Consider the following 216,814-nt stretch of genomic DNA (forward strand, 5'->3'; position numbering starts at 1 on the left):
AGAATAATTACATTCATTCTCAGTAGTACATGTACACATGGTAGAACTGTGTAGCCACCCCCTTACTAGAGACACTCATTGTTAAGTAGTTTCTTCCAGAAATAATTTATACATCAGTGTGTGTAGGTATTCAGTTACTATAGACCATTCTGTATCAGGCATTTAGATCTAATTTGAGTGACTTTGTGACCTGGATGTACTCCTGAATTTTTAAAACTAGTTGACTCCTTTTGGACATTCAGATTGTTTCCAGCCTTGCTATTATAAATGGTGCTGCATTAAATATCCTTGTAACTGTCTCCACTTAAACATTTGCATGTGTATTTGTATGATACATTTCTGGATTTCCTGTGGGAGGGGACATAACTTTTCAACTGATAAATATTGCCCATTTCCTTCCAAAGGGGTTGTTCCACTTTTATAGCGTGTCTCTCCCCGCCCCCCACCATCAGCAGTGTATGAGATTAATCAGCTCCATCACCACACTTGACTCAGTGCTAAATGAAATGTTGACACCAAAAGTGTACCCTGCCTTAATTCTCAGTAGTGAAGACTTAGGAAATTAACAGAATAGTGATGTGTCCTAGTAGTTTTTATCTTATTAAAATATATGTATGCCCATAATTAGAATAAACAGGGTTTTTTTGTATTGCTATTCCATTAGATGGTTGGAGAGTTGTGGATCTATGTCCAAGAGGTTTTCAGTTTGATATGTTCTTTTTCCAGCAGTAAAGTGGCCGAATGTCTGCTGCATCAAGGTCCAAAACTGAAGGAAGGAATTCTTAAAATTCTGTCACAGATTTTTAAAGATAATGGGACTCGGGGTTTTGCTGTCCGCTCCAATACTAAACACTAATGCACAGGTGCCTGGACTTGAAGAGTCAAACACATGGGTAATGTTTTTACAAAATAGTCTGGCTAGTAGGGGCGATTTCTGTCAAGTTACGCTGTTACAGGTGTGTGTTTAGTGAAAGCGTTCTCTAGTTGGCTCTGTGGTTGGACTTAATGCCATGAGCATGTTCAAGAATGTGGCAATCTTGGTATGGAGAGAAAAGAACTTGCCACCCAAAGAAGCCATTAATGGCACTTGGGGAAGGATTGTGGTGATTGGTACAGGTCTTTAGATCCCTATAAAAAATTGGAAGACTGGCAACCAGGGAAGACTGCAGAAAGGTGACAGCCCTGTAAGGACAGTGTCACTCCCACTTCTGTCTGAGGTCTGAAAAGGTGGAGTTGTTTCAGCTGTTTAGTTCTCTGAGGATCAATTGGTTTCAGTAGAAACTCGAGATACCATTACGATTTGAATGCAATTTGTATTTCACTAAGAATGTTATAATTCTTAGTGTTTTGCTTTGAAAAAAAAGTCTTAAAAAAAAATGTCTTAAACCCAAAGGTATTTTGAAATGTTGGAAGCACCAATAAATGTGTCTGTTCCTGCGCTTGGGTTCTGGAACTGGTGGCCAGAAAAACAAATATCCAAAGTTACGTTTTGCTTCTTCAAGGAAGATGAGAATGAACTTTTAAGTTGGATTATTGTAAGGGGAATTTGATGGAATAAATTTAAACCTCTAACTTGGCTTCTGCCTTGAGAGTTTAGTAAAGATCACAAATCAGCTGCTATGCTATTGATCCTAGGACAGGAGAGTGAGCATGCTGAGATGGCTTTTTTTTTTTAAAGATTTTATTTATTTATTTATTTGACAGAGAGACAGCGAGAGAGGGAACACAAGCAGGGGGAGTGGGAGAGGGAGAAGCAGGCTTCCCGCAGAGCAGGGAGCCCGATGCGGGGCTCGATCCCAGGATCCTGGGATCATGACCTGAGCCGAAGGCAGACACTTAATGACTGAGCCACCCAGGCGCCCCTGAGATGGCATTTTAAAGATGAATCTTGCTTTGTTTTGAAAATTGTAACAAGTAATAGGAGTCACTGGTGAAATTCTAGGATGGGTCGTTAAAGGAACTGTGAGCTTTTAGAGGAAGTTATTGTGGATCCAGTCGGCTAAGCAAAATCAAGCCCTATCTTGATTTATATATCATTTGAGTTACTAATCCTGTAGTTGATAGAACAGCTAATAGCTAACATTCAGCATTGGCCATGTATCAGGCACTGTGAGAATTTTTTTAATTTTAAAGATTTTTATTAGCACGAACACGGAGGGGGGAGGGGCAGAGGGAGAGGGACAAGCAGACACCCCACTGAGCGTGGAGCCAGAAGTGGGCCTTGATCCCAGGACCCTGAGACCATGACCTGAGCCATAGGCGCTTAACTGAGCCACCTAGGTGCCCCAGCACTGTGCTCGTTATTAAGCAGTGTCTAATCTAGCACATAAATACTCAATAGTTCTATGAGTTGTCACCTGCATTTTGCAAATAGGGAAACAGGGAGAAAGTGAACTTGGCCAAAGCCACATAGCTAGTTGTATTCAAACAGGATTCATAGTTGGGTTTGTACAACTACAGAGCCCATGTTCTTAACCATTACGCTGTTCTACCTTTTTGTTTATCAAAATTCTTAATGTTTGAAATATTTTCTCTAAAGTGACCATTTAAAAATATATTTTAACGTTTCTGAGATCATCTGTCTTGCAATTGATACACTCCTTTTCAAAAGCTATAATATGCATGTTAAGAAACGAGCCCTGTGCTGTCTCAGTTATACTACTTTGGGGAAGACCCTGGGTTTGGCACTCTTACAGGATCAACTCACTGTGCCAGGTTGTATGTAGAGGTCTGCTATGTGTAAGGGAGGGCTGAAAATTGTTTTTCTTAAAAAGTGCCTTGCTTTTTGGACATTTGCTGCTTTCGTAATTGAAGTACGAGTGTGTACTTGCACACCCGGGAAGTGGGAATCCTGTCCAGAGGCTACTTCTAAAGCTACGATTGACCATTCTTCCAGTTGTGCTGAAACTCCTGGCACTCATGCTTCCATCCTATATTGTTTGTTTCTAGGTCTTCCCCCAGGCCCTTTCTTTTCCATTTAAAATTCTGGTGTTTATAGGTTTGGGATGATAACAGGCCACAGTAACTGCTGAGTCCCCTCAGAATTTGCTTTTGATGGAATTCTAGGAACAACTTTTAAGAACATTTTTCCCCCACTAAGCCTTGTTCCTCATTAAGATGTAAGCCAGAACACTTGAGAGATGCTCATTTTGCCTAGGTAGATGATAATTGTTAATTGGCATTTAGATTTATAGAATAATCTGTTGTGACGATGTGGAAAAACATTCTCATATACTGTTGGCATTCTTTTTAAGTTTTATATTCAAGTATAAAGAAAATACTTCAGAAGCATACAGCTTAATAAACTCCCACAAAGGGAATACACTGTTTAACCATCACTCACATCAAGAAATAGAACAAGACCAGCATCCTAGAAGACTCTCTCATGCCCCCTTCTCAGTCTGTAATTACCCGCTTACTCCTGCAACCGAAACCAGTATCTTGATCATTGCTAGCAGTTAGTTTTGCCTGTTTTTGAACTTATATGAAAGGGATCATACAGCATTTTTTCCCCTCAATATTATGTGCGATCACTCCATGTTGTCTGTGTTCATGGCTATGTAAGTACTCAGTTGTATTAGTATACCACTGTGTAGTCTGTGGATGGACATTGGATGATTTTCCATTTTGGGATGTTACCAATAATGATATTATAAGGACGTTCTTGTACATATCTTTTGGCATATACATATAGGCATCAGTGTTGCATATATACCTGAGAATGGAATTACTGGGTTGTGGGGAATACATATGTTCAGCTTTTGTAGATAATTGCAAAACAGTTTTCTAAAGTAGTTGTGCTGTTTTACAGTCCTTCCAGCAATGTATGAGAATCTTAGTTGCTCCACATCCTCACTGGCATTTGGTATGACCACTGGTTTTAGTTGTCTTCTTATGGGTATGTTGTGGAATCGCATTCTGGATTTAATTGGCACTTTCCTGATGACTAAAGAGACTGAACACTAAAATATGTCTACTGGACATTTGTATATCCTCTTTTGTTAAATACCCACTTTTGCCTGTTTTTCTGTTGAGTTGTCATTTTCTTATTGATATGTAGAAAATCTTTATATATTAGGAATAGAGTACGTTTTTGGAGTTGTTACTGCAATTCTATATTCTGCGCTCTGCTTTTTCATTATCTTGGTGTCTTTTGACAAACATGTTAATTTTAATGTAGTCTAATTTATCCATATTTTCCTTTAAGGTAAGTGTTTTATATATTTTATTTAAGAAATATTTCCATACCCCAAGATCATTAATCTTGTTATTTTTCTGGAAGCATTGTTTGACCTAGCATATCTAGATCTAGAATCATCTAGAATTTATTTTGTATGTGGTAGTAGGGAGATGTTAAAAATAATACTTTCCTGTATGGATATTCAAAAGAGCCAGCACCACATATTGTTTCATTGGTCTGTTTGTCTCGGTGCCACTGCAACTCTGTATGTTCAGTATCTGGTAATGTGAGTCCTCCAGCTTTTTGTTCTTCAAGATTGCACTGGTTGGTCTTGGCTCTTTGCATTTCCATATATTTTTTAGAATTGGCTTATCCATTTCAGTAGTAGAACGGCAACAACAAAACCTGCTGCAGTTTTGATAAGGATTTTATTCCATAAATAAATTTGGGAAGAATTAATATCTTTACACAATTACGTCTTTTTGATCTATGAACATCGTATATTTCTCCATTTCTCTAGAGCATTAATTTTTTTTCAGTAATGTTTTGTAGTTTTCTTTGTAGAGGTCTGATACCTTTTGTTGGTCTTATTCCTGTGTTTTTTATTTTTTGATGTTATTTTAAATACTATTTAAATTTTTTCATTTTCATATTGTTGCTACTTAATTTTGACTGTTGTATATTATCTTGTATTCCATGACCTTGTTAATTTATTAATTCCAACAGTTTGATGTAGATTCTGTGACTTTTTTTTTTTTAAGATTTTATTTTTAAGTTATCTCTACACCCCACATGGGACTCGAACTTAAAACCGTGAGATCAAGAGTCGCATGCTCCGCCGACTGAGCCAGCCAGGTGCCCTGAGACAGGTTTTTTAGAGGAGTATCTGACAAAATAAAGTTTAAACACATGCATCCTTTGCTTGTGTGTATGTATGCTCACAAATATATGCAGAATATGTCCATTTTAGCATTATAATAGCAAATTAGAAATAACCTAAATGCCCATCAATCATGGTACATCCTTGCTATGTACACTATGTTGTTTTAAAAAAATGAGATAAACCATTTCTGCTAATATAAAAAGATGTCTGCATATGTTAACTGAGAAAAGTAAGATATATAAGATACATAATCTTGCATGTAAAACAGGAAAAATGTATGTGTACTTGCCTATCTTTAGAAAATTTCTGAAAGATGTAACTTTTTAAAATAAACCCTCCAGCTTTCTATTAAGGTATAATTGACATATAAAGTGCATGTACTATACAGTTTGATAAGTTTTGGCATGTGTATATACCTGTAAAACTACCATAATGAAGATAGTCAATATAGCCTTCACCCTCACAAGTGTCTGTACTTTGTTATTTGCTCTCCTCCATTCCTGATCAAGCACTAATCTGCTTTCTGTTACATTAGTTTGCATTTTTTACAGTTTGATATAAATGGAATCCTATAGTGTGTACTCTGTTGTTTTTAGAGGGAGTGTCTGGCTTCTTTCACTCAGCATAATTGTTTTGAGATTCATCCATGTTGCATGTATCACTTCATTCCTTTTATTGCTAAGAAGTATTCCATTGTTATATACCACAATTTGTTTATTCACCTATTGATGGACAATTTGGTTGTTTTCAGTTTTTGTTTGTTACAAATAAAGCTGCTGTGAATGTTTGTGTACAAGTCTTTATGTGGGCATATATTTCCCTTTTTTTGTGGATAAGTAGAAGTGGAATGGTTGGATAGTATGATAGGTGTATATTTAGCTTTTTAAAAGAAACTGTCAAACTCTTCTTCAAAGTGATCGTGCCATTTTATATTTCTACAGTGTCTGAAAGCTTTTCTTTTTCCACATTCTCTCCAGCACATTGTATTGCCAGTCTTTCATTTTTCCATTCTTATAGGTGTATAGTGGCATCTCACTGTGTGTGTGTGTGTGTGTGTGTGTGTGTGTGTTTTAGTAGGCTCCACGCCTATCACAGAGCCCAACTCAGGCTTGAACTCACAACCCTGAGATCAAGACCTGAGCTGAGATTAACCAGTTGAGCCACCATGGCACGCCCCTCATTGTGTTTTTTAATATTTTCCTAATGACTAATGAAGTTGAGCATCTTTTTATGTGCTTACTTGCCATCTGTATATCTTTGATGAAGTATCTCTTAAGAATAGAGTCTTTTGATCCATGAACAAGGTATATCTGATAGTTTAGGCATTCTTTAATTTCACCAATATTTTGTACTATTCGGTATACAGGTCTTTTCACTTTTGCCAGATTTCTAAATATTTCATGATTTTTGCTATTTTTGTAAGTTTCTGCTTATTTTTAGTTTCTTAATATTTTATTCATTTGAAGAGAGCGAGAGAGCACAAGCAAGGGGAGCAGTAGAGGAAGAGGGAGAAGCAGTCTCCCCCCCCTTAGTAGGGAGCCTGATGTGGGGCTCGATCCCAGGACCCCGGGATCATTACCTGAGCTAAAGGCAGATGCTTAACTGCCTGAGCCACCCAGGCGCCCCAGTTCCTGCTTTTTAAAATTCAATTTTTAATTGTTCATTGCTAGTGTATAGAATAAAATTTGATATTTGTGTATTGATATTATACCCTGTAACCTTGCTAAACTCACTCAAGAAGGGTTTTGGGTTTTTTTTGGTAGATCTCATCAGATTTTCTTCATACACAATCATTGTGAATATAAAGTTTTCACTTATTTTTTGCTCCAATCTGGAGACTTTTTATTTTGCCTGATTGCTCTGGCTGGAACCTCCACTACAATGCTGACTGGAAGTGGTATAGACATCCTTGTATTTTTCCTGGAAAGATTTGATGATTCACCATTAAGTATGATGTGAGTTCTAAGTTGTTCATAGATGCCCTTTACTAGGTTGAGTTTACTTAGTTTGCTGAGAGTTTTTATCAGGAATGGAAGTTGGATTTGTCAGATGCCTTTTCTGTATCTATTGAGGTGATCATATGGGTTTTCTAGTTTGTTAATATAAGTAATTGATTGCTTTTTGAATATTAAACCAACCATTCCTGGGATAAAACTCCAGTTGTTACGTATTATCCTTTATGTTACCCTTTAAAAATATTTTTAGATTTACTAGAATTTTGTTTATTGTTTGTATTAATATGTTCATGAGCCCCCATCCATACCTGAAAGTTCTGGGGTGATGAAATGTTAATAGCACCAAAAGTTTCTTCTGTGGCGCTCTGGACAATGTAGAACAGCTGGCTTTCACAACGGGTCTGCATGAAGGAATGGAAGAACACTTGAAATGGTAAATATGAAGGTAATATAAAAGTCTTAGGAGATTTTCAAAGAAATTAAGAAATGTGTTTAAGACAAAAAAGAAACTATAATGTGGGGTTTATAACATATGTAGGTAATCATACATATGGTTACTATAGCATAAAAAGGCAGCCAGAGGGTGGCAAATGGATCCATTTTGAATGCAAGTTTCTCACATTTTACTTGAAGTGATAAAACCATGAAGACCTTGAGAGATTAAGGATATATGGTAATACCTGGCAAGCACTACATAAAAATAATGCGAAGAGGTATAGCAAAAAATATGTAAACTAAAATGTAATTGTAAGAAAGTATTCGTTAATCCAAAAGAAGGCAGGAGGAGAGAACAATAGCATTTGTGCTGCCAAATCTTCTCTTAAGGAGATATTGAAAACTCAGTAAGACCTAATTTTGACAGCTGGGAACATTTGTTCTTTGTTTTTTGATGGCTGGAAACTTCTCAACAGTGTTGACATTTGGAAATGAATCCTCTGAGCAAATTACAGAATAGTTCTGCAGATTATGCTGTGTTGTGCTTTTTGAAATAAAGTCAACATTAAAAAGCCCAAAAATTTCCTCATCTAAAAATCTCTGTTGACTGAACTGACATTTCAGCTGCCACCCATTGCTGGTGATACAGAATTTATAGTTTTGATTTCAGCCAAGTAATTGCCTGATAAAAATTAAGTCTTTAGCCTAACAATCTAGAGTCTCATCATTTACAATAAGCTTGGACACAATCCAAAACTCAGCATATGAAGAAACAAAAACGTGACCTATACTCGAGACAACCAATGGAGATTATCCCTGAGATGACCTAGATATGTAATTAGCAGTTTTATTGTTCTCCCACCATAGCAGACAAGGATTTTAAAGCTGTTTATTATTATAACTGTTCAAGAAGGAAAGGAAAATGTGTCTGTGACCAATGAGAAGAAATTCCTGCAGAGATACTGAAACTATGATAAACGGGCGCCTGGGTGGCTCAGTTGGTTAAGCATCTGCCTTCAGCTCAGGTCATGATCCCAGGGTCCTGGGATCGAGCCCTGCTTATCAGGGAGTCTGCAGTCTGCTTCTCCCTGTCCCTCTGCCCCCCACCCCACCCCTCGTGCTCACTTGCACTCTCAAAATCTTAACCAAGTAGACATTTTGGAACTGACATTATCTGAAATTATTTGCTGGATGGGCTTAAATGATGGAAAGATCACTGAACTTGAAGTTAGCTCAATAGAAATTATCCAATCTGAAGGAGAGAGAAAAATAATTTAAAAAAAATCAGGGGGGTGCCTGGGTGGCTCAGTTGGTTAAGCGACTGCCTTCGGCTCAGGTCATGATCCTGGAGTCCCGGGATCGAGTCCCGCATCGTGCTCCCTGCTCAGCGGCGAGTCTGCTTCTCCCTCTGATCCTCTTCCCTCTCGTGCTCTCATTCTCTCTCTCTCAAATAAATAAATAAAATCTTTAAAAAAAAAAATCAGGGGTGCCTGGGTGGCTCAGGTCATGATCCCAGGGTCCTGGAATCAAGCCTGACATTGAGCTCCCTGCTCAGCCAGGAAGTCTGCTTCTCCCTCTGCCCCTACCCCCACCACTCGTGAGTGTGTGTGTGTATGTATAAATAAAATCTTAGAAAGCACAACAGCTTTAGGGCACTGGTGAGATAATATGAAAAGGCCTAACATACATGTAAATGTAGTTCCCGAAGGAAAGGAGAGAGCAAAAGGGGATGGAAAAAAATGTGAAATGACTAAAATTTACTCACATTTTGTAGAAGACAGTTTTACAAGAAGCCCAGTGAAAATGAAAGAAAATGAACACTTAGGCACATTATAATGAAACTGCTGAAAATTTAAAGCTATTGAAAATAGCATACATATTGACAAATTATATACAAGGGAACAATGATTCAAATCATTGACTTTTCATGAGAAATAACTGAGGCCAGAAGACAATGGAACAGCAAAATTAAAGTGTTCAAAGAAAAACAGCCAGTCCAGAATTCTATAGTGAAAACATCCTTAAGAATGAAGGTGAAATAAAGACATTTTCAGATAAAAGAACGAAGAATTAGTTGTGAGCAGATTGCACAATAGAGAATGTTGAAGAAAGTTCTTCAGGCTGAGAAGAAACTATACCAGATAGAAATGTAGATGTTTAGGAAGGAGTGAAGAGTATTTAAGACAGTAACATGGAAGTAAATATTCTTTTTGATACGTTTTATTATTTTTTATTTAAGTAGGCTCTATGCCCAGCATGGAGCCCAATGCAGAGCCCAACACGTGGCTTGAACTCATAACCCTAAGAACTAGACCTGAGCTGAAATCAAGAGTTGGATGCTTAACTGACAGAGCCACTCAGGCGTCCCTCTTTTTGATATCTTTAAAAGAGCTTATTGGGGGGGCGCCTGGGTGGCTCAGTCATTAAGCATCTGCCTTCGGCTCAGGTCATGGTCCCAGGGTCCTGGGATCAAGCCCTGCATCAGGCTCCCTGTTCAGCGGGAAGCCTGCTTCTCCCTCTCCCACTCCCCCTGCTTGTGTCCCCTCTCTCGCTGTGTCTCTCTCTGTCAAATAAATAACATCTTAAAAAATATATAAAAAGCTTATCGGGGCGCCTGGGTGGCTCAGTCAGTTAAGCGGCTGCCTTCAGCTCAGGTCATGATCCCAGGGTCCTGGGATTGAACCCCGCATCAGGCTCTCTGTTCAGTGGGAAGCCTGCTTCTCCCTCTCCCTCTGCCTGCTGCTTCCCCTGCTTGTGCTCTCTCACTCTCTGTCAAATAAATAAATAAAATCTTAAAAAAAATCACTTTAGATTTATAACATCATATCATGGGGTTAATAGCTACATACGGCAACTATAATAAGTACAAATTCTGAAACACTGGAGGGGTTCAACAGAAGATGTGGGCAGGCGGAAGAAAGGGTCAATAAGCTTGAAAAGGTAGGAAAACTGGATATCCACATGCAAAAGAATGAAGGTAGACATTTACCGTACATATAGAAAAATTTATGAGCTAAAACTATAGAACTCTTAGAAGAGGGGCGCCTGGGTGGCTCAGTCGGTTAAGCGTCTGCCCTAAGCTCAGGTCATGATCCCAGTGTCCTGCGATGGAGCCCTGCATTGGGCTCCCTGCTCAGTGGGAGCCTGCTTCCCCCTCTCCCTCTGCCCATCCCCCCTGCCCGTGCTCTCTTGTGCTCTCCCAAATCTTAAAAAAAACCCAAAACCGTTAGAAGAAAATGGGTAAACCTTCATGACGTTGGATTTGGCCATGATATCTTAGGACAGCAAAACCACAAGCAACAAAAGAAAATAAATTGGTCTTTTTTTTTTTTTAAGATTTTATTTATTTGACAGAGAGAACCAGCAGGGGGAGCAGCAGGGGGAGAGGGAGAAGCAGGCTCCCCGCTGAGCAGGGAGCCCGATGTGGGGCTCAATGCCAGGGCCCCGGGATCACAACCTGAGCCAAAGACAGACGCTTAACCGACTGAACCACCCAGGTGCCCCTAAATTGGTCTTAAAATGAAGAACTTACGGTGCATCAAAGGACACTATCAAGAGTGAAAAGACAACCCATGGAATGGGAGAAATTATTTATAAATCATATATCTCATAAGGGATTAATATCCAGAACATAATGAAGAACTCCTACAATTCAACAATGAAAAGAACTTATTTCAGGGGCGCCTGGGTGGCTCAGTTGGTTAAGCGACTGCCTTCGGCTCAGGTCATGATCTTGGAGTCCCGGGATCGAGTCCCACATCGGGCTCCCTGCTCAGCAGGGAGTCTGCTTCTCCCTCTGACCCTCTTCCCTCTCGTGCTATCTCTCATTCTCTCTCTCTCTAATAAATAAATTTAAAAAATTAAAAAAAAGAAAAGAACTTATTTCAAAAATGGGCAAAGACTCAAGTGGGCATTTCTGCAAAGGACAGATGGCTAATAAGCACATGAAAAGATGCTCAAACTCACTAGGTATTAGGTAAATGAAGATGAAAGCCACAGTAAGATACCGCTCCACACCCATTAGGGTAGCTGTTAGAAAGACAAACAGAAAACAGTAAGTTTTGGCGAGGAGGTGGAGAAAATGGAGCCTTTGTGCACTGCTGGTAGGAACGTGTAATGTGGCAGCCACTGTGGGAAACAGTTTCGTGGTTCCTCAAAAAGTTAAAGGTAGATTCGCCATTATGTCCCAACAATTCTACTCCTAGGTATAGACCCCAAAGAACCAAAAGCAAGAACTTAGATACCTGTAGAATATTCCTAGCAGCATTATTCACAAGAGCCAAAAGATGGAAACAACCAAAGTATTCACCAACAGATGAATGGATGGGGCGCCTGGCTCACTCCGTAGAGCATATGACTCGATTTCTGGGTCATGAGTTCAAGCCCCACTTGGGGCATAGAGCTTACTTAAAAAAGAAAAGAGGGCGCCTGGGTGGCTCAGTCGTTAAGCGTCTGCCTTCGGCTCAGGTCATGATCCCGGGTCTTGGGATTGAACCCCACATCGGGCTCCCTGCTCTGTGGGAAGCCTGCTTCTCCCTCTCCCGCTCCCCCTGCTTGTGTTCCCTCTCTCGCTGTGTCTCTCTCTGTCAAATAAATAAATAAAATCTTAAAAAAAAAAAAAGAAAAACCATGCAGATGAATGGATAAACAAAATGTGGTATGTTCATATTTTTCAGTCACAAAAGGAACAAAGTTTTGATACTTACTACGACATGGAGGAGGCTTGAAAATATTACGCTGAATGAGATAAACCAGTCATAACAAAACAAATATTTGATTCCGATTATATGTAAGTTCCTTAGAATAGGCACTTCATAAAGACAGTAAAATAGAGGATACCAGGGGCTGAGTGTGGGGGAAATGGGGAGTTCTATTGTTTAATAAGCACAGAGTGTCTGTCTGGGATGATAAAAAACTAGAAATAGTTAAGATGGTTGCACCAGATTATGAATGTACTTAATGCAAGTGAATTGTCAACTTAAAAATGGTTAAAGTGATTTTATTTTTTCCTAAAGAAAGGCAGACTGCCCCATGCAGTGCCTCATTTTGTTGTGTCTAGAGTCTTGGAAGCTGACTACCCTACGTTTTCCTACAAATGGACCTTGAAAGCTGGTTTCGAGGTTCTAGCGGGTGAGGGCAGCTACTCATACCCTTGACTGAAAAACGGTCCTCCTCCATCAGGAAAGGTTGTCCTCTTTGGGTACACAGCTTCAGAGGGACATACATGGAGTGGTGGAGAAGGAAGGAGACACCTGCCTAGGCAGCCAGATCACCGGAGTCAACCTTGGCGATCAGCAGGGTGACAGATGTCACAGCCAGATTGCCCTCACATCCTAAAATGAAAAATTTTATATTTTACCACAATGAAATAAATAATTGAAAAGGATTGTCCGCCACACAATTTTATTTTATTTTAATTTTTTAAAGATTTTATTTATTTGAGAGAGAGAGAGGGATAGAGCACAAGCAGGGGGAGCAGCAGAGAGAGAAGGAGAAGCAGGCTCCCCGCTGAGCAGGGAGCCCGATGCGGGGCTCGATCCCAGGACCCTGGGATCATGACCTGAGCCGAAGGCAGACGCTTAACCAACTGAGCCACCCAGGTGCCCCCTCCACACTCAATTTTAATTTTGTTTTGTTCCCTTCACTTTCTATCATACATTTCCAAGATATCTCAGCATGTTTATAATTAAGAATGGAAATGACTACATGACTTTCTAGCCTTCAGATGGGCCATAATGGAAGTTAAGTCCATTCCTTGTTTCTGTAGTGTTTTGGTTGTTTACCAGTCTTTGCTTTTCGAATGGTTACTGCCCTAGGATACTATGGCGATGCTTTTTGGCTTTTGTCCCCTTTTCTTCCCTTGGCTGGCACCTCTTCCTCCTTTCCCACTGGCTCAGGGACTTTTGAGAGACATGCTTGAAACCTGTGTGCCTTGCCCATAGCCACGGTTTTATTATGTGACCTCACCCTCTGGCCCTTTGACCCCAAGGAGGTGAGTTATAATCTGAACTGAGCCATTTCTCTCCTGAGAAGCTAAATAAGAGAAAATATTCCAAGGTAGCAGTGGCTGAAAAGCCACCCCAATTTGGGGCTGAGGCCACCATTTTGGATCATTTATCTACTAATGAATCAGAAAGCCTGTGTTGACAGAGGCAAGATGGAGGAAGGTGCAGAGCAGTAAAGAAAACCCAGGAAGCTCTGAGAGATCTTGGTTTCCCAGTTTTCTGATTCTCATAATGTAGTAATTCCATTGGCTCACAGCTAGCCCCTGGGAAGCCACACAAATGCTCCCCAGTTCAACATGTTCTCCAGATAAGAGATCGTGCCTACCTGTGGCCAAGGGACACACAGAAGGGAACTGGGGCCCATGACAGATAGGAACCCACTGGGCAAAGGTGAGCATAGCCTTTGGTCCAGATGACAAGGACCCTGAGAGTCAGCCCTGGAAAATCTTTCCTGGCTGAGCAGGACCCTGCTAGTTCTGGGAGCTTGGGGGATGAAAAGGGTAAACCTACAAGAAACCTAGTGGGACCTGGGCATCTTCCACTAGACGTGGCAACACCATTTGCTTCTTATAGCAGCATAGGGTAGAGATTAAGAGTATGGATTCTGGAGCCACAAGGCTTGGGTCCAAATCCCAGCTCTACCCTTTAATTATTCCTTAAGCATGCTCCTCTGTTCCTCAGTTTTCCCATCTATAAAATGGGGACTGAAACAGTATTATAATTATGAGGAATAAATGAGTATAATACTTAAAGCAGTCTACATGTCTGAGAGCTCTATATGGGTGTTACTACTGCTAATAGTTCTGGCATCTTCTCTCTGGTTCCTATTATTTTCTTAGAGTCCTTAAGGACTCCCTTCCTGCTGAAATAGCACAAGAACGAATTGCGTTTCCTCAAATGATCTTTCTCTTTTTACCCTCCCTTAGCGCTCTGGGCTTGTGTGGGGTTTGCTGCCTTCACTGGTGGTGGAATATCTAAGAGGAGAGACTGTAGGTTTGTCCTCTACCAGGTGGCCCTGTTACAACTGAAATAAGCTCCCATCTCACACCGAGTGAAAACCAGTCTTTATAAAGTGCTACTTGACCTGGTCCCCTGGTCTGTGCCTTCATTTAGGGCTCTTCCCTTGCCCCACCCTGCTCGTTAGTCTCAGTCATGCCACACCTGTCCCCATCACTAGGGATACTGGCCATTCCCCGACCTAAACATTCCATTCCAGGTATCTCCATAACTCCCTCCCTCCTCCCCTCTGGGTCTTAGATCAAAAGTCACTTTCTTTGGAGGTCCACCTCACCTCCCTATTTAAGCCCAACCCCCCCCCCCACACCTAATTCCTTTGTCTTTTTTTTTTAAGTAATCTCTACCCCTAGTGTGGAGCTCAAACCCACGAGCCCTGGCTGTCTTTGCTGATGAATCTGCCCCCAGGTGCCTAGACCAGTGCCTGGTGGTAGAGTTAATATTCCACAGCTGTCTGTTGAATGAGTGCATGGCAGCATGGCATGCTGATCCTGGCATAGAAAGTCTTGGGGGGCATTAGTTGGATCCTGGTTGTGTTGCTTACCAGGTGTGTGATTCAGCACGAATATTTAACCTCTCTGAGCCTTTGTTTTCCCATCTGTAACTCGAAACCTACCCCCAGTGAGTTCTGGGTGGAGCGTTAAGGGAGACAACGTGCTGAGTGCGCCTCGGTTGCCATTCTCGTTCTTTCCGGTCCTTTCATCCAAATCTATTTGAAGGAGTCTCTCAAGCCAACGCGATTGCAGTGAACGTTTTCATTTACTTTGAATTATAGGTCATTATAAATATTAACAAATAAGACTTAAAAAGGACATCCTCGAGTAGGTCAGACGAAAGTACAAAAATCGAGTGTGGGGCTGCAGGTTAAGGACGTGTTGTGCAGCCGCCACATGGTAGCAAAACGGTGGTAAGCAGTGCGCGAGCGTCTGCGTCGACAGCCAGAGTCCATGCATCGGAGGTTCTCTCGCTGTGAGAGCGAACAAATGGCCGGACATGCACGGGCCGGGAGGCGCAGTTCCCGCTCTCGCCGCTAGGGGCCAGTCGGTCACCGCTCCGGGGGTGGAAGGCAGGCCCGTCTGGGATTGGCTAGTGGGGGCTGGGGGCGGGGGGCTGGGGGCGGGGGGCTGGGGGCGGGGGGCGGGGAGAGGCGGGCGTGGAGGGAGCAGCGCGCCGTCGGGCGACCTCCTGGTTACAGACACCAGACTTGGGAATGGCTTCTGGCCGTGGTGGGGGAGGGGCGTCAACGTTCCCGTCTTCGTGTGGGGCTGACAGACCAGAGGAAGGATGCCAGTCTGAGGTCGAAGGCAGAGCGGATGACTGCAGCGTCCCAAAGAGCTGTCACAGAAATCCCGTCTGTGAGGGGTCAGGAGCAGTGCCCGGCCCTGGCGAAGAAGAGTTCCTCACTCCCGGGGGGGGGGGGGGGGGGGGGGGGTCTCCTCCCTAGGCGCCCCACCCCCCACTTGGGCTGGTTGTCCTGAAGACCCATCTTCCAACCTGTCCCTGTGGTCAGCTGGGACCAAGTCTACCCTTGCACAACCTGGGGCAGTAGAGAGCCCTACATGGGCTCCTTACACTCGCTGGGCCTCAGTTTCCCCGGTGTCTGACAAGGACGTTGTATTGGGTCAGACTCACGGGCCCTTCTAGCCTTGCCATTTAGCATTTCGGTATCTTCACAGAGAAGCTCTGGAGCTCCTTTCCTAACGAGGCCCTCGGAGAGGCAAAGCTGGAAGATACCCAGGACTCGCCCAGCTAGGAGGCCCCGCAAAAACAGGCCAGCTCTTTCCTCAGTCCCCCAGAGGTTCCCCCCATTCCAGCCTCGGGGAGAAAAGAGGAGCCCCTGCCTCAGCCCCCATGAGGAGGAAGGCCTGGCCCACGGACTGAGGCTAGGGAGGGGGGGCTGAGTTCCGGGCCTGGACCCTGGGGGCCTCTGGGGACGTTCTAAGTGGATCAGTGCTTTCAAGGCCATCCAGCGGATGAGGCCACAGGACAGCGCTGGGGGCCCACCCCTCCATCACGCGCCAGAGCCCTTCCCGAGTCTTCTGAGCGTGTCTGCCGAGCCCTCCGCAGCCCGGGAGGGAGAGGACTGGGGAGTACTATCTCCCAGACAACCAGAGGACGTGGCAGTCACAGGACCTGGGCTGAGTCCTGGTTTGCCCTTTCCCCGCTGTGTGACACTGACAGACTACTCAGCCTCTCTGAATCTGTTTCTCCGTCTGTCAGCTGAAGATGACAAACCCACCTCACAGAATTGTGAACATCCATTAAGACAGTGCGTGTAAAACCCTTAACATACACAAAGCCGCCTCAAAGACAGGAAAACCAAGGCTCTGTGACCAGCCAAGTTGCCAGGTACAGTGTGGGGGCCCGGGGCCTGTTGTCCTCGCAGACTGGGCAACGGCTGACGGGCACTTGGTGGAACTCGAGTCATCACCCCAGGGCTCAGATGGTGATGTGCTTCGTGTCTGCGGCAGGCAGGGCTGAGCCCCGGGCAGGCAGCTAACAGGACGGACCTCCTTCCGGAGCTCTGCGCCGGGGCCGAGGCGGGGGCCAGGAAGCCTGGCCTACCCCAGCTGTGGGAGCGCAGGGAGGCCTCACTCAGGCCGGTCACTTTCCCTCTCTGGGCCTCTGTTTTCCGTTAGTGCAGTGCTGGGGCAAACACACAGATTCCCTGGCTCCGCATTTGTTCCTACAGCAGTCTCGAAGGCCCCTTGGTAGGCAGGAAAAGCTTGGGACTTCACACGTGGGCCCCCAAATTGCGATGCCCTCAGTCTGACTCAGGGTGCCAGGCCCATCAGGCAGGGTGTCTCTCTCAGCCCGTGGAGGTAGGAGCCAGCCTCACAGGCCTCTCAGAAAGGAGGCCCTGGACTGCCGCCCAGCACTCCTGAGGGGGACGTCCGTGGCCACAGGAAGGCCAGGATGTGTGGGCGTTCACCGGGACCTCTCACTCCCCAGGCCTGGACTCAGAAGCGGGGGGTGGGTGAAAGGAAGAAGGGGGTGAAGATGGGGGACTTTTTGCTTCATGAAAAAAAAAAGGTGGGGGGGGGACCCTTTTCTTGATTACAGCTGACCTCATGCTTCAGCTGGTAAGAATTGAGAGGCGGGACCCAGCCTCCAGGTTCCTTGCGAGGAGGAAGATTAAAGTTGGGAGAACTGGGTCTGAGGAGGGAACTAGACCCTGCCCCAAGATCAGTCTCACCACAGTGCTGCCATCACTTCCCCCAGAGCCATGAGCTGGGGCTGGCCTGGCAGGCGGGGGTGGGGTGGGAGCTGGGGTGGGTGACGTCACCTCTAGGCCCCACTCCTGTCCTAACACAACCCTGTCTCCAGAGTGAGACCGCAGGTCTTGCACAGAGACCCTAGCCCAATCACCATACCCCCCTCTCTAGGCTTTTATAGATCATTCCCACTGCACACGTTGCCCTCCCCCTTTGTCTGCCCAGAAACTCCATTCACCCTTCAAGGCCTTGAAGCATCACCTCCTCCGGGAAGCCCTCCCTGCCTCCCAGGAGAGTCAGAGTCCATGGCACTCACAGGTATGTCAGCCTGGCCTTGGCATTCCTCCCTCCCTGTTGTGATGGTTTGTTTTTAGCTCCTTGATTAGACAAGGAACTCTCAGAGGGCAGGCCCTGGGTCTCATTCATCTCCAAGGGCTTGTGGAATCACTGAGTGAAGTGCTTGCCAACTGCCCATGTTCAGTGAGAGCCTGTAGGAACTACCACGCTCCTGGCTCTCGGGTCAGCTTTTTTCCACCCGCCCAGTAATGCCAGAGATGAACGGATGTAGTAAGAACCTCCTTTTTGGGAATACTTTCCCAAATCTCCTCCCCCCCCCCACGCCCCTCTCCCTAACGTCCCTCTCGGGAGTTCTCACTGGCCCTGCCAAGGCACCCCTGCACTCCTGTTCTCTCAGCCTGGGGTCCCCGTGACTTACTGCTGACCTCCACTAGGGCCCTCAGCCCCCGGACGGCCCCATTCCCTTCCCTGGGGTGGGCGCGGAGGCCAAGGTCCTCTCCCCGCTCCCGCCTTCTTGGGCCCCCAGAGCAGGCCCAGCTCTCTGGCCCTGCCGTCCCCGGAGCGGCGGGGCCCTCCACAGCCTCCGAGCAGGGGCCGCCGGGGCGCCGTGTCCGAGCGGGCATCCTGGATCTCCCCTAAGATGAGGGCCGAGGCCCTTGGTGGCAGCTGAGGAGGCCCAGGGCCAGGCCGGTGCTGGGCCAGGAGACAGGCAGGGGTGGGTGCGGCAGCAGGCGGGGGCCGGTCAGTCGCTGAGCACGGCCCCTGGGAGCTCGTTGGTGAGCGTGTGCCAGCGCTCGATCCGCTTGTCCTTGTTTTTCAGGCAGTCAAACCAGTGCTTCAGGCGCTCGCCCTTAGCGTTGATGCCCAGAACCACACCGCCTGCGGGAAGGGAGCCAGGGGGGGTGGCCGGGGACACGGTGACTCCCAGGGGCCTGGGGGCAGGTGCCCCTACCCCAAGGCCACCGCCTCCCGATTCCGTGCTCCACGGCTGTTCTCCCCACCCCGCCCGCCGGGCTCTGAAGCTGGGCAGTGGTCTGCCAACCACGCCGCACTCTTAGCCGGCCCTCCTGCCCCCGCCCGATCAGGGCCCTGGGGTGCCGTCCTTCCCCTCTCCAGGACCGGAGCGAGGCGGGGGGCCAAGTGCAACGTCATGCGTTGGGGGCCGAGGGATGGGCGCAGCTCTACTCTGCACAGCAAATGAAGCCGACCAGGAGTTTGGGGCCACCGCGCTCAGCAGTCCAAAGCACCGACCACCATCACCTCGCACCCCTGCTCCACCAAGACCGCTGTGTGGCCTTCCCAGGCCTCCTTCCCTCTCTGGGCCCGTCTACTCCTCTGTCACATGGAGCCAGACTGGATAAGGTCTGAGGCCCCTTGTGTCTGAGGGCAGATAGTCTGGGGAACAGCTGGGGCCATAGAGGCCAGGAAGGAGGGGCTGTGGCCTGGACTCAGGGCCATGTGGCCAAACGGCATTCTCATTGTGTGCTCTTACCAATGAAGTCGTTGGATTTTCCAATGTCATAATCCCAAACAGTGACTTCCAGAGTCTTCTTCGCCAGGTCCCCATGCTTAATCTCGTAACAGAATTCCTGGTGGCCAGAAGAAGAGAGTCAGGGCCAAGGCCACAGGGCCTGGAACTTGGCCAGTGGCCAGGAAGGCTCTGAGGTGTGGTGAGGGGTGTGGTGAGGGGGGGGGAGGGAGGGAGGGAGGGAGGGAGGGAGGGAGGGAGGAATGGGAGGATGGTCAGTGCTCGGTGGTAGACGAGGGCAGATTCTCACCCATTCCACCCACTTCTGCCTGGAGCCTGGCTGGGTCCTCAGGGCCCCCTGCCCTCCAACCTACCTGCTCCTCTGTCCCTGAAGCTGCTCTCTCCAGGTCCCCAAGAGCTTCCTTACTGCCAGATCAATACACATGTGCTGGCCTTGGTGTGCTTGACCTCTCTTGGGTCTGCTCTGCTCACCACTCCCTTCTTTGTGAAACTCTCTCTTCCATAGGCGCCTGGGATGATCTGACATCTGCTATCCCCTTCACCCTCTGGAAGCACCTCCTTAGTCTCTGCCGGCTCCTCAGTCACTCAGGCTCTTCCCTAGGCCCCTCTGCTCCTCTCCAGATGTATCTGCCCCCTGGGCTGAGGACCTGGGTATCCACCTGGACCAGACCTTCTCAAGGCCCCAGGGCATCTCACATTCTCACATCCCACCCAGAGCTTCCCCCACCTCACTTGCACCTCCCCTCTTGCTGTTGGGCTCCCCCATTCCACCTCCACATCCTACGTGGCCATGTCCCATCAATTTGACCCTGGAAAGAGCCTTCCAGGCTTCCCTGCCCCTCCATCCATTCCACCTTGGCCTGGTTCAGCCTGGCCTGTCTCTCCCCTGCCCCCGCTGTGGCCGAGGGCTCTCCTGGTGGCCCCTCCCACCCCTCAGTTCCCACAGTAGCCCTTGGAAAACTCAGTCCCCCCAGGCCCCCTGCCCTGGGGGAGAGCAAGCAGCTTCGCCAGCCCCTTGTACCTCATTGAACTCAGGGTTCAGGGTCTTCTTCTTTACTGCTGTCTTATGTTTAGATTTCTTGTCCACATCTGGCTTCAGGTATCTGGAATTATAACCAACCGATGGGCAGAGGGTGGGGAGAAGCTGTGGGTACAGTTGGAGCCAGCAGGCCTTGGAAGAGCTTTTTGCTCCCTGGGCTTCCCATTCCTACTAATTACAGGATACCCAGCACTATTCTGTGGCAAAGGTTAGTAGTGGTCAGCTGCAGGCGGAGAAGCAAGTGGTTCCTTTGTCACCTAGACTTTTGTCTGCACCCATTTCTGAAGTTAACCATAGAGTCTCCTTCTCCCCTAGAGGTTTTTCCTTGTTTCTGGAAATCTAATTTTCATAAAGCTTTCATTTCCCACCAGAAAAACATTTTTAGCAGAGTTGGTTCCTTGTTAGAGATTTCCCTTTTTTTAAAATAGCAGATTTATTGGGTGCCTGGGTGGCTCAGTCGGTTAAGCGACTGCCTTCGGCTCAGGTCATGATCCTGGAGTCCCGGGATCGAGTCCCGCATCGGGCTCCCTGCTCAGCAGGGAGTCTGCCTCTCCCTCTGACCTTCTTCCCTCTCATGCTCTCTCTCTACCATTCTCTCTCTCTCTCAATAAATAAATAAAAATCTTAAAAAAAAATAGATTTATTGACATACAATTCATATACTTATGAAAATCCTCTTTCTAAAATATGTGAATTATCAGATGTAATTATATAAATACTGTCTGTAGTGTGCAATGTATTCGCATATTCCCGGAGCTCTACGACCATCGTCTCTACCTCGCTGGAACTTTGAGGGAGAGGGAAGCCTGGCTTGTGAGCCAGCTCCTCTATAGGTCTTAGCTCCTTAGACTTTGATGCAGAAGAGCTTTCATCAGGCTCAGAGAGGTAGAGGGACTTGCCCAAGGTCACACAGCTGCTCAACACAGGGCTGGTACTCAGAAGCCGGGACAGGAGCTCCTTTGCAGATCTTCTTACCCTGTCCCTGAATAGACACTTGAGTGATAACTGTCCTGCCTCTGCCGAGGGTGCTTTGGGGGTGGGGACAAGCCCTGTCTCACCACGGGCTTCCCGGCACCCTGCTGGGGGCTCAGTACACTGGGTAGGTCAGCAAACATCCGCTGAATGGCTGAATTCCTAGAAGTGAAATTACCCACCCAAAGGCACACATGTATCAAGCTTCTTGCTCCATTATGCCAAACTGTCCTCTGAAAAGACCAACTAGATGATGCACAGTACCCTCAACAAAGCTGAGTATCATTGCCTTAAAATCCTTGCTGGTTTGCAGTAATCTCTTGAACATCAGCCTTAGTAACATATTTATGGATGTGTCTCCTCAGGCAAGGGAAACAAAAGCAAAAAATAAACTATTGAGACTACACCAAAATAAAAAGCTTTTGCACAGCAAAGGAAACCATCAGCAAAATGAAAAGACAACTTACTGAATGAGAGAAGGTATTTGCAAATGATTTATCTGACAAGGGGTTAATACCCAAAATATATAAAAAACTTATACAACTCAACACCAAAAAACCCCAAATAATCTGATTTAAAAATGGGCAGGGAACCTGAAAAGACATTTTTCTAAAGAAGACATACAGATGGCCAACAGATACATGAAACCAATAACCATCAGGGAAATGCAAATCAAAACCATGATGAGGTACCACCTCACACCTGTCAGAATGGCTAGTGTCAAAAAGACGAGATGTCAGTGTCGGGGAAGGTGCAGAGAAGAGGTGGCGCGCCTGGGTGGCTCAGGCAGTTAAGCGTCTGCCTTCGGCTCAGGTCAGGTCCTGGGATCAAGCCCCGCATCAGGGTCCCCGCTCAGCGGGAAGCCTGCTTCTCCCTCGCCCTCTGCCTGCTGCTTTCCCTGCTTGTGCTCTCTCTCTTTCTCTCTGTCAAATGAATAAATAAAATCTTAAAAAAAAAAAGATCTGGAGAAGAGGGAACCCTCATTCACTGTTGGTGGGAATGTAAATTGGTGCAGCCACCGTGGAAAACAGTATGGAGGTTCCTCAAGAGATTAAAAAATAGAAATACTGAATTCCATTACTGGGTATTTTACACAAAGACAATGAAAACACTAATTCAAAAAGATATATATACCCCTGTGTTTACTGAAGCATTATATGTAATAGCCAAATTATGGAAGCAACCCAAATGTCCACTGATAGATGAATGGATAAAGATGTGGTGTATGTATATGTGTGTGTGTGTGTCCGTGTGTACATACAGAGTATATATAGGTGTGTGTATATATGTATGTACACACACACACACAAAATGGAATATTAACCATAAGACAGAATGAGATCTTGCTATCTGTGGCAACATGGATGGACCTGGAGGGTGTTATGCTAAGTGAAAAAGTCAGAGAGACACATACCATATGATTTCACTTATATATGAAATCTGAAAAGCAAAGCAAATGAACAAAAAAACCAGAATCATCCTCATAAACAGAGAACTGGTGGTTGCCAGAGGGGAGGGAGAGGAAGGGGAGGGGGCAGGTGAAATAGGTTTAGGGAATTAAGAGGTACAGACTTCTAGTTATCAAAAAAAAAAAAAAAAAATCCTTGCTGGTTTGAAAGGCAGAAAGTGGTATCTCATTGTTGATTTGTATTACATAAATAACACTAGTTCATTATAAAAACACTACAAAATATGTATTGAAGAAAGTCGGATGTGGGAGAGAGAAATGAGGACATAGATCCACACAAAAACCTGTTCTTTAGCAGCTTTATGCAGTCATCAATAGCTGGCAAGTCACAAAAACCAATAGGAAACACTTAACAAAATGGCAATAAGCACACACCTGTCAATAATTACTTTAAATCTAAATGGTCTAAGTGCTCCAATCAAAAGACAGAGGGTGGGGCGCCTGGGTGGCTCAGTTGGTTGAGCGCCTGCCTTCGGCTCAGGTCATGATCCTGGAGTCCCAGGATCGAGTCCCGCATCGGGCTCCCTGCTCAGCAGGGAGTCTGCTTCTCCTCTGACCCTCCCCCCTCTCATGTGCTCTCTCTTTCTCTCTCTCTCTTTAAAAAAAAAAAAAAACAAAAGACAGAGGGTGACAGAATGGATAAAAAAGACTAGACCCATCTATATGCTGTCTACAAGATACTCGGTTCGGACTTAAAGACACAGACTGAAAATGAAGGGATGGAAAAAGATATGCCATGCAAATGGAAGCAGGGGTGGGAGTGAATGGCAGTGGGGGGAGGCAGGGGGATGCCGAGGTAGCAATACTTACTTACATCAGACGAAATAGATTTTAAAACAAAGACTAACAAGAGACAAAGAAGGACATTATAAAATGATGAGGGGATCAGTCCAACAAGAAAATATGATAGTTATAAATATCTATGCTCCCAACATTGTAGCATCTAAATACCTAAAGCAAATATGAACAGACATAAAGAACAAAATTGACAGTAATACAATAATAGTAGGTGACTAACATCCCAATTACATCAATGGATAGATCATCCAGACAGAAAATCAATAAGGAAACAGTGTCTTTGAATGGCACATTAGACCAGATGGACTCAAATTAACAGACAAAACAAACAAACAAACAAACAAAAACACAAAAAAACCAGACATGTACAGAGCTTTCTATCCAAAAACAAGGCAACACACATTCTTTTCAGGTGCATATGGAACAGTCTCCAGGACTGATCACCTGTTAGGCCACAAAACATTTAAGGGGTGCCTGGGTGGTTCAGTTGGTTAAGCATCTGACTCTTGATTTTGGCTCAGGTCATGATCTCAGGGTTGTGAGATCGAGTCCCATGTCAGCTTCCATGCTCAGCATGGAAATCTCTCTCTCTCTGTTTCTCTGTCTCTCTCTCCTCTCCCCCCGTCCCTCCCCGTTCTCTTTCTCAAATTAAAAATTTTAAAAACTCTACATTTAAGAAGATTGAGGGGTGTCTGGGTGGCTCAGTCGTTGGGCATCTGCCTTCAGCTCAGGTCATGATCCCAGGGTCCTGGGATCGAGCCCCGCATCAGGCTCCCTGCTCCGCGGGAAGCCTGCTTCTCCCTCTCCCACTCCCTCTGCTTGTGTTCCCTCTCCGCTGTGTCTCTCTCTGTCAAATAAATAAATAAAATCTTAAAAAATGGTCCAAAATCTCTGGGATGCAGCAAAAGTAGTTCTTTTTTTTTTTTTAATGATTTTATTTATTTATTCATGAGCGACAGAGGTGGGGAGAGAGAGAGAGAGAGAGAAGCAGAGGGAGAAGCAGGCTCCCAAGGAGCAGGGAGCCAGATGCGGGACTCGATCCCAGGACCCTGGGATCATGACCTGAGCCGAAGGCAGACACTTAACCATCTGAGCCACCCAGGCACCCAAAAGTAGTTCTAAGAGGGAAATTTACAGTGATACAGTCCTAACTCAAGAAACAAGAAAAATCTCAATCTTACACCTAAAGGAACTAGAAAAAAAACAACAAACAAGTCCAAAGTTAAAAGAAGGAAATAATAAAGATCAGAGTAGAAATAGATGAAATAAAGTCTTATAAATAGGAAAATACCCCCCTCAAAAAAGGAAAATACCAGTGAAACCAAGAGCTGGTTCTTTAAAAAAAATAAAATTGATAAGCTTTTAGCCAGACTCATCAAGATAAAAGAGAGGACCAAAATAAATAAAATCAGAAATGAAAGAGAACAACTGACAACAATATAAATGATTATAGGAGATTAGTATGAAAAATTACATGCCAACGAATTAGACAACCTTGAAGAAATCAATAAATTTCTAGAAACATACAATCTTCCAAAACTAATGAAAAAGAAATAGAAAATCTGAACAGACTGATTACGAGCAATGAAACTGAATCAGCAATCAATCAAAAAAAACTCCCGACAAACAAAAGTCCAGGACCAGATGGATTTGCAGGTGAAATCTACCAAACTTTTAAAGATGAGTTAATACCTGTTCTCTTTAAACTATTCCAAAAAATGGAAGAGGAAGGAAAGCTTCCCAATACATTCTTTATGAGCACAGTATTAGCCTGATACCAAAACCAAAGACACTACAAGAAAAAAAAAAAAGGAAAGAAAGAACTACAGGCCAGTATCTCTAATGAACATAGATGCAAAAATCCTCAAGGAAATATTAGCAAACCACATTCAACAATACATTAAAAAGATCATTCACCATGATCAAGTGGGATTTATTCCATACATGCAAGGATGGTTCAATATCCACAAATCAATATGATACACCACATTATATGATTATCTCAAGAGATGCAGAAAAAGCATTTGACAAAATTCAACATCCATTCATGATAAAAACTCTCAACAAAGTCAGTTTAGAGGGAACATATCTCAGCATAATCGAGGCCACATATGACAAACCCACACCTAACATCATACTTGGCAAAAACCTGAGAGCTTTTCTTCTTAGATCAGGAACAAAACAAGGGCACTTGTCACTTTTATTCACCATAGTACTGGAAGTCCTAGCCACAGCAATCAGATAAGAAATGTAAAGGCACCCATATTGGTAAGGAAGAAGTAAAACTGTCACTATTAGCAGATGGCATGATACTATACATAGAAAACTCTAAAGAGTCCACCAAAGATCTGCTAGAATAAATTAATTCAGTGAAGTTGCAGGATACATAATGAATATACAGAAATCGGTTGCATTTCTATGCACTAATAATGAGTTAGCAGAAAGAAATTAAGAAAACAATTCCAGGGGCACCTGGTTGGCTCAGTCAGTTAAACGTCTGACTCTTGGTTTCAGGTCAGGTCATGATCTCAGGGTCATAAGATTGAGCCCCACATTGGGCTCTGCTCTGGGTGTGGAGCCTGCTTGGGATTCTCTCTCTCCCTCTGCCTCCTCCCTCCCCTGCTCACGTGCTCTCTCTAAAACAAACAAACAAACAAACAAATAATATGGTACTGGTGAAAAAACAGGCACATACATCAATGGAACAGAATAGAGAGCCCATAAATAAACCCATGCTTATATGGTCAATTAATATACAACAAAGGAGGCAAGAATATACAATGGGGAAAAGACAGTCTCTTCAATAAATGGTGCTGAGAAAACTGGACCACTTTTTTTTTACACCATATACAAAAATAAACTCAAAATGGATTAAAGACTTACGTATAAGACCTGAAACCATAAAACTCCTAGAAGAAAATATAAGCAGCAATCTCTCTGACATCAGCCTTAGCAACATTTTTCTAGATATGTCTCCTCAGGCAAGGCAAACAAAAGCAAAAATAAGCTATTGGGACTACAACAAAATAAAAAGTTTTTGCACAGCAAAGGAAACCAACAACAAAACGAAAAGAAACTTACTGAATGAGAAGATATTTGCAAATGATATATCTGTTATTGGGGTGAACACCCAAAACATGTAAAGAACTTATGCAACTCAACACCAAAAATATCTGACAAAGAAGACAACGGTTGTCTAAGAGACACATGGGAAGATGCTCAACATCACTCAGCAACAGGGAAATGCAAATCAAAACCACAATGAGATAGCACCTCACACCTGTCAGAATGACTAGAATAGAAAGACAAGGAGAAACAAGTACTGACAAGGATGTGGATGGAGAAAAAGGAACCTTCATGTACTGTTGGGGATGTAAACTGGTATAGCCACTATGGAAAACTATCTAGAGGTTCCTCCAAAAATACCAAGGGGAGGGGCGCCTGGGTGGCTCAGTCGGTTAAGCATCCGACTATTGATTTTGGCTCAGGTCATGATCACAGCGGCTTGAGGTCGAGCCCCACATCAGGCTCCGCGTTGGGCATGGAGTCTGTTTACGATTCTCTCTTTCCTTTTCCCTCTGCCCCTCCCCTGCCCCGCTCACGCACCTGCTCGCTCTCTCCCTGTAAGAAGAAAACAAATACTAAGGGGAGTGGGAAATACAGGCTTGCAGGTATAAAATGAGTAAGTCATGGGGATAAGATGTGCAGCATAAGGAATATAGTCGGTGGCACTGTCACAGGGTTGTATGGGGACAGACCGCAGCTACATTTGGGGCAAGAACGGCATCATGTACGCACTTGTTGTATACCTGAAACTGACGTAACATTATCTGCCCACCATCCTTCAATTATAAATAAATGGTAGGGTGGAAAAAAGAAATAGTATATGATCCAGTAATTCCACTACTGGGTATTTATCCAAAGAAAATGAAAATGCTAATTCAAAAAGATAGCTGCGCCTCTGTGTTTACTGCAGCATTATTTACAATAGCCAGGATATGGCTAGATGAATGGATTAAGATGTGAGACACACACAGGAGTATTACTCAGCCATAAAAAAAAGAAAAGATCTTGCCATTTGCAACAATGTGGATGGAGCTACAGAATATGATGGTAAGTGAAATAGGTCAGACAGAGAACGACAACTACCATGTGATTTCACGCATATGTGGAATCTAAAGAATGAAACAGGGGCGCCTGGGTGGCTCAGGTGGTTGAGTGTCTGACTCCTGATTTCAGCTCAGGTCATGATCTCGGGGGCATGAGACTGAGTCCCACGTCAGGCTCCTTGCTCAGCGTGGACTCTGTTGGAGATCCTCCCTCTCCCCCTCCCCCTTCTTGTACTGAATAAATAAATAAATAAATAAAATAGTAAAAAAAAAAATAAAACAAATAAACAAACAAAGCAGAAACAGACCCACAAACACAGAGAACAAACCGGTGATTGCCAGAGGGGAGGGAGGTGATCACGGGGGTGGGCAAGATGGGTGAAGGGGAGTGGGAGCCGGGGCTACCAGTTCTGGAAGGACTAAGGCAGGGGGATGAAAGGCACAGCACAGGGGATAGTCAACAGTGCTGGGGCAACAGTGTTATATGGTGACAGGTTAGCGACACCTGGGGAGAGCATAGTGTATACAACAATCCAGTCACTATGTTGTACACCGGAAACTAACGTAACATGGTGGGTCAACTGTACTCAAAAAAAAAAAAAAAAAAAAAGAAACTCAAGTGCACTTCAACATAAAGTGAACTCAACAACAACCTGTGGCTTCTCTATGGATGACTACTTGGCAATAATGAATCTCCAATGCATTATGCTATATGAAAGAAGCTAATTCCAAAGGCAACATACGGAAAGTTTGCCTTTAGAAGAAAGTCTGGAAAAGGCAAAACTATTGGGACAGAAAACGTATCAGTGGTTGCCCGGGGCTAGAGGAACTTTCTGGGTGATAGAAGGATTCTGTATCTTGACTGTGGTGGTGGTCACAAGATTGTATACATCCCCTGAACTTCAAAAGGGGGGAAACTTACAGTGTGTAAATTCTATCTCAATAAACCTGACTTTTAATCCAGCATAGGACCCTGGAACTCCTGTCAACCTGGCTGGTGGACACTGAGCCAGATTTTAAAATCTCACCATCATTTTGGCTTTGGATTGTCTTTCCTTCCCTGTGGGAACTCTAGCATCACAAGTTACAAGTGCAGGCACTTTATCGCCCTCCCCAGTCCCTCCCTCCCCAGAGACACTGCTACTGTGACATTCTCTGCAGGGTTTGAGATACACAAATGTACAGAAACAGTATCACACTGCGTGCACTGTTCCGAAGTTTGCTTTTGGGATCAGCATGTTTGGATAGCTATCCATGTTAATTTACCTAGTCCTAATGTATTCATTCTAACTGCATTGTACTATATTATACATATGCCACATTTTATGAATCTATTCCTCTGCTGACAAATGCTTGGCTGTTTCTGGTGTATGCCCATGATGAGGAATGCCGCGGTGCACAGCCCTTCACCAGTACACGGGTTTCTAGGATACAAAACTGGAGGGGAAATAATGCAGCCAAGAGGGTGTGCACACTGGCCTCATTGACTGGATATTACCGACTTTCCCTCCAATGGTTATAAAGAGTCTCCTGCTGATTTTCGGAATGGTTATGGCATTTCCTCTCACAGTGGTCTCTAATCCACCGGAAATCACAGTTTTGTTAATGGTTGAGGTGGTGACCCAATCCACTTTTTTTTTTTTTTTTTTTTTTAATGTGGAAAACCAGCAGTCCCTGCACCATGTGCGGGGAACATCCTTCCCCCAATGATTCTGGTCAGCTTCCCATTGTACCTGGCACTGCTCCTGGGTCTGGTGGCATTGGATTTTTAAAAAAATAACAGCTCTACTAAAATATGATTCACATGTTGTAAAATGCACCCTTTTAAACTATACAATTGAATGGTTTTTAATCCATTCACAGAGTTGTGAAACCGTCACAATCAATTTTAGGACATTTCATCTCCTCAGAAAGAAATCCGGTTACACCCCCATCCCCCCCACTGCCTCCCCCAGCCCCTGGCCACTACTCATCTAATCTGCTTTCTGCCTCTGGATTTGCCTATTTCGGACTTTCATATAAATGAAATTATATAAGGTGTGGTCTTTTGTGTTTGGTTTCTTTCAGTTAGCATAATCTTGTAATAATCTTTTCAAGCTTCATAGATGTTAAAGCATGAATTATTACTTCACTCCTTTTTTTTTTTGGAAGAGAGACAGAGTGAGTACACTGAGGGGAAGGGGCAGGCAGGAAGAGAATCTGAAGCCGGCTCCACATCCGGTGCGGACCCTGACGCGGGGCTCAACCCCATAACCCCAGATATGACCCAAGCTGAAATCAAGAGTCGGACATTTAACCGAGTGAGCCACTCAGGCGCCCCTTCACTCCTTTCTATAGCTGAATAATAATCCATTGTATGGATATGGCCCAGTTTGTTTCTCCATTCATCAGTTGATGGACATTTAGGCGGTTTCCTTTTGTCCACTGTGAATAATGCTGCTATGGACATTCACGTACAAGTGTCTGTGTGGACGTGTTTCCACTTCTCTCGGGTGTGCCCCTGGGAGTAGAACTGCTAGATCATCTGGTGACCCTGTGTTTAACCTTTGAGGAACTGCCAGACCATTTTCCAAAGTGGCTGCACCATTTTTGTAATAGGATTTTATTTCTTTACTTAAATAAAATCTCTAAAAATAGTCTCTACAGGGGCACCTGGGTGGCTCAGTCGTTAAGCGTCTGCCTTCGGCTCAGGACATGATCCCAGGGTCCTGGGATCGAGCCCCGCATCGGGCTCCCCACTCTGCGGGAAGCCTGCTTCTCCCTCTCCCACTCCCCCTGCTTGTGTTCCCTCTCTCGCTGTGTCTCTCTCTGTCAAATAAATAAATAAAATTATAAAAAAAAAGAAAGTCTCTACACCCAACATGAGGCTCGAACCCACAACCCCGAGATCAAGAGTCACTTGCTCCGCTGACTGAGCCAGCCAGGTGCCCCTGTAATAGGATTTTAAAACCGAGAGAAATAGAATAGTGGCCAGTGGGAATGGTAGCCCTGGAGTTGTGCGTGCGGTAGCCCTGGCTTCCCATGGCCTTTGGCACCTGGGGCTCCCCACCGTCCCCTTAGGCCAGGCTTATCCCTGCTTCTGTGTCTTAGCTCCTTTATTCCTCGACCTAAGCAGGAACACCTCCTTTTGGCTGGGCCAAATTCCTCTCCACGTCCCATCCTCCAAGAGTCTCACCGTGAGCGCAGACTAATGGCCATCTTTTATTTGCGGAAGGCCCAGAGCCCTGATGGTGCTCAGTGAGCCACCTGCTTCCTTCCATCTGAAGGGCCACCAGCTCCTGCCTTCCCCTCAGAGCGAGGACCACAGCCTAGCCTGGGGCCCATGTTGCTTCACACGGCCCCCCGACTTAGGGTTTCTCTTCAGTATCACCGTGAGCCCCGCTGGGAGGCTGGGTGGCCCCTTAGCAGCACCCGTGGCACCAGCACAGGGCTAGGCGCAGGTGGGCAGCACTACGTCCTAGTGGAGCTTCTTCCCTGGATCTCTGGTCTGGCCCAGGCCCACCCCCTCCTCCAACCTGCTAACGGCCCCTCCTGAGGTCACAGTCAAGGGAAGGTCTGAATGCGGAGTCAGGAGAGAACTCCTCTCTCTGCATGACCTGGGAAGCCACTCGAGTTCCACAGGCCTCAGTTTCCTCATCCGTGAAATGGGGCTGGCCAGACTTAACCCACAGTGTTGCTAAAGGAGTCCGGCAGAGGCTACGCCCCTGTAGGCGCAGTTGCCCACTGTGCTTCTGGAGCTCTGTTGGTGCTTTGCTCCACTGAACTCCTTCCTTCGAGGGGAAGGGGGAGGAGATGGCTGGCCTGGGCCACATACTCACGTCTTCACGTAGGGGTCCGAGTAGCCGTTGGCATCCATGGCCGCCAGGTGGGCGCAGCGCACAATGCCGACGAGCAGGCCCTGCTTCTGTGAGCTGTACTTGAGGGAGATCAGGATCCGACCCCGCTCCTCCAGGGACTTGTCTTCAGTCTTGTCCACCTGTTGGGCAGGCAGCCACTTGGCTATTCTCACCTGCTCCCACACCCTCCCTCAGCCATGGGCTACTGAGGCGGTCTGCTGGCCCAGGGGATGGGGAGGGGTCACCTTGGCCTCAGCCTCCTGCAGGTGCTTCCTGAAGCCCCTTGGGGAGCACCCAGAAGACAGAGCTTTGACATATTCCCAACTCCAAGGGGAGCAGGGAGGCAAATAGCGGCTGTCCAGGCCTCAGGGATCAGACCTCAGCTAGAGGTGTCCCCCTCCACCTCCCTGCCCCAACTAGCCTGAGATTTTCCATTCCTTACCCTCCTGAGGCCACTTTCCACCGTCTGGCTCCTGCTCTTCTGGAACTCCTTCTCCTACCCTCTGTCCACCTGGACACCCCCAGATAGAGCTCCCAGGTCCCCTCCTTAGGCTTCTCTGCCAGGCTTCTCTCACTGAAGTCCCAGCCATGTCCCTTTGCCCATGATGGTCCTCTGCTTGTCACTAAAGTGATTCTCCATGTGGCTCCTCAGAGGCAGGGGCCATGCCTAACACCTCTCTGGAGGTGGGGCTCCTGTGAGGCCAAGTGAGGGCCACCTTCCCCAATTCCCACACCCACAGCAGACATGATTAATTGATTGCTGCATTTACTCTGAGCTCAAAGGAAGCCTCAGCATCTTTTAGTGCTGGCAGACATCATTAACAGACCAGACTAGGCATGCGAGATTGAACGCTCTGCCACTCTGGCCTAGGGCTTTGGGTAGATGGCCTCACTAAAACAGTGATCTTGTGCTAGTTTGCATGAGGTATGAAAATTAAACAATATAAATGAGCAGGAGTGTTTTCAGCCGTCTTTCTGGGGCTGGGACATTATACATTGGGTTGTTTCATAAGAAGCCCATTGAACTGGGCATTGTTCAGTATTTACTGAGAATGACTAATGTTCACACACCACGTGAATCTAAAATGTACCATCAAAATGTGTCTTTACCGCCAGAGTACTCATCCTGAACTGCACTCCTGTGGCCACCGTATGTCTCTGAATCTAGAGCGATGAGCACTAGCAAATTCAAGCAAGGCATGCCCATACTCCCACGCAGCCACGTGCATGAACACGCGCGCACATATGCACCCCACACCCTTGAAAACATGGCAGACAAACGCTCACACACACACACCCCTGCGCGCTCACGTCCCCACACAGCTGTTTGTTACGCCAGGGTTCAAAACTCCAACACAACTTAGTAGGAGTTGATGGTGCCTTTTACAAGTGACATAGATCATTTGGGAAAAATGCGTTTTGGTTCGTGATTAATAAAACAGAAAAGGCTATACCCATCATACAAATGTCTATGAGTAGGAAAGAATGGGACAAGGGAATAAAATGTGATCAAATTAGGCAAAAAGGCAGAGCTGGGATCTTGGCCTCAGGCTGACTTTGTCCCAGGGCTTGACTTGGGCCAGCCTGCACAGGGCATTTGTCCCAGAGCCTAGGCCCCACCAGGGAGGGACGGGTTGGCCGCTAGGCTCTGTCCTCTTGAACTTTCCCCTTGCCCAGGCCTGTAGGGAGGAAAATGTCCTAAAAAGGGAGCCCTGAGGGCGCCTGGATGGCTCAGATGGTTAAGCGTCTGCCTTCGGCTCAGGTCATGATCCCAGGGTCCTGGAATCGAGTCCCGCATCGGGCTCCCTGCTCAGCACGGAGTCTGCTTCTCCCTCTGCCTCTGCTCCTCCCCACTGCTCCTGCTCTTTCTCTCACTTGCTCTGTATCTCTGTCTCAAATGAATACAAAAAAAAAGGAGCCCTGAACACTGGGCTGCTGGAAGGTCTTGGGACCCTGGGGCCTCTTGGTCAATGCCTCCCGGCCCTTCTGAACAGGGTGAAGGCCAGGCCAAGAGATGGGTAAGGGGAGAGTGGAGGGAGGAGGGGGAGAGGAGAGACACAGATGGACAGAGCTTGGGGTGGGCTCAGCTGCTGCAGACAACAGGAGGCAAGACTGGTTTTGACATTATTTTCAAAAAATTGCAATTTCTAGGAAAGAAGTATTTTCTGTCTCCTGTAGGTAGCTCACAGGCACCTCATGCCTATCACGTTCCAGTTGAGCTCCGGAGCATCCCCAGCTGCTCCTCCCACAGCCTCCACATCACAGTGAGTGACCCGTCTTTCCAGGTGCTCCCCCCATCCACGTCTGGGAATGCTTGATCTGCCAGCACTTCTCTTCCTCTGCTGGGGCCCCGGCCCAGGCTGGGTCAGCCTCATCCCCTCACAGCCCTCCCCACCCTCAGCCTCCTCTCCCTCCCAACCTCCACTCATCGAGCCTGCTAAACAGTCAGATGCCCTCGCCCCTGCCTGGCATCCCTCAGTGGCCCGCCTCACTCCCAGCTCCCCACCCCCCAGCCTCTGATCTCGCCTCCTAGGACCCAGTCCCATCCTGCTCCCTGCCCCACGCAGCGGGTATCGCTTGTGCCTCCAACGGCTTCGCACCTGCTGTTCCCTCTGCCAGGAATATCCCCCGAACCTCCAGCGCGACCCTGATCCCCGTCTGACATAGGCTCTGTTCGGGTCATTCACTTGGTCTGGAGTCTGTCTGCTGCCCCAGCTCCGTGCGGCAGGGATTTTGGCCCGTTCCGCCAGCACCTGAAGCCGTGCCAGGCACTGAGTGGGTGCTCCTGGCAGGGAGGGCCCTGCACAGCCCGTGGAGCCCCGTCACCCACTCACCGGCAACTGCTTCTCCAGGCAGATGCTGAACGTCTTGGTGTGGTTGGCTTTCAGCTTCTTCAGGGGCACGCGCGTCTCCCCGATGAACTCGTTGTGGCGGAATTTGTCCTCATCGCACACGGAGATCCTGGAGGATGGGCGGCACGGCCTGCTCTTCAGACACATGGGGGTGCTCCCGCTTTGCTTCCCAAGTCAGCAGGGATTTGCGGGGGAGGGGGGTTGCAGGTGAGGTGGGGGAGGGGTGGGGGGGCAAGGAGTCTGGGGCCCTCACCCACCGCAGGGTCTTTCGAATCATGTCTTCATCCGTGATCCCGTAGTAAGTGAGGGTCTCATTCCACGTGGGGTTCAGAGTGTTTCGGAGAGTTTTCGTTCTGAGTTTATTCGCCTGGTGAGAGCAGAAAAGATGCTATGAGCATCAGGGAGCTCAAGGGGCAGAATAATGGCCCCAAAAATGGCCTTGCCCGGTCCCCAGAAACTGAATATGCCGAGGGGAATCAGTTGTTAATTGGCTGACTTTATCTTTTTTTAAAAGATTTTATTTATTTATTTGACAGAGAGCAGGGGGAGGGGCGGAGGGAGAGGGAGAAGCAGACTCCCCACTGAGCAGGGAGCCCAATGCGGGGCTCGATCCCAGGACCCTGGGATCATGATACGAGCCCACGAAAGGCAGACACTTCACTGACAGACCCAGCCAGGTGCCCTTGGCTGACTTTAAAATATGGAGATTATCCAGGTGATCTGGGCAGGCCTCATGCCATATGATTACAGGGCCCTTGGAAAGACAGAGGCAGGAGAGGAGCGCCAGAGGGACACGGAAGGAGGGAAGAATTTCCATGGGGGTGTTGGCGAGGAAGATGGAGGGAGGAGCCGAGAGCCAAGGAGTGTGGGTGGCCTCTAGGCGCTGGAAAAGGATGAGAATCGCATCTCCCCAAGAGCCCCCAGAACGGACTGCGGCCCCGCCGCACTGCACTTGACCCGTGTGGAAGCCGTGCCACCTCACCCGCGGCCCTGGAAGGCGGGAAACGTGTGGTGCAGGCCACTAAGAGTTGGAGGTAATTGGCCACTGCAGCTCTCGGAACCTGAAACCTGGGGGGGGCTCCCCGCCACCGGGCCCCAAGTATGTGCTGAGGGGGGTGCAGAGGTTCCACAGGAGGGGCTGGGGCTGCCGGGGAGCTCTCCCACACACCTCCTTGCCTTTGCGCAGGCCGTGCCCGCTCCCTGGAACGCCGCCTCTCCTAAGGAAATGCCTGTGGGATGGCGAGTCCAAGCTGCCACGCTGCTTCCCCTCCTTCCCCTGTGCTTCTCTAGCTCTCGGTCCTCGGGCTCCTCCCGGTCTTGCCCGTTCAGACTCAGCACCATGACTGCATCTCCTGGATGACCGCCACCGCGGCCCGGCTCTGAGGTGAGGCAGGCCTGCGTCCCGAGCGCCGCTCCATCACCTGCCTCAGCCCCGTGCAGCCCAGCAGCTTACTTACCCTCTGTGAGTGGCAGGCTCCCCACTGTATAAAAGGGCATCATCATACCTCAGGAGCCTGCTTTTCAGAGACCACTGCCCTATGGGGGAAATCCTGTCCGTGTGGGAAGATCCCTATCACTCAGCCTTGCAGTATTGCCGATTCTAGGTCCTGTTGAGTCTAGGGACTCACAGCCGTTGAGCTCCTGAGCTGGGGACACTGCCCTGGTCACACTGCCCTCACAGCCCTGGGAGTCCCAGCTGCAACAGGGGGACATCGAGGCCTGGAGCCGTGAGCAGCTTCCCTGGGCATACACAGGTGGTGGGCCACTGCCCTGCCTTCCCAGAGGCGGAGTCATCGCCTCTTTCGGGTGGCCCTCCTGGACTGGCGGGGAGCCTCGGCCCTTACACACCGGCCCAGAGGGCTTGGGCCTCAGACTCAGCTCGGGCCCCAGCAGCCCCGGACTCCTCAGCCTGGGCGCAGGACTGCTCAGGTGGCCTGGAAGAGTCAGTGGCCAGGGAGGCCCTCTGCCCAGGACAGCGTTCCCGTTACAGGCTCCTGGTTTCTTAGAAAGAGGCCGGGTCAAGAACACCAGCCACTGGGCCCTGCTGCTCACGCTCCTGTGTCTTGGGGCCCATGTGGCCCTGCCCCCCTCTGGTCTCCTCTTGGAAGCAAAGCTGCTAGGCTCTAGTTGGTCCCCATCCCCTCCCCAGCACCAGGGCCCACATAACCTGCCCCTTGAAAAGTCTGTGGGTCCCAGACCCAACTCTGAAAAGATGATCTAACCCTCCCTCCCATGAAATTAAGAATAAAACACCACTGAACTGTAAGACACATTTAAGAAAGTCTAAACACTTCTGGTCTTCCAGTGCTGAAGGTCACCTTGATGCTTTTGTTTAATAGCAAATTTTTTTCTAAAAAAATTTCTCTTTTGGGCGCCTGGGTGGCTCAGTCGGTTAAGCAACTGCCTTCGGCTCAGGTCATGATCCTGGAGTCCCGGGATCGAGTTCCCGCATCGGGCTCCCTGCTCAGCGGGGAGTCTGCTTCTCCCTCTGACCCTCTTCCCTCTCGTGCTGTCTCCCATTCTCTCTCTCTCAAATAAATAAATAAAATCTTTAAAAAAAAATAAAAAAATAAAAAAATAAAAAAAATAAAAAAATTTCTCTTTTCCTAGGCGTACCAGTGCTTGGTCGGCCTGCTGGGTCACCTAGTACAGGAACAAGGGGTCTGTGGTCCAACAACTGGGCAGAATCTATCCACTCATTCCCCCTTGTGGAGTGCCGCAGGGCAGCCCATCAACATGTTAAAGTCTCTGATAAGTCCTAGAGTAAAGGAACCGGTTTACCCAGACTTCCCAATGTTATCTGGCCACAGAGCCCTTATTCCCCAACCCCCACATAGTAACCTCCAACTGAGTCCGCTTCTTATAAAATGCTGGCCTAGAAAGTCTCTGGAGGGTTTCCCCAATTCATCAGTCAAGTCATACCGACTTGAGGTTCCCGGGAAGTCTGGGGGCTGTGGGGCTGACTGGGTGCTCTGGGTGGAGGTGAATCGCTGAGGTCCCATCAACTTGCTTGGTCTGTGAGGGGGTAGGGGACGTATGCCCCTCCCTCGGTGTCCCAAGCTCAGCCAGGGTCCCCGGTCACAGCAGGCAGAGCTGGTTGGCGGGCCTGGGGTCGACCCCCTCACCTTACTGGCTCCTGGCAGCAGATGCAGCTTGACGTAGGGGTCTGCCAGCCCGTTGTGGTCCATCGGCTTCAGGCCCTGAGTGGAGGCGAATGGCAGAAGGTGTGAAATGGGAGCTGGGGACACGGAGCAGCCAGGCACCTCGCTGGGCAGGCATCCCTTGTCCCCAGGCCTTCTGACCGGGTCCATTCATTTGCAGAGGCCCCCCCCAAGCCCACACTCTCGGAACAGGGAGGATGGCTCAGTGCTGGTGTGCTCTGCCCTCCCCCCCAAATGTCCTGGCCCGGGACAGGTGTCACGGCGTGACTTTGTCAGGCCAGCCTTTCTCTTTCTAGTCTCCCTTTCATGGAGGCCAGGTGACCCCTCCTCTGAATGAGCTCCTCACCATCCTGCTTTGCTGAGGCCCTTCCTTCTTCTGGATTCCCCTTCCCCACCCCCCCAAACACGGGGACTTCCCTCACTGATCCTATGTCCCCGTGACCCTCTGTCCTCTCACCGACAGGGTTCCCTCTTTACCACGAGAACATGTTCTGTGTCCTGGAGACCAGGCCCAGTTTCTCTCCGGATTTGCCTCAGCTCCCTGCCAGCCCTGAATCCGAGGAGCCCAGACAAGCTGGCTGGCTAGGGAGGGTCCCTCCACAAGATGGCATCCCTCACTAACCTGGAACGATCATCAAGTGCGCACAGCTGGGGAAGCGAGGCAACCGTAAGCAGACGGGGGCTGAGCCGACCTCGGGACTGCTCTTATCTCTGAAAATCATACTCCTTTTCTCCTGCGGTGCCACACAGGCGTGCGGGCAGCAGCTGAGGCGCATGGCATCCCAGATGGACTGCCAAGCTGGCCGCTTGTGCCCAGCCCCACCTCCAAGGAGAACGGAGGCTCCCACCCCACTACCTTGGCTTGGTTCGGAGAGCGGGGGCCTCGGGGGGCTGAGACAGGAGGTCGGGTCCTCCACTCTCCCCGCTGCTCTGCTCCTGGGGGGGAGCACGCAGGCTTCAGAGCCAGGCTGGCTGGGGCCCAGATCTCGGCTCCTGCACTATCAGCTGGGAAAGGGGAGGAGTTACTCTGCCCCCAGAGCCTCAGCTTGATCGTCTGGAAAAGCGGTTGCTGGTTCCCACTTCCCAGGGGCGGACCAGGAGTGGGGGCGGCAACGGTGGTGGCACGCGGCCTGGCCGTAGGCCATTTGTGCCCCTTCCCCACGTGGCAGGCCCCTTGGAAGATGCCAGAGAGGTGGTGGAGGGCAAGTGTAAGGGTACCTGAGCTGTGCGGGAGCTGCTGGGGCTCCGTGGCAACCGTGTGCCCCCAACGGCGAGGACGCGCCCTAATCCCCCCCGCCACCCCCCCCACCCCCGCCCTGGACGCAAGTCCCTCATCTCGGCCTCACCAGCTGTCCCTGACGTGCGCAGGACTGGCCGGCCAGGCAGCGCTTTGCGGGTCCCTCTGTGCCTAAGTCCCCAGGTGTCTGTGTTTGTGTGGGTGGGGCTGGGTGCCTGCCACCAGGCAGTCCTCCAGGACGGCAGCTGGGACTGAGCACTCACTTAATGCTCACAGCCACCACATAGGTGGGGTGATTAACTGTTTTATAGAAGAGCACACTAAGCTGCTCTGCTTCCCCAGAGGGTAGGGGCCAAGTTAGGGTCCAGCCCCACAGCATCTGGCCTCCTCCCAGAGCCCCTCAAGGGGCTCCGCCTGTCAGCCCTGCTTCAGCCTCCTTAACCCCCCTTTTGTTCCCCACCCAAACCCTGAACAAGAGCCCCAGTTCCTCCCAGGCCTGCACCACCCCACCCCCTCCCCTGCAAAACCAGGTCTAAGCAGACAATGACCTGAGAATGGAGTCCTTCTATGGCTTGGGGTCCTCTCACCCCCAACCTCCAATGCTTTGAATGACACACCCCAAAGGACAACACACGTGTGTGTGCACACACAGGCGCCCATGGAGACCCACGTGGGCACACGTGCATCCCCCCCCAACCCACTACAACCCCACAGTCCTTCTAGAGCCCGGGTAGGGAAGGCAGGGCACACAGCACAGGAGGCGCCCGGTGTCTGGGATGGGGAGGAGAATGGACGGCCTTGGCCAGAGTGGCCTGGGAGCAGGTGCCCATTCCCAGTTCCCAAGCCTGGACAACCTCTACAAAGCTGGGTGGAGGGAGAGGGAAAGGGATCTGCCTGGGCGCTGCAGCCTGCCCTCCACCTTGGCACAGCCGGGGAGTCACCGTTCTCAGCTCCTTCCCTAGGGGCAGGTCTGGAGCCCCGGCATCACAGCCCGGGCAGCTGAGAGGGCAGGGCCTGGACGGCACATGCGGGCCTCTCCGGTGCCCGATCAGGGCCCTGGGCCCGAAGTGGACACTGCTCCCCAGCGCCATGGCGGTCTGGGTGTGCTGGCCCAGGCTGGGTGGGGATAGCTGAGGAAGACCCAGGCAGCCGGCCCCTCGGAGTGGGCCATGTGAGCCATGGGTGGGGGTGCTGAGGGGCACAGAAGCGCACAGGTAGGACTGAGGGTGGGGTCTGGGCCCAGGCGACTCCACTGGAAGCTGCTTGCTCTGAGCCTGGCCCAGGCCCCTCCACGGCTCTACTGGGAGTCCTACTAGGCTACACTGCCACCCTTACCTTGCGAGAGAACATCAACTTTGGCACCTTCTTCCCAGAGGGACGGATGCAGTGGGCGAAGGGGACAGCATGAAGAAGAGAGCTGATGCCTGCCAGCCCAAGGGGGGGGATGCTCACGGCTTCAGCCCAGAGACCAGAGAGCAAGGCTGGGGCCCTGAGCCCAAAGGAGATGAACCTCCTGCCTAGAGCCCACCTACTCCTCGAGGAGTCTGGGGTGTTGGAACTTCAGGAGGCCAGAGGCAACCAATCCAACCCCCCCTTGGCCACCAGGACACACCTGTCATCTTTCCCCTTCCCTTCCTCCCCACCACAGACCCTCCCCAGCTCTGCCCCCCTGCCCCCCTCCCCCATGCCTTCCTTCTCTCATTCTCTTCTTGCTTTTTTGTTCCACTCCTTCCCTGAATGTCTGTCTGGGCAGGGCTTTTTAGGGCAGCGGAGATGATTTAGGCAAGAATTCCCTCCCTGCCCTGCACCCACGGCACAGATGCCACAGAGACTGGAAGGAAACAGTGGGGAGGACAGGCCTTCGGACCTCAGCCCCTCACCTCCACCCAAGGGCCCTGGACCCTGGGGACCATGGGGGCCGGCGGGGGCCTACCTTGGCCTTGCTGATGGTGCAGTGGAGGGCGTTGTTCTCCTGGTCGTAGAGCAGGCTGAAGTCCAGCGTGCCCAGGGCAGCTGCGGACAGAGGGCTCAGGTCATGCATCAGCTGCACAGGGGAGGCGCGTCACCCACCCCTGTGTGGTGGGACGAGGTGCCACAGCGCCACAGCGTCTGCCATCAGTGGAGCACCTACTGCATGCAATCCGTCCGCCCGGCCTCCCAGTCCCACCAACCCTGGGAAGTGAGCGATATCCCCCTCAGGTCCAGCTGAGGGAGGAGCGGAGGCTCGGTGAGGTCAGCCCCCATGCGGTGCTGTGGTGCCTGGCCTGTGGCTCGTTGTGCCCCCTGTACAGGACATTCAGCTAAAGGTTCCTGTCCTCCTTGTGCAACTGCCAGCTTGGCTCCATGCCTCAGTTTCCCTGACCTGTTAAATGTCACAAGGGTTGTGTGAGAAGGCAGAACAGACAGGGCCGTGAGAAGCTCTGGGCCCTGGCCGGGCTGACTGGCTGATCCACCCCCAGCAACGCTTAGGGCTTTGGCTCCCCAGTCTCTCTGGTCCCTTGGGGGGCCCGGGGACTGGCTGCGAGGAGCCCGCTGGGTCCTCACCCTGCTACCTGCCAGTCTCTGAAAGGGCGGGCGATTCCCTAGGGCAGGGCAGAGCGTGCAGCCGTAACTGGCTGCAGCTGTAGCCCTCGGCGACAATCACACGCGGCAGCCGCGGCCGGCCATGTTCACGTGGCTCCTGGCGTGAAGGTGGGGGTTGCGGGGCGGTGGGGGAGGGCCTCAGGGGGTAAGTCTCCGGACAGCAAGATGCACATTGACAGGATGTCTTTAGAAACCCAGATCCTGCACACAGACTGCTGGGCTGCTCGGCTGCCATCCATCCATTCATTCATTCATTCAATCATTCATTCATTCTTCTTTACCAAGCCTTATTACAATAAGCCGGACTCTAGGGATGAAAATACCAATAAGGCGGGGTTCCTGCCCCAAGGAAAGCATAGCTTAATGGGAGAAACAGATGAAAAGAATCAGCCCTAGCAGAGCCTGGTAAGCCAGGAGCGATAGGAGTTCAAGGGGTTCTCCTTGCCCTGCTGTGAATGGGGGCCACCAGGGAAGGCTCCCCAGAGGAGGTGATGCTTCACCTGAGCCATGAAAGACTGAGTAGGAGTTGGCCAGCGCACAGTGGCGCTGGGGGGCGGGGAGGACATTCGGACCTCAGACCAGCAGGAGGTGGGGGGCTAGGCGACTGGGGGTGGCAGGGGGGAGGGCGGGGCTCTGTTCTTCTGGCCAGTGGCACCGAACATGGTTCTAGATTCATGCCGAGCCCGGCCACGCTCATCTCTTTACATCTGGTCCATGGTTGCTTTTGCATGACAAGGCCAGAGCTGAGTAGATGCCCCCCCTTGGCCACCAGGACAGACCTGTCATCTTTCCCCTTCCCTTCCTCCCCACCACAGACCCTCCCCAGCTCTGCCCCCCTGCAGATCCCTGGGCTCCTGTGGGGGCCCCCCAGCATATGGCAGCCTTTGGCTTTGCGGAGAGATGGGCAAATTAAGGCCCATGTGTGTGGAGCTGCCCTTTATTCTGAGGTGCGGGCACTGAGTTGCATTTGTCTTGCTGTCTAGCTCCTGAGACAGGGTAAGTAAGGCACCCGGCCCGGTCTCTGTGCTTGCCTGGGAGGGGCACATGTGGGGCACCGAGACCCGCCCTCTGCCACCTGACCCCGGGGTCAAGTCCTGGCTGCACGCTTCCTTGCTGTGTGACTTTAGACAGCATTTCTAGCCTCTTTGTGTTCAGTTTCCTCATCTGCATCTTTGCTGTGTGACTTTGGTCACACAACAGTATCCACCGCACGGCACTGTGCTTCAACAGCCCCTGGGGTACAGAACAGCTCAGTACGTAATGACAGAAGGAGCAGATCCATTTAGGTGAATTTTCTAGATAACTGTACTTGCTCCTCTGAGACGCCTTCTGGAATGAACTCATTCCAAACTGGATCACTCCCCTCCCAGCCTTCGTGAAGAGAATATACAAACAGTCACTTACATTCTTCTGCATGACCTGAGTCATCGCTATGACCACGACTACCGTTCTGGGCGTCACGGTCGCGGCCCAGGCCCAGTGATCCCCAGCAGCCACTTCTTGAGGTTTTCCTAGGTTTTCTCCATTTTTCTGCCTCCTCCTTTGCCATCAACTTGAAACTCCTCTTAGAATACTTGCCTCTGATAGCACAAACAGCCCTTGCTAGAATTGTGTCCAAACTTTGAGTCAATAGGCCCTGAGTGGGGCCTGGGGTGCTTTTCCTTTTTTTTTTTTAAGATTTTATTTATTTATTCATAAGAGACAGAGAGAGAGAGAGAGAGAGAGAGACAGGCAGAGGGAGAAGCGGGCTCCCAAGGAGGAGGGAGCCCGATGCGGGACTCGATCCCAGGACCCCAGGATCATGACCTGAGCCGAAGGCAGACACTTAACCATCTGAGCCACCCAGGCGCCCTAGGGTGCTTTTCCTAAGTAGAGTCTGTGTGCTTTGGTGCTAACTGTATCTGGCCCTTTGCTGCCTGTATCCGGGCTCCCAACTACGCAGGTGGACAGGTCGGGGGCCCGGAACTGAGGTATGTATCACCATGCCTGTCACAACGAACACAGCCATGGGCCCAAGATTCTCCAGGTACATGCTTTTATAATAGTCTCCAAAGATGTTGGCTTGACGTGACAGTCGATCAGTCTGCTGTTCTGGTCAGGCCTACCCATGGCTTGTTCTCTCAAGACGTCAGCCTCCAGAGAGGAGGGACCATGCCTCAGCCACGCCAGTGACACCAACAAAGAGCAGATGTTCAGTCTGCACGGCCGGTCCATTCAAGCCAGTTTGCTCTCTGGCTGTTCACAGGAGCGGGGATTTGGTGATGCCCACGCATTAAAATGCACACTCCACAATCTCTGCCCATTTCCCGCTCCCAGAGAAGGGCAGCCAGCCAGACGGAAGGGCCACCTGCTCCCCACTGGGAAACTCTGGTCCTGGACCGGAGCCCCTTTCGCTGGCTCTGCAGACATCCCTGTTCAAGGAGGGCTGACACGGCTCAGTGAAACCGACACCCGTCATCCATTCCCAGGAAGGAAGAGCGCACCCAGCGCCCCCTCCACGCGATGGATGATTTTTTTTTTTTGAACTCCAATGGAGGTTTTGTAAGAAATAATAGTTTATTAATAGAAGCGTGGTCACCATTTTTAGAGATCTGCTGGTGGTGGATCTTACAGTCCAAAGTCTTCATTTCCCATTGAGAAATGAGGCTCAGAGAGGGGAGGTGACCTGGTCAGGGTGGCCCAGCAGAAGCGGACACAGAATCCAGGCCTCTTCACTTCCATCCTGACAGTTCCTGTCTCAAAGCCTAGTGGCTTCCAACATTTTTTTTTTTTTTTTGTCTGCTACTTTGTGGAGCTGAAATCTTAGGGGGATACCATGGAGAAACAGAGAGAGAAAAGCAGAGTGGCTCTCAGGGACGGGGAGGCTGGGCTGCCATCCTAGAGGGGCCTCTGAGTTGGAAACACAGCTGTGGGCTTGTGGTGCAGGTGAGGAGGGCCCTAAGGTCAAGTGAAGGGGCTCGTCTGCCTGAGCCACAGGGTCCTGCCCTCCGCCCACGGAAATCACATGTCCTGGATGAAGTTTACATCCTTGGAAAAATAATGAGGGTTGGTCACTAATGGCCCTTGGAGAGTTGTCACCCGCCTGTCGATAATTATAGAGCTTTAATGGGGCTAATTCAGAGAAAATCAGGCTCAAGCCCCGGTCGGTTCCTCTAAGGCCAAACATCCCTTTGCTCTGCTGATGGAGACTGACAACATCATTCTGACCTTGGTTTGCACCTGGACCTTCCGCACCCGTATACCCTTGGGAATAGGAAATCGGCCCTGGCTGTTCTCTTTTTTCTTTCTTTCTTTCTTTTCTTTCTTTCTTTCTTTCTCTCTCTCTCTTTCTTTCTCTTTCTTCCTTCCTTCCTACCTGCCTTCCTTCCTCTCTCTCTTTCTTTTCTTTCTCTTTCTTTCTCTCTCTCTCTCTTTCTTTCTTTTTTTCGAAGAAAAATGTCAGCCTCTCAAAGAGTTTTTAAAAGCTGTGACAAGAACCACAGAAAAACGGTCAAGCCTGAGTTGAAAGCATTTCATAGTTGGGGAAACTGAGGCACTCAGCCAAGCATTGCAGGGGGTACAAAGAAGAATGAGTCATCTGTCCCTGCTTCCCAGGAGCTCAGAGGCAGAGAATAAGAACTTTAGGAACTTCAGAAGTCTATTCATTCTCCTTCTTTAAATTATTCAAAGGTTCACACTGCCTCCTGGACTCAGTTTAACCTCCTTGGTGTAGCATTCAAGGCCTTCTGTGATATGACCATCACATGGATCTTTTCCCCTTACTTCAGCCACTTGACTATGGCACCTCTGCTGGGCTGTTTCTTCCACCTCTACCTGTGTACATGGCAGTCCCCCTGCCAGGAGCACCTCTCTTTCCTCCTTCTACTCAGCCAGCTTGCTTCCTCCTTTCTCCCAGGCTCGGAGCAGAGCCTTCTCTGTGGGTAAACTCTGCAAACCAGCGCTTCCCGTTTGGGTTCCTGCCTCCCTGTTGTCACTGCTGGGTTATTTGCGCCTCTCGGTTTCCATGAACTCCCTCATGTCAGAGACTGAGTCTCAGGCATTCTTGAGTCTCGCACAGTGCCTGACGAACAGCTGGTCTTGTAATGTTGAGTACCTAAAACTGTGGTCTGGGTGGAACATGACTGGGCTCCAAGCGGGGGCTCACAGCCAGCCGGGACTGGGAACCGCTCCCAGCTGAAGGCCTTGGGGACAGCACTTCCTCCACTCCATCCCTGCTCTGGGCCTCCATGGGCACCACTCCTGACCCGGTCCAGCGCGAATCATGCAGGGCAGTGTCAGCACGGGCATGTGATGCCAGGCTGGCCGATGGGCCAGAAGGATAGGTCTCCTGGGGACTCTGGGAGAGCTTGCCTTGCTTTTCAACTGAGATACGGGCAAGGAAACGTGTCCTTGTCAAATCGAGGATCTTACTGTTACATGTGACACCTGGACCTGAAGCAGCCACCCAGGACCAGGAAGGAGGTGAGCCTAAGGGGAGCAGAGCACAGCCAGGGGGAAAGGGGGACAGAGCCATCACCTCTGAGGATGCCGATGAGCCACTGCATACACCTACTTGGGTGTCACGGGATCTCAACTGTCCCCATAGTTTAAGACACTTTGCATTTTCTGTTACTTGCAACCCAAACATTCTAGTCCTTATAGCTTTGAAGAAGGGCCTGGGTTTCCACAGGTGGAGGCTGGGTGGGAGAGCAAGGGCAGGGGAGGGGCACCCGCGGGCGGTGGGGCCCGGGACCTGGCTGGGGGGCAGCGGGCAGCAGAGTCCAGCTTGGCCAGGCCACACCGTGGACCAGTGGGAGGGAGGACACTTCTAAACCCTACGCTCACTGCCTTTGCGCCCCATCATTGCCCCCTATTAGATCAGTTTGGAACATGTGAATTTTGTGCTTGGGTCTTGAGGTGACTTAATAAAGGATGAGCTGTAAAGAGAAGGGGGAAAAAGGCTGAATAAATAAATAGCACTTCATTCTCAACCCTGGACAACAGAACAACTGCCCTAATTTCTCTTTGTTAGACTAGAGATAATCCAATAATTAGGGCAGCAAATAGCATAACCCTGGCTAAAGCCGTAATGAACCATCTGGCTTGAATCACTTAGGCTAATTCTCAGGATCTGGTTGTCAGAGTCGAGAAGGGGCCTGGGTCTGGGGTATGGGCTGGAGAGGGGTTCCGCGCCAGAACCCGGCTCCCACCACAGGAAGGAGCCGAGATTTCTTTGTTCCCTTGCCTGGGAAGTGTGCTCAGCCACTGACGGGAGCCAAGGCTGGGGCGGGCTGCTCCTTGAAGGGGACGAGGGGGCCCAAGCTGGCCCTGGCTCAGCCACACGCCCTCCTCCTTAGCTCTTTTCAGCGGACTGCGTGGTGATGTGGGTGTGGCCAGCCCACCATTCAGGCTGGCAAAGGCTGTGCCCAGGATGGCCTTGCCCGGCAGGCCTCCAGTGAGTCTGTCCCCTGCTAGGACACATGAGGCCCCTGGATCCTGAGACCCAGTCCTGTTTCCTTTTCCCACTCTGCTGCTGGGTCAGTGCTCGCTGAAGGAAGGACTGGAGTCGATGGGCTGGAGATGAGGCAGTGGGCCCGAGTTTGGGACTTTCCCTACCCTTTCTTCTGGAGGTGGCTTTGGGTTCAGGGCCTCCAAAGGGGTGACTTGGGTCCCAGTTAGGGCCTGCCCAGATGCACAGCAGGGGAAGGGGTGTGATTTGCCCAGGGTGCCAGGAGCTGGGGGGTAGGGAAGATCCAGGGCACAGCCCCGAGGGCAGAAACTGTCGACCTAATTTCCCCAAGCTGGTAGGAAAGTGGAGGGAGAGGACTGCTCCCCAGCCCCAGGCCGCGCTGTCCGGCCTCCGTACACCCGGCTGCAGCCAGAGTGCCGAGGTCCAGGCCCCCACAAAGTGCACAGGGGACAGTTTCCCCTCCTCAGAGGGCGGAGGACAGGCCTCCTCCAGCTCTCTCCTGCCGGGCCTCCCTAGGTAGGCCGATGAGAGGTTGGCCACCTCCCCCAGTGGCACTGGTAGTCTCCACCTTCAGCTTCCAGAGACACATTTTATGCTTGGGGAAACTCCAGCCGCCCCCCACCCCCACCCCCACCCCCGGCCCCGGCCCTAGGCCCACGTGAACATCCAAACCAGGCGCGGCCACCCTCGCTGCGCTGCACGCGGGGCGACCCGGCCGAGCGGCCCTTGGCTAAGCCGGCGAGACCCCTACCCGGAAAAGGTCCACCTCCGGGGCAGGGCTGGTGTGGCAGGTCTGACAGTGACGCGGCTGGGGCTACGGCGGGGCTGGGGCCCTAGCGAGCAGCGCTACCTCCCACCCCCACCCCCATCTCGCTCCAACCCCTTCCGAACCAGGCGGCGACCTCCTCCGCCTCGGTTTCCCCTCCAGTCCCGGGTCCTGCGCGGCAAGCACCTTCAGAGACCGGAAAGGCGAGGAACGCCCGCCGGCCGGGCCTCGGCCCCGGGGACCCCGGCGCTTGCCCACTCCCTGGGGCTCGGGGCTCAGCCCGGGGGCGGGTGGGGGGGGTTCCTGGCGGTGTTAAGCGGGAGTAACAGGTGGGCGAAGGTCGGCGGCCCGGGAGAGCGCCGCGGCGGGGTCCACGGACGCGGGGGGAGGAACCGCTAAGGTTTTTCCAAAGGACAAGCGGCCCCGCGGTGCTCTGGTGCTCGGCCCGGGCGCCAGCAGAGCCGCTGCGCTCTGCGGGCCGCCGAGCCCACTCGGGAGGCCGGCCCGGCCCCAGCCCCCGGCCCCTCCGCCTCCCGCCCCAGCCCGGCCCCTCGGCTGCTAGGCCGGCCCGCAGCGGGCTCCCGGGCGGGGAGGACCGCGCGGCCGGCAGCAACTGGTGTCTCTCCCGGGCGCAGCTCCGCCCTTCCCGGGAACAAAAGCCGCCGCCCGCACCGGAGCTCCCCGCGGGCGGGCCGAGAGGGGGCGCGGCGCGGGCTCGGAGAACCGAGCCCCGCAAATGGGACGCCCTCAGGGGGCGCCCCCAAACTTCCCACCGCAACAGCGCAGGTCTGCAGGGCGCGCGGAGGGCGCACGGAGCAGGCGAGGGGCCGCCACGGGCGGGGGGTGGATGCCGGCGAAAGGGGAGACCGCAGGGCACCGGGGGACCGGCGAGGTCGGGGGAGCGTGCCAGAGGCCGGGCCGGGGGAGGGGCGGGAAGTCGGCGAGTTGGAAACTTACTGCAGTCGTCCGACTCGTAGCCGTCGGCGTCCGGCTCGTCCTCGGGCGGCTTGGCGGGCGGCCGCGCCGGGCTGGGGCCGGGGCCGGGACCCGGGCTGGCGCCGTAGGCTCCGAAGAGCTGGTCGACATCCTCGTCGTCGGCGCGGGCGCCGTCGGAGGGGCTGCGGCGGCCGGCGCTGGCGGCGGCGGGGCGCGCGGGGGCGTCCGGGGGCGCAGCAGCGCGGGGCCCGGCGGCCGCGGGCAGGCCCCGCGGGAAGCGGGGGAAGTAGTCGGAGATTTGCTTGATGGGCCGGATGGGGCCGGGGCACACGTCGATGGCCATATGCTCCTGGATGCTGATGGTCGCCTTCTCCCCGCGCCGCCGGAGGGTCATGCAGGCAGCGCGGCCCCGCCCGGGCGCGGCCCGGCCCCGGCCCGGGGTGGGGGTGGGGGTGGGGGTGGGGGTGGGGGGCGGGGAGGGGGTCGGTTCAGCAGGCCCGGCGGGGCGCGGCGAGGGCTGCGGGCATCGCCGGCGGCGCCCCCCGGACGGCCCTGATGCGGCTGCTGCCTGCTCGGCGGCGGCCGGCTAGTGAGTGCCGGGGAGGGGAGGGGGGGGCCGGCAGGCGGGGGGCGGGCCCAGCCCGCGTCACTCGGCGGCAACCAAGCGGCGTGAGTGTGCGGGCTGCGCGGGCGGGCGCGGAGCGGAGCGAGCCGAGCGAGCGGCGCCGCACTCACTCGCGCTGGCACCGGCGCGCGCACAGCCGCGGGCACCGCGCGCCTTCCCCTCGTGCACACGGGCAGGACCGCGGGGAAGCGGAGCAGGAAGCCGGTGCCCGCCCTTGTTGGGTTCTGCTCACTCTCACAGGACGCACGCGGGGGTGCCAGATCTCTCCAAGCACGTAGGAGCGTGTGCAGACGCTCGGCAGAAGCGTCCCCGGGCCCACACTTGCAGGACACACACAGACACGTACCCCTCCAGAGCTGGCAGAGGCTGCTGTGGTACAGTACGCCCCCGGTACACACCCGCCTGGCGGGACGCACAAACACACCCCTGGAAGTGATCGGACGCCGAGCGCAGCCCTCCTCCCACCCCACGTGCCCGGGACACGCGGCCACACTCCTAGGAGTGTGGGGACAGGTTGCTGCCACACCGCTAGGACATGTACATCCTCAGTGGTCCAAGGTCATTGTGGGCACAGTGTGTTCACACTTCCTTTCAGGTCACACACAGACACATGCTCTCTGTCAACCTGAGCCAGTCCCTCACACGATTAGGGAGTAGCTCCGGGACCCCGTCCCCCCTCTCTCCATGGGGACAGGGTGGGTGAGAACCTTGAGTGATCAGGAGAGCAGAGAGCAGCCGGGGCCTGGGCAGAAGACACCTTCCCAGGGCGTGATGGGGGAGGCAGAGGTGAGGAGGCCGGCAACGCCTGCCCACGTGCTCAGGCCTCCCAGGTGGTCAGATAACTAAACAAATCTGGACCGCCCAGACCCAGTGCTTTCCGGGAACGCAGCTCTGCTGGGAATGGCAGCTGCTTGTGCAGGTGTGTCTCCGGAAAGCCCTGGGCCAGGACAGAATCCTGTTTGCTCCCTGGAGTCTAGTGACATACCAGAAATGCTTATCTTCTTGGCTGGGTCCCTTGCATGAGCCTGAATGAGGGGCCCCAAGCCTGCATCCCTCCCTCCAACCATAACCCCTTGAAAAGGGTGGGGAGCAGAGAGAAAAGAGAAGAGACCCTTTCTTATCACTTCAGCTGCTTCATTCTGACAGATCCTTTGAGCTCCTTGAACCTCAGTTTTCTCCTCTGTGAAATGGGGCTAATTCCAACCTAACAGCGTTATGGTGAGGCCCCTGCTAGCACAGAACACGACAGATCAGAGGTGCTCAAGAGCGTTGGCTTTCTCTTCTCCCTTCCCTTGGGAGACAAGTCTCACTGGTGAGAAATGATGGAGAACCATATGCTGTTTTGTGGTCCGTCCTGCCCTGGGTGGTGGCGGTCGCTCCGCTGTATCAAGAACGTTCACAGCGCTCATCGCATTGATTCCTTACATTATTCCTTACAGGATACACTGTTCTCATGTTCAGGTGAGGAAATTAAAGCTCAGGCACACTGACTTCCCCACAGTGACTGCCGGCTTGTAGCAGAGCTGGGATGAGAAACCCAGGTGTCCTGATGCCCCCCTCCTCTGCCTCTTCCTCCCCACCCCTACAGAGCTTGAGGGGTCAGAGCAGAGCTGGGAACGCAGGTAAAATGTTGTCTCCCAGAGCTCTTCCTGAGCTTTTGGGATGGAGACAGCCCAAATTAAGGAGGAAGAGGAGGGGAAGAGGGAGGGGGCCAATAGCCTCAGGGGTTACGGTGGGAATGAACCCACCTGGGGGCTCCCTAAGGACAATCTGGGATCCTGGTGGGAGAAAAATTCAGCCTTCCAGGAGTCAAAGGCCAAGGGAAGGACAAGAGAGCCTGGAAGCCTTAACACAGTGGGTTTCTCATTCCTGGGAATGCTTAAGGGGATTAGTCCTTAAATAGGCACAGAGTGACTTCTGTGCCAGAGGTGCTGCTTCACAAAGTGATTATGTAATGATACGGGTATTAAAATACAGACACTGAACCATCATTTCATAATTCCTTCACTTGAGGAGAAAGAGTGCTGTTGTCTTTTTACAGTTGGGGAAACTGAGGCTTCAGGAAGTCAAGTGACTGGGATTGAGAGTCCATATCCTGACCCCTAACCCTGTGCCCTTTTGACATCAAAGGTATACTTCTGGGGGCGCCTGGGTGGCTCAGTCGGTTAATCAGCTGCCTGCGGCTCAGGTCATGATCCCGGGGTCCCGAGATCGAGCCCCGCATCCGGCTCCCTGCTCAGTGGGGAGTCTGCTTCTTTCTCTCCCTCTGTCCTTCCCCCTGCTTGTGCTCACCCTCTCTCTCTCTCTCTCTCTCTCTCTCTAATAAATAAATAAAATCTTAAAAAAAAGGTATACCTCTGTGCTCAGTGGGGGTGGGAATAGAAGGGTGCTGACCTCTCCCTCTGGCCTCTTGACCTGTGGGTTTGGCGCTTTGGAGGATCAACTCACAGCTTTTGGCTCTGCAGGTGCTGGCTCTCAGAGGGTCTGGAAGAAGTGAAGCGGGCCCAGCCTCCAAAGCACTGAGTCAGGGAACCCTGGGATGTCCCTTGGAGAAAGAGGTGGCATATGTGGGGCCAGCCTCCCGCAGGTGGCAAAATGGAGAGCCACTCTGAGGTCTGAGTTCATCCAGCTCTGAGCCCCACTGAGATGGGGTAGAGTCCCCTGGAGGGGTAGAATTGGTGTTATCTGGTCAGGTGTCCATTTTCTAGAAAGAGTATGGGCTGAGAGTCAGGCAAATTTGGATTCAAAACCAGTGTCTCCCAGCTCCTAGGTGTGTCTGACTTTGGGCAAGTTGCTTCACTGATGAGGATGGATATAAAGTGCCTGGCATGCAACAGGCACTCAGTCAGTTATAATTCTCTTGCCCCTACCTTTTTGGAGCAAACCATCTCCATATGCCCTGTGCCTGCCTCAGTTTCTCTACCAGTGAAGTGCAGTGGGCCACCCTCTTCTTGTCTGTTGCAAAGACTGGGTGAGGATGCTGGGAGAAGTGAATGCACTTGCCAAGGCTGGGGTGCTGGCTGGCATGAATGAGGATCTTTAAGCCGCTGGACATGTCCAGACCCCATCAGTCACACGGCCTTCCATGTTGGCAGCTGGATCGGCCCTTAACAAAGTTAAGTGGGACAGTCTGCCCTTGGTCACAGCCCTCAGGAACCCTGGGCCCATGCTTCCCCCTACCACCACCACCACCTGCTTCTCCTAACAGGCTTCTAGCAACCCCGTCCAATGAGGTAGAAGTGGGTTCCTCGAAGGATGGCCCAGGGGTCTGTACCAGTAGGACACTTGTTAATAACACAGATTCCAGGTCCCTACCTCACACCCACTGACTCAGATATGTGTGAAGACTCAGGATGCCTCTTAACAAGCACCCCTGAATTATTTTTATGCACAATTATTTTTATGAGGATCGCTCAGTTAGAAGGTGCTGAGGTTTAATACACTGATTCTCAACCCGTTTTGCTGCCTCCACACTGTTCAATGTGAAACGCCCAGGTGGGGGTGGGTGTTGGAATTTCTAGAGTGCTTTGGCAAAGTCCCACACACACCACTTTGGACATTGTGACTTCTTTCCTGGCTGAGAAAGAGCAGTTAAAGCCTTTCCTTCCAGGAGGTGACAGGCATCTTAGAGGAAATGATCCTGCACTTGGCTAAATGTCCTTGGTTGGCATCTCTGTCTGGCTGGGGTCCACGGGCCTGGGGAGGAAGGGCCCTCCCTGGCCCTGGCCTGACATGTACCCCCAATTTCCACTCTTCCTGGATTGCTGGAGGAGCTCTTGGCATGTTGTGCTGAACGAACCTTCTCTATATTCATAGGAAACTTTTCCCAAAGGAGGGGCTGATGGAGGAATTCTCAGCACCGTGGCTGGTTGACAGAGATGCCTTCCAGGGGCTCTTGAGAATCCATACTTTCCCAAGTATTTATTGAGCCCCTCCCCTGTGACAGGCCCTGTGTTACGTTCTGCAGGGGGCATGGTGATGAAGTCCCGTTTTTCTTTAGATTCTAGGGTAGAGGGCAGACAGATGCCTCCTCCTTGCCCCGCACGGCGGCCTCAGTGCAGGAGTGGTGGAGTGCCAAGTAAGCGAGGCCCTGTGTCTGCAGGGTAGCCCTGTGGCTGCCTGGGGCACACTGGATGCGGTCATTTATCATGCACATTCTCATAAACACCTTACACACATTTACTAGCATTAGGCCTACTAGTGGGGAAAAGGTAACACTTACCAGATGATGTTTTGCAGATGTCAGATGTTCCTGGAGCTGCCAGGAAGGGCTAAGTGGCTTAGAGATGCTCGTCACCTCCCACTTCCGGGACACCTGCCTGGTGCTGTGTGGACCATTGATGTGTAAGCCTCTCACCTGTCCCCCTCCATTACCATGTGAGGAAACAGACTTGCGGAGATGGGGGACTGGCCCAAGGTCACACGAGGCAGAGCTGGGACTCACACCCAGCAGTTGGGTGGAAGGGTCACGGCTCGGTTTCCCTCCCTACAGGGTGGGGTCTGCGCTGCCAGACGGGAAGGAGACCCAGGTGAGAGGCTCACATGCCAGGAGGGGCTGAGCCTCGGATCAGGCTGCCTCTGGCGGGAGACTGGATGCCAGCAAAGAATAAGGCTGAATCCTTAGGGGCAGCTCCAGAAATGACCTGCTGGAGGACAGGGGTGTAGCCTGAGGCTTGGGAGATGAGGCAGGGCCCCCACCACCCTGGAGCTGCCAGGGCCCAGGGTCTTGTCTGAATGTCTGTAGGACCGGGGTGGCCATGTCAGCATTAGGGGAGGTTAGAATGGGCAGGAGCTCTAACTGGTAATTTTGAAACCCAGGTCAACAGCCGCAAATGGGCCCTCAAACAGCTTTATATTAATGATGTAGTTCAGGGCGCCTGGGTGGCTCAGTCGTTAAGCATCTGCCTTTGGCTCAGGTCATGATCCCAGGGTCCTGGGATGGAGCCCCGCATTGGGCTCCCTCCTTCTGGGGAAGCCTGCTTCTCCCTCTCCCACTCCCCCTGCTTGTGTGTCTTCTCTTGCTGTGTCTCTCTTTGTCAAATAAATAAATAAAATCTTAAAAAAAAAGAAGTTCATTTAAAATAAATGATGCAATTCAGAAAGCATTCACAGTGCAAATGGTGGATTCCAATTTTAATTCATTCTACTTTTTAAAGTTCAGGTAACTCGTTCTGCTTTTTAAAATTTATGAAATAGGGCGCCCGGGTGACTCAGTCATTAAGCGTCTGCCTTCGGCTCGGGTCATGATCCCAGGGTCCTGGGATCGAGCCCCTCATCGGGCTCCCTGCTCCGCGGGAAGCCTGCTTCTCTCTCTCCCACTCCCCCTGCTTGTGTTCCTGCTCTCACTGTGTCTCTCTCTGTCAAATAAATAAAATCTTAAGAAAAATAAAATTTATGAAATATTTCAGTCATACAAAAAAGGCCCAGAGGATAATCTAAAGACTGCTTAAACCCACCAGCCAGCTTAGAAATAAAACATTACAGTCTCCCCAAAAAGCTAAACATCCAATTACCATAATTAAGAGAAAATACAGATGGATTTGAAATGCCCCGATATTCCTCCTCCGTTCCATCGCTCTCCCCAGAGGACGTCACTAGCTCGAATTTGATAATCATCACAACACATGTCCATTTTAACGTTTACTAAAAACATATGCATCTGTAAACAATGCGTGGTATTGTTTTGCATGTTTTAAAATTTTCATATAAGTGATATATGGTACATATCCTTATTCAACTGATTTTTTTCACTTACTATGGTTTGTGAGGTTTATTCCTTAGGACGCATGTAGCTACAGCTTATATGTTTTCATCACAGTGTAATATTCCCCTGTGTGAACATAGCACAACTTTTTTTTTTTAAAGATTTTTTTATTTATTGGGGCGCCTGGGTGGCTCAGTTGGTTAAGCGACTGCCTTCGGCTCAGGTCATGATCCTGGAGTCCCGGGATCGAGTCCCACATCAGGCTCCCTGCTCAGCAGGGAGTCTGCTTCTCCCTCTGACCCTCTTCCCTCTCGTGCTCTCTATCTCTCATTCTCTCTCTCTCTAATAAGTAAATTAAAAAAATTTTTTTTTAAAGATTATTTATTTATTTATTTGACAGAGAGAGACACAGCGAGAGCAGGAACACAAGCAGGGGAAGTGGGAGAGGGAGAAGCAGGCTTCCTGCGGAGCAGGGAGCCCGATGCGGGGCTCGATCCCAGGACCCTGAGATCATGACCCGAGCCGAAGGCAGTCACCTAACCGACTGAGCCACCCGGGTGCCCCCATAGCACAACTTCTTTCTCCTTTTTCCTACTGTTGGACATTCAGGCTGAATCCCATGCTTTGCTATTGCTATAAACCTGCTCTCATGGATATTCTTGTCTCCTGGCCCACATGTGACAGTACCTTTACAGTTCCCCGGAGAAGGAATTGCTGGGCAGAAGGACATAGGTAACTTTAGCTTGACGGGGTAGCACCCCAGTGCTCCAAAGCGGTTATGACCATTTCCATTCTCTCCAGCCTTGTGTGAGAGTTCTTCTTTCTCCACATCTGCATCACATGTGGTGTTTCCAGACTTCACTTTTTGTTAGTCTGATTGCTGAGAAAGGACATCTTGTTGTACTGAATTCGTTCCCCTTGCTTCCTCACTGCTCTTAAACCTTTGCTGCGAAGGGTGGGCATGTGCTGCCAATAGATAAATTGTAGAAGATTGAAAATTGAAGAGTTTCTATCAGTAAGGGGGTAGGTCAAATACAGAAGGAGTCACCTGTGTGGTGGAATAATGTGCAGCCATCTGGAAGCACAAGGCAGCTTGTGCGCCCTGATATGGAAGATCTATTGATATTCTGAGGCACTAAAAACCTTTTCGCCTCAGAAGTATGGTAAAATAAAAAAAGAGGCATAAAGAGTATATGAATAAGAGGATACATACATACATGTATATTTTCATATGTGCGTAAGATACCTCTGGGCTTGAACCCACCACCCTGAGATCAAGATCTGAGCTGAGATCAAGAATCGGACACTTGGGGCGCCTGGGTGGCTCAGATGGTTAAGCGTCTGCCTTCGGCTCAGGTCATGATCCCGGGGTCCTGGGATCGAGTCCCGCATCGGGCTCCCTGCTCCTTGGGAGCCTGCTTCTCCCTCTACTTCTCTCTCTCTCTCTCCCCTTCTCTCTCTCCCTCTGTCTCTCATGAATAAATAAATAAAATCTTAAAAAAAAAAAAAAAAGTTTCATTTCAAAAAAAAAAAAAAAAGAATCGGACACTTGGGGCGCCTGGGTGGCTCAGTTGGTTAAGCGACTGCCTTCGGCTCAGGTCATGATCCTGGAGTCCCAGGATCGAGTCCCGCATCGGGCTCCCTGCTCGGCGGGGAGTCTGCTTCTCCCTCTGACCCTCCCCCCTCTCATTCCCTCTCTATCTCATTCTCTCTCTCAAATAAATAAATAAAAATCTTAAAAAAAAAAAAAAAGAATCAGACACTTACCGTCTGAGCCACCCAGCTGCCCCAAGAGCAGATCTTAAAAGTTCTCGTCATGAGAAAAAAAAAATGGTAACTATGTGTGGTGATGGATGTTAACTAGACTTACTATGTTGATCAGCTCACAATATATGCAAATATTGAATCATGATGTTGTACACCTATACAAATATATGTCAATTGTACCTCAATTAAAAAATTATAATTATTTAAAACTGTCTGTATTTCCAGTCCTGAAGGCAAATCCTAATCCCGGCTCCATGGCTGGGATGGGGGAGCCAGGAGCCAGTCCCTGGACCCACTGAGACAGGACTCTTCATGGGAGGGCGCTCTGACTTCCCGGCTCCTCCCCTGGGCAGAGGGGGCAGCTCCTGAGGACTCACCTTGGCTGAGCACTGCCTAACTCTCCAGCAGGACTCCCGTCCCCAACGACCTGGGGGCCCGAGTGCCAATGCATCTCTGAGCTTCCCTAGCTGCATGCTTCCTCCCACTGCTGGCTTCCCTCTCATCCCCGTCCCTATGTCTCAGAGATTCTTGCTGCTCTGTGAACAAGACTTCTGATGATGTGGGCCTCCCCCACCATTTCACCACCTTCCTCCATCCCTTGGCAGTGGAGCCCCCCCAAATCCCTCTGAGGCTCCTACCACCATGCTGCATCCCAGCCTCTGTCGACACATACACGATCCTCCCCATGTCCTACCCATGGACCCAGTCCTGGACCCCTCAACTGCCAGCCACCTTCCCGGTAGCATCATTTTGGCCCCCATCCCCCATGGCCTCACCCTGGGCCCTGCCATGCCCTGTGGCCATGCTAGTTCCTAAACCACATCTGCAGCCCGGACAGGGTGCGGGAATCAGACACCAGATGTGGGGGTGCCTAGCTCCCAGGGCAGAGTAGCTTCCTTCATGGTCCCCTGCAGCTACTGACCACTCTGTCGCCCGAGAGGCCGTGCATCTCCACCTGGCCCAGCCTTCTGGGGGTCGCAGGGTCTGAAGGGTCTGAAGGACAGCCAATTGAAAACGATTGGCCCCCTATGAAAGCCCAGAGCAGAGCCAAGCAGGCCCCTAAACTGGCAGTCCCGAAGCTCTGTCACTTAAGAGCCAGCCTCTCAACTGTGACCTGCATTATTTACTTTATATTTTTCTTTAAAAATCCACTTGCTTTAAAACTGCTTTAAATCTTTGGCTTAGCTTTGTCCTCACAATAGAATCTGTGACAGAAATCGGTGGGCTGGTTATATTTCTCTACTGCACATTGACAGAAACATATAATTATTACAATAAAATGGTTTTCATTAAGTCCACGAGGTTGAGTCCATTGCCCAATGTCTCACAACTAGAGAGAGCCAGAACCAACATTTGAGCCCAGGCAGTTTGGTTCCAGAATCCGTGCCCTTGACCATCACCAGCCCCGATGTGTTCAGCCCTGTCACCCCGGCTGTGAAAGTGACAGTATTCCCCCTACTCCCGTCGACAATCCAAGTTGGCCACACATATTTAAGCTGAAGGTAACTGAGCACAGCTCTTTGCAAGTGTGTGAGGGGATGTTGAGGCTGGATGAGGTTTGCTTAACGTCCTCCATGGTATTTGCCAGCTCTGGGTCCAACCTCCCCGTTCATGGGACACCTGCCCTGGGGCCCACACTCCTGTAGGGCAGACTTGAGGGCTCACCCCCAGCCCTCCTAAGAGAGCCCAGCGTCTGGGTGGGGAAGTGGGGTTAGCAGTGGCAGCTCTGCACCCCCTGCCCTAGCTTCTGGGTCTCTGAAACCCAAGGCTGAGAAAGAGCCCAGCAAAGGCAGTGGAGGAGGGGGGAAGGGTTCTTGCAGGGGCCACAGTCAGTCTGCTCTAAAGGTGGGTGGAAGAGTGTGGCTGTTCACAGAACTGTTTGTGGTTGAGCTGGCTGGAGCTTCGGGGGTGCAGGGGGTCCACGGGGTGGGGGGGTGGAGGCCTGTTGCCCCGCTGAGTGTTACACTGCCCCTGGATGCTGCCGACCCACCGGTTCTGCCAGCTTTCTGGGCGAGTGTGCAGAACACTTGGTGGCATCTGTATTTAGAGTCAGAGTCGGGGACAGTGAAGGGTTCTTCCAGCTCCTTTGGAGCCTGTCCCACTGCACAGGCTGGGGCCCAATCACACCCACTGGTGGGGCCGCCGCGCCTCTGCCTGCTGCCTTCACTCCTCCCTGACCCGCCAGCTCGTTCCTGTGCTGCCCTCCATGCCCTACTCAGGTGTTCTTCCCACAGTACCCCCCCTTGTGGCCATGTCTGTGACACATGATGGGGCTTGTCACAGAGCTTGTGATTTTAGTTGAAGGGTCTGTCTCCCCAGGGTGTCAAATTTCTTGAGGACCTGGACGAGACTGCTCGATCTTTGTGGCCCTCGAGGTGTGGGGTCTTACTTGAGGTGACTTTGAGCCCCCTGGGAAGTTCTCAGGACTCACCCCAAGGGAGCCCAGGCTGTAGGCCCAGAGTGGGGCTTGGGAATCACAAGCCTGGCCCATCTTTACTAACATGGAAAGCGAGGTCCTGAGAGGTGACTCAACCTGTCCAAGGTCATCCAGTAACTTTGTGTCGGGGACAGGGCTTGAGGCTCTGTACCTCCCCTGTCTGCACGCCCCTGAACATAAGCATGGGCTTGCCTCAGAGCATTTGTACTGGCCAGCTCTTTTTCTTTCTTTCTTTTTCTTTCTTTCTTCCTTCCTTCCTTCCTTCCTTCCTTTCTCTTTCTTTCTTCTTTCTTTCTTTTTCTTTCTTTCTTTCGTTCTTTTTCTTTCTCTCTCTCTCTCTTTCTTTCTCTTTCCCTTCTTTCTTTTTTTAAGATTTTATTTATTTATTTGAGAGAGAGAGAGAGCACGCGCACACCACGAGCAAGGGGAGGGGCAGAAAGACAAGCAGACTCCACGCTGAGTGAGAGCCCCACACGGGACTCCATCCCACGACCCAGAGATCATGACCGGAGCCGAAGTCAGTCTCTTAACCGACTGAGCCACCCAGGGGTACCTACCTAGCCAGCTCCTTTTCCAAAATAATTCTTGCACCAAATCACTCCCTGTGTGGCTCATTCTCACCTTTTAGATCTTGACTCAAGACCATCTCCTAGAGAGGCCTGACAACCCTCCCAAAGAGGCAGTGTTCAGGTCATGTTTATTATTTTTTTTTAAAGATTCTATTTATTTATTTGAGAGAGAGAATGAGAGATAGAGAGCACGAGAGGAAAGAGGGTCAGAGGGAGAAGCAGACTCCCCGCTGAGCAGGGAGCCCGATGCGGGACTCGATTCCAAGACTCCAGGATCATGACCTGAGCCGAAGGCAGTCGCTTAACCAACTGAGCCACCCAGGCGCCCAGGTCATGTTTATTATTTATTGTCAGGGAGCTCCCTGGGGGCAGGGATCTAGCACTGAGCCTGGCCACGGCTGGTGGAGCTCAATTCACAGTGGTCAAAGGGGAGGGATCTGAGCACCTAGGCAGCCCCCGGCCAACCAGGCCTAGCTCTGGCTGTGGGCGAGACCTCGGGGTTACAGGCAGGGCTGCTGGGTGGAAGGAGGCAGGGAAGGCCCGCAGAGGCCCTGCCAGGCTGCCCAGCCCCTCCCCCACCCCCACTCACGCGCTCCCACTCTGGGCGGGTGGCCTTGGAGACAGAGGCATTTAGAGGGAGGAGAGAGGGAAAGCACAGGTCATCCATCAGCCAGGAGACGTGGAGAGCCTGGTAAATCAGGGAGGCTGTCTGAGGCCCCTTTGCCAAATGTCTGCCAGCGCTCAGGGCGTCTGGGAGCCAGGGGCAGGGTTGGGGGCGGGGGGGAAGCAGGCTGAGGGGCCGCTGCAGCCCAGCTGCCCCCATGGGGACTGAAGACAGAGGGATGACCAAGGCAACCCCAGGGCCACCCTGGTTGAGGAGGGATGACCAAGGCAATGCTCCAGGCTCTAACCCCCTCCCCACGTGCTTCAGTCTGTGGTCCCAGAGGAGGCTCCTTACCCTCTGCAACCCTCACTCCAGCCCGCAAGGCAGGCCATTATCTTGTTTTAACTATCTTGAATTTCAGTACAGGAGAGTATAGAGTATAGAGATTAACATAACGAACCCAAAAGCATTCTCAACAAAAAGAACATTTTTCATCTTTTTTTGGAGAGAGTTTTTAACTTAAAAAAAAAGTGAATTATAACCTTGAAAATTGCCGAAAGCGCGATGCATAATCACATTTCAGCCCAGAAGTCTCGAAATAAGGAAGTGACCTCCGGACACCGAGCCTCCAGTGTGGGTCCTTCACTCGCCCGCTTCCCCTGCCACTTTGTTCTCTGGTTTCTATGACACCATGGCCTGGATTCCCCGGTCTTTTGAAAATACCAATACCGTAAAATATCACAGATAAAACTTTCCTTTCCTGGGTCCCATGCCCACCTTGGGGGGGGGGGCGCGACAAGCATAATTACGAAGTTGACGTGGACACCCTCCCCTGGGCTGCCTTTGATATTTTTACTATGCATATTTGTATTAGAGAAGTATTGTTTTACACAGTTAAAACTTTTCACAAGTATTGCATGTATTATTCTGCAACTCGGCTCTGAATGCTTTATTAAAAAAAACAGCTTTATTGAGGTATAATTTATATGCTATAAAACTTACCCATTTTGAGCGTACGACTTAATGATTTTTAGTGAATTTACAAGGTGGCGCAACCATCAGCACAATCTAATATTAGAACAGGTCCATCCCTCCTGAAAAGTCTAAATGCTTCCTTGGTTTTTCTTTTTCTCTAAATGCTTCTTCATACACATTTTAATAGCTGCCGTTATAAAGCTCCCACTGTGTGCCAAGCACCGGTCTGAGAGCATTCCGTACATCACTCACTTAGCCCTCACGGCCCCGGCAAGAGACACACAGGGCACAGAGAGGGTGGACACTGTCCAAGCTCACCCTGCCAGAAACCTACAGAACAGGCTGTGAACCCAGCCTCCTGAGCCCAGAGCCTGCAACGCCCCAGGCCCACTGCTGGCTGCTCTGAATGCGCTCACTCGCCCGCGGTACAGCCTGGCAGGCAAACACTCTGATCCCACAGGTGCGACACTGAGGCTTGGGATGGGGACTGGCAGAGCTGGGATTCAGACCCGGGTCCGTGTGACTCCCGGGTCCCCTGGCCCTCTTCTAGTCCCCTCTGCAGCTTGTCTTTTTTTACTACTGGAAAGGGAGAAAGGGAGAAAAAGGAAGGGGAGAAGGGGTGGAAAGGGAGAGAGAGAGGTCAGAACCAACTTTTAAATTCCTTTGTGTTCACGCATATACCACAGACACACGTATACACCTGCATCTGTGCGTGCACACCCGCACTTGTACGGGTGACCACCTGTGCATACATGTGTGTGCACACATCTGCACCCGCCCGCGCCGGTGCACACATCCATGCTCACGCGCACACGTCAGCGTTCAGAAGAGAATGTCAGAGTGTGTGTGTGTTGGGGGGGTGGGCAGCGGGGGTCTCAGCCCCCTCTTCTGCCCCGTGTCTGCCGAGGGCCTTTGTTAAATGAAGTTTCAGCACCTGGGAAACGGAGCTGGGTATGATCTCTGGAGACTTCACTGAGCAGCTGGAGCCATAGGGCCAGCCCACAGCCTTGCATTGCCAGGGGTCCAACCCACCGTGTCTCTGCTCCCGGGCCTGGATGCTTCCTGTTCCCAAAGATCACTCCTGTCCCTGGATTCATTTGAACATACATAGACCCGCATGGAACTGTGGGAGCCCCACTGAAAAGGCACCAGCAAACACTGAGTGAGCAAGCACTGGGTGCCAGATACGTGGCCTCATCCTGGGCCCACGAAGTGTGCATGGGCCCTGCTGCCCTGGTCCCTCAGCATGGGAAACTGAGGCACGCGGGTCTTCTGCAGGATCCTACAACTAACAAAAGGTGAGCTCTGGATGCAAAGCCGGGCTGTGTCTCCGCTCCAGCGGGTCCGGGAATACCCAGCCCCCTCCCATGCAACAGCACGGGGGCTGCCCCGGACCCGGACCCAGGAGTTCTGGCATCCAGCTCCCAAGTCTTGATCCTGCCTGGGGCTTTGTAAAAGCTGGTCAGCTGACAGGTTCGTGATGAAGGTTTTCCCCAGCCATGGCAAAAGAGGAAAAGCGGAGGACCGCATAGTAAGTCTGTTTTTTTACAAAGTTAAATCCACTTAATTTGAAAAAGATGGCCTTTTTCTTGATTCTTTTTCCTTTCTTTTCTGAAAGGAGAGTGATCTTATATGGCGGTTACGATTTTATATTCTTACGTGGCAAGATAAAAATCTGGGCAACTGCACGCCAACCCCCAAATCCGGGGGAGATTTTTCTGGCTTGTGGCCCCCCTAAAGTTTGGGCCTCTTTGGGGTGACCCCCACTTGGCATACCTCAGCCCACATCTGGGACTTCTTTTGTTCTGTCCTCCCTGGTTTCATATCTGTATTTGCCAAAACAACCTAGTTGAGGAAAGGCTATCCAGGATGTTTGGAATTTTTATGTTACCAGCTCAGACTCTGGATTGAGTTAACAACAAAATGGACGGAAACTCTTTTTCTCCTTCAGCAGTCAGACTTCAAGGCAACCTCAACTCCGGGAACTCAGCCAGTTCTGGGGAAGTGAAGAAATCAAAGGCCTCTGAACAGTAAAAAAAAAAAAAAAAAAAAAAAAAAAAAGTCTTTAGAACAGAGCTCAGTTTGGAGCCCAAGCTTTGGCCTCACGGCAAATTAAGAACAATGGTTTGGTAAAACTTGTTTATCTCCCTTGCGCCAGCCCCAGGGGCAGTGGGCAGCAGGTTCCAAAGGCGGCTGGGAGGACTGTGGGGGGCCTGCCAGCTAACAGGAGCATTCAGGGGGAAGGCCGCACCCCAACAGCCCAGGGTTATTTAGTGTGGGGGCAGGGATGTCTCCTTTCCACAGCACCCTGAGTCGTCAAGCAAAATTGACAAGACACTTATATGTTGATCTGGAGAAAAAGATTCTCCTAATACATCTCAGGAAGGTTTCATAAAACTGGCTAAAAAGCAATCATAAAACCAAACCAAGACCCAAACCCACAAGGGAAAGGATGAACTTCAGTTATCTGGAAGCTTCAGGGAGAGTGGAGAGCACCACAGGGTGAGTGCCTTGGCTGGCGGGAGGCGGGGGGGTCGCTGTGGGCAACCCCCTTGCCCCCCCCATCGAAATTAGCAGTATTGGGCACGGACACGAGCTTCCCTCTGGGAGCTGGCCCTTGGGGCGGGCCTGGTACCCCAGGATCATAGATCCAATTGCACTTCCTGTCCTCCCCTGATGGAGCTTGCCCCCAGAGCCCGGTAGCTATTCTGCACCCCCTCTGGTCCTGGGGAGTGGGCATACCCCGAAAGAGTGGGTAAGTCAGGGCATTTACTGCCTTTACCACGAACGAGGCAAGGACTGAAGCATGTGGGCATGTGCCAGACACTATTTCATGTAATCCTCGCGATTGTTATCTCCAGGAGACTGAGTCTCAGAGAGGTTAAGTTATCTGCCTATGATCACACAGCCAGCTTGTGCCAGAGCTGAGAAGAGAACACAGCCTCGCCCAGTCAAGGGCTCTCGGCCCTTGACTCCCCAGCCTCATCAGCCAGCTGGTGGCAGGTTCGGCTGCTTGGAGCTTCCAAAGGAGGACACGCCTGCTCGGGCCCAGCCTGGGATTGACCTCACATTCTCTCTCACCCCCGGGGCTGTACTGACAGCAGAAAGGAGAATGCTTTCATTTCTCTTTCCCCAGACACCAGCTCTGACACCTCCAATTTCTACTGTGATCACAGTGTTTTCTGAGTCAAGCAGGGTATAAGGAAAATCGCTCTTTCCCTGGAATAATTTATCATCTTGTTATTTCCATTAGCTGACTGTTTGAGCCTATTCCGTGCTGAGCTGCTTGAATTCCCAGTTTGGAAATCCCCGGGCTGGGCGGGAAACGGTGCTTGCCACTCTCGGAGCGGATGAAGGAGGTGCTGCCGTCAGGTGTGGGGACAGGGTGTGGGATACAGCGGGGATGGGGCTGAGGATACAAACCAGGGCAGGAAGCAGGGAGGGCTTCTTTCTTCTGCAGAGGTGTGTGCTGGTGGAGTTCCCCAGGGCCCTGCTGGCTGGGAGTGGCGGAGGCCTTCTGGGAGCCACAGCTAGGGGGCCCAAGGGAGGCAAAGCCACTGGCAGGAATGGGGATGGTTCCAGAAAATGAGACCGTGGCCCTGGACCAGGGCGCGGAGTCAGGCTGCTTGAGGATGCTGATTGCGGTTTTCCACAAGGTGAGTATCCTCAGGAGACCATGGACGTGAGCACACCACTTGAGAGCAGGGGCCTCCGGTGCACACCCTCGCTCCGCCCCCTGCTGGCTGTGTTAACTTGTGTCCGTTGCTTACCCTCTCCAATCTCAGTTTTTTCATCGGCAAAGTGGGAGGAATAATGTCGTCCTCCCAGTGTCGTGAGGACTAACGGAGGGGAAGTGTGTGAAGAGTGTAGTCTAGCCGCCAGCCGTGGCACGTGTGACCCAGATGTCAGCTGTTTATGGAGATGGGCTCTTCCCAATTGGCCTGGGAACTTTGCTGGTTTGGGCACTTGCATCCTGCATCCTGGGAAGCCCCTTAGTTGTGGGGAGACTGGGATGGGCGGTCACGTTGGCTGTGGTCTCCACACTCCTCAGGTCCAGGACAGGAGCCCTCAGAGTCTGATCCAGTGCCCTGGGGAGGGCCAGAGCCTTTGCCCAGGTTCTTGCATAATCCTGAGCATCAGCTCACTGGGGCTCTGAGATCTTGCTTTGGCTGAGTTAACTCTCTGTTGGGGGGTGGACTTAAGTTTCCATATTCAAGCTTTTGAACCACAGAGATTCAGATGTGAAATTCAGGCCCTGCTTCACCCAAATCCATCTGCATAAGCATCTGGGCGTGCAGGTGACCCTGGGGACGGTCAGCGTGGGGTGAGGAGTGGCTTCTATTGCTGCAGTGCCAAGGGCATCCAATGGGACATGGCACGCTAGTGCTTTGGCCGCCCCTGGGGGGCACGTGGCCACGTGGGGGTGGGTGGGGGCTGCGGTCAGGGATATCCCCATCTCTCTGGTTTCACTCTCTCACCTCTCTCCCTTCTCTGAAGACCTGTTCACTTCTGATATCTTTTGTGTGGCCTTGGTCTCCTGGTGAAGTGTGTTCTCGTGATCATCTGTGATCAGCCTTTAAAAGTATTTTCCTAAACAAAGACAGTTCCTCCCCAGGAGGACTTGCGGGGCCAACCACCCAGATATTAGCAGCTGTGCTTCATAGGGACTGGTGCTGAGTCATCCGTTTAGACTTGGAAAGCCCTAAGCATCGGGAAAGGCCACGTTTGGGCTCTGTTCCATCCCTCTCTGCCTCCCTCCCTCCATCCCCCATGTCTGCCCACTCATCCACCTGCCCGGCTACCCATCTAGCAATCCGGCAATATCTCTTGACAGCTAACCAGGGATGAATAAGACACGGCCTCTGCCTTGAAGGAGCGGGTGGGGTGGATGGACTCTAGGGGACCCAGCCCTGCCCCACCCCATCTGGTAGCAGAGTCCCGGCTCTGCCCGGGGGGCAGAATGACAACTCTTTTTTTTTTTTTTTTTAAGATTTTATTTATTTATTTGACAGAGAGATAGAGAGCACAAGTAGGCAGAGTGGCAGGCAGAGGGAGAGGGAGAAGCAGGCTCTCTGCTGAGCAGGGAGCCAGACATGGGGCTCGATCCCAGGACCCTGGGATCATGACCTGAGCCGAAGGCAGCCGCTTAACCGACTGAGCCACCCAGGCGCCCCCAGAATGACAACTCTTAGCCTTCGGTTCCTTCCCTCCTGAACCGTGAATGAGCCTGGACAGAGAGGCGGAGAGATGGCAGTCAGAAGGGGGGGAGGGAGTGAGGGAGAGGCTTCACTTGTCAGCAGTTCAGCAGGTACAGTCAGACTTAAAATGTCCCCAAAGAGTGTCTGCTGAGAGGCAGGGGGTAAGCACGCTGAATTATTTCTCCAGTAATTGGCACTGAGGAAGCTGCCGACATCCTGGGGTCTGCTGGGAGCTCGCCTGTCTGGCTGAAGACTAGTCCGGGTCTCCTGGGGCTCCTTCAGCTCCCACCCACCTCTCCTCTCCCCTCCCACCTGCCTGCCCTCTCCCCTCCCCAGCTCCACGGTGCTGATGGGGTGACCCCGCTCTCCTCAGCCTTCTGCACAGGCAGCCCGGGGCGGGGGGCTGGGTGTGTGCAGATCGGAGCCCCGGCTGTCTGCGGTCTGGGCAAGGCCAGTGTGGGGTTTTCCTTTGGTCTCATTCCTCTCCTGTGTGGAAGAGCCTGTGCTGGCTCTTTGGATGAGCAATTTGAACCAACTGGTCACGCAGTTTGTAAACAGTCGAATCTTTCTGTGTCTGTGTGCACCGGTGTGTGCATGCGTGGGTGTGTGTGGGGTCTACCTCCCCTGCAAGGGTTTCTGGCTGGGAGCTGGGGCACCTTCTCCCACAGCTGGGCCCTCCGCCTGGTAGCCTCATGCTGGAAGCTTCTTCTCCCTCCCGAGAGGCAGGGTGCTTGGGTGGGCAGCCTGCGGTGGGGGATGATCGAGACAGGTCAGTTTCTAGCCATCTCTGCCTCCTTCCTACTGTGACTGAAGCAGAGACAACAGGTCAAAGGGGAGCCCCTATGTTGGCAGCCCCCTGGGACTTCCTGTGCCCCCCCACCTAAGGGAGCTCTGGGGGACACACTCAGAAAACTCTCTATTGAGTTCCATTCCCTGTCTCACAGATGGCGAGTGACAAAGGCAGAGGCCCGGCCGCAGGGCCAGGATGAGAGGCTGTGTCCCACGTTCCCTGTCAGGGGCTGTGGCCTCCAGCCCAGGTGGAGAGTTTAAGGACTCTCTTCATCAGGCCTTGACGGAGGATCTGGCCATACTTACAGAGTGTGCACCCAGGAAGAACATTCGGGCCAGCCAGGACCAGCCACATAATTCGCAAGGCCCAGTGCAGAATGAGAATATGGGCCCTTGTTCAAAATTATTAAGAATTTCAAGGGGGTCAAGATAAAAAGCTTCTGCACAGCAAAAGAAACAGTCCACAAAACCAAAAGACAACCGACAGAATGGGAGAAAATATTTGCAAATGACGTATCAGATAAAGGGCTAGTATCCAAAATCTATAAAGAACTTATCAAACTCAACACTCAAAGAACAAATAATCCAATCAAGAAATGGGCAGAAGACATGAACAGACATTTCTCCAAAGAAGACATCCAAATGGCCAACAGGCACATGAAAAAGTGCTCAACATCGCTTGGCATCAGGGAAATCCAAATCAAAACCTCAATGAGATACCACCTCACACCCGTCAGAATGGCTAAAATTAACAAGTCAGGGAACGACAGATGTTGGCGGGGATGTGGAGAAAGGGGAACCCTCCTACACTGTTGGTGGGAATGCAAGCTGGTGCAACCCCTCTGGAAAACAGTATGGAGGTTCCTCAAACAGTTGAAATTAGAGCTACCGTTCGATCCAGCAATTGCACTACTGGGTATTTACCACAAAGATACAAATGTAGGGACCCGAAGGGGTACATGTACCCCAATGTTTATAGCAGCAATGTCCACCATAGCCAAACTGTGGAAAGAGCCAAGATGCCCATCGACAGATGAATGGATAAAGAAGAGGTGGTATATATACACAATGGAATATTATGCAGCCATCAAAAGGAATGAGATCTTGCCATTTGCAACGACGTGGATGGAACTGGAGGGTGTTATGCTGAGTGAAATAAGTCAATCAGAGAAAGACATGTATCACATGACCTCACTGATATGAGGAATTCTTAATCTCAGGAAAGAAACTGAGGGTTACTGGAGTGGTTGGGGGTGGGAGGGATGGGGTGGCTGGGTGATGGACATTGGGGAGGGTATGTGCTACGGTGAGCGCTGTGAATTGTGCAAGACTGTTGAATCACAGATCTGTACTTCTGAAACAAATAATGCAACATATTTTAAGAAAAAAGAAAAAGAAGAAGATAACAGGAGAGGAAGAAAAGGGGAGTATGTCAGAGGGGGAGACGAACCATGAGAGATGATGGACTCTGAAAAACAAACTGAGGGTTCTAGAGGGGAGGGGGGTAGGGGGATGGGTTAGCCTGGTGATGGGTATTGAGGAGGGCACGTTCTGCATGGAGCACTGGGTGTTATGAACAAACAATGAATCATGGAACACTGCACCAAAAACTAATGATGTAATATATGGTGATTAACATAACAATAAAAAATTAAAAAAAAAAAAAAAAAAAGAATTTCAAGGGGGTGCCTGGGTGGCTCAGTCGGTTAAGTGTCTGCCTTCGGCTCAGGTCATGATCCCAGAGTCCTGGGATCGAGCCCCGCATCGGGCTCCTTGCCCAGCGGGGAGCCTGCTTCTCCCTCTGCCTGCCGCTCCCCTGGCTTGTGCTCGCTCTGTCAAATAAATAAATAAATAATCTTAAAAAAAATTTCAAGACAGTGACAGCAGAGCATTAAAGTGAGCTTGGGGCCCTGTGTGAGCTCACGGGTCACGTGTGCACCCATGAGGCCAGCGCCAAGCTGTTCGAGAGGAGCTGGGGCCCCTGGGTGACCACGTGTTCCCTGTGCCAGGAGCCACAGCGGCAAAGAGATGCCGGAGCCGAGCCTAGTGCTTTAGAAGGAAAGGCAGGCCCCCACGCACTGCTGGTGGGAATGGAAAATGGTCTAGCTGTTGTGCAGAACAGACGGGTGATTCCTTGAAGACCTCCCCGTGGGACCACCATGTGCACCAGCAATCCCGAGTCTGGGTGTGTGCCCCGAAGAATTAAGGCAGGGTTGTGAACAGATACTTGGACACCAGTGTTCCTAGCAGCATTATTCACAATAGCCCCAAGCTGGAAATCACGTCCATCAACAGATAATTGGATGAACCATGTGATGTGTCTATACGATGGGGTGATTGTATAACTGGGATTTATTCTTTGGCCATAAAATGGAAGGAAATTCTGACCCAGGCTACACCGTGGACGGACCTTGAAAACATCACACCAAGTAAAGTAAGCCAGAAGTGAAAGAACAAGTACGGTATGATTCCATGTGTATGAGGTACCTAGAATGGTGGTGTTCGTAAAGACAGAGGGGAGAACGCTGGCCACCCGCGGCTGGGGGAGGGAGAATGGGGAGTTTGCTTCATGTGTGTGGAGTTCAATCTGGAAGGATGGAAAAGTTCTGGAGGTGAATGGTGGTGGTGGCTGCACGATTATGTAAAGGTAGTTAACGTCACTGAACTGCACACGTAAAAATCGCTAAAATGGTAAACTTATGTGTATTTTGCCACGATAAGAAAAAGAAAGAGAGGAAAGAAAGGCAGGAGGCGGGGCGCCTGGGTGGCTCAGTCAGTTAGGCCTCTGCCTTTGGCTCAGATCATGATCTTGGGGTCCTGGGATCGAGTCCTGCATCGGGCTCCCTGTTCAGTGAGGAGCCTGCTTCTCCCTCTCCCTCTGCTCCTCCCCCCTGCTTGTCTTCACCTGTGTACGTTCTCTCGCTCTCTCTCTCTCAAATAAATAAATAAAATCTTAAAAAAATAAAGGAAGAAAGAAAAGCAGGTAGCATGGGAAGACAAGACATTTGTAGGGCTGGTGAGATGTGCTGGGGGCTGAGGAATGGTAGCTCCCCTCCTGGAGTTCAGGGGCCAAGTTCAGGTGTAGCTCCCATAGCCCTTGGAGGAGCTGCAGGGCAGTCCAGAGACAGGTCCTCTTGCCAAAGTCCCTGAGAAGCTACTCGATTGATGGAAGCTCTTGGAGGCCCTCTAAGCCAAATCCACCCCTGCAACTGCCTCTACACTGTGGCCTGAAAAGCCTTCACCGAACCCACCCTGGGTGTCCGATGAGGGAAGATTCATGAGAGCACCTGGCGTTCTCAGCCACATGGGACCATGGGCACAAGACAGTGTCCAACGTGGGGGCCAAAATCTCTGGGCTGTGCCTGAGCCTTATTCTCATTTATTACATTAGCAGTGGGAAAATGTCCCAGTGGGACAAGGGGCTGACTTTACCCCATTTATCTAGAAGTTGGGATCTGTGCGGCTGACAGCCCAGCTGCCCTTTACCTGTGCTTGGCTCCCCCTGGCCCTCGGAATCCTGATTCAACAGCAAACTGCCACCCTGCACTGAACATGGTCTTTGGCATCCAACTGCCCTGCATTCCAATCTGGGCTCTTTTGACCCTTCTGGGTCTCAGTTTCCTCTTCTTTAAAATGGGAACAGTAGAAAGATCTGCCTCATAGGTGGGTGAGGATCCCTAAAGTTGATAGCAGGTGATTGGTTCACCAGATAGTGCCCATGATGGTGTTTTTTTTTTTTTCCTAAAGATTTTATTTATTTGCGAGAGAGAGCGCGAGCGCGCATGTGCGCACGAGTTGGGGGTGGGGAGAGGGAGAAGCAGACTCCCTGCTGAGCAGGGAGCCTGATGCGGGACTCGATCCCAGGACTCCAGGATTATGACCTGAGCTGAAGTCAGATGCTTAACTGAGTCACCCAGGCGCCCTGCCCTCATGTTCTTACGTCATCTGAACATCTTCTGAGGCAAGCACCACGTCTGAATCCTACAGGAGTCATAACTAATAGCAGTGGTAGGAGTTTTACACGTGCTTTCAGGTTTCGAACTTCCACAATAGTCCTGTGAAGGAAGTACTCTCTCATTTTATAGTTGAGGAAACTGAGGCACAGAGATGTACCCATAATTTCAGGTACTAAGTGGTGGAGCTCGGATTTGACATGAGGTGTCCAAAGTTTATGAGCTCTCCACCTGCTATCTCTTTTAGGGACTACTTGGGTTATCCAGTATTGGGGACATTGGGGACAAATCAGGTCACGTCTGTATTTCCTGATTTTTGCAGATGACACAACATTCTTCACCCCCTGCCATGAAAGGCTCAGCTCCAAAAGTTAATTTGTAAGTTTGCCTGCTTGAGACTTGGAAAGCATTTTTGTAAGAAAAAGATTTCTCAGTTCCCAGACCAGCCCACAAATAGCCCTTGACTCCTGGCAGCTTCCGGACCCCCTGGGGGCACATCCATAGTCCACCTCCTGCCTAAAGCTGAGGGCTTCCAGAATTAACTCATGAGGAAACCGCTTCAGAACCTCATCGACCCTGTGACATGTCTCTGGGAAAGGCATTTGGCGTTTACCCTGAGGACTGCAGGATCGGGTCCCTCCCCGGGACGGGGTCTGGTGGGCACTGAGTCTGGGGGCCTGTGCTGCACTGGGTCTGAGAGGTTTAAGGGGGATTCCCTCTACAGCCGGGAAGCAGGGGCAACAGCCCTTACAGGCCGGGATCTGGGTTGTATTTTCTCCGCCCCGCAGGTCCTCCTCACTCCCTCTCCCTCACCTGTTACGGCTCAGGATTCTCACTCCTACCCTGTGGGTTCATCCTGAGTTTGATATGTTTTTTTCCTTTAAAAAGAGCTCAGTGTTAGAAATGTGATGGAGTATATCGTTGAAATAAGGGCAACCGTCCTCCAAAGTTTTTAACGTAGGGCAGCAACCCCTGCGCCTCCTCACGTCTTTCTCTTGGCAACCCTCTGAACCCCTAACCGCTCTGCTGGTATTCACTTTCCTACTGAAATTTCATACTGATTCGATTTCTTGATTTTTCGGTATTACATATTATATATATCACAATATAAAATATCATACCATATATATTCTCCCCAACACACATATGCTTCTCATCCCTTTGTATACCCTTATATACCTTCTCTGTGCTCATGTTCCGGTCTGGGCCGGCTGGCCTTGGCCTCTAGCCCAGCCACACAGCCACTGCCATCGTCCTGGGGACTCTCTCTGCCCCTCTCCTGTGTTGGATCTCCAGTTTCCAGTTCCTGCTATCCTCTTTCCTGTTTTTTTCCCTTGTCTGGTTGGAGCACACCCTTTAGTAGCTGCCTGAGAATGAACGTATAGGAGGTCAATTTTTTTAAAAAACTCACATGTCTGAAAATATCTTCATTCGACCATCACTGAGATTTGGCTGGATAGAAATCAAGACCAGAAACCGTTTCCTATCAGAATTCAGAAGGAAAGAAAAAAAAAAAAAAGAATTCAGAAGAATATTACTTCAAAATCTGCTTTGAGAGGGGCGCCTGGGTGGCTCAGTCGGTTAAGCATCTGCCTTCGGCTCAGGTCATGATCCCAGGGTCCTGGGATTGAACCCCACATTGGGCTCCCTGCTCAACGGGGAGCCTGCTTCTCCCTCTGCCTGATGCTCCCCCTGCTTGTGCTCTCTCTCTCTCTGACAAATAAATAAAATCTTTTAAAAAAAATCTTTGAGAATCTCAATGCCATTTAACATCCCTGATCCTTGGTATGTGACTTGTTGCTTTTTTTTCTTTTTTCCCTTTAGGATTTTTAATCCTGGGATCCTGAAACTTTATGATAAGAAGGCTTGCTATAGTTCCTTAAATGGTTTTATTTTGAAGGACTTCAGACCTATAAAAATAATGCGAACATAATATATAATGAAATATTACGATATAAATGTTGCAAAACCATCTATCCATCAGTGACATTGGAACATCACCAACACGACGAAACCCCTCCTTAACCGGCCCTCTCTTCTCGAGATGTGCCTTGAGATCTGTTGTTTGCCCTTCCTGTGCATTTCTTCTTTCGCTGCATAAAATGTTAATATATGTCATTTCTCCCCGTTTTAAAAATCTAGATATAGACCGTGTCATAAAGCATGTATTTTTCTGCCGTTTCTTTGCTTGTGGCCGTTCATGAGAGTCATCTACGCGGGAAGTACCCACTCATTTCCACCAGCACATTCCACTGTTTGACTACACTGTATCAGCGCTTATGTATCTCTTCTTCTGTTGATGCTACGTAGGGTGTTTCCAATTTTTGGCTAATAAAAAGGTACTGCTCTCAACACCGTATACCTCTCCTGGAGCCCACTCTGAGGAGCTTCTGTATGAAAATGCTTCCTGCTTCTGCCAGCACATGGGAGTCATGTGTGGAGGTTTGCAGAATCCTAATGTCAAGGCTGAGCCCCAAATTGATGAAGCCAGAATCTCAGGGTGTCTGAGGGGAGGATGTCGGGTGTGACGTGCTTGTCAAACTCCCCAGGTAATTCCGATGCCTGGCCAGTGGTGACTACCGCTGGCCCACACCGGTGCTACCCCGAGTGTGGTCCTCCAGCCAGTAGCTGGTTACACGTACGCTCGCAGCCCCTGGCCCAGGCCCCACGAGCGAGAGCCTGTTTCAGCAAGACCTCAGGTGATGGAGATAATTTCTTCAACAATTTTCTCCCCTTTATTTTATTTCTTGGTTTGAAATGCCTATCAGTTGGGAGTTGGACCTTCTGCATGGGTCTTACCTTTCGGTCGTCTAACTTTCTTGACTTTTTCCTCATACGCTTACATCTCTTTTTGTGTTTTACTTCCTGGGAGATTCTTCTCTCATCTTCCATTCCTTCTAAGGCATTTTTATTTAGTTTTCAAATTTATTTTTTAAAGATTTTATTTATTTATTTGACAGAGATAGAAAGAAAGCACAAGCAGGGGGAGGGGCAGAGGGAGAAGCAGGCTTCCCTGCAGAGCAGGGAGCCTGACGTGGGGCTCGACCCCAGGACCCTGGGATCATGACCTGAGCTGAAGGCAGACGCCCAATGGACTGAGCCACCCAGGCGCCCCTCTAATGCATTTTTAAATTCTGCTATTATATTTTTAATTTTCAAGAGACTTGACACTTCCTTTTTAATTTGATTTTAACACTTCTTTTTTTAAAAATAACACCCTTGATTTCAGTTCAGGTCATGATCTCAGGGTCATGAGATTGAGCCCCCTGCATTGGCTTCTGTGTTCAGCACGGAGTCTGCTTGAGGATCCTCCCTCCCTCTCCCTGCACTGGCCCTCCTGCTCCATCTCTCTCTCTCTCTCAAATATATAAATAAATCTTTATTTAAAAAAAAAAAGATTTTCCCTCTCCCCTCTGCCCCTCCCCCCACTTGCTTGCTTTCTCTTTCTCTCTCTCTAACTAACTAACATTCTTTTCCTGTTTCATGGGTGAATATCTTCGGAGGGTTGTTCCCTGACCCCTTTTCTCCTGTGTCTTGGAATCTCTATTTTTGGTTTGTTGGTTTTGGTTAACTGTTGGCGCCTTTGGCTGTTCCAGCTGAGTACCACACAGCCAGGCTACTAGAAATTGTCCACGCGGGTAGGGTTTGTGGACAGGGGGCCTCACGGCGGGGGGGGCGGGGGGGCTGGGCAGAGAAGCGGGAATTGCCAACCTTAGGATCTCTCAGTCTTTTCTCTTCAGTCAGCTCCCCAGTGACAGGCTGAATAACATCTTGCCTCGGGGGCAGGTGGACGGAGAATAAGCCAGCTGTTAGCCGGGGACGGGGCAGAGGGTCTCTCCATTAACCGCTGCCTCACTCCAGCCTTTGGTTGGGCTTGGGGGCCTCAGTACCAAATCCTTCTAGTTCACCCTTGGCCAGCAGTAAACCTGGGTCTACCAGGGTCTACCAGGGTCAGGAAAGGGCCGTGTGGGCTGTGAGGAGGGACCTGGGGATCTAACTTCTTCCCGCCAATACTATTTTCATACCCATCCTAACCTCCATCTTAGGGGCACCTGGCCCCTCCAAGTTCTGAGAATTTGGTGGATTCTGCAAAGCAAATGGGCTTGTTCATGGCTGCCTTTCTCCTTTGGAGACATTTTGGGGAGCTGGGGAAGCTGACATTGAACGAGGTGTATTCTTCCATCTCCCAAAGTTTCCAGACCTCTCTCCTCTCCACTGCCATCCCTCTCCTCTATGGCTTTGTAACCTATGCCATTTCATTCCTTTAGGTCACCCTGGTGGGGCTTGGGGGGGGGGGGCAGAGGAAATACAAACGTCTCCAGTCCACTGTATTGAACCCCAAGTCCCTGTCCATTTTACAAGCATTTTCACACCTGTGCATAGAAGTTCGTACAATTCATTTTGATTATTTGCATGTATACTTAAATTTTTTTCTAAGCATAAATGGCCTTGTTTTTCCATTTAACATGAGGCTTGTGAGTTCTATCACACAGAGATCGAGCTCATTCCTTTCACCATGGCTTAGGGAGTGTTCCCGTGATCAACAGACTACATTCTTTTCCATCCATTTCTCTAATCGATGCATCTCAGAAACACAAGTGACTGTGGTCTTTGGATCAACACACTGGCTCAATGCAAATTCTAATCTTTATTGTTATAATTCTGAAGCATAACTTGTCACAGGGAAACAGTCAGTCTTTTTACCATCTGCCACTGGCAAGGGCAAAAAACCTAATGGTGGGGGCCTGAGAGCCCAGAGAGAAGGCCCTTCAAGGACCAGGTGCGAGGGGCAGGATGGGCAGATGTGGACACCAATACACACACACACACACACACACACACACTCTCTCTCTTTCTCTCTCTCTATCTCTGTCTTCAGGGACGGGTTTTCCAGAAGCATCTGCTCACACTCTGAATTATTTTTCATGCCAAACCGAACCTACTGAAGAGAAGTGAATTAAAGGCTTAGGGGAGCCTTGCACCCCAGCTGGGGACGCAGCTGAACGCTGCTCTTCAATGAGTGAATTCACGGTATCCACCAGAGCCCTTCCCAGCTCCACAAGCTGGGGAGAGGCTGAGCTGAACCTGGGGAGGCCGTCACAGGGGTTCCAAGAAACCCAAGCAAGGGCCAGGTTTTGCCAACAGCTCCTGAGCCAGTCTCAAACAAGGGGAGGATGCTGCTCCTGCTTCCAGAGCCCTCGGCAGAGGGAACGATGGGTGAGCCACTCATCCCACACATTCTAGGACCCACTGCTCATCTCTAGGGGCCAAGCTCAGCTTTGAAGGGCAATGTTCAGGGTTGGGTTCTTCTTCCATTAATCCAAATATGGAGAAAGCCCAGCCCAGTGCCCTCCAAAACTGCAGTGCATATGGGAGGGCCCCATAAGGTGGTCTGCAGGCCTTTGTGGCCCAACCCAAGACAAGAGCAAACTTAAAATGAACATGGAGGTAGACTGAGGGAGGGTGCGGGGGGAAGGACAATAAATAAAGGTCATGGCTGAGTGGAATGGCTGTGGTGGGGGGGTGGGGGCAGGGCTCCCAGGAGAGAAGGGGCAGAAAGGCACTGAGTGGGGGAAGGAGACTCAGCCCCCCAAACACTGGTTTGTTGAGTCAGAGGTCATGTCCAATAGGGCTGGCCAGCTGAGGGCTCCAGACTGCTTGCTCACCAGACTCTCCCAGTTTTCTTTCTCTCTCGAACTCTTCCACTGGAAAGTCTGCTCCATGTCCCAAACATGTCTCTGCCAGGGCAGGCAGACGGGGCCTTCGGAGGCCATGTCAGCAGCGGGGAATTGCCCAGGTGTGCCTTTTGCCTTTAGGGGATAGGAAAAAAAAGACCACTCTGGGGTGAGCAGAGGCAGGGTCCCTCCCCAGCGAGAGCCTGAACTTTGGGAATGGTGTGGGAATAGAAAACTTCCCTCGGCTTGTTTCAGAAGCCCCGGGACCCCTTCCATGCACTGGGCCACATGGCCTGTCCCGTTACCGGATATTTGCTGAAGACCTACTTAGGGTAGGCACTCCCCAAGAATGCTGCACTTCACACTCCCCCCAACCCACAAGGAACACAGTGTGGTCCCCACTTTAGCAATAATGGAACTGGGTGCAGAGAGATCAAATATTAGGTTGAGTCATATTGATGCCAATATCTGACTATTTCTGATCTATAAAAGCAATTTTATATGGTTGAATCCGATGGTTTGCCCAAGTTCACATGTCTGTGGGTGGCAGGGCTGGGATTAAAATGTGGTTGATTCCAAACTGTCCTCTGCGGGGGATTTCAGGAGGCCAGAAGGAGGGGAGAGGATCCACTCCACAGACAGGGCCTCCCTCTCCCAGAGACCCGCCCACCCATGGCCTCTCAAATGCTCTGCCCTGCAGCTTCTTGGCACCATCGAGGCGGGAGAAAGGGGAAGAGGGAAGACAGGGAGTGGGTGAGAGCTCCCACAAGGCTTCCCCGTGGGGGGGGGCTGCCAGCACATACAGCCTACCGGTGGGGGGTGCGGGTCAGCTGCTGTGCTGATCCACGCATGCGCCGCATGCCCCCGGGCCCTGGCCCAGAGTTGCCAAGTCCAGCTGGGGCTTCTTTCTTGAAGGAGACTGGGGGCCGGACTGAGGTCCTTCACCCTGCCTGCCCCCATTGCATGATGCTCCAAAGTTGGCCAGGTAGGGACAGTGGGCACAGCAGGGTGGAGCTTGAGTTCTTGCCCTTGGTTTCCACACCCATCAAAAGGGGATAAGAAGCCTCCCATCTACTGCTCCAATAGAACGCAAGTGGCCCTTAGAAGTTCGAGGGCGGGCAAGGCTCCATGCAGCCAGCTCCAGTGGTCCTGAATTCTCCTGCTGATTTAGGTCTGGGCTGTTCTGGGTGAGCTGATGCGGCTTCTTCAGCCACATGGTAGGTGGTGGTAGGTAGGCGACCTTTCTGAAGGCCACGGATTGTCTCCTACCTGCTCGGGCTGAGCACACGATTGGGCTCGGTGAGGACTGGGTGGCCTGGCGCACAGTAGGTACTCTTGAAACAGGAGTTACTAAGGCTACTGGAGATGGGGAAATGCTCTGAAAGATGACACGTTTCACAAAGCAGAGGTTGGTAAGAACCATCATTATGATTACCAGGAATGGATGGGGTGGTTGTCATGAGTATCTGGGGTCCCCCTCTCTACTCATTGCAGACAGGGGTGGGGTCTGGCTCACGTCAGATCCCCCAGCGCCTGGCAGAGCACTCAATAAACAGAATTGTAAACATCACCTAGCACTCTCCAGTTTGGGCGGATGGAGTGAGGGAGGAGGACCATGGGGAAGCAGAAGAGGGAGAGGTAGGTGGGTTAGAAGGGCAGCTTGGTACTCACCGGGGCTCTTTGGGTCTGGCCAGGGTGGGGTGCCTGGCTGTGGGTCTGCAGAGCCGGTCCCGGTCTCACTGGCCAGGCTGTTCTGGCTCCCCAAGAGGTGGCCGGGCTGGCGGGTGGGGCCCATCTTGGGGGACTCCCTGCCACCTGCAAGAGACCATGTGTGGGCTCTTTGGACCTTGAACTGAGACAGAGACGATCTCAGCCTGATAAGGAGCTGATCTAAAATCTTCTCATTTGGGGGGCATCTGGGTGGCTCAGTTGGTTGAGGGTCTGACTCTCGATCTCAGCTCAGGTCTCAATCTCACGGTGAGTTCGAGCCTCGTGTTGGGCTCCATGCTGAGCGTGGTCTACTTAAAAATAAACAGATAGATAAGAAAATCAAATCTTCTCATTTGGAACTGTAGTAGGTATCTATGGGATTGTCTGCTCAGAGCCACTTACCGGCTGCCTCCACGTGGCTGCCATGTTCTCGAGAGATCCTACCCTCTGAGCAATGTTGACTGGTCCAGGATATATGAAGGTCACTGCATAGGCCTTCAAGTCAGTTCAGTAAAGAACAAGTCACCAACATGAAAACCAGCAACGAGGAGGGGTTTTCCCTGCCTTCATAGAATGAGGGAGAAGAGTGTGTATCTCCATTAACCCAATGCAATTTTTAAAAAAGTTTGTTTTTTTGTTTATTTAGGTAGTCTCTACACCAATGTGGGGTTTGAACTTGACCCTGAGATCAGGAGTCACATGCTCTACGGACTGAGCCAGCCAGGTGCCCCAGTGTTTTGTTTTTTTTTTTTAAAGATTTTATTTATTTATTTGACAGAGAGAGATACAGCGAGAGAGGGAATACAAGCAGGGGGAGTGGGAGAGGGAGAAGCAGGCTTCCTGCGGAGCAGGGAGCCCAATGCGGGGCTCGATCCCAGGACCCTGGGATCATGACCTGAGCCGAAGGTAGATGCTTAACGACTGAGCCACCCAGGCGCCCCTGTTTTGTTTTTTTTTTAAGATTTTATTTATTTGAGAGAGAGAGCACAAGTGTAGGGGGGAGGGGTGGAGGGAGAGGGAGAAGCGGACTCCCCAGTGAGCACGGAGCCTGACAAGGGGCTCCATCCCAGGACCCTGAGATCATGAGCCAAAGGCAGACGCCCAATTGACTGAGCCCCCAAGTGCCCTCCCAATGGGGTTATTTTTAAAAGATTTTAGTTATTTATTTGAGAGAGAGAGAATGAGAGAGAGAGAGAGCACATGAGAGGGGGGAGGGTCAGAGGGAGAAGCAGACTCCTCTCCGAGCAGGGAGCCTGATGTGGGACTCGATCCCGGGACTCCAGGATCATGACCTGAGCCGAAGGCAGACACTTAACTGACTGAGCCCCCCAGGCGCCCCCCCAATGGGGTTATTAATTGCTGCCTTTATTAACTAAGGAATCTTTCTTCAGGTATAGCTGTTATCGAGCCGAGCTGAGAGTGCAGAGATGGTGCCTGAAATCTCCCACGTCCCCCTGGTCATAGCTGAGAGCTGGTGTGAGGGAGGGTTCAAGAGCTCTGCGGGGGGGCAGGGGGGTGTATAAAACCTGCCCTGGAAACCAAGGCAGGCAGGTGAATTTCCTTTATACTTTTCTAAGATAGAATCCTTAGGCTGAGAGGCCTAACAGATCATCTAGCCCAGAAACCAGCATCATGTCCTGCGCGGTCTCCACCTACTGATACTGACCACTTGGAAAACTGTGCTGAGGAGGATTCTGAGGCCACGTCAGGCTCTGTGGGAGAGTACTGCGATCAGCTAGTAATGTCTGCCACGGGCACAGGAGTGGGAGCGGAAGTACATGCGCCAGGCATTTGCCATCTCTGATCTAGCCTGAACTGCCATCCCCACCAGGAATTCCTTCCATGTCAGCTCCGGCAGAGCACCCTGCCTTGGTCCCAGAACAGCACCCCGAGGCATGTCCTTCCAGTCCGGGACAGTTATTATAAAGCTCTCTGCTTATGCACTAAAATCAGCCTCCCTGAAATGTTTTTCAAAAACCCAGTTCTAACCTCTGGAGTAACTCTGAATGATTTGGTCCTTTTCCCAGGAAGGCCCTTCATGTGTTTAAAGGAAAGAAAAATGTGCCCCCAGGCCTTCTCTGCACCAGCCTCCAGGTCCCGTTCATTCATAAGACAAGGTCACAGAGGAGAGCTCAAACGCTAAGACACTTTGGGGACCACCTGCTCCATCCCATTTGTGCTAAATAGAGGGAAACAGAGGCCCAAGAGGTCAAGGTATGTATTCAGGGTCCCACCATGGTTTCACGGCAGAGCTGAGCAAGCCCAAGGAACTTACTACCTGATGTTCACAGTTCTCATCATTCACGAGACAAAATCTCATCCAGGGGATGCTCACAGGGAGCCTCAGGAGGAATTCCAGGTGTGCAGGCAGGTGCGCTAGATCTGCCCTCCCCCCTCCACCCCTGCACCATCCACCTGGGCCCCCTTTCTGTCCTGCTCTGCAGTGGTGCTAATGCTTAGCTTCTGGTCATCCCAGCCCCAGGCCCCCACCCCTCCCGTCGACACCAGCTGGGGAGCCACGATTGGAGGAAGCAGCCACGCCATCTGCAGTTGGGGGGGGGCGCTTTGGGAACAAGTAGCATCCTTGCTCTGCTTACCTGCCTCCCCGCAGGGCTTGGTAGCTTTGGGTTCCCCGACCCCCGTCAGAAGAAGCCTGTCCTCCAGGCTAGAGGAGCTGAGATCCGAGTCACTGTCACTGTCACTGGAAACCACTGGAAAGAACAGACACCAGCACAGGAGGTTACCCCTACCAGTCACTAACCAGCGGGCACGTAGGATAGAGGGGCTGGGGCAGGCCTCCCCTCTGCCGGGACAAAGCGGCTGATTATCCCCTTGGGTGCAGGACAACTGCTCTGAGGCTGGCACCTGGCAATGCTCAGGACAACATCACAGGTAACAAAATTTCCGGTCCTCACCAACCCTTATAAAGCACTCCAGGCACTTGACATATGCTAGCTCACTGAAGCTTCAGAACAACCCTGGCAGACAGGGTTGCGCTCATTTTACAGGTGAGGAAGCCAAGGCACTTGCCCGAGGTGGTAAGTGGGAGGGCTGGGGGTATGCCCCCAGCAGACTGGCTCTCTACACCCCGTGTCTGCAACCACTCTGATTTTACTGGAAGAAACTGGGAGCCGGCAGGCCTGGGCGCTCATCCCAGTTCATCCAGTAATGTGCAGTGGGGCCTTGTGAATGCAGACGGGAGCCAGGCTGATGGGGTTGGAGTCCCAGGAGAGGGGAGGACAGGGAGCTCTCCCGGTGAACACCCTCTGTGGTAGAAACCTTCTTTTCTGGACTAAACAGGACCCATATTTGGCTGGTGGGTCAACAGTGGGAGTCATAATACAGGATATATTCATAGATTAGACCTTCTGTCAGCATAGAAATGTACATCCATTCACCCATGTTTTCACGGAGGGCTTGGGTGCTGCTTGAGATCGGGCCCACAGAGTCTTTCGTGTCTAAGCTGCGTCCATACTGCCGTGTCTGTGATCCCCAGGGGCAGGGTCTCTAAATGGGAGCACAGCTTAGAGACGCAAGCAAAGTGGGATGACTACAGGATCCTTCTCTGCTTTTCCGTTTCTTTCTCCTGCTTTTCACAGTTGTCCTGCCCACACCTGATTCAATAGCTTTTTTAAGCAAGTAGCTTCTCTCAAGACTTTCAGAAGTCCTGGTTTTAATGAAAACAACTCTGTCCTTCCTGGCTCTTTTCATCAGTTTACGTAACATTTAATTAAGTGATGTCACTCTAATACCAAGTACGACAGCACAGGAAGGTCTGGGATCACGGGTAAGCAGCTCTCACAGGGGACTGATTCGGTGGATGGGGTGTGGGTCCGTGTGCCTTGCCAGGGAGTGCAAAGTGCCGGGTCCGGAGGGAGGGGAGGAGCAGTTGGGCACTCTGCCCGGCACGGGGCCAGCTGCCCAGACAGCACTACTACCCATCAGCCCCATGCCCCAGGGACCCGTGGGGTGGCAGACGAGATCGGAAATCCAATCAGTCTATGCCAAGGGTGGCTAAGAGGCTTCAAGTGATGGGCCAGGCCCCTCGTGGAGCAGTGTGCAGAGGAGGATCTGGAGCCAGCACTGGAGCCCTGCAGGAAGGAGAGTCTGGTCAGGTAGGAAAATCCACTGGGGTACAGGAGCAGCAGGGGCAGGACCCAGGCCACAGAGCTTCTACCTGGATCTAGGGCCTTCTGGAAAGCCTTTGTGCCTTCACCTTTCAGCAAAGGGAGTCACAGGTCACAGAATTTGGCAACCAGAGGGATGGAGCTGGCCATCCGTTCCAGCTCTAGGAGATTCTCCACCCTGTGCTTCCATAGCAGAGCGTCTGGTACCACACAGGGCGCTTCGGGAAGAAGCCCTGATGACTGCTCGGCTCTTCTCTCTCCCTCATCCCCACATGCTGCCAGCTTTGCCTCCTAAGTCGTTCTCCAATCGGTGGCCTCCTCACCATGGTCACAGCCCCTGCTTAGCTCAAGACCTCAGGGTCTCCAGGCTGGACTCCTTCAATAGCTTCCCACCTGGGCCCCACCTGTGGGCACCTCTCTCTGCGCAGAGGGGAATGCTCCAGCTAACACGCAAATCCTAGCCTACCTTTTATTTATTTTTTTGTTTACTTGAGAAAGAGAGGAAGCACGAGCATGAGCTTGGGAGCAGCAGAGGGAGAGGGAGATTCCCCACTGAGCAAGGAGGCTTGATCCCAGGACCCTGAGATCATGACCTGAGCAGAAGGCAGACGCACGCTGAACCCACTGAGCCACCCAGGCGCCCCCATCCTGCACAATCTTACCCAGGCTTCTCCACACGGCTGGGTTCTTACCAAACTGCCGGTCAGTATCTCCTCCAGCAACTCACTTCCTACTGCCCAGAATGCCCTGCCATGGCTCTTCCCCTGGCTCCTTTTTGTTTATTATTTTTTTAGTAATCTCTACACCCAACGTAGGGCTTGAACTCACAACCCCGAGGTCAAGAGTCGCACGCTGTACTGACTGAGCCAGCCAGGCACGCCTCTCCTGGCTCCTTTTGGACACCATCTCCTCCAGGGAGCCTTCCCTATCACCTGCACCTGGCTGGCTGATGCCCTATGCATTCTGCTACAGCCACTCTCCGCTTTCAGTGTGTGTGTGTGTGTAAGCGCACCACGAATGAGGCTGTCGTGCTTCTCCTGCACAGTCTGACCCACGTGGGTGGGGCGACAGTGATGTTAACGTGATTGTTCCCAGCTTTTTCTTCCTCTAGCTGCTCAAGGATTTTGCCTTTTCTGCTCTCTTTTCCTCCTGGCCTTCCCGAGAAAGAGTTCTGCTTTGGCTTTGTGGGCTTTTGTGATGTAGAATCAATAGGAGCTGGGGATTCAGAGGGGCTCAGGTCCATATGCCCCTTCATAGTATCTGAGAAGTGCAAAGGCCTGATTTATTTTGCAATTGCTTTGCAGGTCCCAGACGGGGTTTCTTTGATCATGACTCAACTGACTGGACCTCACGGGTGTTGGTATTATAAGCATGTACTTATTTTTGACTCACTTGGTGACTAAGCACCAACCCTGGGGGTCCCCCGACAAAGGGAGTGGGAGGTGGGCAGGAGGCAGCGAGCAGCTCCCCGGGTCTCCCCTGAGGCAGCTGCAAAGAAATCAGGGAGGGTGGTGCACCCCCACAGCAGGGGGTCTGGCAGCCTGTTAAGCAGAAGGGAGTCCCTGAGGGGAGCTGGGATTGATCTCCAATTGGCTTCCCCACTCTCCAGCAGAGATGCTTATGCATAATGTAGTCATTCTTCCATCTCCTCTATGTTCAGTCTTCCTTCTTCCTTCAACATGCAGGATCTTCATAATTCTGGGGCCAGAGGGGAGGGGGGCTGGGGCAGGGGCAGGGGGAGTGGGGGTGGGGGACAGGCAGCTCCCCAGGGTTGAAACAATGCCCGCGTCCTTGGGCGCTACTGTGCAGGTGACCAAGGCCGCAAAATACCAAGAGCTCTAAAGGAGCCGATGGGAGAGGGTGTACCGGGGACTCAGGTTACGGGGGCAAAAGCTCATTTATCCTGCTTCATCCCCCCCCTCTCTGGCCCGTCATCTTTCACCATGCGCCGTGTGGGTCACGCGGGTTCCAGAGTGAGCTTAAACTGCAAGAAGACTGTGCCATGTTGCACCGGGAGAACAGCTTTTGTTGTGAGGGGCAGGTCTTGTCCCAAGCGTCCCAAACTTGGAGGCCAAGTTCTGGCACCATGCTGTCTAGTCCCCATGTGCCTAGGTTGTGCAAGTTCTAGAAAAAAATAAGCCCTCCCCGAGTTAGGCAACTTAGGCGGCTGACTCGTCTCCTTTTACAGACCCCAAATGCCCACAGCCACAGAAAGGGGGAACAGTTCCAGATGACAACTGAGCTTACAAAGGTGTCACAGGGCAGAGAACCAGCCAACCGACAAGACTCATCCCCTTGGGCTGTGCCTCCCTTCCTTGCCCGAGCATCCCTGCTCATTGTGTCTGCGACTCTGAGCTGGGGCCAGGCCTCAGTTTAGAGGTCTTTGTAGTGCAAACCCAATCCCATTCTAATCCACTGTAATAAGCTCTACTTGAAAGAAAGAAGCCGGCAGTGTCCATGCCTGGCCTTGGCATTTACTGTCAGTGGGGAAGAAACACACCAAGAAGACCCTGCTGAGAATGTCCCTGGGCAGGACCCAGTGCAAACACCATTTACCCACACATTCCTCCGGCAGCAACAAAAGAAGTTTTTCTTCTTCCTCGCCCACCGACTGTCACCCTAAAACCCACACCTTGGCTAATTTGCCATTCGACTGCCGATTGCCACCTTTCTTGCTGCCCAGCAGCTGTGATCGTAAATCTTCCAGGTCTATTAAAGAAGCTTTGAGGCTCATCAATCTTTTGGCCCTTGCTCTTCCATCCTCAACAAAACACTCTGTGTGTCTGAAGGCTGATTTCTCCCTTCTAATTCCCCCAAGAGAGTCTAGGATGGCTTGGCGATGAGTGCTTGTATTCAGCCCACGCCTGATTTTTCAGATCGAAGATGGGAAAACACTAGGGAGAAGACTGTCCTACTCATCTTCCCAAGAAGGAGTCACCAAATGGACTCACCTGGGCTCTGCCAGAAGGCAGGGAGGAGGGGGCGCCTCCCCCACCCCGACAGCCTGAGACCCAGGACCCCTTGCTTGGGGAGCTGGCATCCCTGACTTTCCCATCATGGCCCAGAAGGGCTGCCCCACTCTGCTCAGCTCTCATCCTCAGCAGCGGCTAGCCCCAGCGCCAGGCATGCCCACTTCTCTGGGGATAGGCCAGCTTTTCTTTTTTTTCCCCCTGGCTCACTCTTAGATGGGTTTGCAATTTGACTGTCACCATGGAAACTCAAGAGTTTTGGTACATGAAGGTGGGGGGAAGTCTTCCCTTTTGGAAAGTCTCTCCTAACTGCCTCAAAGGACACATGTAGCAGCTGCTGTCCTGTGAAGACACCTTGCCTGGGATGGTCCAGGCGACAGGCAGGATGCTGGCCACTTGACCTCACAGCACTGTGCTGGGATTCAGGGGGACCTAGCTCCTGGCTCTTCTCTGCCACCACCCGTCTTTGTGACCCTGGGCATCTCTCAGGGCTTTATCACACACAGAGATACCAACCTGGAGAGCTACTCGGTCTGAACCCTAGGATTCAACCTCAGGTTGGCTCTGTTTCATCAGTAGAGAGTGCCCGGGGTCCCTCTCTGGCTGAGAGGTGGGGAGATGTGACTTCTGGGCCACAACATCCGCCTGCTGGCGCAAGGACAGCCCGTGAGCCTGGGAGGCTTCCAAAGCCCCCAGAAACGATGGGAATTAGAGAGGAAGAGAGATATTTTCAGCAAACATTCTGCCAAGCAAGGCAGATGGTGGAAAATTTTGCATACTAAAACCAAAATAAATTTTTTTTTAATGTAAAGGGAAGATGATAAAGCCCCGGGGAATGCACAGACATCCCCAATTAGCCTTACCCTGCCTACCAGGCTGCAGAGGGCAGTGGCAGAACTGTCCCCACTGGGACAGGCGAGGGCTGTCTCACCCGCAGAGAGGGCCAGGCCTGCAGCCTGAAATCCTACTGAGATGCCTCCCAAGTCTGGGGCTCTGTTTGGTGGTCGCAGGGGGGAGGTATCGGGTGGTGAAGGGGCACTGGCTCCGCTGGATCCTTTTCTGGGTTGTTGTGAGCATCCTCGAGGTAACTCAGGCGGTGTCTGGCACATGGGAGGAGCTTTTAGCTTGAGGGGCTCCTCCTGAACTCATGGCCCACACCACGAGGTGCAGGGCTGGCTTCTGGGGTCACGGCATTTGGTGCCAGGGCCAACCTCACAGGGGCGGGCTCGCCTTCTCTGGGGGGCGTGGATTTCTAGGTTGTGCTGGAGGCATGAGATGGCTTCAGGGGCCATTTGCAGGCTGAGCTGGGATTTGAGCCCAGGTCTAGCTCCTGCTGAGACCTCTGCTCTTTCCTCCCCTCCCAGCAGGCAGGGCACCCAGCAGTCTGGTCTCGCCCTCCCCTCCGAGCTCTGCTCCCTCGGAAGTCCTCCCCTCCAGGAGGGCCAGTTCCTCCCCAGTCTCCGCAACACACACCCTTTCTGTGTTTCTCTCCGGGCCTTTCCCGCCAGAGGCAGGCGCTGCAATGTGAGGGAGAGACTTCTAGCTCCCTCCCCACATCCGGGGTCTGGCCCTGGCCCTGCCTTGGACACTCCTGGGCAGAGACCTTCATCTCCCCGAGCCTCAATCTGCTCATCTCTGAAACACACACAAGGAAGTAGGATCGAGTAGTACAAAAGGCACTGCGAGTTCAAAATGCTATGCAGGCCTGTAAATATTTTTAAAAATTCGATTCCAGTTCATCCTCCAGGAACCCATCTAAATTGTGCCTCTACTGAAAAGTGTCTCCAGCCTCGGGGGAAGGCGGGATGGGAGACAGGCCCTTCCTCGCTCTCCCCATGACTGCTGGGGCTGCTCTTCTGGCCCCTCAGACACCGCCAGGCATTGCATTTCTTTTCCTATGAATGCCTGCCTTGATTTCCCCAGATGTCCCAGGAACCACTTGAGGGGGGGGGGGGCCTGTCTCAATCTGCATCTGGCTCCCTTCCTTGGCCCCCAGCACTGAGCTTTGGGCCAAGCAGGCACTCAGGAAATGAACTACCTGACTGCTTTCTGGAAAAATCTCCCCAGGAAGAGGACACAGCAGTGAACAGAAACAGCAGGACTGGACGGTGGTCAGCAAGGGGGTGGCGAGCCAGCTCCATCACCAGAAGGGGTGTACCCAGCAGGCGCCTCCTCACAGCCTCCTCCCCCTTGAAGGACACTCAAGTGGGACAAGTCAGGCTGCTGGTGGCCTCAGCCTGAGCCAGGGACAGATGGGAGGAGGGGCAGTCAGAGGCTGGTTGTCAGAGACATGGGGTGGGTGGGCCCTGGGCAGGAAGTAGTGGGTCGGGGGAGTGAGGCACTGTTCACACAGAGCTTGCTCTTCTTTCAAATCTAAGGCCAGACCAGAGGAACAGGTTCTTCCTTTGTTTGGGAAACTCCTTCTAAGGCCTGGACAAGGAGGTGGGTGGCCTCAAGGCCAGGGAAACCTGTCCTCATAGGGATGGATCCTGGGAAGCCAGAGAGGGGCAGAGCCTTCCTCCCTCCTTCCTGGACCCCGGAGTCAGGAGATCTGGGTGACCTTTGCTTGCCAACTGCCTGACAGCCCTGAGCTTCATCTCCTCATTGGTGAGGTGGAGATATCACAGGACAACCTCAGAAGGGCGGGGTGAGCGTGTGGCACCCAGGGAGGCCTTCTTCCTTGGTCTCCCTTTCGGGCGGCCACCAAGGCCATCAGCAGGGACCGCACAGACCAGGTTGGGAATTGAGAGTTTGGGGAGTGGAGAGTTTCCTGTGCTTGTTTATTCCTTCACCACTGATTTAATTAACTCCTTCCTTTGGGCTCACAGACAGACAGGAGGCGCTGCATAATGAAGACGAATCCTCAAATCAATAGTGATGTGGTCGCCAGCATTGAAATCCTGTAGTCCTGCCCTTGCTGGAGGAGCTCCAGATAGAACAGGAGGTGGATGGATGGAAGATAAGAACAACTTCCTCCAGAGAGAATGTGATACTCTCAAGGGGAGGTAGAGAATATTCAGGGAGAAGGGAAGTCAGGGAGGGCTTCTTGGAAGAGGTGGAATTTATAAACGGGCACAATTTAGACAGAAACGGTGGGATAGAAATTCTGGGGCCAGTGTGTGTCTTGCATTCCTGACAGAGAACAGGAAAGGCAAAGGCCAGGTGGTGGGCTTCTCTGGGGCCCGGACAGCCCCACTGGCTCAAGAGAAAGGCTCCAGGCTCAGGCACTGAGGGGATGAGGTCTGGCTTGGGTGTGCTCTGCACTATTTCTCTCTGGCAGGTTATTGCTGCTGATTTATAGCAGAGATGAAACAAAGTGAGTATCTCCTGCCTTTGCCGGGATGCAAAATGTGCCTTGGTTCTGTCATTGACCATAGCTCGCTCTCTCCTTCTGTCTCTGTGGATCTCTGGGCCTTCGCCTTTTGTCTCTTTGCACCTCTTTTTTTGCTGGTATTAAAAAAAAAAACTCTCTCTCTGCCTTTGCTTCCCTCGTCTTCCTTTCCTATCTTGTATGTCTTGTGTGCCTTTGTGTTCTGGGTCTTCCTGGGGTTTTCTCTTGGTTCCTCTTTCTGTTTTTGGTCAGGTTCTCTCTCTCCAGTCTTACCTCTCGGCATCTCTGCCCATCTGTCTTTGGGTCTGCGTCTCTCTCCTTCCCAGGCCTCTCTGTCCCATTCCCTCAGGGTCCAGCCTTCCTGGCTTCTGAGTTCATACCTGCGGTTCCCCCACCCAGGCAGAGACTCAGGGCCATGGGGTCTGTGCCAGAACCTGGATGTGAGGGATGGGCTGCCAGGTCTACCTGAACCTCAGGTGGACCCAGAGGCAAGTGAGGCCGGAGAGGCCTGGCCCCCTTGTCCTGTATGGAGATCTGGGCAGACGGACTCTCCTATCCTTGCCGCGGCTCCCGGGCCAGCAGTGGGGAATCAGCTCAGCCTATGTGGCAGGCTGGCCTTCACCTATGACGGGCAGGAGGCCACAGGAGAGACCTGCGGAGCTGAGCAGAGCTGGCACTGCTATCTCCTTGGGCTTTCTGGCATTGGACAGGGCAGGCAGGCCCGGGTTTATTCACTTCACCCAGGCCCCTAGAGGCTGAGAAATCTAGAGTGGGCAGAACAGAGTTGCAGGTTTCCACAGCGAGACAGGTGAGCGGCTGGAGAGGGTGTGCTTCCCCGCACAGGGTGGAGCCCGGCCCTGGCCCTGGTGGGAGTTCTGCACACACAATGAACTGAAGCCAGAGGCTGGCTCAGGGGGGCTGGACCCTGCTTCCCGGTGTTGGCTCAGAGCGGGCGGGGGAGTGGGGACAAGGAGGCCCAACACCTTGCCTTGCAGCTGGAATCATCCAATCAACTGAGGCTGTCAGTGGGCTTAGACAAATGAGAACGGACAGCCATGCCCCTGACCTCTGTGGTGTGGCTAATGAGGCCCTTCTGCTCTTGGGAAATCAATCCCCGAGCCAAGGAGGATGCCCAGGACTGGCAGGGGGTGCTGCTGGGGCAGGGGTGGGGCGCAGGAGTGGGGGCGACACAGCTCTCTGAAGCTTCAGGCTTCCGTTCTGGGCATGCCCTCCCCTTCCCACACACTGGCATCGGGCTAGCGTCTGGCTTCACCGAGGGCTCCGAAGGTCAGGACAAATTAGCACGCATGGCTTTCTCTTCGAAACACCGCCGCACAAGCCTTCCCTGAGATTTAGGGAAAGGGCAGTTTCCCGAACGCCAAGGGGCTCTTTCTGTCCACACGGAGATTTTGATGCAAGTCATCTGAGCTCTGGGTGCCCTACTATAACATGGGACCACAGGAGTACACCGCTCACCCTGCCCCGGTTGTCGGGGACGCCATCACACAGGGAACGCACGGCGCCTGGCACAGCCTGCGGCGAGCAACCACGCCAGCCTCGGCAGCGACCATCCTTGCTGATTCTACCTGGCCCCTCGGCACGGAGGGCCGCCTCGTTCACCTGCACAGACCTACAGGCCAACGGTCCCAGGCCCTCGGAGCGTGCAGGAACGGCGGCCACACGAGAAGACTGCCAACTGACCGACGACGGGTGTTGGCCCCGCTGCGGCCCACATGCGCTCCGGCAACCGAGCGCCATCCCCGCCTGCGGAGAAGGCAGGCATTCAGTTCCCCCAAATGGCTGGTGGGAGCCTCAGACAGCACTATGACTCTTTCTTGTTCATTTATCTTCTGGACCCAGACAGCAGACCTACCCCATGCACACCTGAGTCAGGGGCTTCCAGGGTACTGTGACGGACCCACAGCGCCTTCCCAGACGCTGGGAAGATGGCGCCTCCCACCCTCCTCTCTAAACCTTCCTGGCTCCTGCGCGCGCCTGCGTGCGTGCGAGCTTGCGTGCGCGCGAGCTTGCGTGCGCGCCGGGCGCGCACACAGCGGACGGGGCGCGCACACAGCGGACGGGGCCAGTGCTGAGATGGGGCTGGTCTCTGCAGCAGGGGCAGCCTCCGTGTAGGATCTGTGAGCTACTTAACCACCTGCCAGAAATTTCTCCAGAAAGTTCCCTTCCCTTGGATTTGGAACTGTAGGATATGAAAGCTGAAAGAGAACAGATTCTGTCCCGGCCCCCTCATCTCCATCCTACTCTTGGGGCAACCAGAGCCCAGAGAGGAAGAAGGACTTCCCAAAACTAGTTTCCCTAGCCTGGGGTCAGGATCGGGAGTGGAGAGGCACAGATGTGACACGGTCAGGCTCTGCCTTCCACTGGTCAGCCGGCAGGGCCAGAGGGTGAGGTGGGCTGGACGTGATATTTATTTTGATACATTTATCATGATATATCTGGATATGAGTATTTATTTCTGCAGAGGTGTGCCCACTTTTGTTGCAACAGATGTTCCTATTGGTCTAATTCCTAGTGTCTCTCTCTTTTCATAGGGATGTGGCAAGAACTATTTCATTTTCTTTTAATAACCCTGTAAGGGTGACGATCAGAGTGGCAAGAGGCAACAGGGAGGGGTGGGGACTGGGACAAACCTGAGACTGTGTGCCCAGTGTGAAGAGGGAAGCTCCTACTTAGCCTGTTCAATTTGTCCAGGGAGGGGGCAGTATTGGCAGACTTTCTGATGTTCAAAAAAGCAGCCAGAATTCCATCTTTTGAATAAGAATTCTCCACATTTAAAAAAAAAAAGTTGTCGGTGAACTTAAAACAGTGAGCCAGATCGAGCTGCAACCTCTAACACCGGCAAATGTCCAACCCTCGGAGGACAGATGGCATCCCACTTCGCAACATGGAAGCCCTCCTGCTCTGCCGTCCTCTGCTTCCTTCTCCAAGCCTCCGCCAGCCTGGCCCCCTGCACATAACACACCCTCCCAGCTGCTCCGAAGGCTGCAGGGAGTTCATGTGCCATGTCTGGGCCAACGTGACAGAAATGGCAAGTCCAGAGTCTGGCTGGGGACACACTGGGGGGTGAGTAGGGAGTGGGGAGAGGGCAGCTGAGTGCTCTGAGGAGCTTCCAAAATGCTAATTTCTTAGGAACAGAGAAAGAAGGAAGGTGGCATAGCAACAGCTGGCTCTGGGCAGTGAGCAATCCTGTATGAAAATAAAACATTTTACAATCCACAACCGTGGCTCATTAAGAATGAATGGATCTACGGGTATAAATAGCACGCTGCGTTAAGAAGTCAGGAAACAGCATATGGGTTTGATGGAAAAACGGCTGCCACTGAACTGCTGATTAGCTCTGTCGGCTGCAGCTCTGCACTAACGAGACAGAGGTCTGTGGTTCCAAGCTTTCGTGGGCCATGTGGATTTCTCCATCTTGGGCCATAGCATGAATCCCCATCTCCCCAGCTCCCTGATCACAATATGGGGCAAACTCTGGGCACACGGTAACAAGTCTATATTGAATTTCCCTCAGTTTCTAAAGCATAGTATCCTCACTATAATCGGCAGCCTTTGCTTGAATGCTCCCAGTGACAGGGAACTCACTACCATGTCAGATACAAAACATCCAATTCTATGGCTACTCAGCAAGAGATACAAAGTTCCCCTTTTCTGTCCCAGCCCTACTTTGAGGAAAAGCAGCCCCAACTAGCCATGCCATTTATTCTATCTGATGGGATACAGGCTAGATGCAAAAAGGACAGCCTGGATAGGAATCGGCTGAGCCAATCACCTCCTCCCCGAGTGTGATGTGGGGTCCTGAGAACTGCCAGAGGAAGGGCATGACAGATGCAGGGGATGGAGCTGATCCGAGAGTTCCCTGAGAAGGAGAAGCATCTGCTGCCATACTCCTCCACCCCACAGGTCTCGCAAGCCTTGTCTCCTTCCCTGCTTCTGGAAGACCTTGCCCAGCAGCCTGGCAGCAACCTCTGTACTTGAGCTGGCCTGGGTGGTCTCTGTTCCTGGCAACCAAAAATCCTCTTGCCAAATCTGAAAGGGGGACAGCCAGTGTGCATGGTGCTGATTAGTGCAATGGTTTACTCCACGTTGAACTCAGAGGGGAGAGGAATGGGCTGCAATTCAGAAGCCTCTTGGCTGCAGCCTATAGGACAGCCTCCCCCACTCCTCATCCTTCCTGAAGCTGCCCCCCACCCCGGGTTGTCTGAGCATCCAATAAGATAATGACCGTGAGCCACAGAGCTCTGGTGCACCCAATGTACTGGACACGGTGGCAAGGGCGGGGGTAGGTGGGCCAGCCACAGGTCATTCCAGAAGGCAAACCATAATAGACTGACCTGAACCAGACTGCTCAACCCAAGCAATCCTTATGCTTGCTTTCCCTGGACTGCAAACAGAATCATAGTTGAGGATTTTTAAAAAATTGTTTAAAATTTAGTGAACCAAGGAAGCGATAATGAAACCCCTCTATTTTTCTCAAAACGGTCCAACTGGAACAAATCCAAAACCTTGAAAGTACTTTTCTGGAACAGACCTCGAAGTCAACCAGTGTGTAAATCTGTTCAAATCCTTCTAGGAAGCCCCTGCTCTGCTCACGGGGCTGCCAGAGGGTGGGGGGTGGGAGGGCCCTGCAGGAGGACAGTGACGCTGGCCTCAATGGAGATGGGAAAGTGAACTTGTCCCATGGCTACGGGAGCTCTAGAGGCCTGTCTGTACCTCAGCCAGGGGCTTTTTGGCCTACCACGGCTTTTCTGCCATCTCCGAGGAGATGCAGTGGGGAGGAAGTGGGTATTCGTACCCTGTGGGTAGGGCTTTATGGGGTCTGTGGTGGAAGGCAAAATGAAAAGGCCTCCCTAATCCGGCCAGGCCACAGGGCAGTGATGAAGGCTAGACAAGGGTCCCCTCCCACCTGCCCAGCCCCAGGCTCCCAGGGAGAGGCTAACATAGCAAAGCCTTCCCAAGCCGGGGTTGATCTTTTAGGGATCCCAACTCTCTGGCTCCCATCTGAGAAAAGTAGACACATCCTAGAAAGCCCTTTGAACAGTATATGGACTCTAGACTCAGGGCTTCAGGCCCCCAATTTCAGGAGCTCAGCCACAGCTGGGCAAGTTGGGGCAGACCAACCATCAAGCAGATCCAGGGCAATGTTACCCCCAGTCAGAGTACTGGGGGCTGAAGAAAAGAAGAAGCCCCATCATGTTAAGGATCCTTGGAGAAACACAAAATCCTATCCGAGAATAATTTCCAGATGTAATGACTTTAGTCAGATAAATTTAGCTCTCTCTCTCTCTAGTTCTTATAGGGAATTAGGCTCATCCAGTGTCCAGTACGAGCCCCCTTCCCCAACTGTCAGCTTCTATCATAATGCAAGGCTGCAGAAGTTAAAGGCTTGCTTTTTCAGCCTCCCCTTTTAACTTTCTTCCATTCTTTATAGTGATGGCTGGAACTGCAGCAACCATCTTGTGACCATGAGGGAAAGAGCAAGAATTATAAAGACACCTGTCCTGACATCACTGAGCTGCTGAACCACAGCTGCAGGTGCCTTCCCTAAACGTTCTAGCATATGACAAAAAAAGTAATCTCTTATTATCTAAATATGCCAGATTAATAAGGTACCTGCCACCCCTACCACCAGCAAATATCTCTGTACATAGCCCAAGGGTGGGAATCCAGCTCAAAGGAAAGAAGTCTGCTGAATAGGTGGGCAGAGCTCTAAAGGGATTAAGACCCAAGAACCCATAGTACTGGTTCCACATTTTATACATTTTATTTCACAGGGGAGCAAAGAGACCCACGAGTGTGCAAAAGCTGGCTTTAGTCATTGCTGCCATAAACTTGGAGCAATGATCCACCACTGAAAAGTAGCATGGAGCACACAGCCCATTTAGATTGATCAGGTGGGATGGTGGACCTCTCCCAGAGGCATGCATGTCAGACCCAGGGCCACTCAGGTCACACTGTTCCCTATTCCATCCTGGGGAAAGAACGAATGACCTGCTATAAGCAGGCTTGCAGAGGGCTCACCAAGGGGTCTGCAGGCAAATCTTTGTCCCACATCAACACCCACTGTCCAGAAGAGGGAGAGAGTAGCAAACCCAGGTAGTCAGCCAACCTGTTCTGCACATGCTGGGGGGTCACCAGCTCTCTTTAAGATAACACAGCAGAAAAAAATATTTCGGATCTTTCTCTAATACATTCTTTGTGTTATTTTTAACATTTAGATTTTTTTTTTTTTTTTAAGACAGGGAGGGGTGGGGAGGGGCAGAGGGAAAGAGAATCTTAAGCAGGCTCCATGCCCAGTGTGGAGCCCGACATGGGGCTTGATCTCACGGCCCTGAGATCATGACCTGTGCCGAAATCAAGAGTCAGATGCTCAACGGACTGACCCACCCAGGCGCCCCTAACATTTAGATCTTTAATCTATCTGCAGCGTGTTTCTGAATACACATGGAATGGGGCGGAAATCCAATTATGCTAATTCCGGTTGTTACATAAACCTGTTATTTTCCCACTGAATTGAAAAACTACCTATCTTCAGCTTCCATACATCCTTAGGTCTATTATTTCTCCATTCTGTTCTACTTACCTATTTATTTATCCTATAAATAAATACTCTATTTATTCTGGTGCAAATACTATACTATTCGTACTGATTACAGTAACTTTATAGTAAGCCTTAACATTTGGTCAGGCAGCTACTACCTTGCCATTCTTAAGAAACAGAAAACATGGGGCGCCTGGGTGGCTCAGTTGGTTAAGCGACTGCCTTCGGCTCAGGTCATGATCCTGGAGTCCCGGGATCGAGTCCCGCATCGGGCTCCCCGCTCAGCGGGGAAGCCTGCTTCTCCCTCTGACCCTCCCCCTTCTCACGTGCTCTCTCATTCTCTCTTTCAAATAAATAAATAAAAATCTTTATAAAAAAAAAAAAGAAACAGAAAACATTTTGTTAAATTGAAATATAACTCCTATACCATCAAATTCACCCTCTGAAAGTATACAATTCCATGGTTTTTAGTATATTCACTAAGTTGTGCAACCACCGCCACTATCCAGTTCCAGAATATCTTCATCACATGTTCTCTGTACCCATTAGCAATCCTTGCCCCTTCGCCCCCACTCCCCAGCCCTGGCAATCACGAATCTACGTTCTGTCTCCATGGATTTGCCTGTTCTTTTTTTTTTTTTTTTTTTAAGATTTTATATATTTATTTGAGAGTGAGCGAGCGAGCACAAGCAGGGGGAGAAGGAGAGGGAGAAGCAGGCTTCCCGCTGAGCAGGGAGCCTGATTTGGGGCTCGATCCCAGGACCCTGGGGTCATGACCTGACCGAAGGCAGATGCTTAACCGACTGAGCCACCCAGGTGCCCCATGGATTTGCCTGTTCTGAAGATTTCATAGGATTTCAGTGATACAATCATGTGACCATTGTCTCTGGTATCTTTCACTTAGCATGGAGTGTGCACGATTTATCCATGTTGTAGCCTATGTCAGTAGTTCATTCTTTTTTAAGGCTGAATAATATATTACTGCATGATTATGCCACATTCTGTTTATCCAGTGGATAACAGAAATGTCTGAATCCGTGCCTTCCTAAAAACTCCACTGGGAAATCAGAGAGGAATTATTACACTTATTAATTTGGAGGGATCAAGATCTTTGTCTGCCTCTCTGTCTCTTGCTTTTTGTCCTGTGATAAGGATCTATAATTTTCTTCAAGTTGGACCTATAATTGCCTTTCAACTTCACTTCTAGGCATTTTATAATTTTTACTGCAATTATGAGTGAATTTCCCCATTGTTCCTTCTAATTAGTCAGCACAGAGTAAAACTATCGGGTTTTTTTTGGGTGTGTAAACTATCGATTTACTTTGCATCTTGTCCGTTCCCAAATTGTCTTATTAATCCCAATGGGTTGTCTTAGTAGGCTCTCTTGGGTTTTCTTAGTATACAATCACATTATCTGCAAATAAGATAATTTCTTCTCTTTTCCAATAACAACAGATTATTTTCTTGCCTTATTATATTATTTAAATACTACAAAACCCTGTCAACTGATGGGGGTATTCTTTTTTCTTTTTTTAAAGATTTAAAGAGAGAGAGCGAGACAGAGAGAGAGCATGAGCCAGGTGAAGGGCAGAGGGAGAAGCTGACATCCCCTGAGCAGGGAGCCCGACTTGGGGCTCGATCCTGGGACTCCGGGATCATGACCCGAGCCAAAGGCAGACACTTAACCAAGTGAGCCACCCAGGTGCCCCGATGGGGGTATTCTTTTTTTTTTTTTTTTTAAGATTTTATTTATTTATTTGACAGAGAGAGACACAGTGAGAGAGGGAACACAAGCAGGGGGAGTGGGAGAGGGAGAAGCAGGCTTCCCGCGGAGCAGGGAGCCCGACGCAGGGCTCAATCCTAGGACCCTGGGATCATGACCTGAGCCGAAGGCAGATGCTTAATGACTGAGCCACCCAGGTGCCCCCCCTGGGGGTATTCTTGACTTGCATTTCGGTAGAGCATGGCTTCAGTTCTTTATCAGTGAATATAATATTTGGTGTTAGATTTTTTTTCTTCTTTGGTAATTTTATCATATTTAAGTAATTTCCTTTCATTTTCATATTAAATTTTTTGTTTAGCATATATTTGTTTTTAACCTTGGAGAGGAAGACATTTTGAAGCAAGACAGGAAACCTAAAAACCACAAAACCAACGAAAGACATACCTGACTTCACAAAAATGAAAAGAAACAGGTTTTGAATGGCAAAATACTATGAGTAAAGGCTAAGTCAAACAAAATGGAAACTCAAGGAGGAAAGCATTTGTAAGCCATCTACCATCCCTAACATACAAGCAGCACCTACAAATCAATATGAGAAAATGAACCACTTAATAAAAAATGAGGAATGGATTCAAACAGGTAATTTTTAGTATATGTTCTGCTGAAGTGAGCACCGAACAGGTGATTTTTAAGATTTATTTATTTATTTGAGAGAGAGAGAGAGGGAGGGAGAGAGAGGGAGAGAGAGGGAGGGAGGCTCGGAGGAACTCGGGCAGGGGAAGAGAAGAGAAAGCATCTGGTGCCAGGAGCAGCTTTTTTTGTAAGATTTGCGAGAGCGAGAGCGTGAGCACACACGAGTGGGGGTGGCGCAGAAGGAGAGGAAGACGCAGACTCCCCGCTCGATCCCAGGACCCTGAGACTGTGACCCGAGCAGACCATTAACCTACAGAGCCGCCCAGGTGCCCCCAGGATCAGCTTTCATGCTGGGAAGGACTGTGCGGCAGGAGGGGGATGATGGTCCCGGGGCTCCCAGAGGCAGGGGCCTGGGAGAAGAGCTGCTTCATGAGTGTGGGAGTGGTTTTAATAGTCTTCAAGTCTCTCTTGGTGCTGTCCAACAGAACCCTGACCCAGGGGAGCCTGCAGGCCCGAAGGAAAATCCTTCCACAGTTTTTCACATCTCTTGGGGGCAGGGCGGGGGGGGGGGGTGCGGAATGCGTAGTTCATTCATTCATTCATCCACTCATTTACTTAAGAAGCATCTATCCCACTGCCTCTGCCATGGTAGGTGGTAAGGGTAAGTCTATTCAGGACAGACAGGGCCCTGCCCATATGCAGCGTCCAGTGTGGTGGGCAGTCCACACCCCAGTGCTGGTCACTTTATTTCTGCCTGGCCCTGAGCTCAGTTTTGGTTGAATGGGGTGCTCTAAGGGCTGTGCTTAGCACACAGGCTCTCACTTGGACCACAAACTGCAGTTTGGACGCCAGCCAACTGCTGGGCACCTGGGCATGGCTGCTGGTAGGGCTGGGGAAGGGAAGCCACTCTTGGAGCTGGAAAAATGCTAATTGGTTCCCCAGTTGTCAGTGGTCTGGAAAGGCCCCGCGGGGCCCCTACACCAGACTCCCAAGGCTGCTGGCCGGGGGCTGTCTGCTGCGGGAGTCTGACAGCTTGGAGACCAGCTTGAGAAGGAACTGGGACTGAGGCAACAGCCCCTGGCAGCTCGGGAGGCTTCCAGACAGGCAAGGCAGACTATTAGTTTGGGGCTGCCACAGACTTGACCTCCAGGCCTGCATACCACCAGGATGCCACAGAAGGGCTAGCGTGGGGCTGACTTCCCCTCACCCCAGGCCCAGGGCCATCATAAGGCTGGTCCCAGCTGGCCTGGGCTTCCAGTCTCCCACAGGTATCCCGTAGCCACCCAAATGCCTCTGTGAGGACATGGCCCTGTCTGTAATGGCCAAGGGACCCACACTCAATCAGGAAGCACAGATCCCAGCTTCTGCACAGGCTCATCAGAGAGGACAGCTACAGCTTGGAAGCAGCTCAGGAGCAGTCAGCTTGGGTGTGGCCCGTTCCTTGCAAGCCCCTGGCACCTTGGTTCGCAGGGCATAGAACCTCTGGGCTTTCGTCCCCCCTCCCCAGCAATGCCTCCTCCGTCTCCTCCACCAGCTCCTAGTCTTCCTTCCTCTCGACTGTGGGTTTCCTCAAGTTCAGGCCTGCCCACCCCATGTACTCCATGCACCCCCAGGGTACCCCATCTCTGCGTGTGTGCAGACACCCCCTGGGCCTCCCCAACCAGCCTGGGGCCAGCAGCCCTCCCCTTTCCGCTACCCATGGGCAAGACACATAAGTCACCAGTCTGGGCCACCTCTTCCTGCTTGGCACTAAAATGCGGATCATCACAGAGCTGCAACACGCCTGGCCCAGGGCCTGCATGGAGGATGCGCTGCCTTGTGCTCTGGGAGCCTGGAGGCTTCTGACCCAGTCTGCAGAGGGAGCCCAAGTTCACCTGGGGGACTGCCACATGGCCCGGCCTGGCCGCAGTGCAAACTCAGTTAATACACCGAGCCGCCTGCAAGCATGTGGGCTGCTGGTCTCCTCGCCCACGTCACTAAAAGGGGATCTGTGTCTGCATGACTGAGGAGAGAGAGGCTCTGCCCTTCCCAGGGGTGTGTGTGCATGCACGTGTGTGTGTGTGCGGGTGCGTGCACGTGTGTCCTATGCAGACACCGAGGAGATGGGGCGGTGAGGGCCCCTGGGGCTTCCCCTCCTCAACCCACTCAAAGCCACATTCTGTCTCCCCAGCTGCAACTCCTCCGTCAGCCCAAGGGACACAGATGCACCCTGATGGTGTGGGGGCAGGAGGAAGCCCCAGCTCGAGGGTGGAAAAGGGCCCGAGTGGAGGAGGGAGCCACTTCTCCAGAAAACCCCATTCCGGGCTCCTCCCTGAGGCCCACGGCCCGCCCTGGGGCCAGTCCCAGCATGGCCTGCTCCCCTGCCTGCCCGCTCTCCCCAGGGCCACCTGCACTTGCCCACGGTCCCTACAAGGGCTTCGCTGTGGCAGTGATGGCTGGGGAGGTGAACTCGTGGGAATGAGCAGTGCAAACGGAGTCCAGGAGAATTAGCTAGCAAGGCCTTCTGCACAAAGAGCCGGGGAACGCTGAGGAGAAGGCTTCGGAGAACAGAGGCCCAGCTGTTACTGCCGGTCATGTCTGGACGGGCTGACCTAGAGCCAATGTTTACTTTCTACAGGATATCACTCGGCAACCTTCAATGTTTTATAATAAACACACCTTACTCTTGCAACAAGAGAAAAAAAGCTCGAATGATAAAAAGATAGATGCCAGGTCTTAATCCAAAGACAGAAATCTTTAAGAGCCCCACAGAAACAGCTCCCATGTCTCCCCCCCACCCCCGCATCAGGTAAGCCCCCCATCCCTCTGGCTGTTTTCTCTCATTAAGGACCCTCAGTCTCTACGTCTTGGGCTGAAACCTGGACCCTTTAGGGCAGAAGGAGCGAGGGCCCAGAGGACAAGACCCTGCCTTTTGGTCCCAGCTCAGCCATACAGCAGCTCAGTAAGTGCACCCTCTTCTCCAGTCTCAGGCTATCTGTGTACAAAACAGGGCTTAAATACCTGCTCTAATCACCTTTGGAGCCTGTTGTGAGACTGGGAATTTTAAAAATTAAGATCCCGAACATTAAAGCATCATGCAAGCTGTAGGGGGCTGTCTACCACAGCAGGTACTGTTACCACCAGTGGGGCCGAGCGCCCCTTCTGACGGTGGCCACCGGGCATGCCACCACAGCAGTGCGGCCTGCACAAGGACCAAAGGACTCCGGGCACAGTCATTTTGCTCATTAGGACCAGGGCGGCCAGGAGTGCTCCCTTCCTGAGACGCAAGACAAGTGCTGAGAAGAGACGGTACGGGCCAGCTTCGGGAAGATGCGTTCTCACAGTTGGAGAGAAACCTCAGTAGGTACCGCATTCCTGCAAAGATCCCTAGTGCTCATGGCATCTCTGGCCCCAAATGAGCGCTTGCTTGTGAAAAGGCCCCCAGGGGACCCTCCTGCAGCAAGCAATCACTGTGCGAAGGTCCAGCCGCTCACATGGGCGCAGGGAGGAGCGGAGGGACAGGGAGGCACGATGCGCCTGAATGAGCCCCGTGGCAGCGGTGGCCAACGCTGGCCCGGTGCCCATGGTGCTGCCCAGCTGGCTGACAGCGGGAGTGTGACGGCTGCTATCCCGGGACAGGGGGCAGAGGGGACTTACCTCTCCCTCGGGCCCACGTGTAGACACGACCAGTCTCAGTGCTTCTGGGCTTTTGCTCAGTGGGCTCCATGGGCCAAGGTCGGAAGTGGGGGTCATTGGCCCGGCCAGGGGTCTTCAGCGGCAGGATGTACTTGGGGAGCCCTTTGTAGAACCAGGCCCCCGACCTCTTCCAGACCTGGCAGGGGTGACATCTGCTTAGAGCAAGGGACGCACAGCAGCCCTCCCTGTGCTCCGCTCCCACGCTGGCCTGCTCTCCTCTCCTGTTGGAAAGTGCTCCATGCTGTGGGCGCCCAGAAGGTGCTCTGCAGATGCCACCCACATTTCTCCCACCTGCCCCTTCCCTCGAGGCTCTGGGGCAGAGCGAGCGACAGGAGGCTCGGCGAAGGGCTGGGCTCGGGGACGGAGCAGTTATCAGAAGCTGTTCTAGAGAGCTCCCCCGGGACGAGGCTATCCCTGCAGGTGCAGGGAGGGCCCCGACTGCAGAGAGCCCCGGGTTAGAACTCACACCAGCACTGAGATAAGGTCCCCGAACTCTTCATGCCTACTTCAAGAAACGCCAAGTACTCCACAATCTCTTTTCCACCGAAGGAAATACGTTCAGGGTATTCAGTAAGAGGAGGGGGAGAGCGGGAAGGAACGTGACCTTCTTAGAGAAGACCTTGGCGGTTCAGAGCAGACGGCCTGGGTTTGGATCTGGATCTGGCAGCTGTGAGATCTGGACACATCGACCTTCCAGATCCCCAGTTTCATCACCAGTAGGTAGAATGTAGGAACGGGGCCCCCCTCACAGGGCAGCCACAAGGACCAGACTCTTGAACGAATGTAAGGTCCCACTGCCCAGTGCCGGGCACAGAGCAGCCCCTCGACAGAGGTGACGCTCATGATCATCCCTGCCACCTGCTTCCTCTCATCTGCCACACGTGGAAGTTTTACAGCCAGTGGACCAAGTTCCCTACTCAAAAGAGAGAATTTATTTATTTTTGGGGGGGGTGGGCAGAGGGAGATGAGAGAGGGAATCTTAAGTAGGCTCCACGCCAGGCTCGATCTCACAACCCTGAGATCATGACCTGAGCCAAAATTAAGAGTTGGATGCTTAACCAACTGAGCCACCCAGGTGTCCCTCAAAAGAGAGAATTTAAAATCAGAAGGCCGGAGGCTGCCCCGATTCTCTCTAGGACAGATTTTCCTAATCCCCAAGCCTCCTCTGTACATTAGTTCTGTGGGATATTAACATGGGCTGGACCAAAAAAAAAGAAAAAAAAAAAAAGGTTCCTGATCATGTATACTTGGGAAGCACTAGGTTAAATGAATTATTACTGCAGGACTTCTCAGAGCCTTTATTTAAAAAAAAAAAATTTTTTTTTAAAGATTTTATTTATTTACTTGACAGAGACACAGCAAGAGAGAGAGAGAGAGAAAGAGAACACAAGCAGGGGGAGTGGGAGAGGGAGAAGCAGGCTTCCTGCAGAGCAGGGAACCCGATGCGGGGCTCGATCCCAGGACCCTGGGATCATGACCTGAGCCAAAGGCAGATGCTTAACAACTGAGCCACACCGGTGCCCCATTTCAGAGCCTTTAAGATGCCAATGTACATAGGGTTCTCCAACAGAGCCAAAGAACATACGGTGCTTCCCACTTGGCATCTACTCAACAGGTTTTCCTAGAGAAGCTCAACTCTAGTCATTGGTCTGTATAGACTCAGCACCTAACTGTGCAGCACTGAAATCACTCAACTATCACGAGTCATCTCTTTATGCTCCAGAGTGCCAGGCATGGGGCCACTGAGTCCCAGCCCTGTCCCTGGCTTGAATCACTCACCCCTCCCTTCCAGCTACCCTGTGCAGAAACGGCCTGCTTTTGTGTGGCTCTTGAATAACACAGAACCTACCTGTTAGGATGAATGCCTCGTGGCGCCCCCTTTAAAAAACCCTTCCTGGTCCTCTCATGGCCCTCTTACAGAAAGTATTTATTTGACGTGATAGCGTGTACACATGGCCTAAAATTCACCAAGTGCAAAATTAAAGTCTCCTCCCCATTCCCAGAGGCATCTGGTGATAAGTTCTTTGAGGAAGCTCTGTATTATCCACACTTGCCAGACGGGAAAATCGAGACTCCGACAACTTAAGCAACTTGCCCAAGGCCAGCCCACCATTCTACTGGCCTCTATTCCACACTGGAGGCCCCAGAGTCTTACCCCAGCAGTCTACAGATGCAAAGTAGATGCTCACTAAGTGTGGCTGAGTGGTGAGTAAAGCCTCAGCAGGGCAGACATCATTGTGGACTGAGTGTCCAGCAGACTGGGAGCCTGCAGGGGAGGGAGCTGCCATACAGGGAGAGGGAATGGGCTTAAGCAGTGGCCGCCAAAGCCACCCTGTCTCTGCAGAGCTGCTGTGTGGTTCCTGAGAACAGGGGCCCAAGCCCAAGAGGCCATGGGTGGCCAGCGAAGGGCACACTCTGCCTCCCATCAGTGCTGCCTTTGCCTGCCCTCCCGAGCACACAGGCCTCCTGCCCCCCAACATGGGCTGGGCCTCAGGGGGACCAAGTGGAGCGAGCCCTCAGAGCCATCTGTATACCCTGGGCATGTACACAATTTGTTCTGAAGGATCCTGTAGACGCACCCTGTGTTTGCCTCCCACCTAACTCTACATCAGGGCAACCGTTCTGTGTTAATAAGTAATGGTCTCCATGGCCACTCTCTAATGGCTTCATAGTTTGAATTTGTTAAACCTAATTAAACCAGCCCTCCACTGATAGACATGTAAATGGTTTCCAAAGTTTCCCTTCGCTGCAATAATCATCAATACACACACATCAGACAGGTGTCTGTGAGGGCCTTAGAAAAAACCCCGGGGGGCGGATCTGCAGGGTCAAGGCATTTGTATCCATTGAGATGGTGACATACATCGTCAGACCACCCTGCAGGAAGAAAAGCTGAGTCTCCAGTGGAGTGCTAAGTGTCTTCAGGGTGGGAAGCCTGCACTACACTTCCCGGTGGGATCTAGGGTCTGGCCTGGGGACCCGGCTCAGAGCAGTCCCCATGGGCTGGCGGATGTGGGGGAGGTGCGTGTCAGGACCCGAGGCCATCAGAGTTAGGTGCCACAGGAGGGAGGATGGGGACCCCACGGTCACCCCTGGGGCACACTGTCATGTGGGCCGGTTTGAAGGGGACCGGGCAGGACAACAGCGAGGGTGACTCAGTGACATGGTTTCCATGTCACTGTTGTGTGGCTTTCAGTGGGAGAGACCAAGATGCTATGGAGCTGCGTTTGGGGATTCCACGGGGCCAGACGCATCCCTGATCCTCACTGAGGCTGGGACTGTGGTTCTGGCCCATGTGTGTGCATAGTCCTTGCTGTCTTTATTTTAATTTAAAAAATATCCATAGGGGCACCTGGGTGGCTTGGTCGGTTGAGTGTCTGCCCTGGGCTCAGGTCATGATCCTGGGGTCCTGGGATCGAGCCCATGTGGGGCTTCCTGCTCAGCGGGGAGTCTGCTTCTCCCTCTGCCCCCATCCCCGCCCAACCACCCCGCTCGTGCACGCTATCAACTAAATATTAAAAAAAAAAAATCCATAACATGTAATTTACCACCGTAGCCATTTCTAAGTTTATGGTTCAGAAGTGTTAAGTTCATTCATGTTGTATAGCCAATCTCCAGAGCTCTTTTTATCTTGTAAAATGGGAATTCTGCGCCCTTTGAACAACAGCTCCTTATTCCCCTATCCACCCAGCCCCTGACAGCCATCATTCTACTGCCTGAGAATTTGACTCAGAGAATTTGATGACCCCAGGTACTGCATATGAATGGAATTGTCGGGTATTGATCTTTTTGTGACTGGCCTCTTTCACTTAGCGTAAGATCCTCAAGGTGTTGCAACCTGTGTCAGAATTTTCTTCCTTTTTGAGGTTGAACAGTATTCCATTGTAGGTCTATACCACATTTTATCTAGTCATTCATCCACTGATGGACACTTGGGTCATGTCTACCTTTTTTGGCTGGTCCTTTCATTTTATTTATTTTTTTAAAGACTTTATTTACTTGACAGAGAGCACAAGCAGGCGGAGCGGCAGAGGGAGAAGGAGGCTCCCCGCTGAGCAGGGATCCCAATGTGGGGCTTGATCGCAGGACCTCAAGATCATCAATTGAGCCGAAGGCAGACACTTAACCGACTGAGCCACCCAGGCACCTTTCATTTTTACAGACCACTAGGCTCTACCATCCAGGAAGCGGGGGCAGGGCAGTCACCACTGTATCTTCAAACTCCTAGCACATGCCTGACACACAGTTTGTGCTCAGCAAACATGGGCTGCATGGCTGAACTGGCAGCTACAGGTAGTTTGCCGGAAGGTGTCCCAATCCATATAGTTGTCACCTTCCTGGAGATGTGGCCTGAGGGTTTCACCTAAGTCCTTGTAATTAATCAGTTGGATTTACTGTTTCAGATTAGAGAGGGATAAAGAAGAAGTGTTTAGGAGTCCCTGGGCAGTTCAGTCGGTTAAGCGTCTGCCTTTGGTTCAGGTCATGATCCCAGGGTCCTGGGATCAAGCCCCGCATTGGGCTCCCTCCTCAGCGGGGAGCTTCTTCTCTCTCTCCTGCTCCCCCTGCTTGTGCTCTCTCTGTGTGTGTGTGTGTGTGTGTGTGTAAAATAAATAAATAAAATCTTAAAAGAAGAAGAAGAAGAAGAAGTGCTTAGCAGGGCGTGACGGTGCCCAGCAAGCTCCAGGGAACCTCCCTGACTCTGCACTCCCAGCACTTCCTCGAGCACCAGTACGACCTGCTCCCCTGGCTCATCATAGCCAGCAGGCCCTGGGCCCTCAGCCTCACCTCCTGATGCAATGTTCTACCTCCACCCCAACCCCATGCTTAAAAAAATACTGATTAGTAAAGTGCTTTTAGAAAATAGGATAAAGAGGGCAACCCTCTCAGGCCCCCTCCCTCCTTGGGAGCTTTGTACTATCACTTTGCTCAATAAACCTTGCTTTGCTGCCCGCCCCCCCCCCCGCCAAAATAAGGTAAAGAGCCCAAGACCCAAAGTATTAGGCTGGATTGCACGAACATGCAGACAGTCAATGGTTTTTGGTATTCAATCATTTTTGACCTATAAGTCCCCCCGTAAATTTCATATAATTCATTCTGATATTTATGCTCAGCAGGGCAATGACCCCACGGGGCTACCCTGGGGTCCAGTGTGTCTGTCATTCCATGTGAGTCCACGGTCCTGGGGCCTGGGGTCTGCCTGTTTCTGATGCCACTGCAGTGGACAGAGACCAGAAGACCAGAAAGGCCAGTGATCCTGGACCAGCTGGAGGAACCACAGTCCCTGAGGCCCCACAGCCGGGGTGACCAGAGCATGCAGGTGCCTTACCCAATACATAGGGCACTCCTGGGTAGGGGCACATGAAACGTGGTGTTTTTGGAAAGTGCCTTCCACATGGAAGAGCAGGACTGCTGAGGTGAGGCAGGAGGGATCCCAGCTGGGCTGAGTCCTGAGCTGCCACCCCGCCTGCCCCCAATGCCAATCCATGCCCATCCTCAGACCTTCTCGCGCCTTGCTGCCCACTCCGCCCTGCAAAATGCACAACTGGAGCTTTGAATCGCGTGACTTCTGCTCTGTGCATCCGGGCCCATCACCCTCTGCCTGGCCCCACACCCGGCCCCCTCCCCAAGAGCAGCTGCAGGAGAAGCCCTCTGCAGATTGGAAAACCTCCACTTTCGAGAGAAGCCGTGGGAGTCTGCAAAGCCCTAGTCTGCTCCCCACGTGTGGTTTGCTGTGATAAGGCTAGCAGAGCAGCCAGCCTCAAAAATGCCATTTAACAAGAAAGGACCCACACGGCCGCCATGGCACTGGCAGGGGTGGCCGGCGGCCTGAAACCCTCCACAGAGCACGGCTTTGTGCTCTGCTTCGAGGTTTTCATTAGGATTGCCACTCACGGCCAGCCTGACTGCAGATACTGATGGATATTAGCCAAGCTGTTCCCAGGAATTTTAATTACCATGATAACAATCGCTAATCATTGGCGGTTCCGAAATGGCCACAGCTGGAGCAGGTGGTGAGTGCCAGGACCTCTTGGGAAGAAGATGATCCTAGGGGTGCAGCCACTGGGGAGGATGGGCAAGGGACGGCCCAAGACCTCTGCCCCTGCCCACTGCTGCATCCCTTCCGGGTGCTCCCGCCTCTCCCTGCCGCCCCAGCGACTCAGGAGTGCAGCCGCATGACTTCAAGGGAGGCGTCCACACCTGGGTCGGAGCAGGGATACAGGTTGAGGCCTTTGCACATGCTGTTCCTTCCACCTGACGGGACCTTCGTCTTCATGTCCCACAAACGCAGTGACCCTGCCCCTTGGAAGACTTCCGTGCCAGAGCCAGGGCACCTCTGCCGTGCTCCTGGAGGCCATGTGGAAATGCAGCAGCTTCAGCATTTCACCCAGCTAGGGAGCTGTGTGCCCAAGGGCAAGGCTGTGCCTGAGCCACCCCCGTATTCCCAGGGCCCCGCGATGAGCCGGTGCGTGGCAAGAATGTGGCTGACTGACAAAACGAAGGAACAAACGAAGAAGGCAAAGCAAAAGAATCATCCTCAGGGGACAGAACGTGGGACTCTGTCTTCAGGGAGACCATGTTCTGTCTGCTTAACAAGTTCCAGGCTGGCCCAGTCTTGACAAGCCACAGGAAATGGCCTGTTACAGAGAAGTCTTCTTGCTTACACTTTGATCTTTTTAAAAAGGGTCTCTTAAAGGGTCAACCCACCTGGCAGAGAGGCCGCACCGCCTTCCCTAACCTGTTACCTGAACACACACACACACACACACACACACACACGCGCGCGCGCGCGCGCACAGCATGTCAGCCTCCCAGGAACTCCACCAGGCAAGCTAAACTTCACAGCATGGCCAACAGGACCCCAGAACTCTACCACTCTTGCCTCCCTCCCGCCCTGCACTCGGGACCAGTCAGACACCGCCGCTCTCACTCCCTGACCACATTAAGCTGTCTCTTGCTTCCAGGCCTTTGTGTTTTCCTTCTTCCCTCCCTGGGCTGGGCTGAAGAAATCCAGCCTTTAGGAAATTAGTTTTATCCAGAAGCTTCCACAGAACCGTGCAGGTCTCCCACTGCAATGCACACACAGTTATGACTTCCTGCACCAGATCGAAAGCTCCAAACTCTATAATGGTAGGATGCACATAGGGCCCGCAATGCCTGATAGCACACAGAAATCTGTCAGCTGAGGCTACTGAGCACGTCCAAATTTCAAGGCTTTATGTAACTCAAGTTCCTTAAGAGAAGCCCTGGTTTAGAGGGTGTCATGGACTCAAGTGGGCCCCACGCCCCAATTCATACGTTGACGTCCTGGGGGGCAGTGTTTGGAGATGGGCTTTTGGGAGGTACTCAGGGTCAGATGGGGCCACAAGGGTGGGCCCCTCCCAATGGGATGAATGTCCTTAGAGGAGACACCAGAGAGCTTGCTTCTCTCTCCTCTGCGTGAGGACACAGAGAGGGGGCAGCCATCTGCAGGCCAGGAAGAGTGCTCTCACCAGGAACCAACTCTGCTGACGCTTTGCTGTGGGACTTCCAGCCTCCAGACTGTGGGCACTAAACTCTTGTCGTTTAAGCCCCTGTCTATGCTCTCTTGTTATGGCAGCCTGAGCTGAGTAAGACAGAGGGAGAAGCTGCCTGGGAGGTTGCAGAAGATAAAAAATGGCCGCCCATTATTTCCGTCTCCTCCCATCAAGAGGTGGGGTCTATTTCCCCTCAAATCTGCTCTAGGCTTATGACTTACTTTGACCAACAGATTGTGGTGGTGGGAACGTGGGACTTCCGGCCAGACCTGGAGAGGCCCAGCAGCTTCCATTCTCCCTGTCTGGAACACTACGGCCATCCTGTGAGAGAGCCTTGTCCAATGTGTGATACGAGAGGCCACATGGAGAAGAGCTGAGACACCCCAGCCCAAGCCAGCGCCCCCTGCAGAGGAGTGAGCCTTCCTGGACCCCTCCCTGGTTGAACTGTCCCTGACTGCAGCCCTTGGATGGCCCCAGGAGACCTCGGCAAAAGAACTGTCCTGCTGAGCCCAGCCCAAACTGCAGCCCCACGAGCAAAAGAAACTATTGTTGTTTTAAGCCATTTAAGGTTCCATGCCTCCTCTGTTTAGACACTCCTAGAAAAACAATCAGGTACATTGATAACTAATTGACTAAAGTGGAAAGTTAAGTTCAGGGACTTAAACAATTGGAGAAGAAAAGACTCCTAGAAGTTAAAAATACAACGTGGAAACATAAAAATGTAAAATAAAGGCTAAAAGACAAAAATGAGGAAATTTGGAATGTGGAGCACAAAGAGAAAGAAACAGAAAAATGTAAAAGAAGTGATAAGGGACAAAAACGCTCATTTGAGGGGTCTAATTCCTAATAATAGACTCCCCAGAAAGAGAAATAAAAAAAAAAAAATTCCTGGAGCTGAAGAAGAACATGTGTCTTCAGGTTAAAAGATTTTTATTGAATATAAGGCAGGAAAAATTAAAAGTAAAAAAAGCAATAGACACATACTCATAAAATCATTTAGTTCCAAATAAATATAAAGAAAATCCTAGAAGCTTCCAGAAAGAAATAACAGGCCTATGAGGAAACCAGAATCAGAACAGCATCGAACTTATCATTGGCAACACTGTATGTTAAAAAACTATACATCTAGCATTCTATCAGTCAAGCTATTGATCAAACATGACAGCGAAATAGACACTTTTTGGACTTGCAAGGACTCCCAAGTTTTCCTTGCACATTCCTTTTTTAAGAGGCTACTTAAGGATGGGCTCCAGCAAAACGCAGGTGAAAAACAAGAAAGAGGAAGACACAGGATCCTAGCAACAGTGTCTCCAACTCATGAGGGCATGGAAGGAAATCCCATGAGGCCAGCTCTCAGTAACCAGTGCAGGCTGGAGCCCAAAGGGGTTTGCAGGGGTTTCTGACAGGGAAAGAGAAGGCTCTGCACAACAGAAGTAAAATCAAGAAGCTGCATAAAAGGACATACGTTTCATTATTCTTTTGTCATTGAGGGAAAAAAAAATCAATGAAAACCTCCAGGGAAAATTAAAACTCAGACCAGAAAGTCATGATCTAAATACTAGATCAATTAAAATATGGCACAGGGGGCGCCTGGGTGGCTCAGTTGGTTAAGCGACTGCCTTCGGCTCGGGTCATGATCCTGGAGTCCCGGGATCGAGTCCCACATCCGGCTCCCTGCTCAGCGGGGAGCCTGCTTCTCCCTCTGACCCTCTTCCCTCTCATGCTCTCTGTCTCTCATTCTCTCTCTCTAAAATAAATAAAATCTTTAAAAAAAATAAAATATGGCACAGGAATGAAAAGTTCAAAAGGAATTCACTGGATCATGATATTAGGCATATTTTCATTTGGGGGATGAGGGGATCAAGGTAGTTATCAAAATGTGATCTTCAGGGACGCCTGAATGGCTCAGTCGCTTAAGCATCTGCCTTTGGCTCAGGTCATGATCCCGGGTCCTGGGATCGAGCCCCGCATCGGGCTCCTTGCTCGGTGGGGAGCCTGCTTCTCCCTCTGCCTGCCACCCCCCCCCACTTGTGCTGTCAAATAAATAAATATTTAATAAAAGATGTGTTCTTCACATGCCATCTGACCCTGAGGTGTTTAATGTTTACAAAAAATAAAAAAAGTTAAATCCCCCATAATTATGGAGCACCATGTATGTGTCAGGCACCGTTCCTAGGGTTTTACATAGAGTAACTTACTGAACCCTCACCAATATGCTATGCCACAGGGACTGTCTTCAGCTCTATTTTACAGATGAGGACTCACCAGGTGCACAGAGATCAGCGAAGAAAAGAACATAAACTGGAACCATGCAGTCTGGCTCGGGACCTGCCCTCTTCACCCTCTTATAAAACCATACACGGGTTTGCTAAATCAAACGTTATTTATTGATTTCTCAATCTGAACTAACCTAGGGACAACGTGTTCTAACTTTTCTTAGGTTCTGTATTTGTCTATCTGGCATCCGTTAATCACATGGCCAAACTACTGGCCAAAGATATTGCTATTTGCCCTGTGATATGGCTTTTGCAGGCACATGAAAGTCATGTTACAAGCCCTCCGACCTATCCCGAGTCCCCACCACACTGCCAACCACTGCCTTAGCTGACTCTCACCCACCAAGCCAGTAGTCCCCTGCCCTAAATCACCCAGGGCTGCCCCCTAAGCCCCAACGCCTCCCGAAACTGCTTCAACTACCAATCTGAAGATAGTTACCCTGCCCTGCCTGGCCTTTCCCATAGAAACCCCAATAAAGGCCCTGGCCTAAGCTTTCCCTTCACTCCTTCTGCCTCCTGACCGAACCTGGTGCTTCCCCATGTGACCCTGTGTGTGGGGCATGCCTCCTTCTCTTGGGAACTATAAGCAATAAATTGTTTTCTGAAGGGCATTTGCCTCTCTGTGTTGTCACTTAGTCACTTTTGTACATTAAGACCTGGTGGGAGTCATAAAGCATGGGAGAATTAATTATAGCCAGGTGACTAACATAACATAATAAAAGAAAAGAAAATAGAAAGAAAATCAAATTCATGAGAAAAAAAAGAATTAACTATGGCTAAAGAACAATCGCAATGTACAATTCTGGCAATCAAATGAGTAAAGGTATAATCTAGAGCAGGAAGGAGGTGGGAACAGGAGGCAAGAGGAGAAGCAATAGTGCCCACCACTCACCCAGGAGGTTGATGGAAGAAGAAATGGGCAAATAGCATATAAAGTTACAAAATTCATCAAATTCCAACAAATTTTCAGCTATAAAGAATAAAAGTATCAAAAATTAGGAGGGGGGGGCAGCAGAAAGCCCAGGTTAGCCAGCTCATCACCTTTAGGGGCATGCAGTCAACAGAGAACACCCAGAGCTGTCCCACGGAGAAAGTCAGGGCAGGCGCCAGCACACAGCGGGCAGGGCAAGGGAGGGGCCGGGCGGGCGACTGCCCTTCGGAATGACTGGATTATTATTTTTCTTTATTTTTTTCTTTTTTAAAGATTTTATTTATTTACTTGACAGAGAGAGAGCAGGAACACAAGCAGGGGGAGTGGGAGAGGGAGAAGCAGGCTTCCCGCTGAGCAGGGAGCCCGATGTGGGGCTCCATCCCAGGACCCCGGGATCATGACCCGAGCCGAAGGCAGACGCTTAACCGACTGAGCCACCCAGGCGCCCGAGGAGTCAGATTTTTGATGACAGGAAAAACCTGGACAGTTTCTCAAAGGGAACCAAGGCTTCCAAGCATAAAGGCGGGTGGCGCTGGATCCCTCAGAAAGCAGGAAAGGCCGGGGGAATCCGTGCTGTTGGTTGGAGGGAGGTGCTCTCAAAGACAGTTGGCCAGTACCCTCTGACCAGGTTTCCGTGGTGACAAGCTGAGTATGAAAAGCCATAATTACAGCCAATGGTGACAAGCTGATACTGAGCAAGGCAAGTTGACATGAGATGTGCTAATGTAACACACAGATTCATTTTTAGTACTTGTTTGTGCCCGTAATGCTGTCATTCAAACCAGACTGGGACCATCCTACCTTAAAGTTCTGGCTAACACCTTGATTACCTGCTGTCCTACTCAAGGAGGAAGGAGACCCAGCATTTATATAGCGTGTGTGACCCTGGCATGGACTTGACCGTGTGTATTTGCTCAGCGTGAGCAGCGAGTGGGGGCAGGGAGCAGGTCACCAGGCCTGTTTCCACACAGAGGCAGCCCAGGGAGCCCTGCAGTATCTGTCAGCCTTCAACCCTAGAACAGGAACCCCTACCTGCCCCACGTAAGGGGGTGCCTCTGTGATCTGGAAGATGGCTGCAATTCTTACCCTGAAAAGGTACTATGGGCCACATCAGCAAAAAATAGAAAAGAGGTGCATCCAGTCTTCCTAAAAAAAAAAAAAAAAAAAATCGCTCAAAAGCAGTGTTCATCTGATCAACAGATGAATTAAAATAAAAAGCTCCTGAACGGGAAATCATGGTACCAGAAAATGAACTGTGATCAATGAAATAGACAGAACTCATTCTAAATAACCAGGGTATATATAACTACAAAATGATAAAAATGTGAAGGAAATGATGCTTAAAATGTAGATATAAAATAATCAGTTAATGGGTGCTTGGGTGGCTCAGTCAGTTAAGTGTCTGCCTTTGGCTGAGGTCATGATCCCAGGGTCCTGGGATCGAGTCCCGCATCGGGCTCCCTGCTGAGTGGGGAGCCTGCTTCTCCCTTTCCCCTTGCTCCTCCCCCCACTCATGCTCTCTCTCTGTCAAATAAATAAATAAAATCTCTGACAAAAATAAAATAATCACTTAACAAAAGATAATCTAACCCAAAATTCCAGACTGTCTCAACAAAAGCAAGAAGTGCCTTAAAACGCTAAGATATAGAGGAATAAACCTAACCAAAGAGATAAAGGATCTGTACTCAGAAAACTACAGAACACTCATGAAAGAAACTGAGGCAGACATAAAGAAATGGAAAAACGTTCCATGCTCATGGATTGGAAGAACAAATATTGTGAAAAAGTCTATGCTACCTAGAGTAATCTACACATTTAATGCAATCCCTATCAAAATACCATCAATTTTTTTTTCACAGAGCTGGAACAAATAATCCTAAAATTTGTCTGGAACCAGAAAAGACCCTGAGTAGCCAAAGGAATGTTGAAAAAGAAAACCAAAGGTGGTGGCATCACAATGCTGGACTTCAAGTTCTATTACAAAGCTGTCATCATCAAGACCGTACGGTACTGGCACAAAAACAGACACATAGATCAACGGAACAGAATAGAGAGCCCAGAAATGGACCCTCAACTCTATGGTCAACTCATCTTCGACAAAGCAGGAAAGAATGTCCAATGGAAAAAAGACAGTCTCTTCAACAAATGGTGTTGGGAAAATTGGACAGCCACATGCAGAAGAATGAAACTGGACCATTCCCTTACACCACACACAAAAATAGACTCAAAATGGATGAGACCTAAATGTGAGACAGGAATCCATCAAAATCCTTGAGGAGAACATAGGAAGCAACCTCTTCGACCTCAGCTGCAGCAACTTCTTGCTAGACATGCAGCCAAAGGTAAGGGAAACAAAGACAAAAATGAACTATTGGGATTTCATCAAGATAAAAACCTTTTGCACAGCAAATGAAACAGTCGACAAAACCAAAAGACAACCAACAGAATGGAAGAAGATATTTGCAAATGACATATCAGAGAAAGGGCTAGTATCCAAAATCTATAAAGAATTTATCAAACTCAAAACCCAAAGAACACATAATCCAATTAAGATATAGGCAGAAGACATGAACAGACATTTCTCCAAAGACAACATCCAAACGGCCAACAAACACATGAAAAAGTGTCCAACATCTCTCGGCAACAGGGAAATCCAAATCAAAACCTCAATGAGATACCACCTCACACCAGTCAGAATGGCTAAAATTAACAAGTCAGGAAACGACAGATGTTGGCAGGGATGCGGAGAAAGGGGAACCCTCCTACACTGTTGGTGGGAATGCAAGCTGGTGCCACCACTCTGGAAAACAGTATGGAGGTTCCTCAAAAAGTTGAAAATAGAGCTACCATATGATCCAGCAATTGCACTACTGGGTATTTACCCCAAAGAAACAAATGTACCGATCCAAAGGGGCACCTGCACCCAATGTTTATAGCAGCAAGTCCACAACAGCCAAACTATGGATAAAGAAGATGTGGAATATTACTTAGCCATCAAAAAAAGAAATCTTGCCATTTGCAACAACATGGATGGAACTAGAGGGTATTATGCTAAGTGAAATAAGTCAATCAGAGAAAGACAATTATCATATGATTTCACTCACGTGGAATTTAAGAAACAAAACAGAAGAGCATGGGGAAGGGAGGGAAAAATAAAACAAGACAAAATCCAAGAGGGAGACAAACCATAAGAGACTCTTAATCACAGGAAACAAACTGAGGGTTGCTGGAGGGGAGGTGGGTGGGGGAATGGGGTAACTAGGTGATGGGCATTAAGTGGGGCATGTGATGTAATGAGCACTGGGTGCTGCATACAACTGATGAATCACTGAACTCTACCTCTGAAACTAGTAACACATCATATGTTAATTAACTGAATTTAAATAAATTTTAAAAAGTGGCTTAAAAAAAGCATTGGGCTCCTCATTCTCAGAGGCAAGAGGAGTTAATAGACACTGTTTCTACTGTAATGTAAGCAATGAGACAAATACTGGCTTAACTATTTAAAAATTTATATATGTATATACACACTTATCTGTCCATTTATGATAACCAGCGGAATTAAAACTAGTGAAAGTTGTCATACCAAAATATGTGATTTTCTGAGTTTTCTTTTTCTTTCTCTTCCTTCCTCCCTCCTCATTCCCTGTCTCTCTCTTGTTGTTTTGAAAATTTCCTCCTTGTTTTTGCCATTTTGGCTTTTGGCAGAAACTGAGTTTAGAGCAGCCATCTTTCCTCACGGCTTGCTTCCCCTACCTCAGAAAGATGAAACCTGCAATCAACCTCTGAAGACCGAGTGAGTAGATATTAGTTCATTCAAATAACATTTATTCAGCACCTCCTAGGTGTTAAGGCAGAGCTACAGGAAGAAAAGATCACATGTGGTTGCAAATGAGTGGCCCGGGGCATAAATCCCCCCCAGGCTGAGGTCCACAGCCAGGTTTTCTACCACATGAGCAGGTGTTCTTGCTCTGCCTTAAGGAGCCGTTCTGTCCTGACCGGCTTCCCTCTATCCATCCCCCAAATGCCTGGGGGGTGAAACCTAGCAATCCCGAGCCAACAAAGGGCTTTGAGAAGCCTCAGGGCAGCAGGACAGAGCTCCCCTCCTACCCCAGGCTCTCCATTTTCCCCTTGGGAAGTGCTAACTCATAACTGACTGTTAGCAGAAAGCTAAGTGAGACCCCTCCCAGGAGTATTTGTGTATTAGCATTATAAGGCCCCAGCTCACCCTGTCCGGGACAGTCTCCTGCTTCCTGGGTACTGCTGAGGGCTGGCCGGCTCCCCACACGGGGGCGAGGCCTGCGCCTCATCAGGAGATGGGCTGGAAATTCAGCCCCAGCAGAGACAAGAGCACACAGAGGACCCTTCCTCCAACCCCACCGCAGGCAGCTCCTCCCTCAGCCCAAGAGCATGAGGGAGCCCTTGTGAATTTTCTTTTTCATTTCAAGTGGGTTTTGAGCAACCAGGTCACTCTGGAAGGCAAGCAATTGGCAGCATAGTGGAACGGAAAAAATGGAGTGAGAAAGAATCTTCTGAGGGTGCTGTTTTCTTGACAGATCATTTAAACACCTTGGCTAGATTATTTCAGAACCAAAGGAAATGCTTTGGCTTCCATTAACCCCTGACGAGGGGCTCGCTCCTGGGAGGCTTCCGCACAATTACTGGTGAGGAGTGTTTGCCGGCTTCAGAGGGAGGTGGCTCCCAACAATGGGGCTGCTGCAGGGCTGTGTGCGGCGGGCCAACCTCCACCTCGGGCCTCACCCCTTCCTCACTCCCTCAACTCCGGGGCTGTGTGTCCCCAGGGTGCCGCCCTAGCCCCCCATCTCCCCATTACCTGTGATGTTGAAGGGTCCCCGCAAGTCACTGAGAACAGGCACTCCCCCCCCATCTTCCTTCTCTCTCCGGTCCCACAGCCCATCTGTATGCAGAATGGTCTTGCCAGGTCACCAAATGCCGAGGGCTAAAGCCGCTTTCACAACTGTTGTTAATTACTCGCTTTGGCAACAGGGCCTGCGGGTCCCCTCTTACTCTTCATTTGCATGCAGCCTGAAATCCCTCTGCATCCCAAATATTTAACTATCTTCCCTGGTCCCAGCCAGATTTGAGAGGGCAAGCGCGTTACAGCGGTGTTTGGCCTCGAAGCCCGCCTCTGTCCCCAGATGGAGTGGGCCGTACGTAGGAAATGAATAGAGCTGGAATCAGAAAATTGGACAGGCCAATTATACCCAGCCAGGTCTTTTCAGAGGAGCTTTGTGATTTTGATTCAATTCCCAGAACAACAAACATGTCTGTGTTTAAACACAGTCTCAGAAATGTATTCCAAAGCCAATGTGAAAGCGTTTCTGGGCTGACCGCTACCCGGCAGGGCTCATGGGCCTCTCGGGAACGCTCTCCTCAGCTATGGATCTGATTATTGCTTCACTTCCCATTGCTCTTGCTCCTTCTCCAGGAAAACCGAGAATTCAGAGGTTCCATGGCCTTGTCTGTCTTCCAGAGTCACCGTAGTTCTCTCTTATTGTGTTTTCAGCTCTTTCTTCCCCCTTGCCTTCTGGGGGATCTTTAAAGTTTTTGTTCCTACCACTGATTCAAGCTTTCTGGGGTCTGGTTTTCATGATCCCTTGTTATCTTTAAGGGGTGTGCTGGAAAATCCAGCATCCATACGAAAGTACATGAAAACACAGCATATTTCAAAGAACCATACTCAAGTAAACACCTGTGAACTGATGGAGAAATTAAATATTACTGAATCTGAGAAGCCTCTCTAAGCCCTCGCTGTCTTCCAGAGATAATCATTGGGAATCTTGTGTTAAGCAATCCCTTGCTTAACAACAACAAAACAAAAAACAACAAAAACACTTAAGTGTGCATTTTGAAATAAAATTAATATTTACTATTACTTGTTTTTGAATATCATATTCTTGAATCACTGTGTATTCTTTGGTGACTTTTTTTTTCCTTTTGCTTATTGTGTTTTTAATTCATCCTTTGATGAGTTTAGCTGTTCTTTTTTCACTGCTATATATTATTCCACGGCCACGATTTATCTATCCATGACACCATGAAAGGCCATTTGGGTTGTCTCCAGGTTTTTTTGCTGTTACAAAATATGCTGCTACGTGCACTCTTGGTCATGTGTCCTGGGGAGCATTGTGAGAGTTTCTCCAGGTCGTACAACCCGGAGTGGGGTGTGAGGTGGAGCATCGTGCACAGGAAATGATATTCGTAAGGTGCCAGGTGCAGTGCAGAGATGAACCAGCCGGGACTCCTACCGAATGGGTCTAATCTGTAGACAAGGGACCATCAGGACCTGGCCCATGACCGTGATATGACCCCCAAGTTGATGCAGGTTGGGAATAGCAGGCAAAGTTCAAGAATCAAGGGGACAACCAGGTGCTGGGACCCAAAGCCAGGATCGGAGAGGAAAGTGGTCAGGGCCAGGTTGGGCTTCAGTTCTGGGTGCGTTGGCCTGTCTGGGACATAATGACTTACAAAGTCGAAACAAGAAGCAGGGCAGGAAGCCAGGAGTCCCCCAGAGGGTGGGGGATGACTACTTTGGCAACGAAGGGGAGAGAGGCTGAGAACCACCTCTATTCATCCATCCTGTCTCCCTCCAGCCCTGCAGCAGGAGGACCTGAGGGCCTATTCTTGAGAGCAGTGGTCACCGGTCTGGTAGAAAATCAGGAGCAGGAAGCTGGTCTAGTGGCGAGAGCCTGTCAGACAGCCCAGGTTCAAATCCCAGCTCTTCGTGTCTTTGCTGTGTCACCTTGGACTTGTCACTTAAGGACCCAGAGCTTCCATTTGGCTGGAAAATGTGGATACAGAGCCCCATGCCTGGCCCAGAGGAGGATCCCAACAAAGGCCAGTTCTTTCCTGCTTCCTTTTTTGATAGAGGGATTTTCTGGCACTGTGGTAGGTCATGTGTCTTGAGTTATTTCCTTAGAAGAGGGGATGGATGTGTTTTTCCAGGGCTGGGCACCACCTAGGATCTTAATAAATACTTCCTGAAGGATGGAGTCACACTCCACTCCCTAGTCTCCATCTGCAAGACAAGCTGGCTGTGGGGAGGGGCACAATCGTGCCAGCCAATGTCATTTGGCATCTGAAAATGGGCAGGAAAATCTGATGATCCACACTTTTATTCAAATTAATGCAGGAAAACGACCAAATTATATGCTTTCTCCCTAGCTTTTCACCCACCTCCCCAGGGACACATACAGGAGGGTATCATAAGCAAGGAAAACCAGGTCATAGAGGCCCAATAACGGGAGAGCAGGGGGCGGGGAGCTGGGTTGTGGTGTCACAACACTATCAGACCAACACATCCACAGGGCAAGTGAAGCTGGACTGCACCTTGTTACACTCAAGGTTGGTCACACACATCACAAGTTCCCCAACCTCACAAACAGCTGAGCCCCTTGGGGTGGCTGAGTAAGTGAGGGGGTGCCCATGGTATGACAGAGCCAAGCACTAGGAGCTGTGGGCCATGTTCCTGGTACGGCTTCATAGCCAGCCATGTCAACCCATCTCCCTACTCCCCATGGCCAAAGGCCCCTCCCCCCCAGTCAAGCCCCCCTGTCCCTGCCTCAGTGGAACCCAGGACCTTGAACTGGGCAGCCCGGACACCTCACTGGCTCCACGCTGCTCTGTGAACACGTCGGCATAGTGTCCCCATCCTGGACAGCTCCTTCCCCAGACAGACCCTGGCCTCCCGGCTATACCTTCTTTAGGTCTTTGCTCACATCTTACCTTCTCAAAGAGGTCCATCCTGGTCTCCACCCCTCCCCCTTTTCAAATTTTTTTTTTTAAAGATTTTATCTATTTATTTGACAGAGAGAAAGAGCACAAGCAGGGGGAGCGGCAGCAGAGGGAGAGGGAGAAGCAGGCTTCCCGCTGAGCAGGGAGCCCGATGCAGGGCTCGATCCCAGGACCCTGGGATCATGACATGAGCTGAAGGCAGACGCTTAATGACTGAGCCACCCAGGTGCCCCTATTTCCTTCTTTTTAAATATCAGCTGTCCTAATTCGAGTGTGATGTGGTGACTGGTCTGCTTTTAACCCCACAGCCTCCCTCCCCACCCTGCACCCACCACTCCTGATCCTCCGCCGTGTTCTACTCTTTCTTCTTCCCATTCGGAATCTAACAGCCTATACAATTCGCTTACCGATTAGCTTGGTTATGTTCATTGTCTGTTCTCTCTGTCCTCCCCCAGCCCGTTAGAAAGTAAACTCAAGGTACAGGTAGTGGGCTGTTTTGTTCACTGCTATTTTCCAAGGGCCTAAAATAGTAGCTGGCACATAGTGAGTCCTCAATGATGAATGAATGAATGAATGAATGAACAGAAAGCTGAGCTGTGAGAAGCTTTAGGGGCAGACAAAACTGGCTTCAACACCTGGTGTCTTTGGGCAAGTGACCTCCTTTCCCTAAGCCTCAGTTTCCCCATCTGTCACACAAGGACAATAATAATGAGTACCTCACCGGGCTCCTGAGAGGCTGAAGCTAGATATTCACCGTCTGGCCCATGGTGGGTGCTCTGTTAACGTCCATACTCAATGCTGGACTGGACTCCTCTGGCGTGCATGGGCAGGACTGGGCCAGCGGACTGGAGCACAGTGGTGAGAAAGTCCTCTTGGATTGGGCAGCATCTCAGAGAGGAAAGTTCTTTCTCCAGTGCACAGACACAGGGACAGGTAGGCAGCCCCAAATAAGGGGCAGGGAAGTGGGTGAGAGATGACTCTGCCCCCCCCAGGAGGAAGAGGGGCTGGCGGGCCCCAGGATCCTACTCCTCCTGCCACTTCCACATGTGCGGGAGGCCAGGAGCCTGCACTGATGGTCTGCTCAGCAGAGTTGCGGCGCGTGGGAGGTGACCGACACACTGAGGAAGTACGACCATCCAGGTCCCCCTGGGACGCCGTGACACCAGCCCAGGGCCAGACGGTGGATGGTAGGACCCTCAAGCAATGGCCCGCCTGCTGGCTCGAGGGCCAGCCACCCACCCCTGAGTGTACTCATGGGCCTCCGCAGGGGGCCCTCTGGCAAAGCTGTTTGCAACAAAAATCCAAGCTGCAAGCAACAGCAGGCCGGGGGGAGAACCAGCGTGTGGAAGCAGATGGCAGCTTGCAGTGAGTGCAGGCTGCCCGCCTGGGAGGCAGGTGCCACAAGGGTGCTGGGCTCACCGGCTGCTTCCCACCCGTGCTGGCTTGCAGTTGGGGGAGCCCCTGCTTCTCCTGGCCTCCTGCAGGCCTGTGCTGAGGCAGACCCTCCCCAGGGGCTTGCTTACCTGCGCTATACTGGTCAGGTGAGGCAATTTAGAGATGATTTTTTTTTAAAAAGATTTTATTTATTCATTAGAGAGAGAGAGAGAGAGAGAGAGAGAGCACAAGCAGGGGAGAGGGAGAGAGAGAAAAGCAGACTCCCCGCTGAGCTGGGGACCCCCCCCCCCCCGATGCGGGGCTCTATAAGGGGCTTGATCCCAGGACCCTGGGATCATGACCTGAGCTGAAGGCAGATGCTTAACCATCTGAGCCACCCAGGCACCCCAATTTAGAGATGATTTAAAGACCACCATGGGAAGCCACTTTCCAACTTCAAAAATTCCTCCTTCAGTCAATCAACAAACAGGAGAGAGGGGCCAGAAGGTGAGAATACAGACTCAGCACCAATGTGGGACCCCGGCCAGGGCCAGCTGTGATGAGTCTCCGGGGGGAAATCAAAAGCACCCTGCTGGGAAAAGGTTCTGAAGCGATCTGAACAGGGAGCCAGCTTTCCTTTTTTGCAAACGTCTCTTTCAATCAGCAAACATTTCCTGAGAACCTTTTATATGCGGAGCACTGCAGGAAACAGAGTAAGTGTTGGTGCAGCCCTGGACTCCGCTGAGTTATAATCAGGAGGCAGAGTGAAACTGGGAAGGCAAAGCACACGCTCTAATTGTATTAATCAACTTTCAATTGCTTACAAATTGGTCTTCTCCCCTTTCTAGCTCAGCCCGCTCAGAGACTGCCTACATCCTCAAAGAAGACTTACTCCAAAGCTTCAGCCTCTAAAAAGAGGCTAGAGGAACGGCTTCTAGAATCCTGGGGAATTTAGAGTCTAATTAACTTTTCCATGGATTACAGTATAACTCTGAGTCACTCTATTTTTTTTTAATGAATCAGGATTAAAGGCTAAATAAGAAATAATTTCCGGCTTCTGCAACGTCATGTCTTTAGAAGCCCTGAAGCAGCCCCTCCTAACCTTGCACTAACGGTCAGAAAAGCATGGGAAGAAATGGCACAAGGACCAGCAAAGAAGGAATATGACGGCCGACCTACATACAGCTGGTCTCCCCTCCGACGACACAGTGGGTCAGATGGGCAGCACATCACTGGCCCCTGTGGTGGGGATCAGGGGGCAGGGTCCGAGGCCCCCTGGGCAGCCTTCCCGGTGCAGCATGACTGTGGGTTTCCGAGGCCGCAGAGGAGCTGTCCTCCCTCCCCCAACCCCGTCTTCATGGATGGGAGACAGACTCCCGGAAAAGAACGAGGTGTGGGAAGGAGAGGGTACAGGGAGCTGCATCTGGGAAGGTGTATTTCTTTAAGGCTCAACAGTGGGAGAGCAGGGACAGGCAGGAAGAACCGACCAGGCCTGCAGATTTCTCCATCCTTCCTAGTCCCGATGGCCAGAAGGCCGGGTCACAGGAGAGTCATGTTGCCCCTTCTGTGGAGCGAAATCCCAGACAAAGGAAAGAGCTTGTGAGCCACGCACGTGCTGCCTCCGGTAAATCCTGAGTCTGGAGCACTCACAGCATTTGAAGGTGGATGGATTCCACGTGTATGCACTGAGACAAACACAGGAAACCTCCAGAGTCAGACCCCTCCCCCCAAAAAAAGGAATGAGAGATGCCGAAGGAAAGCCTTAAGATTTTTCAGAATGGGGGAGTTGAAAATGATCCAGTAGCAGACCATGGATACAGAAGACAGAGAATGGAAATGCACCCTTCAAATTAAAACCCCCAAGAAGAAACGAGAATAGTTGAGAACAAAACAATAAGCAAAAACGTAACTGAAATGCTTTCTGGCGTCAAAGATCCAAGTATGTCTGTTCTAGACAAAAAATCAATGAAAATGACCTAGGCATACCCAGACAAAAATTTTAATTTCCCAACCTCCAGGTTATTTAGAGAGGAATAAAAGCAGAGTCTGGCTTCAGACTTCTCCCCATGTCCGTGCTTGCCATGAAAACTACTTTCTGTTGTGCACTGGATCTTGTCACCCCGCCTTCTCTTTTTCTCAGTTTTGCCTTCATGGGCTTCATCTACTTGGAGGCTCAGCTGCATCCTCGAAACGGTCCTCTGTGGGGTTCTACGGTGGGGCCTGATGTGCCATTTAACCAGTCTGCTCAGGGCTGCTTCGTTCCCCCCTCTGGTTCCTTGGTTCGTTCCTTCCTTCCTTCCTTTTTTTCTTTTCTCTCTCTCTTTCTTTCTTTCAGATTTATTTCTTTATTTTAGAGAAAGAGTGGAGGGGAGAGACAGAGAGAAAAGAGAGAAACCCAAGCTGACTCAGGGCTGAGCCTGAAACCAAGAGTCAGATGCTCCACGGACTGCACCACCCAGGCATCACCCCCCGTTTCTGGTTCTTTAAATCTCAAACACAAGTCCGAGTTTATTAATTTGCCAACAAGGAAATCAGGAAGGTGACTACAGAGTGTGTCTGCTCAAGGAGGGAATGGAGATGGGAGGGGGGTGGGGAGTGGGAGATACAATGCTCACACACAGCAGCAAGTTGAAAAAAGGTGAATTGGGTAAGGACTGTAGTATTGTGTGGTCACAAAAACATCATATTCATGACAGTTGGTACAGCAGAAATAGGGACTCGGGACTCCAGGCTGTTGGGAGTGCCAACCAGGGATCAAAAATAAAAACCAATCAATAAGAAGCAAATGATAAGGAAACCTATGTGGCTGTTAATGGGAATGACAAGACGTATTGCTCTAGAAAATTACCAAAGTACAGTTCAATTGAGTTTTTAAGTTTATTAGTAACATTTTTCATTTTTCGAAATGAAAATGGTTCAGTGGTTCTTTTTCAAATTTCTGATTCCTTTTTCAAAGGTCCTGCTTGTTCAATGTGGTTTCTCTTCCTTATCTCTTTTACTTCACTAATTTAAAAAACGCATTTATATCCCTTTTAGTTTCTCTATTTTCTCCCGTACTCTGGACACCAATCCTACTTGTTACATTTGCTAACTCTCCCTCACGGTGATTCTTTCCACATGCGGTTGGCAGACAACAGGGGCAAACCCACAGAATTTGGAGTGGGAAAGATTATCATCAATTCTACTATCAGTCAAGCTGTCTTTTTTGCATAAAGACAAGAGCTATTGGGCGCCTGGGTGGCTCAGTCGGTTAAGTGGCCAACTCTTGATTTGGCTCAGGTCATGATCTCAGGGTTGTGAGATCAAGCCCCACGTTGGGCTCTGTGCTCAGTGGGGAATCTGCTTGGAATTCTCTCTCTCCTTCCTTGGCCCCTCCCCTGCTCTCTCTCTCAATAAATAAATAAATAAATCTTAAAAGAATAAAAAATAAAGACAAGAGTTATTATTAGATAGCAAAAGACTCAGAAAACATACCACCCATGTGCCCTTATTTACGATTATATAAAATTATATACCAGCTAATTATGGGATAAATCAAAAGTAGTGACTCAAGGGCCTATAAGAAAAGAGGGAATATAAATGCTGGTGTTTATTTTTCCCTTCCAAGAATCCATTCTGAGGATATAATTTAAAATGTAGGCATAGAGTTGTGTACAGATATTTACTGTGATTGTTAATAAGGAAAAAAAGGAAATAACTTAGATATCCTAAATTAGCAGAAATAGCCATCTGACAGAATGCTTATGAATTAGTTACTAGATTATGCTGAAAATTACTTATATGTTAATTTATTTTTATCTATTTTTTTAAAGATTTTATTTATTTATTTGACAGAGAGAGACACAGCGAGAGCGGGAACACAAGCAGGGGGAGTGGGAGAGGGAGAAGCAGGCTTCCCGCGGAGCAGAGAGCCCGATGCGGGGCTCGATCCCAGGACCCTGGGATCATGACCTGAGCCGAAGGCAGACGCCTAACGACTGAGCCACCCAGGAGCCCCCAAAAGCAGATGCTTAACGACTGAGCCACCTAGGTGCCCCGATATGTTAATTTTAAAACATAGGTTCAACAATATAAAGAAAAAAGGCAGAAAAAAGATCAGAAGTAAACATGCCAAGATGGCAGTGATTGTCTCTGGATCATAAGATTTTCAGTTGGGGGGTGTGTATTTCTTTATGCTTTTTGATACACTGTAAATGTCAATAATCCATATTAATTTCATAATCAGAAAAGAGTAAAATGTATGTAATGTTTAAAAAAAAAAATGAAAACTTCAGGGCACCTGGCTGGCTCAGTTGGTGGAGCATGTGACTCTTGATCTTGGGGTTGTGAGTTTGAGCCCCACGTTGGGCATAGAGATTACTTAAAAATAAAAACAATAGGGGTGCCTGGGTGGCTCAGTCGGTTCAGACTCTGACTTCGGCTCAGGTTATGATCCCAGGGTGCTGGAATCGAGCCCCGTGTCGGGCTCCCTGCTCAGCAGGGCATCTGCTTCTCCTTCTCCCTCTGCTCCTCCCCCTGCCTGTGCTCTCACTCACACTCTCTCAAATGAATTTAAAAAAAATCTAAAAAAATAAAAATAAAAAAATGAAAACTTCTAAGAGTAACAACAGCCAAGAACTTAAATATCTGGGGTAATATTAACTAAGAAAGATGAAACACCATCATACTGACTCTTGACATTTTAGTACACAATTTATTCTCCAAACAATAGCCAGAGTACCTTTTAAAAAGAGGGAGGAGACCTACACTGTTGGTGGGAATGTAAGCTGGTGCAACCACTCTGGAAAACAGTATGGAGGTTCTTCAAAAAGTTGAAAATAGAGCTACCATACGATCCAGCAATTGCACTACTGGGTATTTATCCCAAAGATACAAATGTAGGGATCCGAAGGGGTACATGTGCCCCGATGTTTATATAGCAGCAATGTCCACAATAGCCGAACTGTGGAAAGAGCTAAGATGTCCATCGACAGATGAATGGATAAAGAAGATGTGGTGTGTACACGTACACACACACACACACACACACACACACACACACACACACACACACACACACACAGGAATATTATGCAGCCATCAAAAAGAATGAAATCTTGCCATTTGCAACGACGTGGATAGAACTGGAGGGTATTATGCTGAGTGAAATAAGTCAATCAGAGAAAGACATGTATTGTATGACCTCACTGATATGAGGAATTCTTTTTTTTTTTTTAAGATTTTATTTATTTATTTGACACAGAGAGAAAGAGAACAAGTAGGCAGAGAGGCAGGCAGAGGGAGAGGGAGAAGCAGGCTCCCTGCCGAGCAGGAAGCCCGATGCGGGACTTGATCCCAGGACCCCGGGATCATGGCCTGAGCCGAAGGCAGCCGCTTAACCCGCTGAGTCACCCAGGTGCCCTGATATGAGGAATTCTTAATCGCAGGAAACAAACTGAGGGTTGCTGGAGTAGTGGGGGGTGGGAGGGATGGGGTGGCTGGGTGATAGACATTGGGGAGGGTATGTGCTATGGTGAGCGCTGTGAAGTGTGCAAGACTGTTGAATCACAGATCTGTACCCTTGAAGCAAATAATACATTATATGTTAAAAAAAAGAAGAGAGCAGGAGGGAAAGAATGAAGGGGGGGAAATCGGAGGGGGAGACGAACCATGAGAGACAATGGACTCTGAAAAATAAACTGAGGGTTCTAGAGGGGAGGGGGGTGGGGGGATGGGTTAGCCTGCTGATGGGTATTAAATAGGGCACGTTCTGCGTGGATCACTGGGTGTTATGCACAAACAATGAATCATGGAACACTACATCAAAAACTAATGATGTAATGTATGGTGATTAACATAATAAAAAAAAAGAGGGAGGAGATTCAGGTCATGTCTCTCCTCTATTCAAGACCCCTCCAAGGGCTCCCCCTTCCACTCGGAGCAAAAGCCAAAGTCCTAACAATGGTCTACAAGGACCAACATGCTCCGACCCCCTGCCACATCTCTGACCTCTTCCAGTCACACCGGCCTCCTTGCTGATCCTCAAACCTACCAAGGACCCACCTGCTCCAGGGCCTTTGCACTCACTGTACCCTCCACTTGGAATACTTTCTAATCACAGAGCCACACAGCGTGCTCAAATGTCATCTCATCCGTGAGCCCTTCTCTGACCGCCATATAAAATACAGCAGCTACCCCCACGTTCCCAGCACCCCGCCTCTTTACCCTGAGCACTTTGTTGCCATCTGTGACACGGCAGGATTTACGATGTCTGTGGTCTCTCTCTCCCACAAGAAGAGCTATTTTGCCTGGCGCATAGAGGATGCTCAATAAATACGTGTTGGATGCTCCAATGGATAAATGCATTCGATCAGGGCTGAAGTTCACCTTGCTATACCCCTGAAGGGCACAGAGCAGGCAGCATCACCAACCTGACAGCCCCAGGGACCTTTAACCAGCACCCAGAAAAAATGTGGACAATTACAGCCAGAGAGGGCAGGAGGGAAGTGTCAAAAGGAGAGGTGGACCCGAGCGTCTGGGCCCAGAGGTATGAGTTTCCATCAGAAAATGCAGGTTCTCCCATCAGGATGTGTCTTCTGCTGCAGGACAGAACTCCACATTTTTGTCACGGCCTCAGAACTAGCTCTATGTGGCACTTAAAATGACATTTTCAATGCTCTTTCTATTGAACTATCTCTTTGTTGTGATTAGATAATTTTTTCTAAGATGAAAAGGCACGAGGACACCAATTACCCTGTCACTCTCCCACTCCCAAAGCAGGCGGGAAAACACAGCCCCCCGGGTATGGCCCCCACAGGCACGCAGCCTCCTAGACGCGCGCACTGTCACACCTCCTAACTGTGCACGGTGTGCCCGCGGCCGCAGAGAGGGAACTCGGAGCACTCCTGATCTGGCTACATTGTATCGGCCTCTAGAAATTCAAGGACAAACTGATAGCATACTGCACAGCCTCATATTCTTTGCCTTAGAAGAGATAAGAAAATTCATCCTAAGCTATTTTGGACTTTTCTGGGCTCTGGAGATTAGGAAAGAAAGTCTGCACCAAATGTGGGCCCTGCACACGGCAGCTCAGGATGGTTGGCGGGAGGGGGGCAGTGAGGGTGACCTGATGGGGGCTGGCCAGGGGCAGCTGCCTCCAGAGTACTCCACTAAATCATTACGTTTGCTAAATTCATCTTCCACCTCCTTTTCCCTGACAGCTCCTTCCTCTCTGTCTTCCCACGGCTTGGGGGTGACCGTCATTTCATCCTGCCAAGTGTCTGCCACAAGATACTCTCTGAAGGAATCTCCTCTCTCCTGACGGTGGAGACCTGCATCTTAAAAGGGACCCCCGAAGACCAGAAGGACCTAAGGTTCAAAGTGGGGATTTCTGGCAGGGTGAGAGGGAGGCCTCTGATGTTACAAAGTTCCTATTCTAAGCCAGACATTTATGTGCACTTTGTATGCTTTAACGACCTTGCTGAATTCTCACAGCACCTCTGGGAAATCCGTGCTTTCAACTCTATTTCAGGGTGAGAAATCAGGGACCTCCAGGCAAGACAGAATGTTAGTTCATACTCTGAGGACCTTCCCTGTTCCAAAAACACAGCAGTGACAGATGAAAATAATCTAAAAACAACAAGAAAACTTAACTGTGCTTAAAAATATGTATATATCTCAGTGGATCAGAAACTCCAAACAGTTACTACTTGGAGTGGCTAAAGGCACAGCCTGCTGAGCTCCCGGGCCAGAAGCAGGTGGAGGCCACTGCGGGCTTAGCCTTCCAGGGTGGGGGGACTAAAAGTACCACCTGAGAGGTGGGGCACCCAAGCCAGAGCCACTGAAAATGGGAGCTGGTGAAGGGATTTCCCACCTGGGTAAGGAGGCTGAAAAAAGGAGAGATGGCCTCCCTGCCCAAGCCTGTGATGATCAGCTCTGGGCATAATCCCACCGTCACTGTGGACACACAACCTATCACTAACAAGACCCATGGCTTTGCACTGGCGGGGTGTGGAGTAGTCGGCACGGGGGGCGGGGGGACCCAGGACCTGGGTGGAGGAAACGCAAGACCCCTTGGCAAGGAGATCTGGATGGAGGCGGTGGGCAGGGAGACAGACTGACTCCCACCTCAAGATGAGCATACAAACCCAAATTCCAAGACACTTGAGGAAAGCTGACGCTAAGAAAGACAAAGGACAAAACCAACAGTTGGGAGATAGTCTCAAAGGTTTAGTGAACTAAAGACACTACCCAGAAAGCATCCCAGAAGGATAAAGGAAGAAACAAGAAAGAGCCGTTGGGAGTTCCTGGAGGAGGGACTGAGGCTCAACAATATATCCAACAGGATTTCCAGGAGAGCAGACATGCATTAGCCGGAGAGCCATATTCAAAGACAGCATGGGTGAAAATTTCCCATAACTAAAGACCTTTTATGGATCCTCAGATTAAAAGCCCATATCGGTTGCCACGCAAGATAAGTAAAAAAATAAATCCACATCTGGAAAACCAGGGGTATGCTCCCTTTGTGCCCAGCTGTTCTGTTAGCACAATCCCCATCCTGTGACGCACCACAGAGAGAAGCTGCCTGCCAACATCCTCTGTTTCAGCCCCGATCCTGGTACAGTGAAGGGAGCCCTGGGTTTGGGGTTAGGAGACACAGTTCGAGTCCCCTATCTGTGATTGCCTCAGAGAACTCACTGAGCCTTGATTTCTTCTCCTAAAATGGGGTCAGAACTGGAAGTATGGAAACTTCGTTCCAGAAGGGACTTTGGGGTGGCATCATCACAACTGACCACGGCTGTGTTTGATTTCTAGCTCTCCCACCAACTAGCCTTGTGCCCAGAAGGTACTTCACCTCTCTTGTCTCCATTTCTCCACCAGTAAAAGGGGATAATCATAGCAACCACCTATGGGGTTGTGTCAGGATGAAACGAGTTTAGGTATGTAAAGAACAGCGCAGTGTCGGGCGTGTTGTAAACACTCAGCCTAGGATAGCCATTATGCACAAAATACTATACGCACCTATACTCAGTGTGAGGGACTCCCCATCAAAACCACAGCCCCCAGGCATAGCAGAACCAGGGCCCACTGCCCCCTCTGCACCATGGAACAGGCAAGCAGGCAGGCCAGCCCTCCCCGCCCTTCTGCCTGGCCATCCTTGGGAGTCCTGCTTGGCCTCTAGAGAAGGCCCTCCCAGCGACCAACCATGAATTTTCCCAACCGCAAGTGTGCTCACACCCGCCCCAGCCCACCCCCACCCGCTGCCCTGGGTATCCTACCTCTCTCTGCTCACTGCAGAGCTTACACAGCCACAGAGGCCGCTTCTGGCCGGGGGAGGCCTCGATCCCACATTTGGTGCAGACTTTCTACAAGAGAGAGGACATGGAAATGTAAGCACTTCGGCCACTTCCTCCTCATCTGAGGGGCTGAGAAACTAACCAAGGAACCCTCTGGCATCTTCCAAGGGGATGGTGGTTAGTCTCAGACCAGCAGGGTACATAACTCAAAGGGCACAGATCATCTAAACTCTGTAGTTGGCTTTGGGGCACAATGGATATGCCCATCCGTGGATCGCCATGAAAGAAATTCCCCACCCCACCCCCATGCGTTCTGTTAGGATCACATTAAAAAAAAAAAAAAAGAAGCTTGCTGATATTCACAGCTGCATCATTTTCCATAGCAAAGAACTGGAAACAACCCAAATGCCCGATACCAGAGGAAGATCCAGGCAGACAGAACAGAATATGATGTGGCCTTGACTTAGCCAATTGCGCTGATACCTGGTAACGTGGGCAGGAAATGCTCTTATTCAACAAAGAGCACACACATCTGTATACAGCTGCACAAAGACCTCACACGCGTGCCTGACGAGGGGAGGAGATGATCTAGTGAGAAACACCGGTGGCAGCTTTATTTTTTTTTTTAAGATTTTATTTATTTATTTGAGAGAGCGAGAATGAGAGAGAGAGAGCACATGAGAGGGAGGAGGGTCAGAGGGAGAAGCAGACTCCCTGCTGAGCAGGGAGCCCGATGCGAGACTCGATCCCGGGACTCCAGGATCATGACCTGAGCCGAAGGCAGTCGCTTAACCAACTGAGCCACCCAGGTGCCCCCGGTAGCAGCTTTATACCACGTTGCCCACAGAATGATTCCAGGAACCCTATTATGTAAGTATGAGACCCATTTCACAGGTGAGCAACCCGGGGCTCAGAGGAGTTGGAAAATTTGCCCAAGTTCACGCAGCAGGTAAGTAACGGTCTCAGGTCTGACTTTAGGGCCATTATATAATTTTTTTCCAGATGCCTAAGTATCCCGAACCTAGTTCCTGCAGTGTTTTTCATTCTACAGTGTTGCTGAAGTTCCTGACTTCTGCATCCACATCTCGCTTCTCTGAAACACACAGCAACCAGCAGGGTGGGCAAGGCAGATGAAATTCGCAGGGAGGCAGAGGGGGACTTGGTGGGGCTGAGACCTGTTTCCAGGTAACCCAGGCAGAGTATGATTCAGCAGCCACGTGTCCTCCTCAGAGAGCTGTCCTGCCAGCTGATCAATCTGCCTACCACGCGGAAGCTGCCCGGTCCCTGCCAGGCTGGGGGCTCTCTCCTGCCTCCCGCCGCCTGGGAAAGGCGAGATCTGTAGCCTGGCCTTTTCTGCAGGCTGCCAACTGAGCAAGGAGCACACTCTCTTCTGAGAGGGAAATGTCACCGACTTGGCTTCCCAGAGCATGTCGTCACCACCCGATCAGGCGGCTGAGCCTAGCACTGCAGGAGGTGGGGGCCAGCTCTCTGCAGAAGGAAAGCTCAGATATCTATTGGGCGGGGGGGGGGGGGGGGGGGGGGGGGGGGGGGGGGCGGGGCAGACATTTGCTACCATTCAACACACAGGTATGAGAAATGTTACTTTTATTTCTCCAAATGAAATGCAACCTGCTTCAAGCTCTCATCTGTCTGGGCTGGAAGGAAGTCCATCCCAGTCACAACTGGGGCCCCTGGCCAGCTCTCATGAAGGCCCTAAGTGTGGGGTGTCTGGGGGTGCAGGCCATCTGGGAAGGGATCGGCGAGTGCTGTCTGGGGTGCTCACTACTCTGCTCTTCTCCCTCTGGGCTCCCATGGTCCCTCGGAGGGGGAGGAGGCCTGGCCACTTCTGTACCAGGCCTGGGTTTGGGATGTGTGACAGGCTGGGGCTTAGTGTCACCAAGGGCCTGCGGCCTGTCTCCCAGAAGCCCCTAGCTGCCATCCCTGAGCTGGTCTGGGGACTCTCCCTACACCTCCCAACAACCATTCTATCCCGAGGACAGGGGGCCCCCATAAGCCCACAAGGTGGGCCTCAGAAAAACACAACACAGGCCTTTCTTGCTGGGGGTAAAGGGAGAGGAAGGAAGCCCTGAAGCCAGTTGGCTGTTTTCCTTGCTAATTCCCACCATCTCGTATAAATGGTACACGTGTGGAAGTAAGGGTGGCCCTCCCAGTGAGGTGAGATTGTCCTACTGCTTTGTGGGTAGGATGATGGCTCGCCCTCCAAGCTCACTCTGCCCCCTCCCAGTAAGATGAAGGTGCGAGGAATAACGAAAGGACAGAGGGCCAGTTACCACCATTTACTGGACAATGGCAGGTACCAAGCACTGGGACCCTGGAGACAAAAGTATGAATGAGGGGGTGTCATGATCTCCACTATAAAGATGAGGAAACTGAGGCTCAGAAGTGTTCAAGACTGTCTGAGACCCCCCGGCTAGCTGGGGACAGTCAGGATTTAGGAGGCTTCCTTCTTCTAGACCTCAGGAGAGCTGGGTAACTCCTTCCCTGGCCCAGGAGTCCAGCTGGTACCCATAGCTCTCCAGGGTTCATGTCCCCGGGAGTGTGGCTGATGCCTCTTGAACAGGCAGAGAAGGCAAGGTGGGATGACCCTGGGACAAGACTTTGCTGGGGATGGGGGAGCAGTCACACTGCTCATCAGCTGCATGACGCGGGTTCTAGAAGCGAACACTTGGAAGTGAGGCTGGGAGGATGGGCATGCACGTGCCCTCAATAAATATCTGGTTGGATGAACATCTATGCTGCTGGGGGCAATGCAAGAAACTAGGAGAGAGTTCAGAACAGCTGTGTTGTCTTCTCCCCCCAGACCATGGGATGCAGACCTGCCCAGCCTGGGGACAGGAGCGGGTTGGACCAGTCGCCCTCCAGAGGCTGGGTCAAAGGCTGTTGGTCAAGTCCCAGTCTGGAAGGGCAGGAAGAGGGATGGGTTGCATGTCCCAAATGTCCCTGCTGCCTCTTGTCCTGTGGAGTGCTGTGGAGGGTCGGGGTAGCGCGACAGGACGCGCCTGCCCCAGCCCACGCACAAGCCTGTTTTCAGGCTACCAGCCAACACTGCGGAGCCCCCAGTTCTCGCCACCTCTCTGTCGTCTTCATGGGTCTGCAGCATCTCTGGATGGGGAATCTGGGCCAGCAAAAAGATAACATGCTCCAGTTCAAATAATATACAATTGCTGCTCTGTTAAATTTCGGATCAGTGAGAGAATAATGAGCCTTTTCTCCTTATGGGCTCAGTCTTTGTTCCGAGGTTTCAATAAAGAAAATTAGGCAGGTGGCATTTTAAAAAAGCCAGGGACAGAGAGGGCAAGCCAGCCATGATATCGACTTGGTGCAAAGGAAACACTGCACCATTATGTCAGGGACGGTCTCGGGGCCTGGCGTGGTCCCTTGCTTCCCTGCCTGAGATGGGCTTCCATTGAGCGGAATTGCCCCAGGGGAGCAAGCACCAGCTTCCTGCCCTTGGCTGTATCTTGCTTCCTGCAGCCTGCAACTGTGTGGGCATTAAACAATACAAGTCTAGCTCCTGGGTCGGCCTCCGAGCAGAAGCAACAAAGCTCCAGGGCTGCAGCCTGCACGGGCTCTCTCTTCGTTCCCTCCATGCCCTCCTTTTGCAAATATGTATTCCAGCTCAGAGGGGGTGGCTCAGGGCACAGGACACAGGCTTTGGGGGCAGGAAAGCACAATCTGCCATATGGATGCAACCTTGGGCTTGTTCGTCTGAGCCTCATTTCTTTGCCCATAAAACGGTGGTAACAGGCAGACTCCCGCTGTTGGGAGGATCAAGGGAGATGATTCATGAAAGTGCTTAGCGTACTGTGTGATAAAGAGCAGCAACAACCACATTTCTTTCCTGCACACCTGTCTTATTGAAGGGTGCCAGCACCCATCAGTCACATAGGCCCAAACCTGGAACCATCTCTGGTCCTCACCCTCCCTCATTCCCACCAAACAATCCATAGCCGAGGAAGCTACATCTCACTTGGCACTGTCACCTCCCCTCCACCACCACCCTCCCTGCCTCCCGGTCCGCACTGAGGTCCTCTCCAGTGCCCGGCCTGCACCACAGCCTCCCAGCACATCCCCTCACCCCCACTTTGGCCAGCCTCCAGTGGGTTCCCGGCATAGCAGCAGGAGTGATCTTTTCAAGATGCAAATCTAATCATGTCATTTATGCTGTCCCTGCCAGCTTAAAAGCCTCCAGAGACTTCCTGTTGTTCTCTGGATGAAGACCAACTGCTTTTACATGGCGTGTCATGCCTGCTCAGGCTGGACCCTCCTCGTCTGCCTCAGTTCACACCCCTCTCCCCTTGCTCTCCATGCTCTGAGACCTAGCCATGTGGGCTTGCCTTCACTCCCTGGTCCTCACTTGCTTCTTCTGCCACAGGACCTTTGAATATGCTGCTCCCTCTGTCTGGGATACGCTTGGCCACACTCTTTTATCATTAACCTATGCAACCTTCAGACCTCAGCAAAAAGCACCACTTCTTCAAGGAAGTCTTCCCTGATTTCTTACCCCATTGGAGCTTCCATAACAGGCTCTTGCCTCTTTTCCTCCACTGTCAGGGCCAAGATTTTTACCCTCACTTGTGTGGTGACTATCACTGCCTCTACTAGGCTGCAGAGGCCATGTCTATTTCTGTTCACTTTCCTGTTTCCAGTGACCGGCACAATGAATATTTGTGGAATGAATGAATGAACAAATAAATAGGAGATACTTTTAGTATTATCATTGAGAAGGCAAGACATAGCCCTTTGTAGAACGTGCCAATCTGTTGGGGAGATGAGACACCCAGAGAAAAGAAACAGCATGCAGCACAAGCCAGGGTGCACTCCTGTCCACACCACGTGGCGCTCACCAGCGGGGCAACGGGAGAGCCTGTACATGGGGCAGAGTGTCTGAGGTTGTAGGACGGCTGGCCAGGTGGGCCTCATGCTCAGGGTATGGGGCGTGAATCCAGGCGGACCTAGTCACAGAGGAAATGACACTGAGGGTCTTTTGTTAAGGACACTGGGGGGGGGGATGAGGGAGGCGAGGAATGTGTCCCCCACCCTCCACATGACCGCTTCTGCCTGCATCCCCAGGGGTACATCCTGCAGGCCACCTGTGTGTGCAGACTCATTCCACGGTCCAATCAGGTGCCCTCTTCGACATCCTCATCATCCGGGCCACTTCGGTTACCTCTCTACTCCCTGAAGCCCCCGCACTGCAATCCAACACCTTCCCCCTCCCACACCACAGCCAAGAAGCAGAAGTACAAGAAGGTCTGTGAGCCCCCAGGCAGCTGAGCTCAAGCATTTTACTCCCAGGCCAGGCCTTCACCTCCTCACTGTGAGCCCCCTGGCCCATTTCAGGGAGAACCCATGCTCTGTGGGGGTTCCCAAGCTGCTGCCAGTCAGGAGAAGGAAGGGGGCGTGGGGCCAGTGCTGGGCTTCTCGAAGGACACTGCTGGGCACGCAGACGCCAACACCTCACAGGAGCAGAGGCTGGGGAGCAGTTAGCAAGCGGGAAACAACCACACAGCCCTCGACAGGTCCTGAGGGCTTCACGGCATCATCGGTCATCACACAGAAAGCCCTGTTTGTGATGCTCAGCCAAGCAAAAGAGATGAAAACGTGCCCAAATGTTCCACACACAGAGGCCAGAACGCGTATGCAGCGCTGTAGAAATGAATACTGAAGATGGCTCATCTGCAAATATTTGGTGCTTCAATTCAGCAAACATTTGACACCAGATGTAAGGCTCTGTTCTAGGAAGGAAGGGGACGAACAAGGCATGACCCCTTGTCCTCAATGGCCCAATGAATGTCCCACCAAACAGAGGAGTTTATGAACTGGCAAGACTCATCCAGAAGAGGACTTCCCCGAGCATTCCGATCATCTGAGGCTGATTTGTAGCTGAGATGCCCTCGTGAGGACCCACACCGCTGTGCTGCTCACCGAGCAGCAGTCCGCCCCGTCCGGCCCCGGGGACTGAGGGAAGACACGACCCAACCCAAATGTCTGCAGCACCTGCGCAAAGCGATGGGAGGAGCAAGCCTGCAAGTGTGCCCCTCGTGTCACACAATGTGTTCCCAGGGCTCGAGATCAAATGCTCAACAAGGAACAATCCGGTCGCGTTTTGGGGAAAGCTATGCAGCAATAAAAATGCTGACGACAGAAACGAAAAAAAGTGAAAACAATCACAGTGAAGCTGTATTCATCCTGAAATGGAGCAACACTCACAATAAATTAAATCTAAAAGCACGTTATAAACAGTATGCATAGTGTGATGCTCTACCGTATAAATATGTATAAGTGCCTGTATCTATTTAGAAGTCAATATATGCACAGAAAAATATATGGAAGGATAGCGCCCCAGATGTAAATCAAATTGTGCTAAGTCAAAATCTATTTTCAATGGATAAGCAGAATTCCTATTTAAAGGAAGCCTATGCTAAATGCTTTGGGAAATCACTCGCCCCAAGTTCATTTTTTGACCAGATCTGGATTTTTGTGGGTCAGGATGGATTCAAGAAGCTGAAAGCCTATGCACAAATAGGCAGGAGACGGGACTTTTTGGTCGACTGTGGCTCAAATGTAGATCGTCAGCCTCGTCCCCCAGCCTCTCCCAGATGGTGTCACTGAGTCCCTGACCCCCCAGATCATAGGCTCAGCCCTGCTCAACCCTGGAGACATGAGCCAGGTTTGGAGGGGCTTCCCCAGCCCTGTGGGCCAGGAGTGTAGGGGCTGGAGACGGACTCGTCTCCACAGATTCTATATCTGGAACCTAGGTCCTGCTGCCAGGTGACTAGGTTGCTGAGATACCGATGTACATATTATAAATATTTACACACTGAGCACTTATGCTACACCAGGCACCAAATTACGTGTTTTATGTAGAACCTTATTAATTTTTGTAATAACCTAGGAGGTGGGTATTATTGTCCCTGTTTTATACATGAGGGATCCGAGGCTTGAGGTTAAAGAACTTGACCACGGGGAGCTGGGATGGGAACCCCATGCTGAGCCCCGAGCAGCTGCCCAGACACTTATCCAAGCCTTTACCCCCACCCCCACCCCCAAGTGACGGCAGAGCCAGCCCCTCCTCCAGAGCTGTGGACTAGGTCAAGCCTCAAGTGGGAGAGGACACAGCCGGGCGCCACCTCCTTTCCATTCACCAGGACACAGCCCAGGGGCCAGTGGGGCTGGGGGCACACTGACCTCAGCCCTGAGCACCTACAAGTACCGAGTCACTCAGGCCCAAAGACATGCAGCCTCAAGAATGCCAGCTATCTGCTGCTCCATCTGAGACAGAAGCCAGGAGTCAACAGGAGAAGAATTTCGGAAGGAAGTCAACTCTCTCTGTGCTTCCCGCTGTAAGGCCGGGCCCAGGACACACCAGCTCTCTCCATCCTGGCTGCAGGTGGCAGATGCATGACCACGCAGGGCCAGATGTCCCCTATTCACCCAGGCTTCCGGGAGGCTGCATAGCCAGTTTTGAGCAGGCCCACCCCCTCCAGATGAGCCTCTGACATCTGCCGGTCAGGCACCCACCAACCCTTCCTTGAAAGGAAGCACCGCAGATTTCAAGACTAGCTTCCAAAACACCTCACTCCAGCCAGTGAGCACCGAGCCCTGAGTGCAGAGGGGGGTTGAAAACGCAACAGAAGCAGCTCTGGATTTTTAACATTCACAAGCACGTGATAAGAAATCGTGCCTGGATGTGGCTCTGGATCATCTCTGCGCCTGTGCACCACCGTGTGCGTCTGACGCGCTCATGGGCTGCTTCGGGCAAGATGAAGCTGCCAGGCTGGTGGGGGGGCGCAGATGCCGCCCCACCTGCCCCCTCAGCCCCGCTAACTCTTTCTGATGCTGCTTTTCCTCAGCATCACCTCTCAGACCAGAAACTGTGTCTCTAATTTTTGCCTCTTTTCCAGACAAGCGGGAAACAACATGTGTAAGAACTTGCCACTCCTCTGAGAACGGTTCTATCAGGTCCCTGAACACAACCCTCCTAAAATCTCCTGCGCCTGGTGTGTACCTCAGGGCTCGCTTGTCACTGAACCAACCGGCCGAGGGAGAAGGAATATAATGGTCAATGGAGTTCTACCATCAAGATTTCCATAAGCTCTGAACACAGCTGGCTTCTCCCCTGCTTGGCTCCGACAAGGCCTGAGCCTAGAATCCCTGAGTCCTGATTAGCTCCTTCCAGCCCAGGGGAAGAACTCTTGCCAGCCTGGGTTCCTGGGGCTGACAGTGCCAGAGCCATGGCTGAGGACATCTCGTCCCCCAGACTCCTAGCTGCAGGTCTAGGGGGCTCCACCCGAGTCCCTGGAGGACGAGGCTCAGGCCAGTGGTCTCCCAGGAGCGCCATGTCACACGGTCTGTCGCTCTCCAGCCCCACTCTGTCAGGAGGGAGTGAGGGCCCAGGTGGTGGAGGGAGCCGGCTTCCATCCATCTTGCTCCCTGCTGCATGGTTACTTAGAATTACAACTCATAATAATGATAATAGCCACCATTTATTGAGCACTTTATTCCATGCCTGGCACCATGCTCAGCGCTCAACACACATTATCATTACCACATTCAATCTCATTTATGTTCGCAACAGCCCTGTGAGGGTGCTTTTATGATCTGAATGTTGTAGATGAGGGATTGGAGGCCGAGATGTTGGGTGGCTTGGCCAAGTTCATGTTAAAAGGAAGTGGCAGAGTCAGGGTGGGGGACCCAGGTCCATAATAATAAAAGCAAGAGCTTATATAATACGTACCATGTGCTGGGCACGGCATGAGTGGGCAGACAGCTTTGGTAACCTGTCTGGGTCACCCAAGGGGAGGAAGTGGAGCGTTGGACTGCAACCCCAGGCCCAATCTTACCTCTCACCCATGGACCTCTGTGACCCCCCCCACTTGTTAAGAAGGATGCTTCTAGGGCCCAGGAAATGGACAGACACTGCCCACGCCAGGAACATGAACACAAGGAACTGGAAGTCCCCAAGCCAGCTCTGGCCTCCCTCAGCCCAACCATGGCTGCATCATCACCCTCTGCTTTCCAGAAGCCCAGGCCTCTCACGGACAATTTCTCACTGGGAGGCACGCTTGCCACCTGGTAGAAATTTGGCTTGAGTTCTGTTAAAGGAACCTGGTTCTCAGAACCACAGCTAAAGAAGAACTAGATCTTTTTTTTTTTTTTTTGTCCTCACAATCCAGCATCTTGAAAATGCCCTGCCCCTCTCTGCACCCACTGAACTAATGGCTGCAAGTAAGCCTGGCTCCTCGGGGCCACCACCAAGCTGCACCTTGGACGGGGGATGCCCGCTCTGGTCAGCGATGACTATGCAAGGAGCCCTTGGCCAGGTATGTCCAACTCAAGAAACTCTATGGCTCCAGGGCATGTGACCAGGGTGTGGGCCTGACCCCAAAGACACTGAAGTCACAGCCCCACGTTTGGAAGACTTGAAATTTCGATGGGAAGGCGAGGCAAGAGGCTCCCATTAAGCCTCCACCATCCCTTTCCCTAGAAGTTGGTGGGCAGCAACCTCAGCTGCAGGCCAGGGCATTGAGTAAACACTTCCTGAGGCCCTGTTACCCCCCAGGTCTTGGACCAGGCTGCAAGCCCAGCAAGGCTTCCAAGGTGAGGAGCAAAGAGAGAAGAAAACATGCACACACATCTGAGAATCTTGCTCCTCAGCCCTTCTCAGGCCCCCTCCCCATGCCCCACTGTCTGCTCCCAACACTCTAGGTACTTCCATGCTTCCGAGCTTTTTCCCAGGCTTGCTTCATGCCCAGCAAACTTCTATGTATCCTTCAGGCACAACGTGAATGTCTCCTCCTCCAAGGCTCCTTCCTTGATTTATCCCCCAGCAAAGTACTAGTAACTTCCTCCCGTGCACTTCCACAATGAGTAGACATTTCTACATATTGAAATTGCCTCTAAAATTATGTATGACTCCTTGGAGAAAAAGGACATCATTTGCATTCAAATGCCCAACGTTAGCAGGTCAACCTGCAGGCAAAAAGTCAGCTAGGAAAGGTGGGAGGGTCTGAGCAACAAGCACCGTGTGCACGCCGGATGCCACAGCTTTTCAGGACGCAAGGATGGGAGGGCCAGATCAGATCTGGGTTTCAGAAAAAAATGCCTTTGCTGAGTGATTCAGTCACTTTCCTGGTCGATCTGTCCTCCACATTCTCAGCAAAGGTTCTTTTTCCAGAACATTCCCAGATGCCTATGGAATTCCAACTCCTGGCTGGGTAAGGGAGGCGAGGCAAAGGAAGGCTCCAGGTCATTCTGAGGCTGCTAATGTGGACAACAGGATGTATGGTGGTGAAGGTAACAGGGCGGAGAGAGGGTCAGGCGGGATAATTGGCTTTGGACACGCCGCTGTTTGCAGTGTGAGTAGAAGTCCCTTGGAATAGCTGCCCAGTGGTAGCTGACACACAAGACCACGGCTGGGGAGGAAGGCCAAGCAACAAAGAGGGCGGGCTGAAGTTGGGGAACTTAAGGGCAGCGGAGTGAACTTTCCATATTGATCTGTGTGCTGTCTACTGTTGATTTCACCACCCCTGGAAGGTGCTTCGGGAGGGCTGAAGCCTTGCCTGCCTCGTTCCCTGAGGGAGCTCTAGAACCTGGACAGTGCCCTAGGTGCTCAATAAATGTTTGTTTAGTCTGAAGGGGACTTGAACGCTTGGATTCTTAGGGATGGAGCTGGTGGAGAAAGAGAGCACAGGAGGGGCCAGCACCTGGGGGAGGCAGAAGGGGACCTGGAGCATGACCACGGGGCCCAAAGCTGGACGAGACTGCCAGCAGTCCAGCAAACTCAAGTTGCTTGGCCAAAGAGACCAGGTTGGGAAACAGGAGGGTTGGGAGACTGGGGATGGCTGGTCAGGGTCCGCCAGAAGCCAAGTCAGCACCAACTGCAGCCTGGTTCAAGTCAGGAGACCCCCCACCGCCCGCATCCCCCAGCCCTGCCCCCGCCAACTAGGCATGGGACATTCCAGCCCCTAGGGAGCCCCACCTGTCCACGGGGTCAGCACAGCCTTCTCTGACTTTACAGGTTTATCATTACTCTCAGTTTATGTGAAAATACCCACTCCCTCCAGTGCCTGGGACACAGCAAACAACCTTGAAGCCAAAAAATACTTTGTTGGAACTGATTTTTTTTTTTTTAACTTGAAAAATACAGCAGACTAGACCAACACCCTAGGGCTTCAAAACATTGTGGGAGCTGCATCACTACTAATCAAGGAGGGGCCCTCCTGCCAAGCCGGGCGGGACAGAGCGCCCAGGAGAGCGCCGAGGAGAGCGGTGACCTGTCTGGGCCAGGTGGAGTCGGGGCCCCAAACCTCAGGCCTCAGAACCCCCAGCCCAGGTGTTCCATTTATGCTGCTGAAGTGAGCGGCTTGTGCTCAGGGGACGGACTGCAGGCCCCGATACCAGGTGGGGGCGGTCGGACTTCATTCTATAGGCAGCAGGGAGCAGCGCGCTGATCACACCTGAGCAAGATGACCGAGCACAGCGTGAGCCGGAAAGCGCATGAGCCTCCGCTCGGGGCAGTCAGGAGCCTGGTGGGGTGGCTCTGCAGGGGCTCAGGCCGCTCTCCCCGGAGGGCCCAAGCCACACTCCCCGCTACACCTGGAAACTCAAGCAAGGCAGGGGTGGTTCCTAGACAAGAGGGGTCTCTGGAAGGCCTCTCCATCTGTCACCTGGGAGAGTCACGCCTCCCACAAAAGGCGGGATGGCAAGGGTGAGGAAAGGGTTTGGAAGGCAAGTCGCAGAGCCCCTAAGCTGCCTCTGAGAAAGGCCTGGTTCTTTCTTGGTTTGGAAGGCCAGCCTAATGGGGGCCGCAGAAGGATGGTCAGCTCCTCCCTCCACCCTCAGCAGGAGAGGTGCCCTGTGTCCCCCCAGCCCCCCGAGGGGGAACAGAGAACTGGCTAAATCCACCTCGAGTTAAAGTCAGTGAACAGCAAACAGTCAGGAGGGAAATGTCACGAAAGGAAAAACAGAGGCCCTCCGAAGTGTGGCAGCTTGCAGGGCGCAGCCGGAGAGGTGAGGGCCACACCACTGCCTGGAAATGTCATTATCTGTTATTTACCACAACGGAGGACAAGAGGCTGCACAAAATTACTGTTCCTGGTAACAGCCACTAAACTGATTTGCCAACACTGCTTCCTGCTGTCCGCGTTCTCCCAAAGCTACACTGACCAGACCCTGGGAAAAGGGCCGCTGAGCCCGGAGGGCAAGGAGCCCCCGGGGGTGCAGGACAGGTGTCCTCAGGGAAGGGGCCCAACCACAGTTCCCGACACCCCAACCCAAGCCTGTAGAAGCCTTTGCCTGCTCAGTGAGGAGCTGGCCTCACACTGACTCTGGTCCACCACTCAACAACCCCCAGCAACCTCCCTCCAGCCACCCAGATACTTCAGGGGTGTGACAAACCAGGGTAAGGCCCCAGGCTCGCTCTGTGATGGGTCTGCTTCGGGAGGGGGGGCTGGTGTTTGGCGCTGTGCCCTGTGATGGTGGGGGCTCTAGGGGCGATGCACTTTGGTACCCCACTGGCAAGCCGCCGCCAGACAGCACCTTCCTTTGGGGGGTCTCCTACATGTCTTTAGCTCTACTTCCCACAGGATATGTGGGCAGTGTTGAACCGAGCAGTGAGAGTTCTCGCTTAGCCTACTTCTCCATCTGGAAAATGGGTAAAATCACTGCCTTTTGCCTACCTACCTCCGAGGGGGGGCTGTGAGGGCCATGTGGCATCAGAGAAACATCCGAGGCAGAGGGGCTCTCAGAAGGACATGCCAACCCCCACACTGGCTTTCTCCTGCTGAGACGACATGGACGCAACCACGGCCTGAGCCAAAGCACACTGGGAAGTAAACTGCGGCTTTAAAACAACAAGCCCCACTGCGTTCTGGAGGCTTGAGAAATGAGGTGTAGCCCTCAGCTGCCGCTCCATGATCTGCGAGGCCGCCAATGGCCCCTGGGGAGCAGGTCCGGGGCAGGAATGCTGCAAAGGCTGACGCAACCTGAGCTTCACAGGAGGAAAGTGCTGGAAGGGCCCGAGAGACCCTCTCACCTGACCGTTTCCCCGCCACAGGGGAGGCCCGAGGCCCGGGAGTGGAGAAGAGATGTTGCTCTGGGGTCCCCTGGGGGAATCAGAAAGAGCTGCACCTGTGGCCGGTCTCCTGACTGCAGGCCCCCTCACTGCAGGTGCCACTGACAGATGTGGACGGCTCTCACCCACAGACTTGGCCCCACCGCCCCCGCCGCACCCCACTAGCTGTGTCCATCCTCGGACTCCTTTCTGGGAAAGAACCTGACCCATGGCCCCGACTGGATTTCAGGCTTGGTGGGGGGAGGGGAGTGGATGTGCACACACGTGTGCGCAGGAGAAGCCTGAGCAGAGGAAAGCAGCAGATGCTGAGCTGCAGCTGTGGCCCTGGGAGAGGTGGGGCTGAAGGAAGAAGCCACACCTAACGGGGATAGGGGTGAGAGGGCTGGGCCCGGCGTCCCGCCCCAGTGCTGACCCCCAGATGGTGTGTGTGAGCAGCCTGGAAGAGAAGGGCCACAGTGAAGCGTGACAAATTCTCTTACATCAATATAGCTCCTACAGATGGAATTAGATTTCCAAATCTAACTGATGCCCCCAAAGAAGGGCATCTTTGATTTATTAAGTGGAAAAAAAAAAGGTTAAAAAAAAGGACTACAGAGTGAAGAGTATTTTATGGTCCCATTTAAAGTTATGTATGTATACACACCTGCACTTGCACGCGTGTGCAGAAGGACAAACGCCCAGGCTGTGAAGGATGGAGGTGTGGAGCTGAATTTTATATGCTCTGTATTGTTTGAGTTCTAGAATTATTGTGCAGTTACCATACGCCAGGCGGGCCATACACTTCACTCCTTCCGCCTCTCCCGCCCCTTTGTGAGGTAGGTGCGATCACTAGTCTTCATTTCCAGGTCAGGAAACTGAGGTAGAGAGGGGAGAGGCAACTTGCCCAAGGGAGGCGGCGAAGCCAGGCAGCCCAAAGCCAGGACTCTTCACCTCTATGCAATGGTGAAAAGTACTTTTTTAAAATTCCAGGAGGAAAAAATTCTAGAAGAGAACCAATACAGATAAGGGGAGGCTACCTTCCTAAATCCTTTAATACCCTGGAGCCCCAGCAACACACAGCAGGGAGGGGAAGGAAGTCACACCCCTTCCCACTTCCGAGTGGCCTGGCGCCTTGGGTGGGGGCTAACGGGTTGGGAAAGAGTTGGCACACTTTTTTGGTAAAAGGCCAGAAAGTAAGCATTTTAGGCTCTCTGTCAAGCCAAAGTAGCCATATGTAAGTGAACGGGCGGAGCCTGTTCCAACAGAACTTGATGGACATTGACACTGAAATTTCGTGTAACTTTCATGTATCACAGGATATTCTTGTTTTGATTTTTTCCAACCACTTGCAAATGTAAAAACCATTCTAGTTCAAAGGTTGTACAAAAATAGGTATCAACCCCTGGTCGAGTGCCACCCAGCTCTTGGGTGCCTGGTGCAGTAGAGGAAAAGGGCACAGGCAGGGTCCCCAGGATGCTTAGAGTAAGCTCCCAGGTGCACAGCCTGTTTCCACAGTTCTGGAAACACACTCGGAGCTGCAGGTGCAGGCGATGGTAGAGTCGGGGCTCATGGTGAAGCCCAAGTAGGGGCATGGTCAAGAGAGAGCACAAAAGCCCTGAGCTCTTGGTGGCCCTGAAGGTGGCCCCACAAGGGACAATGAGGAGGACGGGGTGGCACCTACCTCAGAACTGAGGAGAACCACCACTCCCTGGAGGCCCAGCCCTCTCCAACGGCCTCTGCACCGCCCCCAACACCCTACTGGGCAGCTTCCCTGACATTTTTATGAATCAATCCTTCTCAGTGTGACCCCTGTCACACCTGGGTGACCTGACGGGTAACAGGTGCCCAGTGACCCGTCCTGGTTCACCTGCTACACAGAGAGACCCTGATACTTCAAAAGCATGACACCCACGTCGGAACAATAAGTCACAGAAATGTCTCTGGATAATTCATTTAGGCAGGGTCAAGGGGAGAACCTCCCTCCCACCATGCCGCATGTGGTGGGAGTCTTCTACTCAACCCAGACCTTCACTTTCTCCCATGTCACTTCAGTCGCCCCCCTCATCCCCCCGCTGCTGACATCCACCTCTGGGCTGCTCATCTCCCTCCAGGGTCCCTCTTCAGATGCCGCGGCCTGGGATCTTGCCCACAGACCACACGGTCCATATGGCTTCCCCCAGCAACCTCGGTCCCATCTGCACCAATATGCCCCAACCAGTCCCGCTCCTGCCCCAGCCCAGCCCTGCACGCCAGGCCCTGAGCACAAGCATAGCACCGGGCAAGGCCATCAGACCCTGCCACTGACCCTTGTGTGGCCAGGCGAGGTGTTTCCTCACCTGCAAAGTGGGGATCATGACCTCCCAGGGTGGCTGGTAATCCAGTGGGCTCTCCATCACTGGTAGCTTTTGTTATTTATACTCCTGTCTTTTGAGTCTCCATCCTGGTTGTTCCTCTCTGAATTCAGGCCCTCATTATTACTACTTGGATAATTCAGCATCCAACAGGCTCTCCAACCCACTACACATTCCCTCCTCCAAATCTGCCTCTGGAAGGAACCTCCCCAAAAACCCACCTGTTTGTCATTCCCTGTTTCACACCCTTTGATGGCTTTGCTGCCTACAGGATCCTCAGCAGCCCAGCCCCATTCCTTCCCTCCCACAGCCTGCCTCTCCCCCCTCCCCCTCCCTCGCTCCCCCGGCACTCCCCCACACCCCCACCACCAGCTCTGGCCCCGCCAGTCATAGCTCTTCCTCTCACCCTGCCTCTGCGCAGCTGTGTCTCCTGAAACGCCCTCCCCTGGCACCTGGGTGCTCACCCTCCTGGCCCAGCCCGGCTGAGAACTAGCTCTATTCTGCAGCCCTCCAGCTCTCCTGCGGCCCAGCGCTCCAGATCACCCCACACCTCTGCTACACATTCTCACGCTGCGCAGCACTTTCACCAGCCGTGAGCTCCAGGGGGCAGGGCTCGGCGGGAAGCTGAGCTAGTGGGAGAGGCTCCAAGGGTTGTGGGGGTGACCCAATGGCCACAAATCCTCTCTCTCTCTCTCTCTCTCTCTCTCTCTCTCTCTCTCGGAAGCCCCAGGCCTTGACCTCAGGAGGCTGCGTGCTTCCCAGAGGCCACCCTCGCTTGGCAGCTCCTCTGCTGCCTTTGTCCTGAAGATGCTGAGGTCAAGGGCAGCGGCACGACAGGGTGAACGGAACGGGCTCTGAACTGCACAAAACGGCAAGACAGAGGCCAGTGTGGGGGCAGGAAAGACACGCCACAGGCACCAGAACAGCACGTGAGAGAAGCGTGCCCTCACCGAGATACTCCGTTCTTAAGACGCCGGAGCGAGGCAGATGCTCCAAGGCGCCGCATGTGTGGCGTGTGGCCCGATCGCCCGAGCTTGGCCAGTCAACTGCCAAAAAGCCTGGGCGACACGCAAGCAGCCAGAGCAGGCCTGCGGTGCAGACAAGTTAAGTGACTCTTCCCGGGAACTGAGGAAACATGAATAGCTGAATGAAAAAATTCATCTTGGTCATGAGGCACGAACTACATGTCCTCCACATCTGAGTTAGGTCGAGGAGGAGAAAGGACAAGGCGTGGAGAGGACAGGGCCGCTGATGGACGGGGCGCGTGGATGACCTTCACCCGGCGTCCATCCAGGAGGCGGGCTCCGCGAAACACACCGCCCCCTCCCAGCCCTCGGGCACCGTCGGTGGCACTGTGAAAACGCTGCGGCCGCCGCGGAGACCCACGGAACGGCTCCTCAGGAAATGAGACATAGGATCACCACACCACCCAGCAATCCCACTTCTGGAAAGGATGGAAAGCAGAGCCTCGAAGAGAGATTTGCACACCTATTCATCGCAGCACTATTCACAACAGCGAGAATGTGGAGGCAACCCCCGTTCCCATCGACCGAGTCATGGATCGACAACGTGGGTTAGGTACACCCAGTGGCATATTATTTGGCCTTAGAAAAGCAGGAAAATCTGACACAGGCTCCCACATGGATGGACCCTGGAGACATCACGCTAAGTGAAAGAAGCCAGTCACTTCTTTCAAACGCTGCATGCTTCTGTTTATATGAGGCACCTGGAGAAGTCAAACTCCCAGAGGCAGAGGGTAGGCTGGTGGGTGCCAGGGACTGGGGTGGGTGGGAATGGGAGTGTTTAATGGGTACAGAGTTTCGGTTTCACAAGATGAGAAAGTTCTGGAGATGGATGGTGATGGTAGGACAACCATGTGAATGGACTTAATGCCCCTGAACGGTACCCTTTAAAAACAGTTAACACCGTAAGTTTTATGTGATGTACATTTTACCACAAATTAAAACATTTTAAAAAACTGCTTCCTGTTTTGCGGGACTCAAATTCATCCAAGGAGCAGGGTGGGGCAGCCCCCACTCTGCAGGCCCAACAAGGGGCAAACTACAGAGATCTGAAGGGTCATTTGTGGGGCCCTCTCCCTTCCCAGACTCCCTGGCCTTCTCCCTTCTGCTTCTCACTTGTGCCTCGCTCTTCCCCCTCAGTACCTTGTCCACACACCCCTCCCTTCCCCGGGCCTGGGACACTTTCTTCCAACGTAAATTTCTTGTCACTGTCTCAGCTCAAATGTCAGCTTATAGGAGCTCATGCTGTGCATCCAAAATAAAATAGCTCCTCCCTACTCCCGCCCCACTGGCTGTCACTGTGTCTCTCCCCCTGATCTTTATGGTTTTGCCCACCGCTTTCTGAAATTATTGTATTTAGCTATTCTTGTCCATCTTGACTTCCTACGTCATCCACTCCACGGAGGTGAGGCAGGGCCCCAGTGCCTAGCCAGGATGCTCAGAACCAGCCTGCTTGGTTTCAAATCCTGGCTCCACAATGAACTCGCTGAGGGACCTCGGGCAGGCTTTAACCACTCAGTGTCTCAGTTTCCCCATATGTAAAAGGGCGATAACAGTGCTGCCCCCATAGGGTTGTTAGCAGGACTGAGTACGTTGCTGTGTGAAAAGCCCTTACAACAGTGTCTGTGTGGTCAGTGAGAGGGGTACTGACTATCAGGGTTACTAGCAATGCTCCCAAGGGCCGGGCTGCCTCCTGCCTTGTTCATCGCCGCTATCTCCACAGCCTGGCATACAGTTGGTGCCCGATATACACCGCAGAATGAACGAAGGACAGAATTCTGCAGAGACTGCCCTTAAGGAGAGCCCATTTCATTTGCAAAGACAGGCCTAGGGAGCTGAGCTGGCTCCAAAAGAGGGGCAAGTCCCCCAAGAGGGCCGCTCCATTCTCTTGCCTGCATCGGCCCCTGGCCCCTCGAGGTGGGCTCGACCTGGCCCCCGGTATTTAGCTTTTGCACTGGGAACATCCTGAGAACATTCAGGCTGCTTCTGAAGGTCCTGGGAAAGTGGCTAAAAGCCGTTTCCCCCGTGGCAGTGAGGGCAGCCAGCCAGCCCCATTGCTGGCACTGGACAGAGCAGAGGTGGGAGGGCGGCCTCCAGACAGGGCCATCTGGATGTGTGTGGGGTCCCCAAAGGCATCTTTCATGCTGACACAGGCACCCACTCTGGGACTGAGCCCCGCATTGGGCTCTCTGCTCAGTGGGGAGCCTGCTTCTCCCTCTGCCGCTCCCCCTGCTTTGTGCTCTCTGACAAATAGATAAATAAAATCTTCTAAAATAGGGGCGCCTGGGTGGCTCAGTCGGTTAAGCGGCTGTCTTCAGCTCAGGTCATGATCCCAGGGTCCTGGGATTGAGTTCCGCATCGGGCTCCCTGCTCAGCGGGAAGCCTGCTTCTCCCTCTCCCTCTGCCACTCCCCCTGCTTATGCTCTCTCAATCTGTCAAATAAATAAAATCTTTAAAAAAATAAATAAAATCTTCTAAAATAAATAAATAGATAAATCTGAAATCAATCTAGAATTGATTTCTGTGCCTAGTATGAGGTAAGTCAAGGTACATCTTTTTCCATATGAATATCCAAATAGCTTTGTGTTATTTATTCAAAAGACCATTCTCTGCCTATCAGTGGCTCCGTTGTCCTAAACTGCACTTTTTATTTTCTCTCATTTTTGTCTCAGGTGTATGGAAATACTTATTTTCTGACACGTATGTTAAACTTATAGGCAACAACCCTGCTAATAAATTCACCTACTGATTGTAACCATTAGTATTTAGATTCTGTCAGACTTTCTTGTTACGCAATGACGTCATTCACAGATAACGCCAGCTGTAGCTACGCTTCTCCAACCCGTACACCCCACATTTCTTTCTTTGCCTGATTGCACTGGGCTGGCTGGTAGTCCAATGTTGGATGGAAGCAGTGATAAACATGCATAGAACTTGCCTTATTCCTGATTTTAAAGGAAAGTTCTCAATATTTAACCTGTAAATATGCTTCTTCTCCTGCATTCTTTAGAAAGATGGCCCTGCTTCTCCAAGGAAGGGAAATGCTGTGACTACTTTGGCCTGAAAGAGTGGAGGCCTAGCATGGCCCCACGAACACCCCTGGGGGACCCAGCTTCCCGCCACCCGCTGGGGGACCCAAGTAGGCCACATGACCTCAAATGAACCCCTGTTCTCCAGCTGTGACTGGGGAACAGCCTCACCACCCCTGCTCTCCCTGCAGCTTTGTCCTGAGTATCAAAAAGAGCTTTCTAGGGGCGCCTGGGTGGCTCAGTCGGTTGGGCGTCTGCCTTCGGCTCGGGTCATGATCCCAGGGTCCTGGGATCGAGCCCCACGTCGGGCTCCCTGCTCAGCGGGAAGCCTACTTCTCCCTCTCCCACTCCCCCTGCTTGTGTTCCCTCTCTCGCTGTGTCTCTCTCTGTCAAATAAATAAATAAAATCTTTAAAAAAAAAAAAAAAAGAGCTTTCTAAAGCCTAAAGGACATCGCAAGGTAAGAAAGACCACGGCCTCAGTGCCCACTGTTTGCAAGAGCAAGGATGGCCTGAGGGAGGGTGCGGGGCCCCTGAGCTGGGGTGTGTGTGGTGTCGGGGTGGGGAGGTGGCGGGGGGGAGGGCAAGGGGAGCAGAGGGCCTTTAACTCCGGCCTGAGCCTGAGCCGGGCCTGGGGCTAGGATGTTAGAGCAGAGGTTTTCGAACCAAAGAGAATCAGCTTCCCCTGGAGTGTTTGTTAAGCACAGATCAATGCTCCCATCCCCAGAGCTTCTGTTCTAGTAGGTACCAGGGACTGACTGTGCCCCCTCCAAATTCATGTGTTAAAGTCCTACCCCCCACTGGGATGGTGTTTGGAGGTGATTAAGGCCAGATGAGGTCATGAGAGTGGGCCCTCAGGATGGGATGAGTGGCCCCAGGGTTCCTGCCAGCTCCCGGGCTGTGGGTCTGGGCTGACTTCCGCAGGACACACCTCCTCAGAGCCTTGGTTGGGGGCAGGAATCAAGGAATCAGGTTCGAGCGTGGCCCCTTCCCTCCGTGCTTCCCTACTTCAGGTGGGACGCCTGATCCCCCAACAAGCTAGACTTCCTCTAAGGACTTTGAGCAGAGTAGAAAGAGTCCCTTTTCTCCAGGGACTCGGCACACATTATGGAGACCACTGTTTCATAGGCAGGCCCCTCTGTGACCACACCGTGGAACACATTTTGGCTGAGACCAGAAAAATTGTGATGGCTTCCCCTGCACGGTGACAATGCCATCCCGGGCTCAGGCTGGTTCTCCAGCAGCCCTGTCTGGCCTCCCCCATGGTTGCTGAAGACGGATTCCCAATCAAACCAAAAGCTGGCTGACTCAGCTCCTAAGCAATCAGAAGTGCCAGGCCTCTCTAATTAAGCAGCCAGCCCCTCTCCCTTCCCACCACAGCCCTCCGATAATGAGGACTGGCAGCCTGGGCGTGCAGACCCAATTACGGAGGGGGTCACCGCACCAAGCACACACACCCCCCCGCCGGCTCTACTGGCGCACTCATTAGCTTGTGGCTGCTGAATGTGCCAGCTTCTTGCTGGGGACAGCTCCGTGTGGCCAGTAGCATCTGAGACTTAGATCTGGACACTTCCCATGTCAGAGATCTCCCAGTATCCCCTCTGCAGCCTGCTCCTGCCCCCATACTCAGACTGCAACCCACGCCCGCGTGCACAGAGACAGCACTTACTGGCAGGCACAGGAGGACCATGGCCCCCCATCACACAGGACGGACCGAGTGACCCTCCATCACCCACCTGCTGCGGAGAAGATGGGATTCTCTTAGACCATGGGGCTCCCGTGCTGTGCTGCCTCATCTCCAGCCCTACCGTCTCATCCCCAATGACAGACAGGCAGTGCTAACTTGCCTCCCACGGTCACTTTATGTCCCCCTGCCATCTACTCACCAGACAGCAGCGAGGCTCATCACTTATGAAGACAAATCAGATCATGTCACATCCTGCTTAGAACACTCCACTGGCATCCCACGAAATCAAATCTCAACTCCTGACCTTGACTTACGAAGCTCCTGTGTGATCGGCATGCCCGCCTCTGCCCCAGATGCCTTCATCAGTTCCTCGAACCTGCCCAGCTGCTTTCCCACCTCAGGAACTTCATGCTCGCTGCTCCCTGTGCCTGGAACACTTTTCCATATAGATCTTCCCAGGGCTGGCTCCTGCTTGCACTCGGGTCTGAGCTCAGAGAGGCCCTCCTAGTTGTACCCTACCACACTGCTCTGTTCTAACTCACTACAGAGCCCTCAGTCTATTGGATAGTATTTTGTTTGTTTGTTGTCTCCCTTTTCCCACTCCTGGAAAAAAAATCTCCATGAGAGCAAGGGTTTTGTCTCTCTTGCTCATGGTACTGCCAGCACCTAGAACAGGGCCTGCACACAGCGGGCCCTCTACTATTTGCAGAATGAATGGATGAATGAATGAATGAATGAATGAATGACACAATCTTCTCAAGGATGGAGAAGAAAACACCCAAATGCCTGCTAGTACCCTCTCCTCCCACTTCTACCCAGGAGCAACTTCCCTTGGAAACCCAAAGGCCTCTTCACCTTGCTGCTCAAGCCAAGACCAGGTCCTCAGCCTGCTGCAAAATAAGAACAATTTCAAACTGGACCAACCCAGGGGCACCTGGGTGGCTCAGTCGATTAAGCGTCTGCCTTAGGCTCAGGTCATGATCCCGGGGTCCTGGGATCGAGCCCTGGATCAGGCTCCCTGCTCAGTGGGGAGTCTGCTTCTCTCTCTCCCTCTCCCTCTGTGTGTGCTCTCTCTCTCTAGCTCTCACTCTCTCTCAAATAAATAAATAAGATCTTAAAAAAAACAAAACTGGAACTGCCCAGTACTCCAGGGTACAGTGGGGTGGGGAGTGTTAAGAGCATCTAGAAGAACATTTTTTACCCTCCCTCCCCATGCAGCTGAGATCCTCCCCTGGGACTGCCACTGTTGTCTAGGAAAGGCTCTCTAGGGACCCTTCAGCGGTCAGGACAGCAGCCTACCCCTACAGCAGAGGTCCCAGACTTTTTCAGGGGAAGAGACATGGCTCTGCCCCCTCATCATGGTCTTGCAAACCTAAACATTTACAGCAGTTGTGGGTTGAGAGGCAGAAAGAGGAAATAGGCTGCTGGGCCCTACTCTCTCAGGCAGAAGTCACAAAGTATAACCCAATCTGCCCAAGGGTTGGGAGCAAGACATTCCGAGACCCTTTGCCTACTGCCCATGTTGGTATCTAGTCCAAGGCCTATGGAGGGCTTAAGTAGGAGTTGGCACACAAGTGCCCACCCCTATCCTGCCACCCAGGCCCCTGCCACATCTCCACCATTCTTGGGACCCTCCACCAGCAAATCCACATTCCTTAACCCAGTTCACCTCATGTCACACAGCAGGGGGGAAATGATCTTAGCTGAAATCCTGGTTTTTCCACTTACTAGTTTGGTATTGACCTTTTTGCATTTGGGTTCTCTCATCCAGCTTTTGAATGCCACTCAAAATTACCTTATCAAGGTGGCCAATGGCTTTCATGTGGCTAAGTACTTCTTTGACTTCTCTATACTCTATGGTCCTCTCAGCTCTAGCCACCCCACACCACCCCATCCCCAATCTTCTGTTTCCTGTTATTTCTTCCTAGAATGTATTACTTCCTGAAATGTTATTATTTATTCGATCATTATTTGGTTTCAGTTCCTTCACCCAACATAATCTCAAGAGAGAAGTTTCTATCTCTGTCTTATTGACCAAAATAACTCGAGGCTTAAAACACATGGAAGATGGGTACCAGTAAAACTAGAGTGAAAAACAAAGGAAAGAGGAAGATATGGTATCTTGGGAAGAGCTCTCTAACCTAGGAGGGCAGTAAAAGGAAGTCCCATGATGACAGCTATGCAGCAACTAGTCTATGCTGGAGTATGACTAAAGGTCTAAAAGGGGACAAAAATGTAGGCTCCATGCAATAGACAGTAAAATTGAGATGCTAAATAATCCTAAGGATTGGAAGGCACATTTGGCTCAATAAGAAAAGAAAGGCAAATAGAAACTCCAGGAAAAATAAAAAGTTATTTTAAGCCTGGGACTTAATCTGAAACAATTTAATATGTGGCACCATTTACAGTAATCAGTGGAGTATAAGAAAAGGGAAAAATCCATTTGACTTTGTAGCAAGGATCATTCTCATTTGAGGGATCAGGGATCGAGAGCAGACCAAGAGAATAAGAAGTATAACCCTAGCATACCGTTTGGCCCTGAGGAGAATTTTATTTCCTTAATAACTAATAAAATTTACTGAGTACTAATGTGCCAGACAAGGTTTTTAAGACCTATGCATATAATATTGAATCCTCACAATTTTCTAAGGTACCCGTTATCATTACCCCTATTTTACAGATGAGGAAGATGAGGCTCAACATAGTAAACAAGTTTTCTGAAGTCATCCAGCTAGTGGAAAAGCTGGGTATGAATTCATACCCAGGCCTGTGAGACCCAGAGGTCCATTTCCCGGAGTTGGCCCTAGAAGCCAGGCCATTAAACCTTAGGCCCTAATTCTTCTTGCCAAGAAGCACAGGATACCATATGCACACACATGCACACAAGGACACACAAAGACACATACAACATACACTCCTGGGAGCCAGAGTGCAAAACTGCAGAGCAGGTCCAGATTGGGTAGCCAGAGCAGGGCCTTACCTTCCTGCAGTCTTTGCAGAACACTGATGAACTTCCCAGGAAGCCTAGCACCTCCCCACAGAGCAGACACTGGGAAAGGCCATTCCCCATCACGTTCCGCCTCATGGTCTCCAGCCGCTCCACCAGTCGTCTGCAGCACAGGACACAGAGTCAGATGGAATGTGTTTCCTGTCTCCAACCTGACCACTGCCCAGGTATGGCTGCCATGAGGCCCCAGTGCTATACTATGGCCCATGTGCTGTTCCCTCACCTGGGATACTGTTCCCTGCCCTACCCCTTTTCCAGGCTACCTCCTAATCATTCATTTGCTCAATTGAGTACCTACGATGTGCCACACCCTGGGGATATTGTAGCAAACAAGCCAGAGACAGACATGGTCCCTGCTCTCAAAGAACGTATGTTCAATAAAGATAAAGTCCATAAAAAGTCAACAAGCAAACACTTCAGACAGGGGGAGTGCTATGAATTCAAGTAAGTGTGTGGGGAGAAGACTGAGAGGCAGCATGGCAGGTGGTGATCAGTGAAGGCCTCCCTGAGAACGTGTGACCTGACAGCTAAAGGATAACAAGGCCAAACCAGGTGAAGAGCAGGGCGGCGGGGGGGCACTCCAGGCAGAGGGAACAGCTGGCGGGGGGGCAAAGACAAAGGCCTTGGCACATGAGAACAGCAGGGAGGCCGGTGTGGCCATTCCCTGGAGGGGCGAGGAGGGGCAGATTACATGGGTTTTGTAGGACACAAAATGGAGTTTGAATTATTTTCTAAGATCAACATGAAGCCACTGAAGAGTTTTAAGTAGAGGAGGGATTTGATCTAAGGGACATTTTAATTTTTTTATTTTAACTTTTAAAAGTATTATTTACTTACTTACTTATTCATTTAAGTAATCTCTACACCTGATGTGGGGCTCAAACTCAGGACCCCAAGATAAAGAGTCACAGGCTCTTCTGACTGAGCCAGCCAGGCGCCCCCTAAGTGGCAGTTTTAAAAGCTCACTCCAGCCGCTGTGGAAAGCCAGGACTACAACGAGGGAGTGCAGGTGAGGAAGCCAGCAGGAGATGCTGGGAGGCCCAGCAAAGGGGCACTGAGGCAGCATCCATGTAAATGGGGTACAGGAGGTAAGAGAGAGAGATCTGGGATGATGTAAAGGTTTTGGTCTGAGCAAGTGTGTGGATGAAGAAGCTGGAGGAAGAAAGAAAAAGAGCTTCTCTTTAAGCTCTGATGCCAAGTGTCCAGGAGCCATCCCTGAACCTGCTAAGCCTAGGATAGGTGACTCTCCTCAGGATCCCATGGCCCCTCAGCCCACTGTGACTCCCTCTTTTCATAGCAACACTACAACCCTCACAAAATTGGTGGCCACTTCTGTTTTGTTGGCCACTGTGTCTCCAGTCCCCAGGGGACACTCAGGGAAAATTCTTGAATGAAGGAACACAGGACAGAGTGCAGGTACATTATCTCAACCTCCCAGGGAGGAGGAGGCTATTTCCCCCCATTTTAACAATAAGAAGACTGAGGCTCAGAGATATAAAGTCACTTCCCACCAGCGTTACACAGTTCCTAAGAGGTGGAGCCTAGGGCCCAACACGGAGACCCCCCCCCCTCCCTACACTCTCCCTGGAGGTGATCAGGCTCTGCCTGGGGGCCAAGGGGGAGCTGCCTCTACCTACACGCCCTCTGATGTCCGCAGAGGTCCCTTCCGCACTGTCCCTCACCCAGGAACCTGCAAGGCCCCAGGAATAAGCCCAGCTTGAGCTCTGGCCTGAACTGCTTGTTCACAGGGGCCCTGTGGGTACAACCCTTCTAACTCATGGAAACATACAGGATACACCTGTCCTTCTGAGACATTTAGTCTGAGGCACCGCCTTCTGGGTCATTCCACATCTCTGTCAAACCCAGTGTTCACAGTGGAGGCCAGACAGATGGATGACGGGGTGCAAACCCTTCCTGCTGCATCAGGGAGCCCACATGAAACACCCCCACCGGCTCCCAGCATGCCCTCCTGGGGGAGCCTGAGGGATGCGGCGCTGGCTTGTCAGTCATGAGTGTGGGGGGCTGCACAGCTCCTTGTAGGACCCTAGGAGAGGGCAGGGTCAGGCAGCTTATATGGGGAAAAAAAGCTGATATACACCCTTTTTGTAATAAAACGACAGTAATACGTCCATATTATTGAGGCACATATAACAAACTGGACAGCAGGGTCCTTGCAGTGGTGCTTTCGCTTTTAGAACTGTGCATTTCTACAGTGTCTGACTTTTTAAATGATCACATATTTAATGAAAAAGATGAAAAGAAGAACAAGGAGATCAGAATCAAATTAAATCCTGCCAGAAGCGAGGCACTGCATTTGTGTTTCCCTACTTGTGTTTTTCTGCGTCTTTCCAATTTTCTAGGAGGTATGAATTGCTTTGGTAACTCAACAAACAAAAAGAGACACGACCAAACTGTCTGAAGGCTGTATAGGGGTCAGCTTGGGATGCTGGAGGCCAGCAGAAGAGCTTAGAACAAGCTGGAGAGCATCTCTTCTTGGGAGTCTTTGCTGGGGCAGGACCGTCCAGGCTCAACTTCCACTCAAATCCCTCCTGGACCATGGCTGACCCTCACGTGTGTGGCACTGAAGAGCCCCTCACGATGCTCATTCATCCCCCCACGGCCTCGGGCCCACGCAGGAGCCACTATCCACTTCTCACAGAGGAGTGTACGGACGCTTTGCAGGGCTGGGTTATGCATCTACACCCCAGGGGTATTTGGGCAGAGTGGACTCACTCCCTGCGCTGAAAGCCAGTGCTAGGACCCAGGGTGCCACTCTCAGCGGCCCCCCCCCAATTGACACTAAATGACTTTGCTTCCCTCTCAAGGATCTTGCTCCCTCCCGCCCCAGCTCAGAAGCAGCCCTTACCCGATTCTCTGCTGCTCCATGACATCCAGCCGCTCTGCCCTCTGGATGACCTGCAGGATGGCCTCCACCTCGGCTGGGCTGAGGCACTGGCTCTTCCTCTGCTTCTCTGTCTGGTAGGTGTGCACAGACCAGCCCGTCTGCAGCCTGGAGAAAGCACAGCCGGCCCTGAAGCCACTGCAGTGCAAACTCAGGTGGCCCCACCATATCCCGAAGCCCCCCCGCCTCAGATCAGTCTGGGGACAGCCCAGGTGCTATGTGTCCAGAAGAGGGGTTCAGGGAACAAGGCAGATGTTTTGAGTGCTGGCTCTGACACCTGCCAGCCACCGGGCCCCACAAAGACCAGCGGTGCCACCTTAGCATGGCAGGAGGCAGGAGTGTGGGGTGCGACCCTCTGGACAGAGAAGGCCACTGCCACAGCACGTGGGGCTGTGAGGGAAGAGCACAGAAGATCAGCAAGACTGAGATCTGGGGGCGCCTGGGTGGCTCAGTCGGTGAAGCATCTGCCTTCGGCTCAGGTCATGATCCCAGGGTCCTGGGATCGATACCCGCATTGGGCTCCCTGCTCCGCGGGGAGACTGCTTCTCCCTCTCCCTGGGCCCCTCTCCTCCCTGTGCTCGCTCTCTCTCTCATTCTCTCTGTCAAATAAATAAAATCTTAAAAAAAAAAAAAAAAAAAAGACTGAGCTCTGTGGCATCTAAGTGAAACGGAGCTGACTGGGGATAGGAAAGAATGGTAATTAGATCAAAAACAAACCCTGAGTATGAAAGGAGATGCCCACAGCAGTTTGCAAACGAGAGGGTTTGAGGGCAGGAGGGCAGGGCCGCCACACAGGAGAGACCGGAGGGGAGGCGAGGGGGCAGGAGGGCACCTCCTGAGGATGTGCCCAGGGGCTGAGGGGAAGAACTCATGCCCTTCCTATCTTTGTGGAGGGAATGGGAGTGGCAGCGGTGGACCAAGACCCAACTCTCTGCCCAGGGTCCCAGCCTATCTGAGACATTCTGCACCAGGTGCTAGGAACACGGAGGCGGGCCACAGGGCAAAGTCACCACCTCGAAGAATGACAATAGGCTTGGGGACAGAAGATGCCCAATCAGTGACACCAATATTTACTTAATGAAAAATGAGAAGACCTACTTCGTTCAAGACCTATTTACTGGGCACCCACTCCAAGGCCAGGCTTGGTAGGGGTTGGGGACGTGCTGCTGTACTTCCCTAAAGAAGGGACAGCAAGCAAGAGTCTCTGATGCAGGACACAGGGCAGGAGGATGAGGCTGTGGACACCTTCCTGGTGATCCCTGACACAGACGGACATTGGTGGTCTCACTTCACTGCCCCATCTGGGCTACTGCAGCCAACAGTTCTTGTAATTATCAACATAGTGTATGTCAGGGGAGCTAAAGAACATGTCCTTCCTCTGTAAGTCCAGCAGGCTGGTTAAGATGAAGGGCTCAGACTGGAGTCCACTGGATGATCTTACCTTTGGCTCGGTCCCTTCCCAGCTGTGAGAATGTGGGCAGCTGTTCATCCCGGGTTTCCTGATCTGTCCCTTTAAGGGATGCCAAGCGGAGTAAACGAGGCAGGGTATACCAAGTGCTCTGCATATAGCAAATGCCCAATTGCTTAATCAGTGGTACTTAATGATGATTACTATAATTCTCACGGGCAGAACCATCAGGAATGGCTTGACCAAAGAAGCAGTGCTCCTGCAGGGTTTTGCAAGATGAACAGGTGTTTCCCCCACAGAAAGAAGGACATGGTGTTCAGGCAAAGAAAAGCCACAAGTGCAAAGGTGCAGAGACATAAAGTAAGGTGCCATACCGAGGGTCTCCAGACTTCTGGACTGCCTATGTCTCCAAGTCAAAAAGAAGCACTGCCCTAGACCAACACTTTTTGAAGCGGTCCTCATAGGGCTGGGGGAAGCAAACAGCGGGAAGGGGGCAGGGCCAGGAGTGAGAGGAAGGGGGGCCAGTCCTTGGAGCGGGCAGAGGCACATGTCCACCTTTCCTCTGTGTACTGAGCAGACTTGAGTGGTTTAGGCCCAGAAAAGCAACACTCGCCCACCCCGAGCTGCAGGTTTTCTCCACCTGAGCATTGCAGGGATTCAGGTAGTCGGGGATTGGCCAGGACACCCTCCGTGTGTGACTCCCGGGGCCAGGGAAGGAGAACTGGAAAACAGGGACCCTAAGCTCAGGCCTCCCACTCCATGGGGAAAAGGCAGGCCCAGGAACACAGAAACAGGAGGGCACGGCACCGGCACCACCATCCATCCTGGAGGATGCAAATCCTACCCAGCTAGCTCCTGGCACCAGCCCAGAGCACAACAGACCTCCTCGAACCAGACCCTCCTGTCATCATCTAAGGCCAGCCTCCCCTTTTCTCAGCAGAGGAAGCTGAGAGCAGTTAGATGGCTGGCCAGCCTCCTGACCCAAGGAGTCCATGGTCAGCGGCTGCTGACAGCCCTGCCTCCCTCTCCCTCTTCCCTCCCCCTCCCCTGCTCACGCTCCCCCCAAAATAAATAAAATCTTAAAAAAAAAAAAAAAAAGGACTTCTCTTAGATTCCTGGTCAAGATCCCCTCCAAGATGGGTTGAATACATTCTCAGATTTCCCAGAAAGTTCAGGCATAGCTCCATCATGGGGCTTAAGCATTATTTCAAGGCCAGGTAGGACCCTCTGTCTCCTCTCTAGAATGTGAGTCTGGAGGACCAGCCCTACACCATCTGGCTCCTGCCCACTTCCCCAGCTTCCTTTCACCTCATTCACCACCTCACTCTGTACTCAAGCCACCCTGGCCTCCTGTCAGGCCCTCTACGTGTCCTGTTCCTTCTACCTCAGGGCCTTTGCACATGCTGTACCTTCTGCCTAGAAGCTCCTTTCCCCTATTTCCATCTAACATTTACCCCTACTCCAGGACTCAACATAAACATCACATTCTCAGGGAAGCCTCTCCAAATCCCCAGGTTAAGCTAGCACCTGCCTTCACCCCACTGCCTGTTTCTGCTGTCGAAGTAGCTGCACATGGGTAATTATATGTATAATGCTCACCTCTCCCCACCAGTGCCTTAAGACAAAGGACCACGTTGGTCTTGTTCACTGCTGTGCAATCGGTGCCTGGCACATAGTAGGGGTTTAGAAAATGTCTGATGGCACTGGAGGACAGACCTGAGCTGAAGCCAGGGAAGGTAACTTCCCCAGGCCTCCCAGAGGAACCCTCGGGGCACAGGACCCGGATGCAAGATTTGTAGTATTCTCCTTTACGGAGCCTGGCATTACAAGGCAGCACACCCTGGGGAGGAGATAAAAGCATTTGCTCTACTAAAAGATGCTACAACAGCTTCCGGCTGCTGCTGAGTGCAAGACAAGGTCAGGGAGAACTGAAGGAAATGCCAGAGGGGTCACCAGGGGTCACACAGAGAGCACAGCAACCCCAGCTCCTGTACCCTGCCAGGGAGGACCCATCATCTCGCCTGGCATTGGAGAAGAGAGGGCGAGCTGCTGGCTTCATCCCCGCTCTCTCCCCCGTGGGGGCTGTGCAGGGGGCTGAAAGGAGCCGAGCCATCCCGGTGAGAGGGACAAATTAACTGTTGCACAGAGATTCCTGCAAATCATGCAGGACTCTACTCTTGGGCATTTCGGATTAATTTTTCTCTCCCTCTTTGATGTTTCAGCTCTGTCCCCCTGCAGGCCTCTAACATCTAACTGCAAATTTCTTGAACTTGGTCCCATTTGGGAAATGCTGGCTCCCATAATTGGTGTGGTTTGACAGATGAAGAGGCATTCTTGGGGCCTTATCACACACCAGGGACCTCCAAATCCCTGGATGGAGAGGGAAGCCTGGAAGGCAGGAGAGGCATCTGGGAGGCCCTGGTCTCCAGCCACAGGGGGAAGGGAAAGTAGAGATGGACTGACCTAACTGGGTCTGAGGGGTCACCAGGCTGAGGGATAACAGGAAAGCTGGGACCTGAAGGGGACAAACCAGAACCAGAGAGACCCTGGCAGTATACTGGAGGAGACTGGGGACACTTCGAGGCTGGCTGTGTTTCAGCCCGGCGGGCAGCTCTTGGTTCACTTGATCAGCCTTTGCTCTGTCCTGTCAGTGTGAGGCCCTCACCGTGAAGCGGGCATCCAGGTATCAAAGGCTCCCCGCCTCCAGGGGCTCGGGGACTGAAGGCTCAGTGACGTACTCTCACCAGAGAAGGCAGAGGAAGTGGTTTGGCACCCTGCAGCCTGCCGTAGGCCTGGGAGTCAGGGGGGCCTGGGCGTGGGTCCCCAGCTTGCCATGGGCAAGGAGCCCAGCCTCCCTTTCCTCCTCCGAGAAATGAGGGTACATTCCACATGGCAAATGAGTGAATGGCTGTTCAGTGCCAACCTCGGGGCCTGGAGTGTGGTGTGCATCAGACATGCACTTGTCTCCAAACTTCACTTTCTGGGTCCCTGATACTGAATCTTGCCCCCAGAAGGAGGGAAGTAGGGAGAGGGAGGGAAGGCTGGCCTGGTAGGGCCTTGGAGATACTCACTTGGCTCGTAGGGCGAGCTGCCGATCATTGGGGCAAACCCACTGGTCGTTCCCACTGCCGAAGATGGTGTCGGCCATGGCTCCGAGTGCCCAGCCAGGGCCAGGAGTCACATCTGAGGTGAGAAGGGGGAAAAATCAAGAGCACATCATCAGCTGGGGTGCAGACAGCAGCCAGGGTCCCTCAGGCACCAAGCACTGGCACTTCCGGCGCATCCCCGTATCTGGCCGCCTGCAGATGCCTCACCATCAGAATCCTCTGGCTAAATACTGTTCCCTCAAAGCTCCTCTTTCGAAAGGATCGTAATTCGGGGAGGGTTGACTAGGTGGCTCATGCGGCTAAGTGACCAGATTGGACATGACTGGCAGGACATCAGAAGTTAGAAGCAGAAGGGGGGGTGGGGAAGGGGCACAAGTGGAGGGCACTTGACTCCTGCCTCTCCCAAGTACAGCCCCTACCGTACTGAGCACAGTGCCGAGCAGCAGGGGCTGGGGCTGGGGGGCACACAGCTAAACAGCCTGGGGAAGCCGTATGCCCCCTCCCAAACCTGGGGGACCTACCGTGGCTGCTCCAGGCCCACGGGTGTAGCTAAAGGTGGCCACCTTCACGGGTTCTGCTCCCCAACATGTTCTGCCGACCATCACAGGGCACCCCAGAGCAGGGAGGAGGATGGGGAGCCACAGCTACGGCCAGGACTACATGGAAGATGGCACCTTCGGGAATCCTGCAGGGAGGCCAACCTGCTCCAGAACTTCCTGGTGCTTTAACGTGCGCGGTCTAGCTCGGCTGCTTCTCTCCTTGCCACCAAGGCTATGACCAGCTCTTTGATGATCTAGCATAAGGGTACAGCATATGTATGCTGGAGTGTGTGTGTGGGGAGGGGTTGGGGGGAGAGCAGGGGGATGGTAACTCAATCCCAGAGCAAAGATGAAGGGCTGCACTGAGTTACCCACACTGCCCTGGCCCTATCCCATCTAGACCAACAGATCTCAAACACAGGAATCCTTCATACCCTTAAAAACTACTGAGGTTGGTGGGGTGCCTGGGTGGCTCAGTCAGTTAAGCATCTGCCTTCAGCTCAGGTCATGATCCCAGGGTCCTGGGATTGAGCCCCGCATTGGGCTCCCTGCTCAGTGGGAAGCCTGCTTCTCCTTCTCCCTCTGCCTGCCGCTCCCCCTGCTTATGCTCTCTCTCAAATAAATAAAATGTTTGAAAAAAAAAAAAGCTTGTTTATGGATGTTCATAGCAGTATTACTCATAACAGCTAAAAGTGGAAATAATTCCAGTATCTGCCAACTGATAAATGGAGATCATTTGGCATTACCCATACACAATGGAATATTATTTGGCCATTAAAAGTGAAGTACTGATATAGACTATAATGTGGCTGAACCTTGAAAACATTATGCTAAGTGTAAGAAGCCAGGCACAAAAGGGGCACCTGGGTGGCTCAGTCAGTTAAGTGCCCGGCTCTTGATTTCAGCCAAGGTCTTGATCTCAGGGTCGTGAGTTCAAGCTCCACACTGGGCTCCATGTGGGTATGGAGCCTACTTAAAAAAAAAAAAAAAAAAAAAAAAGCCAGTCACAAAAGATCACATGTTGTATTATTCCATTTACAAGAAATGTCCAGAACAGGCAAATCCAGAGGCGGCAAGTAGATTAATGGTTGTCAGGGGCTGAAGTGCAGGTGGCGGGAAGAAGGAATGAGTTTCTGCTAATGGGTTCAGGGTTTCTTTTTGGGGTCATGAAAATATTCTGGAATTAGGTCATGGTGATGGTTGCACAACTTTGAGAATAAACTAAGACCAATGAATATCCTTCTAGAATGTGAATTTTATGGTATATGAACTATATCTCATTAAACAGTAATAAAAAATTATTGAGAACACCAAATTATGTGGGCTGTATCTATTGATACTTACTACATTAGAAATTAAAACTGAGGAAAAAAATTTAATTTTAATTCATCAAAAAACAATAAACCCATTAGATGTTCATGTATTTTATTTAGAAAGCTATATTTTCAGAACAAAAAACAACTAGTGAAAATAATGGCTTTGTTTTACATTTTTAAAAATCTGTGTAATGTTTAGTTTAACAAAAGTCAGCTGGATGTTCATATCTGATTTTTTGTTCAATCTTTTGTGATTATGTGGTTTTGTTCAAGTGCATGATGGACGTCTAGACTCTCACAAATATGTACTACAGTTGGAGTATTTTAACAGTCTTTCCAGATAATTGTGGATATTCTCCTTTCATAGTGTACCAGATTCAACAGATGGTAGTTTCTTAAAGATTAGTTCAAATGTGGCATCTGAAACCATATTAATGAACTTTTCCTTTTCTGTACATTTGTGAGAGAATGGGATGCAGCATTTTATTGTTATTATGAAAACAGTTTTGACCCTGTGGATTTCCTGAAAGGTGTTAGAGACCCCCCAGGGATCCCTGGATCATGGTTTGAGAACTACTGTTCCAGACCAACATCATTGATTTCTATGATGACCAGCAGCAGGGGGCAGCGTGTTGGCTGTAGCCACAGAGACCAAGCCCATGACCTTGACTGCAGTGGTCTCTCTATCCCATGCAGCACATCCAAGCACCTGCTCTCCACTGTCAGCCACCTTGGGAGAGAGCCCTGGGCACATCCAGACCCTAAAGAGCCACGTGTGGAGACCCCATGGCCAGGCCCAGCACTAGGATGCCACCATCACCCAAGGGCCTCCTCAAATCAAGTCTTGACCTTCTCCCAAATGAGGCTAACATATGATCCAGGGAAACAGACATGGTGAGAGAGGAAGGGCCACACTTTAGGAAACTGCGAACGGAGCCAGCTTAGGTTCTCCAAATCTCTTCCGCCTGAGCCACCAGCTCCCTGACTCGCCAGCCTTGCAAGCCCTGTCCCTGGCTTCCTGAACCCTCTTCATTCAGGGGGCTCCTCTGCCAAGCTGTATGCTCACCACCAGCCAACACACACCAGCTGGGGCTCTGCTCCCCTCCAGCGGCAGCTCCAGGAGGAGGGCCAGGGAGGGCCCCTTCCCAAGGCCCCGTGCGCTCTTAAGAGCTGGGTCCTTAAAGCTTCCAAAGAGCAGGGCCATGGGAGTTGAACGTGGACTGCACTCTTGCATGAACAAACGCCAATCTGTCCGGGTCAAAAATCAACTGACAGGGCCCCTGGGTAGCTCAGTCGCTTGGGCGTCTGCCTTCGGCTCGGGTCATGATCCCAGGGTCCTGGGATCGAGCCCCGCATCGGGCTCCTGCTCAGTAGGGAGCCTGCTTCTCCCTCTCCCTCTGCCTGCCTCTCTGCCTACTTGTGCTCACGCTCTGTCTCTGACAAATAAATAAATAAAATCTTAAAAAAAAATCAACTGACATGAGAACCAAACAGGGGCTTAAGAAGGCAAGTGAAAAGGCAGGAAATGCAAACCACACATTCTGGGGGAAAGAGGGACGGGGCTGAGGGCCTAGAGAGAAGCAAGGCGGCAGGGTCTGCGGAAAGAGGGCTGCTACGTGGAGCTCCAGCCTCCTCTGTCAACCAGGGGAGAACAGGCAGCTGGGGCCAGGCCTGTCTCTGAAGTCCTTCCAGCTGTGAGGGGTAAGAGCCGCAAGGAGAGAGGTATGTGGTGTGCGTGTGTGCACACAGGCATGTGCGTTCTGCCGAGGACGGAAGACTGGTCCCGGGGGGAGGTGGGCTCAGAGTCCCCCCACTCCACTGACAACACGCTCCCACGCACCCCCAGGCCTGCGGGCTCCCCGGGGAGCCCGTGTCCTTTTACCTTGTCCATCCCTGGAGCCCAGCACAGGGCCTGCTACAAAGTAGGTGCTCAGCAAAACTGACTTCATCAAAGAGATGGCCGTTCCCAGACAAGGAGCAGTACAGACAACAAGCCAAACGTGCTCAGAGCAGAGCTGGGCTCCAGCCATGCTCTGCAACTTGCTCGCTCACAAAACAGTTTATTTCTCAGGACTCCCCACAGGGGAGTCAGCACCCAGAGCCACCTCCCTGCCGAGAGGCCCACATGCCATAAGGCTGGGGTGCCGGGCCTCCGGGGGCTGCCTCCATCCTGCCGAACAAGGCCCCCTGTGCCAGTTGAGGCTGTGCCCTCAGGAGCGCCTGAGCTCAGGGGACACCCTCCCTCCCCCGGGAGGGAGGACCTGGAACAGGGAACAGGAAATGTCTGGTGATGGTTTTCTGAGACAATTCTGTGGGGAAGGAGTCCATGAGCCTCAGGCAACTTTCTGAGGCAGATCGGTGAAAACAAACTCATTCTTCCAGGGAGATTCAATTCTCCCCTCCCTCAAGTCCAAAGCTCGCCACCCTGGGTGTTAGTCACTGCAGACAAACGTTGCATTCACAGCCGGCTGTTCCCACTGGGCAACAGCCATGTGCCCGCACAAGGCTGCGTCCTGGGCTCTGCCGGGTATCACAAGCAAGACCAGCCCACACTCACCATCACCCACCCCACATGGAGACTCCTGACATCTCAATGTAAGGCCTCCCGATTTTTTTCCAGGCATTTCTACAGAGATTTCAAATAAAATTGGGTTCTTGCCACACATCCTGTTTGCTGTTCTCTTCTCACACTGGACTTTCTCACGTTATTAGAATTCCTCAAAACCATGATTTTTAATTGTTTAACTTAGCATTCTGGGTATATTTTATCATTGTCCTGCTTGGGAGCACATAGATTGTTTCCAATTTTGTTCTATTTATATTCAACAGTAAAATGTATATCTGGGAGATGAATGAACCTCTGTGCCTATCTCTGATCATTTCCTCAGGATAAATTCCTCAAAGGGAAAGTATATTTTTTTCTCATACATTGTTGAGACAAACTTTTATCACAGTGACATTCACAGTGGCTCAAAGCTATCAGTTGCAGGCTTCAGCCTACTCTCTCCAAGGTGCTCCTAGAATTGTCCACTACTTTTTGTAGTGACAGAGTTGTAGCTCTGTCCCGTTAGCGTCATGTGGATTTTCTATTTTTGACCCCAGAATTCAAAACCTATCTGGAAATCTCCAATAAGTTGGTTTTATAAAGCACACAGTCCTGTAATCACTAAAAAAAGGCCTCCTCTCCACAAATATTCATATCTACTTGAAAGAAACCTTCTGTCCCCTTAAAGGGCTTTGTGCTCACAGACCTGTACCCCTGAAACAAATAACACATTATATGTTAATTAAAAATAAAAGGGTTTCATGCGCTCAGAATCCAGTAATGTGAACACAGAAGTGAACACGGAGACCCAAGTGACCCGGGTGGTCAGGTGACACCCCTCCAACCAATGTTCTCCTCCAAACAGGGGCAGGGGCTCCCCCTCCACCCCAGGCTCCTGGTGAGGATGAGACGGAAGCACACTCCCGTAAACTCCACCGAGCAGCACAAATTGTCACCGACCCAAGAAAACACGGCTGTCAGACCCCCAGCCTTCCAAAACGGACACCTGCTTTAGCACAGTGCTGGGACACGAGGCAGCCTGCACGGTCTCTGAGCGACAGAGGGTCTGGAGCTGCAAACCCCCTGCCCTTTGAGAAGGATTATACACACACACCCCCCCCGGGGCTCTCTGCTCTGCCCGCCAGGGCCAGGGTGGGGACAAGAGGCAACTGCCCTACTACCAAAGCTAATAACCTTTTCCTTGATGTGGTCACGTCTCCTACCTTTAGACCCTGGCATTTTCCACCTCCTTGATTTTGTTTCAGGGAGACTTCCACGGAGGCAACTGGGACGATGACTCCCCCGGGTGTGCTGTGGGTAGACGACCTCACGGGAAGAGAAGAAATAATACAGAGAAAACTTGGGGGGGGGGGGCGCCTGGGTGGCTCAGTCGTTAAGTGTCTGCCTTCGGCTCAGGTCATGATCCCAGGGTCCTGGGATCAAGCCCCGCATCGGGCTCCCTGCTCTGCGGGAAGCCTGCTTCTCCCTCTCCCACTCCCCTGCTTGTGTTCCCTCTCTCACTGTGTCTCCTCTCTCACTGTGTCTCTCTCTGTCAAATAAATAAATAAAATCTTGAAAGAAAGAAAGAAAGAGAGAAAGAGAAAGAAAGAAAGAAAGAAAGAAAGAAAGAAAGAAAGAAAGAAAGAAAGAAAGAAAGAAAGAAAGAAAAAGAAAGAAAGAAAGAGAAAGAAAGAAAAAGGAAACGGTGGGAATGAAGCAGGCAGAACAGAAGGGCTCAGAGAAACTGCAGGGCCTAGGAGGGGACACTGTGTGCAAAGGCAAACACAAGTCACCAGCAAGTGCGGGACCCTGGTTCCAACCAACCAGTGGGACAGAACGAGTGGACGAGCATCCCTCCAGGTGAGGTGCAGGACGCTGTGTCCGAGCTGCTGAAGCACGATGAATGAAATGCATGGTCCAGCCAAGAGCCACGGCTGACCCACGGACTCGGGAACGATAAAGGTGGTACCAAGTTTGGGGGTGGTTGTTATGCAGCATTATCATGGCAATATATGACCGATACAAACGATCTCTGATGAAGAAAATCCTCACCCTGACCTCAATATCCAGCCAAACCCGCTCCCCGAGCTGTTTGGAGTTGGACTTTCAAAACTGCGAGCAGTGGGAAGGCCAGAAGCCCAGACGAGGGAGGCAAACAGGACCAGTCTGCCCCCACCCCCATGCCAGAGTGAGGAGAGGGGGCTGGGGGAGGGCCTGGAGCCTCCTCAGGTGGCGTGTGCAGGGCTGGAAAAGAGGCTTCATCCCGGTGCCAAATCTGAGCCGACACCCAGAGAGCGGCCCCGGGAAGGCCTCAGAGTCTGCATTCAGCCCCCAGGGGACCCAGTGCTATGCACCTTCAGCCATGCCTGCCCCAGGCAGGAGGGGAGAGGGGCTGTTCCCCCTGCTACCGCCCAGCTGCCATCCCGAGACGAGCTAGCTGTCAGGAGCCGGGGTGGCAGGGGAGCAGGCAAGGGTCTAAAGGAGGGAGAAAAAGCAGGGATGAATATAAAAAATACTTGCCCCCAAGCTGGTGCTTCCCAAGGCCTCCGAGACGCCTGTAAGAGCCCTCAGTTCTACGCCCAGGTATTAATATTCCAGGGAACCCTTAGCAACAGGCCCTGACATCTGTTCGGTTACCATGATACGGGCAACATGCTAATAGCAAGATAAGGTAAGCGGATATCCACGGTCCCTCCACCTGTCACGCCGCACCAGGAGGATGAAAGAGCCAGCCGGGAAGCCTCAGAGGCCTGTCTGAAATCAGAGGGAACCTCTCTATGGTGTCTTGGGCTAATTATGCATGAGGCAGGGCTCGAGGGATCGGGGAATGAGGCACCCTAAGGAAGCTTCTGCCTGACAAACGTCCCTAGAACCCACCCTGTCAGCAGGCATCCTGACAGATCTGCCTTCTTGGGTGATTCTTCCCTCCTCGCCCTGTTCAGTTCTCTGCCTCTCTTGCCCAGACGGTGGCAAAAGCCTCGAAAGTTGGCCTTTGGACCTCCTGAGGCCTCACACCCTTCACTTGCAGCCAGAGAGCTCATCCTTAAAGCTTAGGTCAGGACATGGGATTCCCTTGTTCAAAAACCTTCAATGGCTCCACTGCCAAAGGAAAAAAAGTCCTGAAGCCACACTCAAGGTCATCCACCATCTGGCCCGAACTACGCCTCCAGTCTCACTGCCACCACATCCCTCCGCAAAACTCACACTCCAGCCCTTGGGAACTTGGACGCATTCTAGCCGCTCAGCTGTCTCCAGAACTTCTCAAGGGAAACGTCGTTCCTGCACACTGTCTACCTACAGGGGCCCGGCACCACCTCCTCTGGGAATTCCCTCACTCTTCCCTACCCAGCTCCTGTTTGAAATCCACCCCCCTTGCCTCCCCACAGCATTTCATCCCCCTTTGTATCCTGAGGGGTCTCCACCTCTATTTCTCGCATGAAGACCACAGCTCCCAGGACGCAACTCGGTGTCCCTAGCACAATACTCACAACATGGTGGGCGCCGGTCCACCTTTATGGACCTAACACTAACCTTCGCAGCCCATGGACGAATGCCCAGCCTCCCCGGCCTGGAACTGAAGGCCCCACAGTTCCTTAACCACGCGCAGGCCCATCCCCTGCACAGGCCTCACCGGTCCTGCCTCAGGCCCACTCTGCAAAGTGGTTTCCACCCACTAGAACCATAGGAAATCTAGAAAGTACCCCGACTCCTAAGGAATGGTCAACAACAGCACAGTCAATATCACAATGACAAACGACCTAGACAAGGGTTTACGGCAAGATTCGGAACAAGAAGTAGGCACAATGATGGCACAATGGACCAATCACGTACCCATGTGGGAAATGCAGAGTCCACACAGTGGAGTACAGTTTGGCATTGGGGGTGAATTTATTTCTGTAATCATTTTCTAAGGATAAGTAAGGCACCCTACCGGTCCTCATGGCTCTCGCTCACATTCCTCCTTTTGGGTGGGGCTCGCTAAGGCCCACACCCCTGCTCGGATTCCCGCAGCCTTTCTTGTCTGCGGCCTTCCAGGCCTACCAATCCTGGACACCCTGTGGCCCGTTCCGTGGCACATCCCCACTGAGTCACAGCGCTGAGTCTGCTGTGGTCCTCTGAAAGGCAAGAAGCTGCCACTTTTGGCTCTGTCGCCCTCATTCATTCAACAAACCAGCACTGAGGGTTGAGCATGCACCTGAGTTTGCTGCAGGGTGAGCTGGGGTGGTTCTTTGTGCCCCCAGAAGGCCTCACGAGGTAGGAGGCCTCCCTCACCGCGGCAGGGTCTTCTCCCCAGGGAAGTAAATCCTCATCCACGATGCCCACTCGGCTGGGCCCAGACCCCTGCCTGTCTGTCTAACTGAAACCGTTTTCTCATTCCCAGGCTGAAATGCTGTGGAGAGCCTCCAACCGAAATAAGATGCAAAGCATCCCACTTCTTCCCCTTCTCACTTCGAGTGCCAGCCCTCCCAATTTAACAGCCACACGCTCTGCCTACACGTTCCCAGGGGCACAGCTCGCTTTTGTTACCTCTGAAAGGCCTAAAACAGGGCAGGTACAAGTCCCAGATCGAGGCAGTCACGGTTGGCGGAGCCCCACCCCGGGGTAACCAGACCCCCTGGGCCAGACTCAACCTGCGCATGCGCAGGAGGGAGGGCAGCCTCACAGGCTGGCTGCCAGGCCCCAAGCAGTGGGCCATTCCCCATCAGACCACATGGTATCAGTCTCCTAGGGCTGCTGTATCCATTTACCACAAACCAGGAGGCTTACACAGTTCTAGAGCTCAAAGCCCAAACCCGATATGCTGACAGGGCCAAGTTCTCTCTGAAGGACCTAGAGAGGAGTCTGTCCCATGCCTCTCTCTTGGCTGCTAGGGTTTGCACAGCAATCCTTGGTGCTCCTTGGCCTGAAGCTGTTATCATTCCAACCTCTGTCTTCATCTTCACATGGACTTCTTCCTGTGCGTGTTCACATGGTTGTCTCCCTGTGCCTCTCACTATACGGACTCCAGGATGACCTCACTGGAAACAAGGACAACCACAGTGCCCCGATTTCCCAATAAGGCACATTCTGGGGTGCGTGGGTGGCTCAGTCAGTTAAGCCTGCATCAGGCTCTCTGCTCAGCGGGGAGCCTGCTTCTCCCTCACACTCTCCCTCTGTGCTTTTTCTCTCTCTCAAATAAATAAATAAAATCTTAAAAAAAAAATAAGGCCACATTCTGAGGCGCTAGGGGGTGGGAATTCAACATAACCCTCTGGGGGATACGATTCAAGCTGTTAACACAGGACAACAACAGAAAGGGGAAGCCCTACCCTGGGGGTGGGGACAGTGGCTGGGAGGACCCTTCGGTGTGTATGCACAGATGCTCAAGTTGGTCTAAAATGCCTCCTGGAGTTCCAAGGTGCAGGAAACTAGGAGAGGAGCCTCAATCTAAGAGAGCTGTCATGGTTGATGCAAAAAGAGGATTCAAGAAAACAATCCCCAGGGCGCCTGGGTGGCTCAGTCAGTTAAGCGTCTGCCTTCGGCTCAGGCCATGATCCCAGGGTCCTGGGATCGAGCCCCGCATCAGGCTCCCTGCTCCGCGGGAAGCCTGCTTCTCCCTCTGCCTGCCACTCCCCCTGCTTGTGCTCTCTCTCTCTGACAAATAAATAAATAAAATCTTAAAAAAAAAACAACAACAATCTCCTTCGGTCATTGCTTCTCTTGGGAGTTCTTAACAGGGGAGCTGTGACCTTGGATGGGGAATAAATTATATCTTTATTTTTATTAACCTGCATCTGAAATTGTCTATTTTCTTTCACTATGAATGCAGGCAACACATCACAGTCATATCATCAGTACCTGTGGCTTGGTTGTTAATAGACCAAGAGATATTTACATATCACAGAACTGCAGATATCTCCAAATACTATTTATGTTCATCACTACTTCAAAATTATAATAGCTATTAGACCTACTATAAGGTGGTTTACTTAATGATTCAAGAGGATAGAGATTACTATATCAAAAGCTTGTTTTTAAAAAATATTCTGATAACTCTAAGTCAATATAATTGGCTCCTCCGTAATCCTATTTGTGCATTTAAAATCATTATCTTGAGAAAGGTTCCACAGGATTCACCAGACTATCAAAAAAAGGGTCGATGGCACAAAAAAAGAACAGGAGACGGAATTAGAGCTCGATTAAGGTTACCAGAAGAAAACAAGCTTTCGGGGCAATCAGGTGTCTGTGGCCCCAGGGACTCTACTTGGAAAATGCCCCAGTCCTCCCAGGGCTGCCAGGCACCTGGCTTGGGGTACACGGTAAGGGGTGTTAGTGCTGCTTGTCTTTCAGTGCAGAAAGACAAGCCTGCTTCCCTGTACACAATATGTGTGTGTCTGAAAAGTCATAAGCAAACAATTTCTGCAAAGGAAATCTGAGTTTAGTTCACACCTGGGAGTCATCGTTGGAGGATCCCAGCAGAACCTTCTCCATGAAGCAGAGAAACCCTTGGAAGGAAAGCAGGTGCACCCCTTCTCACCTGCGTGGTACAGTCCCAATCTTCGGGTATGCCGACAGGGGATTTTAGGAGCAGCTTCGGCACGGCTGCCACCCCCAGCGGCCTCCGCACAGCCCCGCCAAGACACCGGCTCTCAGGGGTTCTTCTCAGGCTCTGCCAGGTACTTCTGCATTCTTCTTCTGCCCACTTCACCAGAGCCTGGGCGGGAACCCTGGCCCTGGCTATTTGCTTAAAGCCAGCAGCCAAGGCAATCCCCAGCCGACCTAGCCTGCTATCGGCCAGCCAGCTGTCCCCTCTCATTCATGGAAACACAAACAGACGTTTCTGTTCCAATTCCAAGGTTAAGTACTGCACTGCCAGGGGTCACCTGTCAACTTCTCTGCGTGCCCCATTCCCCTGGTAGAGGCGAAGACCCCAAACAAATGGGAGTGCCTATCCTGAATGCCCACGGGGAGGACAGCCAAGGACTCAGGCATGAGAGAGGGGAGCACGCCCAGCACATGGCGGGGCACAGAGGGGATGAGCAGGAGAAAGGCCAGGCAGGACCACTAGCGTCTTGCTGTAGTCCTGGAGGATTTCAGGAGCAGCCTACAAATTAAAATGGATCTGGGGGCGCCTAGGTGGCTCAGTTGGTTAAGCGACTGCCTTCGGCTCAGGTCATGATCCTGGAGTCCCAGGATCGAGTCCCACATCGGGCTCCCTGCTCAGCGGGGAGCCTGCTTCTCCCTCTGACCCTCCCCCCTCTCATGCTCTCTCAAATAAATAAAATCTTTAAAAAAAAAAAAATTAAAATGGATCTGCAAATGCCCAGCCTGGCCCTGAACTATCCGACGGGAGAGAGAAAGCAGCCAGCTTTACGGGCACCACTTACCTGCAGGTACTTACCCTGGGCTGACCTCCTGAAGCTCATCACAATCCCAAGGGGAGGGCTTGACTGTCATCCCCTTCCAGAGAAGGAGCTGAGACCTGACGCTTGAAAGGTATGGCCTCTAGGCCACCCATCTGGCCCCTGGCTCTTTCACTCACCTTCTCTGTCCCCTCTGGAGCCCTGGCTATGGCACGTGGCAGCTAATGAAAGCGACAGACCAGGGGTAGTCTGCATCCATCTCCCGTGCTCCCAGCACGAGGGAGTGTGCCAGGAGTTCACAGAAACTGAGACGTGCAGAAACTGGCCAAATAGTTCTGAGAAGGCTCGGGGTTCTGTGGGTCACGGCAGCACTTGCACACTGCTCTGTCCTGCCCCAGAGCGCACAGACTAGTGAGGCACGAAGCTATAGGTCTCTGACAGCCCCTGCTCCCCACCATTCCCACTGCCTGACCCAGGTGCTCACCCAGACCTCAGTCACCCTATCATCCTAAGTGGTTCACCTGCCTCCAGGCTCCCCTGCCCAGAAGCAGTCTACCCTGCCATCAGATGGGCCCGGCAAAGGCCTGGCTCTACTCAGACACTTCCAAATCAAGCCCAACATCTTCACCTGGAAGTTCATGACCATCCACAGGCTCTACCCCACCTTGCCAAATTTGTCTCCAGACACGCAGAAACACTTGGCATTACCCCCCATGTCTGAGCCCACACCTCCTTCAGGCAGTCCTCGTGCTGCCCCCCACTCCACACCCACTGCCCCAGCCTGAAACAACTGACATCTTCATACATACTTACTTTTTACCCCTTCCCAGTACTTGATGATTTCTGATGGCTTATGAATATGTCTGACCTTTCCTATCAGACCAGATGCTCCCTGGGAGCAGGACAAGCCTCGTGCCTGGACGATGCTCCAAACGTGCACTGGAATAGAACCGAGAGTCCAGGAATAAACCCATACATCTATGATCAACTGATTTTGACACCCCTGACAAGGGTGTCAAGACCATACAATGGGGAAACGAGACTCCTTTCAATGTTGCCGTCACAACTGGGTAGCCATGTGCAAAAGTATGAAGTTGGACCCTCACCTCATGCCACTTCAAAGTTTTAACTAAATGGATCGAAGATCTAAAACTGTAAAACTCTTAGAAGAAAATATAGGGTTAGATCTTTACAATCTCAAACTCAGCAGTGGTTTCTTAGATACGACACCAAAAGCATGGACAACAAAAGGAAAAAAAAACCAAACCAGATAATTTGGTCTTCATCGACATTAAAAACTTCAGTGCACCAAAGGACACTCTCAAGAAGGTGAAAAGATGAACCACAGAATGGGAGAAAATATTTGTGAATCCTATATCTGATAACAGTCTAGTGTTCATAACGAGTAAAGAGCTCTTCCAGCTCAACAATAAAAGACAATTAAAAAATGGGCAAAGGACTTACACAGACATTTCTCCAAGGCAGAGGTATACATGCCCAAAAGCACATAAAAAGATATCTGACACCATCAGCCATCGGGGAAATGCAAACCAAAACCACAATGAGATGTCGCTTCACACCTACCAGGATGGCGAATATTTTTTAAATGGAAAATTAGGAGTGTCGGTGAGGATGTGGAGAAATTGGAGCCCTCTTACACTGCTGGTGGGAATGTAAAATGTTGCAGCCACTGTGGAAAAGAGTTTGCCAGGTCCTCAAAAAGTCAAAGGTAGAGGGGCGCCTGGCTGGCTCTGTCAGCAGAGCGTGCTGGCTCTTGATCTCGGGGTTGTGAGTTCGAGCCCCATGTTAGGTATAGAGATTACTTAAAAATAAAATCTTAAAAAAAAAACAAAAAAAAGTTAAATATAGAATTACCATATGACTGTTGAGTCATTCCATTGCTAGGTATGTTTCCCCAAAGAACTGAAAACAGTTGTTCTATCAAAAACGTGTACACAGGGGCGCCTGGGTGGCTTAGTCGTTAAGCGTCTGCCTTTGGCTCAGGTCATGATCCCAGGGTCCTGGGATCGAGTCCCACATCGGGCTCCCTGCTCCACGGGAAGCCTGCTTCTCCCTCTCCCACACCCCCTGCTTCTGTTCCCTCTCTCGCTGTGTCTCTCTCTCTCTCCGTCAAAGAAATAAAATATTAAAAAAAAACAAACATGTACACAGATGTGCATAGCAGCACCATCCATAACAGCCAAAAGGCTATGGAAACAACCCAGTGTCCATCAACTCTTGAGCAGATAAACAAAATATGGCAAAACTGTACAGTGGAATATTGGCCATAAAAAGGAACAAAGTCCCTACTCATGCTACAACATGGAAGAACCTTGAAAACGTGATGCCAAAAGTAGCTAGCCACAAATTGTATATGACTACCTTTATGTGCAATGTCCAAAACAGGCAAATCTATAGAGACAGGAAGTGGACTGGTGGTTGCCTAGGGCTTATGGGGCAAGAGGGCAAGTAAGAGTGACAGCATATGGGGTTTACCTTCGCAGTGATGAAAATGTTCAAAAACTGGCTGTTGTGTGGCTGACCCATCTGTGAATGTACTAAACCCCACTGAATTGCACATTTTAAATGGCTGACCTGTATGGTATGTGAATTATATCTCAATACAGCTGTATAAAAAATCATGGGGCACAGTAAAGAATGAACTGGGTGGGGTCTGAACAAGACAGCCAGGTACACAGTCCCCGGAGGGCAAAGAGCTGGCCACTTATATTTTAACATCAACCCCTGATGGTCTGGGGCCAGATTAACTGTAAATTAACCTCACAAAAAAAACCAAAAAAACAAAAAAAACACACAACAGATGGTGCATTTGTGAAAACACTGCAGGACAGGGGCAGGGGAGAGAAAGAGAGAGACAGAAAGCAAATATGGTCAAATGCTAAGGATTACTGAATCTCGGTGGAGGGATGACAGGTTTTCTTAGTACTATTTGTCCAGCTTTTCTGCAATGGTTGAAAACCTTCACAATAAAAACTTTCATGGTGAGCTCCCAAGGGTTAAAGCTAGAATGACTGGGGCAACAAAATAAATAACACTAGCATCGGATTATATAACCCATAAGATAAATATCTATGAGTCTTTATATAAATAATTGAGTAAATAAAGAGAGGACAATTCTTCCTTGCAGAAGCGTTCCAATTAAAAATGTAGAAGGAACGGATGCCTGGGTGGCTCAGTTATTAAGCGTCTGCCTTCGGCTTGGGTCATGGTCCCAGGGTCCTGGGATCGAGCCCCGCATCGGGCTCCCTGCTCCATAGGAAGTCTGCTTCTCCCTCTCCCACTCCCCCTGCTTCTGTTCCTTCTCTCGCTGTGTCTCTCTCTGTCAAATAAATAAAATCTTTAAAAAAAAAAGTAGAAGGAATTAAGGAAACCAAAGAATCACCATTAAAACATCTCAGTAATAACTGTTACAGGGAAGATCTGTAGATGGATCCCAAAATTAGGAGGCAAAAGTTTAAGGACAAACAGGGTATCTGCATAGTCCCAAAGTATCTCCTTAGAATATTTGTTGATTATAAAAGAAAAAACAGTAACTTTACAGGGCAGAAACTAGCAGATACTACCTGAACCAAGTGATCAAGACTAATACTACCAGTGATAAGACATTTAGACATCATTTACCCCCTGATACAATGCACTAAGAAAGACCTATCCCTCTGAGATTCTTACCAGAAGTGCCTAGCCCCAAATGAATCACAAGAACATACCAGACAAACCCAAACTGAGGGACATTCTATAAAGTAACTGACTAGTGCTCTTAAAAAATGTGACCATCATGAGAGATAAGGAAAAAATGAATGAGGAGTGGTCATATTGTTATGTAAGCAGGGTAAAGGGGACACAGGAACTCTCTGAACCATTTTTGCAAATTTTATATGAGTTTAAATTATTTCAAAATAAAAAGCTTTTAAACTGTTCATAATTAAAAATCAACTTGGGGGGGGCGCCTGGGTGGCTCACTTGGCTGGGCATCTGCCTTCGGCTTGGGTCATGATCTCAGAGTCCTGGGATCGGGTCCCATGTCGGGCTCTCTGCTCAGCGGGGAGTCTGCTTCTCCCTCTCTCTCCCTTTCTCTCTCAAATAAATAAATAAAATCTTAAAACAACAACAACAACTTTGGGGGTACCTGGCTGGGTCAGTCAGAAGAACATGTGATTCTTGATCTTGGGGTCATGAGTTCGAGCCCCACGTTGGGTGTAGAGATTACTTAAATAAAAAACAACTTTGTATTAGGGTGTCTATTGTTTAGAATCACTTATACCAAGGGATATGTGGTGTGATGTGGCTTCACAGGACGGTGCCTTCTGGGGGAACAGGCCTGAAGCAGTAGCTGAGGCCCACTCATGAAAGGGGCGGGGGGATCTCAAGATGTCACTTTGGTCCCCTTGCCCTAGGGATCTGGGCTGAAGGGAGCAGGAGTTAAACAAAGGAGTGTCTGCCAGGCTCTTTGCTTATTTCTCTCTTTTTTTTTTTTAAGATTTTATTTATTTATTTGGCACAGAGAGAGAGAGAGCACAAGCAGGAGCAGAGGGAGAGAGAGAAGCAGGCTCCCCACTGAGCAGGGAGCCCAACATGGGGCTCCATCCCAGGACCCTGGGATCATGACCTAAGCCGAAGGCAGACGCTTAACTATCTGAGCCACCCAGGTGCCCCTCTTTGCTTATTTTTGAGACAAAGGAGGGCTCCACAAAAAGAGGAGAGGACAATAATTATCTCTGTGTCAGGCAATTTATATGACTTTCATTGTTTGAAACTATTACACCTGTATTATTTCTATACTTTAAGATAACATGGATTAAATACTAGGTGACATTTTATTTATTTATAAAGATTTTTTATTTATTTACTTGAGAGAGAGAGAGAGTGCAAGCTGGGGGGGGGGCAGGGCAGAGGGAGAGGGAGAAGCAGACTCCCCACTGAGCAGGGAGCCCAATGGGGGGCTCGACCGCAGGACCCTGGCACCATGACCTGAGCCACCCAGGCACCCCTGGATGGCATTTTTAAATAACATTCCAATCTATTTAGTAACTTGTTTAAACTAGTTTTGCTTTAACAGTGAGTAGGGTCATCCATGGCCCTGAACTCCTCCAACAACCTGGTTAATGAAGACCATCTTTGTCTCATTACCACTGTCTATGCTATTAATGTATTCTCCTCATGGAAAATTCACAGTGTGCTCACTGACCCACCACGCAGAGACAACGCTGACCCGAGTTCCAGAAAAGGGAAACAGAAGAGCAGTAAAATATTAATAATAGAATCTAAGTGGTGGGCATGTCAGACTTCACTGTAAAAGTCTTTCAACTCTGCTTTACGTTTAAAATTTTTCGTAGTAAATTACTGTTAAAAAAAAAAAGAAAAGGAGGGCGCCTGGGTGGCTCAGTTGGTTAAGTGACTGCCTTCGGCTCAGGTCATGATCCTGGAGTCCCAGGATCGAGTCCTGCATCCGGCTCCCTGCTCAGCGGGGAGTCTGCTTCTCCCTCTGACCCTCCCTCCTCTCATGCTCTCTCTCCCTCTCTCATTCTCTCTCTCAAATAAATAAATAAAATCTTTAAAAAAAAAAGAAAGAAAAGGAAAAATTACAAATGAGTATTTTGGGCACTCAACCCGTAAACCCAGATTCACAGCCTCGGTGGGAGAAAGCAGACAACAAGTATAGGAAGCCCCATTTGCTGAAAGCTACACCCACGCGTGCTCCTCCACACAGGTGTCTGCCAGTGACAGGACTGCCTGGAGGAAGGAGAAGCTGTGGGGCTTCCCTGCCACGGCAGAGGCCTGGGGCCCATGGAGACAGTCTCCACATAAATACATTCCGCTCTTTGGGGCCAAACCGAGTCAGAAATGGGCAGCAGCCCCAAATGAATTTGGCAACGGATGCCCAGGCTGACCACGCAGGCCCCAACCTGGTCCCGTACCCCAGGTGGTCCTGCCAAGGGGCACATGAATTCGCCTTTGCTGCGGAGTAATAAAGGGCAGCGGTTATAAGTCTCTACTTCGGATCAGGTGTCCGGTTTGCATTCTGCTCTGTGAATTATTAGCTCGGTGACCTTGGACAGCTCCTTCATTTCTCCAGGCCTTAGCGGCCTCATCTGTAAAATGAGGAGCTGCCTCCTGGGGCTGTTGAGAAGAATAAATTAGATCAGTGGTTCTGAATCAGGGTGATTTTGTCTCCCAGGGGACATCTGGCGCGTTCTGGAGACAAGGCGGGGCAGGGGGAGGGTGGGTGCCACTGGCTACAGCCCAGTGGGGAGAAGCCAGGATGCTGCTAAACACCCTACAAGGCACAGTCCAGCCCCCATCAAGATGAAATCATCCAGCTGAAAAGGTCAAAGCGCAAGTTGGAGAAGCCCTGATTCAGATAGTGCGGATAAGACATCCAGCACGGGACCCGTGACGCTGTGCGCTCTCGGCAAGGGCGGCCCTCATGGCCATCACTGGACCACCTCCTCCACTGCCATCACCCTCACCAACACTGCCACCGCCCCTATTAGCAGCCTTGCAATTTCCGGTACCCCGCAGAGCACAGGTAGGGGGCATCAAGGAACCTGAACAGGTCCTTCCTTTGGGTGGAGGACCGCCATCTTCCGACATGCACCTTCAAGTGCCTAAGCTCAACTGAGGGACCTGGAGCAGTCTGGGGCAGAGAGTGGGAGGTGGGTCAGGGGAGAAGTGGGGCGCTCCAGGGAAGGGGTCTGAACGGATGATGATGATACCTGCTGACATCCTCATTCAACACTGACCAAGGGCGCCTGGGTGGCGGAGTCGGTTAAGCGTCCAACTCTTGATTTCAGCTCAGGGCATGACCTCAGGGTCCTGCAATCGAGCCCCTCTGTGGGGTTCCCCACTCAGCAGAGGGTCTGCTTTAGGGTTCTTTCTCTCCTGTGCTTGCTTCGGCAGCACATATACTAAAATAGGGTTCTTTCTCTCCCTCTGCCCCCTTCCCTTGCTGGCTCACTCTCTCTCTAAAATAAATAAATTAATCTTTAAAAAAAAACACACACACACAAAACCCTGACCATGTGTGAGTTCTGTTCATTTTACATGTATTAACTCAACTCTCTCAAAGACCGAAGGAGGTCACTTCATAATAGAATAATATATCTGCCCTCCCCACCACAATCGCAACCACTGAACTGTGCTCCCCTGGCAGGAAGGAGCAGCGTTCCACAGAATTTGCCCTCTGCCTGTAGCCAGTGTTGCCACTTATCTGACCTCTGTACAAAGAACCTCAGAAGGTAGATGGTTTCTAGGCCTTCCATTCAGTTTTGTGGGAAATGCCCGGAGGGTGTCATTTCTGGGCAGGGCAGAGGCCTGGGGAGCAGAAAGTCTATCTCCTGGGAAGAGAAACCAGCATGAGGGGAAAGGCCATACTGCCTTCCCAAGAGAACTGTAGGGCCCCACTGGTGAGGCCGTATGAGGAGCCAACTCCAACGCCCATGTCTAACAGAGCCAGGAGCCCGCCAGGTGTCACCGCTGGGACGCCTCCATCAACCTGCTCACTTTCCCATCTCACCTGACTTCTCACTGCCAACAGCAGGAACTCGCTCAGACAAGACAGACCTGGGATTCGTCCTCAGAGAAGTCAGAATGAGGAGCACCTGGGGTGTCAACACTTGTAGCCAGGCTTGGAGAAACAGCAGTTTAGGGAACATGGCCCGTATAAGGGGTGACCAGGAAGTGAGTGCAACAAGTCTGGGGCTTGGAACAGGGAAGTGAGAGGCAGCCAGGGAAGGGCTGAGGCCGAGAAGTGGGTGCCTGCTGGGGCATGCACCCCATATGCACACACACCCTAACTGTTCGGGAAAGATAAATGGGATTCTAGTGGGCTCTGAGGTCTCAAAGACTAGGGCACAGGGGAAACAAAATGTCACACAGGAGAAGTGAAAGGTATGCATATTAATTATCTATTAGAAGAACCACTATTTATTGAATATTTACTTATTTGTCAAGCTTGGTACCAAGTGCTTTAGAGAATCATCTCCTTTTTTTTTCCATAGCAGGGTTTTTTTTAAGATTTTATTTATTTATTTATTTGAGAGAGTGGGACAGCATGTGCACACGCTCACACAGTGGAGGGGGAGGGGCAAGCAAACTCCATGCTGAGCACGGAGTCTGACGCGGGGCTCGATCCCACGACCCTGAGATCATGACTTGAGCCGAAATCAAGAGTCAGATGCACAACCGACTGAGCCACCCAGGTGTCCCTCATAGCAGGTTTTAACATGCCCATTTTACAGGTGAGCAAACTGAGGCTCATAAAGACAAATGATTTACCCAATGTCACACAGTCAGTAAGAGGCAAAGCCCAGGATTTGAACTCTAAGCCTAAGCTCTTAATTTCAAGGGTATCCCAACTGCTCAACACTAAACAGAACTGTATGAGTTTTGGGGTCAACCACCCCCACATACACACACAGTCTTTTTTCTTTATCCTTTCAGATAAGCCAGACGATGAATAAAATTCCAAAGGGGGAACACTATTTTTTTCCACAATAAGAAAACAACCCAGTTAAAAAATGGGCAAAAGATCTGAACAGACATCTCATCAAAGATACACAAATGGCAAATATTGGCATAAGAAAAGATGCTCAACATCATGTCCTTAAGGAATCACAAATTAAGACAATGAGATACCACTACACACCTATTAAAATGGCCAAAATCCAGAACACTGACAACACCAAATGCTGACAAGGATGCAGTGTGACAGGAACTTTTTTTTTTTTTAAGATTTTATTTATTTATTTGAGAGCACGCATACGCAGGAACAGGGGGAGGAGCAGAGGGAGAGGGGCAAGCCGACTCCGCGCTGAGGGCAGTGCCTGATACGGGGCTCGATCTCACAACCCTGAGATCATGACCTGAGCCAAAATCAAGAGTCGGATGCTTAACTGACTGAGCCACCTGGTGCCCCAGGAACTCTTATTCACTGCAAAATTGTTCAGTTTCTTGGAAGGCTATACTTTACAAAACTCAATATACTCTTACCATATGACTCCGCTATTACATTCCTCGGTATTTACCCAAAGAAATGAAAACGTATATCCACACACAAAATGGCACACTAATATTTATACCCGTTTTATTCATTATTGCCCAGACTTGGGAGCAACTGACATGTCCTTCAATAGGTGAACGGATAAATACACTGTGGTACATCCATACAGTGGAATAAAATTCAGTAATAAAAATGAGCTTAAACCATGAAAAGACATGGGGGAAACTTAAAAGCATACTGCTAAATGAAAGAAGCCAATCTGAAAAGGCTACATGCTGTATGATTCCAACTCTATGACATTCTGGAAAAGGCAAAGGTATGGAGTCAGTAAAAAGATCAGAGGTCTTCAGGGAGGGAAGAAAGGATGAACAGGTAGAACATAGGGGATTTTTAGGGCAGTGAAACTATTATAGGACACTGTAATGGTGGATGCACTCACATGTGTCATTCTACATTTGTCCAAACCCAAGATACAACACCAAGAGTGACCCCTAAATGTAAATTATAGACTTATAGTTAAGAATTATGTATCAAAAAAAAAAGAATTATGTATCAATACCAGCTCATTAATTGTAACAAATGTACCACATCAATGCAAGAGGTTAATAATGGGAAACTGGGGGCAGTAAGGGGATATGTGTGAACTCTCCGTTGGCTTCGTTCAATTTTTTCTGAAAACTTAAAAAACCGTTAAAGTCAAATGCTACTAATGCAATGGGAAAAAATTTTAATTTTCTTCTATACAGAAAAAAAATACTACAGCCCGATCTTCATCAGTGGGAAAGAATCTTGCAATACTGCTACTAGGATTAAAATTAAATTTGTAGAACATGTCGGCCCCTTCGGAATGTTTTTGTGTCAGTTAACGATTTGATATCATCCCCGATCACAAACAAGGAAATCAATCGCGTACTGTTCGTGCCTTTATTCCACGAACGTCTTCTGCGTCCCCACCACATGGGGACACAGCCTATTGCAGAAGCTTGCAAGGTTGACAGATGCTAGCTCCCAATTCTTTTTCTTCGCCGCCTGTATCAAAATTTGAACCTGTGCATTTCTTTGTTTGTTTGTTAATCTCTGTAAGATCCTTGGGGAGAGGGGCCACCTCTGTTTTGTTCGCTGCAAATACCCAGTGCGGGGCTGCACGTGAGCAGGATGAATCCCGGGTGAATCAGACAATGACTCTAATAAATGCTGGGGCGGCACAAAGAACAGTGAGAGCAAAGAGCAGGCGCAGTTAGAGTTGTTCTCTGCGGTAATCCCGGAGGGCCTCAGAGAGAAGAGTCTGGTGGAGAGCTGAAAGCAAAAAGCAGGGACTTGGCACACATGAGGCGGGCATTCCAGGAAGAGGGTCATCCTGGTAGGACTGCCAGAAAGCAAGAGGCCTCTCTGAATTTCAGAGCTGGAAAGTCATTCAGAGGATAGCTACTTAAGATCACAGGCATTTAGGACATGCAGCTCCCGGGCACCAACTCAGAGCAGGTGAGATCCTGGGACCTCCTAGGAGCCCATGAAAACAGCAAAGTGCGCCTTGATTCTCAGGCTTTCACCTAAGTAAGGCTAATGATAGAGGAGAATGAACACAGACCATCCCCCATCCCCACCCCGCCAGGCCCCTGCCATGCCATGCCCTGCCATCCCCTGCCATCCAAGGTCAGGGAGTGTGGCCAGGAACGGCCAGCCCAAAGGTGAACCATCTCTGATGTCAGATCGCCATGCTAGGCCATATATATTCATTATTTTAAAATTAAAACAATGTTTCTCCCTCACCCTAAGTGATACTGTCCCCAAAATGTCTCCCAGCAAAATTGATGTTCGGGATTACATAAACTCCAGTTTTCTGTAATCATAGTAGCAGCAGCTAATACCTGTATGTCACCTTCGCTGTATCGTAACTCACAAAATCCCCCATGGCAGCGCACTTGGATTTCAGATGCACCCAGCATGCCGCAGTGGGCTGCCCCCACCACAGACAATGACCGGCTTCTCCCAAGTTACGGACCCTGTCCACAGTCTCACTCCTACAGACAACACCGGCAAGTGTATGGAAGCAGGCTCTGCAGTCAACGGCCTGTGTAATTCGGGACGAGCTCAGTTTCCCCACACTCTGTTCCCTCCTTCGCACCAAGGAGGTAATAATCCTTTCCTCAACAGGTTTTGCTCGGGATGAACTCTGATTAACAGAGTCAAAATTCCAAACACAGTGCCTGGAACATAGTGGGTCCTCAAGGGGGAAAACAAAAACCCTTGCTTTTTAAACCAAGCTGGTCTCTGAACTCCTGGTGAACTTCTCTGCACTAGAAGAAAGATATGGGAGAGTTAAATAAGACAATTGGCCCAGATGACTGCAGGCTCTGCTGATGAATGAAATCCTTGCCTGGGGCTGTCAGCCAGGCTGCCTGGGCCAAGCTGGAGGGCAGGAAAGCGCCGGCTTCCTTCTCCTGCAGGAACCCAGTGCTCTGGCTGGAGAGGAGCTTCCTTCAGCTGTCCCCACCCGTTTCCTCCAGAACATTCCATGCTCAGCCAGGAGAGAGCAAGAAGAGGTCACTGGGACCAACTGGGAGGGGTGGGCAGAACCCCCCCTTCCAGGCCTCTCTGTGCACGACTGCTGCCCTGCACCTTTGCCTGGCTCCCACTGCCCCACCCCGCCCCACCCCCCAGAGACCAAGCCTTGGTTTGTCCACCCTACACCTGCCCTTCTCCAGCTTCTCCAGGCTGCTGGCCAGAAACAGCAGCAGACAAACTGGGGAGCTGGGCAGCTTGCCCTCAGCCGTGGCCCTAGTTTGGCCTCTTATGCTCTCTTTACTTAGGTCCCTGACTGGTCATACTACCTCTAGTTCTGGTACCTACTATAAGTGAGTCTCTTCAAGGGCAGTCATGAACCACTCTCCTCCAAAAGCACCTTCAATGTCTCCCACTGCCTCCTGAATGAAGTTCAGAGACTGCACCCTGGGATTTATGGTTCTGTCCAGTATAATCCAAACCCACCCTCCAGTCCCCACAGGGCTCATAATGAAATGAATTCTACCCAGATGTGCACACACATTTCTGGACCTGTGAGTACGGATTCGTCCTAGCTGGATCCTATTCCTCCACCACCCCACCTGACTCCCCTGAAAGCCCTTTCTCTTCCTGGCCTCCGAATCCCTCTCGCACCCTGTTCCCAAAGCTCAGGCATTTCATGCCACCTGCTCTCCCCACGTGGCCCCCCCATGCTAGTCTTTACTTAGTATTTTCCTTAAAATCAACTCACTCTTTCACTTACACTTATTTTCAAAGGGAACTCTGTATCTCCGCCATAGATAGAAAACCGTATCAGGGCACCTGCATGGCTCAGTCGGTTGAGTGTCCGACTCTTGATTTCGGCTTAGGTCGTGATCTCAGGGTCGTGGGATCGAGCTCTGAGCCGAGCGTGGGTGGAGTCTGCTTAGATTCTCTCTCTCCTTCTCCCTCTGGCCCTCCCCTCAACTTGCACACACATGCTCTCTAAAATAAATAAATAAATCTTAAAAAAAAAAAAAGGAAACTATATCATTTGCCATAAACAGAAGGCAACTGAAGAAAACAAAGGTATATTCTAACAGACATGAAAATAAATACATAATTCATCAAGTGTTTTAAATGCTCATCTGTATAACATACTTAATATTACTGTATACTTAAAATCACACCCTAAGAAATGCTGCCTTGGCAGTTTATTTTTGCCTCTCGTGGCCCTTGGTTTTTCTGGCCCTGTCACACGTTTATCTCGGGACTTGTTCTAGGCTTGTCCTGGTTGACCTGAAACGTGAGCACTTCCGGGGGCAAAGATCCCGCCGCCTCTTTCCTGGTGCCTATGGACAACATGATGTGCAATAAAAATATTTTATCAAACCGAAAGTTTCCAATTAGCTCAGTCGTAGTAATGGGTCCCATTCTCCGCCCGGCCCCAGGCCTGCTGCTGCTCAACTTTCCACCAAAACACACATCCTCTCGGCCCACCACCCCAAATCAGTCGCTGTCCGCTGGGTCTCTCGGACAATGGTACGGACTGGGACTGTCACAGCAGCGCCACTGGGTTGGGTGGTGGGAACCCTTGCTGCCTCCTCCCCCAGAGCAGCAGGACCTGGGCAGCCCCAACCCGGAAAAGCAAGTCTCCAATTAACCATTAACCCACACTCTAGAGGCCCAGACACACACACCCTGCCCTGGGACTTAGCAAGAGTTCTGTGAAAACCCCTGTATGAGCTGAGCCCTTGGCTCCAGGAAATATAAAAATAAAAGTCTTCTTCCTGTCCCCTCCGAGCCGGAGACCCCGAAACACCTACCAGGAACCGAGGGGCTTCGCCGGGCCTGGAGGTGGCACCCCAGACAGGAGGTCACTCTCCCTCCCACCACGTGTTGTCAGGGGCGACCCTGAGGAAGATCTGAATCACTCAGACTTAAGTCAATAAGTGGCAGCTACGGGGAGGCCTCAGCTGGAGCCAAACCAAGGCCTGGATTCTCCCTGGTGGACTGAAGCCTGGACAAAGGCAGCCCACGGCCAATGTGCTGGTGACCAATTTCCCTGACAACACAGTCTTTTCTACAACTGAACAGACTTCCCAGTAGAGGGAGGCCTCCTTTGGGAATGTTTATAATCTTTTTGGTATTATTTTTGTAGTCTGGTCACTTTTATGAATTTCAAGGATTTTTTTGTTAGAAGGGGTACCTTTCATGGAAAGGTATAAAAAAAATATCCATTCTAGGGGCGCCTGGGTGGCTCAGTCATTAAGCGGCTGCCTTCGGCTCAGGTCATGATCCCGGGGTCCTGGGATCGAGCCCCATGTCGGGCCCCCTGCTCAGTGGGGAGTCTGCTTCTCCCTCTCCTGCTGCTGCTCCCCCTGCTTGTGCTCTGTCAAATAAACAAATAAAATCTTTAAAAAAAAATTCATTCTAGATAGTTGTCATGCATGAGACATCAGCATCTCATAAGTATGAGTGTGGTTCTCCAAAAAAAAGGTAAACTGAGGAACAGATAACTTGACCAATGCCATAAGTGGAATGGCCTCCCAAATGTAGCTCGAGGAGGACAAGGAAACGGAGCGAGCCCCTGCGGAGCCGGGGACCGTTACACGCTGACACCCGCCTAAAGTGGGAAGATGACAAGGATCTCCCTTCTGACCTTTCATAGTGGAAACAAGTTAACGACAGAAAAAAGTCTGTCGTGATAAGAAAACAGCAGATGCCACTGAAAGGGATGGATGAACATGGTCACAAAGAGGTTCTCAAACCGGGTTCCAAAGAGCCCGGGGGTGTCATACCATCTCTCCAGGGCTGCTGACGGAAGATGGAGGGAATACAGTGAGTGTGTTCCAACCCAACCCTGCGCAACACGGCTCTTGTCTGCTTCCTCTATTGGACTTTCAGGGAAGGTTTCATTTCAAGGAAAGCTCCCGTAGCTAACAATGCTGAGGAGCGCTGATGTGTGACACTGGCAGCATCACACGGGGGGATGGCACAGAGTCGTCTCTGAGTTTGTGGAGAGCAGCCGCCACATCCCCAGGTATGCTGGGAGCCAGCTGGTCCTTCAGCCTGAGGGTGGGCGCTGAGGTCAGGGAAAGTGAAGGACAGGTACCTCCTTGCCAGGTCCAGCCCGGCCACCTGCCCTTCCCCTGGCAGGACCACCAGCTGGGAAGTACCGGCGCCACCAAAATCAAGCCAAGCCTTAGAGCCAAGTCAAGATCCAGGAAGGAGATTCAAACCTCAACAGGGTCAGGGCCAAATGCAGACATGAGAGCCAGATCTGTGAATCCCGGGACCAGAGACCCAAAGGCCACGGGAAATGGTGTCCGTGACGAGAGCCAGTCTTGGGCAAAGCCCTGGGACAAACACAGTGGCGAGAGGTTGGTCTCCACGCGCCCCTAGCAGCTTGCTGCCTGAAGAAGGCCTGCTTGGATGAACCAGACCCGAGGATGTGAAGGGGCCTGAGCAGGCATATTCCTCCCAAGAGCAACAGACATGCTCCCACGCCACCACACAGACTCCAGACAGCTGAGGGCCCGCGCAAACACAGAGGCTGGCCCGGCGACACGTTTCGTCTGTCCAGCGTTCCTATCTCTGAGAATGAGTCCTCCTCCAGACCAAGGAAATCATGCCCACAAGTCCTTGTTAGGGTGGGGGGCAGATACTACATGGCCCCACATTCCCCCTTAGGGTGTATGTGGCTGGGGTCAACCCACTAGAATATCCCCAGCCCCTGAGCACAATGACTGGCTCCGCACTGGGCGGGCATGTGGGTCCTCCCCCAGGGTCACCACTCTCTCCCTGTGAGGTAAGCTGTGAGGACAATGTTGGCTTGGGAGGCCATTGGCCCGAGGATGAAAACAAGCTGAGCTGAGAGATGGAGGTAAATAACCCAGAAGGCACTGTCAGTCGCTGGATCCAGCCATGCCTGAACCACTACTTTGATTCCCAAGTTACCAGGTCCACAGAGTCTCCTTTTTGCTCAAGCTAGCTTAAGTTGGGTCTTTGTCAGTTGTAATCAAGAGTCCCGAGTAAGGCACCTCTCCAGGAATGGGAATGAGCGGAAAACACATATACTAATTTGCATGAGCTTGCCATGTTAACTGAAACGCACTATAAGGGAGCTTCCTGCTCCAGAGCTCCCTGCCCCTGTGGAGGGCTGTGCCAGCAGGAATCTGGCCTGGAGACGCCAGGGCGGTGGCTGCTTCCCTTTGAAATGCCCAGTGCTCATCCCCAGGCCCACTTGGGCCCTTTGCAGCAGCTACATGCCCAGAGGGCGCTCCCTCCACCGTGGGCTTCCTCCATGGCCCCTGGATGGTATAGCAGCCTTCCCATCTGTCCCCACGAGTGACCCGTTCCCTTGGCACCCACCCAAACCACTACAGGAGGTTCACCCACTCTTCATGCCCCAGGGATACGGGAGGCTGTTCCAGATCATCCCAGACCCTGACTCGTCTGCCAGGCTCCACACTCGGGCTCCACTGTCCACCCCCAACCACCCCAGGTTTGCCGGTCTTCCAGACCAGTGTGACCAGAAGGAACATGGCAAGGAAACCTTGCATGCTGACTCAAGAACCTTCCACACTGACATGCGGGGAGTATGTGCATCCTCTGGCCTCTCTCAATCCAGCATCATCCTATGATGCAGAAGTCACAAGCAAAAAGGCCCCATCACTGCCGCGTCGCCTCACTCTCCAGTCAAAACCTCGCCGACCGGATTTGAACGTGAAAGTAGCAACCAAACTGTTAAATGAATCCATAGGTAAGATTTTCAAGAAGGAGGCCGAAAGGGATAAACTGTGTGACTCGTACATGAAAGAGAGTAATTTGATACTTAATATAAATGGGAAACAGAAGTTCCCTATGTAAGTGACTGAAAAACACCTTAAAAAGCTGAAGAGGAGGGAAATTAGGACAATAAATCTGCTCCTGGAAAATAAAAGCATTTTATTTTTATTTTTTTAAAGATTTTATTTATTTATTTGACAGAGACACAGCGAGAGAGGGAGCACAAGCAGGGGGAGTGGGAGAGGGAGAAGCAGGCTCCCCACTGAGCAGGGAGCCCGATGCGGGGCTCAATCCCAGGACCCTGGGATCATGACTTGAGCCGAAGGCAGACGCTTAACGACTGAGCCACCCAGGCACCCCAATAAAAGCATTTTAAAAAGCTATGTTCAAGAAAACATGCTACAAATATGATCAATACATATTCTATTTTAAAATTGGAAATGTGGGGGGTGCCTGTGGCTCAGTCATTAAGCGTCTGCCTCTCCCTATCCCTCTGCCCCTCCCCCCTGCTCATGCTTTCACTCACACGCTCTCTCTCAAATGAATAATTAAAAAAAAACTTTAAAAGAAATAAGTAAAATAAAATCGGACATGTGTTGGCAACAGTGTCATGCACTGAACTAGCTGCACAAAGCCCCTCCGGAGAGCTGGCCAGGCCAGCAGGGGCAGCAGGCATGGTCAGGGCTGAGCTGGGGCCTGGGGTGGGGGGGGGGCGGCAGAGCCTGCCAGAGGGTGGTCCCCAAGGGTTGACAGGCACGGGAGAAGCAGGATGTAAACCGAGACTGAAGAACAAAGGCCTTCCCGGTCTCCCCACGTACTGCCTCCACCACTCCCAGGTCAGACTTGGGTCTGATTTCCGCAGCTCTCCTCCCGCCTGCCCCTGCCTGCCTGAGGTCCCTCCCACCCCATCCCTGCTCCACCCACAAACCTGCGGCCACCCCCTCTGCTGCCCTAGTAAGCCTGTGGGCACCGCTCCAGCAGCTGGCTCCCCGCCGCTGCCCTAACAGCACCCCAAAGTAATCCTGGCCCTTCCCTCCCGCAGCGCTGCCTCTGCGTTTCAGCTGCCGCCCCCCCCCCCCCACCGGGGCCTCGGATGACCCTCCCCTCCACCTCATCCTTGTAGACCCAGCAAGTGGTGCCACACCGGGAAGCCTTCCTTGATCTCCCCGTCCCCTCTGAAAGCAGTGTCTGCTCCCCTGAGATCTTTTAGATCCTCACTGTCCCCTGCCCCCCTCCCAGCGCTGAGCATCTGCTGCCTTCTGCTGGTCTTCGTTGGTGTCTTTACTTCCACCGGGCAAAGCCTGCACCTGCTTCATCTTTGTTCTTCCACTCAACCACGCCTCAGTTATGTACTGGGCACCTACGACGTGCCAAACCTGGGCTGGGACCGCACGTGAGCAGGACACACACTGTCCCTGCTGCCTTGGAGGCCAACGGAGCCACTGAGCAAACCCACACAGATCAGTGCATCAGTACCAGTTGGGACGGGGGCTCTGGGAGAAAAGCGCATGGTTCATGAGCTCTGAGGTAGAGGAAGAGTCGAGGAGGGTGTCTCAGCACCAGAAGGGAGAGGACAGTGGGCAGGCACACTTTCTAGGCAAACAATGGGTGTTTGCTAAACATCTGAGGAACAAATGAGTGGCTGTAGCGAGTCAGACACTGCTAGTGTGTCCCTGTGTCCTTCCCAACGCATTTATCCTGATGGGTCACCGCAGCGGGCACCCCGAGGGCTTTTGCAGCAAACATGTCTGCAGTGCATGCGGGACAGGCCCGCCTCTGTCACCCCTGCGGCTCTCGGCTGCCTCGTGGCCCCCAATACCTCCCCAGTAGCTGGGGAGACCGGGAAGACCCTCAGGCCCGGTGCGGGCACAGCACTGGTGACGGCGGCCCTGAGCACATGCTAGAAGGATGGTAAGGCTGTCTCTGGCCTCCCTGGGCAAGGGCCACGACCAATCAGTGACGTCTGCCGTGGGAGCAGGAGTACGCCGCCCTGTCCCATATTTTCTGTGCCACTCGGGGTACCATAGATGCAGGCAAGAAATTTCCTGCAGACCTAATTGCCTGGAAAAGTCCTTGGCGTCTGGTATCCTTTTCCTTAGAGATCACATGGACCGTGCAAATAATATTGTTTTCCTGCTTTGACCACTCATGAGTTCAGGGCTAAATTTGTGGTTCAGATGTAGCCGACTGTGTACTACTGCTCTATGGCCTGGGCATGCCTTCTAACTCTCTCCCCGGTTCTGACCTTTCAGTTAATCTACATTTTTCCTGATCTTGCTTTTATGGGTTTCTATTTAATTACACACACACACACACACACACACACACACACGTATGTATCTGTGTATACAGAAAACATCCTCTTCTAGGTCTGACATTTAATATCTACTTTACGTTTCTATTACAAATACATATTTCTACATGTCGTCTATATTCAAGATCTATAGAGAAAGCTATATTCTTGCGGGTATCTCGATTCCTTCATGGAGCCAGATGCAGGCATACGGGGAGAGACGGGCAGATGACAGGGAAAACCAGGAAGAATGAAAGCATTCAGATCACCGCTGCGCCCTGCTGTGAACACAGTCCGGGATCAGAGAGGAGAGGCCAGGCTTTTCGTCCCAGCTCAGACCAGCAGCGATGAGAGTTACAGGAGAAAAACTACTCTCACCAGCCCCACCCCTCGCCAGGCAACCTGAGGTTTTACCAACTACTGAATGCATATAAAACAATCTGTCCTACTTACTTCGCTCGGTTGTAACAGAAATTAAATGGAGAGGTTCCTGACTGCTACTCACCGGTAGGCCCCAGCTTATGGCACAGGCATCGTTATCAGTATTGGAAAGAACATTCTAGGCAACCGGCACCCAGCCATAAACAAGAAAACGCCACACCGCATGGCTTCCTATGAATGCTGCAGGAATTCAAAGAGAATTGAGCCTTTGGCGCCTACATCTGCATGCAGAGTCCTTCCTTGTCCGTCCCCCTGCCCCCATGTCTGAGAGCCGTGTCTGACTGAAGGACTTCAAGTCCCTGCTTCTCACAGCCAGAGAAAAAGCGCCATCCAGGTCCATCACAGTCCTTGGGACTGGAAATGGCAGGCGCCACCTCCCCCTGGCGCCAAGGGCCCGGGGCTTCAGGCCCCCACGCATCACCTGCAGGCCAGGTAAAGAGCATGAGTGGAGGCTGGAAACCAGGGGGCGGGTGTGAGGTCACAGGCAGCCGACCCTCACGCACATCTCCCACTGGACGTCGCACACATTTCCTGTCCCCTCCTGTCCACAATCAGAGGCCCCTTTATTCCACAATCACCAGGGTTTTGAGGCACCTGAGTCAGTGCCACTGAGTTTCAAACAGCAGGTGAAAACAAGACAATGACAATAACCGGGGTCCTTTTCAACACAGTTGTCAGCAGGGCACGGTCAGGTCTTTCTTTTCTGGGGGAACAGACAGAATTCACAAAGGTGGTAAGACTAATCCTACATTCTGGAATGTTCCCGACCTAGTCAAGGGCTGAAAGTAAAGGCCAAAAGAGAAGGGGAGATGGACAAAGGGCTGTGTCTGCAAACCAGTTCAAGTGACAGAAGGTCTCATGTAGTTTATCACTGGGGGCAGACCAGCCCTAGGCAGCGAGTTACCTAAAGTTGGGGCGGGGGGAGGCACGACACCCTGCCGTAAAGGAACCTGCATCTCATCTGATGTCCCTTCCCCTCCCTGGCCTTACCGCAGCTGCCCAGCTGCGCAGCTTTTACACTGTGACTGGCCCCCTCAGTACCAGCTGACCCTCTGGGGGTACACCCAGCCCAAGTGGGCATGTTGAAGTCCTTCCACTTGAAAATCTGGGAAATGGGCTGAGTCTCAACAGCTCTCCGGAACGGTAAGCCGTAAACCCAGGAGCAGATGGAGGGCCCACTTTCCCCATGTGGATACCCAGGAAAGAGAAGGGTGGTGTGCAGTGAGGGAAACAAGAGGCCACAAGAGGCTGAAGCAAACACCAGTCAGAGAGAGGACTCTTGGTTTCTCTCGGGTCCATTGGCTTCATTCAGCCCTTCCAGGGGCCTGACCTTCTGTGAGATACTCCAGTACCCTGGCAATAAATTCCCATTTTTGTTCAATGGCTACTGTTTGCAACCAGGTAGCCCTAGTTAGCCAGATGAATATGAGGCCTGTCCCCTACCACATGTTAAGCGAGGAGACCTCAGCCAGTCTCTGGACGGATGAAGAACACCCAGAGGGGTTCAAATCAGTGGCCGGGGGAGGTCTGGCTCCATCTAGCAGGGGAACCTTGAACAATAACGTCTCTGAAATGTAGGGGCCTTCCCAAACCCACAGCTGACCCTCTCCAATCCGTTTTCCTCCACGGTCCCAGGGAGCTCTTCAAAATGCAGCCCCGAAATGGCACTCTTTAGGCCAATCCTCCAGGAGCTTCCTACTGCTCTGAAGATAAAACCAAAATCCTCCCCACTAGCCCACCCCCTCCCCAGCACTCACTCCCCATTCTCCCTCCTCTCGGCAACCCCCCCACCACTAATCTCCTTGCTTTCTCTATGGATTTGCATATTCTGGACATTTCATATAAATGGGGCCATGTAATAGGTGGCCTTTTCTATTCTTTCATTTTTCTGTGCTGTAATCTTTATTATTTTCCTTCTGCTCGATTTAGTTTGCTCTTCTTCCAGTTTCTTGAGATAGAAGATTAATTTGAGGTCTTTCTTCTTCATTAATATAGGCACTTATAACTGTAAATTTCCTCCTAAGCACGGCGTCAGCTGCATCCCATAAGTTTGGGGATGTCGTATTTTCATTTTCTTACACCTCAAAGTATTTCCAAATCTCTTTTGTGACTTCTTTGACCCATTGGCTATTTAGGTGTGTTTACTTTCCACATATTTGTGAACTTTCCAAATTCCCTTTGCTACTGATTTCTAATTTCACTCTACTGTAGGCAGAGAATATACTTTGTAGGATTTTGATCCTTTGAAATTTAAGGGGGCTTGTTTCATGATACACCATCTCCTGGAGCAAACTCTAATGTGCCCTTGAGAAGAATGTGGACTATGCTTCTGTTGGGAGGAGTGCTGTATGGACATCTGTCGTCTTACCTGGTTGACAGTGTTGTTCAGGTCTTGTGTTCCCTTGCAGATTCGGCCTGCCCCAGCCCCTCTATCACTGAAAGTGGAACCTTGTAGTCTCCAACTATTATTGTTGAATTGTCTATTTCTCCTCTCATTTCTGTTAGTCTTTGCTTTGAGCATTTTGGGGGGTCCGTCGTTAGGTGCATATATAATCGACATATTTTCCTGATCAGTTAACCCTTTCATCATTACAAAATGCCCTTGTTTGTCTCTAGTAACTATTTTTGTCTTATTTTCTCTACTATCAGCGTGGCCACCTCAGCTCGCTTTTAGTTACCATTTGTGAGGTATACCTTTTTTACTCCTTTACTTTCCACTTACATCGTGTATCTTTAAATCTAAAGTGTGTTTCTTGTAGACAGTATAGAGTTGGGTTTATCCATTCTGTTAATCCCTGTCTTTTATTGGAGTTTTTAGTCCATTTGCATTTAATGCAATTACCTATAAGATTTATGCCGTTTTGCTATTTGTTTTCTATATGTCATGTCTTTTTATTCCTACATTCTTCCATTACGGCCTTCTTTTATGTTAAATAGGGATTTTCCAGGGGCGCCTGGGTGGCTCAGTTGGTTGAGTGACTGCCTTCGGCTCAGGTCATGATCCTGGAGTCCCCGGATCGAGTCCCGCGTCAGGCTCCCTGCTCAGCGGGGAGTCTGCTTCTCCCTCTGACCCTCCCCCCTCTCATGTGCTCTCTCTCTCTCACTCTCTCAAATAAATAAATAAAATCTTTAAAAAAAAAATAGGGATTTTCCAGCATACCATTTTAATTCTCTTTTATTACACATTTTTTTGGTTATTTTCTTAGTGGAGATAACAATTAACATTTTAACTTAAAACAATCTGGCTCTGATTAATACCAAATTAATTTCAACAACATATAAAAACTCTGCTATAATACAGCTGTTTCCTCTCCCTTTTGTGCTGTTATTGTTATACAAACTACATTTTTAAATGTTATTACCCTGTCAACACGGTTTTGTAACTATTGCTCTATGCAGATAGAAGAAGAGTTACAAACAAAATACATCTATAGTTTTAAAGGTGATCCTGATTTCTTCATGTGGATTTCAGTCCCTGTCTAGTGTCCTTTCATTTCAACCTGAAGACTCCCTTTAGTATTTCCTGTAGGGCATGGCTGATAGCAACAAAATTCAGTTTTGATTTATCTGGGATGTCTTGATTTCTCTTTCACTTCTGAAGGATAGATTTGTCTCTGGATACAGAATTCTTAGTTGATGGTCTTTTTCTGTTAGCCCTTTGTCATCCCACTGCCTCCTGGCTTCCACCGTCTCCGATGAGAAGTCAGCCATAAATCTTATCAGGACTCCTTTGTCAGATTAAGTCTTACCCTTCATTTCTGAGCTCAACCACCTCTTCCTCCCTGGACTAGGGTAGGCCCTTTTGCACATGCCCCCTAGGGCTCTTTACTTATCCTTTGTAGTGATGATTACAACTGTAATTAAATTAACAAGAGAAGTAGCTCGTGTGTGTGTGTGTGTGTGTGTGTGTGTGTGTGTGTGTGTGTGTGTGTGTGTGTGTGTGTGTGTGTGTATTAACAAGAGAAGTAGCTCGTGTGTGTGTGTGTGTGTGTGTGTATTAACAAGAGAAGTAGCTCGTGTGTGTGTGTGTGTGTGTGTGTGTGTGTGTGTGTGTGTGTCTGTCCTCACGCAAATATAAGTTCCACAAGGCAAGAACCAGGCCTGTTTTCTTCACTGCTCTATCCCCAGGGGCAGCACAGTGACTGCACACTGTAGTCTTTCAAAAAATACTTACTGAGTGAATGAATGAAATTCCTCCCAAAGTAGACGGAGTCACTGGTGTCAATTCTTTACTCCCAGTAATAGTATAAGATAGCTACACTCTGCCATAGCCTGCTGGTGGGCCTCCCTGTCCCTTGGCTTGGGATTGACCGTGTGGCCTGGGATTGGCTGATGGGATGTCAGCCGATATGATGTGAGCAAAGGCTTGAAATGTGCTTGTGCAACTGAGCTCACTCTCTTGTACTCCTGCGTGTCACTATGACACAAACATGCCTTGGTGGTCACTGGTCCAAGGGGGATCAGAGACACACGGAACACACCTAAACCCAACTCACAGCGTGAGGTCGACAAGTCCCACTGAACGCAGCTTAGGTTGGCCAGACCTCACCCAACCCAAAGCTACGTGAGAAGGAATAACTATTACCGCCACATGCCGGTGGGGTTTCGGGTGGTATGTTATGCAGCAATACTGTGGTGAGAGATGACTGAGACATACGACTTGGCAAGTTTGAGGAGCACAAGGAAGTCCTGGGGAAGGTCTTCCATCTGGTCCTTCATATGGCCCACGAGCTGGTCCAAACTGATTCGATGGCAGATCCACACCCCTCCTCCAGACTTACAGAATAAACTCCCTAGAATTCTACAATCCCACAACTGGGATAATTATGCCAAGCAGCAGCCTCCTGGAGCAGCCCAAAGTGGATCAGGCACCTGCACACAGATGCTTCATGAGAGGCACACAGCGGTGCTTCATGAGAGATCGTCTTTGTCCTCTGCCAGCCACCCCCTCACCAATCCCCAACGAGGCCTGAGAGTGCATCTTCACAGCCAGGAAAATCTGGGTTTCTCTGCAGTGGGTTTGGGGAGGGGGGTTCCCAGGGACTGACCCTTCTTAAGGCCTCAACTGATCTCAGGTAAAGAGGAGTGGGCAGGGACACGGGCAGGCAGGGCATACCTCCTTACGTTGCTACTCTGATTCAATGTATGATCTAAAGTTATATTTATCCATTCAAAATGTAGAACTGTCTTTTTCAAGGAGGGCTTGAGGCAGGCTGGGGACTAAACACAATACAAATAAACAACTTAGGGATCAAAGAGAACAGAGGCCAGGCAGAAAGCAGAAAGAGGAGATGCCTCCTGAAATCTGATGATTAAACTGAGAGACGCATCTGACTCAGCTTGCTGCAGCCGCACGAACAGGGCAAGTATGTGGGTTACAGAATTCGATATAAAATCAAAGCAGCAGCCCTGGTGTCCAGATGTGAACCCCACCTGCAGGCAGGTCCAAGGCCCAGAGGACACCCCTCAGGCCAAACCAAGACCTCATTACTAAATAATAATCACCATCACCCACATGCCAAGCACTGTTCTACATGCTTTGTACAAGCCTTCTCATCTAGTCCTCATGGCAGCAAAGCAGGTACTCATTATTTCCATTTTACAGGAAACTGAGGCCCAGAGAGGCAAAGCAACTTTTCAAGGCCACAGAGTGAGGGAGTGCTAGAGGCGGGATGAAACCTCTAAGTCTGAACTCAGAGCCCAGGCCCTTAACCAGGAAGCAATCCAGCTTCTACGCTGCTCATGCCAGAAACGCCGAGCGCTTCTGGCTCCCGGCCCTCCTCTCTACAGAAGTCTCCTTCCCTCTACTGCCGAAGTTCTCCCACCACTGGCCTCGCCTATGTGTCAGAACCCTAAGCGCCTGTGAGCCTCCTGTGGATAACCTGCCTGATTCCCACCTGCCAACCTCTGGAGATGTGCCTTACCTTCCTACCCCCACCGACCCTGCACCCCTAGCACGCGCCCCGCTTGCCGCCCAGCCCTCCTCCGAGTGCAGCTCTTCCCAGCTGCCTCGCGTGCTGTCCGGCCCACATGCCTGCCCCAGACTCCAACACGAACGCCCTAAGAGTCCATGTTCTCCATCTGTCAGCAGAGCTCACCACAGAGCGATGATGTACAGTGAGCCTGCTCCAGGGCAGTGACCCGTGGAGTGCAAGCCTTCAACCCCTAACTAGCTCCTTGACCCACACTCCGGACAGGCCTGCGCAAAGTGAGCTCAGCCCACAGTCGAATTCCATCTGCTCCCTTGGCCTGTCCTCTCTGCTGTGACCTCAGACAGTGACCTAGACACCAAGTTTCAATTCTGCGAAGGCCACTGAGATGCCACGCGGGGCCTGCTTGCTGCCAAGGTCCCTCCTCTGCCAAGTTACCCCCCATCACCCTGTCAAGGGCGACGCAGTTCACCACAGGACCCGAACCTGAAGACAAGTTTATGGGAAGTCTGAGGCCATCCCAGCCCGTGACACACTTTTGTGGGGAATGAGAGGAGGCTCCTTTTATCCGAGATGCTTCTGTCCCCGCTGTTGGAAAATGATTACAGTAAACTGAGAACGTGAAAACAAGAGACTTAATGTCCATTTGTTACAAAATCACTGCCATCAAGCACAGAAATCGAAGCTGTCTTCCTCATAGGACGCTCGGTTCGCAAAAATGACTTTGGCAAACCCACCATGCCCACGGCCACCTGCAGCTCTGGCCAAACGCAATACTCCAAGCAGCTGAGTGACGTGCCCAGCAGCACCCTTGACAGGGGAAGGCCACGTGGCGAAGAACCTGGTCCTGTTTCTGCTGAGCTCAAGTCTTAAGCGTAAGGTCCTAACAAGCCCAGAGAGTGGGAGAAAGCTCTTCATGTCTAGGCCGGGGTCATCAGACCCCAAAGTGGTGGCTTCTGCAAAAGAGGAAAAGCGCCCTGAAGATTAGAAGTGGCGGGGAGAGACGGCTGTGGGAACCGGCCATCCAGAAAGGCCAAGGGATGGAAAGTGGGCAACGGCCAGCCACTTGGGCAGCTGCCCCGGGACAAAGCCTGGACTGGGTTCTATTACTTGGGGTTAGAAAGGATTTCACATTCATCTCTGACCTCTTTTGGTGAACTTCACCCATGGCACCTGCCCCTTGATCAAACACTTTCCCAGACCCAGACATTAATGAGGACAAGCAGTGTGACAACTCAGACACCAGTCAGAATAGGGTTGTCTCCTGTCACTAATCGGTGTGATCTGATGACATTGAAAGAGAAACCAGAAGTGAATTCATTTCCTTTTTTACTTTTAAATGAGGCCCCACTTAAGAGTAGAACAATTTGGATGTTGCGCCTTCTTAGGCAAACGGCCCCTGAGGGATGGTGATGAAGAACTCTGACTCTGGGTCTACCTTCCGATCCGCGCCCCGAACACCCCCCTCCCCTAGCCCCTCGGTGCTCTACATGGAGGAGCAAGAGAAATGAACCTGGTTTCCAAAAATGAAGTTCAGAAAATCATACACACTCCTACATTTCACCTTCTAAATTAAGCGTTCTCCATTAACTTTCCACCAGGGACTGAGAACATTGTTCCAAAACTGCAAACTAAATTTAAAGTTAGAGGGGAAAGGAAAAAAAAAAAAACAAAACAAAAAACAAAACACAACGATTCACCAAGCCCAAATGTTTGAAGCGGCTTTACCACCAACTTCTCAATCAGTGGTAAAGTGACCGCCTGTTTGAGAGCTCACCTGGCCAGCCCAGGAATCCGAGGCTTCAAATGGGGTCATATAATAATTCAGGCAGGGCGCCTGGGTGGCTCAGTTGGTTAAGCGACTGCCTTCGCCTCAGGTCATGATCCTGGAGTCCCGGGATTGAGTCCCACATCGGGCTCCCTGCTCGGCAGGGAGTCTGCTTCTCCCTCTGACCCTCTTCCCTCTCGTGCTCTCTCTCTCACTCTCTCTCTCAAATAAACAAATAAAATCTTAAAAAAAAAAAAAAAAGTTAGGCCTAACCTATGACCCAGCAATTCCACTCCTAACAGAAGTAAAACATGTAAGAGAAATAATATATATGAGACATGAAAACATATGTCAACAAGAAGACTCAGGGCCACTCCATTTACAATAGCCAAAAACTAAAGACAGCCCAGGGGTCTATCGATAGGCGAAGGGGTAAGTAAATTGTACATATTCATACAATGGAACATGACAGCAATAAAAAGGAAGCAGCTACTGATACACCAAGGGTAAGTATCAAAACATCATGTCAAGTGAGAGCAGGAAGCCTTTGACAAAAGAGTACATACTGTTTGATTCCATTCATATGAAGTCCTAGCACAGGCAAAACTGGTCCATGGTGGAAACAAATCCAAATAGTAGTTGATTCTGGGGGAGTGGTGTAGAATTTGCCTGGGAAGAAGGATGAGGGAACTTTCTGGGGTGATGGTCATGTTCTCTATCTTGACGCAGGTTTGGGTTGCATGGGTGTATGCACTTATTTGAGCTCACTGATGGAACATAGAAGATTTGTGCACTTCACTGTATGTACATTTTACCACAAAAGAAAGGAAACATAAACAAATACCGAACTTTAGTTAATGATAAGCTTGCTGACTTAAGCTCTGACTGTTCTGTTCATCAAAAGATGCTACTGGGGTGTCTGGGTGGCTCTGTCGGTTAAGCGTCCAACTCTTGATTCCGCTCAAGTCATGATCTCAGGGTCACGAGATCGAGTCCCATGTTGGGCTCCATGCTGGGAGTGGAGCCCGCTTAAGATTCTCTCTCTCCTTCTCCCTCGGCACCTCCCCCACCTCCCTCTCAAAAAGAGATTAAAAAAAAAAGAAAAAGAAAATATATTTTAAAAAAAGAGATTCTATTAAGATAGTGAAAAAGCCAGCCACAAACTGAGAGAAATGTTTATAACACAAAATAAACAAAGAATTAGTACCAGAATGTGAACGTGGGAAGATCACTTATGAATCAGTAATAATCTTTTTTTTTTGAATCAGTAATAATCTAATAGGGGCACCACCTGGAGTGGGGTAAGGGAAGAGAAAAAAAGTCAAATAGGAAAGAAATAAAGTACAGGTGCATAAATGAGGAAACAAATAGCTCGTAAATGTGTTCAGTGTTAGCAGTAATCATCAAAATGCCAATTTTTAAAAAGATTTTATTATTATTATTATTTTTAGAGAGAGAGAAAGCACGAATGGAGGGAGTGGTTAGGGCAGAGAGGGGGAGAGAGTCTCAAGCAGGTTCCATGCCCAGTATAGAGCCCAATTCCGGGCTTGATCTCACCATCCTGAGATCATGACCTGAGCTGAAATCAAGAGTCTGATGCTTAACCAACTAAGCCATCCAGGCACCCTAAGATTTTATCTTTTTTAAAAGTAATCTCTATACCCAACGTGGGGCTCAAACTCACAACCCCAAGATCAAGCGTCACATGCTCCACCAACGGAGCCAGCCAGGCGCCCCTCGAAATGCCAATTTAAACCACAGTAAGGTATCAGTTCACACTCACCAGACTGACAAAAACGAAAAGAGTGGATGGTATTGGTGACGATGGAGAGTAACCAACACTCTGGTCCAGGTCTGCAGGGAATGCACGTCACTTCAGAATTTGGAGAACAGGAGGTGAAGGAGCACATGGCCTATGACCTTGTAATCTACTCCCAAGTATACATCCTGGAGAAACTTACACATAGAAAGGATGGTGGGGATAGTAAAGAAAAGCAGAAACGACCCAAATGCCCATCAACAAGTGGCAGGGATAGGGTGCCTGGGTGGCTCAGTTGGTTAAGCGACTGCCTTCGGCTCAGGTCATGATCCTGGAGTCCCGGGATCGAGTCCCACATCAGGCTCCCTGCTCAGCGGGGAGTCTGCTTCTCCCTCTGACCCTCTTCCCTCTTGTGCTCTCTATCATTCTCTCTTTCTCTGAAATAAATAAATAAAATCTTTATTAAAAAAAAAACAAAAACAAGTGGCAGGGATAAATAAATTGGGTACCAGCTACGTGCAACAAGATGAATCTCAACAACAGGTACACACATGTATCAATTTAAAAACGAATCCAGCATGAGTCCATTGGTAAAACCTCAAAAGCATACAAAAATCCAACAATGTATTGTTTGAGGACATAAGCCTGTACGGTGAAGCTATAAAGGGCAGGTTAAAAATTATAACAAAATCCAGGTTAGTACGTCCCCTAAGGGTGAGGAAAGAGGGAGCTCCATTTAAGGAGAGGTATAAAAGCAATTCTAAAGGGCTAGTGGGGCTCTATTTCTTAAGCTGGCTAGGCAGATGTCTGTCTTATTAGTCTCCTTTAAAATGTACATGTTTTATATGCACTTGTATATACACATTTCACAATAATTTTTTAAGTCAGTAACTTCTTATATTCCAACATATCCAGTTGAAAATAAATGTTAAAAAAAAAAAAAAAGATCCCGGGACACTTGCATGGCTGTCGGTTAAGCATGACCTGCCTTCGGCTCAGTCAGGGATCGAGCCCCGCATCAGGCTCCTTGCTCTGCGGGAAGCCTGCTTCTCCCTCCTCCACTCCCCCTGCTTGTGTTCCCTCCCTCCCTCTCTCTCTTTCTCTGTCAAATAAATAAAAATAAAATCTTAAAAAAAAAAAAAGAAAGAAATCACTGCACAGGGCGCCTGGGGGCTCAGTCAGTCAAGCGTCTGCCTTCAGCTCAGGTCACGATCTCAGGGTCCTGGGATGGAGCCCCACACTGGGATCCCCACTCAGCGGGGAGCCTGCTTCTCCCTCTCCCTCTGCCGCTCCCCCTGCTTGTGCTCACTCTGACAAATAAATAATAAAATCTTTAAAGAAAAAAAGGTCCTATTCCCTAGTAACAAAAAAAGTAAACACCTCGCAACAAACTGAACAAGAAACGTTCACAGTCTTCATAAAGAAATCTATGAAACTTTACTGCATAGTATAAAAGAAGAGGTGACTGGAAAGAACACATAAATAAATACAGGACAGACCCTATGTTCTAGATAGGAAAAACCAATAGTTACTATTTTTTTTAAAGATTTTATTTATTTATTTGACAGAGAGACACAGTGAGAGAAGGAACACAAGCAGGGGGAGCGGGAGAGGGAGAAGCAGGCTTCCCGTGGAGCAGGGAGCCCGATGTAGGGCTCGATCCGCGGACCCCGGGATCATGACCTGAGCCGAAGGCAGATGCTCAACGACTGAGCCACCCAGGCGCCCCAATAGTTACTATTTTATAAGTTTAATATAATCCCAAATTTGATTCTAATGATATTTGTAGAAAAGCAATTATAAATTTCATATAGAAGAATAAATAAATAGGCAAGCATAACGAAGGAAATTTCAAGAAAGAACCTGCACTTCCAGGTGTTAAAATATATTTTAAAAAATGTCATCGTACAGGAAGAAGAGACAGATAATGAAAGAAACAGAAACAGAAAGCCTGGAAGTTAATATGTTTGTACACTAGAATAAAGCTAACATTTAAAGTCTGTCCAGAGAAGAGGGAAGGATACCTAATGTCCAAAACCTATAACCTAGTAACACACGGTTACTAGTAACACTGGTTCTGGGACTGGGAATCTAAGGGAGAAGGGAGAAGGGAGAATCTCATTGTCTTTTGTATCTTTTGAATTTTGTGGGGTTTTAAGTTTTTATTTTAATCCCAACTAGTTGACATACAATGTTATATTATGTTTCAGGCGTACAATTACATCTTTTGAATTCTGAACAACATCATTGTAACATCTAGTCAAAAAAATCACTTTAAATTTAAAATATAGCTGGTGGGAAAAGAAATTAAATGGAAAGAACTGGTCGACAATTTGGAAAGAAAGAAAATCAGGGTCTTATCTCACATCATAAACCAAATTAAGTTTCGACTGGATTAGAGCTGAATGGAAAAGAGAGCAGTGAATGGAAAAGTGGGCACCAAATAAAGAACCCGAAGAAATACAGGTGAATATTTATCTGACCTTGGGGTGGGGAAGACCTTTAAAACCCAAAAGCAAAGGAGGAAATCATAAAATGAAAGAACTCATGGCCTTAGCCACATCTATCAGTCAGCTCGGGCTGCCTTCACAAATACTCTGGAGACTGGGCAACTGAACAACATTTATTTCTCACAGTTCTGGAAGCTGAAGTTCAAGATCAAAGTGCTGGTTAACTTGGTTCCTGGTGTGGGCTCTCCTCCTTGGGGGGGCAGACGGAAGCCTGACTTCTGTGTGTTCCCTTGGCCTTTCCTCTGTGCGTGCAGAGCAGAGAGAGAGGGAGAGAGAAAGAGGGAGGGAGGGAGGGAGGGCCAACTGGTCTCTCTTATCAGGACGCTAATCCCATCATGAGGGCCCCACCCTCATGGCCTCATGTAATCCTGATTACCTCCTGAACACCCATCTCCAAATACCATCACATTGGAGGTTAGGGTATCAACATACAAATTTTGGGAAAACATAAAACATTCAGTCCACAACACCACACAGAAACTTCTCTATGTTTAAAAATAATAATAGGGGCGCCTGGCTGGCTCAGTGGAACATGAGACACTTGATCTCAAGGTTGTGAGTTCAAGCCCCACGCTGGGTGTAGAGATTACTTAAAAATAAAATCTATAAAAAAATTAAAAATAGGGTCGCCTGGGTGGCTCAGTCAGTGAAGCGTCTGACTGTTGATTTTGGATCAGGTCAGGATCTCTGGGTTGTGGGACCAGGCCCTTGTCAGCTCCATGCTCAGCGGCGAGTCGGCTTGAGATTCTCTCCCTCTGCCCCTCCCCCTTCTTGTACACATGCGCGTGCCCTCTTGCAAATAAATCTTAAAAAAAATAAACATAAAAATAATAATTAAAAAACCATGAACTAAGAAAAAATGTGTTACACAGATGTCAGTCATCTTTCTTATGCATAAGCAAACATGTTGGTTATAAAAACCATTTATATAGAATGATCTCAATTTTTATTTTTTTTAAAAGACTTTATTTATTTATTTGACAGAGAGAGAGATAATGAGAGCAGGAGCACAAGCAGGGGGAGTGGGAGAGGGAGAAGCAGGGTTCCCGCTGAGCGGGGAGCCCGACGTGGGGCTCGATCCCAGGACCCTGGGATCAATGACCTGATTCAAAGGCAGACCCTTAACAACTGAGCCACCCAGGCGCCCCTGATCTCAATTTTTAAACATTAAACAACAGTCATCTCTGGGGGTTGAGAATCAATGGCTTTTATTTTCTTGTGTTTTTGTGTATTTTCTACATTTCCACAGGGAATGTGAGTTATTTTTATAATTCAAAAGACCATTATTTTGAAGAAGTGTTATGTCGTGGTCAAGCAACATCAGGGGCAGAGGGTCCTGTTCTGCAAAACTTTAGGAGGATGGCTTCGAGCCAGGTGCCCAGCACAGTTTGGGATCTGGAATGCGTGATCCATATGACCCTACAGACTCTACAGGGAAGCCCTTTAAGAGGCGAGCATTTCTCCCCACAGGAGGTGGGCGTGACAGGGATCTTGCACCAGTGAAAATCCTAGCCCACGGAAAAGGGAAGAAGACTTATTTGAGACGGTTCCAAAGGGACAGGCTCAGAAACAGAACAACAAAGAGGCAGATCTCAGTTCAAAAAAGGCAGAATTTCGGGGGCACCTGGGTGGCTCAGTTGGTTAAGCGACTGCCTTCGGCTCAGGTCATGATCCTGGAGTCCCGGGATCGAGTCCCGCATCGGGCTCCCTGCTCGGCGGGGAGTCAGCTTCTCCCTCTGACCCTCTTCCCTCTCATGCTCTCTCTCTCTCTCATTCTCTCTCTCTCAAATAAGTAAATAAAATCTTAAAAAAAAAAGATACTGAGATGAATAAAATGCTGTTTTAAAAAAAAAAAGGCAGAATTTCTACCTACGCAAGCTGCCCTTAAATGCAAAGCACTACACAGTGAGCATGTCACAGTCCATCAGTGCTCAAAAACGCATTGAAAAAAGTCTTCTACTATCAAGAAGGGGGTCAGATTAGTATTAATCTTTAATTATATAAGTACTTTTCCTTTTACGGATTTAAAGAGATTATATACTTAAAATGAAGTGAATTGGGGCGGCCTCAGTCGTTAAGCATCTGCCTTCGGCTCAGATCATGATCTCAGGGTCCTGGGATTGAGCCCCGCACCGGGCTCCCTGCTCCGCGGGAAGCCTGCTTCTCCCTCTCCCACTCCCCCTGCTTGTGTTCCCTCTCTCACTGCATCTCTCTGTGTCAAATAAACAAAATCTTAACAAAAATAAAATGAGTGAATTATTTGATGTATATAAATTATCAATTTAATTGTAATTTAAAAAATTTTAAATATCGGGTGCCTGGGTGGCTCAGTCAGTTAAGCGACTGCCTTCGGCTCAGGTCATGATCCTGGAGTCCCGGGATCAAGTCCCACATCGGGCTCCCTGCTCAGCGGGGAGTCTGCCTCTCCCTCTGACCCTCTTCCCTCTCGTGCTCTCTATCTCTCAATCTCTCTCTCAAATAAATAAATAAAATCTTTAAAAAAAATTTTTAAATATCACAGAGAAGGATAAATTTCCTTTTAATCATCCCCACCCCCATGCACGAACAATTCTGGTCTTCTCCCTCCCCTGGAAATAACATCTATTATAAGTTTGGAATGTATTTTTCTAGACTGTTTTTTTTTAAAGATTTATTTATTTATTTGAGAGAGAGAGAATGAGAGATAGAGAGCCGAAGGCAGTCGCTTAACTGACTGAGCCACCCAGGCGCCCCTAGACTGTTTTATGTGCTTTTACATATAGATGTGTGTTACATATATGTGTCCTCATATAAAGTATAAATGACTACATGTATATATTTCTACAAATAGCATAATATATTTATCACTTTGAAACTTGCTTTCTTCTCCCTACAATCTTAGAGATTTATCTATATTGTTTATATATTTTGTTTTGTTTTGTCTTGGGGGGGGCAGGGGAGAGGGAGAGAGAGAGAGAGAGAATCTTAAGCAGCCTCCATGCCCAGCATGGAGCCTAACTTGGGGCTTGATCTCACAACCCTAAAAGATCATGACCTTAGCTGAAATCAAGAGTTGGATGTTTAACTGACTAAGCCACCCAGGTGCCCTTCATCTATATTGTTATATAAAGATCTAACCAATTCTTTCTCTTTTTTTAAAAAAAGATTTTGGGGTGCCTGGGTGGCTAAGAGTCTCCCTCTCCCTCTGCCTGCCTCTCTGCCTACTTCTGATCTCTCTGTCAAATAAATAAATAACATCTTTAGAAAAAAATTTAAAAAATTTTTTAAAACTGTCCTTAGTGACTTAAATTAAAAAAAAAAAGATTTTATTTATTTGAGAGAGAGAGAGCACAAGCAGGGGAAGAGGCAGAGGGAGAGGGAGAAGCAGACTCCCCGCTGAGCAGGGAGCCCAGTGCAGGGTTGGATCCCAGGACCGTGGGATCATGACCTGAGCCAAAAGAAGACACTTAACCAACTGAGCCACCCAGGCACCTCTAACTAATTCTTTTTCAAAGCTGCATAGTATTCCTGGGTATGACCATCTGAGTTTCTTTAGCTATTCCACCACCAATGAATGTTCAGACTGTACAGTTTTTCACGGCTCCAAACTGCCACAAAGACTGTCCCAGAACTTTCCACCTGCGCACATGTGCCAGGGTTTCCTTAGGGCAGATCCGGAGAAACAGAATCCCTATGTCTTAGGGCAGATGCATTTTTTATGTTAACAAATTGATGTCCATGTGACATTCCTTTCTAAGCCTCAGATCCCATGGCTTTATCAATCTGATCCCTGTGAAATTGCCTCTGTCAGTTCTGGCCCAGCAGTTTGGTCTCCCTGGTCTATTCTGTGCCCTGGCTTTGTTCCATGGCTCTTACTACCCAACAATGAGATGGGCTGCCCTGCTCACTTCCAAGCACGGGCCAAACGGCCCCCTGGCCCTGGCTACTCAGTGAGGGGACTCTTGGATGGATCCAAGATGCTGCATTTCTCAGAATCAGAGGATGTATCATCGGTGAATGAGAAGGGGGTGGGGGTCAAGCAAGAGGCAACTTTATAAACCCCCGACATCAACTCAACTGCTCGGATGGCCAGATCCAAAGATGAAAAGCACCAGCACGTTGCAGGCATGTGCGCAGCAGGGCTGGAGAGTGACGATTACTCAACCTCCTTACCAGGCAAACACCCCGTAACTTCGTCATGATGCCCACAACCGTCACTGCAGCCCGCAGCTGATGAACTGCCATGGTATACTAAGTGCTTTTACGTCAGGTGCTAACTGCGTAACTGTGGACTTACATAGGGTGCTCTGGTATTTTTAGCAGCATGTAACTCCACAGGAAAGGAGATGCTCTCCCAGTGAATGCCACTCACTTTACAGGCCGGTGTAGTCCTTGAAAGGCTGATGTTTTACAAGCAGCTCGTGGCTGTCAGAGGGTGGAGGATGTCTGTGCTGAGAGCTATAGCACCAGCCAGATTCTGCAATCTCTCCAGGCCCACCTAACACCCCACAACCAACAGATAAGGAATACACATTACCTCGATTGCCCCCCAGCATCACAGCAACAAAAGGACCGCTGACTTGGCTGATCCCCACCAGCTACATCCTAGCTTAGCAAGCGCTCCCCAACCCCAGCAGAGTGGAGGGGGACAGGAGGAAACCAGAGCCGATCTGGCCCTGCTTCCACATCCCCAGAGCTGTACCCCCAGAATCCGGGTGCCCACCCTCATATCACCTCCTAACTGTCACCAGAAGTCCAAGGTTCCAGGTAGAGTGAAGTCAAAGGTATGGTGTGTCTGTATTCATGTCTTGGGTCTAGGGTCACTGCTGCCTTTATTCTGGTTTTGCTAAATCTTTTTTTTTTAAGATTTTATTTATTTGTCAGAGAGAGCAAGTGCACAAGCAGGGGGAGCGGCAGGCAGAGGGAGAAGCAGGCTCCCCGCTGAGCAAGGAGCCCAATGCGGGACTCCATCCCAGGACCTTGGGATCATGACCTGAGCCGAAGGCAGATGCTCAACCCAAGGAGCCACCCAGGTGTCCCATTGCTAAATCCTGAAGTATGACACACATACAGAGAAGTACACATACCAAAATTGGTGAATTTTGACAATATGAATATGTGACCAACACCCAGATAAAGAGAACAAACACTACCAGCCTCCCAGGAGCCTTCCTCATGCCTCCAGGAACCTACTACACTGATTTCCAACACCTTATATTCGTTTTGCCTCTTTTGCACTTTATATAAATGGAATCATATGGTACCAGGTGTTTGGCCCGTGCTTGGAAGTGAGCGGGGCAGGCCATCTCACTGCTGGGTGGTAAGAGCCATGGAACGAAGCCAGGGCACAGAACAGACCAGGGAGACCAAACTGCTGGGCCAGAACTGACAGAGGCAATTTCACAGGGATCAGATTGATAAAGTCATGGGATCTGAGGCTTAAAAAGGAATGTCACATGGACATCCACTTGTTAACATAAAAAATGCATCTGCCCTATGACACAGGGATTGTTTCTCGGGATCTGCCCTAAGGAAACCCCGGCACGTGTGCACAGGTGGAAAGTTCTGGGACAGTCTTTGTGGCAGTTTGGAGCCGTGAAAAACTGTACAGTCTGAACATTCATTGGTGGTGGAATAGCTAAAGAAACTCAATCATATGGTTTGCGTGACGCACCCACGTGGTTCCGTGTGCCTGTAAATGGTTCATCCTCACTGTAGGAGTGTTCTATCATGTGTATTCCCCCCAACGTATTTGTCCATTCTACTGCCGTTGGGTGATTTCCAGTGTTTTGGCGATTACAAATAGTACTGCTATAACATTCAAGTACATGCGTTTTCACCACAGCCTTTTGCCCTTAAGACATGAAAAGTGGTAAACTGAAGGGCCCCCTGGGTGGCTCAGATGGCTGGGACCTGCGTTCCGCTCAGGTCGTGATCTCCAGGTCCTAGGATTGAGCCCCAGGTCAGGCTCCTGACTCAGCGGAGAGTCTGCTTCTCCCTCTGCCTCTCCCCCCTACTCGTGCTCTCTCTCTCTCTCTCTCTAATGAACAAATAAAACCTTTTTTTAAAAATGGCAAACTGAAAAAATAAATAAGTTGAAGACCGCCGCTTTAAGCCTCAATCTTGAGATAGCCAACCTGCCCTACCTCTCCAATTCACACTTTCATTCTTTAAACACAGTAAAGGGCACTGGCCACAGGGGCCACACTTCCTAGGACCATTGCTGTGTGTCCTTGGGCAAGCACTTCGCTTCTCTACACATCAATTTCCTTACCTATAAAATGGGGATAATAGTACTTTGCATTTCCCTTGGTTGAGGATTAAGCAAGGGAACAGCGTCTGCACATAGTAAGCACTCAATCCAAGTCCGGAGCTATGCCTGCTGCTAAAGGCACCTTTCTCAGCACCACTGAGGACCTGCTCTGGGCGGCGAGTAAGGCTCTAACACAGAAGGAGGCAGCAACTGAGGACAATTTCGCCACCTGCCAGGGAAGCAGAGTGGCACCAAAATGCCCTCCCCACCGCACCAAACCACTCTCTCCCTCTGCCTCTCCTGTCGTCGAGGACACCAGACACTGGACACCATGCAATGGCCTTCACTCAAAATATGGCCTAAACCGGGGGCACCGTTCTAGAGGCATTATTAATGGCATGTGTCAGCAGCCCAGTCACAGGCTGCTGGGGCACCGAGAGTGCCCAGAAACCACTGCCTGGAAAAAAAAAAAAAAAAAAAAACGACATTTTCGAATGTGTATGCGAAAGGAGAGCGAAGTGTAGTGTTTTGTGTTTTTAGGCGACAGAGATGGAAAAAAGCCCCTGGAAGCTTACCGCGCAGAGACCTAGGAGCAACAGACTTGGGGCCTAACGCTAGCGGTTGCCATGGCAACCGTATTTCACAGCAGGAACTCATTTTCATATGACAGTGACCTGCAGAGGGAAGGAAGGACTAGGAAACTTCTTTCCTTGAAGGCCGTTCAGTCTGGGGGGGAGCTGGGATTGATTTTCTTGACCGAAAAAAAAAAAAAAGCAGGTGAAAGTGCCTTAAGGGACAGACATGACCCAAACTACCGGAGGGCCCTACAGGGTTCTCTGTACCACAACTTTTACTTAAGACACACATACACACACACACAGACGTCCTGTTTCTAAGGCCTCAGGGCAGATGTCACAGCCTCCCTGAGTCACTTGCCCCACCATTAACCATCTGTTCTGTTACAAAGTCTTTCCCTGGATTCCCAAAGCAACCAGCTGACCAAGCCACAGGCCCAGCCCCTGCACCTGGGCCAGGTGCCAAGAGGACACATAACACTCCTTGGTCTGAAGCACACGCTTCCCTGAACAGCAAATCCTAGCACTGAAAACGTCTTGGGAGTCAGGCGGACTGGAGTTCCAACCTGTGCCTGGCCTGCTGACAAGCTGTGTGATGGAGGCAAGTCCCTCAAGCTCTCTGGGTTGGTGTCCTCATGGGCTGGACAAGACAATAATTGCAGCAGTCATCCCTCTGGGCATCGGGAGGATCACACACACACAAGGGAGCGCCTGGAAAGATCAGCATACTGCCCTGCTCCTAATGACCACTCAATAAATAGCTGCTATGGTTAAGGGCCGGAAAAGCATCTCTCACAACCGGAGGCTGAAGGCAGAGAACACAGTATTCAATTGGGTGGCACACATGGTAATGAATCCATTAATAACCCAGCAGGAGTGTAGACAGATGGGAATCCGGAAGACTGGAAGAGTCTAGGACAGAGGTGCAGTTTCAGCCAGACTCTGAAGGCTAACAGGGAGGTATTTGCTGATGTCTGGAGGTGGGAACTCCTTTCTTGAGTGCTTGCAGGGGGCCCAGGTCCTGCGGATCCAGAAGGGGAACACGCTTCAAGGGCCCAAAGGGCCAGAGATCAGCAGCAGACAGCTGCACCAGGGCATGATGAAGAGGGAAAGCCAAGAAAACGGCCCCCAGTGCAGCCAGAGAGGTCACAAAGCTTTCTCAGGGCAACAGCAACCAAGCGTGATCCCAGAGGGTAAGGGCAAAGGGGCTGACCGCGGTAGGGAGGGAAGAAGTTGCAGGCCTGGAAATTGGTTTGGGAGAGTGAGGCCCCATGAATGAGGAGCCTTCAACTCAGGAAGAGCTCGGCTTTGTGTGGGAGGAATGAGAAGCCTCTTAAGATTGCTCAGGGGAGGAGGGTCAGCCACTGGGCAAAAGCAGGAGTCAGGGACCATCAGTCTACCAGTGACCTGGCAGATGGACCACAGAGGCTGGACGGGATGCTGGCATCAGACCAGAGGAAGGGCCTCGGAGCCCTGCCTGAGATGTTCGAGGCCTGCAGTAGTAGTTCACAGATGGGTGGCGAGAGGTAGAGACACTTCAGGGAAAAGGGAGTATAACGGAGGAGGGAACCCCACTGCTGAGGAGCAAGTGAGAGCATCTGGCTCGTAGGAGGAGGCCAGACTCGGATGTTTGGTTGGGGTGTCACTCGGGCATCCAGGGGGCCAGGACTGACGTTAGAAGCCAGAGAGGGGGGCTGCCCTGAAGGGCTCCTGAAGAAAGCTCCTGCAAAGCGAAACACAGCATCTCAAAACACATCCCGCTAGGGGTGCCTAGGTGATTCAGTCAGTTAAGCGTCTGTCTTCGGCTCAGGTCATGATCTCAGGGTCCTGGGATGGAGCCCCGCATCGGGCTCCCTGCTCAGTGGGGAGTCTGCTTCTCCCTCTCCCACTCCCCCTGCTTGTGTTCCTGCTCTCGCTGTGTCTCTCTGTCAAATAAATAAATAAAATCTTAAAAAAAAAGAAAATATTACTTCATTATAAAAAAAAAATCCCTCTGAGCGGGGAAGAGCGGTCCAAAGAGAAAGAACAATGGAGAAGAGCCAAACCAGGAGAGCGGGGTGCCCCAGAAATCACATCAAAGAAGGCTGCAGAGAAGACACACTCACACAGAGGTCCGCTCCCCAGGCAGAAGGACGCAGCCAGCAAAAGAGCAATGTTTGGAAACAAGATGACTTTCAGGAAAGCAGTTTCAGCAGAGGGGTGGTGGGGCCACGCTGCGCCAGGCTTGGGAGGATTAAGAGGGAAGGCAGGCAGCAGGTGCAGAGCACTTGTCTGGAAAATGTGACAGAGAGAAAAAAGAGGATATGAAGCTTAGGCCTCTGATGCATGATTCCGCCCCCCTCCCCCAAGAGATGGGAGGGCAAGTGGCTATCACAGGCAGGAGGGGGCATGGAGACCCGGCCCGGTAAGGGCACATTTGCTCAAGGTGGAGGGGAGGGAAGGGGCAGAGACTGGACCGCAGCCCTGGCTCTGCCAGTGCTCTTACCAGGGTACCCAGGGCCACCCCTGATTCCCCAGCCCCCAGCTGCTAGGAAGATCAAAGATTCCCATGGAGCAGCATAGGTGGAACCTGATCATTCACTAGAATACCTCTGGCCCTGATCTGAGGCTAGGTTTCCACCTTGTGCATCACACCTCTCCCTAGAATGACGTGGCGGGGGGGGGGGGAGGAATGGGGGGACGGGGTACAGACCACCCAGATGGGAAAATCAGGTCCTCAGCCTTCCCAGCAGCCAGGCAGGAGACAAAAGTCTCAGACCTCCCAGCAGAGACCTTGCTGAAGCCCAAGAAAGGGGGCTTCCGCCCCAAGAGCGCAAGTGTCATGGGCACCACTAGGCACCCTAGATGGATTTCAACACTTCCTTCAAGTCTTCTGCCTGGGAAAAACAGGTGGGCCTGATGGCTAGGAGTGGGTTTCCGGAGGGCTAGAAAACAAACCCAGGGCAGGATTCTCAGACTGAAAGAGGTGGGCAGGGTGAGGCAGAGGAAGCCCGTCTGCCCAGGGAGAAACACCCGCATCCCGCACTCACACGCTCCTGGGCACCAACGTGCCATCGGCATCCCGCTCCCGACCACCTACCCAGGGGCGAGAGCCCAAACGTCCCGGGCCCGGACCCAGCACGGCGCCCCGAGCCAATCACCCGGAGTGTGGGATCCTCACGGAGGGCAAGTGGAGCGCAGACGGGCAGCGGCTCGGCCACACCGGGGCCCCTCTCGCCGCACGTGCGCGCCCGCCGGCGGCCGGCGCTCGGTAACCACCGCACTTGTTAACCGGCTCGCGGGGCTCGCTCACCCCAGCGCCGCCTGGCGTCTGCAGCCGCGCTCGCCCGCCCGCCCTCTCACCGCCCACTCCCCTCCCCCACCCGGCCGCCCCCGCCTCGCCCCGGCCGCGGACGCACCACGCGCTCCCCCGAGGAGCCCCGGCCGACAGCAGGCCAAACCCGGGGCGCACGGCGTTCCGGGAAGGCGGGCGGTTGGGGGGGCACGCTGCCCGCGGCCGCTCGGGTCCAGCCCAGGCTCCGGGAGAGGCGGGCGGCGGGCGCGGGGGGGGGGGGAGGGGAGCGCCACGCCGGCCCCCGGGACTCGCCCCCGCCCGTGAGCCGAGGGCTCCCGGGTCCCGTCCGCCGCCCCGCGCACCGCCCCCCGGGCCCCGCCGAGAGCCAGACGCACCCCCCCCACCCCCGGCCCTCTGAGACTGGGCCCCGGACGAGGGGGCGGCCCCACTTTAGCCACACTCACCTGGGGTTTGGCGGGGGGGTGGGGCGGGCGGTCGGCCCTGCCGCCGGGCGCGCTCCCTGGCTGCCCTCTGCCGGCCGCCGCAGGTACCCGGGCGCCCGCCCCGCCCCTCGCCGCCCCGCCCCGCCCCTCGCCGCCCCGCCCCGCCCCTCGCCGCCCCGGGACCTGTGGCCGCGCGCGGGAGAGCCGGGCCTGAGGTCCCCTGGTAGGCGAGCGCCCTTCCGCGCCGCAGCCCTCGCAATGGCCCCTTCTTGTTATTGGATTCCAAACATCCCTCTTTTCCATAAGCAGCTTCAAGTCCCCAGAGCCAAAAATGACCCATTCTAACAACCCCAGAACTCAAAGGGAAGGCAGGTATGGGTTCTGGGGCCTGAAACAGAACGCGGCACCCGCTGGAGCTCAACATCAGTTTGTTGAATGAACGAATCCTCCATTGATGGAGGGACAAATGGAGGCAACGCTACAGTCACTAGAGGAAACAGCGACATAAAGCTAAAGCTTTCAGCAGCCTGGTGTCTTGGCTTCATCATTTCAAGAACATCTGCAATGTTCTCCGTTTTCATCCACTCTGAGCCTCGGGGTGGGAGTGGCCATGCTAAAGTCCTTCAACCCTCCATTCTACCCCAAAAGTTTTATGAAATAATTTCCTGAGAGAACACCAGAAACCAGTAGTTGAGTGATCACCATATCTGAAAGTCCTGGTTTCCAACACACAGCAGCCCCCACCAGTACGGGGGGACACCTCCGTTCAGGATCTGGGTCTTCCCCATGGGAGATGTGATCTTGGCCATGGGAGCAAACGTCTCTAAGCTAGCACCGTCCCGCAGACTTCCTGCAATTACAGAAATGTCATATTGCTGGGCTGTCCACTAGCCAGTAGTCATAGGAGATGGATTCTTAAATGTTATTGAATTTTACTTAATTTAAATCTAAATCACCATGGTAGTTGGTGGCGAAGTCTCAGTTTCTTAATGTGCAAAATAGACATAATAGTCCTATTGTGAGAATTGAACGACCCAAGACCTGGCTCATTGTAAAAGCTCAGGGGTGCCTGAATGGCTCAGCTGGTTGAGTGTCTGTCTTAGGCTCAGGTCATGGTCTCAGGGTCCTGGGATCAA

The 216,814-nt window shown here is 51.0% G+C and overlaps 2 protein-coding genes across 2 annotated transcripts; both read right to left on the bottom strand.

Annotated features, from left to right (window-relative positions):
• Nucleotides 1-15,212: 15,212 nt before the first annotated feature.
• On the bottom strand, nucleotides 15,213-49,163 carry DOC2B (double C2 domain beta). Its single transcript, XM_027624686.2, has 9 exons — nucleotides 48,701-49,163; nucleotides 40,879-40,958; nucleotides 37,673-37,747; nucleotides 34,805-34,914; nucleotides 34,530-34,656; nucleotides 31,678-31,835; nucleotides 20,495-20,576; nucleotides 19,477-19,573; nucleotides 15,213-18,863 (listed from the first exon to the last, which is right to left on the bottom strand). Exons 1-9 carry the CDS (start codon nucleotides 49,071-49,073, stop codon nucleotides 18,727-18,729), a joined length of 1,239 nt encoding a protein of 412 aa, XP_027480487.2. The 5' UTR covers nucleotides 49,074-49,163; the 3' UTR covers nucleotides 15,213-18,726.
• A 26,767-nt stretch (nucleotides 49,164-75,930) lies between these two features.
• Nucleotides 75,931-215,157, bottom strand: RPH3AL (rabphilin 3A like (without C2 domains)). The gene is given in 10 exon segments (XM_027626119.1): nucleotides 75,931-77,110; nucleotides 78,647-78,676; nucleotides 78,678-78,790; nucleotides 81,283-81,396; nucleotides 101,667-101,841; nucleotides 130,813-130,899; nucleotides 154,976-155,105; nucleotides 157,869-158,012; nucleotides 162,384-162,495; nucleotides 215,041-215,157. Coding segments are annotated over 9 exon segments (1,098 nt in total). The 5' UTR covers nucleotides 162,461-162,495; nucleotides 215,041-215,157; the 3' UTR covers nucleotides 75,931-76,882.
• Between the last annotated feature and the right edge of the window lie 1,657 nt (nucleotides 215,158-216,814).

The sequence above is a fragment of the Zalophus californianus genome, chromosome 16, assembly GCF_009762305.2.
Source record: "Zalophus californianus isolate mZalCal1 chromosome 16, mZalCal1.pri.v2, whole genome shotgun sequence".
Classification (NCBI taxonomy): Eukaryota; Metazoa; Chordata; class Mammalia; order Carnivora; family Otariidae; genus Zalophus; species Zalophus californianus.

What these genes read in the sequence shown, in the direction of transcription:
- DOC2B (XM_027624686.2), bottom strand. Translation starts at nt 49,073, where the DNA reads ATGACCCTCCGGCGGCGCGGGGAGAAGGCGACCATCAGCATCCAGGAG. An exon ending in TGCTGCCAGGAGCCAGTAAG is followed by an intron (nt 34,915 to 37,672) that starts GTGAGGGGGTCG and finishes TGCTCTCACCAG; the next exon opens with GCGAATAAACTCAGAACGAA. An exon ending in ATGATTCGAAAGACCCTGCG is followed by an intron (nt 34,657 to 34,804) that starts GTGGGTGAGGGC and finishes CCCATCCTCCAG; the next exon opens with GATCTCCGTGTGCGATGAGG.